The sequence below is a fragment of the Rhyacophila brunnea genome, unplaced genomic scaffold (genome assembly GCF_057557595.1).
Source record: "Rhyacophila brunnea isolate RB1 unplaced genomic scaffold, BYU_Rbru_1.0 scaffold_6, whole genome shotgun sequence".
Classification (NCBI taxonomy): domain Eukaryota; kingdom Metazoa; phylum Arthropoda; class Insecta; order Trichoptera; family Rhyacophilidae; genus Rhyacophila; species Rhyacophila brunnea.
This window is the reverse complement of record NW_028233276.1, coordinates 15,225,432-15,513,789: the sequence shown is the minus strand read 5'-3', so window position 1 is coordinate 15,513,789 and position 288,358 is coordinate 15,225,432. Positions and strand designations below refer to the sequence as shown.

At 33.7% G+C, this 288,358-nt stretch overlaps 1 protein-coding gene and 1 pseudogene across 3 annotated transcripts; both read left to right on the top strand.

The window, feature by feature from the left end:
- Window positions 1–65,491: 65,491 nt before the first annotated feature.
- LOC147065267 (multidrug resistance protein homolog 49-like) lies at window positions 65,492–192,028 on the top strand. Of its 2 annotated transcripts, XM_085956355.1 has the most exons (27): window positions 65,492–65,848; window positions 78,996–79,187; window positions 125,905–125,995; window positions 170,058–170,251; window positions 171,504–171,648; window positions 172,218–172,318; window positions 172,485–172,656; window positions 173,224–173,348; window positions 173,438–173,633; window positions 174,295–174,519; window positions 175,645–175,831; window positions 176,673–176,815; window positions 176,942–177,150; window positions 177,324–177,562; window positions 177,731–177,888; window positions 178,071–178,214; window positions 179,055–179,237; window positions 183,637–183,720; window positions 184,010–184,129; window positions 184,441–184,570; window positions 185,086–185,281; window positions 186,295–186,457; window positions 186,692–186,886; window positions 187,204–187,413; window positions 187,750–187,896; window positions 188,926–189,034; window positions 190,205–192,028. In XM_085956355.1, exons 2-27 carry the CDS (start codon window positions 79,021–79,023, stop codon window positions 190,348–190,350), a joined length of 4,179 nt encoding a protein of 1,392 aa, XP_085812481.1. In that variant the 5' UTR covers window positions 65,492–65,848; window positions 78,996–79,020; the 3' UTR covers window positions 190,351–192,028. The 2 variants fall into 2 exon arrangements, with proteins under 2 accessions (XP_085812481.1, XP_085812482.1); XM_085956356.1 differs by lacking the exons at window positions 65,492–65,848; window positions 78,996–79,187; window positions 125,905–125,995 and adding an exon at window positions 161,172–161,322.
- Window positions 192,029–212,292: 20,264 nt separating this feature from the next.
- Window positions 212,293–271,100, top strand: LOC147065266 (multidrug resistance protein homolog 49-like; annotated as a pseudogene). Its single transcript, XR_015071735.1, has 26 exons — window positions 212,293–212,465; window positions 247,210–247,393; window positions 250,802–250,946; window positions 251,516–251,616; window positions 251,782–251,953; window positions 252,526–252,650; window positions 253,416–253,611; window positions 253,839–254,063; window positions 254,957–255,143; window positions 255,720–255,862; window positions 255,987–256,195; window positions 256,369–256,613; window positions 256,779–256,936; window positions 257,119–257,262; window positions 258,052–258,234; window positions 258,913–258,996; window positions 259,313–259,432; window positions 259,744–259,873; window positions 260,389–260,584; window positions 262,753–262,915; window positions 263,151–263,349; window positions 263,663–263,868; window positions 264,214–264,360; window positions 265,338–265,399; window positions 265,951–265,997; window positions 269,199–271,100. The product of XR_015071735.1 is annotated as a multidrug resistance protein homolog 49-like (transcript).
- Window positions 271,101–288,358: the final 17,258 nt, after the last annotated feature.

The window sequence follows — 288,358 nt, the reverse complement described above, 5'->3', positions numbered from 1 at the left end:
CGAATGACGTCCCGTGGGGATAGGCCAATCATGAATTGCTTAGGGGTGACAAATTAAGGTTCGAATACGAATATTATAACTTTTGAGACCAGTGGCGGTTTTTCATAAAGCAGACGATGAGGTCACTTCGTTAGAATGTGCCAACATCTTAGTTAAAACATAACGGAAGCATTAAATGCCCTGGAAATCTATTATATTTTTGTTGTATTCTATAAGTCAATGGTGGTCTATCGCTAAAGCAAACATTTTAAAATGAATGCCTTCAAGTTTGTCATCACCTCAGACCTCCACGTACCCAATGCAGTATGAGAGTAGGTGTCGTGGAAATGTTCTAATCCAAAACAGTGATGCTCTCTTGTCTGTTTAAGATAGCCGAAAAATAGGTAAGTAGGCTAACGAATTTACACACATTTGAGAATAAAAATGAAAGGGGATGACAGTCTAAGTCTGCCTAACGGCGGCACTTTGCCAAGGGATGTCACTGAGAAGGACAGCCGAAGTCTGAGGTACTTACAACTTACGTATACGTAACCTCCCCTAAGCAACGCGTGATTAGTATACTTCCATAGGACATCACTGATAGGTATGATCATTGTTGAAAATAATCTGATAAAAGGTTAGGTTAGGATAAATAAAGTAGATGATTCAGTTTTATAATAGACGACCGAGAGCTGGTTATTATTTAATGCGATGACCTTTCATTTAGACGTCAGAAGAAGTCTATCACAAAAAATGTACCTTGCAATCTTTTCAGCGGCCTCTGTCGGCGGTGGCGCGAGGAGATTGTCTCGCGAAAGTTGATCTTCTTTTTCTTCTTTTCATTGTAGATTCTATCTACTTTCACTTTATGAATTTCGGACTCCAAGCTTTCTTAGCTTAAAGCACTTTTTTCAGTTGTTTAGAAAAAAATACCAACAAAACTATATTTAGAGGCGATAAGTTACTTGATCAAGCATTCTAAGCATTAAATTCTACCTTTAATGCAACTAATAAAATAATATAATAATATAGTAATTGGAAATGTAGGTATTCTTTGAATTTCATCAACATATTTACCGTAAAACCATCTTATAAAAATGCAGTTGAAAATGTTCGAAATCACAGTAGATTTCACACTATTATTAGATAGGTACTAATCAAATCAGTAAATTAAAAAAAAATACTATAATAATAAGAAGTATGCTCAGGGTTGCCAACAATGCCAACCGTCCCGGTGTAGCCGGGATCGTCTCGGAAAAATAGTCCCTACCCCGAATCCAGAGTGAACTTCAACCGGTCTCAAAATTTTAGAAGCCATCGACCCGATTTTTTTAACGTTAGTAAAAAATGATAAATCAAATAATGGCTGGAAAAACGATCCGAAATAAAATCTTTCTTCCCATTTCTTCCGAGCGGCCCACGCATCGGCTTATATTATTAGTGTTTGTCAGTGTACTTAGTGTTTCTCAAACCTTTTCGGAATACTTACCTCTTTTAGAACGTATCATATAAATTCCATCAACATAACGTAAAATAAGTCAAAATGAGTAGGTAAGTACTCGTAACGTAGAGTCCAATGTACGATTTTCCAAAAACATAATTAAAAACAGATTAGTACCCCATTATCGCGGCCATAACAGGAAAATACATGCGTAAACATGTATTGCCGTGCAACTTACAAGAATGCATGCATGGATCAAAAAAGTTCAGAAGCTTCTGAATTTTTACGCGAAAGTTGAATCTTGTGAGATATCTGCGCCTGCACAGTATAACGATAGTGGAAAACCTGCCGGAAAAACAACGCGCAAAACATGTTTGACGTTTACCAATTTTCAAAACCTGCCAAATAGCACCATACAATGACAACATCGCGTCTCGCTTACGCTTGAAGAATGAGATTTGCGAGATAGTTAGCACTTTTACGCGTTACAGTAAAGTTATGATCGCGATAATTTAAAATACACTTTATTGGTGCCGGTAAATCCATGCACGTGTACAGACGCTATACATAATAGTAGATTAAGTACAATATAGTAAATGTCTCGAGAGCGGGAAGACTCAGATGGGTCGGTCACGTTATTAGATTCGATGGATCTAGAGCTCTCCATAAAGTTAATAAGGGACCTGTTACGTCCCTGGACTTTGGTTTTATACCATTATCCATCCTTGAGTAATAAATAGGCTTAAACAGGTTCCAAAAGGCTTAACAAAACATATGATCGATTTCCTTGATTGATTGTCAGAATTATTTTTCATCGAGCTGGTATAAGAGGCGTAGAAGTAAAAGGTAACACAGAGTGAAAGATGAGGAAAGTACTTATCTAGTAATAAGATTGGATCATTATATAAAATGTCTAGCGATAAAATATGAAAATTGTGTGTAGATATAAGTTAATTGATATACATATTATATAACGTATGTGAACACGAAGAATAAATGATTGTGCTAACGGAAAGAAGGAGATGAAAGGTAAAAGAAAAATAATATTTAATAATTATTATTATAAAATAAGAACATAATAAGGATTGTAATCCAAAAGCCATAATTGTAAATTAAGAAACAATAAGGAGTGTAATTCAAAGTAATAATTTTAAAGAGTAATTCGGATTGTTTTATAAACATTAATTACAAAACTTAGATTATAGAAAAATATAGATAGAGCTATTGCAAGTGTCTGTCCCTCAAAACATGATGAACTTTTTCACGCACTTGCCTCGCCCCCTTCACGCTTCCTCCGCGACCCTTTTCTGGGTTATTCGAAAATATGTGTGAATGTGTGTGTGTCGTAGTGTTGCCAGATATCGAATATTTATTCCAATGTTATAATTTTACAAGCGATGTTTTTATAAATTATATTATGGAAACACTGGGGTGTTGGCTATGCACTTGGTAAAACATTACTCACTAAAATCGGCTCATGCGGAGGGCTTGTTACAAAATAAGAAATATTAATAACCGTGTTATAAAGGGAATATTTTTTATAAAGTCATAAATATTAAAATGTAAGTGTAAAGGAATATTATAAAAATAACTGATGAAAACAATTTACGAAGTAAGGATAATCCTAGTGTTTTATTTAATTCTGGACCCGTGCTCCTTTATATCACTAAATTATAAATTTGAAACAACAATTTATTTGACACCCCAAGTTCACACTAAGGAATCCAATCCCGAGCCAAAATCTTGATCCCGGGATTTCGGGATTACAATTTGACGATCCCGGGATTGGTTTTTTTTTTTAAATCGTTAATATAAAATTTTTATATACACAAATAACGTTGATAAAATCGGTCAAAAATAAATCTAGTATAATTTATATACTATTTAAGACATTTATTGTTAATATTGTGTATGTTCAATCTATGTGTACTTGCCAGACCCAGGATTCGAACCTGGGACCTACGGCGTTATAGCCCATGTGGCTGACATCCATTTCTCGTAAAAAACAAAATCTGTGAATACAAACCTCTACTCTGTGGAGGCCCATATGATCCTATTAGGATCGGACATGGTCAAAAGAAGAAAAGAAGTTCAATCTTGGAAATACGGAGTAGATAATATTGTTATATAAATAATAAAGTGAAAGTAAAATAGTTTTTATTTATTTATGAAAAGATAATATGATAAGATTATTTCTAATGTAAGTATTTATATGTTATTAAAAGTATTTTTCTGTTATATTTTATTTTATTTTCCATAAAAATTGATAAAAAAAATCAATCCCGAAAGTTTCAGGATTATGTTTACCGATCCCGGGATTCATAGGTATCGAAAATAGTTCGGGATCCCGGGATTGGAATTCCTAGTTCACACCAACACCCTGAGCTAGCTTCGAACTTGAGAGTACGCCACACCCCTATTAAGGCACTCGGCCCCTGTGGGTCTATTCTATACTTATCGACCGCTAAAGTGATAAAGTGATAAATATTATCAAACTTAGGGTAGGTTTGTATCAAAATATTAGCACTTATTGTAACAATTACACGAAGCTGGTTTTTATTGTTGCAATAAGTGCGATATTTTAACAGCAGCAAGACAGGTGCTGTTAAAATATAGCACTTATTGCAACAATAAAAACCAGCTTCGTGTAATTGTTACAATAAGTGCTAATATTTTGATACAAACCTACCCTAAGTTTGATACTATTTATCACTTTAGTGTTCGATAAGTATAGAATAGACCCACTGGGCTGCCCCCGGAGGGATAACACCAAAATAGATGCAGAGCGGTTGAGTCAGTTGAGTGTGACCGACTGGGGAGAGAGATTCCCGGAGGACGGTTGTGCAGTTGGTCATGGACCTAAATGGTCTGTAGTCCCAGCTTAAGTAAGGTAGTTAAGTCTGATGTAAACAATCTGCGCCCATTTTAAAAACTCGGTTGTCTTATTTTTTACTGTGTGACTTGGTAGGTACCTATGATTACCATGTATTATTTCTCCACATAGGTATACATGTTTCATATAGAGCCTTGCCGTAATTCTCTGAATTTAACCCAATATGCGTTGCGGAAGTTGTTTTGATGTTTAACTTACTGTTGACGGATAATAATTAATGAATACGTGTATTAAATAAGGCTCTAAGTACCAAAAAGTAATATTGCCTATAGTTACAAAATATCGAGTCATTGCAGTAAAATTTCATGAAGCAGACCTTTTGAAAAATGTAGTTTTACAGTGTGAAGCTATCACGGCAGCTTCTATAATTTTAGGAATTAAGAACTCGCAAGTGTCAACACACCATCGTCAGCTATTTTATACTAAATGCCGTTGACCACTACAGTGCTACACCATTATAAATAAAACACGCCAACGGACTTACAACGTCGACAGGTTTAATTATTTTGCTGTATTTTTTGACTTGCTTGAGGCACTTAGACTATAGTTGAAGTTATTGGCGTTGGTATGTAGAACATTTTTCTATAAAAATGTCAGTTTTTATTATTTTGGTACTTAATTAATACACGTATTCATGTATTGTTGATTGTAATAGAATCAAAATTTATCTCGAATAACGCATGTTGTTAATTCTTGCGGGGACAGTAAAAATGCATTCAGCGCCCCTGCGCTATGCGGTCGCGGTCTTATTCTGTCCCGCCGTATTGGCAAGTTGTTCATATATTATGTAAATCCTGAATAAACTTAATAAACAGCAAACTAAACCAAACATGGCAGCAAATGCGATTGTAGATAATTTATAAAAATATGTATTATTGATTTTATAAACGATTTGGCTACTAATCATTTGGGTGAACTATTCCAACGGGCAATGCCTAAACGCCCTAAACACAATATGAAAACGGGACGGATACTGATTTGAAATCAAATTGATTTCAATACATACCCATTCACAGATCAGGTTAATAAGATAGAAATGTTAGTGGGAAAATCCAGGATGATATCGAACATTATGGCAGGTCTATATAGCTGTTATCTATAATAACAAACTGTAAATGACAACTTGGAGTCGCATGGAGGTCAATGCTGTATTTTGCGGGGACCAAAAATGTCGTTTGTTCAACGCATGCGTGCTACCTGTGCTCCTGTATAGCTGTGAGACATGGCATCTTACTAAGCTTCAAAAGTCTCGGCTTTTGAACTATGAGAATCGATGTCTCCGCCGAATCTTAGGGGTACATTGGTACGACCGCGTTACAAACACCCGAGTTCGTGAGCGGACACAGCAGCCTTCGATGATTGAGGTCATGGCCCCCACATCCTAAAGCAGGCCCCCAGGCTAGGATCTTCGGCGGGGCCCCCTACATATTGCTAGGATTAAAGGTAGCGTGATGGTTTACAGTAGCGTTTTCCAAATGGTGTTCCAGGTCAAATTAAGGGTATTCAGTTTATTTTGAACGATTTTTTTTGTATTTTTAATAAATCCACTTGAAGTTGTCGAGTATCACAATAACCAAAAATTGCATTGCAAAACCATGTGTTTCGATCCGCCATTCCGGGCCCCCAGGCTAGAGCCCTGTCAGCCCCTCCCCCCTTGTGGGGGCCATGATTGAGGTAATCACGAATATATGCTTTACGTGGCTACGACATGTGTTCCGGATGCCGCCAAATAGTGCGACACTTCGTAGCTCTGTGGCACAGCCTCAAGGGTTCCATCGTCGTGGCCGGCCGTCACTCACCCTGCAGCGGTGCTAAAAAAGCGATCTACGCGCTGCAGGTCTGGTATGGCGGGAGGTTCAAGAGTTGGCGATGGATCGAGCGAAGTAGCGCGAACTTGTGCTTGCCCTATGCCTCAATGCTGGATCGTGACAGGGTGAAAAAAGAAGAAGAAATGATGAACATCACAAAGTGAAATAGTTGCGAAATGTAACTATAATATAATAGCTGCAATCACTCTTATCATGCGGTTTTTACTATTTTTCTTATAGATATGTAATTTTGCATAATAGTAAATATTAAAATAATTGCATCTTAGTATTCAAATTTACACGAACACTGCATCGGTTGATCGATTGCAACTATGTTGTATAATATTATGGGGTTTTTTTTTTAATATGGTTATACTTTACTACAGCATTAAAACGTAGAGCAGTAATTTTACTATGGCTAAATTAAATAACTACCAAAACATTTTTAGACAGCATACTTGGATACTTACTGCAAAAATCCATCCAGCAAGTCGAGACTTTTTACGTCTGTCTCTTCACAAAAAAAAATATTTTGTCTATAATAGTCGACCGCTTGTATTTTTTCGCTTAATATATTATTGTTTCCTGTCTGTAAATGGCCTACGTTATGAAAAATATACTTGACAATATGTTGGTAGGTACTTTATTTATCCGACCCGGTCGCCACAGAGGCCAATTTTGTTTCATTTATAAAATTTGCGTCGCCATATTGCCAACGTGAAGAACTCTTAACTTAGATTAAAGCATCAATTACATTGAACTACTTTACGAGCTGTTTGTTGGCGAATTTATAATCTGCCTGTAAAGTCGCCCAGTGTAATCATCGAACAAGCTAACAAGCAGGTTGTAAACACTCTACCGAGAAAAGTTGAAAGCCGGTCAACTTTACACGCTACACGCCAGCGTGTGGGCCTACTGCGTCTGCGCAGTAGAGCGCAGTAGAGCGCAGTAGCAACCTCCCGATAGAAAAACGAACTACGTTCTGTCAAAATAGTCACTGGCTTGTGGCTTCTCAGCGAATGGAAAGTTTTGTGTGTAATCATCAAATCGCAGTAGCTGAATCGCCAGCTTTTAAATTCGCCAACAAACAGCTCGTAAAGAAGGTCACTGTAATTGACACATAAGAACTTAGATTGTTCGGCCGTTTTGTATTAGCTTTTGTTACTTTTAATTTTGTCTCTACGTGCTCCTCTCTCCCATGGGTACTCTTAACTTTATGTTATGTAAATTCGGTCATAGTACATTTGAGTGCATGGCAACCTCAGTCATGGATAAGTGCTCCAGTGACATTACCAGTCATAAAAAAAGATGTTGCACATCCAAATGTAGGGTTCCGTAACCAATTAAGACTAGGTGTGGTTTGGTAACTTCAATGACGCATATTTCCTTTGAATTAGTTTCAAATGAAGTATTATTTGCGTGGCTAAGTCTAGAGAAAAATATTCTTCTGATTTTGGTAGAAAGAATACTTGATCCAAATTTACGAGCATACTCAAACACTATGATTTTAATGAAGCATAACAGAACATGAGGCCAATTCTGTATACAGATTCGCACGCAGGATGAGGTGATTGGACTTGGAAGACTCGACTAGTTAGTAAATGGTAGTTAACGGTAACGGCGTAAGGTGAGACGGTCATAAACGGTTCGTTCTGGCCTATTTCTATGGACGGGCTATGTCTTGTATACATACCTCATCGGAATATTAAAGCAAACATTGGATGCCTCAGATAGTTGCACCAATTATTTATGAATGCCACAGGACCCGTTCATAAACTGCTCGACAGCCAAATTAAGCAGGTCACAATCCTGAGTGCCTGGTCCTGGCGAAAAATAAGAAGAAGCAATATTCCATTTATCTATATAATTTTAGATATTATTTCCGTTTCTGGAGGAGGTCCGGTGTGCGCTTGGAGATCTCTGATCGAAGTGATATACAAAATTAAACCTTCGATCTTACATCGTAATATTATTTCCGAAACATTATTATTTTCAACGTTTCGGTGACCTTACAGCTTATAGCATCTCGGGACCTCGTCACTCGGGTTCGACGTTCGCCAGTCCCTTTTGCCATCGGATTCCGACAAATTACGTTACAAACAGTCAATACAAATTATAATTCCTAATAATAAATCACTGGGCAATGAAAAAATACGTAGGTATTAGCATTACATGGATTCGGTACCGATTTGACCTACAAAAAACACGATCTCATATAATATTAGAAACAGTAAGGCAGAGGTTCCCAACTGATTTTGATTCGAGCAACATTTATTTATTATCCATAATGGCACTCACGATGGTACATATTATTTTCACAATGAACCACAGAACAGATTAATAAATATAAATGTAAAAGCCATCGCCATGGACCAAAGTTGTGAAACAGGGTTGTTTATAGCCTGACCCCCATAAAACCCAAATAAAATAATTATAAGATAAAAAGAACTTTTTATGTACAACGTTTGTAAATTCTGTTGAACCATATAAACTTGACTTGACTAACTTAAACGATCAAAAAAATTTGTACTTGAAATGTCATATTGATTTCCATAGTAACGCACGTATATATTAATAATTTAGTTGCTAGGACCCCAGACCCCTAGCAACCGATAATGGTGTCGAAATAACTTTTCATACAAAACAGAATTTACTGAAAATGAATGCAATTCTACTTAAAGATGACTAAAAGTATTAAAAAAAATGCATTGTCATCGTGTTCTGATATATTCTAAAAGTTTCAACTGTCTAGTTAGTCGGGAAGTTAGTTAAAAATCGATTGCAAGATTTGTACCGGACAAAGAACCACCGGACAAATAAGAATACGAGCTAAGAAAAACGTTGTAGCGTCGACTGCCCAAAGATTGAAAGCACGTTACATTAACGTGACAAACTAAAATACATATTATTAACTATTGAAAATAGCATATTCTTTAACACGTGTTTAGTTTATCCCATATTTTTCCACACCCGAGATATTTAGCCTGTTATACCACACCCTGTAAGTGAGTAAGGTAAGACAGTTCCCATTGTTTTTGTGTTCCTTGGTAACTAACATATCTTTAGAGAGTGTATACAATAAACCTACACAGCTACGAATAATAATAATAATTGTTCGTTTATTTTTTGATCTATTAACGGCCCACATGCTCGTCGTATGTCAAAATTGAGTTTTCTTACTTCAACCCTACTTCAATTATAGTTTGTCAATTTATGGCTAGGGCCGTATGTTGTAGCTTAACCACAAGGGGAATGACAAAAGAAATGGCGTATTTCAAAAAAACACTACCTTATTCTTAGGTCCATAATTATTATAAAGCAATCATTATTCATAAGATGTTTATCACACTTGAATGGTCAAAAACATAGCTTATAATAAGTATCTTTAGAATCATCTTTAAATGTGTTAATCTTGTCGACTTTTTGAATAATAAAATGCCTAATTCTTGTCAAATTTGGGATCACAGAGATTATCAATATAATTTTTAATCGTACATATTTTACTAAAATTATCTCATCATAAATTATACTAATGGTTTTATAAATGCGATTAAAAATTAATAAATGTAAAGAATCTTAACACCACTGCACATCATGTACCGAAGTATGACTATTTTCTAAAACATTAGAGCGAGAGGTTTAAAAGAATACTATTTTATGTAATAAAAAGACTTTATGCAGTCATCAAATGTTTAAAATAAATATAAATTATAATAAGGCTTCAAAATTATATAAATAGATTATCTACAACGTTTAAGGAGTGTCCAGGATCACGGTTTGAAAATACAATAAAAACTCAATTTTGACCTACGACGAGCATGTCCTTTTAAACGTTAACGGAGCAACTAAAATTGCACTGCAGGCTACTTTTTCAACGTATGAAACACAAACGTGTAAGAAAATATCAGAAATTGCAAGATTTACGAGCAAAATAAAATGATATTTTAGGGAAGTTCCTTTTATGTATTATTATATTTCATATTTGCACTGATATTTGAGCTCAGATTTGGACTTTTATACCCAGAAAACTTACGCACCTACATAAAAAATATGTATGTCAATATACACCTACTTGCTATATTTTAATTTTAACAAATTTGCTGACCTATTGTGACGAGCGGCCGTTTTTGTGTAAATACGAAGATGTGGGTTGCTCGTTCCAATTCACGACTGGTCAAAATATGCATGTTAAATTTTCAATGTACCTATATTGGATCCATTGCAATGACCCAACGGGGTAAACAAGTATTCCTCGTAAAAATCTATGAATACAACCTCCACTCTATGGAGGCCATATGCACCACGATTAGACATCGTAATTTTTTTTAAATAGATATTTAATACGAAATAAAGTTTCACAGCTACTATGACCAAGCGGTTACGCTTCAGGCTTATAATGTCGTAGGTTACAGGTATGAATCCCGGGTCTGAAAATTTCGCCAATTTATGTTTGGTACTAGAGTATGAACCTAATATTTTGAGCAAGTGGCTAATATTCAATTCTCGTGAAAACAAAAATCTGTTAATATAACCTCCACTCTGCAGAGGCTCGTCAAAAATTTTAATAGGGTCCGAGGTACACTGCACCCGCGGGCACACTGTTTGTAACCCCTGCAGTACGGTGTATCGACAATATATTGGTAGGTGAGATAAGATTATTCATTCTGCCAATATCATGTCTGATATACCAACTAAGTGGCCTATTGATTAATGCATTCAGGCCATGAAAGGACCTCCGGGCTCAAATTCAGATGGAGTCATATTATCAAAACTGCAAGATATGCAATGATATGGGTTTTAAACAATGCACCGACATTTAAGACACTTGGAGGTCAAAAGAGTAAGCAATTTTGTTGGTGCAGACCTGACCCCAAGACAAGATTAAGTAGGTAGGTATTTATAACGGTATTCATATTATACCTAGGGGTGCTGTGTATTTTTTACTTAAATTGTTGATCTAACAGGATTCGATATAATACCATCACACAATATGAACAAAACAGAACACGAAGAAACAAAACAGAACAGTCAGTGGAAAAATAAAACATTAATTTTTGTCGTACCAATTTATTAATTAAATATAAATAAAACTTAAGTTTATAAAAGAAATATAATATAAGTATAAATATTTAATAATCACTGCATGTTGGCCATTGGTCGCATGTCAAAGAGACTAGGCAGCGCTGATGACACATAAGGACACTAATGATTCTAATAATTATGACCGTCAGGCCACACACTTTCTATAACCATTTGTGGATGCGACACATACCCATAGTTATAGGTGCAGGCCAGTTGCTCATCGCTAGACTCAATAATCGGAATGCATAGGTATGGAGAATGCACCCGGAAAATTCCGCGGGTCTTAAGTTGAACAAAGAAAAAGTAGTCAACGGGGTAAACGTGGAAGACAAAGGTACCTGGTAATTTTTCCCTGCCTCATCCCAATATCTTAAAAATAAATAACTGAGTGTTCATATTTTTCTAGGCTATATGTATTTTTACACTCAATAAGGAGTGTATTTTTTATACCTGCTATAACTTCACATTTTCTGATATTTTTGTCAATATTTATTACATATTTTTGTCAACAACATGAATGATTGTTTTGTTTGTCAATAAGACAGTGTTTTGTTTATTTCATAAAATTTGTTTATAAAGATTATCTGTCAGTTCGTAGGTAGACACGTAGATAATATACAAGTAGTCGTGTCCCTTTGGTCAATATACACATAAATAATGTATTTTAAACATTTTGTTATTCACAGTTAATTTTATTCTTCGTTGAATCAATGTAGGAAATCTAATAAATTACAATAAAAGGCGTATTGGTTCTGTTTTACGAAATAATACGGTCAAGATGAGAGGTCGACACCTTGGAAGGGTCATTTAATTTCGTTGGAAATGTTGACCAAGTGCCGTTTTTATTTAATTTGTCTATGGTCCTTGGAGAGATCGTAATCTCTCGAACATAATAATATATAATAGATAGATACTATGATCATTTCCTGACCGCAGGAAATCATTCAAATTGTTGTTTGCCCACGTATATTACGTAGATGGATTGTTTTGTCTTTATTTTTATATTATCAAAACCCTTTCAAAGGTCAATCGGATTTGAATGATTAACATTAGATATTATTTATTGATTAACATTACAGCTTCTCAGGCATTGATAATGTGACAGCATTACTTGATAATGACAGAAAATTCAGCGACAATTTTCTTTGACGCAGATGACAGTTCGGGTGCCGGACGAAATCCCGAAGGCCGAAATCCCGAAAGCCGAAATCCCGAATACCGAAATCCCGAACGCTGAAATCCCGAATGGCCGAAATCCCGAAGGCCGAAATCCCCAAAAATAAAAAAATACAAACATCAACAAGTGCGCAATCTTGAATTGCGCAATTTTTACAAGAGAGACAAAACCCCATTTTTTGTGGAAACATAAAAAATTTAAAATACAAACATCAATACTTGCGCAACCTTGAATTGCGCAATTTTTGCAAGAGAGACAAAATCCACTTGTTCTACAAAATTGTCTCTCCTGTAAAAAATTGCGCAATCTGAAAACCCCATTTTTATGCCTACACATTTTTGACTCATGTCAAAATCGCGTGTTTTTTGTTTTCAGCGGTTAGCACTTTGTATTTTCAATAAGAATGTAGTATATTATCTATGGTTTGCAGGTTGGGTTGGGCTATGTTCAAAATATTATTGAATTTACAGAGACTCGTTACTAGGTTACCCCATCATTGAATTTACAGAGATCGTGTTCGTTCAAAATATTCTGCAAAATGACGAAACCATAGACTAAATTTGTCGCCGTGATAGTACGTGACGTGCATATCAATATAATCACAACTTTATATTATACCGAAATCTTGAAAAGATGCGCTTTCCTGACAAATAAAATATTACCCAAAACATCTCTAAAACTAATATTTCAATGGCCCATAATATAACCACTCAAACAGGTGATAATATTATTATGTGCTTGTATACAAAACTATAAACCACTAACATTATTATGTAGGTATATTGTCATCTTTACTAATAATTATTTTGTTAGTTTTATTTGTTAGTTATTATTTAATTTTTATTGTGGGGGCCCTCAAATCAGATTCGGATCTCTAATAAACCCTCTAATAAACCCACCACTGATTAAATAAAATAATTGTTTTGAATCACCTATTCCAGACCAAGATTGTATACAAACTTGTTATGAATTTGAAATGACTTGAAATTTGAAAAAAAAATTCTATCTGAACACATTTTCATATGTTCGGATACACGTTATGACCTTGGGTTTTGTTTCTCAATGCAGATGGGAAACATTGTTGATATACTGATGTTCCTGATCTAGACTAGGTTTTATCTATTAATAAAATATGGGGACGAAATTACAAAATCACAATATGTATATAATAATAATAATACCGGAGATATTACCTTACCGTGCCTCTTTACGTCTGCAACGTAACCTTTGCAATTTTCGCGCATAGATTCCTCATGCTGTACACTTCGGCCATATTTTCTGCAGTGGAAATTATGATTTAACGCAACTTATAATGCAGGGCTAGGTAGATGACAGCAGAAGCGTAGGTAGAAGGAGATTATCTTGGCTACGCAACCTCTGTAAGTAACTCAATGTCCAAGATGTTGGAAATCTGATACAATTCGCTCAGGAACAGGATATGAATATGTATTGCAATTTTGTCGCCAGCCTTCGATAGAAGACGGCACCAAAAGAAGAAGATTCCTCATGTCCAAATGGTATGTTATATGAACGCAAAGCCTGCACTAAGTCGCAGACATATTAAGAGCCTTGTGCCGCAGCGATGCTACAATAGCGATCTACGTCCTGCAGGTCTTACACGGCGATGAGCCGAGAGAAATTATGCGATCTTGTAGTTGCAAGATACTCTCATGTTGGTACGTAATAGGTTTAAGTTATTATTATAGTTAATTTTCCCATAAACAAACATACTTATGATCAAGAACAAATATTTACTAACTTATTATTAGGAATATTTTTTAATTTGATAATGTGTGTTATTACCTAAATTTGAATTAATAATTTAAATTTATCTAGATAATAGGTATCTACTATTATTAAATAATAATATAATTGAAGTTGTTGTAATTTTCAAAATGGAGAATGTAATCACGGACTTAACATTAAAATGTAGGTAACGATTTGTTTTAATATTAATTTATATTCTGTAAATTAAATAGCATTGAATGAAATTTCAATGTCTTAAAAAACAATATTAATAATTATTCAATAAATAAAAATCGCCTGGTGCAAAAACCGCATTGGGTTTTTTAACGAGGCTACTGGAGAACTATTGTTTTAGACATCCATCAATAGCGACCGTCACATAATTTAGTTATGGTAATATTCACGTAAAACCTGTTGTCTATGGCCCGGGGTAGTCCCCCTGTCATAGATTCTAAACATTTTGAAAAATTGCAATCGATATAAAACTTTGTGGCTAGAACATTTGAAAGGGAAAATAAGGTTCATCATTGTGTAAATGTTGTATAAAATTCGATCCTAAGTAATTATGATCATGATCTGCTGGTATCTGCCCATTGCTGGAAAAATTCCTCCCCTAGCACTTTCCACTATTAAAAATAATTATCAGTCACTAGTTCTGCGCTGCTACGTATAATAATAAGCATCAGTTAACGCTTTCGCTGCTGAATAGATAATGAGATTTTAATTGCCCCCTTTAAAATGCACGTTAATTACATCGATCGGCCGCCTGGTCATTACGCACCGTGTGCGTCTTCCGCGTCCAAAGTATTAAACTTAAGATGTTGAGAGTGGGTCGTTTACTGCCCCTTGGGTCCGCTCGCCGAACGAGATGTCCCAGTCTGTCGCATTTTTTGACTCTAAAATCTAATCTATCCATTAAACGGTTCTCTACTTAGCTCCTATTCATCGGATTTGTGATCATTATCGCATTGATTTATACGGAGGGGGTTGGGGTGAAGATGGCGTAAAAATACAAAATAAACACAGTGCATAATGCGGATGCGGATGCGGAAGTAACAACCTATCTTTGTGTAAACGGATATTCTGTACTTATGAATTTAAAAGCAATGTACAAAAATCTCTTGGACCACAAAAACAGCATCCTATTTAACAAAAATCCACGATAATAATGTTTATCAAAAAATAAACAACGTCATTTTTCAAAAGCTTGAAGACGTAGAGAATGTCGATAAAATAAATATCAAATTCACACCTTAATACTTTGGACGCTGAAGACGCACCCAGCGCATAATGACCAGGCGGCCGATCGATGTAATTAACGTGCATTATAAAGGTGGTAATTAAAAAATCATTATCTAGTCAGCAGAATATGAGTTTGAACATGTACCGTTTAAAAAAAAATCGGTTAGGTACATGTTCAAACACGCACGTTAACGTGATCTTACTCCCTACTTCATTTATCGTTTGTCAATTTATGGCTACGGCCGTATGTTGTAGCTTAGCCACTATGAAATGCCAATAGAAATGGCGTATTTCAAAAAAATACAACCTTATTCTTAGGTCAATAATTATTATAAAGCAAACACTCTTCGTAGAATGTTTATCACATTTGAATGTTCAAAGACATGGCTTATAATCAGTATCTTTAAAATTATCTTTAAATGTGTAAATCTTGCCCATTTTTTGAATAATAAAATGCCTAATTCTTGTCAAAATTGGGATCACAGAGATTATCAATATATTTTTTTATTGTAAATATTTCACTATAATAATGTTGACATAAATTTTACTAATGGTTTTATAAATGCTTTTAAAAATTAATAAATATAAAAAATCTTAACACCACTTCACATGGACGTACTGAAATATGTCTTTATTCTTAAACATTAGAAAGTCTTTATGCAGTCATTAAATGTTTAAAATAAATATAAAGGATAATGAGGCTTCAAAATTATGTAAATAGATTATCTACAACATTTAAGGAATGTCCAGGATCATGCTTTGAAAATAGCATAAAAGCTCCATTTTGACGTACGCTGAACATGTCCCTCCATAAACAAATAAGTACTATTTATATTGTCAAAAAAAAAAATGACGACGTGCCCAAGTATCATATTATCGACTTATGATTGGCTTGAATGGACGTTGGTATAATGAAAAAAAATTAAAAGTTCACACCACTATTGGTCAATGAAAATAATGGATTTTGGCTCGTTCATTCTGCACACAAAATATTCAATTGCTATATGTAATAATCTTAAAAAAAAATCATAGTTTACATAGCCGTAGTCGACACACAGATATTATTAAAGATTTTTTTAGTGCTTTGAATTTTTTTTTATTATTTTTGTATATTTATGTGATATTTTTATTTGGTACAGCATATCCGACGTCTTAAGATTTTTATTAATTCTTGACCTTATGAGAAATTTATTAATCATTACAAGATCAATAATTAGTTTGTTAATAGTTCCAATTGATTTAATGAAAATAGATATCGGGAAATACTAAAAAGAAGTTCCCCGCCCCTGTGGGTCTATTCTATACTATCGAACACTAAAGTGACAAATAGTATCAAACTTAGGGTAGGTTTGTATCAAAATATTAGCACGTATTGTAACAATTACACGAAGTTGGTTTTTATTGTTGCAATAAGTGCTATATTTTGACGGCACCTATCTTGCTGCTGTTAAAATATCGCACTTATTGCAACAATAAAAACCAACTTCGTGTAATTGTTACAATAAGTGCTAATATTTTGATACAAACCTACCCTAAGTTTGATACTATTTGTCACTTTAGAGTTCGATAGTATAGAATAGACCCACTGATACATTACAGTGATAAATACTCACTTTCACCTAGAAAATATTCGCACCCAATTTAGCAAGTGCTAAATTTTAAGCAAAAGCTCTGAACCATTAATGTTTTGGAAACACTGTACATATTCTATTTCTGGCCTAGTCAATGAAAGATCTTATCAAATGGGTGGTACTTTTATTTTACGTTTGCAAATTAATCATCCAAATCAACCCAGCATGATTAAAAATAAATAAACTTCTCTAAAATACTATCATTAAATAAAAGCTTGACCTAGTTAGTAATATATGTAAATACTTTCTTGTCGTGCCAGACGAATCATTGCTGGATACATTTAATACTTCTTGATTTATTTGGCAAGCAATTAGTAGAACTTCATTATAAATGTTTATAATTTCGTTGGCTCTTCAGTGTGACGTGGTTTTTGGACGGCCCGTGCGGGGTGATTTTTGAGTGCTGTAGAGTAGTTTTGGGTTATTGGTAAAGATCTACCATCGTAAGTTGGCAGCCGGTCGAATTTGAAACTAAAATTGTCTATCGAGGATAAATTTGTTATAAATGCCATTTAATTTTACAGCATGTTTCTCGAATTATGGATTGCATAATATTTGTACAGAAATCTACTACCAATAAAAAATTATAAATTACCATTTTTTTGTTAGTTATGGTAAAATTCTCAATGTCATAGCGCCCTCACTGAAATGCCAATTTATGATGGTAGATCTATAGTAAAACTGAGTATCACTGAAATCAGTGGCAAAGGGTTGAGGTAGTCTATTAGGATCCGATATAAACAGTGTACACAAAACTTTGTCAGCCAAGCGAATTTGTTTTCATTGAACCAATACTACGATATTATGTAGAGAGTGTTTGTTATAGTAAGTTTAAAATTTAATTAAACCCTGCCTCCCCAGGCCATTGTAGATAATAATAAAAAAATATTCTATAAAATATCTAAAATTATGCCAATAAACCATACTTACATAATTTTAGATATTTTATAGATAGAAGAATATTTTTATTGATTATGGTTTGATTTAGGCAGGGCATAAACAATTTAAATAAAACTAACCAACACCATCTGTAATATTTATCTATTCTTAATTAAATGAAAACAATAATTAGTATGAAAACGTGAACTATTTTTTTTCAGATTGCTTATAGCATATTATCTTAACTATTATGGTTTGGTTTAGACGGGGTTTAATTGAATTTAAAAAACTAACCAGTACCACCTGCAAATTGTATTCATAGTTCAATGAAAACAGATAAATATGATTGAAAAAGTTTAGTGTCCACTATTCGTGTCGAATCTTGACAGTCTACCACTACCCCCAGATGCACTGAGGACGTTTTTTTGCAAATTTGATGAACAAGAGATGCCATTTATCTATTCGCCATTATTATTTAAGTCAATGATCAGGATTCACACATATTACGAAATTAAATTCTATACTGTCAGCCCCGCCCATGTAGGAGCCCGTGTCCGAAAATTTGTACTATGCAGTTCGCCGTATCACACTTCACCGTGAGATGTTGTATCGGAAATATTATAGTCGTATATTAAAGACCATCCAACCTCTTTGCGTCGCATAGTACTGAGATAAAAATCATGTATAAATAAAACACGGTTCTTGCTGGTTTACAGGAAGCCAGCAGCAAAAATTAAAAATAGCCGATATATTGGATTATTTGTTAGGTCATGTTAGGTTATGTTAGGTTAGGTTAGGTTTTCATTCTTGAATTTTGCCAAAATCGGCTATAAAAATGATCCACGAACAACGCGTATTTTTTTCATCTCGGTGCTATAAAGATGACCGTATAGTATATGAAACATATAGGTATAATTTAGAAAAACACTTTCTAAGAGAGTATAATATTATAACCAATAGAAAAAATCTTTTTTGAAAAAAGTAAGTCACCCCGGCCGGGAATCGAACCCTGCATCTCCACGGGTTTACGCCCCAAACCGTCGCATTTAACCAATATGCTACGGCGTGACATACTAATTGCGACAAATTTTAACTATTGGTCAATTTTAATACCTACTCATCAGCGCTCTTCCAAATAAAGCTACTTTGGCAATCGATTTTCGTTTCTTAAATCAAAGTTGGTAACTATTTACTATTACTTCGATTACTAACCGACGTCGTGGAATTTCTCCAATATTTTTTAGCAATTAGTATGTCACGCCGTAGCATATTGGTTAAATGCGACGGATTGTGGCGTAAACCCGTGGAGATGCAGGGTTCGATTCCCGGCCGGGGTGGCTTACTTTTTTCAAAAAAGATTTTTTCTATTGGTTACAATATACTGTCTCAGAAAGTGTTTTTCTAAATTATATATGTTCAATAATCAGAATGATATATTCTTAAATCTTGTGAATTATTCGTTGAATAAAAGAAATAGTTAATCGTATAGTATATGGTCATCTCTCTCCGATAAGAAAGCTCACGGCAAACTGTGATACGGTGACATGTAATACGTACAATCTACACGTAACTGTAGGAGCCAACGTAAATTCACAGGTAAATAAATCACAAAGATATTTTTTACTTAATAAATGCAATCACAATAAATAATTATTATACAAATTACACTTGAATTGCTGATAATATTATATTTGTGTGTGGGAGATTCAAGGGTATATTTTTATTTTTTATGAGAGTTACATAGACAATATTATGCTTGATTAGCCGTTCTGTCTCGTCCGACCTCTAGCGAATTTTACGGACATCCTATGTTGCTTTTCAGAGCGTCTATATTTTTTTCGGAACAATTAAACTGTTTTTTTTTTATCAATCTCCAACCAATAGTTAGTGTTACTGTATCCAATATATTATAATGTATAACGGGTTGAGGTCACACAAGCACTGCCGCGTTGCAGATCGATTGATTCTGGTTCCTCAGCACTGGATGGTACAAAATCATTTGCAACATAAAAAATGTTGCCATTTTTTTCGCGCTAATTCGAATTGAATAATTCGACTAAAATACAATATTATTTCCTTGTATTTTTTAAACCTATATTTGAATGACGTTAGAATTGTTATTTATTATATTATTACGTTGTATTTTAATATTTTTAAGGAACGCGTACAGTCGCAGTTGTAAATATGTATCCATAAACTATCCAACACAATTGCATTGAAACAAATATTTTGTATTCACATTGTTTTTTTTTATGTAGTATTGCAGTATTGCCCGAAAATTTGATAATATGTAGATGGCCGTATCACAATTCACCCTAAGATGCTGTATAGGAATTCACATCTAAATAAAACAGTTGAAAATACATAATAAAACCCAGCAGAATACAAAGGAAAGGTAGAAGAAAACAGATGGGTAAGTAAATTCGAAATAAGTACATAGAAAAATCTGGTAGGTCCTCGTAAGTATCAAGTCGTACCTATCAAACATCTGATAATAATGACAGCGTTATGTACTATCGAATATTTGATACCAATCAGTATGGAATTATTGTTCATATTGAATCTAATAAAAAATTAAAACATTCCAAAATCTCAATGCTATACGGTCATCTCACATCCGTATACAGCTTCTTACGGTGTACGGCGAAATGTAAATTTATATGTAACCAGGAGTCGTACATAAGTAGTTGTAGCATAGGGAATGTGACGATTTGGCGCCGCCGATTGGACGCCAGGATACTGGACGGCGGAAAACTGGCGCCGCACTGATGAATGAAGTGCGCAAAGAAATATATAATAATGTTCGTTCAAATTTGAACCGGCATCTAGACAAAAAAGTTTATTACAAAGTACGTATCTTAAAGGACTCATGTCAATGTGTGGTTTCACATTTCAATATTGCACTGAAACGCAATGTTATCACGTAGCAATCATAAGCAACGAATCAATATGCCGAAAATTGCGCAATATGCTAATATGGAACTCTGAAAACTATCTACCGCTCAAGTGTATAGTGTCAATATTATTTTCTATGAATGGTGAATTACTTTTTGGTCTAGCTGTAGTTTTATTACAGTATCGAGCTTTTTTTCATTAGGCAATTTCAAACATACATTTTGATAGACCTCTACATCAAAAAAATAATTTAATGAACCCAATAAGAACGTGCAAAGGTTCTTTGTAATATTTATCGCTTTTCGCAGGGTCGCCGATATAGCATAACATTATAAAATATATATTATGTTATTATATTAAATTAATAATGTTATTAAATATTATAAAATACAAACATATTGACTCATTAAACTAATGTATATTTTTGATGGTCAAGCATCTATAAAAATACTTCTAAAAGTTAATTAAAATAATACAAATATGTAGGTTAATAGTAGAAGGCCCACAACCACCCGCCTGGACCGCTCAGTCACATTGATCGCATACATTCTGACTCTTTGGGTAAGTACGTTAAAATTGATTTGAATGCCTCACGTCTTCTTTTACGTAGAATTTTACTGTCAATTATTTCTGATCGCATACTCTTTCGATCGTACTGTTATACAACATCCCAAGTTTCAGAGTAGGTTATACCTACCAAAGTTTATAAGGTTTATTAAACAATAGCCATGCAGTGACGTCCCGTGGGGGTAGGCAGATTAAGCGTCGCTTGGGGGCGGCAGTTACTCGAAGGGCGACAAATCGTGGAGAATCATTTGGTGTATTATATAGAAATAGCTAATATTATTTTATTTACGTGTTGTATAGTAAAAATGGTCTGAATATAATAAATCTGTATGTTGCTAAATGGCACAGACCAAATGTGTCTGAAATATCCACCAAATTGAACCTCAGACTTCTGGTGATTTGGGTAAGTATCTGACATGATTACCTATTATATTTATTCGCTTTTTATAACCAAATTTAATTTTGTATATTTTAGTGGTAGGTATATATTTTGTTAGTAGGTAATGTATGCATACAACCAGCGGCGGCTTCTCTAATACCATGCAAGTGCTACGCACTGCCTGCATTTTTGAAGTCATCGCTCAACTTTTCATTGTTATTCATACGTGTATGTATCACTCACTTCGCGTTAAGTAGAACATGTAGCAGTATTATGAACAATACTCCGTTCATGAGCGCAAAGCGATTGCGTTCAAATAGATTTTCAGTTTGCACAGGATTACAATGAGGTCATTGTATACTACTTAAACGGTGGCCGAATGTTCCTGTAATGGCGTTTTGCACTGCACTGTTCTGAACTGCAGCGGTGCCATAAAAGCGACCTACGTGCTGCAGGTCTGACATGGCGGGAGGCGCAAGAGTTGGCGATGGATCAAGAGAAGTGGCGTGAACTTGTGCTTGCCCTATGCCCCAATGCTGGGTCGTGACAGGGTGAAAGAAGAAGATCGTCTCTTTATAGAAGGTAAACCATTGCGCACTACCAGAAAATGCTATTCTGAAGACCACCAACCGTCACTGCATACAACACATTTCTTAGATATGATAAAAATACTGTATAAAAAATGGAGCGGCATTTTGGCGCTGCCTAGGGACGGTATATTGTCGAATGACGTCACTGCAGCCATGTAATATGATGCAGTACCTAAAGAGTATTCTAACTTGATAAACACAAGTGTAGGGCATCAGACGCTCATTGGACAATAAAATTACGCCGGATATCACACACAAGACGTCAATGAACTAATTAAAATGATTTCACCAAAAATGTATAAAAACGGATACGCACCTCGCGCCCTTCGTCTATTATTTTTAAATATATGTAACGCGTATATATTGTCTGCTGTATATATACCTACACGCATATCCGTTGAATAAACTTTTTTAATGTTATAACTTTCGTGAAAGCTTATTGTTTCTTGATCATATTTTCGCCAACTAGTCTAAATACATCCTTGAAGGTAAATTACCTGACAATTACCTTCAAGACGACGGTCTTTAAACGTAACAGCTGTGCATACTACGCAGGAGTTGCACAGAAGTTCTGTCTTTGGTAAGGAGGCGAAGGAAGGATAACACCATCAAACTACATCAAGTTCCTGTCAAACAAAGTTACCTGTTTCATTTGCCTTCCACCCTGAGGGACATAACAGTACGCCATATTTATGGATTACAACAGTGATTTTCAAAATATTCAAATTAAAAAAAAAAACGGAATATAATAATGTGGGTATTATTATTTTACTTTATTAGGAGTATCGATAGGTTATCCACAGATAAATACACCCTCCTCCACCCGCCGTGTCTGTACAGCCGTGGGGTTATCCACAGATAGTCTGTGCCACTCACTTCCACTCAGATCTCATCACCGCATTTTCCTGGTTAATGTGGTCATGGCCCCCACAAAGGGGGGGTTGGCAGGGCTCTAGCCTGGGGGCCCGGGCTTAGAAAGGGCCCAGCGTGGCGAATCGACCAGATAAGTGATATAAACACACATCACAAATTATCTTAAATAGTAAAAAGTCGCCTGCGGCGCTATTGTTCTTCAATGGTGCTATTATTTAAAATTATATGGCTGTACGATTTAATTTTTAATTGTGTATCGCTACTCGACAACTCCATAATTCAAATGGATGTACATATTAAAATATACAAAAAACACTGAATATATCTACACATTAATTTTATCGCGTACACCGTTTGGTACACCTACTGTAGAGCGTCACACTGCCTTTATCTTTAGCGATAGGTAGGGAGGCCCGCCAAAGATCCTAGCCTGGGGCCCGCTTCAGGATGTGGGGGCCATGAATGTGATCACATGTAAATTGTATGTATGCAGTTGGCCGCATCACAGTTCAACCGTGAGATGCCGTATCGGAAAGAATTGGCCGTATAGAAGTGAGATTTAAAAAATACACGTTTTCGTGTATCATTTCACTGTGGAGTAAGTTATAATAAATGTATCTTACAAAACCATTTTGATGCGACGCTTGTTTGCAGACTGTAATGTTCTAATTTTATTAGAAAATCTGATTACAATGACAAAGTATAAATTTTTGATATTTACGAACGCCTACTTGATAACCTACTTTTGAATCACCCACAATTATAATATAAATACCTACGATATGAGTGTATTTCTAATTTACTTGCATACTTATTTTCTTTTATTATTTCTTACCCTTGTATTCTGAGTATTTTATTTGATTAATGGTTGTTTTTTTACAATTTCAATTTCTATCGGGGTTAAAAAAACGCCCATTACGTATTAATAATAATATGTACGCGCGTAATCCTCAACACCCCAGTATCAAATCTTTTTCAAAATACCTAACTAACAGTAGGTATTACATTAAAATTACTAATGAATCCATAATTAGCAATAGTATGGTTGAAAATCAATGTTTTGTTTTTAATTAATAAGTATCCAATGCTGTAAATAATTTTCGTCAGAAGTTGTACCCTAATAGAATGTCAGATAAGTATATTACATTATATTTATTGAGGCCTTCGATCCGACTGACAAGGTAAACAATGACTGTTTTTATTGTATATCGTCGTCGGGATGTGAACCCGGATCTGAAAGTTTCTTAAGATGAATATCTCTAACCGCAGTCCCACAATGCAACTCAACAATAAAACCTGCCCAATAAATCATTATGTAGTAAATTAAATAGTAAAGTTTAAACCATTCTTAGGTAGTCCACTCTTCCGAATCCATGTTTTTTCCTGTTATTATACATTTTTATAACTTCTTCTTTTTAATGTTGGGCATTTTCCAGTTGCTGAGGGTCGCGACCTCAGTTGGCTAGTGTCCGGTACCGACGTTTTAGATTGGTTATTCTACATTGCTACATGAAAAATTAAATGTTTCTTTATGTAGCGCATGTTTTATGTTATAAATAAACAGCGGACATCTGGAGCATTTACCGGTCAACCTATAAAAGCACATTAAATTGGTGGACGAATCAGATATCCTCAGTAATTTTGGCCCTTGGTAAGACATTTTTGCAAATTTGAGTTGTCTTTGCTGCCAGCTTGGGTGCGATGGTAATTATTCTAATTAAAATAATCATCTTATTAATTATTATAAAATAACCCATGTGTAAGTTTAGTGGTTAGGTTTATAAAAGGTATTTTAGTCGCTGTCCATTTTTGGCAGTGGCGAAGGGTGGAGGTAGGCTGTTAAGATTCGCTATAAATAGTTCACACTAAACTTTTTTAGTCATATGTATTTGTTTTTATTGAACTAAGACTACAATTTACAGACGGTGTTAGTTAGTTTTTAAAAATCAATTAAACCATGCCTAAATGAAACCATAATAGTTTTGGTCTAATTTGGGCAATACGAAAAAAATTGTGCACACTTTTTCTTTCATAGTTATTTGTTTTCGTTGGATTAAAAATACATATTACACATATTGTTGGTTATTTTTTTTAATTCATTAAGCCCTGGCTAAACCAAACTATAATAAATAAAAAATATTATTCTATATATAAAATATTGAAAGTTATGTATGATTTAATTGTATAATGTTAGATATTTTATAGATAGACATGTATTTTTTGACTATTATCTATTATGGCTTGGTTTCTCAGGGTTTATTAAATTTTAAAAACTAACCAACACTATCTGTAAAATGTAGTCTTATTTCAATGAAAACAAATATGTATGTCTGAAAAAGTTTAATGTGCACTGTTTATGATGGATCTTAACAGCCTACCTCCACCCTTCGCCACTGATTTTTGGTAGTAGTAGTTTCATAGGTGAGAAGTACTCAGTGACACGTTTAGTGACATAAAAGTGCAGACTGATTTTCAGTCCCACTGATATAAAAAAAATCAGAGCGTTGGAGCAGAGCTCGTACCAGGAGCACGGAGAAGTAGAGCAATGGGGTTTTACCCTCAGCAGGCGCGGAGCCGGAGTACCGAAAATTTGTAGTGCTTCACTGCTCCGGATGTTTTATTTTTATTATTATGACATTTTCATTCTAAAATGAATTCTAAGTGAGAAGAGGCAAATTATGAAAGACGATTTGCTGACGGTAATTTTGTTTAATAGAATTAATAATGAAAATTAATAATAAACCTTATTTTAAAACTACATTATTTTTATTTTTTTTAACATTTAATATACCTATTATTTTTTTACTCGAAGTGGAGCAGACCCTGGAGTGGAACTGGAGCAAGTCTTAGGTCCTGGAGTGGAGCAACTCAAAAAACGGTCCGCTCCAACCATCTGAAAAAAATATCAATCGAATTTAAATTTTCCAAATAAATCAACATGTTTGAATAATTTATTATTTATTTTTTACGGATATTTTTTGGTCGCATTTAATTAAATGTATTCGCGTAAGAAATTTTATTCTGCTCTAGAAAAGAAACACGTTATTATGTCTTAATTTGCTGTTTTTAGCAACGCATGATCTGCATACTTTTAAGGGACGTCACTATTTTTAACATTGTTGAATGATAGTTGAGTGTTTTATAACATCCTGTCGGTATTAAAAAATCAAAATTTATGGGGAAAACGCATATTTTTTGGATTGTGGTATAACTGAATAATTCCATGACTGGTTTAGAGACTGCCTTTTAAATTTTCTGAAAAATAATTTACGTCATTTGCGACCCCCGTTTCCATTATTTACAGTTCCTAGGAAAATGAAGCCATGACCTTTTTATTATAAAATAACAATAAAATTATTTTGTGGAAAATATCATCAAGTTTATCAGAGAGAATTTGTATACGTTTTTACGGGAATGGGACGACTGGCCTCTGGACAGTTGGACGCCGCACTGTCGTAGACACGTGTAGACAAGGTATTTTAATCAGTTTCTATCTACTACTTAGTAGTTTGAATTCATTTTACTCTTAACATAATGTATTCTTTATCGCGGATTGAGAATTACCATGCCTAAGGCTTTATATAAAATAAAAAACTCTTTTTTGTTGGAACTTAAACATATGCACGATTAAATCATTGTTTACGTCTGCATATTTACATTCTTACCAATTATTAAATCATAATATAATCATTGAAGTATAAATAATAATATTGAATATTTTTTTTATAGTACCAATAAGTACCTAACGTCTATTTATTTTCGAATTCCGTGGCGTCCAGTTGTCCGGTGCCAAATCGTCCTAGACCCGTTTTTACAGGCAGTAAAAGAGCAGGAGGGTTTGTAGTTATAAAACGTACGTAGCAGTGATGTCCCGTGGGGTAGGCAGATTGAGCGTCGCTTGGGGGCGGCAAATTGAAGATAATCATTTGGTTTATAATATATAGAATAGGTAGGTCACTAAACTTAGTAATAACGAAAATACCTTTCCATTAAAAAAATAAGTTCACTGATTGGAAACAAAATGTATTAATTAATATAAAAGGACAAGACTGTATTTTTTTGTCGGGTTTGCGATGTTTATTTGCTCTTGGTGACAACTTTTGGGGAAAACAAATTTATAAATTAAATTTTTGTATGTTTTAGTGGTATATATTTTCTTAGTAATGTACCCATACAACACATTTCTTAGATCTTGGAGTCATGAACAGATGATAACAACTAGGTACTGTATAAAAAAATGTGGCGGCATTTTAACGCTGTCTAAGACGGCATTGTGTCTAGGGACGTCACTGGTTCGTAGTCATGATTAAAAAATGACTATAGTGAATTGAGGGTCTGCTGATAGTGTGTGGCTCACCACGAAGTCTACGAGGAATTTTAAGAACTCAATATAATATTACAGAATTTTCCGACTATAGATTTTATTCGACCAGCCAGAAATGTTTTTGATGCGAAGACAACGGGTAATACGAGTGATTGAAAACCTAAAATCGGTGGTTGGAGAACGGAACGATTGGCATTTCAAATTGTGGATAGCCCGTAATGGAAACGACGGCTGGAAGAGGTCTGGTCCAACCCTGGGCTGTTGCACCACGAGTGATTATGATGTGATGTTGAGTAGGCGTGTCATACATTGCGGTACATTGTCATAATTTTACCTGTAGGAATGTCGAAAGAGGAAAAAATCCTGTAATTATGACTGTGGAGATGTAATAAGCAACACCAGAGTTCGAAATGGAGCGGAGAGGACCGGACTACATTCTGATTCGATAATTATTCAGAAGATAACTAAATTCATTAACTGTACATATTCGTAATTGCCTATGCCTACAAACACTAATGAGCTTTTGAATATTATTTTACTACCTCTTTTTAGACGATTTCAATTTCGACCTCCAGTGAACAGATTTTGTTTTCATGGGAGTGTTTGTCTAACGGGGTAGTGCATGCGTACCGCACGACACTGTATCCTGATAGTGTCGCATAGCCTCTCCTACTCAATTCCTATCTCTACCTCTACGTGGTGAACCCTGGAAACCTGAGCAACTACACCTAAGATCAGGTAGTCAACCTTGGTGGAAGGTGTAGTCAGGGCTAACGGAGAAGGAAGAAATGGCCCTCCGAAAAGGGGGTCGGGCGTGGGGCTAACAACCTCATCCCGTAAAAAAAACACATTGTTACGAAACCACACCAACAGCCTCGGAAACCGGACACTAAACTCAGACAACCTGGCAAACGCTTTAAGGAAATACGATTTGGAACATGGAATACATTATCACTCTATCGACCAGGAGCACTTAAACTCCTTACAGAACAACTCATAAAATACCAATGTGATATTACGGCCCTACAAGAGATGCGATGGATAGGTCAAGGAGTGATGGAGAAACGAGACTGCACTATACTCTATAGCTGCCATGATAGTGAACATCACTTTGGGACTGGATTCATCGTAAGCAAACGAGTGAAACATTTAATTATTGGGTTCGAACCAGTCAACCCAACGATCATGCGACTGCGAATTAAAGGAAGTTTCTTCAATTACTCATTTATAAGTGTACATGCCCCTACAGAGGATAAGTCGGATGAGGAAAAAGAGGACTTCTACGATGCGTTAGAAAGCACGTACAAAAGTTGTCCAAATCACGATGTCAAAATAATACTCGGTGATCTAAATGCCAAAATAGGACGGGAGGAGATCTACACTGCCATTGTCGGAAAACATAGTCTTCACAATGAAAGTAATGACAATGGTACCCGACTAATTAACTGTGCAGCGTCACTAAATATGGTTATTGGTAGCACAATGTTTCCCCATAAGGATATATATAAGGGAACTTGGAAATCCCCGGATGGGTGCACAATAAACCAAATAGACCATATTTTGATAGACAACAGGCACAGATCGGATCTAATGAGCGTCCGGATATACAGAGGGGCTAATGTAGACTCTGACCATTTCCTAGTTTGTGGAAAAGTTAGAGCAAAGATCTCGAACACCAAAAAGGAAATGGGAGCAAGAGCAAAACCCTTTGACACAGAGAAACTGAAGATTCCGCAGGAACTGGCTCGATACCAGGAGAGCTTGAACACTCACCTGAGCGACAATGTTGAGGTTGGAGACCATGAAGAGGTGAATCAACACTGGGAAGAGTGCAAGACTGCCATAGTATCCTCAGCTAATGATACCTTAGGACGCCGAAAAACAGGTGAACGATCAGAATAGTTTGACGAAGATTGCCGCGAAGTCACTACGAGAAAGAATGAGGCTTACTTAATGATGCTACAGAAGAAAACACGGGCATCAGACGATGAGTATAAAAAGCGCCGGCGTGAAGAAAAGAAACTACACAAGAAAAAGAAACGTGATTATTTAAAAAAGGAAATGATCCTACTCCAAGAACACTATAAAGCCCAAGAATGTCGGCTGTTCTATAGAAAGATAAATAATGTTAGGAAGGGTTTCAAGCCTCGTATCACAATGTGCAAGGATGACAATGGTATAATACTCACAGAAAAGCACCGTATTCTTGCCCGGTGGGTGGGTTTCTTTGATCAACATTTAAATACCCCCCCCCATAATGATGCCGGCAACACTAACATTAATACTCATAACCAGGAATCAGTACAAAGTGGCATGGATGATAACGAAGAACCACCGACATTAAATGAGGTAAAAGGTGCCATGTCAAGGCTAAAAACAAACACATCGCCTGGAATAGATAACCTCCAGAGTGAATTAATAAAATATGGGGGAGAAAGCCTGCTCAAACATTTACATAGCCTAATCCACCAAGTATGGACTTCAGAAAATATGCCAGAAGAGTGGAAGGATGGGCTTATTTGTCCCCGGCACAATAAAGGAGACCAACTAGAATGTAGTAACTACAGAGGGGTGACACTTCTTAACTCTGCATATAAACTGTTGTCGATTCTGATATTCCAGCGGCTGGAACCCATTGTAGAAGGAATACTCGGGCACTACCAAGGAGGCTTTCGACGAGGGAGATCATGTGTTACTCAAATATTCACTCTAAGGCAGATTCTAGAAAAGACCACTGAATTCAATATTAACACGTATCACCTGTTCATCGATTTTAAGGCAGCTTATGATAGCATTAATCGATACCGGCTATACGAAGCAATGCGAGAATTTGAAATTCCGACGAAAATAATTAAACTTGTAGAGATGAGAATGACACCAGTACAATGACGGGTAAAGCTTCAAGCGGAAATATCCGAGCCATTTGTATCACTGAATGGCCTAAGGCAAGGTGACGCTCTGGCATGCCTTCTTTTCAATATTGCGCTAGAAAAGGCGATACGGGATGCAAAGATTGATGCCCGTGGCAGCGGCACGATATTTACTAAGCCTGTGCAGCTGCTGGCGTATGCCGATATTATCGACATCATTGCCATATCAGAATTGGCGCTGAAAAAGGCATTCACAGCACTAGAAGCCTCTGCAAAAAGAATGGGTTTACAAATAAACGAGGCAAAAACTAAATACATGCCTGTCTATGTCACACCACGAGAAGTCGCACCAAAGTTAGATATTGGTGCATACAAGTTTGATACGGTCGACAGTTTCATATACCTTGGATCTCTTGTAACTCGACATAATGATATTACAGAAGAAATCAACAACAGAATCATGTCTGCGAATAAATGCTACTTTGGTCTGTTAAGACATTTTAAGTCCCGCTTACTATCTCGTCTAACTAAAAGCACTCTTTACAAGACACTTGTAAAGCCAGTGCTCACCTACGCATCGGAAACCTGGACATTAACTCTGCGAAATGAACGAGCCCTGAACATCTTTGAAAGAAAAATTCTCCGCCGTATATATGGACCGATCAGGGATGGCACCAATTGGAGGAGAATATATAATGCTGAGCTCTACGGACTGTATGAAGATTGCAGCGCAGTTCAATCAATTAAGATTGGGAGACTACGATGGCTAGGTCATGTGCACCGTATGAATGACAATGGACCGGCAAAGAGAGTGATGTTCAGCAATCCAATAGGACATAGAAGAAGAGGGAGGCCAAAGATTCGCTGGTTAGATGGAGCTGCCAGTGACTGCCGTATTCTGGGGGTACCAAATTGGAAAGCGGCCACACTGGATAGGGACAGGTGGAGGGAGCTGTTGGAGGAGGCCAGGACCCACACCGGGTTGTCGCGCCCCTGGTGATGATGATGTTGTTTGTTCTTGTTAAATAAACAATGTATTTGTTATAATTTGCGACTATAAAAATTATAATGAATGGGTGATGAAAATAACGGAGAAAAAATTGGAATACTATTCAAAATGTACTATTCAAATAAGTATTATGTGATTCATTAAATACATACGAAATCTATTAAGGAAAAAAGCAAATGGACACGAATAAAAAATAAAACGTTTGCGATATAATACATGAATGTGGATTAACCAATGTGTTAATTAATTACCCTAGTACCTGATAATATTTCATGATTGATATAATTATTCATGAATGCACATTAATATTAATTGTTATAATAATTAATAATACAAAAATTCTTATTAATTAGAGATTTCTACTATTCCATAGAATAAATTAGGGGTTAGCATCCCGGGATTTGCTTTCTGAAATCTTCACGGTACGTTCATATATTTTTTTAATTAATAAATTGACTGATTAAATTATAACCAATTAAATATATACCAGTGACATCCCGTGGAGGTGGACTGGGCATAGAATGCTTATAGGCGCGTCGGATAAACTACGATAAGATACAATTTTTTGACAGTATTTATTTCACAGATATGAGATTTGTTTTAACCTACCACGCTGACAAACTTCATTATTATGTTAAAAGTAAAAGGGCTTCTCTCCATTACTTACACATATTAGCATAAAAATATTAACACAGTTTTGAGGGGTTGTATGTACACTATAAGTTTTATAATATTAATTATTACCAGTGGCGTGTGGTCCGTAGATAATGTGACTGCTGTGCATGCTCATATGTAAATTTATACCTGAAGGGGTGTGCTATGACGTCCATAGCCAAGATAATATAATGATAAGCATATCATTTGAAAATTTCAAATAGTATCTGTTGTAGAATTCTAAAATGGAGACAATCCCCTTTGCTTCTTACTACCTAGTACATTGTGTTCTCATCTTCAGTATATATCCATATCTGAAGTCTAAATACTATTATTGTATTAATATCTTTAACTGTCAATTATGGTGGAAATACATTATATTATCGCATTATTTATTTATTCGAGGTATGAGTATAATAAAATAAATTTAGAATGTTTAGTATTTTGCGAAAATTATCGAGCGTTCCGGTTCGTCAAATTTTCAATTTCGAGCGCTACAATAAACAGTTATAAGGAGTAGTGCTTTAGCAACTACGCCTGTTGCTATTGAGAATTCACAAGCATACCTGTACCCAACTGTATGAAGTAATATTATAAACCACGTACCTACCAGTGTAGTTAATTTTTTTCGCTGTGTCAGTATCGAAGTGCTATTGACCTCCAAAATGTTACATCAATATTAAGAGAAATATTTTCCTGCACAGAAAAAAAAACGCCATAGACGATAATAAAGTTTGCGATGGCAATTACTTCTCAAGGAGAGTTTACAAGCCTGATTATCGGGTCAACCCAGTGGCGGATCAAGGTAAGTGGAGGCCCGGAGTGCTGACAAGTCTGGAGGCCCCCCTATAAATATGTTAAGTGAGCGTCGGGATTAATGGAAATCGAAAGTATTTTTTTTAATTATTAATAATTGTCCTTGCTTTTTACAAGGTGGCTGTTAGTAATTTTGAACAATCGCAAACACCCAGGCTTTGAGAAAAATATATAAATATGTTGTGTCTTGCCGGGAATCGAACCCGAAGCTCCCGGATGGAAGGCCAGCGCCTTGCGTACTGCACCACGAGAGCCATCAAGTTGTTGCGAAAACCCGTGTTCATGTCGCCTATGCGAAGAGCGCTTATGAGCGAAAATGATAGTTTCGAAAATTAACAAATAGGTGAATTTAAGAATGTCGACTACAATTAATTATTTCATAATTGTTTGGTATCACGCACTGTCCCTCAAAACGACATTAGCCAAAAAATAGTAGAAGAGTTAGGTACTCCAGTAAACAAATCCTACAATGGTTTACTTCAGATACTTCAGTTTAAGAGGATCAAAGAGAAAATTGAAATAAAAGTATACGTAACCTTCATCAGTCCTATATTAACACAAGGGTCAGAATTCAGGGCCATAATAAAAAAAGATGAGAGGAAATTAACATCTTCGAGAGGAACATACTGAGAAGGGTTTTTGGAGCCGTATCCAAGGTACGGCCATAAACTGCACGCATTTTACGACAGTGGCGAGGGGTGGAGGTAGGTTGTTAAGATCCGACATAAATAGTTCACACTGAACTTTGTCAGTCATACTAATTATTTGTTTTCATTGAACTAACAATACAATTTGAAGATAGTTCTGGTTAGTTTTTAAAATTCAATTAAACCCTGTCTAAACCAAACCATAATAGTTTAGGTATGCTATGGGCGATCCGACAAAAATAGTGCACACTTTTTCAGTCATACTTATTTTTTTTTTACTTAAAAGAATACGTTAAATGCATTATGCCCTGCCTAAACCAAACCAAAATTGATAAGAAATATTCTTCTAGCTATGAAAGATCTAAATTACGTATATTTTAATGACATAATTTTAGATATTTTATAGAAAAACGATTATTTTTTGACAATTATTTCACATGGTTTGAATTAGCAGAGTTTAATTATTGAATTTTAGAAGCTATTATACACTATCTACATATTGTAATTAAATGAAACCAAATACGTTCGGCTGACAAAGTTTAGTGTGCATTCTTTATGTCGGATCTTAACAACCTACCTCCACCCTTCGCCACTGTTTTACTATGACCTCCTCGTCATCTCATACATTATGGAAGTGAGGCGACCCACCGCCATCTTTAGATTAATGAAACCTGAGCATAACTTTTTGCACAAGTAAGGAGTGGTCCACTGTTATACTATTTATTGATAACGTACTTGCAAGCAGAGTTTGGTATTCTATAATGATTAATGACTGAAGAGTATAATAATAAGTTATTAGTTATTGTCGTTTAGAATCGACTGTCACATTGACAAACGTCCTAGTGTATTATGATATTATTATACACAGAAGAAGTTTAGTTACTTTGATCGTCACTTCTAATTATTAATAACACTGTAACACATAACCACTAAATCGGATGAACTCCAAGGTCTCCAAGATACATTAAAATAATCTGAAAGAAATCTGAAACTAAGAATACTCCGACAAAAGAACACGACAGACGCGTCAGTATGAGCACTCTATAGGCAATGACAGGTCATCCATAGACAACGGGAGGGGCGAAAAGTAGGACCAGTCGTGTAATGTATCGTCTTCCTTCTTCAGTGGGCAATGGGCGACATCATTGGGCAGGTCATGATTCAATGATGGAAGATACCAAACAGTCTCTTCTTCAAAAGACCAGTAGGGGAGTCAGGGGATCTAGACTGCGGTGGTTGGGTGTAGAAAGAAACTCTTAGAATCTCTTAGATTAAGGCGACGGAGGGAAAGACGTTACCTGGAGGCGACCAAGACCCATATTGGATTGTAGTGCCGAAGATAAGTTTCATAAAATTAAACACGATAACATCTATAATATTTTTAATTTGTTATATCCTAAGATCATAATATGCAGTGACGTCCCTAGACAAAATGCCGCCCCTAGGCAGCGTCAAAATGCCGCCCCATTTTTTTTATCATCCTTTCATTACTCCAATATCTAAGAAATGTGTTGTATGAAGCATGGCTCCCGTATCCTGAAGCGGGCCCCCAGGCTAGGATCTTTGGCAGCCCCCCTACCTATCGCTAAGGATAAAGGCAGTGTGATGCTCTACAGTAATGTTTTCCAAATGGTGTACGCGTTAAAATTGATGTGTATATTTAGTGTTTTTTGTATATTTTAATACACCCATTTGAATTATGGAGTTTTTAAGTATCGCTACACAATTTTAAATTGTATCGTACAACCACATAATTATAAATATTAATATTATTGAAGAAAATAGCGCCGCAGGCGAATTTTTTGCTATTAGAGCGAATTTGAGATATGTGTTTATTTCACTTATCGAGCCCGGGACCCAGGCTAGAGCCCTGTCAGCCCCCTCTTGTGGGGGGCATGGTATGGATGGATACATTACTAACAAAATATATACCTACCACTAAGCTGAATCATAAAAAATTAAACTTAGATATTAATAAATAAATTATCAAATAAATATAATATTAGTTAAACACTTACCCAAATCACCAGAGTCTGAGATGCCATTTGGTTGATACCTATGTCTGACACATTTGGTCTGTACCATTTAGTAATACCTACGCAGACGTAATATTTTTACACCATTTTTTCTATGCCATTATTGTACCCTACAATATGTAAACACAATAATTTTCCTCGTTATTTTTTTAATATAAACCTAATTTTAATCATAAATATACTATTAATTAATAGTCTCAACACTCAACCGTTGATGATTGAAATAAAATACCCAAATCCACACTATTATCAACACAAAATATGTTTACAAAAAATGACTTAAAAGAAGGTATTGTTATTCACAGCACGATAAATACGATATAATCTAGATAGGTACCTACTAGTGTACATTTTTATTACAATTAGCTGGTACTTAATATATAGTATGCACGAATACTAATTGATTATGACTTATGACAAATGTCAATGGATTAATAATCATTATGAATATCTATTTTGCAATAGACATCCAGCAACTTTTAAATCTCGGGAGTGACTAGCAAAATTATTTGGATAAATTAAAAAATACGGAGGTATGTACCTACCTATAAATCTCTACCATAATGTTCCTTGTTTCGTCACCAACGTTGAAATCTATATAGGTAGTATTATTTTGTTTCAATACCTACCTACGTCGCTTGTTCGGCGCCAGCTATGGCGCGACGGCTTTTGCGCGTATAAATACCATAATATCACTGTTATGAAAGGAACTCTTTAATCTGAGCAAATGACATTAGGTATATTATTATATTATTTATGAGTATTATGACTGATTTATTATGGTTTTTTGGTGTTTTACATTTATCATTTATAATGTGTCTACGTAGCAAGAGTAGTAAAAATATTTTTTATTGTCATTTGTATACGAAACCGAGCAGTCAAAAATAAAACGAAAATTCCTCGCGAAGCGTGGTGACATCATACTAAAATATAGTAAGTACTGGATAAAAAAAACATCCGGAAAAAAACATCTCCAACGCTCTGGTTATAATATAACTAATATAGCTACCTATTTCTATATAATACCAAATAATTCTACTCGATTTGCCGCCCTTCGAGTATCTGCCGCCCCCAAGCGACGCTCAATCTGCCTACCCCCACGGGACGTCACTGATAATATGGGCCTCTTCATAGTGGTGGTTGTAATAATTTTGTTTTTTTTTTTACGACAAATGGACGTTAGCCACATGCTCAATCTATTAGGTCTGTACTCTGGGTCCAAACAAAATAATATAAAGTTTTGCCTGACTCGGGACTTGTACCAATATAATGCCAAACGCTTCAATACATATTACGATATCAAAATAGTGGGTTCATGATAATTGCCCTTTTATATTGATCCACATTATAGTACACCCAGCGTAGGGTTAAATTTAGAGCTGAGTTGTTCTGGCATAACAGTAAAGTTATATAGTTGCACAATGGAACGTTGCAGTGTTATATTATACATACAATATATCTGAAATAAATTAAATTAAATGCAATTTCCCACAGCCGAGAAACGGCAAGGTTAGAGTGGCACAAATCCACAGACGCCTGATTTTGATAATAGCTTCGTGACATGGACTTGAGACACGTAACACTTACCTGTCAAACAGCAGAGATAAGTTAACTTTTGTATACGTGCGCGGTGTAGAAAAAAACTGATACAAGATTAATTTAACATATTAGACATTATGTAATAATATGATGTATTCTCGAGTGGTAAAGACTTTTTACCAAGCATTTAATTAGTGCTTACTGTAATGTAGGTGGAACGTTCAACCAACTTGGAGTCGCATGGAGGTCAAGGCTGTATTCTGTGAGGACCAAATAATGTCGTTTGTTTAACGCGTGCGTGCTACCTGTGCTCCTGTATGGCTGTGAGACATGTCAGCTTACTAAGCTTCAAGAGTCTCGGCTTTTGAGCTTTGAGAATCGATGTGTCCGCCGAATCTTAGGGGTACATTGGTACGACCGCGTTACAAACACCCGAGTTCGTGAGCAGATACAACAGCCTTCGGTGATTGAAGTTATCACGAAGAGACGATTTACGTGGCTGGGACACGTATTCCGGATATCGCCAAAGAGTGCGGCACTTCGTATCCTTGTGGCACAGCCTCAAGGGTTCCGTCACCGTGGCCGGCCCTCCCTCACCCTGCAGCGGTGTTATAAAAGCGACCTACGTGCTGCAGGTCTGACATGGCGGGAGGCGCAGGAGTTGGCGATTGACCGAGGGAAGTGGCGCCAACTTGTGCTTGCCCCATGGACGTGACAGGGTGGACAGGGTGTAAGAAAGAATGATGTATAATTTACTTATTATAATAAAATTAGTATGTCCTGTTCTTCTCATTCTATAAATTAAATATGTTATGACCATATTATAAAATATATTAATAACATACAAGGGTAATATTGTAATCTTTATCCATTGAAATTGATAATAAAGTCACAAAATATGTTCGGTTAATTTTCTATTGGAGTTTATGATTGATTCGTACTTTTGGCAAAAATGCAAAATTGTGCGTTTTGTATTTGCCATTATTAGTCATGTTGTGAACGTTTTGAAATAATAATTTGTTATGTATTCAACGTGTTTTTTTTTTTAATAAATACATATCGACTTTGAAAAAGAAACAGTGTCGTAATCCACACAACTCAAATGGTAGAAAAACGTTTTTTATTATGGTTTTCGGTCAAAGTTAAAATACAAAATAGACATAACCTTGAAGTGCATGATAATTAATAAGTTGGTTACTATATTCCTAATCTAATATTAATTATTGAGTTAATTTAAAAAAAAAAACCAACAAAAATGATGGTTAAGACGTTTTTCCCACTTCACTTCCTTCTTTTTTTAATTGTAAGTTAAATTTAGATAATAAATCGGCATTTGCAGCTTACATACTTTGGTCACAACGTGTATTTAGTCGTGGCGAATATATGGCGGTGTCGAAAAATGTTGCGTATTCCATGGGTTATGAAAAAATATGGTCACCGAGTCAGCAGTTTTGCAAAAAGCTGGTGTGAACACGCAAGATGCCTAATATCGGACATGTTTTGCAAGCCACAATAACCTACAGGGATACTGAAGGGGACACAAGGGGAAATAGAGGGACACAGGGGACTTTGTAGAAGAGTGACATCTTGGTTGAGGAAGTCTGAAATGGGGTTAACGAGTCGAGACACTATACTATATTTCTTACTATCTAATTACTACTTCTATGAAGTTTGCCGTATCACACTTCACCGTGAAATGTTGGTCGTATATTAAAGACCGGCCAACCCCTTTTGGTCGTACTGAGATAAAATTCATGTCTAAATAAAGTACAGTTCTTGTCGGTTTACAGAAAACCAGCGGCAACCAAATAAAAAAAAATAGCCGATATACCTACTGGATTATTTGTTAGGTTAGGTTAGGTTTTCATTATTGAATTCATGAATTTTGCCAAAATCGGCTATGAAAATTGAATTAATGTTCATATTGAATCTACTGAAATTGGGTATAGTATACGGTCATCTCTTTCCGATAGAAAGCTCACGGCGAACTGTGCTACGGTGAAATTTTTTACGTACAATTTACATGTAATCATACGGCATAGCGCACGGAAGAGACGTTTCGCTAAACCAATACCGCACACAGTGACGTCCCGTGGGGGTAGGCAGATTGAGCGTCGCTTGGGGGCGGCAGTTACTCGATGAGCGGCAAATCGAGGAAAATCATTTGGAATATATAGAAATAGTTAGTTACCTACCTAAACTTAGTAATAACGAAAATATCTTTCCATTAAAAAAAATCAGCTCACTGGTTTTGTCAGCTTTGCAATATCTAGTTTACTTCCGTTGCCCTTCGACATCCTCGCTGACCAGAAACGACACGAGCAGATTTGCGAATAATTACTCTGATATTTTGTTAGTAATGTATCCATACAACACATTTATTAGATATTGGACTCATGAAAGGATGATAAAAATAATGTATATAAAAGGGAGGCGGCATTTTATCTAGGGACGTCACTGACCGCACAATAGCCTACAAAGAAGAAAAGTTTATTACAAAACACAACAAAAACCATTTTTTTTGGCTCGCGAGTGTATTGTATTGTATCCCTGCCCTGCGATGAGATGGAGAGTGCCTTGGTGGTCGTCTGTGCATAACGTAATATAAAAGGTCTTTGGTTCGATTCTCATTCTACTAGCAGGTTTTAATTTGTCACATTTTCAGTAACTGCCTACTTACTTAGGATAATATTACAAATAATGATATTTTTTTGACTGTACAAGGCGGTCCAAACCCTAGTAAGTAAGTACCAATAAACTACGCGTGTTACTGATGGGATCATGGCCCCCACAATGGGGGGCTGACAGGGCTCTAACCTGGGGGCCCGGGCTAAGGAGGGTTCCGGCGAGGCCAGTCGAGCAGATAAGTGAGATAAACACACAACACAAGGCGCTATATTCCTTCAATAATGTTATTATTTAAAATTATATGGTTGTGCGATAAAATTTTTAATTGTGTGTAAAAATATACAACAAAAAACACTAAATATACACATTAATTTTACCGCGTACACTATTTGGAAAACGCTACTGTAGAGCATCACACTGCTTTTATCCTTAGAGATAGGTAGGGGGGCCGCCAAAGGTCCTAGCATGGGGGCCCGGTTCAGGATGTGGGGGCCATGAATGGGATAATCTGTATAATTGTCGAGATATTATTTACAAATAAATTTAACCCTTTAACAAAAAAATATTATTTGAAACTGCGATCGAAATTCGGAACAGTTTACAAAATGCTTCATCTCTTTCATTTGAGTCGTTAGCAGCATTTATTCTTATTTATTTACGTTTAGGGCCAAAGCACACTTGTAGTGATGTGCGCAGAAAGTAGACCGTCGCGCAACATACACTACGCACACCACTTCCAGTGTGCTTTGGCCCTTGCAATGGCGGTCAAGTACCCACGAACTATTCAATACAGTCATATATTTTGCTATATAGACTCCAAGTCCTTGGCTTGATTGTTTGAGTAAACGGAATGAGTAAATAATGTAGCACATTACAAACAATGGCGTACAAAAATGATTAACATTACAAAAGTTAACGACATTATAAACATACCACATTGACGTAGCGAGAGAAAGTGTTGCAATAGGCTTGGTGCAAGACCCACTATAGTCGGGCCGTGAAATCTATAAAATTCGATCCTAGTGCCAGTTATTTCTCACGCTTTTAATGCAATATGGTTAACTGTTTGTAGAAAATGATGATTTTTGCATATTTAAATAAATGGTAAAAATTTGAACGAAATATGCCATTTAAAATCTTCATTTATTGCGAGCAGGTTACCGCATTGTATTCAAATATAATCAATAATTTGGACCACTATCAGAATTCGTAATTCAGTGTCATGGCCTGTGTGTAGTCGGTCTTGGATTCATGTAAGAGCGCTCGGACATCATATTATCAATAATCAAATTCGCCCTGTATAATTCGTACGTACGACTTTGTTTTCCTACCACCACCCGTAAATTATGTACAGCCATGGATATGCACGGCCGCCTTCCATGACGCTATAAACGTGTCTGAAAGAAGTGATTTTAAGTGCTCAATCCGTCCTGAAACGGAGCCGCACGGGACTGATGCTACAACCATGCACCGTAGTGCTGAAAAAAGACATTTAAGAAAGGGAAAAAAAATCTTTTTGGACTGGCTCTGCTGTCCGCTGACGTTAAGCGCCCTATGTATCCGTATACTGAGTGTCACGAGTTGAAATGGATGATTCTACAGAGGAGTCGGGACTATCCCACTCTCAATACGACGCTGCAAATTTCTCGAATGCCGCAAAGTTGGCCTCGGTTGCTATCAAATCTGCGTGGCCAATTGGGCCCGTATGAGGACGGACCCTGGCAAACAGCTCCGCTCCTTCAGGTTCCATTAGCGAGCAATCTCAGAGGACGTGCTCAACGTCTTGGTGGTCATAACCGCAGGTACAACCCGACCCATCTACTAGCAAAATCGTGGAGTTGCCATGGCCGGCGAGGAACTGGCTAATCGAGTGCGAAGGTTGGAGTCTTCTAGTTTGGTGCCTGCAGAATACGTTTGGAAAGAAACGGTAATTCTGCCGCCCCTTGGGGTTCGCCGTCCACCTTGCTAGCCATGCCACATATTATGCGGTCTTGTACACAATGTCGCTTACAGTCTTCCTGTAAGGAACGTCCTCGGATCTCTGCGGTGGTGTCATATAAACACCGGCGAGTGTGGTGCTGATTCTCCTCAAGATGAGGGTGAGTTAAGGAGTTTACTCGGGAATGCCAAACACTGGAGGCGTAACCGGCAATTCCCATGAAAATTGCGACGTATGCAACCTTAAGGGTTCTAGGCTTAAGTCCCCAATTGCTGCCCGCCATTCGGGTCATTCTCTGATAGGCCGAATTGGCCTTAGAGATGGCTGTCTTGGCGTGGTGAACGTAAGACAGTTTATCATCAAGAATTACTTCCAGATATGTAACCCTTTCGGAGAAACGCACTGAGGTCTGTCTAAAACGAACCGTGGGTGGCGTACTAGAATAAATCACTTCTGCGCATCTATTGGTTTTCTATTGACTATATTGGCTTAAGAACCTCCGTGATTGGTACAAGTTCAGCTCCACTGAACTGTTCCGGGTAGCAGACGACAAAGATAAGATCGCCTTGATGGTGGCCGACCTCCGCTAGGCGATGGCACAAGAAGAAGAAGAATTGACTATAGCAATGTTTTGACTATAAAATATCTTCTTTAGTACCTATATCTGACACAATATAGGCAGTAGAGTAGTGGCTAAAATCCCCGTCTCTAATTTGAGATCGCGGTAATGAATCCGACAACCATATCAAATTTACAAATAAGAATGTGTTTGAATTCATAAAACTAACCCAAATGGGTTGAGTAGGTACACGCCCAAACGAAACCAAAAGTTTCTCATTAAAAAAAAACATTTAATAATTAAGATATCTCTACAATGCACACAGGTATGATAACAATAATTAATGATATATTTTAGATTGTATTAAAAAGATAGTGAGCTATACAATTTTGGGCCACGATGTAAATTAAAATTATTATTGTTCTCTGTGAGGTCAAGGGTGTAGAGTGAAATCTATCATTTATGATACAAGGTACGGCACACCCGTAGCAAAAAAAAAACGAGTTATTAGATGAATCTGATCAGATACCACACGTGTTTGTCTCAACGCAGTTTGCATATTGCCAAGGATATCGTCGCTCCACTTCCGAAGGGTTTGGCGCAAGACACGACAATATTGGCCGTGTACTGTTAACGTACAATGTGACAGATGTATATTTTGTATTATTTCTTTATGTCGCCCACCATATAGGCCAGAGGTAACCGCTCTGCGTGCTTGGTCGGTGGATCACGAGTTGGTTTGATTCCCGCCTGCCAAGTCAAATTGACGTGCTGTGTTTTTTTGTCAATGAAAATGTTATAATACGTTCGACATGGCTCTACAAGGGGGGGGGGGCTGACAGGGCAATAGCCTTCGGGTTCGGACTCAGGAAAGGGGGCGGCGCAGCGGGTCGACCAGATAACTGAGATAAACACACATTACAATTTTGATATAATAGTAAAAAAGAAGCATGTACATTTTACTTCAAGAATATTAACATTTAAATAATTACAAGATAAAAAGAACTTTTTATATACCACGTTTTTAAATTTTCTGTTGAACATATAAATCATATAAACTTGACAATTCTATGTATTAATAAATACTTTCTTTGTACTTGATAGAAATACTGAATAAAAATATAGAATACAGAAATGTCATTTTGACATTCCATATTGATTTCCATAGTAACGCACGTATATATATTAACAATTTAGTTGTTAGGACCCCTTAGCAACCAATAATAGTGTTTTAATTTTTACGGATTTTTTCCGAAATAAGTTTCCATACAAAACAGAATTAACTGAAAATGAATTAAATTCTGCTTAAAGATGGCCAAAAGTATTAAAAGAATACATTTTCGTCGTGTTCTGATATATTCTAAAAGTTTCAAATGTCTAGCTAGCCGGGAAGCTAGTTAAAAATCTTCAATCGTTTAAAACAAATCTTGGACAAACAAGAAAAAATTTGTACTGGACACATAAGAATACAGGCTAATAAAAACGTGGTAAAATCGCTAAAATACTTTTAATTTTATCTCGAAAACCATTTGGAAAAAATCTTTAACCATAGTGATAAGAAGGGGGGGGGGGGGGCAAAGATCCTGGCCTGGAGGGCCGCTTCAGGGTGTGGGGTCCATGACATTCGTTGCACCTACTCTGACTGAAAACTCAGGGCATTGCGCGATTGGCTAAATACTGTAATAATTAGATAAATTAATAAAATTATAATTATTCATTAGAAAATGAATCTTTTGAAAGCTCTATGATGCTACCTACATAATATGTTGAAATATGCTTTGGATTTTTAATATAGGAAACCACCGACGCTGACTGAATTAAATCAATAAATCTAAAAGATATCTTCTTTCTTGTTTTGGTGCCGTCTTCTATCGAAGGTTTGTGACCAACCTGCCGTACACTGTAGACTTCCCTATCCTGGGCCAGTCGCATCAGATCTATAACTTCTTTGAAATTGAGTCACTTGTGAACGTTGCGTATTCTTCTGTATTATGAGGGAATAAATCATATTTCTTATTCCAGAAAATATGGCCGAAGTTTGTAGCTTTCGTAGCTAAGTTATAATTATTGTCTTATTAGGCCCCCATAGACGGACAGTTCTCGTAGCAGTTTGAACATGGCACAGACAATAACTGTTCAATAACTGTACGTTAGTGGACACACCACAGATCAGTTTAACTACCCCATTTAAATCTGTCGAACTGTCAACAGACGTGCCCATATACGTACAGTTATTGTCTGTGGCAGATCAAGTGTCAAAAACTATGGAGGTTATGTTCGCCGAGATCATACACAGGGGTACCATGTGTTAAATTAGTTTTAAGTAGGGTATACTTGAACGAACGATTGATTTACGAATATTTTTACTTTGTTAGATTTATTATGATTACAATTTATTGTTTGTGTAAATATATGTCCAGATTCTTTTATTTTGAATAAATTATTCATAGTATACTTATTGTTGTTTTAATAAAATTTAATTAAGATAAAATACATACATATTGTTTTATTTAAATCAGGGTTATATACATTAAATTTGTGTAATATGTTTTATTCAATCACCAAAACAATTTACTTATTGGTTTTGAATAATATCTATTAATTTGGTACATATTATAACATTAACTTAATACTAAATTTACGTAAGTACATATTTCTTTTGTCTAGATTTATTTTCCATGATACCTAGACATATTTTTGTATTTAAGTAGTGGAAAATATTGTTTGCGGTACCTAGTTGACACCACAATATTCGTAATTATATAATATGAGTATCTCGCAAAAGAACTAACACGCAACAAAAATAATATACTTCTTACGAACGAACTATGACAGAACTGTCAAAATTTGCCGCCAAATCGCGCCAGCTACTCCTACTTTACGTTACTAGCATCTAACGTCAAACGAGAACTTTCGGCTAGTTGAAATTCCAACAGTTTTACAAAAACACGGGAGTGGGGGGTCGCTGGCAGTTTGAACATGGCACATATCTGAAAGGTCGAAAAGTGTCCGTCTATGGGCGCCGCAGATTATCTACCAAAGATAACTGTATAGTTATTAACTGGCATGTTCAACCTGTTACGAGAACTGTCCGTCTGTGGCCGGCAATTGGATTGTCTTAAAAACTCTTCATTGGTAACTTGATCAGCCCAGGATATCTTCATGGTACGCCGATACAGCTACGTCGCAAAAGCCTTCATATTGTCCGTTTCGTCAACGTCCAGGCTTCGACTCCGTAGGCCACCAGTAAAGGTTTGATGTTTATTATTTAAGTTATAGATACAGGCCAGCTGCTCATCGCTAGACTCAAATTGAATGTATGGGTACGATGAATATACCCAGAAATCAATTCGTCGGCCGTGAAAAATCAATAATAAATTACATATTATAGTATTATGGTTTTTTTTCGTGATCGACCATCATACCATTTTTCAGTGTGCGCGCCTGACGTATGTATATAACTATAGACCGTTAGACTGTGTGACTAATTAGTTACCAATTCATGACAATTTGCTTGGCTGAATAGTGTCGAGTTATTGGTTAAAATGAGAATCTATTCTTAAAAAAGTGAAAAATCGGCGATTACAAATATTTATTAAGTATAACATTCCATTGTGTTATGTTACTGGAGGTTCAATTTTTATTTTTATTCAATTTTTTATCAATTATTTATTATTTTATTTTTTATTATTATTTATTATTTAAAAAAAAACATACATTATTTACTGTCAATCTCGGTCACTGTACATTAGAATTTAAATTATCTTTTTATTTATTTATTTAAGAATACAAAACATTGTGGACATAACAAATCTAAATTCAAGACGTACACAACATGAGATTTACATTATAACAAATATTACCCTAACAAGAGAGAAGAAGAGAATATAGAATATAATAATTACGAGATAAAAAGAACTTTTTATATACAACGTTTTTAAATTCTGTTGAACCATATAAACTTCACTTGACTAGCTTAAACGATCAAAGTTTGTACTAGACATGTCATATTGATTTCCATAGTAACGCACGTATATATTAATGATTTAGTTGCTAGGACCCCAGACCCCTAGCAACCAACAATGGTGTCGAAATAACTTTTCATACAAAACAGAATTAACTGAAAATGAATTCAATTATACTTAAAGATGGCTAAAAGTATTAAAAGAATGCATTGGCATCGTCTTATGATTTATTCTAAAATGTCTAGTTAGTCGGGAAGTTAGTTAAAAATCGATTGCAAGATTTGTACCGGACAAAGAACCACCGGACAAAATATAAGAATACGAGCTAAGAAAACCGTTGTAATAATAATAACAGAAAAACAAATTAAATCAAAACATACTTAAATACAATTTAATACAGAAAAATAAAATAATTAATACATAAAAAGAAAAATAAAAATATAATAAAAATAATTTAAATAATAGTAATACGCTCGGCGCCTTTTGGATAAAAAGGAGCAAAGGAAGGAATTCAACCGGCAGCAGACCGATTGAAGATGTTTTAAGAGGCATGATAATTTAAAGTGAGATGAAATAATATCACTATACAAAAATCTCACGGTTAAATGTTAAAAAAAACACAGTAAAAAGTGAGAAATAGCAATTCGGTATTTCCCAAGGTGAAAAAAATACTTGGTTTTTTATTGATATAAATTCGCCATATGAAATCTCAGGCGATTTCCTGCATCACGAGTGTTCCATTGTGACTCATCTTAAAATACCAACCGGTAAAAAAAATCGCAGTAAGCACAGCTGACTATTAATAATTGTAGATTAGATTAAGTATATACGAACTACTGAACTAAACTCTCTCGCATTATCTGATATGTCTTGAATCCCGTTTTGATAGTGGGCTTATTTTTCAAGAAAAATATGCCTTTGTTATAAACTACTAGCTGAAGTACCCAGCTTCACACAGGGTCGCTTCGTGGATACATTTATCTTAGATATTTAAAAAAATAATAATAAGTAATTATCTTTTTAATATTAAAATACCTGTGTAATATAATATGACATAAAGAAAATAATTCTAATAGGAGTAAAGGTCAAACAAAAGAACACTAAATTAAAATCGAATCCAAAATATGCAAACGTTATTAATAGTATCAATATGTAGTAAAAAATTAAAAATTAGATGGAAAAAACAAACAACAAACTTTGTATGTTATATAATACTGATTTAGAAACCTTCGCAGGTATGCACACAACAACTCACCAAAGTTTCATCGCAATCAGATGAATGATATAGGAACGCGTACGGGACAGATAGACAAACAGACATTCATTTGTATATATAAAATATGGTCTATAATCTTCGCACAAGTGCAAGCAATAAGTTGATAAAGTTTTATCGCAATCGGATGAACGGTATGGCAGCGCCTACAATACGAACAAACAAACAAACAAACAAACAAACAAACAAATACTATTTTTTTATATATCAGATAGATATTTAAATAATTACAAGATAAAAAGAACTTTTTATATACAACGTTTTTAAATTTTCTGTTGAATCATATAAACTTGACTTGACTAGCTTAAACGATCAAAAAAAATTGTACCTACTAGACATGTCATATTGATTTCCATAGTAACGTACGTATATATTAATAATTCAGTCGCTAGGACCCCAGACTAGCAACCAATAATGGTGTCGAAATAACTTTTCATACAAAACAGAATTAACTGGAAATGAATTCAATTCTACTTAAATATGGCTAAACGTATTTAAAAAATGCATTGGCATCGTGTTCTGATATAGTCTAAAAGTTTCAAATGTCTAGCTAGTCGGGAAGTTAGTTAAAAATCGATTGCAACATTTGTGCCGGACAAAGAACCACCGGAAAACTAATAATACGAGCTAATAAAAACGTTGTAATTAACTATCAATAATAAAATTGTATGTGGAAATACATCATATTAATCAAAATAGAACTCAATACTTAGTATGTACTTATACCGCATGGCGCATACCTAATTTAAAAATGATCAACATAAGTTTCATTAAATTTCATAGATTCAATTTATCAGTAGATACTGATTGTATAATATAAGTATTATCACAGAACAGATAATAAATATAATTCCGATAGGCTATATTCAATAAGCTACATTTTGATGCAGGGTTTTGAATATGAGAGTGTCATACGAAAATGAAACACGCATTGTGCACGTGCAATAGTGTGTGTAATAATAAATGAGCGTCAATAATATTCAATTTATTTATTTTTAACATATTGTGGACATTACAAATTATAAGTTTAAGACGTTCACAACATGACATTTAGAAACAAAGAAATATAAAACAGTATTACATAAAAAAGAGATAGATCAGTATAGAGATAGATAGTAAGTTATTAAACAGTAGAAATGTGTAAATACAAAAAATATTAATTAGATATGTACATGGAAGTACACCGGATGAGTTGAGCAGACCCTATTTTAAGAATTTATAAAACAACGTCCACCTATACTCATCCTCACGTAGGTGGAATATATCAACACCCGAAGCAATTTCGTTGAACATGGTTATTGCCCTCCCAATTGGTATTACCAGTGGCAGGTTGGTTCTGCACTTTGGGAGAATAAACAACTGATGTTCTCTATTTCTAAGATAGTTATCACGGACACACAGGTCAGCACTGCCCAGAATGGCAGAGTTCTCATTTATACCTCATATAAGTCGAAAAAAATACGTAGCTAAATAAAGATTTCTTCTAAATTGCAGACTGCAGTATGTAAGCATGCCTAAGAGAAAGTCAGTTGGATAAAGCCACGGATAGTATCCATACAACCTCAAGTAAATGAGTCTCAAGAATTTCTTCTGAACCCTCTCCACCATAAGGCCATACTTCAACTGATGCGGTGCCCAAACAATAGACCCACTCTCAAGTCTGCTTCGAACTAAAGAATTAAATAAAAGTTTTAATACCGTAACATCCGAAAAGACCCAATTGCATAAACAGTCAATGCATAAACCGAGAGCAGATGTCAGTATTATTTGACGTATAAAGTATTTTTGACACGCGTTTAAATGTATCCCGTATTCTTCCTTACTCGAGATCGGTTACATGCTACTCCTTACCCGTTGAGTATTTCAGTTCCCATTATTTCTGAGTTTTCTGAGTCCTGAAGTTTATATTTACTGCTGTACTAATCTATTAAATATATGTCAATTTAATTGATATATTTTCGATCGGAGAATTTTCTTAGAAAATCATATTTAATCAACGTTACCAATTTTCTTATAGGCAGATTTATGTGAAATAAATATAAAATGGTGGCCCCATACTCACAGTCTATGCGAAGGCAATGGCTGCTCGTCCGGGAGCTCCAGGCTTGATTCCGGTGAAGGCACAATTATTATGTAAACCCTAGGTTACTGCTACTACTAAATTACGGATACTGCAACTATTTATAACTTCAAGCGAAATGGTGGCATTGGTGTATCGACGTAAGTATTAACAATTTTCCAAATCTTCGCACCTCAAGTTATTATTGTTGGCTTATACCAGCTCTTCTCTATCTAGTTAGCATGGCTAACAGGGCTGCCGTCGACAAACGTTACTTTTCCGCGAGATAGTTAACTCTTGGAATGCGTCACAGCATTTTTATCACTATTTTTTTTAAAATTTATGAATTAAGTATTAAGTTGGAATAGAGCTGATGATAAGAATAAATTAATCCTGGACAATGTAATAAACTATCGGTTGGTGTTTGCTATGTATGTATGACGTATACATACATAGCAAACACGTAGACATAGATATTATGCAGAGACCTGAGGCGCGACGGGTTTGGAGACCTCCTTGCGAAAAATACTGTGCAGCAAATCTATATTGAGTATTAAATAATTACAAGATAAAAAGAACTTTTTATATACAACTTTTTTAAATTTTCTGTTGAATCATATAAACTTGACTCGACTAGCTTAAAAAAATGATCAAAAAATTTGTACCTGACAGAAATAATACTGAATATCATATTGATTTCCATGGCAACGCACGTATATATTAATAATTTAGTTGCTAGGACCCCAGATCCCTAGCAACCAATAATGGTATCGAAATAACTTTTCATACAAAACAGAATTAATTGAAAATGAATTCAAATCTACTTAAATATGACTAAAAGTATTTAAAAAAATGCATCGTGTTCTGATATATTCTAAAAGTTTCAAGTGTCTAGCTATTCGGGAAGTTAGTTAAAAATCGATTGCAAGATTTGTATCGGACAAAGAACCACCGGACAAATAAGAATACGAACTAAGAAAATCGTTGTAATAAAATAAAATACAGCCATATATTTTTGTAAGTTAATATTATTTATTTACGCTTGATTTTTGTATGCATTGGTTTGTTTTTTTGCACTCGGATTGTGAAACATAATAATTATGTATCCTTTAAAGATCTCGGTACTTTCTGACGAAGCTTCATAAATGCTATGCGATATAATTCCGCCACTGCATGTATGTTGCTACTTGCTATAATATAGCTGTATGCATTATTGTTAATTTGGCATATTCAATATGGTTTTTCTACATATTATTCTTTTCCTTTCACACACAGATATTGTGGTGATGGTAAAAGCCATCAAAGGTAGTTTGAATGACTTGCAGAAGGTCGTTTTTGCATTAGCTTCACCTCAGACAGTCAGTATTGAGAATAATTTTATTACCTATGGCAACAGAAATAATGCAACATCATGTTTGGTCAATTAATAAGCGACGTTGCATACATTGGCAGTTTGATCGATATTCTCCCATGTTAACTTGTATACAAGAAGTTCCTAACAAAATTCTATAACGTTTCAAATAGTATAATAAGTTAATCTTGATTAATTTTTTAACCGTGTTACGAAATGCACGATGTTACGCATTTCTAAACGTTTTAGCATATTGTATCACTTTAAATATTTATTTGGTACCTATACGTATTTCATATTTTGTTTTATTTTTTAATGATTTTAGTATTTTTATTGAATGGCAAAGAATAATAACTTGAAGTAACTAGAAAAATATAGATATGTATCTTTAAATCGTTTTAACAACTTACAAGTCAAAATCTTACTGGATGTTGGACGAAGAAATGTTAAATTAATTCAAAGTAAACTATATGATGCAAGGAGTCATAAAAATATATTTTACTTGGCAGCCTGCAGTTGGCCCTGATGGTTTCCGACCTCCGATAGCCGATGCCACAGGAAGAAGGAGATCATAATGAAATAATACCTATACGAAGTGTTGTAAGCTTGGGTCATTAAATTGTGAAGGAAACTAGTTCTTAATTTATAGTTTGTTACATGAACATGGCACAATATTCATTATTTTATTTATCGGTATTGCTAGAGCAGTTCCAGAATTCAGGTTTAATTAATTCATATACCTATGCTTTTCGTATTAGTAATTTTGAATTCAGTTCGATTTTTGAATCGAACGATTCTTCGCGTAGTTGTAAAACAAGTTCATTATTATTTTCTTCTATTGGTAGCCAAATAAACAAAAGGGCGGCATACGTTCTGATTTGAAGTCTGCTACTTAGTTAACACACGTACTTCTCGGTATTAAGGGGGGACATGCTCGTCGAAGGTCATAATTGAGTTTTTATTGTATATTCAAACCATGATCCTGGACACTCCTTAAACGTTGTAGATGATCTATTTATATAATTTTGAAGCCTTATTATCCTTTATAGTTATTTTAAACATTTGATAACTGCATGAAGTATTTTTGTTACATAAAATAGTATTCTTTTAAACCTCTCGCTCTAATGTTTTAGAATATAGTCATATTTCGGTACATAACTGTGCAGTGGTGTTAAAATTTTTTACATTTATTAATTTTTAAACGCATTTATAAAACCATTAGCATAATTTATTACGAGATAATTTTTGTAAAATATTCACGATAAAAAATTATATTGATAATCTCTGTGATCCCAAATTTGACAAGAATTAGGCATTTTATTATTCAAAAAATCGGCAAAATTAACACATTTTAAGATGATTCTAAAGATATTTATTATAAGCTATGTCTTTTACCATTCAAGTGTGATAAACATCTTATGAATAATGATTGCTTTATAATAATTATTGACCTAAGAATAAGGTAGTGTTTTTTTGAAATACGCCATTTCTTTTGTCATTCCCTAGTGGTTTAGCTACAACATACGGCCGTAGCCATAAATTGACAAACTATAATTGAAGTAGGGAGTAAAATGATATTGACGCGCGTGTTTGAACATGTACCGTTTAAAAAAAAATAAAAAAAAATTCGGTTAGGTACATGTTCAAACACGCGCGTTAACATAATTTTACTCCCTACTTTAATTATAGTTTGTCATTTTATGGCTACGGCCGTATGTTGTAGCTTAACCACTAGGGAATGACAAAAGAAATGGCGTATTTCAAAAAAACACTACCTTCTTCTTAGGTCAATAATTATTATAAAGCAATCATTATTCATAAGATTTTTATCACACTTGAATGGTCAAAGACATAGCTTATAATAAATATCTTTAGAATCATCTTAAAATGTGTTAATCTTGCCGATTTTTTGAATAATAAAATGCCTAATTCTTGTCAAATTTGGGATCACAGAGATTATCAAAATAATTTTTTATCGTGAATATTTTACAAAAATTATCTCGTAATAAATTATACTTATGGTTTTATAAATGCGTTTAAAAATTAATAAATGTAAAAAATCTTAACACCACTGCACAGTTCTGTACCGAAATATGACTATATTCTAAAACATTAGAGCGAGAGGTTTAAAAGAATACTATTTTATGTAACAAAAATACTTCATGCAGTCATCAAATGTTTAAAATAACTATAAAGAATAATAAGGCTTCAAAATTATATAAATAGATTATCTACAACGTTTAAGGAGTGTCCAGGATCATGGTTTGAAAATACAATAAAAACTCAATTTTGACCTTCGACGAGCATGTCCCCCCTTAACGTGATTATTTATTTTGAAAAGTATGGTCAATGTATTGCTTTTGGCTGCCTACATAAAATTAACGAGGAAGTATCTTTCCACATGTATTTATGATTAAATGTTATATTCAAATGTCTACGTTGATACGGCAATATATGAGAAGCATGAAATGTCAAATTGAAGTCAAATTTAATAACACACTATCCAATCCTATACAAATATTTAAACATTCAAGGCTTATTTTGGCAATATCTACATATAGAAAGCATCTAAAGATTTAACTAATTGGGTGAATCTGAAATTATAGTAGAACATTATTACATTATACGTGTGAAGTTTTCTGCAATGCAAACTCATTTGTAGCTAAGTTAATCAGTAGACCAGACGTCATTTTTCGATTCAATTTTATAAAATTATGTAAATCTCTATAGACGAAGGTTTTTCAACATTTTGATGTTTTTTACTTTTTTGGATGATTGCTTGATCCACAATTCGGCCTCAATGTAGGTACAAAATAAATCAGTGGCGGGGGCGGTATGTGCTGAAAATGTCGTTGAATCAATTCTTAAAAATAGGTACCTAATTTTAAAGTGGAAACCTTAGATTATAATAATATCCCATTGAAAATCATAATATTATAATTGTTGTTTTTAAACTCTGTTGAATATATAAGTACTTATCAGCACTAAATAATTATATATACATAATTGTATTGTTTTTTTCTCTTTGTATTGTTATAAGTTATATGTACTTCGACCGCGCGCGAGAAGTGACATGAGGCGATTACATGTGGACGGCTCAATGAGGTCACATGTACCTGTAATGCGCGCGAGTCAAATCGTGCAATCTGGACAAGGTAAAAATTGGCAACGCTGGATACAAGACAGGTTGATTGGAGTCAGTCGGATAGATTAGGTTTACCATTATAAATATTGTTTTATTTATTGAATATTTGTTACATGTGCTACTAAGCATTGACTGATATCACTAGTCTAAACAATATTATTGCATTGCTATGTTATTTTTTTCACAGGTAATATAAATCATTTTCAAATGATTTAAATGGAATAAATTTTCGCGCTGAAAATCTGACAAATTACATCATTAACCTTACACCTACTACGCCAAATAAAGTCAATGAGAAAATTATTTTCATTAAATTTTATTTTGATAGAAATCATTAATCGAATCGATCGATTGACATTGATCCAGTTACTGTGTTAATAATTGGCTTGCATCAATGTTTTAGATGTAATAAAAATAAAATAATTGTCGCCTTAGGGCTGATGGAATTTTACTTAATGCTTAAAATGACTTGAATTGATTTATATATTTTTATGAATGCTTCACTTCCTACATGCTTTTTATTAAGATTTCCTTGACAGATCATGACTAATAAAACTGATGAAATAGAATATGTTTATTCTTGGAAGTTGAAACAAGATAATATTACTATCAGATTAGCACGACTATTAAAATAAATTGTATGATAATCGTGGTTTTATGGATGTATTTCACAATTAAGTATATTATATCTAATTATTTGGCAAGTATAGGTATATTACTATTGTAATTTTTGCTACAATACTGCAAGTATTATTATAAAATGTGGCAAGTAATAGTGGCAAGTAATAATGGTAAAGTAATTAAATATTATGTGAGTCAATTAAAATCAACAACTGTCACACAAGTTTCAATTGTATACTATTAGCATTATTATCAGCCGGGGTCGAAACATTGCCGGATGAAGGCCTTCACTATCTCCTTCCATTCTTAGTGGTCCCCAGTGATTTGCTAAAACGTAACTCTGCCAAATTTCCATGTATCCAGCGGGTTTTAGGGCATCCCTGTGGTCATTTAGTGCCCCTCTAACACATTATAATATAACTAAGTTTCATAAATTGTGATTTTAACCATGGTTTCCCGAAATAAATACGGGAGGACCTGCAGGTTTGGGGTTGAAGAGCAAGTGGTTAATAATAAGTAATATCCTTAGACCATTTTCAAGTGCTGTGAAAACAAACAAAGAATTAAAGAGAAATTCAAAAAGAAGAGTGGAAAAATATCTAGTTACCAAAGTAGATAACCACACGTTATCCTGCATTATGGATAGTGATATTTTTTATTGCATTTATGTAAGTATATTGTCGTATTTAGTTGAACGTGGATTTAGTGCAGTCACAAACCTTTTGATTAAAATAGGAACCGATTGCAGAGTGCGGAGGTCTTAAGAGGACGTTCTACAGAATTGGCCTTGAGAATTGAAAATATGATTTTTTAACATGTGGTCCATAATATCTGGTCTACTAGTTAATATAAAAAGGTCGTGTCAAAGTTGTTTGTGTTAATAAATTTGCTCTGTGACTGATCCGACTCATATTTCACATTTATTTCATCAGGGCTGTCGAAGACATAAATCATAAAATATATTTATAATTTTAAATTTTTATTTATAATATATATTATTTAAGTTTTGTGCATCTAATGCCGGGTCCACACTGGCAACAAGTTAATTTGCTGGCAACCTCGTTAGATTTTACGATAATTATTGTAAAATTTCTTAAGCAATTATGGTAAGTATCGTAAAATTTAATGAGGTTGCCAGCAACTTGTTGCCAGTGTGGAAATGGCTTAATATCCACTGTGGTTCACGTAGTGGCATGGACCTGGGGTTAGCTAATTCAGGAAGTCAACACCCATGATAGAATTTTTTCCAGTTTTGGTTGCATTATATTCCAAAACTCTTCTGTAAAAATCGTTTCCGAGTTTATAAATGGAAATTTCTCGGTGTACATAGTAAACAAACCTACGAATAAAAAAAGACAAAAAGGAACATACTGATTCATCGCAGTAAAATCTGGTAATCAAATTCGCCATTTTGAAAAGCGACGATTTTGCGTAAACAAATATCACGTGGTCTGTACGTGTGCGGCAAACTTCGAATGTGTTTGTAATTTTGTGCAAAGTGCGAATGTAATGTTTTCAAATAATTGATATGGATTAATTATACCATCGTATTATTTTCTCGAAATCATAAACATACTATAATAGTATTTGAGTATCAACTTATGTTCAATTTGAATTGGGTTATAATAATAATATACCCGTATATATATCAATAGTATGTTTGCTACAAAATCCACCCAAGTTATCAGTACGTACTTGCACAGGTTTGATTAAAAACCATGATGAAATTAACATTTAAAAAATATGAATGCTTAATATTATTTTGACAGCCCTGTTTTCTGATCGGCTTCATCTCGCAGGTGTTCATAAAATAATAATAATTCTCCGCGCGGCAGAAATTATCAGTAATAATAATAATATTTCTTGAAATAAAATCTCCGATGATTAGTGATTTTTGCGAAAAGATCGATTTAAATTGACGTAGTTACGACGCCGAGGTCCTTTTTATACTGAATTATATTTGAACGGCGGGCTCTTCAGCGGGCCCTTAAGGATGCTGTAGATGTAGACACATTTAATACGAAAATTGAATAGGTTTCATTGAACCAGGTTTAGTTTTACGATGTACTTGATACACACCTAGTAAATATAATAGTATGTATTTTTAGTAAGTACTGATAGTTTGCCTGTGAATTTTCCCCTGCCACTTATGTTATAAAAACATTACGACAACGTCACGTGAGCACACGTGAGCTCTTGCTAAGTTCACACTATTGACAAAAAGTTTGCATTGTTGTTGTACTTTGTATTTAAAATGTTATCAGATACTTACAATATTTTCCCATCCCGTAGGACATTTTGAGCTGAAAACGAATAGTGCCAGTTAGAAAATTCTGCATAAATGTATTAGAACCACACTAGAACAAGGTCACCTCGCGCGTATCACGCCACACCAACAACTTCATGCGAGACAGAAAATTTACACAGTCATAATCTCTTACGTACTTTTGTTTTTTGTGGTTTGATTGAGAGCTACAAATGAGAAGACATTGAGATATTTTTTTCGTAGATTGTTTTATTATTTAATGCTTTGGTACTTCTAAAGATTCAAATATATTATGGTCACGTTATGTTCTGCCACGTGCTGTCACTATAAGCTGTCGCTACGGGAAAAAAGTGTGTAATGTCGTTTTTTGGTATTGAAAATATTATCAGACTGATGCTCCCATCCCGTAGCACATTTTTAACCTTTAAACTAACATTGGCAGTTAGCAAAATCACCAGAATAACAATGGGCTCACCTCACGCGTACCGTACTTCATCGACACCCTCATGACTAAATAAACGTTTTTTTATCATTTTCTACATGCCCACACATTTTCGACTCATGTCAAAATCGAGTGTCTTTTGTTTTTAGCGGTTGGCACCATGTATTTTCTATAAGAATTTGTCTATTATCTATGGTCTGCAGGTTGGGTTCTGTTTAAAATATTATTTATGGATGCAATATAGTAAGTAATTCTATCGTGCGCACACGTAGAAACTGTTAAAATTAATTGAAATTAGCATGAATAATAATTCAAAATACCAAATACCGTCATTGAATTTATAGAGAAAGTGATCGTTGAAAATATTCTGCAGAATCATTAAATTTGTCGCCGTGACAGCATGTGACAGTACGCGACGTGCATTATAATATATTTGAACCTTAACATAACAAGAGCTCACGTCATCAGATGTCAAAATATCATTATTTGTTTGTTGCATAGCAACTGGGAAATATGACAAACTAATATTTGCTTCAGATGTATTGTTAAGAAGACCCTATAATTTATATGCAAATTATACATATTTTATTTACTGAGTACGGTTTGCAATATAAATAAGTTTTATGTTTTAAGTAGCTTATGGGGAAATTGTGTTTGCTGAATATTAACTAGAGGAAAACCACAACATTTCAGAGTTCACTTCGGGTCAATAGATTCTAATTATTCAATACGATAATCTTGTTTGCAACTACCATTGAACTATTTTACTATAATGAGACTGCATTTTGTATAGACATTGAACAAAGATCCGGGTTTAGTAATGTTTTAAGTTGCTTGGTGAAACCACTTTGACAGATGGAAGGAAATACAACACTAGCACACGTTATGGTTTTCTTCTTGAATGGATTTTGGTCGATAGGCATAAATCAGCAGTGGTCATTAAGGATGTTGGGGGCCCGACTCACTGATTTTGAGGCCCCAGGATAAAAAATAAAATAAAAATCATAAACTCTAACTTTTTTATTTGTATAAAATTGAGTCTTATCTGTACACATTATAAATAATTTAATATAGTTTCTGATTTCATTGAGACTTTGGCACTAGATATTTTTCATCAATAGGTATTATATTACAGCCACGTGGTTATATAAATTAATTATGTCGCCGTTATTTTTAACTTGGAAATAATCGAGAAATAGTATACTTAACGTGACCATTTATTTTTTCCCCCAAACCGGGACACTTAAAAAAAGGTAGGTACTTACCCATTTTAGGCGCCTCACACTTTCATACAATACTATTGACAAGATAGTAATGTTTTTTTATATTAGGTTACTTATTTTATTTAATTATTTGAAGATTATAGGTAGGTATGTTTGAGTAGGCGCATACAACGCTTGAGTTCCTACATATTTTTAATAGTAGGTATATATTATTTTATGTATTAATGAAAAGTACATACAGGTATGAATACATGAAAATTTATCTGATGTTATATTTTTCCGAAGAACATAATATTTGGTATATCTGGTGTTGATTTAAAAAAACGAATGAATTTCAACTGTGTTTTTTCACTCGTCTACAACTTATGCATAAGAGAGAAGACCATTTATATATTAAACATAGACATAAAATATATTCAATAATTATACGAAAATTTTTGTGATCCAAATTATTGGCGCGAAAGTGTTTGAACAACTCCACCCAATGACTTTCGGTTGAAACATTCCCAATGTTCCGTTCAGATACTTTTTGCGGTGTAATGTAATTAGAAAAAAGTGAATACTCATCAAATATTTCTGTATCTTGGTCACAAGTTTCTTTCTTTTCGAAAGCGGGAAATTTCGGGGTCCCGGAGGTTCGGAAACACCGGGACAAGCCGCCTGAAAACGGGACTGCCCGGTGAAAACGGGACGTCTGGTCACATTAAGTATACTGGACGTAAAAATGTGAGGCAAGTGATTGGCCAGTTTCATCCCTAACTGATTTTGGTAAAATGTATCGATATTAAATTTAGCATCCTGTCGTTTCGATTTCAAGTAAAGTTTAAAAACTGTGACCTATTATTGGTTTTATTTTTTATTTAGTATTATTATTAAACCACTGCTGCTGGTGGTTATTTTTTTTATTTAACTTGTAAGAATTACATCGTCAACAAAGAGTCAAAATTACTTTACCACTTTTTTCATCGTCCTAACAATTTCGGTCACTTTTCTGCGTATCTTCGCGTGTTTTCGTATAGTTTACTTAACCTTCCCTCTACCATGCTAATAAATTTCGTCCGTTCCAGTGATGTCACGTTAGGTTACCTACAAGATTGACAATATTACAGTAGGTAAAAGGGAAATGCCTATTTTGGCAATATAAATAAGTCTAATAAAGTAAATCAATATTTGTTATTTTTTGTTTTATCTATAAAATGATCAAAAATGCATCAAAACTTAACTTACAGCCCACAAGTCAAATACTATCTTGATTTTACATCTTATTTCAATATATCTTTCGTACAATCTCTCTTTATTGCATCTACTTTTAGATCTAAGTATCTTTTGTGCTAGTAATGAAATGCGACGCTCTGTGTGCAATGTGCATTTAAAATATAATATGACAGGTAAATGAAATCTGACAGATACCTATCAATAAATTATATGTATTTACTGAATAATGCTATTAATTTTGAAAATCATAACATAGGTATAGAAAAAGTGTATATTTACTGAAATATTAATTACAGTTTGATGGGCGAGGTAACCTAAGGTGACGTTACAGTAACGGGAGTGTTAATCGTACTAGATATTATTAGGTTCTGTTAATTACAGTAGTATAGGCTAGCTAGTCGTTGACACTTTTATTTGAAATACTTGTTATTCAATTAAGTATATTAATCAGTGCGTCAATGTTTAAGTATATTATGTTATAATTGGTTTATAAATCATTTACAAAAGTAGGTACTTACTTTCACCAGCGCAGGTATTCCCCGCAAATTAATGAGCAAACTTCCTACTAACTCTCATAAACAGATATCAAAATCATTATTAACATCTGCAAATATGTTACAAAAAAGAAATTAATTTAATGTCTAGTAAGTAAGTCATCATTTTCTTTTCGAGACAGCATAGTAATGCACATATCGAGGTGTGCAATGTGTAAAGGCGCTGATGGTTTTCGATAAAGCAGATTAGGCGGCCGCTTTACCATATTATTATAGGTCACAGGACAGAATATACATAGAATTCCGATAGGCTATATACGTCCGGAAACTTGTACGTATGCAGTTCGCCGTATCACACTTCACCGTGAAATGTTCCATCGGAAATAGATGGCTGATATTAAAGACCGTCCAACCTCTTTGGGATGTATAGTACTGACATAAAATTCATGTCTAAATAAAACACGGTTCTTGTCAGTTTACACTTTACAGGAAGCCAGCAGCAAACAAATTTTGAAAATAGCTGATATATCTACTACTGGAATATTTGTTAGGTTAGGTTTTCATTCTTGAATTCATGAACTTTGACAAAATCAGCTATAGAAATTGAATTAATGTGAATCAAAATAAAATTGGAGACAGGTCAGTATGGTCATCTCTTTCCGATAAGAAGCTCACGGCGAACTGTGCCACGGTGAAATGTTTTACGTACAATTAACATGTTACCGCGAACTAGCTACCTGTTTAATACCAAACATATTAACAAAAGCTGAATCAAAAATTACCACTGCAATATTGTAGGTAATTAATTACCATTACAAAATAATACTAATATTGTGTAGGATCGAATACTTTGTTGTTAATTTTTCGGGAAAAGATTATTCGTAATTGTTTTTGGAATGCTTAATCATTTTTCTCTGATTAACATTGTGAATTTGATTAGATGCATTCCTAATTACTTCGCATGGTTGTTTATGGTTGAAATTGTTTGGTTATCTATTAGTGATGGTGATGGCGGAGAGATTTTATTAATTAATTAACGAATGTCAGCCATGTTTAATAATTAATGATTTATTTTACGACTTTCATTTTACTGATTCTGTGTACTTATAATAATAATTCATGTGCTGAAAGTTGAAAGAATACAAGTGCATTGGTGACTGTGTTGAATAAATCAACTTCAATGTTAAATATGCAATTATAAATGCTATACCTACATAACTATTTTCAATATTCTGTAAATGAGGTCTTGTTCTCAAATAACGATTAATAATTATTACTATCCAAGAAAATATATTGGAATTTATTTATGTTTGTTGTTGTTTTTAAGTGTTTGTAAAAGGTTTGAAAATTATATCAATACAACATTTTTTTAAATATGAGTTTATATGGAGTGAAATCCAATATATTTTTTTAAACGTCTATAACTTTCCATAATATATAATCCATTAATCATAAATTTCCAATACCGTTGAAGGCAACCATCTTAAATAGAGAAGGCGCCCAAATAAATGAAAACGATGGCAAAATATGTAGATACCGCCAGGAGCAGGGATTTTCATACGTTGTGTGTTTCATCATATTTTCTGCCATAAAGCCGGCTCTCACATCTAAACTCTGCAATATGTCGAATACGTTGATGTGACGTCATCGTTATTCATAAAACACACGTTGCTAAATCGAGCTCCGCGCAGTGGTGGAAACATCATTTTACTTTGAAAAAAAACAGCAGCCCGACATGCAGCGCAGCTATAATCCCGAAATGTCGCACTTCGTCATTCATCTTGGCTTGCCGTGTGACGTCACTGTCACCGCACGGCCTTGCTTATACGCACATAAGAAAGTTGCACGTTGCACCCATTTTTGATTTATGTCTATTACCCCAGTCGGGACAATTTTGAATATGCGACTGGGCTAATTTTACCACGTTTTTATTAGCTCGTTTTCTTGTTTGTCCGGCACGAATCTTGCAATCGATTTTTAACTAACTTCCCGACTAGCTAGACATTTTAAACTTTTAAAATATATCAGAACACGATGATAATGCATACTTTTAATACTTTTAGCCATCTTTAAGCAGAATTGAATTAATTTTCATTTTATTCTGTTTTGTATGGAAAATTAGTTCGGAAAGTATCCGCAAGGTGGCGCTTCGATCGAATTCAATGCTTGCACTTTTGCGTAACGGCGTTCGACGATTTTGAAAAAAGAATTAACTCGCTTTCTTGTTTTTTGTTTGTTTGTTTTTTACTTCATATCAATTAGTACAAGTTTTAAAAATCTCATTATTCAATTAATAAATGTTTGAAAATTTCTTATAATTGCTCTCTTTAATACGCGTTTGATCATTTTCTTTAAAGTTGATGGGAAAATTCATCAAAAAAAATTAAAAAAAGTATTTATTAATACATAGAAATGTCAAGTTTATATGATTCAACAGAATTTAAAACGTGGTATATAAAAAGTATATACAACTTTTATATACAACGTTTTTAAATTTTTTGTTGAATTATTATGCTCAATATGCTCAAACTTGTACTTGATATGAAGTAAATAAAAAACAAACAAACAAATATAGAATACTGAAATGTCAATTTGACATTTCATTTTGATTTCCATAGTAACGCACGTATATATTAATAATTTAGTTGCTAGGACCACCTCCTTAGCAACCAATAATGGTCTTTTACTTTTTACGGATTTTTCTGAAATTCCTTTCCATACAAAACAGAATTAACTGAAATTGAATTCAATTCTGCTTAAAGATGGCTAAATAAGTATTAAAATAATGCATTGGCATCGTGTTCTGGTATATTCTAAAAGTTTCAAATGTCTAGCTAGTCGGGAGGTTAGTTAAAAATCGATTGCAAGATTTGTACTGGACAAACAAGAATACGAGCCAATAAAAGCTTTGTGAATTACATTGAATGACAATATTCGGCGCTCAATTAGTCTTATCAAAAAATATGTAATGAAAATATTTATGTTACTACCTGTCAATATATATGTAATTAAATAATTGGTCACCCAATTGAAATTATAGTGGAATGTCATAGAAGACGTGTGAATGAACCTGTGATGCATACTCACTAGCAGCTAACTTAATCAGTAGACAACAGGTCCTTTTTTGCCAAAATTTTTTTATAATTTAATTAATCCAAGAGATTATTAATATCACTGTTTATTATTAAAACGAGTTTGTAATGATTGTTATGAAAAGCAAAGAACATTCAACTCACTGTCTCGTATAGACATTAAATCAGTTATAAGTACCTCGGAGTACCACAATTAATAGTGTTGGTTGAAATGCAGTGGTCAACATTTCGCTTGGTCTCTTCTTGGCTCGTATACCTACTAGCAGTTTTGTAATCACCTTGAAGAAGCGTAGACGTGTTCTTCGCGAAACTCATTGGCAGGCGGTTTTGACTTTTTTTCATGATGCTGTTGTAAAACATTGCAGAAAATCCTCTTGCTATGCGAAGCTCGCGAGCTGAAATAAAAGATATGCAGTTTAATAGCAGTGGAGTAGTAAAAATATTTTGAACAGGGGATAATGCCATTTAAAAATACAATAAATTGATTGAATACACCTTATCTAACATGATTTGGAACACGCATATTAGACAAAAAATATACGATCGAAACGTGAATCTGCATCCATCGGTTTCCAGTCAATCAAGTGAGATGAAAGGACTATTACTTATTCTACTTCGTCAGGACTCTGTGACTGAGGATCGTGACCCGGATGATTAGGTTATCGAATAGGGCTCTCTCAACGGGCTTGGTCTCTTATGTCGGCATTCTTTTTGAGTACTCTGTATAAGCTAAAGACCCGTGTCAACTATAAATTTGCATTCGATGTTTTAATATTCTGTCGTGGCTTATCTAAAAGACCAGACATCTGCCTGCGACGGCTTTAAGTAAAAAGAGAGCCATTGATGAGTGAGAAGTGGTGATGTTTACATATTGTCCTTACTTGCTGCTCACTGGAGGTCGAAGGACTTGCAGGTAACGTGTCAGTCAGACTGTGCCCTTTTAGCAAGCATACATTGTCGTTTTTTTTTTTATTACAAAATACTGATATATATATTTACCGAGAACCACTAACATACGAAGAAATAAAAGGAACGGCATGTGAATGTGATGGAAGCAGAAATAATATGTTGAAGAAATTACTGACGTTTAATGTACTCTTAGAACAACAAAACTATTCGACTAGGTACTGACATCACAAATTACATTGTGAAGTTTTTGCCTATATCGAAAATTCCTAAAACAATTTTTCTATTTAAAACAATGATGCAACTTATATTTATATATATTTTTTTAATCGAAACCGGTTGATGGATATATTGAAGATCATCATTGCTGCCAGCAGCAACTGTCTTTGACGCATACGATGCAATCGATTTGTCAGATGATTTAAAAAGGGGCTTTGAAACAGTTCAAACAGTTATTAAATTTGACCTAAATCTTAAAATATGCGTATTTCTCATAAATTGATCCTAGATATAATAAATACTACCCTAAGCATAACGTAACCACACATTTTTTTACTATGTCCATTTCTAAGAAGATCATAATATAAGCCTCCACACAATGGAGGTTGCATTGACAGATTTTTATTCGTTTTTGCGAGAAATGGATGATAGCCATTTACTCTACTTGTGAGTAAACAACATGCGATTTTGTCAGACTCGGGTTTCGAACCCGGAACCTATAATATTATAAGCCAACGCTGTGCACAAAAAAATAAGCAGCAATGTTATTATATTGTGTCAACACTGTCATTCTCAATAATAATTATTTTTAGTTAAAAGGTGTGAATTATGGTTTTTATTATAATATTTTGTCGTATGACGGCTCAAAATCAGTCAGTTCATCGGACCTTCACGTATTTAAACCTGACACTAATTGCTTCCATGCCAAGAGACGGTTGATTTAATATTCTGTTGGCAATAAGGATACTGGATAGTAATTCTGACTAGTGTAATATTAAATTTATGGATGAAAATATTATGTTCACATAGGAAATACAATAATATTATAATATAAATAAGCGATCGCGTAGGCTTCGCGTCGAATAAATCATCCAGTCTGATGTCGTCATAAGTTGTTAACCCTGCCCTGCAGGGCTATCAATCGATACGCCACTGGAATCAAAGTCACTAAGTACGCTAATATGTTGTTTTATTTGTATTTTGGCGGGCAGAATAATCATTTGCTTTGGTCAAATCAGTTTGCGACTGCGCGTTGACGGGGATGCATGCAATTCGAGTTGCGCGCGCATCAATCTACCATTGATACATAATTCAAAAATATTATTTTCACCTTCCACCGTTTGTTTAAAAAGCTCACATAAAGCTCCACTCTGTGAATGAATAAACTGTATTATAATATTTAAAAAGAAAATCGTGTGGTTTCGATAATTAATTTAAATTCAGTGATAAATTATTTATTGTACATTTATATTTTTTTTATAAATCAAATTTAAAGTGATATATTTATTAAAACTCTTTATTCAATAAAATAATGTTTGTGATGAAAAACAAGTGCTAGCTTTCAATTATTGGGACGACTATTATTACTGAAACGTAGGACATTTTTTTATTATTATAATTTAAAAAAATATTTCTTACCGTTACTTATTATGATTTTTCTATAATTTAAATTTTAATTAAATATAAGTCGTAACAAGTCAATTGAATTTATACTGCAAATATTCTTATTATTATTAACATACATTTATTTTAAATTGTATCTATATGTATACAAAATAAATCTACCAAAGGTGTTAAAGAAAACTTTCTTGTATGGCTTGTACCGCTCATTTTCATATAAAACAATAAAGCATTTATGTTATTTTTTTCATTCAAAAGTGGTTAACTGAAATTTCTTTTTTGCCTATTTTTATAGGGAAATCACAGAAAGCTCCAACTTAACCACCAATATTATTAAAATCAAGCTAATTTTATTACTTATATATTTTTTCTCAATTTATTTTTATTAATGGTTATAATATTCCGGCACATGTGTTAAAGATAAAACTATCACCTGCGTATACACAGTATTTCCTTAGTAACCAACAAAAAATGATTAAAACTTGATGCATACACATGTGTTTATTTGCATACAAGTGAATATGTTCTCATCAAACATTTTTCCTCGCATTGCTCATCGTAATTTGGGATTGCAGCTATAAAAAATATTTTTTATTATAAACAAATATCATGGGATAGACGATTATAACATTTAGCCGAATTGTTGAAATTAATCTCTGTAAGATTCTACAGATAGTTGGTTGTTGAATTGAAAATAGTATCTAATTAATACAGTGGCGAATTCCTATGAACCAGATGTCACTCAATTCTGCGTCTCTTCTTGGTCGTTCCCTAATACCTGAGAATCTTAATTATTCTGAGGGACCAAGACCTTCCACCTCTTTCAGTCATCTACTTCTCTCAGAGTAAAGTGAAGGTTCCCCCAGTATAAGCTCTATCTGTGCTTCGCTTTCATTAAAATCACCAGTCTCTTCAGGTTAACCGATCCGCGCCGAACAATGTGTCAAAAAACTGCAGAATGTTTCTCAGATTTAGACATAGTGTCAAGAACCGTTCCTTTATCAATAGACTCTGGATGATTTAGTGGTTCGTCCTGTGCTCTGTCCAAGAAATACAAACACCACATCTCGAAGGAATCAATAATTGTACTGCCTTGCTCTCAGGGTTCACAAATATGGAGGACACCAAGAAATATTCGCACAAGCATGCAATTGATATTCCTCGATCCTTCCAAGACATGTCATCACATTTTTCGCAATCTGTATTCGCCTTCATATTTCTGCTTCGCATCCGCATTTTTCACTAATACCCGATCTCAGATATATTCAAACTCGTCCACTGTTTCTTGTTTTTGGAATATACTTACTGCTGGTAAAAGATAGGTTATGTTAGCCACTAAATTTTTACAACGGTGCATTTTTTTTTTAACTTGACTATTGCCGCATTATTATAATATAATAATCAATGCTGGAGGGTTTCCACACCCATCAGTTTCTTATGATTCCACGTGCTTTAATAAGCCACTGAGTCATCACAGTGGATTCGTGTTTAAAATATTAACCATTACAAATATTTAAAAAAAAAATGTTTCTTTGTACATTTCAATAAGATTATTCCTTATTTGAAAAAAAAAAATTTGTACATACACATCGTACATACAAAGTATAATATTCTATACTTACAAAATATTCCACGTAATTTCTCATAGTACGAATGTTCAAGTCATTAATAGTAATTTTAGTCATACTAATTATACACTCTCTTTTAGTCACGTTTTCTAATATGTATCCATGCGTCTGTTTAAATTTGTGTATTCAGTTCATTTATAATATTATAATTGTTGTTGAAAAAATAAGCATGTCGAATGTAGAATTTTATTCATATCTTTATGAAATACTTGACATGCTGAGGATTGAACGAGTCCAGTGTACCAGCAGCTGGAAGTCATTGCACGTCAGTTTACAGCTAGGTTATTATAGTGCTTTAACCAATAGTCGCTTTATTGCAAAATAATCAATTGTTTTATAGAATATTGGGTACAAGTCTGTTTACTGGAACCTAGGCAGGAACAGCGGCAATTTTCATAGGCGATTTCAGAAAAATTCATGAATTCAAAAATGATAACCTAACCTAACATAGCAAATAATCCAGTATAATGTCGGCTATTTTCAAAATTTGTTTGCCGCTGGCTTAGTTCAAATTGTATTTACGGTAGTTCAGCATTATGCTGTACTGCTAAGTAAAAAGACAGTGTTTTCGGTTTTGGTGAAATGAGAACCCAAGTTTTAAACTACATTTTTCCTTATATTATGTTAATGTATTGATTTGTTTTGACATAATCTCTAAATAGATAGTTGTAGATTTAGAGATTATGTCAAAACAATCCAATATTTTTACATAATATAAGAGAAAAGGCAGTTTAAACATTGGGTTCTCATTTCACCAAAACCAAAAACACTGTCTTTTTACTTAGCAGGCCAGCAAGCATAATGCAGGACTACCGTAAATACAATTTGAACTAAAATGAGTCTAGTATAGGTATAAAGAAACCTTGAATCGAGCGATCCTATAGACTCGTAGATAAACGTATCAGTCCCAACGCTGTGGAGAAGGAAAGATACTATCAAAATCCAAAATTCCATTGAAATCATTTCCGAATAGATTATCTATTGAAGTGGGTGTTTATCAGTCTTGATTATTACGAACAGTTTTCACTATTTTTACCAGAAATCAAAACAATACGATTTATTTTGGTGATTAGTTTTTGGTCCTATAGGATAGTGACCGAGATGATTTGGGTTTCGAACAACTTTCTCAAGCACTGTGACACTCATGAATAATTGGTGCAACCTCAGGAAGTAATAATATATATAGAGCGGCTATTGTTTTGTAAAATGAAGCCGTGTTTCTTGCGTAAAACGCGCAGTAGAGCCTCTATTTTATAATTATCAACTTAACTATGAAACGTTATACCATCATATTGCTTCACAGAACGACTAAAAAAATTAAACACACATAGTTAACCATATTATGTTCTACTAAAATAAAAATAATTACCACTGACTTTATATTTATCACAAAAACAATAAATTTCAGCAACACGTGCTCCCAGTTTTTAAATGAATGTAATCATTCAAATTCATATTTACCGGCGACGTTTACAAAAAATATTTAATTCACCCGTATAAATTCTAACTTACTCTAACGCACAATGCGGAGATATACGGGTGCCGAATGCTTACTCACTCGCACTTATGGTTCGTTTTTGTTCTGGCCTTGGGTGCAACCATCTTAGGTATCCAATATTTCCTTTAATATTCTGATGCGGCATGTTTAAAAGACAAGACAGCTCGGACTTCAAAAATGGACACCAATAATCATAATAAGACCGTTAGACTACGCTCATTCGATAACTAGTTATGGATGCGACAGGTCGCAATTACTTTTAGATGAACACCCATAATTACAGTTGCAGGACAGGTCTTCATAGCTATACTCAAATTGCGGAATGTCTGAGTATAGGGAACGTACCCGGAAAAGTGCGAAGGGGTGGTAATAGTATGCGGAATGAATACATAAATGGCACCTGTAAGATTTATTAACCCTAACCCATCCCACCATCATAAAAATCAATAATACATCATTATAGAAATTGTTTTAGAAATGGACACCACATACTATTTTTTGTGTGCGCACCTGATTAAATTGGCTACGTATATTATTATTATGATTAATTAGTATAGGTACCTACTATGTTTTTTTTTTAAATCACGTCTCTTATCATCAAAATATTTATATATATTTAAACATGTGTTGAGATTCAGATATACAGATAATTTAGTTTATCTATTTTGATTTTTGAAATGATATATTTACAGATAGATAGACAGTCGCCATTGTGGCATGGCTCTTGAGAAATTATGAATTTAAATAATGTGCAGGTTTTTTTCGCGAGAAACGAAATAACAGCACTAATATAAACGAGTTTGAGAGTTGAAACTGAAATCTCTCCACATCTCATGTGTTATATAGCCGTTTTGAAAATCATTAACAACACCACGTTTATTAATATAAAATGCAACTAAATTATTAATATTTCGTCAATGAAGTTTCGAAATTTTCCATTACCTACATGACTGTACTATTTTCCCATTTTGGTTGTAAATCAATTTATTTATTTAACATATTACAACATTAGGAAACATCTCAGAAATACTAATTCATTGGTCAGCGTATATTCCATATCTGTAAATGTCTTAGGTAAATTTTAATGTTGCACCAAAATCATAAAAAAAACGTTTTTTGTGCCTCTTGTAAAAATGTTCTGTAAGGGTCGAACCTAGGGGCAGCAGGTTATATGAAAGTATGGTGAAAAAGTATGGTGAAGCAGGCTGGTAATCAATTTGCGGCAAAATTTCCACGTTAATATTATATTATATGGGTACGTTATAGTATATTAAAGTAAATCCTCCCTGATGCCCTGCATTTTTTTTATCGTGTCGCTATTTCTCGTAAGTTGTCGGTTATTGTTGGCCTGCTTCATTCAGTTGTATGGGAAAGCCGATTCCTTGCCCCTCTATTTATTTAATACCTCTATGGGTTGAACTCTTTTGCCTAAACAACGTCATTGCCCACTGAAGAGTAAGTAAACTTCTTCTGTGTATAATAATATCATAATACACTAGGACGTTTGTCAGTGACAGTGTGACAGTCGATTCTAAACGACAATAACTAATAACTTATTTATACTCTTCAGTCATTATAGAATACCAAACTGTGCTTGCTAGTACGTTATCAATAAATAGTATGGCAGTGGACCACTCGTTGCTTGTACAAAACGTTATGCTCAGGCTTTATTAACCTAAAGATGGCGATGGGTGGTGCACAAGATTCGGAGCACATACTCTAATAAAACATTATTTATTATGAAATGCATTGTTTCGCACCAGTTTTATGTGCTTAATTAAAATTTATTTACATAATTTGGAAATACCTCAGAAATAGGTATACATATTTAAAAAAAAATATATGCTGGACAAGATTCGAATCTACATCCATAGTATCAATTTAACTACGAAATTAACTAATAGTCATAAAACTGAAGCACTTTGGCTTTTGTGATTTGTATTAAGATACCAATTATTGTAGATGCCCTGATTGCTAGCCAGCATCAGGATTAAAATGTTAGTCTGAGCGTACTTGCATTTACCAATAATTCAATAAACTTTTTTAAAAACTGTCCGGTATCATAATAATTGACCTATATAGTGAGTATTTTTTCCGTTTTAGGAGGGCGGTCCGGATCCAAACCCCCCCTGTCTATATCCCTATGTTCTTGACATTCTTAAGATTATCCAAATTAATTCAAAGTTATCTGAAAGGAATTATATCGTTATGGTTTACCTGTTTACATTTGATTTGTTGTATTTAATTGGATGCTTGTGCCATTCATAACAAATTTTATGCGCTCCTTGATTCGTCAATGCATACTGTTTTGTTGTTTACCCTTTCTGCATTTTATAGATACATAGAGAACAGCCGTAAGATTTTTATAATTCAATTATAAATTATTAGTTGTATCACAATCTAAGACAATAATTAATATAGGTACATTGATTTCATCATTTCCAACCGGGGTCAATCCACTGCCGATTGAAGTCCCCCCAAGTCCTCCCAAGCTCCTTCAACTCTTTCTTTTCTCTAGTTTTTACTAAGACGTACTTTCTCTAACCTGGATAATTTCATCGATCCAGTGGGTCACAGACGGGCCAAGTTAGGAAACTCAGAAATAATGGAAACTGAAATACACAACGGGTAAGGCGATAGCAGGTAACCGACTCGAGTAAGGATTAATCCGGGTAAAACTTACACACGTGTCAATAATACGTTTAACGTCGAATACTAAAAAGTGCTCTCGGTTTATGCATTTACGCTCATTTAATGATTTAATGTTGGTGTATTACACACACTATTGCATGTGCATAATGCGTACTTCATTTTCGTAGGACACTAACACATTCAAAAGCCTGCTTCACCATGCGGCGTATTGAATATAGCCTATTGGTATTCTATTTATTATCTGTTCTGTGATTTCATCGATCCAGTGGGTCACAGACGGTCCAAGTGGTTTCTTAGTTCCGTTTTTATTACAACATTTTTCCAGTGGCTATTATTCACCGAGAAAAATGTCCGCCCTATTGATATTTCTTGAGGTTGTTTAGTTTATTATCCATTAGGCTCTTTATTAACTCATTTCCTAAACATAGTAATATACGAAATTAATATAATTAAGTAAAATTATTAATTTAACATAACATTTCTTTAGATAGTTTAATTAACTATTTTTTTATTCAACGAAATTTAAGAATGTAACATTCTTTTTATTGAACTTACATAATTCTCAATTTGTTTAGTGTTTTTTGTGAATTTCGTGTGTGTAGAATGTGTTTTCAGAATTATGTAAGTATGTTCAATAAAAAAATAATTTATTAAATTATTAGCAAGTTCACGTAAGTTACAGCAAAAAAAAATCTAGGAGTGATCCGTGACGTCAATTAGTAATTAAAGTAATTACTTAATAAGTACCTACTTTGATTTAAAATACAAAAGTCGATCGGCAATAGCATCTCAATCTGGAAAGCACTTCAGAGAGTACATATTGTAAGAGCCATTAGTTAAAATTTGTCGCAATTAGATACGATACCTATAGCTTTGTGGCGAATGTGCGAGGGCATGAAACCCGAGAGACGCAGGCTCGATTCCTGCTGGGTGTCGTATTGTTTTCAAAATAAGATTTTTTTCTATTGGTTATATATTTTCTCTGAAGTATTTTCAGAATTATTTAAGTGGTTCAATTTAGGTAGTAGTTATTCATTTTAACATGATTTCTTTCAAATAAAACAATGGCTATTCCATACCTACTTATAGTATATACTTTTTATTATAACATTGCGAATATGCATGTGGCAATGTCTCTCTCTTTTGCGTATTTAAAACAACTTCAGAAGACAGTAATATATTGCGTAAGATAGATTCAAGAATCGACCTCCAAATCAGTACGACAAAGGTAATTAGAAATAGATTTGAAGACAATAAATAGTTTGACATATATTTTTATTCGAGTAAGATATATCTATGTATGTATAGGTATAAAAAAAATGTAATAGATACATGTACTGTTTGACCTCATCTTAAAACCTGTAATTTTATCATTAATGGTAAGATGTCGCATGGTTTCAATTATGACGTTAGTAATTGAAATCCTGTAGGCGGGAAATGTGAAATATCGATTTTGAAACATGTTCCATTTTCGCATCACTTTCAACTTTTTTCGTGACGTTTGAAAATCGGACACAACTGACGTATAACGATTAGTTTATTAAATTATATATCCATTAGTATTGTTTTGGTCATTAATTCTTTTATAATATTCACATTACATGGACCGTAATAATTATTGTAGCAGGTACACAGGTCTTTAATCGCATTTTATATAAACTGTTGTAGATAGGTGTACCTGCATAGATACATTTACTTGCTATGTAAAATACCATCCGAGCTGCATACTCAAATTTGAGGCTCTCAATCCCCGAGGTTCTGATAGATTTCAAGACTCCATCGCAAAGTTATACGACTAAAATAAGATAATAGTTGTGTTGCCATGTTTTTTTTTATGTTTCCATTACTTTTTTACACTCATTGTAAAAAAAATAGGGACTTTCTTGGACAATCGCTATTGTATTCGAGTGAAGTTTTCCATGCATCGAGCATTGGACAGAACAATACTCTCGAGGCCCATAATATATAATATCATGAAGCGATAGTTCTAGCCTCTAATACACACGGTTAGAGTATTATAACCAGTGACGTTCATAGGTAAATTACCACCCTTAATTACTTACTGACAACTGCTCTCGATTTATGCAATGACGCTCATTTAATATTAGTGTATTACACATACTATTGCACGTCTATAATGCGTGGTTTATTTTCGTAGGACACTCACACATTCCAAAGCCTGCATCAAAATATACTGTCTTGGTATATAGCCTATCGGAATTCTATTTATTATCTGTTCTGTGATGCTGTCTTTATAGAATTGTCAAGAGATAGTTGAATACCTTCTTCTTCTTCTTCGATAGCTCAAGTCGGACCCTAGCCTCCTCCACCGCCGTCCTCCAGCCGGAACGGTCCTCCGCACGTCTTTACCAGTTCATGATTTTTAGCAGCTGGTTGGCATCTTATGTAATGTTGTCAACCCATCGTGTGCGTGGCTTTCCCACCGGCCTTTTCCCCCCTGGGTTTCCTTCCTATCCGTGACTCAGGCATGCGCTGGACATGGCCTGCCTAGTTTAGGCTCTGGAGTTTTATGAAGGTGGAAAGTTTTGAATCTTGGTATAAGCGGTATAGTTCCGTGTTGTACCTAATTCTCCACTCCCCACCACAATTCATGGGTCCGTATATCCGCCTCAGGATCTTTATCTCAAAGCAGTCCACCATTTCAGCTGCTTTCATATTTAGTGTCCATGACTCGCACCCGTATGCAACGACTGGGCGTATGACGGTTTTATAGAGCCGGGTCTTAGTTTTTCTGTGGACATTTCTGGATTTGAATATGGGCAGCAATGATAAGTACGATTTATTTACAGCGGTTATTCGGGGTTTCATTTCTTCAGTTCCTCGTTCTTTTTTATAATATTGGAACCCAGGTATGTGAACCGATTGACAACCTCAAATTGATGTTTTCCTGTTGCACCCTTTTGCATATTTGAGAAGGCGACGGGGAGCGGAGAAGAGAGGAGCGACTGCATGGAAGCACACAGTTTTTGCATTATCAACAAAAATCTAAACTTAGTAAAGAAAAATGTACGAAAGTAAAACGTTCGAAAGTCGAGGACCGCCTGTATTCGTTCCTTCATTGGCGGCCCGTTATGAACCAACCCATATGAAACACAGATTATAACTAAGTCTTTTAATTTATGACAAAGACATTGCGGCCATTAAATGTGTCGTGTCTTTGTAAATTATAAGTAAATATTAAAATTGTGATAATATAATTGTTGTAAACATAACGTGGCAAAAAGAAACTTCTCATCGCTAATCAATAAATAACCTGTTTGACGAGAAAATATTTCATTAACATGTGAATAATAATGTTAATAAAACCTTGATGTTAATAATATTATTATTGCTAAATATTCAGAGAAGAAATTGCCAATAATGAATAGAAGCGACAGATCCACATGTTATTAATAACATATTATGTCAGATATTATATAGTTAATAAATTATGTTATTATTATACCGTCATTATTTAAAATATGTAGATATGTACACTATTGGCGATGGTATAAGATAGTGTGCACAATATAAAATATAATACAAAATATCATAAAGATGAGAAACGGCTATGTATATCCGGGTCGCAAAATAACATTATTATTTATACATACATAAAAATTATTTCATATTATATATACACATTTTAAATAACACATACTACACAAATATAAAAGAAACTAGGGAACACAGAATTAATGGGAACTGAAATATCTAAGCGATGTGGAGTAACAGGCAACTGATGTTGAGTGCGGAGGAATATGGGATAATCTTAAATACGTGTCAAGATTACGTCATTCTAAGCTTGTGCTTCATTCTGACAACTGCTCTCGGTTTATGCACTGAAGCTCATTCAATATTGGTGAATTTGAATGGTACAACACACACTATGGTACGCCTATAATATTTGTTTCATTTTCGTAGGACACTCACACATTCAAAACTCTGCTTCAAAATGTAGTATATTGGGGGTATAGCCTATCTGAAATATATTTGTTAATCTGTATGTAGAAAAACCTTAAAGGATGAATACATAAAAATGGTACGTTCGAGAAAAATTAATAAACTAAATTTTAATAATAAACATTACCACAAAATAATAATATATTTGTATGAACAAATTTGACTTTAAATGAACAATATTTTTTCTTTTAATGTTTTTAATTACACATGTATTAATTTATTGAAACACTCTAAAATATAAATTCTAAAAGAATGTTCTTGAATGAATTCTTGAAGAATGCGATTGGAGAGACAGTCAGCACTTTTAAGTGTTAACAGTTATTATCGAGATAGTTTAAAATACACACTATTGGACTATTGGTGCAAATAAATCCATGCACGTGTACAGGCGCTATTTATAATATGTCCTGTAAATTCAAAATTGGATTAGGCAGGAATGGTAATTTGAACAAAAATACTTTGCATTTTTTATGTAGACGTCAGTTGGGACCAAGTAGGAAAAAGGAAATCAAACAATTGACTTTTAACCATTTATATTTGTATAAATCAATGACATGTTATATATTATAATAGGTATCCATGGTTTCTTTAATTCAATTAATATTATTGTTAATGAACTAAAAATGTGTTTTAATAATTAAATTCTGTGCTATCAATAATGACATGCCTATATACAATTTTGTTAAATTCATCACTGCCATTTTTAATTTATTCAAGTTCAATTCAAGTTAAATTTCACCTAAAGGCTACTTATCGTATTTAGTATATTTGAATATAAATAACCTGCACCTTTATTGTTGTTTTATTTTACCTATGACAATAAATAAAACGTTGACTCATTTTTTGTTGACAGTTTTTCGACATACATATTATTTGAAAGTTTACTGATACATACGTCCATACTTAGCCAAGTACAGAAGGTACATTTTTGTGTGGAAATGTTGTTTTTACCTACATTTAATATTCGTATATTGCATTATGCTTGGCTTGAATATTGTACATGAGAACAAAAGTACTTAAGTACTTAAAATTATCTAATATTAAACATATATGTACTTTAGGGATTTACAATTAGAATTACAAAATATTTACGAAAGACGTTATTTCAGATTTCTTTTAGAAATTACCATAACATAATATTAGGCTTGCTAAACAATCTCTAAATATATCTGGGCGATCGGCGAATTTCTTTGATACATATACATTAGATTCTTCAAAAGATTTAAAATGTGGGAAAGGTTTTTGAGGTTTGGTTTGCCAGTCATATAATTAATAGATTATACTTAATTTTCGTACTAAAGATTCGCATTTCATACAAATTAAGTAGGTATACAATAGTACACAAAGAATAACCAAATCCATGCAGTTATCATAGAAAAGGCCTATAACATAATCAATAATCAGTAATCACACATAATATACATACCTCTCGTACACAAAAAAAATACACCAATAATATTGTTTTGACTTATGTGTCATCAAACTCATCAATACCATCTTCAATAATTATTGGATGAAGAAGAGTAACACTATTATATTTACTAGGTATGTTGGTAATTACTAATTACCAGGGTTCTAAATGGACCAGAGCGCCGTTCCGGTTCATGAAATCCCGAAAATTATCGCTCCGTCTCTTGGAAAAAATAATTTGAAGCTGGATATGTCATATTCATATTTTAACAAAAATCTAACACACTCATTTTTATAAAATATATATAACATTAGATAACTATGTTAATATTTTCTGAAAATTTCTTGGCGCTCCGGTTCGTAAAATTTTTCATTTCGAGCGCTGAATTACCTAGAATATATATTATGGTTTATATTTTACTGTTTATGTAGTCCTTGAACTCCTCGCCTCGTTCGTTTGTTAAAAGTTAAAAAAAAATACATATAATTATTACATTAAATTGATTACATGTTTCTATAAAATAATTTATAATAAATATTAATTAGTGTTATTGATTTCACCAATAGTGATTTACTTTCCTGAAAGGCATCAAAGTGTTAGCTATTTTTCTTCACAGTGTTTTGCCTCAAAAAACTACATATTATGCTTAATTTTTGACACATTTAATACGAACACACGTTAAAAACCATTTGATTACACATAAATTTACCTATCAAAACAGGTAACTGATAAAACCAACGCAACGCCACAAATTTAAACAGTGTTCCCATTTTTAATCTAACAAAAATAGTATTTTTTTTTATTCAAATTAATTACCAAACATTATTTATAACACTTAGTTACTACTTACGTATTAATGTTTTTTTCTAATTACCTAAAATTATATCGATGCAGTTATGATTACTCGACCTAGAAAGCCATTGCGGAGGGATGGGTTAACGACGACTAATCCTGTCATGTACCTACTGCTGGAAATATATTAAGTACATATTGTTTTTTTTAAAACAAAATACACTATGCCATACAATATTAAATTTGAACACAAAAATATTTAGATTCCTTTTCCAGAAATAGTTATAGACATCTGATAAAAATCTGTAAAAATCGCCCTTATTTCAATGTTGGTAGAGCTCATTTATAATATACAATATTATTATATATATATTGTATATTTTTACAATAAACATCAACTGGCGTCTGGCTATTAATATAAGTATGCGATGGGCAGATACAAATAATAGAATGACGTAGGTATTCAAATTAATGCAATTTGTAAATTAACCCTTATTACAATGTGGGTAAAATTCATTTCTCCATCGCTTTCATAGTATGTTTTTATCTGTTTATTATTATGGAAGAAAAATATATTAGTATTAGAGGACTCGGACAGGCTAACAATAATTATTATTATAGCTTGTGAATTCTTGACTGTTTTCATTTCTCGACTTACGCGAATTCTCGAAATGGAGAATATCTGATTGGTTTTTTGATTTCTCAAGAATTCTCGATATTCTAAAATTAATACTGATGATTAAAATATTCTAGTGGGTGTTTTCAAGTTATGTATGTTCAATATTTATTAATATATATAAAATATACAAAAATTGTTAGCAAGTTCAAGTAGGCATTATAACTAAATATTTGGCAATAGCCGGACGTCGGTTAGTAATTAAGGTAATTAATATTTCTTCATTTAAAACACAAAAATCAATAGCCAATAATAACGTAATTTGATAAGCATTTCATGTAGAACCCGCTCGTTTAAATTATCGCAATTATGTAGGAGGCTCGTAGATTAATTGGTTAAAGCATATTGGCGCGATAATCCCGTCGAGCATCGTATTTTTTCAAATGTGATTTTTTCTAGTGGATGTATGTTTAACATATTTATTTGTTTTTAAGTGTTTTTTTACCAATAACAAGTGTTTTATTATCGATGAATAACTAATAAGTAATATATTTTTTCAGGGCTGTAAAATAATACAGAATTAAAATGGACGAAAGCAATTCGGGAGTTCCCCAAGCGGGGAACGGTTCCCAGAACAACGGTGAAGTGAAAAACATCAGAAATATCTTCGGCGGGAGGACGTACGACAAGAAAGCACACGCCATGGACTTGGGTGCCAGATTCAAGAAGGTGTCTTCTACCCTAGATGAGCTGTGAGTATCTTGTTCAAAATAATTAGATTATCTACATATTTTGCTTTGTATGTACATAATGAGTCACAAGTGATGAAGATGTAAACAGATTTGAATCAAATAACACGTATTTACAGGAGCAAGATAATATATTCCTTGCAGTGGTAAAAACATGATGTTTTAATTAGGTAGATATCAACTTTATACAGGGCAACTATTTCTGTTATTTTAAATTAGGTATCTTCCTAAATCATAAATGCCATCATAAAGTTACAATAATTAACAATTTATTTTTCCATGCATCTTTAGATTGACTTTCCACCAAGAAATACTAAAAAAACACTTTATTTAAATTACAAATTTTAGCTTATCTGCGAAAAACACATAAATATATGGCACACTCTCGACATATTGAATCCCTTTACTGCGTCTAACACACATTGAAAAAAATCAACACCTTATTTTTGCCATACGCAGGTTTCCAACGCCCACGATGGCCGCGCGGCATAAGCGTTGGACTATCATGCCGTGGGTCCCAGGTTCGAATCCTGGGTCTGGCAAGTACACATATTGTTTTTCAATATGTGTGTGAGTCAGGGTATGGACCTTATAGGTTGAGCAAGTGGCTGACATCCATTTCTCGTAAAAACAAAATCTGTTAATACAAACCTCTACTCTGTGGAGGCCCATATGATCCTATTAGGATCGGACATGGTCGAAGAAGGTTTCCAACCTATGGCTCCAGAGCAAATTCTGACAATTTACCGTGAAGGTAATTAATTAATAACACGCGTGGGTAGATGGATTCCCAAGCATATTAAAAAAAAAACTGTTAGGTATTTACTCATTGTTACATAATACATATATTGAAGACAAATAGCACTATGGTATTACTTCAAGTGTACAATATTTTGGTTTGACCCTTTTTCCATCACAAATATCGTTTAATGACGCTTCAGCGCTTAAAATGGAAATTTTACGAACCGGGGCGCTCGATAATTTTCTGAAAATACCTAGTAGTGTGTTCGATTTTTTTGTTATATTAACGAATAAATGCAATAATAGTCTTTAAACTTCTGATATGCATATATACTATAGATCGGGGACGTAAAAATCAGCGCCGCAGATAAAACAAGTTTCATTTCTTTGAAATATATTGTCAAAAATTGTATTTTCCTCTTTTCTTACTTTCCATTAGCTATAAACGGTCAGCCTAGCCCTATTCCCACGGGAGCCACTGCTTTGTACTTATAGATTATGTATCATTTACGATGGACTAATTAGTCAATTTAGCTGGATATTGGTGATCCACAGAGCAGTTTAATATTACAATATAATAATACCAATCGCTACCAATTAATAAAGATAATTCTCAGGTACATACTGATAATAGCAGCTGTGAAAAATTATCTGTCATTCTTGTGAGTACATTCGATATTTGATAATATTGATATATTTTAATGATAAACTTTCCACGATATCATTTATTATTCATGTGTGTATGCAATAATAAACAATATGTTCAATTAGATACTGTAAAACAGTGTTTCTCAACCGTTTTAAATCTACGGACCATTGAAAATAGGAGAAATGTTTTGCGGTCCGCTAAGATAGAAATAAACATATTATTTATATAACACAATTTTAATTTTCCGGTGTGGTTCGGGTGGATAAAAGGGTACATATATTAATTAATAATAGAAATTCTGAAATTATGAGTAATGGTTTAAAAAAATTAATGCTGGCTTCAGCGTTGTTTCGAAGAGACGACGCGCTGCATTCACATCCATTTGGTTTCTCTATTTAATTTTTATGACTGACATGGTTGAAAAAGTATTCTAACATGAATATGTAGTCGAAAATGAGGACAATAATTTGATGGCTTTGTAATTAAGGGGTGGATACTCCTCTCCAGTGACATCCAAAACTGAGCCAATGTTTTTATTTTATGTCTGGACACCTGTGTCCGGAAATTTGTACGTATTCACCGTGGAATGTTGTATCGGAAATATATGGTATATTTAAGACCGTCCAACCTCTTTGGGTCGTATAGTACTGAGATAAAATTCATGTCTAAATAAAACACGGTTCTTGTCGGTTTACAGAAAGCCAGCGGCAGAATTTTGAAAATAGCCCATATACTGGATTATTTGACAGTTTCTTGAATACATGAATTTTGCCAAAATCGGAGATGACCGTATAGTATAATATGGTCATCTCTTTCCGATAAGAAAGCTCACAGCAAACTGTGCTACGGTGAAATGTAATACGTACAATTTACATGTAACCCTGGAAACATTTTACATTTTTTTTAAAATTTTAAAACGCGGTTGATTTGTCACGTAAAACCATTAATCTATTTTAAGAATAAAAACACAGTCTACAACCACTTACAGGTGGCATTTGGACGCCAACAATTCGCGGACCACCGGTTAAGAAACGCTGCTGTAAAAGACAATTTCAGTTATCAATGATTTGCAATATTTTGCAGTACCAATCTACCATGGAATTCCCAATACAAAGTCCGGCTTGGTTACGACCCGACGGAGTCACGAGTATCGAAAGTCTGTCACAAACCGCTTTCCACACACCTAATATTATTTTAATAGACAAACTTAACTTCATAGATATTGTTGCACCTATATAATATTGTCTTTGATTGCGCTGCTGGGTTATTTTATTTCATTAATAAATAGTCCAGACAGGCGGCAAAATTTCCGGATTTGAAATTTCGCAATAAATTCTTTGGTAGACGGCGTGGTCAGTTTTCAGGTAAATGTCAGAGGATATTATTCATTCTATATTTGAGACCAAGTTGGTTCAGCATACCATTTAGTATTATTGAAAGCTATGTGATAACTGATAACTGTGTACGTTTTGAAAATTATTGCCAAATTGCCTATTGTAATCGTTTAGTAATCAAGTGGGTTTAATAAAACATTTTTTAGCATCTTAAAATCTTAGCCATGGTATTGAAGTAGAAGATTCTGAAGACGCCTACGACGTCCGCGCGGCTTAAGCGTCGGCCTATAGAATTGTGGGTCCAAGGTTCGAATCCGGGGTCTGGCAAATATACATATTGTTTTTTTCAATTTGCGTATGAGTCAGAGTATGGGACCTAATAGGTTGAGCAAGTGGCTGACATCCATTTCTCGTAAAAACCAAAATCTGTTAATACAAACCTCCATTCTGCGGAGGCCCATTTATGATCGTATTAGGATCGGACATGGTCGAAAGAAAGAAGTACACTGTACAGGTATAGCAATCGATATCCGTACCGAACGAAAGTTTCCATACAAAAGTATCGAAATATTGGTCAAAAGAAAGTGATTGTTATAACGCCTGTACAGGACATTGGACATTGCTGGAAAATTAGACGTAATTCTACGCCATAAATATTTTATATTATGTAGATCTTCCTAAATCATTTGGCGATCATCGTGTCTGCCAGGCAGCAAGAATGTTGTTCGGAAGTTCAACGAAAAATTCAGATGATTTGAGAATGTAACATTCTTTTAATCTTTTTGAAAAAAAAATACGACACCCAGCGGATTCGCACCAAATTACATTTCCAACTAAGCCACGTGCATCCTATCTAAATACGACAAAATTAATTAGTAGTTGTTACGTAATATGGAAGCGATCAGGAAATTATTTAAGAAACATAAAAAGTTGTCAAAAATCAATTTTCTTTTGGCTCTCTTTCTTATGATTTTACCGAGGCTTTTACTGTGACTTGCTGTCACATCACCTCTTCTCTTCTAGAAGGGGATCCGCCGATCACGTCCTCACTCCAATTCGGTTAAAGAACTTTACAATTTTGCCAAGCTCTTCCGTCTTACCCACCGCCAGGGCACCTTCCAATTCATCGACATTCTCAAAGATATCCGCAATTCGCAGCTGTACTCTTATATCGTTCATACTTAGGCCATTGTACAGCTATTTTCAATTTCAATGTCAACAATTTTTTATTTTTAAAATATTGTGGACATTACAAATCATAAGTTTACGACGTTCACAACATGACACTTAGAAACAAAAACATATAAAACAGTATTACATAAAAAAAAGATATAGATCAGTATAGAGATAGATAGTATGTTATTAAACAGTTGAAATGTGTAAATACAAAAAATATAATTTAGATAGGTACAAGAAAGTACACCGGATGAGTTAAGCAGACCCTATTTTAAGAATTTATAAAACAACGTCTACCTATACTCATCTCACGTAGGTGGAATATATCAACAACCGAAGCAATTTCGCTGAATATAGTTATCGCCCTCCCAATAATTGGCATTACCAGTGGCATGCTGGTTCTGCACCCTGGGAGAATAAACAACTGATGGTCTCTATTATTATGAGGTACTACTATTATTATCTCTATATTTATGTACAATGTCCACCAAAACATCACATTCATCGCATTTCTTCGAATCGCTTCTTCCCATGCGGACACCAAATCTTTTACGCGTCGTGTGACCTGTTCTTAGCCTCAGTATCACCATAAGCTCATTTCAATTTGGCTCTCTTAAAAATACTGATTGTAGAGTTATTGCCCTTTTCCTTTTGCACACAAGGTCAATAATTTATTGCTCCATTGCTGGTTTCCGATGATTGTTTTGCGTCCATGTCATCAATTCAGATTCTTCCGTAATAAATTTAATTGATGCAAACATTTTTTATGCACACCACGGTTTGATAATATCTTTCAAGTTTAAATTAGTTTACGAGAATATTGTCAATTGATTCCAACGACTTTGAACCGCGGATCAATTAATGTGTATGACTTAACAGCGAAACTGAAGTGTGCCAGTTAAAAGAACGAATAAAATTGATCGACTGGTTGCTGTAGCCACGCGTTATTGCGAAGTCTATTTAAATTCACGCAATAATTAATTGTCTACATATTATTACTGTACCTAGTAGGGTTTTCATAAATGTAAAATAATTATTATTAATTATTGTCCAAGGAACTCAAATTAAAACGGAGTCCCTAGCTAATTAATTTGATGCCATTAAGAGCGTACTGCAGTGAAACGGCAAATAATTTTCAACAATAGGTGCGGCAAAATTTCGCACTCGTCGTCCCTCGCCAATCCATAGATAATATACATAAACGCCAATCGGAGACCGATAGTCGAGGTGCGCGCACTTCGATTTGTTTTGTCATGGCGTCGGAGGAATATATTCTTAAATCATGTAAAGATGACTAAAAAACTTGACGTATGTATTTGAAAAAGAAAACATGTCAACGAATATACTATTATTATTACTAATATAACAATAAACATAACATTAAATGGACGCATGTTGAATTTTTATGACAAATTATATTTCGTTCGGCACGCGTCATTTGCACAATCCGCGCATCGCCTAGCCACGATCTTTCCTCAACTGAAGTATAGCCTTAAGCGGGCTAAAAATTCCACCACCCACTATTTATTAGTTTTAATTTTTATATAAATTCATAACCTACTTAAATTATATCTATCAGTGGCGAAGGGTGGAAATAGGCTTTTAAGATTCGCCATGAATAGTGCGCACTAAACTTTGACAGTCATACGCATTTGTTTTCATTTGAAATAACACTACTTTACAGATGGTGTTGATTAGTTTTAGCTAGAAATATTAGAAAACTAGATTAGATAAGCCATAATAGATAATACTTATTAAAAAAATACTCGTCTACCTATAAAATATCTAAATTTTTGCAATTAAATTGGCCACCTTATAGAAAGAACAATATTTTGAATATATTATAGTTTAGTTCAGGCAGGGTTGAAATGATTTTTAAAAACTAACCAATATCATATTATGTAAATTGTGGTTTTAGTTCAATAAAAACAAATAGGTCTAACTAACAAAGTTTAATGTGCACTATTCATGGCGGATCTCAACAGCCTACCTCCACCCTTCGGCGTATGATATCTATATCTTTGAACCAGTATGTCATATGTACAATTTTGCAGAAAATTAGTTTAATACAGATCATATCTTTGATCTAAGCTGAAACTTGAAATTCCTAAAACCAAAAAACCGAAAATCTATAGTGGAGAATTATATCGAATGGCTGAAAAATGTATACGTGTATTTTTTCGAATTATTGGTTCTTCGCGGTGGGTTTCCAGAGAAATGAAAAAAAATTATGCCGTCCATTTATTTTCCGAGATAACAAAAGACAAACATGTCACTACTTTGATATATGTAGGAGCGTTTGCTTTTTATATACGCTAAGCAACGATTCCTATGAATTTTGAAATTGAGAATTTGCGTTTATACATTTTTGTTTAAGAGCGTACTTCAGTGAAACGGTAAATAATTTAATTTTTAATTTAATTAATTTAACAGTAGGTGCGACGAAATTTCTCACTAGTCGCCAATCGGAGATCGACCGTCGAGGTGTCCGCACGTCGATTTGCTTTGTCATGGCGTCGGATGAAAATATTCTTAAATCGTGTAAAGATGACTAAAAAACGTTACGTATGTAGTTAAAAAAGAAAAAGTGTCAATGAATGTACTATTATTATTGGTAATATAACAATAAACATAACATTAAATGGAAGTATGTTGTATTTTTATGACAAATTATATTTTGTTCGGCACGCGTCATTTGCACAACCCGCGCATCGCCTAGCTACGATCTTTTTAGACCATGCCTCAACTGAAGTATAGCCTTAATAATTAAACATACACGAAATATTCGTCTTTGCCCTGTCTTCGTCATTCACATTTTCATTATGTTTTCTCTAATGCGTTATAAATAATCCAAGATGTTGTTTATATATATATTCTATCTTAATCATGGGTTAACTAATCCTCAGATCGTAATCGTTCCTATCGATTCAATCAGCAAAGACATTTCTCAATTCTAAACATTCTGATTTCATTTAGATTTAAAAACTATTTTTTTTAATATTACATTTTAAAGATGCGTCCCTATATGCAGATTTTATTCATTGATGTCTTTGTTTTATTACACTGGAATGCAGTCCAGACCAATAGACAAGTACTCAATAAACACTCATTGGATGTGTACAGTAAGATTTTACGAATCTCATACGTCGGTGGTTCCCAATCATCTTTGTTTGGACCCCTGACCTATTTTGCAGAATCTCTGGATTGAGGGTAATTCGATTGCACCATTCTTCTTGTGCTGGGGTAGAGTATACGCTTCACAACTTTATTTTTTTTACATATAATCTATCTATTCATTTATTTATTACTACATAATAATTTAATATAACCAGGTAAATAGGCGTAATAATGTAGTAAAGTTATAAAACGTATACTCTAATAGCCTTATACAAGCGTTTTTTACACAATTTTATTTTTAAATGTCATAACACATTATGTCTAAATATATCCCTCGCTTTGAAGAAAGCACATTGGAAAATTCAGTAATTATTTGTGAAAAGTAAAAAATGGACATTTTTAATATAACATAATATTTCTCGATAAAAGTCACAGTTTTTTACGTTTTTTTCCTTGTACACACATAAAAAAATCGCCTGTGGCGCAATTTTACTTATTTAGTAGATATAATATAGGTACATTATAACATTGTACTTACGCGATACCTACTACATATTTTCAAATTTTTAAGCCTGTATTCGGTCAAAAAATATTTCATAAAATAACACTAGTACTTTGTAGTTGATATTAGCGATGGGGGGGGGGGGCATATTTTTTGTTAACATGGATCTGTGAAATAGAATTTCATTAAAAGTTCAGATACAGGGATAAGACGTAATAAAAACCAGTAATTTTCACTTAATTTTTTGATTACAAAAAAAAAATATGGGCATTTGTGTAAAATCATTTTAAATATAAAGTCGTTTTTATACATATATTTAAACAGCTGTGTACGTATATAATTATGCTAGGCTAAATAGGACAAATAGATAGAGCAAATAATTAACAATGATGTGGCCAAGATCCACCGCGGATGGTGGAGCTAGTGTCAATAATATGTAAACCTCCATATTATTAAAAATGTTGTAAGTAATTGAATAATTTCAATTTTTCTCGTCTTTTCTATATATATAAACTAAATTGTCAATACGAGTCTTAACGAGTATTTGTTTATTCAAAATTAATTACGTACACATTTTCTCCAGCATATTTTATTTTAAATTGTACAATACAATATTGTTTTTAATAAAATAATAATATTGATATCGAATAGGTGCATTACGTTAGTAGGCGTGTAAAATCAAACGTAAAATTGATAATGACTTTATGACATCCGTTTGCTACTTGTATCATAGATAATAATCATTCCGCGAGGAATTTATTAATCTCTATGGTAAATCTTAATCGGGGCCATGGTCTTTGTTTTATTGTATTACATGAATTGTTATTATTGTTGTTTATTACTGTTTTATACTAGAATTATTAGGCAGTGTGTCAAGTCTAAAATATAGAACTTTGACATCTAAATTAAGACGCTGATTATTTTTAATAACAAATTTGATTGGTGTTACGATCATATTGTTAAGGTCAGATTGAAGTCTGCTCTTCCGTTTTTTTAACTAATAATTAAGTAGATGTAATATAATATCTTACATGATCGCATGTCAACCATAGCGATGACGTTAGTGTATCCTGGATTTAAAAATGTACAGTTCAAACTATTCAATAGTCACGAAATTATCCGTAATAGCGTATGCAAATAAACAGATTTTAGGTAACCGTTATGATAATTCAAATAATCATTTATATAATATTTTTATAAGTATATAAGTATAGATTTGAAGAATATATTTGGATGTCGCTATGTACCGTCGCGTCGGTTTTTCTTTACACAAATCCACACGCGCAGTCGGATTTCGACAAAATTTGGACAGTAGACGGAGGCTGACAAGCCAGAGTGCGTGGTCTGCACTCGATCTCGAATTTCAGATTTAACCCGTTGCACCCCGCGGACAGTTTTACGGTTTTTGCGAAAAATGCCGCCGCGTGCAGGCCCTGAAACGCGGATGTTAATGTTGCAACCTCCATTTGTTTTATTAAAAATGTCGCTAGAGTGTGTACATTTAAAAAATATTGGCGTTTATTTCAGCTCGATCGGAGGTCAAATGGCAAAGTTAGATGCAAATAATTGTGTTATTAGAATCGCTAATCGGCAGGGAGCCAACCGAACCGGCGCGGCGTGGGCGACATAGTGCTGCCACATTAGATCGGAATGCTTCACTCACGGACAATTGTATGTAGCGGCATCAAGAGTTGGGAGTAGTAAACATCTATATATTTTGGCACCAAATGGAAAAGCCACAAATATTGTATATTGAAAAGCCCTGGAATAATGGATTGGATATTTATATTATGGATGGATATTTATATTATATAGAAAAGCCTTAAAATAATAAATTGAATATGTACTACGTACTTTTTAAGATATCTAAATAAAAATAAAAATTTCTGATATTATATTTTTTTACTTTTTTAAATTCAATCTTTTGCACTCTACGTACTTATTAAATTTAGAATTTTTAATTTCAAATATTAAAACATTCCACTCCTGGGCAGCGCCGGGTGCTGCTAGTAAGCTAATAATCATGACTGAAATGATTTCATGTAATGTATTTGATATTTACCATAAAACATCCGATGAAACATGTAGTTGCTACTTTGGCAGACATCCTCCGACTGCGTGATGACGCTGTGATTTTCTCTAGGTAGAGCTATTAATTGCAATAATATTGAAATTAATATTATAGACCAAAATATTTAATTTCCAACTTAAACAAAAACAAATTAACTTTATTTATAGATTAAGTTAATTTATAAGTATATAAAGCATAGGTATATTATTAATTCAATAAAACGCAATTCTATAGAACTAATTCTATTGTTATCAACAATTAAACGCCACGGAGGGAAATTGTCAACTCGTGAAAATGTTGACAATGTCCCTCTGTGACTGACGAAACTGGTCCAGTTTAATATTTAATAAAAATGGAATTATTAAGTACTATAAAATTGCGTTTTATAAAAAAAAATACAGTGCATTTCCACCATGACTATTGAGTTAACATCATAAAAGAATTAATTGAGTTAGCATTTACTTGGTAGAATTCCATTTTACAAGAAATGAAAATATATTTAATATTAAATTCTACAGGTTTTTAAAAGGTTTGTCGATAGCTATTTTGGTTGTAACACCATTATCAAAGATAGTCTTGATAATGGTGTTACAACCGAAATAGCTATCGACAAACCTTTTAAAACCTGTAGAATTTAATATTAATTAAATTTTCATTTCTTGTATCATAAAAGAAAATACATTATAATACGAGTATATAATTAAATAGTGTCACGATACGTAAGCATAAAAGAAACAATACGATTACCACTGATATTTCTTTAGTATTTCGACGCAAACTTTTGATATTTAATTTGGCACAAAAAATAATTAGCTTCTGTTTACGGAAATCTGATATCTATCATTCAAAGATTTATATTTTTTTTAATTTTTAGTTCAACGTTGATGCGAATTTGTGCGCTTTAATAAAGGCAATATTCCTCTTGATAGATCTTTGTATTTGAATAAAAGGGCCTTCGTATTATGTTTATGAACGCCCCAGACCTAATGACTCAACGCGTGTCCGATACACTTTTCCGTCGGCCGCTACATTCTCAAGCCGCCGATACACTTGTTTTTATTACCGCAGCCAGTTTTATATTCTAATTTATAACGCAAAATTATGCGTTGACTCATTAGATCTGGGCGTTCATAAACGTAATAAAAGGGCCCCTTTATTCGAATACAAAGGCCTCATATATTATTCAATTCATTTTTTTTTTTAACATATTCTGGACATTACAAATTACAAGTTTAAGACGTTCACAACATGACATTTAGAAACAAAGGTATATAAATATAGTAGTGTTACATAAAAAAGAGATATATCAGTAGATGAATTAGATAGGTACAAGGAAGTACACCGGATGAGTTAAGCAGACCCTATTTTAAAATTTTATAAAACAACATCCACCTAAACTCATTCTCACGTAGGTGGAATATATCAACACCCGAAGCAATTTCGTTGAACATAGTTATCACTCTCCCAATTGGCATTACCAGTGGCAGGTTGGTTCTGCACCTTGGGAGAATAAACAACTGGTGGTCTCTATTTCTAAGATAGTTATCAGGGACACACAGGTCAACACTGCCCAGAATGGCATCAACCCATTTTGTTTGTGAACGTATTTTTGAGAAATCTAATTATTGTGAAGTAGGTAAATGTTCAGCATTCTCTGGTCATTTAATAATCAAAAGATAATAATTACTATAAGTAATTTGATGAAACCAAGTTGATTAAAATAATCTAAACAAAACACGATATATTATAATATATGCCAGTGACTTGCGGTGACTTTTGATTGTAGGGATTCTGTTTAAAAAAAAATACACGTTTACCTACTATCTGTTATAATAATTTATCTGCTAAAGATTTTGCAACTACATAATTGGATCATAGCGAGCAACCGATTACGAAGGTTGGTGTGATTTATTACTGAGTGTTGCAATAATCGCATAATATTTATAATATACAATGTCAATAGTATCTGACAATCAATTAAAAAGGTCACAAGCAAAGTATAAATTATATAACCATGCGAAGCCGTATAGTTTGGTAAAAATTACAATAAAAATAAATGCATACTTATTATTCATAGTAATTTATGGAATACTTCTGGGACGCTCTTCATCTACAGAATCTATGGACCGCACGCCACCGATAGATACCTCCCTATTACGGTACTTCTACGATTTTAAAGAATACACGAATTTCGTTACTTTAGCATCACTTTTGTTGATTGTTTTAACTCTTATTTCGATTCAATTACTTCTTAATTAATATTAATCAATCTTTTGATTGATTAGTTGATTTTTTTGAAGAAAGATATTGCATATTAAAAGTCGGTCTATTCTCTATTCAGTCACAAATTCATTACGCAATGCCACTTACAACGTTTAAAATAATATGTACATTATATTTTTCTTACTATTTCATAATAATTTAATATAAAAAAAAACTATTTCTACACAACTGAAACACACAAGATGGCGGCTCTCGTGGTGCAGTGCGTAAGGCGCTGGCCTTCCATCCCGGAGTTCCGGGTTCGATCCCAGTGAGGTCAAAATATATTTACATATTGTAAAATGTAAATTCCTCAAGCCTGTGAGTTTTACCACTATTATTGGGCTTCACGGCCTGTTGTGGTGTTTAACCCTTTGGCTGCTATGATGTTGTGCAAAATCCGGTCGAGGATTGCTACCAATAATTGTAGATAAATCAAAGTATTGTATTATTTTTGATTCTGCGAAATCGGAATATTATGAAAACACGTTACGTAATTAATTTATCGTTTTGAATAGATAACGAGGCAAGTAATTGACATATCTCTTTCTCGCTCTATCATACGGGCGATCGCGAGAGCGAGCGAAATGCACGATCCGCGCACAGAGTTTTGATTTTTATCAGTTATTGGAAACAATCGGTTATTCCAGACGAGGGATAAAACAAAGTAGTGGAATTAGGAAACTACCCGGCTGAAAAGAAAATTTTTGCATGGTGGCCTCGTTAAAAAATCGCGTACAATATGCGTGATTTGTGAAAAAGGTCTTCATGGTGTTTGTTTATTGGAACATTTAAAATATGTATTGCAAATGATTTTATTTCATTATTTTTTTTATAAATGAAACTGTTTTTATATAGCACAAATTCACTCTACTTTAAACACTGAGTTGAGTAAAAGTCTTTCCCATTATTTCAAATGCATAAAATAAAATAAAACATTGTCCTTCCACCAAGAATTTGACTGTAAACATTTTTTTATATGGTAAACTGAAATTTGTATTTGGAATTGTTTTTGATGAAATGTTTTGTGATGCCATGAAAAAAATAAAATAGTTATAAGTTCTAAACCTACCCAGTCACAAAACATTTTATATGAATCGGGTTATATTACACAACAATAGAATTAAATAGATAAAACAATGTTTCGTACCACTGGTGCAGTAGTATGTTCCCAAATTAACTTAACATTTCAGGCATCAAAAGCAAAACTACGATTGTTGTTAGCATTTCTAGCCATTATCAAAAACAACGATATATCGTTGCGGAGCATTCTAAGGGTTAATAAAAAATGCGTATTCCTCCACTATAAATGCATGCAAATATAAATAATATGTAGGTAATTTAATAACCCGGAACTGCTAAATATCATAGACTACCTATCTATTATCTGCGATACCATGAATTCTATTATTAATTCCTAAATTTGAATTTTCGAATTCTTAATTTTAAGTAAAGTTTTAAGTGAAAGTAGTCACTATTTGACATTTAAGTATTTATTGTCAAATTTGACCTTGACACTGAGGGTCGTGTAAAATAAAATCCTATTGATGTGATGTCAATCTCAACTTTTTATTAATCAATGTCCTCTACATGCACGTAGGCAGCGCTATATCAACCTATGATCGATTTATATTGGTTACGTGTACATTGTACGTATTACAGTTCGCCGTGAGCTTTCTTATCGTAAAGAGATGACTATATACTATTATACAGTCATCTTTATAGCACCGAGATGAAAAAACTAAGCGTTGTTCGTGGAGAATTTTCATAGCCGATTTTGGCAAAATTCATTAATTCAAGAATTAAGACCTAAACTAACCTAACCTAACCTAATAAATAGTCAAGTATATCGGCTATTTTCAAAATTTGTTTGCCACTGGCTTCCTGTAAACCGACAAGAACCGTATTTTATTTAGACATGATTTTTATCTCAGTACTATACGACTCAAAGAGGTTGGACGGTCTTTAATATACGACTGTATTATTTCCGATACAACATTTCACGGTGCAGTTGCGATACGGCGAAGTGCATACTTACAAAAACGGGACACGTTTTATGTTGACTTATTTTGTAAATCTATGCTTGGCTCTTGTATCTATATGAATAGGGATTGCAATACCGAATGAAAATACCAATTCTGGTATTTCAGTATTTCCTATTGAATATCGGTATTCGTGAAATAAATAAAAAATAGAAGTATCTACCAATAAATATAGACATTAATATCTCTATAAAATATTAATATGTAAGTATCTAATAGAAAAAATATCTAAATAAGTACAGATTATAACGTAAACCTTTAAAAATAGGTAACGGTAAGATATGGTGGAGGTGTTGATGTTTACAAATACTTAGTATTTGAATGATTGGCACTTTCTTCTTCGAATGATCTTTCAATAAATTTATATTATTATGAAGTGATCTACACCACACCACAGACGATTTCACCTATTTTTTTTATTATTCTATTGCACTTTTTACACTTACACGTCTAATGGCAACGGAAGTAAACTAGACATCGCGTAATCCAACAAAAATGTGCAGTCCTGGTAAACTTTTATGTTAGATAATACGTTTTGACTCAGATTCCAATACCGAATATGTCGGTATTGTGTGATTTTTAAAACCGGTATTTCGATATTGAAAAATACTGAGATACCGGTTTTAAAATACCAGTATTGCAGTCCCTATATATGAACGTTTGTATTAGTCCACATATTATAATAACGATTAAAGTGGATTTCTTACGCGAATAATGACACATTCAACTTCTATTGATGTTTAATTTTTGTTTTGTTTTAAACAAATGCACGTTTTCATAATGTCGAACGTTCGAATTGCTACACAAGCAACTGAGTAAAGAAACATTGTTGCTAGCATATAATCGACACTTTTGGAACGACAAAAATCTTTAGTTTCCGTCTATTGTTTAAACTTTTTGCATTCAACTAACTAAAAAATATGCATCAATGCTAAAAGTTACTAACTGCCCGGTTGAAGTTAAACTCTCTCATGGTCAAATTTAATGCATCCGACTGACATTGTTTAAAAAAAATGGGTATAACCTGGTTTATATTGGTATGTTATTATTTTACGTGGAAGAATTTATTCTACTGTAAAAATGTGAAAATGTTTACGCTGTTAGTGTTTATTTAATAGTAAGTACAGTTTTAAGTTGGAGATACTGAAATGGATCAAAAAGTCTCGTTTGTTATGAATGAGTTCATAACCCGAAACCGATGGATACCAACATGACTTGTAAAATTATTGTCTTCCATTACGTCGCAGCGTAGTTAGCCTACACTGGGCCTTCGTCGCGAAAGCTCAAAATTACATTAGCAAATTCTAACGACGATCGTCTATCACGATCGTGAAACGTCACTTTGGATCGTTCCCACCAGTCGTGGTCAAAATAGTTATTATCTTAGTGCCCGATTCACTCACCAATCAGTGACAGTTGGGTCAAAGATTACTAGCCACTGACACTACGTCTCTTTTATTTTTACTTTCAAATTTGTTAGGTACCTACCCATTTACTTAATTTAATATTTATTTTCAGCTGCTTTAAACAAACAAATACACCTGCGCATATATCCTATACACAAGGCTGCTATCGGCGGCTATCGAGGGTAGCTTATCATATTTATGTATTGAGGTGGTTAATTGTCTGATCTGTCAAAAAGTGCTACGTTTCAACAGCACCTTTTTTGGCTGTGTTAACTTTTAGAGCGAGATAGACAGTTTAGACGGCTAACTTATTGTAACAATTATAGTACCTCAATACCTAAATATGATAAACTACCCTCAATACCCGCCGATAGCAGTGTATAGAATAGATGCGTTGATATACTTAATTGACATACACACCATCTACTGAGAATTAGAGCATTTCCACAAAACCTACTCTCAAACAGTGGTGGTTTTAGGTACATAGGTCTGTTGCGCTGACAGGTTTGTTGGTACCCTTGTGAAAATTTTACTTTTGCGATAGACCACCATAAAAATATGTATTACAGTAGATATACAATACAACAATAGTTATATTTTCAGTATTTTTATGCATCGATTATTTTTTAAACAAAGATGTCAATATTCTCTAATAAAGCGATCACATCGTGTTCTTTGTGGAAAACCGCCATTGATCTCAAAATTTGTAATATTAGTTCCTTCAATTGCCGCCCCTATGCAACGCATGACCCGCAAACCCACACGCCACCTTCTTTTTCTTCGGATTTGCTTACTCGTCGCCGATTGATAATAGTAGTTTTATTACCTTCGACAAATTGCTATTCTCCACTGAGAAGAAAATCCGTAGACCCTTCAACTGGCCATTCCAATGAGTGTGTCTGTACGTGTCGGTCTTTCCAAAATTTCAGCGAACTATCGGAATAAAGTCAAAGAGTTTTATGATGCTCGTACGTTTCAATTCACGCACAATGCCAAGAGTCTATCGTGGACTTATAACTCTTCCAGGATACACACCGACTTTGGAAAGGAAAAAGGGCGTAACCCTCAGTTTTTTCAAAATAGGTTTTATGTATTGCATAATAATGTTGTGTACGACTAAATACACATTTTGCCCAAATAGGGATTGCAATATTTGCAATATCGAATGAAAATGTCAATACTGGTTTTTCGGTATTTATTAATGAATATCGGTATTAATACTGGTATTTCTTAAACATTAAAAAAAACAAAAGTAGGTGCTTATCAATAAATATAGATATTAAAATCTTTTTAAAATATTATTTTATAGAAAAAACCTACATACCTACCTACATTTATTATGTTGATCATAATAGTAGAACTAGTGATTTTTTACAAATAATTTTAATATATTGATAATTTTAACTAAAGCCCTCAAAAGTTCATCAAGTGCAAATAAATCCGGCTGCAGGAAAAGCTTCTTAAATTCAACGCTTGTACCGTCATCAATAATTATAGTATAATTGAACATGTTTGTCACGGATGTTTTCTATTTCGAAATAATATTATGATGATTCATCCCGACACAGGGCTCGAAATGGACCGGAGCGCTGTTCCTGTTCGTGAAATCGGTAAAATTATCGCTCCGTCTATAAGCTATATAATAGAAAATCTCACACAGTTATTTTTATGAAATACACATAAAATATCTTCAGAAAACTGTCGAGCACTCGGGTTCGTAAACTTTTCCATTTCGAGCGCTGTCCCGACAATGACTTTGACTTATAATATATAAATATATTTGATGAAATTTGTTTTATTATTTTTTTCACCTCTGTTGGATTCACTCAATATATTTGTATTTTAGCAGCACATAACTTATAATTCATTTTCAAAAACGTAAACGAGTGTGCTCTCTCAATACCGAATATTCCGGTATTTTGGATTTTTAAAACAAGTATTTCGGTATTGATAAATACTGGAATACCGGTTTTGAAATACCGGTATTACAATCCCTATGCCCAAAAGATGTAAGCCGCAAATGCCAATTTATTATCTAAATTTAAAAAAAAGTGAGTAATTAAAAAAAAGAAGGAATTGACATGGGAAAAATGACTTAATCATCATTTAGTCGGCTTTTTTTTAAATTTACTAAACAATTAATATCAGATTAGGAATATAAAAACTTAACTAGAATTAATTAATTATCATACACTTCAAGGTTATGTCTATTTCGTATTTTAACTTTGACCGAAAACCATAACAAAAACGTTTTTGTGCCTCCTGTAAAATTTGATTTGTGTTGATTACGCCCTTTTTCCTTTGGTCGAATTCACGATAGTGCCCATGGTCGTAGTGGAAATTCATAGCTTCTTACTCCAGTATTGCTAATATAATTTTCACCACATCTAAAATGCAACGCGTAATTTGATGAATTCTTAAGTATGTAAATACCTACATACCTACCTGCATACATCACGTCATGAACGCTTAAGAGATAAGCTAAATTAGCAATATAAGATTGTGTCCATTATTACAAAAAATGTTACTGAACTTCCTGTCGCAAAGTGGTTTATGTATCACAAACCAGTTGAAAGCCTCGACAATATAAATGTTATTTACCATATTATCAATAATTATCAAGAATATTTTCATTTATTTATTTTTACCGAAAAACGGTTGCTAATTTTTTCTGTTTGGATACTACACAAGTGATTCATATTAAGTATATTTTATTTGCCCTAAAATTAATACGTAGTCATTCAAATAAATTTATTTACGATATCATTGTATTCACTCGATGACAGTTAATTTACAAGAAACTAGCATAACCTCAAAAATATATCTATTTGAAAAAATCCCAGAATAAATATTGGTACGAGTAGCATTCGAACTCGAACGAATTTCGGAAATTGGTGTGAAGTATTTCCTATAATTACGTTTTAATTGAGTTTTTTCAAATTATAAGCGAGAGCACTCACCCGGAAAATGAAAAATGTGAGTTAAAGTCCCAGTGGCTTCAACTTTTTTTTCTAATAACTATGCGAGGTTGAAAAAAACTGTGAGTTTTATATAATTACTTTCACGATTCTTACGTGTATTTAGTGTTGAATAAAAAAAAAATATTATCGCCGTTATTATAAAATAAATATCTGTTACATAACATTTATTTCGTCAAAAAGAGAGATCATTACATTTCTTGTATATTTAGGCATTTTTGGAAATATTCATTCATTCATTCTAACCATGTCCGATCCTAATAGGATCATAATATGAGCCTTCACAGAGTGGAGGTTTGCATTAATGGATTTAGTTTTTCACGAGAAATGGATGTCAGCCACTTGTGAAAACCTATTAGGTCCATACTCTGACTCATACACAATATGAAAAACAATATGACTGTGAACTTGCCTCGAACTCGAACTCGAGCCTAGGACCCCCGACGCTATAGGCCGACGCTTCAACCTTTAGGAAAAATAAGGTTCCAATATTCATATTGTTATTAACAAAGCAGTATGTTTTAAACAATTTTATTTTCATTTAATACAATTTCTTGTGTTCATTGAATTCGTATAAAGATTCTAAGTCATTTAATACAAATATTTGTATCTATAGTCTAAGGCAGTGGTCGGCAAACCACGGCTCGCGAGCCACATGTGGCTCTTTGGCCCCTTGGGTGTGGCTCTGCCACAAATGACCACGTACGGGCTAAAACAGTGAAAGATATAACAGTCAACATGTCTTCAAATATAACCAACCAGCAAGTCGAAGATCTTAAATTGGTTTCAACTTTATCAATAGTAGTTAACGTGACTCTTGTGACATACACGATACAGCACAAGTTTCACGTTTTGTACAATTTATTTCATTTACATGTCTAAAGGAAGAAGTTGTAGGATTATTGCCATTCAAATATCAAACACGTGGAGAGGATATTGCAAATGCTGTAATTGAGTGTATGGAAAAACATCATATTCCACTCGATAAAATTGTATCAATTTCAGCAGCAAGTATGAGCTAAGTATGCTAACAACATACAAATCTGACTTATCCAAACTTTTCAAGGAGATGCAAGGCCATTGTTCACATTAACTGTTTGTTAGTCATTGTCATGATTTAATTTTATAGATACCTTACCTACAATTCAATTTTTATCAATAAATAAGATCATTATGTATTAAGAATGATATGATGTTAACAGTGTATCTACCTATATAGTAGGTTTGAGAAATTTGGCTCTTAAAAAAAATCTCAATCGTTGTACTGTTGATATTTGGCTCTGTTGACTAATGAGTTTGCCGACCACTGGTCTAAGGTGACAGCTTTGTTGTCGTGCAATAATCAATGTCAGGTATTATAAATATTTACTATACCTAAACGTGCCTTTTAATGTTGTGCAACTTATTATTCCACTCCAATGTGTCAACATAAAATACATAACAAAATAAATATTATGAATTTATTATACAATATACTTTTGTGAAGGCTGCCCAATAGTCGAGAAATGATTCGTTAAGCCGAATCCACATTTATACCGCACCACGTTTGGTTACGAGGTCTTTTTTCATAGGGAACAGAACCCGGTAATAAATGTGGACACGGCTTTACAGGCACTGTATTTTGCTATAGTAACTAGGCTCCGTCACATCACTATGCATCGCGTACTCCGTTCGCCAGCCTATACAAACGTAGCATGACGTGGTATTCTCGGGTGACAAAGGTTTTTTGACCGAGTCCGATTCGGTTTTACCACTGATTACGAATCTGCCAGATGCAATGATGACTCTTAGACAAACGTAACAAAGACAACTTGGTAAATTGGCGGCCAAAAAGGTTTTTTGATAATCTTTCATTAACCGTTATCCTTACAGAAAGTTTTGAAATGAAATACATAAAAAAATGTATTCTAACCATAATTTTGGTAAGTTAAACGGTTTTACCACAGTTTGAAAAAATAATATTAGCATTTAGATCTATTTTCGTTTATTCAATTTGTATTGCTAAGATAAAGTAAACAATCCTGTTACACTGCTAGATGAAGACCTTCTTAAACGCAATCTACTCTTGTCGGTTACTCGTTCTTCACTGCCACATATTTCTACTGAACCTTATTATTACATCAATCCAGCGTACCTTGATGCGGCCTTTTGGTTATTGTATGCCCTGCGGTGTTTCTAAACCGGTGGTCCGCGAATTTTTGGCGTCCAAATGCCGATCCTAAAAATTCCAATAAAAATTTCTAAACCCGTGCACCTGGAAGTATTTGTGTATTATTTTATTGTTTTTAAACTAGATTAATGGTTTTACGTAATGAAATATTATAATATGTTACTATATAAATAATATTTTTTATTTCTGGGTTAGCGATCCGCCAAGAGTATCTCCTATTTTTAGTGGTCCGCAGGTATAAAAAGGTTGATAAACACTGCTATAGTACCAATGGTACATCATAATATATTATCTGTATAATAAAACCACCAATTTCCACTCTTAACTTTGTCGTTAATACTTATCGTATATCCCCCAGCGCTCGAAATGGAAATCTTTACGAACCGAATCGCTCATTAATTTTCCGAAAATATTAAGATTCATCCAATTGTATGTACATTTCATTAAAAATGTGTACCTATACTATACAATTTTCTGTTATATGTCCCACCTAGCACAGACGGTCAAATTATTATTTCCACGAGAGTGAGTGTCGTTGACTTCATTAACCGGAACTAAGGAGTGCGCTCCGTTTCATTTCGAATCCTGCTCCCATTCCCCTTTAAAGAGACGTCAATGACCTTAAGACTACCTAGTGGAAGGGCATGGTTTCTCTAAACAGCTGTTGCACCTCATGACGGATGCTTGACCGATATCAAGGTCTTTCGGCAATGTATGCTTCAGGATCTGCATTGCGTCATCACTTGCCCTTATGGGATCCCCAACTTATGGGATCCCCAACTTATGGGATCCCCAACTTATGGGATCCCCAACTTATGGGATCCCCAACTTATGGGATCCCCAACAAAAGTCTTGATTGTAGGTAGTAGTATTCAGAAGATTAAGAATTAGTATTCCTAATACTTCACGTCCTTCTTCACCACATCGCGATACGAGCGTCAGAAATGATCATAAATAATAACAAGATAACAAAAACTTTTTATATACAACGTTTTTAAATTTTCTGTTCAATTATTATGCTCAATATGCTCAAACTTGTACTTGATATGAAGTAAATAAAAAACAAACAAATATAGAATACTGAAATGTCGAAATAGTAACGCACGTATATATTAATAATTTAGTTGCTAGGACCACCCACTTAGCAACCGATAATAGTGGATAGGATTACGGATATCTTCCGAAATAACTATTCATACAAAACAGAATTAACTGAAAATGAATTCTATTCTACTTAAAGATGGCTAAAGGTATTTAAAAAAATGCATTGGCATCGTGTTCTGATATATTCTAAAAGTTTCAAATGTCTAGCTAGTCTTGAAGTTAGTTAAAAATCGATTGCAAGATTTGTACTGGATAAACAACCACCGGACAAATAAGAATACGAGCTAATAAAAACGTTGTAAAATAGTGTTATATAAGATAAATATTTATCATTTTATTTTCTTTCATTCCATTATGTGTTTTCTATGTGAACAAAAATGTTTCGAAACTCTGCGATATTTAAACATTTCACCGATGTTTTAAAATTATTGTTACTATCATTACAGTATTATCTACGCCAGAAAGGGCATATTATGTACGTACAATCAATAAAAATAAATTAATAAAGGCAATTTCGTTATAACTGGATGAGATAATTAGGTATTAATTTTAGTTTCACAACAGAGACAAGAAGTACTTTAATTGGGTTTAATTTGTTATTAAAAGATCACTACATAACCTGTTTAAAATACTAGTGAATGGTTTTATTATATAGGTACTAGTATTATACTCATTGAACTACGACTACAAATTTCAAATAGTGTTGGTTTAAAATTCAATTCTGCGTAAATCATGCCATAATGGATAATAGTCAAAAAATATTCGTCTACCTATAAATATCTAAAATCATACTATTAAATCATACATAATTTTAGATATTTTCTAGATAGAATAATATTTTAGCAGCACTATCTGCAATTTGTATTCTTAGTTCAACGAAAACAAATAAGTATGACTGACAAAGTTTAATGTGCACTATTTGTGTCAGATCTTAACAGCCTACCTCCACCACTCGCCGTTGATTGTAGTTCCATTTCTTACTATTGATGCACTATTATTCCAAGTATTATTTCTGCATGGTTAGCTTACACTCAAACGGATGCATGCAAATAAAATCTTTGAAATTAAAATATACACGTCCACAATTAGGTGTACCTATACTACAAGCGAAAAAAATTATAATCCCCACAGTATCTAATCTCAAAATTTGTGTGGTGACCATTCTTTACTTAATTTGCACCCCATGGTATGTGCAGTCCCAAAGTAACGCACAATTTGCTTATCCGCTAGGATTTGAATGATCAAAATTCTGGATCCCCAGGACGTCACCATAACATAAATTAGGTAAATTCTCACGCTGAAAAAAGATTTAAATGAATGCTGTCTGTATTGACATTATTGTTACAATATACACCTATATGCATATTGTTAATAATATTCGCTAATTATTGTATAACGCTTGGTGTGAACATAAAAAAACTGCAACTGAATTTCGATTGTTTTTCTATACAATAGATGATGGCCTTCTTCGAAGATTTTACAGATTTTTTTTTCATTTGAATTGTGTGAGAATAAAAAACCTTATCTAGATTTTGAAAGCTTACTTACAAGATCTGATAAAATATGTTAATAATTCATTTTATTTTTAAATCTTAGTTAAGTGCGAAAATATTGTATATTTAGACACATATAATATCGTAGTCTCTTTCGAAACGTGTTTGTTTTTAATTACGTTATATTATATTACCCGCTCCGTTCATATATTGTGTAGAATATGCATTGTACGAGTGCCGCAAAATTTAGGAGGCGGTAAAAATATCTGGCAGTTTTTTTATTCATTTAATAAGGTGATTGTTACGTATTGGAAAAAAAGTCTTTTACAAATATATCTTACCAGCCGACCACTTTTTTACAGAATCTGGACAAATATTTCCATTAAACTATAAAATAAAATATGAGCTATTTACGCTGCCTCCTATACCTATCAGTGTCTAAGCGTACGGCCTCAGTGAACAGCGTTCGGCGGGGCGTGAGTGGCGTGCGCAACTCAATTCATCTGCTTCATTTAAAAGTGATATCTCAAAAACTTTGTATAATTGAAACTAATCGAATTTTAAATATATGACTTTTCTCTTTCCTTATTATACTCCTTTTCTGTTATATCTTAGATTACTCACACATTTGAAGATGCTTCTAAAGATACTTATTATAAGCTATGTCTTTGACCATTCCTACGAATAATGATTGCTTTATAATAATTATTTACCTAAGAATAAGGTAGTGTTTTTTTGAAATACGCCATTTCTTTTGGCATTCCCCAGTGGTTAAGCTACAACATACGGCCGTAGCCATAAATTGACAAACTATAATTAAAGTAGGGAGTAAAATTATGTTAACGTGCGTGTTTGAACATGTACCTAACCGATTTTTTTTTTAAACGGTACATGTTCAAACACGCGCGTCAATATCATTTTACTCCCTACTTCAATTATGGTATGTCAATTAATGGCTACGGCCGTATGTTGTAGCTTAACCACTGGGGAATTACAAAAGAAATGGCGTATTTAAAAAAAAACACTACCTTATTCTTAGGTCAATAATTATTATAAAGCAATCATTATTCATAAGATGTTTATCACACTTGAATGGTCAAAGACATAGCTTATAATAATTATCTTTAGAATCATCTTCAAATGTGTTAATCTTGCCGATTTTTTGAATAATAAAATGCCTAATTCTTGTCAAATTTGGGATCACAGAAATTATCAATATAATTTTTTATCGTGAATATTTTACAAAAATTATCTCGTCATAAATTATACTAATGGTTTTATAAATGCGTTTAAAAATTAATAAATGTAAAAAATCTTAACACCACTGCACAGTTATGTACCGAAATATGACTATATTCTAAAACATTAGAGTGAGAGGTTTAAAAGAATACTATTTTATGTAACAAAAATACTTTATGCAGTCATCAAATATTTAAAATAAATATGAGGGATAATAAGGCTTCAAAATTATATAAATAGAGTATCTACAACGTTTAAGGAGTGTCCAGGATCATGGTTTGAAAATACAATAAAAACTCAATTTTGACCTACGACGAGCATGTGGGCCGTTAACACACATAATAAAACATACATATTTAAAAAATATTACCCTTTCGTCTATAATTATTCAAATCCATTTTTTATTTTTGTAAATTCTTTCTGTTTTATGTTCTTCTTACTTTCTTATTTTGTTAGGCTTTACTATATTATTATAATTTATAAATAGTAACTTTCAGCGCTCAAAATGGCAAAGTTAACGAACCGGAGCGCTCGACAATTTTCTAAAGATATTAACTTAGTTATCAAATTCTATGAGTATTTTATAAAAATAAGCGTGTTAGGTTTTTTTGTTATATGGCCTATCTAGCTCAGACGGTCAAATTATTGTTTCCACGACACGGAGCGATAATTTCATCGATTTCACGAACCGGAACGGCGCTCCGGTCCATTTCGAGCCCATGTAACTTTTCTGGTTGCAATATCTTCTATCTAATCTATTTTTATATATACATATATAATTATATTCAGCCGGGGTCGATCCACTGCAGGATGAAAGCCTCCCCCAGCTCCCTCCACTCTTCTCGGTTCCTTGCTTTTCTCTGCCACGTACTTCCACCAAACCTGACAAGTTCGTCAATCCAGCGGGTTTTGGGGCGCCCCTGTGGCCGCTTAGTGTCCCTCGGGTACCACTGAATGACTGTATTCGTCCAGCGGTTGTCCGTTCGCCGTGCGATATGCCCGGCCCACCGCCATTTCATCAATTTGGTGACCTCTATCACATCTCTCACTCCTGTTTGCTTTCTTATCCATTGGTTTCTACTGCGGTCCTTATGCGTTATGCCCAACATGCAGATTTCCATGCCACGTTGCGCAACTCTCATTTTTTGGATTTCTCGTGTGTTGAGAGTCCATGTTTCGCAAGCATACTTTAGCTATAAGTTAGTTAACATAGTTTTATACATAATATGTATAATGAGTGAGGCTGTTTTTTTCCTTAATAAACAAAATAATTTAAAATAAATACATATATATCAAAGCAGTGACCGATAGCGTGCGAAGCAGTTATTGACTCAGTGACCATTGCTTTTGTTTACCTTTGTGTTACCTGTGATTGCACCTGCTGTAGGTACTTTATTCGGATGAAAACGAGAGGGGTCTTATCTTAGATCTATTATCATAGTTAATTCTAGCCTCTGTAGTCTGTATCACCGGTGTCTCAAACTTTAACATAATAGTTAAAAGTTATAAATAAAAAGATATTTTATTATCTTATAGGTATAACCATTACATTATTTTTTTTTCTTTCCATTGTCCTACAAAAAATATAATACTTAGTAATGAGAATTAATCACAGAATTAATGGGAACTGAAATACCTAACAGGTGTGTAGTAACAGGAAACCGATCTCGAGTGTGGAAGAATATGGGATAAACTCAAACACGTGTAAATAATACCTCATTTCTTCGTTCTGACAACTGATATCAGTTTATGCACTGGTGCTCATTCAATATTGGTGTGTTTGAAGATTGAAACTCACACTATTGTACGTCTTTAATATGTGGTTCATTTTTGTGGCGCACTCACACATTCAAAATCCTACTTCAAATGTAGTGTATTGGGGTATAGCATTCCTGAGTTCTCTGTTAGTATCATCAATAGATACAAGGGCGGGCCATGGTCACTGCTTTGGTTAAATTTAATTATAAATAAATATCTTATTTACTTATATATTTACATTTTCCAAATTTTGAAGCCTGAAATACGCACGAGGCTTGGGCGCAGTGTGGATTATTTTCAAAAAAATATATTTTGAAGTTAAATGATGACACGGTGGATGAACAAAATAAATGAAAATAGCGTTGTTGTCATTCATATTATGCACTAAAAATATTTATGTAAGTACACGGAAACATATTGTATTGTGCTTCCTTAAAATATAGGGAAACATTTTGTAAAGCATGAAAAATATCTATTGGAAGGTTTTAGAAGACTATTTGTATGCCTTCATTAATTATTATTTGTGGAAATAATAATTTTACCTACACAAGATATTTTCTCTGGTAGTGGTCCATCTCGAATCAGAGTTACAAAATATCAGAAATATCGTTAGCTAATATCTCCACTGTCAGCTACGTTAATTAGATAATCCTGCGAGCTGCAATAATTACTATTTTAAACAACTTCGTATACGCGAGGGTGGAACATGGGCATATTAGAATCAGTCTACGGTGGCATCATGGGCGATTCGAATGTGTATTGGTAATGGTTTGTTTGCCTCAATGCTAACAAGAAATGCCAATACATTGAGAATCACTTTTGCCGTATCCATGGAGTCCATATAGAATAATTCCAGTATAGTAACTCAAGTAAGTAAAACAACCGTATAACATAGTATGTCCGGTTAGGTACTGTTCGGTTATGAGGAATACAGCGGCAAACACATTTTGAAAATAGCCGATATACTGGATTATTTGTTAGGTTGACCTAACCTAACCTACACTAACCCAAACTAACAAATAATCCAGGATATCGGGTATTTTCAAAATGTTTTTTCCGCTGTATTCCTCATAACCGAACAGTACCCAATATTGATATCTCCAAAAAAAATTACGAAAAGGTGATTTAGTATTATAGTGGCTATACCCGTGCATGGATTTACTTGCAGCAATAGTGTGTATTTTAAACTATCGCGATGTCTCGCCAAGCTCATTATTCAAGAGTAAGCGAGACACGATGTTGTCATTTTATAGTACTATTTGACAGGTTGTGAAAATCGGTTAACCTCAAAATGAGTCTGCGGGGTGTAGTTCGTTTTTTTACTGGCAGGTTTGCCACTATTGTTATACTGCGCAGGCAATCCCAACTGTCACGTGAAAATTCAAAATCTTCCAAACTTTTTTGATTCATGCATGCAATCTTGCAACTTGCATTGACTAAACCTGTTTACACGTGTATTTTATTGTTATGGCCGCGATAATACGTACTGTCAGCAGTAAATCCATGCTTGTGTAAACGGAGTTTTCGGGTCCGGTACACCCTCGTAAGTAATTACCCGTAGTTAAAGCTGCAGTCCAGGTCTCATCGCTAGACTCAATGTACGTAGTGTTTGTGTATGGAGATTGTACTCTAAGATCTGCAGGACTGCTCTTAAGTCCGCTACATCGATACGATCGATACAGTTTATTAAGTTTCGCAGAAATACAGGGGGCAATAATGTAGATCCACATGGATAAGGAACCCCTTCATCCAACAATGAATCGACTCGATTTTTCGAGTGGATGAGCAGCTGCGATTTTCTGTGGTGCAGATGATGCAACCAATTCGTCGTAAGATTTAAATGGTGACCTCGAAACAATTTAAACCAGTCACACTATTATTAAGTTATATCATTTTTTTTAATATGTGTATTTTTTACAAGTTTAATATAAAATATTAGGGCAGAGCGGGGTCACTTGATCATGGTTTTGCTCAAAGCAAGATATCTTTTAAAACAGTTAAGTTGTTTATTTGGTCATGTAACTCCATCAAAAAACTGTAACAAAGACGATGTTTACAAGACTAAATTTACATTAATGTCACAAATGCCAGATGGCTCAGTTGACCCCACTAGGTGGGGTCAACTGAGCCACCCAATGGGGTTAGTTGAGCCAGTGGGCGTAGAAAGGTTTTTTTTCATCAGAGCAATATAAAATACAAACAAAATCTTTCTTAAATCTTTAATCCAAGTTATTAGAAAACAATAGGAACATATAGTTATACTTGTCTGTACTTTTTTTTAGTTTTCTTAACAGGTCGTGTCTCTTCATCAGATTCAGAGGACTCTTCAAAATAGCTTTCTTCACTATCAGTTTCTTCGACTTTACTATCTTCTCGCTACCCTCACTTTTTCGATTACTCTGTTCTGCAGCAAGCTGGTCCTTCTCAGGTGTATCTGTTACTCTCAGGTGTACGTTCGTTATGGCTCAAATGACCCTTTCCCCAAATCACTACTAATTGGATTGAGCCACCCAAAGACTATTGAAAATAGATTAATTTTGATACTGTCATCGCATAAACACACTATTTTTAAATCAAAATACATTTGCTTGATTGCCGTAACACCACAGACATGTGCTTGAGAGTCTTGAGACCAAAAAGTATGACGAACTGTTTTCTTTAATTTTGGCGTGAAAATAGTAACATCGCACGTTCACAGTCACATCGAACACCGGACGGTGACAGATGCATTTGCGGATTGGCTGCCTACCCCTCACGCTTTGTTCGGAATCTACCGCTTGCATCTATAATGCAGCGTAAGAGTGATACTAAAGGTGGCGCAAGTGACCCCGTGGCTCAAATGACCCCGCTCTGCTTACGACATCTCCGAAACTAATGCAACCACTATATTATAATATAATACGATCTTATATACACCAAGCCGACTATAGTCAGCTTAGTATTAGTTATTTATATCTTCGAATGCAATACGGTAACCTGTTCCAAGTAGGTAAATTAATTAAGATCATCAATTGAACATGTAGTTCAAATTAATTAATGTATTACAATTTTACAACAATCATCATTTCTACAAATAGTTTACCATATTATTGCATTCAAAGAATAAGCAACATCGAAATTTGCAGCTCCGTGCCCCTGCCTGAATATAATCAGAATTTTAAATAAATAAATTTAAAAAAAACACTAATATTATTATGTGCCATCATTGTAGTCTTCAATAATAATGATTCTAGGAAGGAGAAACATTGATAGTTTTATTAAATACGTTGATAGTTAGAATTTATGTTTTTTTTATCATGGGGGGCCTCAAAACCAATCAGTTCATCGGGCCTCTGTGCTACCGTGAAGGATATAGATTATCTTTGTACCTCGTGGTTTTAAAAAGGTTGAACAATACTGACTTGTAGTACAATCATTAAACAAGTATCTACAAGGTATAATTATTCACCAGCTGACGTCTACTACATGATATTTTCTATGTTACTACTATGCCACCTTGAGAGAGCAATTAATTAACCTGCACGCGAATTTATTGTGATACTATAACAACAGATTCATGATGGATGATTCTGTGTTGTTTTTGATCCAGAATAATAAAAAAAAATTAAGATATATTTGTCAGCACACGTAATCTCTGTAGGTTTATCGAGAGATAATAATGTTGGCAGCGGCCGGAGTTGATTTAAGCAGTCAGTTACAGCAATCCCTCTGCATTTTACTCAACATGTATTAATGTAACATTATAGCTCGAAGAAAGTACAATCTTTGGACAAATCTAGCCATCCAGTGGTACCAAAGACGTACAAAACATCCGCGATTAAATGATTAAGTTCTGAGGAAGTACGTGGCTACGCAACACACATGACCGAGAGAAGTGAAATCAGCTTGAGAAGCCTTCATCCAGCAGTGGATAGATTCAGGCTAATGATGATGATGATATTAATGTAAATATAAAATTGCGCCAGAAGAAGTTCAGTTTCGTATTCGACAATATGTTAATCATACGACGAGACACCGATTAAAATAATTATATTGTGATATTGAGTTTTGTATCGAATTAACAATTTTATTCTTCGGCTTACGAGCCCATAGAAAACACTTTGCTGTTAATGGATTGGAGGAACCCGTAAAGGCAGGTTTAGGGACGCGGACGCTGTTAATACAAACCTTCACGTCGTGGAGGCCCATATGATGTTATTAGGATCAGACATTATCGGTAGAAATAAAAATAGTATTACTTCAATATCTTCAATCACTTGGAAATGAACTCTGAAACGAACCCGAAACGTTCGGTAAAGAATGAAAAAGAACACGCGGTGACAGCTTAAAAATCTATTAGATCCATTTACCCGCAAATTAAAATATTCAAGAAACTTCTTTGGGAGGTTGTTAAGATTGACGACTTACGCTGTTTTTAGGGTTACATGTAAGTTGTACGTATGCAGGTCATCGTAGGATACTTAGTCGTGCGCCGCATTACGTGAAACATGAGCTCGTATAACATTTTATCAAATGACGAGTTCTTCGTTGAACATTTCACCGTGGAATACATTTGTACGTATCTTACAAAATGCGGCCATAGTTTGCAAATAGTACTGTTCAATTAGATTAACCCTAACCTAACCTAACCCAGAAAAGACATCTCATAAAATTCGCCACATGTTGTAGCATACGTAAAAATATACTCCACGGTGAAATGTTCAACGAAGAACTCGGTATTTGATTAAATGTTACACGAACTCATATTTCACGTACTGCGGCGCACGAATAAGTGTCCTGCCGTGAACTGTTTACGCTCAAATTTCTGGATACGAATATTTTTTACCTAGTCATTCACTGTTTTATCACACGGAAGTATAGTTGCTACCAATACGGATTCAAACACAAAAATAACTATACACAAAACATTTTTCTCGATTTAATAGACATTTTATTCATTCGAGACTTTCAAGGATTTGAAGAGTTGACTGTTCTCGTAATTATTTTTGTATTTAAATCACGTATTTTTATCAAAAATAAATATTTTTCTCATTCGATTTTTATTCAATGAAAGCGACATTTTTTTACTGCTTCCTTGTGCGGCAATCGATTGAATAAAAGAATAATTATTTTTATGTAATAGCCAATAAACGTAATAATTAAGCTTCCTTGATTATTAACGACACTTGCCGTTATGTGACGTTATTTAGTATTAATTTAACTATTATTCTTTGAATAGTAGACTTAATAGAAAATTTACTGTAAATATAGTGGCAGAGACCGGTAAATATTTATAACTTGAGGCGCAACGGTAGTATTAGTTAGGGTGGGCGCGCATGAACGTTCGCAAAACCTACTGATTTTAAAATTTGTCTTCTGTCACAGATTTCCGAGTGCGTTATGACTTACGGTATTGTTTAGTGCTTGAATCGGCTCTGTAATAGAGGTGAGTTGGAAATACTGTCACCAGTTTGTGTACGCAAGTATCGGATGAAACTACCCATACTCAGTACGTGTGGCCTAATAAACTTGTTCCAAAAAACTTGTGATGATAATTATCATCGCGAGTCGCTGGCTAGTTGGTAGACTTTCAATACTATTGACATTAAATGCGCGCGAGCGAGGTAGCACTTGAATACAATTGTATTTTAATTTATTAGCCTATGCATGCGAATAACATGATCTTATGTATGAACAAATAGGTCATAAATTTTCTGTAGCAGCATATTATTCCTTTGGAAATGTTATGGGGTGAGTGAAAAATCATAAGTTTAGTATGGCACGCGGTTAAAAACCACAAACGGTTTTAGTCTGTGGATGGTCTAGTGTCTCGATACGAGTATTGTTGATGTATTGCGAGCTATTAGTTTTCCAAACCGCTACCCCTCAAAAAAATGTTTTGTGATATAGTTATATAGTTAGGGAGTAAGTATTTATATTGCTAAACGTCAGAACTATACAAAATTTGACAGTACAATGATGGATTATTTATCTTACGAAGGCGCATAGCTACTCTGCAATTCAAACGAGATAATAATTATTATTGATCTGCAACCGTGGCGCCTGCGTGAGATAAAAAGTATTATTCTACTGTAACAAACCAGTACTATATTATTTTAGGACAGGGTAACTAAGATTAATTATGTTACTTTTCCTGATGAAAGGAAAGGTTAAACGGATTAAATCTCCGGACGGAAAATATGTAAAATGTAGTTTGTTACAACCTTTTAAAACGTCAAATTAAAATTTAGATTATATTAATTTTGGTAAATACAGCATTAATTCACCAGACTGGTAATATTTTTAATGTAATCTTTTCGTTCAAAAATCGATTTTATAAATGCTCAATCTTCATTGTCATAACGTTTTTCAGAAGTACCTCACAATGTCGGGTAGGTATTAGAATTAAAACCTAAATGAAAAAAATTTCAAAAAACGAAACAATCCTTCAGGTTTCTATAATCCTTAACATTACATTAATTGAACTGAGTTTCATATGGTAGAACTCACTTATAATAGTTTTTTTTTTTAAATAAAGTCGATTGACAGCTATGTCAGACTACAGACCATTGACGTGCCTAGGTAAAGTACAGCCAGTGACGTCCCTAGACAAAATGCCGCTCCATTTTTTATACAGTATTTTTTATTATCCTTTCATAACTCCAATATCTAAGAAATGTGTTGTATGGATACATTGAGTACTAACAAAATATATATCACTAAAACATACAAAATTAAATTTATAAATATTTTCCCTCAAAATACGGTTTTCTTGGCGTTGGTAATACAGTGACTTTTTACACATTGCGAACCTGACAAAAAAATACAGTATTGTTAAACCTTTTACATTGATTAATACATTTTGTTTCCAACTCGTGAGCTGATTTTTCAAATGGAAAGATATTTTCGTTATTACTAAGCTTCGGTAACTATTTCTATGTATATACGAGATCCTCGATTTGCCGCCCTACGAGTAACTGCCGCCCACAAGCGACGCTCAATCTGCCTACCCCCACGGAACGTCACTGAGTACAGCCTATATGCAATCTAAAATAGCTGCACCCAATTTGTTTTGTCTCGATGTTTATGTTAATTCTTTTCCGACTGGCGGCTCTCGTGGTGTAGTGGGTAAGGCGCTGGCCTTCCACCCGAGAGTTCTGGGTTCGATTCCCGGTCATGACAAAAACATTTATGTGTTTTTCTCAAAGTCTGGGTGTTTGTGATTGTTCAAAATTACTAACAACCACCTTGTACAAAAAAGCAAGGACATGGTTATTAATAATTCTAAAAAAAAAAATTCTTTCCCTACTACACGTTTAATATTTTAATGGATATGTGAAAATTTGAACTACATAATCCATTAATATTGAAAGCGAGTAGCAGCCGTCAGCGCCGCGTGCAAAGAAATCTCGTCCTCGCAAAATCTATTCTAAAAGGTTAAATAATTATTCACAGATCTTCCTTAATTTGCCGGCATTTAGTATGTGCCACCGTTAAGTAACGCATGACCTGCTTGACTCCATAGGACTTCGCTGCTACAGACCCACCGTTATCGTTCTGAATATGGGTTTATGATTTTAAAAAGCTGTCAATATTAAAAACATAAAAATAATATGTTTTCAGCTGTTAATGCTAAGATACAGTGACGTCCCGTGGGGGTAAGCAGATTGAGCGTCGCTTGGGGATGGCAGTTACTCGAAAGGCGTCAAATCGAGGAGAATCGTTTCATAGATATAGAAATAGCCACATAATACGTAAGAACGAAAATATCTTTCCATCAAAAAAATTAGCTCACTGGTTGGAATCAAAATGTATTAATTGGATGATAAACAAACACTGGATCAAAAATGGAGCTGCATTTTGTCTAGGGACGTCACTGTTAACATAATAAATAGTTCAGTTTAGTTTTAGTAAGTATGCGAGTTACGTATAATCAGTGTAATACAATATTGTATATAAATTGTAGTAGTTAGATGGAAACCAATTCATGTAAATACATATATTTTCTGTAATCCTTGGCCTTTAAAGGTGTACGTTTACTAATCGATATAATGTTACTTTGCACGTGTTATCGGGAGATCAAAATTTATCACGTTCAGATTGTGACTATACTAAACTAAAACAGGTATATCTCCATAGCTCATTGGTTTTCAAACTATTTTCATTTCACGGCGCAATCAAATCAAATTTTCAAATCAAATTTATTTATTTTACACTTAATGAACATAACAAATTATAAATTCAAAGCGTTTATGACATGACATAAAATAAGTGTTAATAATTTTTAAAAATAAAAATACAGAGAAGTGTTAGTTAATAATTCTATAAGTAGTAAAATAAGAAATAAAATAAGAAAAGAAATAAAATAAATAACAAAAATTACAAAATAAAAGTAGATGGAAGCACACAGAGTGAACTTTGATAGACCCTATCTTAAAAACCTATAAAACAACGTCCACCTAAATTCACCTCACGTAAGTGGAATATATCAATATCCGAAGCGATTTCATTAAACATGGTTATTGCCCTCCCAATTGGCAGGTTAGTTCTGCACCGTGGGAGAACAAACAACGGATGCCCTCGATTCCTAAGGTAATTATCAGAGACACACAAGCCAACACCACCAAGAATAGCAGAGTGCACATGTATGCCGCGTATAAGTCTGAAAAAATATGTAGCTAAATAAAAATCCCTTCTAAATTTTAAGCTACAGTATGTAAGCATCCCTAAGAGAAAATCAGTCGGATAGAGCCACGGATAATATCCATACAGCCGAAAGTAAAGGAGTCTTAAAAAATTCTTTTGGACTCTCTCCACTATAAGGCCGTACTTCAACTGATGCGGGGCCCAAACGATGGACCCACTCTATGTAAAATTTTCACGATGACTTAAAAATACGAGGAGTTAATGGGATGGTTGGGCATGTTATTTACTACGCAAGTTACTCAAACATCAAAATTTATTCAGACTACCTACAATAAATTGATTGGCAGGGGCTTCCAATGTCAGTTATTTTTAATATTCCATATTTATATTTTATTATCACCATGGGTGGATACTTCCTACCCTTTCTTTCCTCGACTTAGCTAACACGAAAGGACTTTAATGACTTTGCAACAGCGGATAGTCTAGGCCTCTAGGGCCTGGGCACAGAGGGGGTCGACGTGGCGACTCGACCTGCTAAGTGAGATAAACACCAGTGACGTCCGGTGGGGGTAGGCAGTTTCTCGAAGGGTGGCAAATCGATGAGAACCATTAAGTATATATAGAAATAGCTACCTAAACTTAGTAATAACGGAAATATCTCTTCATTAATTCAGCTCACTGGTTGGAAACAAAATGTATTAACATAAAACGTTTAACAGGACTGTATTTTATGTCGTGTTCACGATGTCTAGTTTACTTCCGTTGTCCGTGGACGTCACGTCCTTGATGAGCAGCAATATCACGTGCAGATGTACTAATTATATTTGAATTATGGGTAGGTACATTCTTACCTAATTTAAAATTTATCCAAATATTTTTGCACTACATCATTCGCGAGTTTTGGAAGTTGTCGGGTGTATTTTTAAATGTATCTGAAACTGTAGACTCGCAATATTGTCTATTGAAGCAGAGATGGCATTTAAGTTAGGTGATATACTTATATAATATATTGTTAGTAATGTATCCATTCAACACATTTCTTAGATATTAGAGTCATGAAAGGATGATAAACAAAATGGGGCGGCATTTTGTCTAGGGACGTCACTGGTAAACACAAATTTTAAATAAATAAAAATAAATTTTAAAATAAACAAAAAGTCGCCTGCGGTGCTATTTAACATCAACCTTTTCTAATATGTGTATCTGCAATGTCATTTGATGTGATATTATGATGATTTAATAATAACTTAAATTAAGTTCTATTGGGTTCCGCAGAATACTATTAAGGATACACTGATATAGAGCATCACACTGGCCTTAACCTTAGCGAAATGTAGGTGGCCCGCCAAAGATCATGGCCTGGGGGCCCGCTTCAGGATGAGGGGGCCATGGTATACATACACACTATTTATTAACCATGGAATAGTAAAATAATCGTGTATTATCATCTGGGTGAATAATACGTGTTTAATCTCGAGTGTAGAGATATTTGATAAATTTATACACGTGTTGAAGAATACATTCTTTTTTTCAATAGTCACGTAAACGAAACACACATTTAATATTGGTATTATTTGAAGACATTCGGCGCGTTTTGTATTGCATACGTTTCATGGCCTGACCGTCATAAAGTATTAAACCGAATCTGGCTTCAACGCCTTTGTCCATGGCGACTGGCTTTCACATGTCTATAGTATCAATCTATTATATGCTTAAAGTGTTATGATATTTAAGCAAGTGTATTTCCAAACTACAATAAGCACATGGGTGGGTACCACAGAACAGATAATAAATAGAATACCGATTGGCTATATTCAATACGCCGCATGGTGAAGCAGGCTTTTCAATGTGTGAGTGTCCTACGAAAATGAAGCACGCATTATGCACGTGCAATAGTGTGTGTAATACACCAACATTAAATGAGCGTAAATGCATAAACCGAGAGCAGTTTTTAGTATTCGACGTAAAACGTATTATTAACACGTGTGTAAGTTTAACCCGGATTCTTCCTTACTCGAGTCTGTTACCTGCTTCGCCTTACCCGTTGTGTATTTCAGTTCCCATTATTTCTGAGTTCCCCGGTGGGTACAGTATGCAGCACAAGTCAGCTTAATCGATATACCTAACTGACATCTTTTATTTTAAATATGTAAGGAATTCCGAAACAACTACACTAAAACATGTTTTTTAAGTTTGGTGCATTCTTTCCTATAATAGTTTTATTGTAGTTCTTTTACGACTAGGGATATTTTTAACTTACTTTTAAATATTTTAATACATAGGAAACTACGATTTTTGGCCGCCCTTTAAATGCGGCCACCCGTGTGCAGTGCACATTTCGCACGTATAGGCGAGTATAATAATAATATAGTATCAATCAGAGGGTTGGAGCGGACACTTTTTTTGGGTTGCTCCGCTCCGGGACCTTATTTTAAAAAAAATCCGACAGATCAATAAATCGTCTTTCATTAGCTTGTTCTTCTGTCAAAAAAGTGAGGTTATTTATCACTCGGCAGTGTTGCTGTATTTTAAATAATTATTCGAGTGTTGAAGTGTAAAATATAATACTTTCATTGGATTTTAGGACGAAAATTAATAATAAAAAAATATCCAGAGCAGTGGAGCACTACAAATTTTCAGTTATCCGGGTAAACCCCCATTGCTCCACTGTTCCGTGATCCTACTACGAGCTCCGCTCCAATGCTCTGGTATCAATGACATTGTAGGCATCAAAAGTTGTTGCTTGACTACATGCGAGCGCAAACAAACAGAAAGTTATCGTCTTTTAATTAAAACATCAAGCATTCAACACCTTCTTAAACAAAGGGTTACCAATATAATAAAATTATAGATTAACTAAGAAAATAAAATGAATAATTCTAATAAGTTTTTTTTTCATATTATTTTATGATGATTGATGAATTATTAATCGCGAGCAGTAAAAAACAAAATGGCTTTCATTGCTATTGTAAATTATTTCATTCTCGTGTAAAACAATCAATAGGTTTTTTCTCCCATAATGTTTGCATAATATTTAATTGAATTATTATTGAAGAATAAAAATATTATGTTGTCCTGATAAGAATGTCAATGGCGAATCTTATAAATTCTTTTACATTTAATTTGCACGTCAAGTGGAGATTACCTGACCATGTTTGTAGGCACGCAAAGATTTAATTTATTATTTTGTTACGTAACTATGTTTCTTAATTTGTTAGGCAACAACAAGGAAACGAACCTGAACGAATCGTAAAGAGTCCTTCGACTTAATGATCATCTCAATGAAAGAGAAAAGAATAATCTAAATTGATCTCACTTATCTTGTATTAGTGGCGAATTAAATGTTGCCTTCTTTAAGAGAACGCAAAAAAAAAATGCTAAAGTTCAAACAATTTTCGTGATTTCATTATAAAACAATAATAGTGTAAACAGAATACAGACGTAAAGAAAAAATATCCTTCCGTTAAACTCACTTCAGACCTGCTCACAAACAAAATAATACATATGAATGGTACAATAATTGGTACCTTTTAATTAGTTTCTCTGTTAATTCTTGACGGAACAACACGTTGTTAGGAAAATCAAACACTTTAACTATGTTCAAACAAGATAATAATTAATTATATTTAGGAATTCTCGTGGTGCAGTGCGTAAGGCGCTGACCTTTCACCCGAGAGTTCTGGGTTCGATTCCCGATGAGGACACAATGCTTGTATCTCTCAAAGCCTGGGTGTTTATGATTGTTCAAAATTACTAACAACCACCTTGTACGATAAAGCAAAGACATGGTTATTAATAATTCAAAAAAAATATATATACTTATATCAAACATAATATTTAGCTATAAGTATGTAGACGGTACCAGTGACGTGGGGGTAGGTAGGCCATCATTGCTTGGGGTGGAAAATTATAAATATCGGCAAATGAAGGAACGTAAATGTAAATAACATACAATTTCAGGGTTATTGGAAGACATTACCATAATCATAACTTTCGACTTTTGGTAGCTCGACGTTTTAACTCGTTCGTTGATCGTCCTGCTATATGACGTTCCAAGTTTCAGAGTATGTTATACCTACCAAACTTTGCAAGTTAATAAGGGTTAACAAATAATAGCCATATAATATGATGCAATACCTACAGAATTACTCTTACTTGATAAAAACAAGTGTGAGGCATCAGGCGGTCATTTGACTATAGACCTACGCCGGATATCACACACAAAACGTCAATAAACTAAATCGCCAAAAATGTATAAAAACAGACACGCACCTCGCGCCCTTCGTCTATTATTTTTAAATGCTGTATTATAATATTATTACAAGATGTACTATGTCTACTCGCATTTCCGTTGAATAAACTTTAATGTTTTAACTTTCGTAAAAGCTTATTGTTGCCCGATCATCTTCTCGCCTTCTAGTCTAAATACATCCTTGAAGGTAAATCACTTGACAATTACCTTCAAGACGACAGGTTTTAAACGTACCAGCTGTGGATACTACTCAGGAGTTGCACAGAAGTACAGTCTTTGGTAAGGAGACCAAGGAAGGATAACACCATTAAACCACATGAGGTTCCTGTCAACCCAAGCCACCTGTTTCCTTTGCCTTCCTCCCTGAGGGATATAACAGTCCGCTGGCCAGTAGCAGAACATAGACAAATTGGACGATTTATTGATTGTCCTTGGACTTTTGACTCGCCAGTGGCACCGCCTGCTTTCGAAAGACATGAGCGTAATTATACGCAAAGCAGCCAGTCCACACAAACCTCAAACAGAGATAGAAGCACTTTTATGTAAAGTGTGTTTCTTTAAATCCACAAAGCCTCTGTATACTGTTTATACCATTTGAATGATAGATATTATATATATATATATATATATGATTTTGTGTAACTTATAAAGAGATAAAAGCATAAAATTTATGAAATTTCGGTGTTTTAGCATTCCAGGATATTTTTGCATCTATTTTCTTAAAAAGAAACCTTCTAAGTTATTCAAGTATTATGGGAATTTCAAAGTTCTGAAAATAATTCGAAAAACAAGTAAATTATACATTAATATTTAGCTGCTTGGCACTAATTTTTACATGAAAAATCTATATATTATAATATATAATAAAATAAAAAACATATAATGTAATTGAGAAAATAATGTTAATTAATTGAGTGTAGAAAACACACCTTACAGTCAGGGCTTCAATAATTAGGTAAGTACATCATATTATCATGTGGCTGATTTTTGCAGATCGAATATGGCATATTTTTAGAACGCATTTAAATGACATTTTTGTATGACAGTAGCTTGGTTGCTTTATGCAAATCGAACATGTCATATTCTGCGATTTGCACAATCTTTAAAGCGCATTTATATGAGATTTTTGTATGACAGCAGCTTGGCTGATTTGTGCAGAATGTAAAATAAAGGTGTGAGATTATGGAAATCACAATAACTCATTTTTTTCAAAATTGTGGCCTGGCTGCTTTATGTATAACTACGCTCAGTTATGTATTGTTTGTTGCATAGAAAAATTGCATGCATAACAAACTTAACTGGAAAACGTTTCAGTGTTTTCATAGACCTCAAACCATAGATGGCTCTAGCAGAAACGGGATTTCATCACCGTCTTTTATTTATACCAATAAATAACTATAAAAATATATTATTATTTTTTCTTATGCCTGTGCCATGTGTTATAAAAAAACTTTTAAATCACGCCGTTTTCTAACAAACTGATTTCGATATTCATTATCATATATACATATAGGTACAACGGTGTAATAATTGTTTACTAATACGATAACTATATTAAAATTGTATAGTGCAAGCAATATTTTAGAATAAAGTACCAACGTAATTAAATAATATGTCGTATTCGCGATTATTAATAATTGCAGAAAATAATTTATTTTACTCTGTCTGAAGGATGTCGTATTATGCTGTTTACATACGCAAGATATTGATCGTACCTAACTATTATACATAATTTTATTTATATTACTCTTGACCTTTATTGACTAGGTTGGTTTCCCTAGAAGGAAAATCCACATAGATATAGGTAGATATGTGTCGATTTTTTTTTTAAAATAATTAATCACTAAATCAATTATGAATATGTAATAGGAAGATGGGGTTAGTTGCAACACTTTTGATGTATCTATTTTTGAATTTTTTATTTTCAAACTTACTCAATATCATAATTTAATAAGAAATAATAATTGATAATTAAAGTATACATTATTATGAATAAGCTAGTTAATTTATAGAAAATAAATAATATACGTGTGTTTATATAAAAATGTAGAATCGTTGCATCCTGCCCCATCTGCGGGGTTACTTGCAACACCTATGGGGAAAATTGCAACACCTACTCGGAGGCATCAGGGACATCTGATTTGCAGTTGACACATATGTAAAAAAGCATTATATTGGTACAGATAAATTATGCCCACATGTTTCATTTTCCTTATTTCCATTGGTGTAAAACCACACAAAATTAAAAATCCATACAAGATTCGTCGTATGAAATCTCCCAATTTTCGTCCGTTAATACCTAACGGTCTTTTACACAAGTTTATTAATTATGTTTCCGTATCACTATTATTATTAAATAATATGTATAACATTTTTTTTTACTTCGGGTCAGTTTCAATATGTTGCAACTAACCCCGTAACATTTGATGCAACCAACCACGTCATCTAAAATTGAATTCCAGCCTAAAAATTTTATGATTGCTGTAATATTGAGTGAATTTAACATCCGTGCATATATTTTACAATACTTTGACAAGAAAATATATAACACATATATCCAAATTAATAAAGTATAAAAGTAACACAAAATATTTACCTTTTTAAAAAAAATACTCTTGAGTAAACGAAAACAAACTTTTAATTATATCTCCTGTCTAACGCAATATATTTGATTGGTTTTTAGACCACGATGTGTATTACACTACCATCTGACGTACAACTAATAAATTTCGTTGAAATCGTGATTGGCGGCCATTTTAAATCGATTGTTGCAACTTACCACTGTTGCAACTAACCCTATCTTCCCCTGTATATGTTCGTCGAGCTTTTCATATTGGACTGTAATCGGGCATGCCATCACGTTCTAGTAGGCACTCGCACTGTACACTGTTGAGGAATGATATGATAAATGTGGAGACACCCTAACATTTTCCCGACACTCGGATAGAATTCTGGATACGCTCGTGGTATGCACTTAACTTTTTGAATCAGTCTGAATGCTTGGAATAACTCGTTAAACGACGGTAAAGCTATAAACAAGCCTACACGCGTCCGATGTTTTGATGTAACTTGAGGTAATAGTGGTTAACAGAATGCTATTCAATCACGGTCGACAAATGACCCGTAATTGCTGGTCGCCTGGTCTTGCGACAATAACTCGGATTTGGGGTAGGTGGGGAATATAGGGATGAAAGCGTCCATAATTGGGCCAACCATTGTATTATTGAGATAATTAGATAAACTGATAATAATATTTTCATATAATACAATAAATAACATCACACTTAGATAATTAACCGCTCAGACAGATCACATGCTTCCTGTATAATTATCAATATCATATCGTTGCAATATTGAAGACAAAAACCTCATCACTATGACCTTACAAAACTATAATAAAAAGTGTACCCCGTTTACAGGTGCACGGATTTACTGCTAACAGTAGGTATTATCGCGGTCATAACAAAAAAATGCACGTGCAAAAACACGTATTATGGTGCAAATTGTGACAATTATTGAACCGTGCAATATCTGCGCCTGTGGAATAGAACGACAGTAGCGAACTTGCCGGTAAAAAAACAAACTACACCGTACAGGGACTCATTTTGAGGTTAACCGATTTTCACGATCTGTCGAATAGTACCTATGAAAACATCGTGTCTCGCTTACACATTATTGGTGCAAGTAAATCCATACACGTGTACAGGCGCTATAATGATCACTTTCTTTTAACCAATATCGATACTTTTGTATGGAAACTTTCTTTCGGTACTGATATCGATTGCTATACCTGAACAGTGTACTTCTTTCTTTCGACCATGTCCTATCCTAATAGGATCATATGGGCCTCCACATAGTGGAGGTTTGTATTGACATATTTTGTTTTTACGAGAAATGGATGTCAGCCACTTGCTCAACCTATTAGGTCCATACTCTGACTCATAGACAAATTGAAAAACAATATGTCGATTGCTTAGAGTTAAAATATTGTATCTCCATAAATCATAATATTGAGAAAACTACAATTGAAAGTTTGCAAACCTTGGAAAATTAGATTTTGTGATATAAAAATAGATATATATCTTTGAAATGGTAGGTTTAGAAGATGCAATATTTTAACACATAAAAATATAGGCTATATTTGCTACATGTCAGTACTTAACTCATTTTCGACCAAAACTGGAAATACAATAGTTTAGCTCTCTATGCCATCAATGTGTATTTGCCAGACCCAGAATTCAAACTAGGGACCCACATAGGCCAACGCTTAAGCTGCGCGGCCATCGTCCAGTTAGTAACTGGACGTACCAGGTATCAATTCGTCTTGTTATTTCGATACGATGTTTCTTTCGCTATTTTAATAAAAAAAAAACAGTTCTCGTTGACATAGATCATTTAGAATAGTAGTTTAGTAGTAATATTAATACTAGTAATTTTACATCAAAAAATTTATACTTTTCTTCCAATACCAGTATCAAGTAGGTACCTAATTTAACCAACAGTTATACAAGTTCAAATTCACGACTGAAAATGATAAACGCAACATAAATTATATCGCCGACAAGTTGTAAACTGTAATACCATAATTACGAAAAATGCATAATGTAAACTCCTTTCGTATCTTTATAATCAAAATGAAATGGTATCATTGAAACACACAAACAACGTGAAAAATGGAAAAAAAACAATGTCGGCCATTTTAGGCTCCTTGGATACCAGATAATATCGGGATGATATTATCATCCCGCCCTAAGTCTTCCAATAAAAAGAATCTTATTCATTTATCAGTGACAAGTTTTATCTCGTTTCGTGTATAAAACCCATGATAACAAAAATAATAATCAATCGTTTATTGTTGTACGTTGTACGATCTGAAAGATCTAGAACTCTCTATAGGATTTACAAAGGCACACCAGCTGGCACTCGACCTCTTGGCCGCCCTCGATGGAGATGGGCGGACAACATTCAAAGGGATGCGGAAAGGCTGGGGATAGTCAACTGGGAAGAGAGAGTGCTGGACAGAGATGCCTGGAGAAACGTTGTGCAGTCGGCCATGGACCTGAACGGCGCCAGTTTAATAATAATCGTTTATTACTGATAATTAATTTCGCGTACATCAATGTATTAGTATCTTTTCACAAAGCTAAATACGCTAATATTATAAATGTACATTATGTGTAATATGTTAATATGTCAACTAAAGGCGCCAAATGTGATAAAGTATATTAAAAATATTTGCGAGTAGGTACGTAAAGTGGTCATCTTTCACGTCAATGCATCCAAACCGTGGATCGCGGATTCAAAACCGCGACTGAACATTAAAATGCATGTTATTTTTTCAACGTGTATTTGATCCAGCTCAGAGGAAGATCGATCGGAAGTAGGCTGTGGAGGTCAGACATACCTATCTAAATAGTGCATACTAAACGTCAGCCATATTTATTTGTTTTCATTGATAATAAAATAAATATAAAACATATTAAAACGATGAATTAGTCAAAAATGTAAACGGTCAAAAATTGGAAACTTAGTAAACTCAATTTTAATAATAAATATGACCATAATATATTATGTAATAATAAGATATGACCCTGCAACGAATTCACATTTTATTACATTTTTTTTACAATTTACATTTACATTTTTAATGTTTTCAGATACATATTCATTAATTAATACAGTTCGCCACTGAGGTCCGTGGTAATTTACGTGTCTGGAAATTTTTACGGATGCAGTTTGCCGTATCACACTTCACCGTGAAATTTTGTATCGGAAATACAATATGGTCGTATATTAAAGACCGTCCAACCTATTTGGGTCGTATAGTACGAAGATAAAATTCATGTCTAAATAAAAGACGGTTCTGGTCGGTTGACACTTTACAGGAAGCTAGCGGCAAACGAATTTTGAGAATAACCGATTTATTCGATCATTTGTTAGGTTAGGTTAGGTAATAAATTCAATATCTGAAAAACAAAAATCAAATTAAAGATGTAATATTCATTTTTGTGGATAAAAGAACATAGGTACTATCTGAAATCAATGAAGAATCACTCATGAAAACAGGCGAATCAAGGGTCGGCTGATGTAGTGACAAAATACTATTCATGAAGCTGCCACTGTGGCCACGATTTCTGTCAGGTGTCTGGGTGAACCAAACGAATTGCATGGCGTCATAAAAAAAATTGTAATGTGCAATTCTCCAATTTTCTTTACGTTTAATACAGTGACAAAGATAATGATATCATCACTGGTACAGAATGGGTAAAATTGTGCCAATGATAATTTAATGTTGAATTTCTTTCAATTTGCATAACCTGTTTTTATTTATCCGTCATATTTCCCCGTTGAATAATATTTGTTTATGAAATCATCAACATGTTTGTAGGATAAAGATTTAATAAATACAAAATGGTGGCCTGCATTTTATCGTATTATTAACAATATTTTTCAAAATTGATCATAAATTAAGCATATTATTAAGACTGTTACAGTGAAGTCCATAGGCAAAGTATCGCCTTTTGGCAGACTTAAAATGCCGTCTCCTTTCATTATTAAATTTGTAATCTCAAATTGTGTGCCTACCTATTTTACAATCTTGAACTGGAATATAATAATATCATCTACAGAGGATTAGAGCATGTCTATGAAACCTCCTCTCAAAAAGCAATGGTTTTAAGTAATTGGAGGTCTGACGTGACTATTTTGGAGGCTTCTGGTGGTTTCTTAATTAACTAATATGTCGGTACTTTCTAAGAAAGCGTCCTCATCACAGAACAAATAATAATAAATGCAATTCCGATGGGGTTTTGAATGTGTGAGTGCCCTACGAAAATGAAACACGCATTATGCACGTGCAATAGTGTGTGTAATACACCAATATTAAATGAGTGTCAATGTATAAACCGAGAGCAATTGTCAATATTCAACGTATGACGTATTCTTGACACGATTCTTCCTTACTCGATATCGGTTACTTGCTACTCCTTAGGTATTTCAGTTCCCATTATTTCTGAGTTCCCTGATCCTCATCATCCGCTTGATGGGAATTCATCAATTGCTTTCAAAAGTTGTAATTATAGTAAATATTCATTCCTTAATTTACCGCCCCAAAGCCACGCGTGGCCTGCTTACCCTCACGGGACATCACTGTATGGTTATACTAAGTGGAAAACGGATGTACGAAAAAATATCAAAATTCTTGTTAGTTATCGTAATATTTTTTCTCATCTCAACAGGAAAGTGAGAGCCTTCTATTCGATTTTAGAAAGAGGAAAGTATTCCACCCATAAGAACTAAGCACCTACTTATGATTCATTTTTATTTTTTTAATTTTTTTATTATTTATGAAGACTAAGTAATGGAGTGATTAACAAATAGACTTTTAACTGACTTATAAATTATTATTAAAAGGTTATTAATAAAATAAAATAAAGGAAGTGGGTTACCTTCTGGGTCTGCCTGTAAGAAGGTACAGTTTTTGTCGAGTCGGGAGAAATATGGAATAAACTGAAACAAGTGTTAAAGAATATGACGTTATGTTCAATATTTACTTCTGTATCATAATATTATATTAACGTTTGTCACGTAAACGAAACGCGTGCCTATTCATTATTGATATTTGAGGACATTAAACGGGTATTGTATTTTTTTACGTTCTCGACTCTGTTATAAACTAAATCTGTCTTCAAAGACTTTGTCTACGGCGACTGGATTTCGTTTTACTGTATCACGCGTGCCAAAACTAAATCTTCTCAATCATATTCTGGTAAATTCATTTTTTTGTTTCTTTTTGTTTCAGAAAATTTGTAAATAATCAACTTAAAGAAGAAAAGGCTGAGAAGAAATTAAAGAAAAGCGGTGAACCTGCTTTTGTGCCCTTTACAAAATTGGTGAGTACTTAACTATTTATTTCAACATTTCCCCCTATTTAATAAGGAAATTTTCACATTCAATTTCTTCCCCTCATTTCAAATAAATTCATTGTAAATGATCGATTTTGGTAGGTAAAATTTTTCTCACGAAATATTTTATTCCCAGAAAAATGAACATAAAATAGACATCAGTAGGTATCTGATAGTAAATTTGATGCAAATGAAAATAAATAAACTAAATATCTAGCGTATTTTTAGCAGATTTAAAGCTGTTGGAGGCATAAAAATGCTAGTATAAATGCGACAAGCTATATGCGTTACCAATTTGTAAGCTAGATGCATATCGAAATAAGCTAGGCCTGGCAAGAAAAGCGCTAAATTTACAACGCTGATCATGCATGCTACTAAGAAAATAGCAAGGAAGGATATTAATACATAGGTATAATAATTGATATGCTTGTGTGGACTTTGTGACACATTTGATTTACTTGGTTCTAAGAAAACATAATACAATTAATGTTTATAATAATATAAAATGAATATGCAGTGGAAAATGGTAGTGATTTTTTATGACGCACGTGTTCGGGTTTTCTGGTAAATTTTACGAATTCATTGGTATATTCCGAGCTGACTTATGTATGTATCGCAAATAATAACCAGTTTTTTGGAAGATGATTTTCGAGCAAAAGCGCGTGTAGGCATTTAAAACCTGTTTTATGATTTTGCCGAGAAAGGTCGTGCAGGATAAATAATAATATTTACCACAAAACAAAATAACTTCAAAAAAATGTACGTACATAATGCAAAATGTAAACGCGGTCGAAAATAATACAGTGATGATTTAATAAATTTTCTTCTTCTTCATTGACTTTTCATTACCTACTATTGTACATCGTGACTCCTGTCCAGCAGTGGCGAAGAGTGGAAGTAGACTATTAAGATTCGACAGAAATAGTGCACACTAAACTATGTCAGTCATACTTATTCGTTTTCATTGAAATAATAATAATACAATTTACAGATGGTGCTGGTTAGTTTTTAAAATTCGATAATACCCTGCCGGTAAAACGTGTATGCTTTCTTAATAACAAAAATACCCATAGCTTTGATTTTTGGAACCGGTATTTCGGTGTCTATTAATAATTGAATACCGGCATTGCAATCCCTAATTATGTATTACAATACAACGATAGTTATGGTTTCGCGATTTTGTTTGCTTCAATTATAAGATCTCGATACTTTCTAAGGAAGTGGCCCCATCGCCTGCTTTTAAGAAATAACCCTCTCGAACGTGGTAGTGTTCCTATTCGTTTCTTTATTCGCCGCCCTTTTTATAATGTGCCGCCTCTATGCAACTCATAACGTGCCTATCCTCAGAGGATATCACTGCCTATGTGATACAGGTTAATCAAATCAAAAATCAATAAGAAATCGAAGAATTAAAATGAATTTCTAACCTAGTTTTGTTTGTTGGTTTACATGATAGTATTATTATTATTGTATTACTATAATAATAAAATTGATCAACATAGACTCCATAAACCTAATATTATAGCATTGTAGTATATTCTTGGGTTTTCACCGTGTCTCCTTCTTCCTTCTTTACTCGACGTTTCGGGCTCGTTGCAGAGGCCATTATCAAGAGATATGTTTTATGATGAAATGTAGTGTATGTATGTGAATGTAAACGTTGCTCTAAGAAAGTCAAAAGGAATCCGATTATCTATTTTCCTTTTGACTTTCTTAGAGCAACGTTTACATTCACATACATACACTACATTTCATCATAAAACATATCTCTTGATAATGGCCTCTGCAACGAGCCCGAAACGTCGAGTAAAGAAGGAAGAAGGAGACACGGTGAAAACCCAAGAATATACTACGATAAAAAACAACCGTGAAAGCCTCAAACATTATATTATAGCATTGTGCATCTGGATTCGTTTAGTTACCAATTCCATATAATTATCGAGTCATTCAGTGACGTCCCGTGGGGGTAAGCAGATTGAGCGTCGCTTGGGGGCGACAGTTACTCGAAGGGCGGCATATCGAATCATTTGGAATATATAGAAATAGCTAGGTACCTAAACCTAGTAATAACAAAAATATCTTTCCATTAAAAAATTGAGCTCACAGCGAAGTCTAGTTTACTTCCGTTACCTTTCGACGTCCTTCGTTACCAGAAACGACACGTGCAGATTTGTGAATAATTAATCTGATATTTTGTTAGTAATGTATCCATACAACACATTTCTTAGATATTGATGACTCATGAAAGGATGATAAAAATAATGTATAAAAAAATGAGGTGGAATTTTGGCGCTGCCTAGGGGCAGCATTTTATCTAGGGACGTCACTGGAGTCATTTACAATTTACAATGATTAGTAAGTATTTATGCTTTCAGGTGAGGGGGGACATGCTCGTCGAAGGTCAAAATTGAGTTTTTATTGTATATTCAAACCATGATCCTGGACACTCCTTAAACGTTGTAGATGATCTATTTATATACTTTTGAAGCCTTATTATCCTTTATAGTTATTTTAAACATTTGATGACTGCATGAAGTATTTTTGTTACAAAAAATAGTATTCTTTTAAACCTCTCGCTCTAATGTTTTAGAATATAGTCATATTTCGGTACATAACTGTGCAGTGGTGTTAAGATTTTTTACATTTATTAATTTTTAAACGCATTTATAAAACCATTAGCATAATTTATTACGAGATAATTTTTGTAAAATATTCACGATAAAAAATTATATTGATAATCTCTTTGATCCCAAATTTGACAAGAATTAGGCATTTTATTATTCAAAAAATCGGCAAGATTAACACATTTGAAGATGATTCTAAAGATATTTATTATAAGCTATGTCCTTGACCATTCAAGTGTGATAAACATCTTATGAATAATGATTGCTTTATAATAATTATTGACCTAAGAATAAGGTAGTGTTTTTTTGAAATACGCCATTTCTTTTGTCATTCCCCAGTGGTTAAGCTACAACATACGGCCGTAGCCATAAATTGACAAACTATAATTGAAGTAAAAAGTAAAATGATATTGACGCGCGTGTTTGAACATGTACCGTTTAAAAAAAAATACAAAAAAATTCGGTTAGGTACATGTTCAAACACGCGCGTTAACATAATTTTACTCTCTACTTTAATTATAGTTTGTCATTTTATGGCTACGGCCGTATGTTGTAGCTTAACCACTAGGGAATGACAAAAAAATGGCGTATTTCAAAAAAACACTACCTTATTCTTAGGTCAATAATTATTATAAAGCAATCATTATTCATAAGATTTTTATCACACTTGAATGGTCAAAGACATAGCTTATAATAAATATCTTTAAAATCATCTTCAAATGTGTTAATCTTGCCGATTTTTTGAATAATAAAATGCCTAATTCTTGTCAAATTTGGGATCACAGAGATTATCAAAATAATTTTTTATCGTGAATATTTTACAAAAATTATCTCGTAATAAATTATACTAATGGTTTTATAAATGCGTTTAAAAATTAATAAATGTAAAAAATCTTAACACCACTGCACAGTTCTGTACCGAAATATGACTATATTCTAAAACATTAGAGCGAGAGGTTTAAAAGAATACTATTTTATGTAACAAAAATACTTCATGCAGTCATCAAATGTTTAAAATAACTATAAAGGATAATAAGGCTTCAAAATTATATAAATAGATTATCTACAACGTTTAAGGAGTGTCCAGGATCATGGTTTGAAAATACAATAAAAACTCAATTTTGACCTTCGACGAGCATGTCCCCCCTTAAACATAGGTATTATTTTTTAACCAAATTATAATATATAATAATATATGCCGTTATATAAATAGTATGAAACATGTGATATGTGATTATTTATCATGTATATGCAATATTAATGATAATGGTAATACGTACCTACCTAGACACTGATGTTGAAATATTTTCAAACCACTTTGTATTTTTCTGGCGGCGCTCGTGGCGCAGTCGGTAAGGCGCTAAGCCTTTAAAATTCGGGGGCTCCGAGTTTGATCCTAGGTGAGGTCGCAATATATTATTATGTGATTTTATCAAACTCAAAGTATTTGTGATTGTTTTACTTATATTACTAAACACAATACTGTTTCACTACGGTATGTACTGGCATTGGGCTCTTGGCCTGTTGTAGTATTATAAAGAATATATATTATGTAATAGAATATTAAAATGCACGATTTTGTTTATAGAGTGAACAATACTACCAGTGAAGCTACGACATAACGTTTGATTGCATTATGACAATCATCTGCCGGGGTCGATCCACAACCGGATGAAGGCTCGCCCCACAGAACAGATAATAAATAGAATACCGATAGGCAATATTCAATACGCCGCATGGTGAAGCAGGCTTTTGAATGTGTGAGTGTCCTACGAAAATGAAGCACGCATTATGCACGTGCAATAGTGTGTGTAATACACCAACATTAAATGAACGTAAATGCATAAACCGAGAGCAGTTTTTAGTATTCGACGTAAAACGTATTCTTAACACGTGTGCAGGGCTTGAAATGGACCGGAATGCACCGGAACGCCGTTCCGGTTCATACAATCCCCAAAATTATCGCTCCGTCTCGTGTAAATATTAATTTGACCGCCTGAACGACATATGTCATATTATAAAGAAATCTAACACAATTGTTTTTTTTTAAATACATATATGTATAGAATTAGATAAGTAACAGTGTTAATATTTTAGTAAAATTATCAAGCGCTCCGGTTCGTAAAAATTTCCATTTCGAGCGCTGCACGTGTGTAAATTTAACTCGGATTCTTCCTTACTCGGGTCGGTTACCTGCTATCGCCTTACCCGTTGTGTATTTCAGTTCCCATTATTTCTGAGTTCCCTGGCTAGCCCCCTTCACTCTTTATGAGTTTGTTTATCCAGCAAGTTTTAGGGTGTCCCTGTGAACGTTTAGTATCACTTAGGTAACACCATAGAGGTATTAAATAAAAAAGAGGGGCGAGGAATCGGCTTTCTCATACAGCTGAATGAAGCAGGTCAACAATAGCCGGGAAAAAAAATGCAAGGCATCACGGAAGATTTACTTTGGTCATTATAACGTACCCATATAGTACCCATAATGTTAACGTGGAAATTTTGCCGCAAATTGATTACCAGCCTGCCTCACCATACCTTTTCACCATAATTGCCTGCTTCACCATACTTTCATGTAACCTGCCGCCTCTAGGGTAACACTGTATGACGGCATTTATCCGACGATTAATCATTCGCCAAGCGACATATCCATCCCTCTGTACCCTTATCTGCTTCTTTATCCATTGGTTTCTTTTGTGATCTTTCCACGCCCAACATGCACTTTTCCATGCCATTTTTCGCTACCTACTCGTAATTTTTTGATTTCTCTTACATTAAGAGTCCATGTTTTACATACGCGAGGGTCGGTAGCACAAAAATATTAAAGACTACCTAAAACGATCATGACTAAACGACGCGAAGATTATGCAAATGACGCGTGCAGAACAAAACATAATTTGTCATAAAAAGTCAACATTGTTCTATTAGTAATGATAATTATATATTCATTGACATGTTTTCTTTTTAAAGTAAATGGGTAACGTTTTTTAGTCATCTTTACATGATTTAAGAATTAAATTCCCCGTCGCCATCACAAAACAAATTGACGTGTTCACAGCTCGACTTTCGCTCTCCGATTGCCAGCGAGTCAGAAATTTCGTCGCACCTATAGTTGAAAAGTATTTTCCGTTTCACTGAAGTATGCACTTAAGACACAATGGGAGGTCACTTTTGAAGAAACTATTCAGGTACCCAAATCCACTCCATGCCAGTTGGTTCCGCGAAAATTCTCATGATATATACCGTTCATTTAATTTATTTTATTTTAAATCGAGAGAATTTAAAAAATGATAAATTTGCAACATTACAGGAGGGCAATTTGAAGAAACAATTTTATTGGTTTCGTCTACAGAACATTTATTAATAATTAATATTAATGTCAAGTTGATCGTAATAAATAGACCAGGAAGTTGTTTTCTTTATGACTTAATGATAGTCAGGCCATACAATCTAAGAAACACAAAAGCTTCTGAAATGTCCTCAAATATTACCAACGTTCAATGCACGTTCTAACGTTAATGCGTCATATTATTGTTATGAATAATATTATAATACGTGCTTGAGTGTATCCCATATTTCTACTTTCCGGAAACTTAAATTTTATTTAATCCTAGTAGATTTTTGGGTTTCCACCGTGTGTCCTTCTTCCTTCTTTACTCGACGTCTCGGGCTCGTTGCAGAGGCCATTATCAAGAGATGCTATGTAATGGCCTCTGCAACGAGCCCAAAACGTCGAGTAAAGAAGGAAGAAGGAGACACGGTGGAAACCCAAAAATCTACTACGATAAAAAAACAACCGTGAAAGCCTCAAACATTATATTTATTTAATCCATATATTTTTCACTAACTACCCTCCAGAACAAAAAACAGCATTTGAAAAACTTTGTCATAATAATATAATAATACTTGCTGACCAAATTGCGTGCGTACTTATAAGACACTGAAGAAGACATTCTAAATAATATAATACCACAAATAAAACGTTTTTTCGCCAAAATGTCCCTTACACCTTTTTGGCTTTGCAACATCGATACCATAAAATTGAAGAGAGGGAGAAACAAGCAAACGAGTGATCAAGGTAATGTATAACACGTATTGCATTCATACATAATAAAATTTTCAACACATATATACGTACGGATTGTTAATGTATATTGTATTTAAACATATTAACAGGGAAATAAATTTACCACAGGAGTTTCCCGTATGACTGACGAGTCATGAATTCAAAATTGCGGAACCAAAACGTATTATGTACATATTCTATGACAATGCTGTTCTAAGTTAGAGGCGTTATTATTTTAATGTGACGTCAGGGTATTTTGTAAAACAAACACGCGTTCAGCGAACTTTGCAATACAAAATACAAATAAAACCTAAACATTAATTTTATTGTATCAGAAAATTTTGAATGTTTTTGTAGAACTATTTGTATACAGTTTAAATATAGAGGTACTATGAATTCACGCTTATATTATGTATTTTCTCTGGACTAAATAGAGCTTGTGATTTCTCGACTTTTTTCATTTGTCGAGATTCGAATATTCTCGAGAAGAGTATGTGTTTTCCCCGAGGATTTGTTTTCTTAATTTCTCTAAATTGTCGCTAAATTTTCTCTAAAAAGTCATAATTGTTTATTTTTTCGATCTTCCAGCCCAAATAAAAAAAATTGTATACCTTTGTATACCGTATTTTTTTAAGAAAATAAGTCGCGACTTTTTTTGCACCGCCAACGATTAGGCTGCTATTATCATATTATGTCGATGCATTGTAGAGAACTGGCATGTATTTTGTTTTGGTTTCGTCTATTCGGAGTCCAATATTTGAAGCAGCTGATGTAAAATGTAAATATCCATTTGAGTGCTTCTGGCAATCGAGAAATGAAGGCAATATCTTAGGCATAGACTAATACAGACATTGCCAACAATCACCTTTAATTAGTATATAGAACCTACGCTGCTTTTGTTACTTCAGTTATTATTGTTTCAGTCAAATTCTTGATGGTGTCGCTCCACCTAGAAAACGCGCACCCATGCAATTTCCTCCTTTCGACAACACCAGAGATCACCCTTCTCCCCAGGCTGCTAGGAACTCTCCTTACCACGTGACCTAATAATTCTTATCGGATTCTCTGATAGTCCAAATTTCCACACCATGTAGGACGATTGAAAATATTAGCGTTTTAACGAGTCGCGTTTTACTAGTTTCTGTGATGTTGCGATTTTTCCTGATCTTGGTGAGACGAATCTTGGCATTTTTGGACATCATAATTCTTAGCATAAATTCCTTCTGGCAACTTCCGGAGTCATTGATGCTTGAGCCGAGGCATATAAAATCTTTCACTTGGTCCAAATGATTTAGTGAGTTTTGTCTTTTTTTTTAAAATTTAGATGAATTACTTTATAATATAACTATAAGATTTAAGCTCACTTATGGAGATATTGAACATCTTTATGGATTCATTACGTTTGAAAATATCGATAGAGAATCTATTTATCAGAAAATGAATCCTCTGTATTAAATGATGCATGGAATAGTTTAATTTATGGAAAATCTACTTTAATTTCCATCCATTTTGTATCACGAATAAATGAGTCGCTTAGAATCATAACTCACATATTGCAATTTTGTCGTTTTTTAGTTAAATATGCCAAGTGATTCTAAATGAATTAATCTATATAACGAAAAATAGTTGAGTATTAAAAGTCAATTTAAACCATGTGAAAATCGTTGACAAAGTTCATTGTTGGTGTAATATGTCATATATTTCAAAGAATAGAGTTTTGTCACCAACGCCTTCCTAACCAATCGGGGAGCTCTATTTCTCATAGTATGCTGTATGTCTGCAACGTTAGGAGTATTAGGTATATATATTTAAAAAAAAAAAAGTTATTCGACTCTCTCACTCATTAATATTCTAGGGAGTTCAATACTGTTCTTCTAATTACAAAAAATAGTGCTCTGTTGGTTTTTAGCGATTATCTCAAAACTTGATTTTTGGAATATGTGAGTTATGATTCTAAGCGACTCAAATGAGAAAACATTTGTTCAGCTTATTAGCACTGCTTCATAATATACTGAATTCTGTTTATTTTTAAAATGGAACCTTGAAAGTGAACGTATTTATTTCATGAAATCCTAATTGGTCATAGTTTATGAAGAAAAAGTCATACTCACGATGAATTGCGAACTCAGGAAAAAAGCCAATTGAAAGTTAAAACTTGCAAACAAATCTATTATATTTGGATTAAGACCTTGTGGTGTTATTATCCTTTGGTTCATTTTATTTCCTTTGCCATTACATAGACGTTGAGCAAATAGATACTTTTAGGAATATACCTACTTAATTTTAGAAAGGACGAAACACTTTTATATTTCATATAATAAAACGCAGTGATTCCCGACTAGATACCGTAAAACCATGGGGTTCCATAAGTAATATTAAGGGTTTCACCATTAATTATTAATATCCCCATTAATTTTGGACAACATGGAAATATTAAACATACCTACGTAATTTTTAAAACACTTCTGAGATAATAAATATATATATATTTGTTATTATTAATAACCATGTCCTTACTTTTTCGTACAAGGTGGTTGTTAGTAATTTTGAACAATCACAAACACTCAGGTTTTGAGAAAAACACATAAATATTGTGTCCTCACCGGGATCGAACCCAGAACTCTCGGGTGGAAGGCCAGCGCCTTACGCACTGCACCACGAGAGCCGCCGAGAAAATACATTATAACTTATAACCAATAAAAAAAATCTTTTTGAAAAAAGTAAGGCATCAGCAGCGAACCTACATCTCTCGGGTATCGCGCCCATGCACATTGATCACAATGCTAAGGGAGTCATACTTAATTACGACAAATTTTAACTAATGCCTTTAACTACTCACTGATGCGCTTTCTAAATGCTGAGATAACTTGCAATTTGCATCCTAAGCGTAGGCAACACGTACTGTTTAAAAAGGTTTGCGGTGGTCAAAGAGGTCATAATGATGGTCATCGAAGCCAGTATACTCGAAAAGTTTGGCCATCACTCATATTGATTGATCAATAAAACTAATATGCGTCATTGCAATGGATAGGAAATACCTCGCAGTTAAAATTGATTCTGTGAAATAAGATGATTTTTTCTACCGTATAAAATTATTTCTGATACCTACCCAATACTGTTAATAAAAAAATAAAAATTATTTTTATTTAAAAAAAAAAAATAGCTCTTTCTATGATTTATGTCTGTGAAGTTAGTTCCCAAACAAAATATACTGGTAATAATAAAATAGATTAAAAACAACATATGTATACAATACATTCAATCAGACAGCTATTTCTTCCGTGTTTTGGTGAGCTGTTTTTGATTTAATTCAATTCATTCACCGGGTATTTTTCCTTGGACTATGTATTATTTTGATTCATAATAATTAATATGAAAATAACATGAATAAGACAAAGAAAATCAATAGATTAATAATTAGATATCGAGAAAAGTCTATTTGTCTTTAGGTTTCTTATTCCTACTAATATTTTAATAGACAATACAGATAAATATAACTGTGATTGTTATCTGTTTCAGCTGCTTTCAGTACCTCGGTTCTAGATTTATAGACGATATTATAGTACCTAGTAAATATTTTTGCAAAGGACCAAATAGTAAAATGTGCTTCATGCTCCGCAGGCCAAGAGGGAAACTCGAGGGCATTGTTTATGTAGTAGGTTTACTTAAATGGATAACACGGAAAAAATTCTTTAATCAAATTACGACGAATTTAAATAATGACATAGCGACTATATTCATAGACAATTTATGCTGACTCTACCACAGACACGAGAGGCGCCCGCTTCAGGACTCCATATCACTAATAAATTTAATAAAAAAAGAAATACAAATTATATAAATACAATTATTATACAAATTACTCTATATCACTAATAAATTTAACATAAAAAGAAATACAAATTATACCTATATTATGCGCAATTAAAACTACATGCTGTGAGTGAAACGAAATGTCACATAACGAATAATAAAATTATATTACTTACACCTAGTTACATGTCAAATTAGCATCGGTCTTTCGTTATGAAGAAATTCGTACCTATTTCTATTATTTGTATGAATAATTTACAATACGTAATTATGTCAATTCGTTACAATACAAAAAACAATACCTCTTATTTGCTTGTAACAAGAGAGACGATATTTCCGCATTCGTAGAATACCTACGTTTCGATCCTTACGGTGGAGAGCTAGGCCGTAGCTGACAGAATTGCGAATTGCGATGGTAGTGCTATACCACCGCCATCTTTAGATTAATATAGCCTGAACACAGGGCTCGAAATAGACCGGAACGCACCGGAGCGCCGTTCCGGTTCATAAAATCCACAAAATTATCGCTCCGTCTCGTGGAAATATTAATTTGACCGTCTGAGATAGATATTTCAAATACTTAATAAAAACAAATAACACACTTATTTTTATAAATCACATTTACAATTAATGTAGTATAGTATAATATAGTTGATATTTTCGTAAAATTATCGAGCGTTCCGGTTCGTAAAAATTTCCATTTCGAGCGCTGCCTGAGCATAACTTTTTGCACAAGCAACGTGTGGTCCACTGCCATACTATTTATTGATAACGTACTTGCAAGCAGAGTTTGGTATTCTATAATGACGGAAGAGTATAAATAAGTTATTAGTTATTGTCGTTTAGAATTGACTGTCACATTGACAAACGTCCTAGTGTATTATGATATTATTATAGAACTCCAAGGTCTCCAAGATTCGTTAAAATAATCTGAAAAAATCTGAAACTAAGAATACTCCGACAAGTGAACACGACAGACGCGTCAGTATGAGCACTCTATAGACAATGACAGGTCATCCATAGACAACGGGAGGGGTGAAAAGTAGGACCAGTCGTGTAATGTATCGGCTTCCTTCTTCAGTGGGCTATGGCTACACACATACTTACCACATACTCGTATTTAGATAGTTTTGACGGAAAATATGACGTAATAATCAAACCACGGCTTGTCTAGATCTGTTGTAAGTATGTAGTATAGATTCTTGCACGATTGCTAAACTGTTCCACACACGAAGTGTTTCAACGTCATTGGCATTATGAAAAAATGATTTTTTGCTATGTCGTGATGGTATCAATTATAATAATAATATGTATACTGCGAAATGATGGTACAACAGAGTTTATTATAAATTGTAACAGTCAAATGCAGAAGACATGAATGATTTATGATATATATAATTAAAATTTAATTAAACGCAGGAAAACTTATTGTAAGGAGGGTGTATTTATTACAATCAGTGACGTCCCGTGGGGGTAGGCAGATTGATCGTCGCTTGGGGGCGGCAGTTACTCGAAGGGCGGCAAATCGAAAAGAATCATTTGGAATATATAGAAATAACTACATTAACTCATTTAGTGCTGACAACGCGACTGGTGCGTTTGCATTAGTTGGCCATTAGATATAATTAACATGATATTTAAATGTGGTAATTAATTAGTAATTATCTGGTCAGCAGTAAATGTATTAACTTAGTAATAACGAAAATATCTTTTCATTAACAAATTCAGCTCACTGGTTTTTTCGGGTTCGCGATATCTAGTTTACTGCCGTTGCCCTTCTACGTCCTTGATGACCAGAAACGACACGGGCAGATTTGCGAATAATTAGTCTGATATTTTGTTAGCAATGAATCCATACAGCACATTTCTTAGATACTGCACTCATGAAAGGATGATAAAAATATTGTATAAAAAATGGGGCGGTTTTGGCACTGCCTAGGGGCGGTATTTTATCTAGGGACGTCACTGATTATAATATTATGTACTTACCAGTGGCGAAGGGTGGAGATAGGCAGTTTATAGTGCACACTAAACTTTGTCAGTCAAACGTATTTGTTTTCATTGAAATAAGACCACAATGTGTTTGTTAGTTTTTAAAAAGCAATTTAACCCTGCCTAATCCAAGCCATGATAATAGTCGTTATATCTAAACTAAACTACCTAAATTTCTGCCATACATCATTTTATAGAAAAATATTTTTATCAATTATGGTTTGGTAAGACATGGTTTAATGGATTAAAAAAAACTAACCAACACCGTCTGTAATAATATATTATGTACTATTAACTCAACGAAAGGTAATACCTAAATGTTTGCACTATTTTAGTCAGATCGCCCATAGCATAACTAAGCTATTATGATTTGGTTTAGGTAGAGTTTAATTGAATTTGAAAAACTAACCGGCATCATATCCAAATAAAATTGTACCTATCCTTGTTCAACTACAACAAATAAGTATGACTGACAAAGTGTGTGTACACTATTTATGTCGAATCTTAATTTATGTCGAACAGACCCCTCACCACTAGTACTTACCTACATACATAATACTATTATGTAGGTACCTACTACTATCGACCATCCATGATTTCTCCCGCACAAAATACAGAGAGTTAAAACTAATTGATTCGTATTGTTTGATTTGTACAGACCTAAAAACTTATCTAAAGAATGGATGGGGGAGCCACTGTCAATAACTACCCAATTATCAACTCTCCTCGCAACTGGACAGAATCTGATATTCATATGACGTTTTCAAAATGCCGTCCATATTATAGTTCGTAGCTCCATTTTTGACCGTTCTTTAGATAAGTTTGTAGGACTGTAAGGCCCTCCTCCCACGGCGCAACTGAAATTTGATAGAACTGGTTTGTGAAGGAACTCATAAACTGGCCAATGTGATGCTTCGCACACGGCGCTACTGAAACCACTTGAAATAATAATCACATAACCTCAAACTGTCAAACTGAACCATCAGCTGTTTTGTACAAAAACCGACGACACGCACGCTGCTGCGTTTATTCAAATAGAATTAAATTATTTCAATTTTGCTTATCTTGTACTTTTTACGTTTTGGGTTATTAATGATTTTTATAGCATGACACATGTTCGCAGTGCGGCCAATTTTGATAAGAAATATGATTTTTTAACGAATCTAATGATGTTGGTACCACTGTTTTACGGTGACTGGAAACTTCAGAGACCGCGCGACTAGCATGTCGCGTCTCTTCGCGACCGTTTTGAAGCTGAGAGATTCCAGTCTTGCCGTCAGCGAGCCGCCATTGAAATACATTAGCTAGATACTGGCTGGAATTTTAGTTTCAGTTCCGTCGGACTTCAATTGCGCCGTGGGAGGATGGCCTAAGTGCACGGAACTCACCTCACAGAGTTTAAAATTGTTGTTGATGGTGACATATTGAATATAATGAGACGAGGTTGCTGGTTGCTGGTTGCTTGGCCTCGTCTTCGGAACGGGGATGGACAATAACGACCCTGCTCCTCAAATTCCTAATAACCATGATGTCAACTCCAACGTTCATTTGGTTCCTACATTTTCAGGGGTTCTTTCATCGCCTTAAACCTCTTGACCTCTTCTTCCGTGGGGAAGAAAAGGACGCTTGGCCTCGGAACTAGTGAGAGTCCTAGAAACGCAGCTCCGAACTGTTATGTAATTTAAAAGCAATGTATTTTTAATTTCCTTTATTATCCGTACTCTAATATCTGATTGTATAATATGTACATCATAAAAACAAGGATAACAGTACTTGTGTTTTATTTTATCTGTCATTAACGTTGTCTATATTCGGTATTTTTTCATTCGCTAGATAAATGCATCGCAGTGAATGCGTAGCCGGCGCATTGCGTGCCTCACGCCGGTTTCAAAATGGCCGATTTTTGTGATAAAAGTGGCGGCCCGCGTAACCCCATCGCCGACGGATTTCTGTTCAACATTACGTCAGTATGAATTGCCAACCGAATGATTCCGCGAAAAATGTACCTATATTAGTAAATTATACAATAATGTTACGCCAAATAAGCCAAAAATTCTACAATTTTGAAGAATTCAAAACGAAAAATGTTTTATATTAAAATCAACATTATAAAAGATGATGACTGTTTCTCGTGAAAAACTGAACACTAGACAGTAAAGTTGACGCAGTGCGTAACATACTTTCAACCAAGGTCCTAAAGCATGCGCAAAACTCCTTGGTTTAAAAATAGAATTAAAAAGTAGAAGCGATCAAAATAACGTAGACAGAGACATTGTTTATTACTCACACTACGGGAATACAGCTATGTCTACCTGCCTCTAGATCAGACAGTCTATCAAACTCAGGTATTCCCCAGCGCCGTATCAAAATTGTGTGCACACCTTTCTTCGAATCACGTTCCGGCGATATAAAAATACTACAACCAAATATGGCTACAAGGAAAACTCGTTTTAAGCCGGCTGAACTTATAATTTTCCTTTTTCCTCAAAGAGCACATTACCCATACTGAACTTGTGAATTCCCTAATACATGCACAGTGAGTAGGTACCTAGTCAGTACACATTTACACAATGAAAAATACTCTACAGAATTCTAAATATAACCGCGTCGTGACTGATTATAATTATAGACTACCGTTGATTCACTATCACGTTAATATAAGCGCTTTTTTCATTTTGCCTAGGTTTATTTTTATAACAAAGTAATTATTATTATTACTCACTCCCATTTATTAGTATACGCAAATCTGCCAACAAGTTTTTCGTATAAGTACTATTTTTAGAGGTTCTGATCAAGATTTTTCGTATCGAGAAGTTATAAATGATTAATAAATTTAGAAAAAAATTGAGAATTTTTACCCAGGAATATATAAAAAATGAAGCTCGGAAGTGACGTTGCCAATTTAAGGTTTTTATTGTTAAAGCTTAAAGCTTAAAAGCTTAAAATTTTAAAAGCTGTTATGTTATGGTTCTGGACGGTTTTGTTAAATAATTCGAGGGTGGGTTTCTGGTTCCATTTAAATTGTACGTATTACATTTTACCGTAGCACAGTTTACTGTGAATTGTCTTACCGGAAAGAGATTCCCGTATAGCATAGCACAGCTGATAAAAAAATACGCATTTTTCGTGGACCATTGCAGACAGTACGGTTGCAATTTTATTAGATTCAATGATGAATGAACAATAATTATTTCATAATTGTTAGTATCAAATGTTTGATAATAACGCTGTCATTATAATCAGATATTTAATATGTAGGTACTTCTTGACTAGAGAACCTATCAGAATTTTATATAAATTATACGATATGATTGTATTTCTAATTTACTTCTTTTTCCTATTTTTCCTCTGTCTTTCCTTTGTATTCCGGTGATTTTTATTACGTATTTTTAAGTAGTATATTTAGGCAAGGAATTATTGATTTCAATATTATACATCCATGTATTTCCGATACAGCATCTCACGATGAACTGTATTAGAGCCAACTGCATACGTACAATTTTTCGGACACGTGTATTTTTTCCCCCGAAGATCTAAATTCATTTTTAAGATAATTTGTTAAATTCTTTGATGAACAAAGTTCTCATTTAAGTTTTTACATTTTTGGGCCATCTATACTAAAAATAATGATTGTGTTTTGAGCAACATGAATATATTATTACAAATTTTATTAATGCCGTTGACTATTAGGTATATATTTTAAATAAAGTTTTTCATAAAACAGCTGGTACATATTTCACTGACTGTGATGTTAAAGGTGAATTCCGTGAAAATTGAGATGCACAGAAATCCCCGAGGTGAATGAATGCGCACGCATAAGATTTTGCAAGGTGCGGTAACAACCACATAGAATTTATATTAATTATAAAAAACATTACACGGTAAATTATATTAATATTGTCACAAATTGGTGTCACAATTGATTATGATTAAGAAATCCGTAATAGTAAAGTTATCGACTAATAAACCAATCTAAAAATATTTAACAACGCCTCGTAAAAATCACTGTAAGCACTAAACACTTTTATTTCATCGAAATCAAACCATGTAAGTACCTATCACAACGTGAATATAAATATAAAATTGAAAGTCGAACAGATACGGAAAATTAATAATACCAATATTTGAAACGTATCAAATCGATGCATTATTCCTTACAGTTATGTGAGTAATTTTGAAGGAGTTGAAGCTTTCGAGATGTGGCTGTATAGATGCATTGCTTGGACTAACTGGGTGACAAATGTTGAAGTTCTCAATCGAATGGGAGAGGACCGAGAAGTTCTGCGTAATATCAAAACCAGGAAACTACAGTACCTCGGCTACATTCTTCGTCTTCGATAGCGCTATAGCTCAAGTCGAGCCCTGGCTTCCTCCACCGCCGTCCTCCAGCCGGTACGGTCCTCCGCACGTCAAAATAAACACAAGGGTTGAGCTGCAACCTATTCAGTTTGATCTATCCACTTACAGGGAACTGTGTAAGGAAGATAATTTAGTATGTAGGTACCATGAATTGATGAAGCCAAAAAAAAATTGTTATGTGTTTTTTTTTTCATTTTCGATATTAAATTTATAGAATATCTGGCTTATTTTTGGAAACCGATCGATTAGGATATTGTATACTTGATAAATGATTTTTTTGGCTGCCTTTTCAATTTGGCCACCCTCGTGCGATACACATTCTCTACATATGAACGTGGTACCTATAGAAGTACGTTATTAAGACGGTCTTTAAGAAAAATGTCCAGAGTGCTGCGGTTTTTGTTAATTATTATTTTCGTCAAAATTAGATTATTTACGAGAATCCTTCTTTCAAGACGTAAGACTTCCAATGTGTGTGTGTTTTTTGTAATCTAATATATAAAAAATAATATTTGTTTGTGTGTTTGTTTGTTTGTTTGTTCGTATTGAATGCACTGCCATACCGTTCATCCGATTGCTATAAAACGTTGTTAACTTATTGCTTGCACTTTCGTGAAGAGTATAGGCTATATCTTATAAGTATATAAAAATGAATGTCTGTCTGTCTGTATGCCTGTTTGTCTGTCTGTCTTTCTGTCTGTCTTTCTGTCTGTCCCGTATGCGTTCCTATACCATTCATCGGATTACGATGAAATTTTGGTAAGTGGTTGTATGTACACCCGCAAAGGTTTCTGAATTAGAAAAATCATCATCTTCTTCTTCTCCATCATTCTATTTTCTTTTATTCGTATGGTTCCTATACCATTCATCTGATTGCGATGAAACCTTCGTCAGTTGTTGTGGTAACGCCCGCAAAGGTTTCTCAATAAGTACAACCATCTTCTTCTTCTTCTTCATCATTCTATCTTCTTTTATTTGTATGTTCCCTATACCATTCTTTCGATTGCGATGAAACTTTCGTTAGTGGTTGTGCCAACACCTGCAAAGGTGTCTGAATTAGTACAACCATCTTCTTCTTCTTCTTCATTATATCTTCTTTTATTCGTATGGTTCCTACACTAATCATCCGACTGCGATGAAACCTTCGTCAGTTGTTGTGGTAACACCCGCAAAGGTTTCTGAATTAATACAACCATCTTCTTCTTTTATTTTATATTCTTCCATTCATCCGATTGCAATAAAACTTTCGTCAATAATTGTACCAAAACCTGCAAAGGTTTCTGAATTAGAATAACCATCTCCTTCTTCTTCTATTAGTTGTCGTGCGCATGCCCACGAAGATTTCTGAATTAGAAAATCATCTACTTCTTCTATTCGTATGCGTTCCTATAACATTCAACCGATTGCGATGAAACTTTTGTGAGTTGTTGTGCGTACACCTGCGAAGGTTTCTAAATTAGTATTATATAAAATACAACGTTTATTGTTTGTTTGTTCCATGCAATTTTGATTTTTTTTACTACATATTAATAACGTTTGCATCATAGACTATAGATACATCTAGACGCCACCCGTTGCATTGCTAAATGAAGCTGCGTGCCATGCGTTTGGTTTGTGAGCGAGCGAACGCATTCGTCTACAAATATTCGAGACCATAGACCATTTCGGTAGTGCTCGCCCAATGTGCTCGCACTAGACGCTCAGAATTAAAATATAATTTTCTATTTTTTTACATTATATAGTATTTTTAAGCGGTCAAAATGCAACCATTAGGTAAAGATATCCATATTTTAAGTTATTTTAAAGAAACACTGGGTCACTGATAATATATATAATAATATACAAATAAATTATCACGAACATGTATCAACTTACCTATGAAACGTAATACCATATTCTTGCTTATCAGTACGGCTACCATATTTTAATACAACACACAGAACCATCTTTCCTACTTAATTAACAAAAAATATTTACCACTGACATTATGTCTAACACAAAAAATAGCAATTTAGCAACACGAGCTACGATGCTACGTGAAGCGATTCTCCACGATTTGTTGGCGATACTTTTGGAAACTAACGAAAACATATGTAGACCTTTTATCTTACTCTAGCGCGTGTCGCAGCGATTATAAGGGTGCCGAATACTTTCTCACTCGCACTCATGCATCGTTTTTGTTCAGGCCTTGGTTTGCATACTTTGGATTCGATTTTAATTTAGTGGTCTTTTGTTTGACCTATACTCCTATTAGAATTATATTCATATTGCCATATACAGATATTTTAATATTAAAAAAAATTACCTCTTATTATTTTTTAAATATCTAAGATAAATATAACCACGAAGCGACCCTGTGCGAAGCCGGGTACTTCAGCTAGTTAGTAATATTATCTTTTTCATTATATCAAATCCAGTTAAGTACTGCTTTATATTTTATCTAGTATGTAGGGGAATTCATTGTCATTTATTGCGAAATCATTGTGAAATGGTAAAATTATTTATTGAGTTTATTTTAAGATATGCGTGTTTTTATCTTTAATTTAAATTGGTTTAAAAGATCATTATAATATGAACCGATAACGATCGAAACCGTGCATATTATATCCACGACAGATTTTTTGGCAAATAGAAAAAAACTTGATGATTTAAGGTTTGTGTAGGTATTATAGTGTAGCATAATATGAGTGTTATTGAGATTCAAAAAATTAATTCAACTCGTGTACGTTGTGATGTATGGATTAAACTACAATTTGAAACTCAGATAATTAGATTTACTTGGTTTTGGAACTAAGAAGAGCTAATTGCACTATTTTATTGGCATAAGTTTAAAATTAAATATTAGTGCAATATAGTGCGTGTCATTGGATGGTTGGTTCAAAATACCTAGATTTGATTGGCCGTATAGACTTAGATTACTCGATACTAGTGGATGTATGATAGATTTGAAACTAAAATTTCTTTTTCTAAAGCGCCGGCTAGACGATGTATCTATAGTCTATGGGCTAGACGCTCGTGCTTTACCACAAGCTTACCTTCGCAAACAGTTTTGAATAGGGTTGCCCGTATATATGGACGGGTAAACTGTAGCTCGTGCAAACCGAAAAGCGCTGTAAACGTGTTCCGCATTTTTAGAACAAACTACCCACGATGACCGCATGTCGTGGGTCCTAGGTTCGAATCCTGGATCTGGCAATTACACAGTCAAAGTATGGATCAAATAGGTTGAGCAAATGGCTGATATCTATGTCTCGTAAAAACAAAATCTGTTAATACAAACCTCCAATCTGTGGAGGCCCATATGATCCTATTAGGATAGGTCGTGGTCGAAAGAAGAAAAACATTCATAACTACATTAGCATCTCGAAAAAAAACGTTTAAACAGGTTTTGATTCACAATTACTCATGTGTTTTATATGTCGTTATAATTATAATAATTACCTGTCTTTGAAAGAATTTATTTCTTTATACAATAGAATTTGTATATAAATAATATATATATTTTTTAAAGATAATACAATATTTGTGTTACCTTCATTCCTTTATTATATTTTATGCAAATTTCAGCATATAAAACCGGCCATCGTAATTATTAAGGCGAAGTCTTCACTGAGCCTTTTTTAAAGAGGCACCTAGCGGAAAAATTAGAAGCTTGCAATTTGAGACATTTTTTTGATAATTTACAATTTAAACTATATTAATGAATAAATATGTATCTGAAAACATTAAAAATAAAAATATTTTTTATTTTAAGTCAAAGACTAACTTACAATTGTAAAAAATGTAATAAAATGTGAATTTGTTTTATCGGTCCGCACCCTATTATTACATATATTTTATGGTCATATTTATTATTAAAATTTAGTTTATTAAGTTTTCTAAGCATCACTTAAGCGATTTTTGACTAATTCATAGTTTTAAAATAATATAAAAACATCGATTTTTATAAAAATTATAAATGTGTATAACTTGAAATCCTTTATATTTATATCAAATCAATTATTTTTATAAATATAAATAAAATATTTATATAACTATAAATAAAAAGGATTTCAAGTTATACACATTTATATTTTTTATAAAAATCGATGTTTTTTAAAATAGATATAAAAAATATTAAAACTATGAATTTGTCAAAAATCGCTTAAGTGATGCTTAGAAAACTTAATAAACTAAATTTTAATAATAAATATGACCATAAAATATATGTAATAATAGGGTGCGGACCGATAGAACAAATTCACATTTTATTACATTTTTTACAATTGTAAGTTTGTCTTTGACTTAAAATAAAAAATATTTTTATTTTTAATGTTTTCAGATACATATTTATTCATTAATATAGTTTTAATTGTAAATTATCAAAAAAATGTCTCAAATTGCAAGCTTCTAATTTTTCCGCTAGGTGCCTCTTTAAAAAAGGCTCAGTGAAGACTTCGCCTTGAGCTGAGTATGTGGAATAAGTACCAACTGGGTACCTACATATTATCGTCTTTTATATTTTAATTAATATAATATCTTTCCAAACTAACACCAATAAAGAATATAAAATATGCGTTTACACATTTCAGGATTATCGAAAGACTTGTCGGTATATTTAACTATCGTAACGTAAATGTCAAAACTCGACCACTTTAATCATTTATTTTGTTGATAATTTTGTTAGCAGTTCTGAATATGGAGAAATCCGTTGGCTTAGTCTCCATACATATTAGTGTTTTCTAGAAGTATCCATAATTTTAAAATCTAACTACGGCCACTGACTTCTTCATTTACTCCGTCTATATAAGTCTTATAACCTCTCCTCACTTCAACAGCGGAATATTGCAGTTTTTCAGATGGATACATTCTCCATTTATATAGCAGTGGCGAAAGGTGGAGGTAGGCTGTTAAGATCCGCCATAAATTGTGCACACTAAACCTTGTCAGTCATACGTTTTGTTTTCATTGAAATAAGACTACAATGAATAGATGATGTTGGTTAGTTTTTAAAATTTAATTAAACCGTGCGAAAACCAAGCCATAATGGATAATCAAAAAATACTCAATCTATAAAACATCTAAAATTATGCAATTAAATCATATATAACTTTGTATTTTTTATAGATAAAATATCATTGTTTTATCTATTATAGTTAGGTTTAGGCATGGATTAATGAATTTAAACAATTGAACCACCAATATATGTAATATATATTTAGGTTGAAGCATCGGCCTATAGCGTCGGGGGCCTTAGGTTCGAATCCTGGGTCTGGCAAGTACACGTCATATTGTTTTTCAATTTGTGTGAGTCAGAGTATGGACCTAATAGGTTGAGCAAGTGACTGACATCCATTTGTCGTAAAAAACACATCTGTTAATACAAACCTCTACTCTGTGGAGGCCCATATGATCCTATTAGGATCGGACATGGTCGGAAAAAAATGAATAAAAAAGTGTGCATAATTTTGTTGTATCGACCAAAATATACTAATACTATCATGGTTTAGTTTAGGCAGGGCTTTATTGATTTTGTAAAACTAACCAAGACCATCTTAATATCATTGTAAATTGCAGACTTAGTTCAATGAAAACAAATACGTATGAGTGACAAAGTTTATCGTGGACTATTTAGTCGGATCTTAACAGCCTACCTACACCCTTTGCCGCTGATATACATATACTATGAAATTTAAGTCTAGCTATAAACACCTGACCTGAAAGTATAACTAAGTGTGTTTACCAATGAGTTATTGCGAGTTGTCGCATATACAAGTGGTTATTGAGTGCGCCAGCCCGTTCATAGGCTAACGATCCTTAGGTCGTGACGAAGAATAAGATGAAATAATATGACTTTTACCTAAATAATTTTGTCACCTGAATGCAGAACTATTTGTATTTCATATACGGACACGCATAACAGTAGGTATGTCTATTGACACCACAGATTTTTAGATGACTGACTCACATATTCCAAAAATCAGAAAGATTTTGGTGACAGAACTCAAATTATTCATCAAAAATGTGAGTTATGACACCAACCGTCAACTTCGTCAACGATTTTCACATGACATTAAAGGTGATTTTTGATATCCAACTATTTTTCTTTATATATATATATATATATATGAATGCCTTTAGAATCACTTGGTATGTTTAACTCAAAAAATGACAAAATTGCAAAATGTGAGTTATGTCTCTAATCGACTCGTGTACCTACTCAAGATACAGTGGCACAATGAGTACGGTAAAATCATTTTGCAGTTGTAGTGGTATTATTAATTGCTATCATTGAAACAGGCATTGCAGCAAAGAATTCCAATACACCTGCAAATCGCTTATGGGGTCAATATTTATACTGATTTACATATATCTAGTATAGATTGTATCTCATCAGTGAAGTGTTTGGGCGTGCAAACTACGAGTATTAAGCTTCCACGTGTCAAAAGTACCAATATATCTACTTCGGTATATTTTTCATTAATTATCTATACTAACTTGAATTGCTATGGTGATATTAATAAATTGTAATCTATGAGATGTCTGGGTAAAAAAATCAATCTCATAATAACGTGACGATTACATTAATCAATATGTAACTGTAATTATAATAATACCTTTATCTTTATATTATCACTTACAAGTACTTATGTACCTTTGATCCGTTTTTGTATTATTCATACACGGTAATTGGAAAAACTAAAGGTAAATACATAATTAATTAAGATAATTCTTATTATGCACGCATATCAAAGGTAGACTAGGTGTTATTTGCCACATATCGAGGAAAGTTGTGCAATCTTTGTTTTGCGTGATATATACAAAAAAGGGAATAATATATATATTTGGGTTAATTTTTTATAATTATATTTCGTTTAAATATGAATAATTTTTTTTTATCAAGATTTTATTTCATATATGGGACCCTACAATATATAAAAATCGAGTAAAAAGGGACACGTCCACTACGTTAGCTACGAGTTTGCAATACATTGAGTTCATAATACTTGTATTTTGGAAAGACAACACCTCACGCTTGTAAGTCCATAACACACGACTGCGGCATTATTATTTAGTTGAAAATATTATTCTTTAAACCCAACTATCAAAAAGTGGTTGCCATTGCTTGAGTAATGAAATCGGAAATGCCAACCTAGATTCTCACGCCGATCGTCTGCCCCGAATATCCCTAATTCCATCCATAATTTATAATTTGGGACAGTTGAATCGACGATTATCAAGACCACTCGGTAATCGTCGGCCAAATTGTCGCTGATCTTCGATTTAATCGTATGCGAAAACTGGGAATCATTATGTTTTTTGGTCAAGAATTCAGTGAACGATCCAAAGTGACATTTCACATTTGGGGGCAATCGGCGTAGAAATCTGCCAATATAATTTGACCTTTACGATGTTTCCAATTTAACCAGGTTTCTTTCATTCGGAAAATACGTTAAAATACCATAATATCCAAATAAAGATATTCTTAAACTATTATACTTAATGCGCTTTCGGAAAATTCTAAAGTTACCTTTATTGCTGAATTTTCGTACAAATTTTCACTAAAAATAACCGTTAATTACCACAACTCCAATTCATTACTACGACCATTTATAGTTATTATGTCATGAGAGTGATTTAACTGGTTTTGTAATGGATTAAAAAATAGATAATATTTACTTATTGACAAAGCTTTATATTTTTTTCCCTTACAATAAGATAAATTTTCCATGACCATGTATTGAAATTCTCTGTGATAGTAAAGTTGAAGTAGGTTATAATAAAACATAAAGAATGCTTCAAATACAATGTATCCATCGTATGTATTATAACCACCATCATCAGACGGAGTCAATCCGCTGCTGGATAAAGGTCCTAACTAGCTTATTCTACTCTTCTCAGTTTTTTGCTGCCACCTACATACGCCAAAATTAGTGAGTTCGACGATCCAGAGCGTTTTAGAGTTTACCTTGTGTTCCATTGTATGGCTGCATGAGCGTAGGTACTCTTACCAGCATCCTTATTCGTTGGTTTCTTTTGCGGTCTATCCGCATTATGCCCAGCATGCACTATTTATTCCATATAACGATGTGCTACTCGTATTTTTTTTTTAATTTTCATACACCAATGCTCCATGTTTTACATGAATACGTGAGCACTAGTAGCACACATTGATTGAACACTTATCGCATTGTTTTATTATATTCATGCGCCCAAGTGTGCTATGCGAGTAATCTCGTCATGTTACATTTCTCTGTCAGTAGAGCTTTATCGTTCGAGATAGACGTAGTTGTTGACCCGCTCGGTATGTATTACGTTGATGCGAGTAACTTATAAGTCGGCAAAGCAGTTTATAAGTATTTTACGTTTACTTATAAGTCTTTTTGGCATTTTTCAATTTCAAATTTATTTATTTAACATATAATGAACATAACAAATTATAAATTTAAAGCGTTCACGACAAAACATAAAATAAGTGATAACAATTTTTCAAATAAAAATACAGAGCGATTTGAGTTAATAATACAATCTAATATATAAAAATCAATATTTGTTTGTTTGTTTGTTCGTATTTTATGCGCTGCCATACCGTTCATCCGATTGCGATAAAACTTTATCAACTTATTGCTTGCACTTGCGTGAAGATTATAGGCTATATCTCATATATAAAAATGAATGTCTGTCTGTCCCGTATGCGTTCCTATACCATTGATCCGATTGCGATGAAACTTTGGTGAGTTGTTGTGTGCACATCCGCGAAGGTTTCTGAATTAGAAAAATCATTATCTTCTTCTTCTTCATTATATCTTCTTTTATTCGTATGGTTCCTATACCATTCATCCGATTGCGACGAAACTTTCGTCAGTTATTGTGCGCACACTCGCAAAGGTTTTTGTATTAGAAAAACCATCTTCTTTCTCATTATATCTTCTTTTATTCGTATGGTTCCTATACCATTCATCCGATTGCGATGAAACCTTCGTCAGTTGTTGTGCGCGCACTTGCGAAGGTTTCTAAATTAGTATTATATAAAATACAAGGTTTCTTGTTTATTTGTTCCATCCAATTTTGAATTTTTACTACATTTTAATGCTATTAATTACGTTTGCATATTTTGGATTCGATTTTAATTTAGTGTTCTTTTGTTTGACCTTTTCTCCTATTAGAATTACTTTCATATTGCCATATTGAATTACACAGATATTTTAATATTAAAAAGATAATTACTTATTATTATTTTTTAAATGTCTAAGATAAATGTATCCACGAAGCTACCCTATTTTTGTGTTTCTTTTAATTTTGAATTTTTACCACGGATTACGATCCAGTTTGCATAGTTTTGATTCGATTATAATGTGGTGTTATTCTGTTCGACGTTTACTACAGTCGACATTATTTTCTTTTTGAGATATTTTATATCTAGAAAACTTTTTTGACACCGAGTACAAAATTAGTTGACATTTTATAATAATATGCAGCCGGTAAGTAATAAAATACCAAAAATTAAAGTAGATGGAAGCACACAGAGTGATCTAGGTTGATAGACCTTAACTTAAAAACTTATAAAACAACGTCCACCTAAATTCACCCTCACGTAAGTGGAAGATATCAATATCCGAAGCGATTTCATTAAAAATAGTTAATGCCCTCCCAATTGGCATTACTAATGGCAGGTTAGTTCTGCCGGAGACATACAAGCCAACACCACCAAGAATGGCAGAGTTTCCATTTACGCCGCGTGTGAGTCGGACACAATATGTAGCTAAATAAAGATCCCTTCTAAATTTTAAGCTACAGTATTTAAGCATACCTAAAAGAAAGTCTGTTGGATAGAGCCACGGATAATATCCATACAGCCGTAAGTAAAGGAGTCTCAAAAATTTCTTCTGGACCAAAAAAAAAATAAACAAAAATCAATAAAACAATTTCGTCTGCAAAACGCGGGTAAATGAGGTATTCTCCGTTGATGGGGATTCCTCCGTTCTCCCAGTCAAGTTGCTTAATAAATCTACCATCGTGTAAAAACGTTAAACATATATTTTCCTTATCAAATATTGCTAAAGTCGAAATTAAAACATTTATATTACTACAAATTTAAATTAGTTATTCTAAGAATTATTCTTTATTTTTTTAGAATTATCCGAGAGGAGAATGTATTAATATCACTGACTGCACCTGCCTGCTTACTTCCCTTATGATAATGAATATGCATCGTGCTTCCTTCAGATTAAAATACACTCTTATATAAAAAGACTTCAGTCAAGTTCAGCGCTTAGTAATACACGAGCGCGCGGTGAAACACGGCGTGTATTTGACGTATACGATATACGTACGTCACATTATTATACTTATAAGAACGTTGTATTTATTAATTTCAACGAATCAGTTGAATTAAAAGTGATTCAAATAACCAAATAAAATATAAAGTGAGTGTGAAACAAAATTGAAAAAATAAACGTACAGTGACTTCGTTGTTCCAAATTTAAAAAACATAACATTAAAACATATTCTAATTTCGAATTAGGAATTTTATTCGAAAAAAGTGTGTGTTTGAAAAATTCATTTGTTTATTATAATGACGTGTTTGATTTATAGTCAATTGACATAAGATTTATAATTAAGTTACCGTAGGGATTTAACAACAATATGGTTTTCTTATTAACAGTGAAATATAACCGCTAATGGACAGTTTTAATCAGTGTCAAGCTTACAATATATATTTTTTAATAGTAGCATCGAAAAATATACAGTCTCCTTTTCCACATTTTTTTTTCACTGGAATCTTTATTTAGATTTTTATCATTTTGACATCTCTGTTATAAAAACACCTTCTCAAAATTTCGAAAATTCTGGGAACCTCGTTTTCGGGGTTGTGTAATATTTTCTGGAGTTACATAAGAATCATGGCAAAATTTTCTTTCATTACCATAACAACCCATTCACTCGTGGTTTTTTGGAATTAAATACAATATTTCCCACCGTGAATCATGATAAAACATTGAACACTGGATAGAGTTTAATTATTTATTATATTCTTAATTTTTCGCAATAATTACAATGTAGGTTCGAGTTTTGTACATATTAGGGTCTATTAGTACTTAAGTATATTAGAGAAATAATTTTGTTGTTTAAACGGTGTTGCTCAGTTTTTAAAAATCAATTATACCCTGCCTAACCAAACCATAATAGTTTTGGTATATTATGAGCGATCCGACAAACTAGTGCTCACTTTTTCAGTCACACTTATTTGTTTTCATTGAATTAAGTTATTATTACAGATGGTTTTGGTAAGTTTTTTTTAATTCATTAAGCCTCGCCTATACCAAACCATATTTTTACTTTAATTACCAAACCATAATCGATAAAAAATATTCCTCTATCTATAAAATATCCAAAATTATGTATGATTAAAATGGCATAATTTTAGGTGTTTTATAGATATACGAATATTTGTTGACTATTATCTATTATGGCTTGGTTTTCGCAGAGTTTGATTGCATTTTTAAAAAAATGTAGTCTTAATTCAATGAAAACAAATACGTATGCCTGACAAAGTTTAGTGTCCACTATTTATGTCGAATCTTAACAGCATACCTCCCACCCACCGCCACCGATTGCTACATACCTACTTCATATAGTACATGTATGGTATGCGACTTAATTCTAGAACAAATAGGTACCTACATACTATAATAATTATTATACAATTGTTGGCAACACTGGTTCCAATTAAAATTCATCTTATACTATTAAATACATGTGATTAAATATTTGCTATGCGTAGGCAGGTACATCTTGTATGCAATTTTACGGTTATTAACCGGGATGAGAACATCGATATCTATACCTAGTCGTATTTCTCATAGTAGGGGGGCGGTAGTAGTCTCGGAAGTATATGGGGGGGGGGGGTATTGAATATGAATAAAGGGGCGGCGGAAGCGAAAAGAAAGCAGAAAAATATTTGATAAAATATATACTTACATAAAAGAACACAAATTCGCTTCTGCATTTTTCTGATATCCGTTTAATTAAGAAATGTAGATTTCCAGGAAAGCGTTGAGTACCTATTTTGTTTCTGGAAAGGGGACAGTAGACCAAATAATTACGAGAATATCAGATATTCTGATCTATATAATATAATATAAAATATATTTGGTTGTTCCTTACAAATTTTGATGCCTAGATAGAATTTTTGTTTTCATATTGAAAAATGTATTCTTTTTATTGTTTTGTTAAATAATATAATAAATGTAATAGTAAGTTTATCGATTAACAAAGCGATCTTGTGTGAAGCCAGATACTTTAGCTAGTAATTTATGTTTCAAATGTGTTAGGAGAGTGTCGATTAAAACGTTTGGTTTAGTTAAATCAGTAGTATCAATAATCAATAATACAAAAATTCAAATTTTTGTGCAAATATTAGTTTTCAATTTCTCATTGTCAACATAAATGTTTAATACTCCTTGATAAGGGCCAAGGGGTCACCAAAATATCGTTGGCCTACCTCCATTATAACGATATAAAATTTGGCGGAAAACCACTTCATATTGATCAGCCTACACCTCAATGGCTGTTTGCCGTTTAACACCAATGAATGGCCTCGAATGCATTACGAACCGTCAGAAATTGTGCACGCATAAAATCTATGTGAATTTACCTAAGGGCCTATTCTATGTGGTAAATCGATGGTAACCGCTAATCGTAGTTAATTTCATAGGCAAAATGTTTCCATGGGGGTCACCAAACTTCAGTGTCTCGGGCCTCCACATAAGTAAAATCACAACTGGTTTTGATATAATTTATTTGGATGGATATTCATTACGTACAACGTAATTCCTTTTTGTATTTTAAAAATTGTTTATATTACGCAGTATTTAAAATAATGGACCGATAAATTAAACAATAAATTGTACCCGATTGTCATTAAAACATGATTGTTTCACGCCATTTTATGTTAATTTAATGCGTAAAAGGATATAATATTTTTTTATGTATATATAATAAGCAAGCGAAGTATAATTTAAATTTTCCAGATAAATTCGAACTACAGAAATTTATTACGTATAAATTTAACTATTTAATTTATTATTTATTAAAATTATTAATTTGTAAAAATCACATATGTACACGGCCGTTCATCGATACAGTGATCTTTAACCGCTGTGGAACTATTGCTTAATCCATTCTCACGGGATAATAATTTTTAATATTCATTAGTACACCAATAAACAAAACAAAATATTATCTTCTAAATATGTAGGTACTTAAATCATCGTTCATTTATTATTGGACGGATAAATTAATGTATTTTGGTAGGTTTCTTAAGATTTTTAAATACCTCTGAAATAAAGGCATTTTTGCATGGATAACATTTAAATGTTTTGGCCTATTAATAACCACTAAAGTTGAAAATCATAAAATCATTTGATAAACTTCTGTTTCTGAAAGATTTCTTTGATACCTACACATTATAATATTATTCATTATTACTAAATAAAAGTAGAAATAACAAATCTACTCATTCCCATAAAATCTCTTTCGTGTTCTCCCAAGAACGAACGTAGATACTGACTACCTACTTGTACGTATCTATGTCCCTGTGACGACCTACCTTGTAATAATTATGACGTAGGTATGCGTTATTAAAAGTTTGGTAAAACCAGTATGGGAAACCAACACTATTAATACTTTTAAGTAGGAACTGACATTTCAAATATTCGATTGACATTTCTTAAAAGCTTTCAAAGTTGTGTTCTATTTTTAAATTCTTTGTTCTGTTTGAAACTAAATAAGTCTTCGTTTGTTTTGAAGATATTTCAATTTCCATAACATGAAAATATAATTTACATTTGAAACATGATATAAAAGTTTATAATCAAAGTTTTATTGCAGTTTTCTCGTAATAACAATTGAAGAATGATATTCTAATAATTAAAAGATAAAAATAACTTTTTATATATCACGTTTTTAAATTTTCTGTTGAATCATATAAATTTGACATTTATATGTATTAATAAAAACTTGTTATTATACTTGATAGAAATACTGAATAAATATAGAATACTGAAATGTCATTTTGACATTTCATATTGATTTCCATAGTAACACACGTATATATTAATAATTTAGTTGCTAGGACCCCCTTAGCGACCAACAAAAATTGTACTGCATAATAAAAAATCTGTACCTGACAAACAAGAATACGAGCTAATAAAAACGTGGTAAAAATGACAAATTTCTTACTTTTATTCAACGAATCTGATAGCATATTCATGAATTAATAATAATATGTTAATTTATTTGCATAATCGAAAAACCACCTTTAGCTTTATATCAAATCAAGCGTTTTTCCCATACAACGCACTAAGGTAATAGTTGATACAATCCAATATTACGTATATTATCATCATCATCATTAACTACAACCCTTGGTGGGTCTTAGCCTCCTTCAAAAACTTTTTTCCATCCTGGACGAAATCAATTCTCAATCTGCCTTTATATATATTATACGATCTGAAAAGGCAGGCAGTATAAACAATATAACTTTCAATCAATTAAAATAAACCAGTATATGTAATAAGTACCTACACAACACTTAATACAGACAATGATCAGTTTCATCAACTTTAATAGAACATACCATTGGTATCAAAGTTGACGACATAATTGATTTCTTATTAATTATTTGATTATTTAGATTTTCTTGTATACGTATGGTATTTTATTTTAATCAATATATATTTTCTTTTTACCATAAATTTTCTTGTTATTTAAGTCTTAAAAAATCCAAGCATTATTTTAAAACATGGTTTTATCAAAATCACAATTTCTGACTAAATTCATTTTGGAATGTCACTCTTCAATATAATTGTAGATATTGTTTTCCAACTTTATATGAGAAAAGTATTAAATAACTATTTGGCATCATTTATGCTTTATGGACCAATTTTATTGTAAAATTATTCAACATTGTCTAGCTGTTAAAACCGACGATGTGACAATGTTATAAAAAAAAATTTTATAAACCTTCTATTTATAATAAGTTTATTTTCATAACACCGTAATACCTCAAATTGGCATAGTAATCACATCAAAACTATTACCAATTCTCAGTGAAATTGAGTTCTTTATTAAATGTATGTTATATTTATATGAACTAAATTATTCACAGCTTGCACAAAACAATTGAAAGCCTACTTTCGTGGATGTGCTTATAGAGCAGTTGTTTGACTCGCTGACATTTTAATTTTGTCACATCGGAGGTTTTAACATCTCAACGACAAATAAAGTAGTAATTATTACAATTCAAATTTGTTACAGTCAATGATAAATAAATGTCTTGATCTAATAATCTGAAAATAATGGTTATTATTTTATAACTAAACTAATTTCTTCTTTGATTTCCAATTATAAAGTAATTAACCAATAATTAAATTATTAGTTAATACTTATGAGCCTAGTTAATGGTTGTTGCAATAAGGAAAACTGGAAAAATAAACATAATGTAGGCCATATGAAAAGTATAGGAAAATATGAGTTGGTATTATACCTATGATATTAAGTTCAATAATAATAATGTGTAGTAGGAAGAACCTTGACCACACTTATGTCTGGACGCAGATCTACGCCTTTGATGCTGTATTGATTTGAAAATGAAATAGACCATCAATGATTTATAATTCTCCACCATTATTGTAGTTATCCACAGTAAAAGATACAGGTATAATTAAATAAATTCTCTGAAAAATAACACACTAAATAATCATTGAAATGGTGCATAATAATTTATTGTCATTATCACTCTGAAATAATAAAGAGCAGCGCTTCGAATTATTATTATTATATTACAATACTAAGCTTTGTAATGATTTTGATGGAAAATTTTGGTAAAATTATTATTTTCTGTATTGGCAGCACTGTGAAAAATAAAAATAAAACTCCTACTTACGTAACTACTGTTATGTGCGTTGTTACGTGAGTGTTTTTCTTCGACAGTGATGAACAACTTTTATTTCCACGAAAACAAATAATTAAACAGGTACTTACAAAAAAACTTTTTTGGGGCTTCATATTTTATATTTCGCATAATTATATAAACAGATTATTTTATACGATAAAATCACAATCATCGGCATATCTATTATTATATAATACAAGGGCCACATATTATGTAGAATCAAAGGTTCGCATCCGACCCTCGGGCAGAAAGTTTATCATCACTGATTTACATAATAATAATTCATTATAATAAAAAAACTTTCTTTCGGTCTAGTAACTTACACTCATGCATGGCGTTTTTGCCCTAGTGCAGCTTTGTCAAATAAATCTCACAGTACTAATGTGAAGATTGCTACAAACGATTTGCACCCTCGTTACCTCTTTTCAGCTTCACTTTCGAAGTTTTTAAAAGCACAAAAAAAATCTTCAACATCTTTGGCTATGACTGTATCATAAATAATATTGTAACGATTAATAGGATCCGAATTCGTGATACTTGGATGAGAGTAGTGCATAGTGACCTTGGTCTTGGTTAACTGCTCCTGAGACATTCCCAGTCATAAAAATAAAAATGTAGGGTTCCGTGACATGCCCGATTAAGCGCCATTAACTTCAATGCTGAATAGGATAAAATTAGAGATATAATATTACGATTGTGTATTTTTTTAATACAATATGTCATAATTAGTTCCAATTTATTCATATGTGATATTTTGCAGTTTATAATATTCCAAAAATTCCGCAAACCTTGAATCAATAGAATACTTAGAATATTAAGTAATACTTTGAAAAGGTTAATTTAATTTACACCGCGTGCGCGCACCTCCTGTCTACCTGTCACAATATTATCATTATGATGGTATTCGAGAAACCAGAGTTCGATGACGTATTATTCAATTCGCATGATATTAAAAACGTTATATGAAGAGATCTGTGACGATTCATACGGTTTCACAATCAGAAGGTAATGTATGTTTTTTTTTTATATGCGGGTATATCCAAAACCACAGGAAAATTGATATAATATGTATGTACTCAGAATTAGTTGTTTATTATAAAATGGGTTTATTTAGGTTATGAGGTTAGTTTCTTTCTTAAATAGGTACATAATAATTTTATTTACCAATTCATAAAACATAATATATCACAGCAAGGAGAATCAACTTTCTTATCAAATCGTAAAATTAATATAATACTTGATAACTTTCTGGTAAACCTTTATTGATCGAGACCGATTCACGGAAAGTGGACATTCGTGGAAATCGACCGCATATTTTATAATATAATATTTGGATATGTTTTCCGCGTCTTTGTTTACTTTGCGGGTGCTGCATTATTCTGAAATTAAATTATTAAGGAAAGAAAAATCCATCGTTGTAACTTATTCAATTGGCACTAGACTAGAATTATTCACAATTCTAAAAGAGACAATCAATTTCCTATAAACGTTATCTTTTTAAATATTAAAGTTTAAGTTTACCTATCTTATTAAAATGAGTTATTATTTTTTGGAATATCAACAGTGAGCAATTAGGCACTTTATAATTTTGTGAATAGGCGCCTGAAACTGAAAATATTAATCGTGTTACCAATGTTAAGTATATTTTATGAAAATAAGTATGTACAGATTTTCAAATTATTTTTTCCACGTGACACCGAGAATTTGAGCATTTCATGAACCGGAACAGCGCTCCGGTGCGCTCCGGTTCATTTCGAGCCCTGACGTATCAATAATAATGTCTCAACGAAACCATAATATCGTAATCGTCGTTAATTTTGTTGAAGTTGTACTTAGTGCAGCGTTTCCATTCATACACCTTTCATCAACACATTGTCTTCTGAGAAGGCATCTGCAACTAGCCCGAAACGTCGAGGAAAGAAAGAGAGCCAAAAATCTATCACAATGACACACAACCGTAAAGGTCGCAAACACCATGTAAATAGTATTTAACACATTCGGCAGCATATCATATTATTATCATTGTTTGTTATTTTGTCTTATATTAATTAAATTTCAATTATCAGAATAGGTATATTGTTTATTCAATTTATGAATCTAAATTCCTGCTCCGACGATCGACATTATAATCCCGCCAATATTACCTATCGATCTAACAACAATACTTAATATTATAATCCAGACAAAAAATAATGAATACAGAATAGACTAATATTATCTATTGTGACTCTTCTCTTATCTATTTATTGTCCCATCACTTATCTCTGGAGTAGTGTAAAATACTTCCGTATTTTCAGTATTTATCAATACCTAATAATTATTAACAAACTATGTGATTTTTAACAGCTATATATTAAAAAAAACTATGCCATATATTATATTGTGATCTCTTAGTAATTTGTAAAATGAAGTGATAATTTAACGAATTTTTAAAAGACTGAATAGTTTAAAAATAAAACAAGTGACCTTGAATACAAATATGAAGCTCCAAAAACCAGAAGTTAAATATTTTGGATACTCACAGTTGGTAAGTTGCAATATTTTTATTTAATTATGTTTTTTTCAAATTAGGTATTTACTTAAATAATTTAAAAATCTATTTATAAAGACAATATTTTTATCGTTAACCAATATGGCAAACATGTGATTTTTTTTCTTCAATCGATTGCGTGGTAAATAAATTCGCTTGTCGAATCGGAAAAATTCCAGTATTAGGTAAAAAAAAAAAAAAAGAATGATCAGGGGATGGATTTATTTTTGAACCTATCGTACATGACAAATAAGGCACACAATCGCTCGCCAAGTTATTAAGAATGTTAGATTGTTTATGATACGATTATAAAAAAACCTATAAATTCTAGTAAAAAAGTTGTAGCGTGTGGGACTCACGTCTTTCGCTTACCGGTGATTGCTTTTGCCTCTAAGTTATCGATCCGTCTATGATTCATGCAAATTATTTCTTTTTATTATAATTACTTCAAATTTCATCAATCAGGAAGTAATCTGCAATCGCACGCCGTTCCCGCCCTACCGAACACTGTCCACTCAGGCCGTACACAGCCTATTACTATTATATTATACTAGTAGCCATGGGTTCCTTAAAAAATCAACCCCTTCTTGAATGCAGTTCTATTATTAAACTCCACGAAAGATCGCCCCAGTGGTTGCTACCCTCATAACAAGAAATGGCCAAACGCTCATCTGTTTCAGAAATAACCTGTACATTATACGCCTTCCGTGTCACATCTTCACTCTTCATGAGCGCGCCCCACTGACAAAATAATATTTTCAAAATGGTATATTCTCGATTCTACATAGTTTAGCTTCGTACTTACCACTCAACAAGAATGTCCCCCCGTAACCAATCGCAAAAAAATTTTGTTTTTGTTTTTTTGAATGAACAAATTAAAAAAAAAATGATAGTAGGTACTAAGTCGTCTACTTTTCTCAGCAAACAAATAAAACATACGGTACAATGATAACTTTGTTTAGGCTGTAACATGGATTTGAATTATTTATTCGACCCAAATTTAACATCTGGCTAAATTCTCAAATGTATTGACTAGATAGAATATACTCATATTTAATGTTGATGAATTTAACGATCATTACCAACCTACCAGTAAATAGTTGTCCATGATTATTATTTATTATTGTATTAATGCACACGGTAGCTGAGCGATGACATGTCCGCTATGATGTCGTGGGTTACGCGTTTGAATCCCGGGCCTGGCAAAAAATGCATGATGTTTTTTTTACAATATGGTAAGTATAGCGAGTCCGGAAATTTGTACGTATGCGGTTCGCCGTATCACACTTTACTGTGAAATGTTGTATCGGAAATATATGGCTGTACGTATATTAAAGACCGTCCAACCACTTTGGGTCGTATAGTACTTACCTACTGACATAAAATTCGTGTCTAAATAAAACACGGATCCTATCGGTTAATACTTTTAAATAATTTTTTGAAATGAATTTTAATGAATGATTTTTAAAATGAAAATAATTTTCAGTTGATTTTGGCAAAATCCATGAATTCAAGAATGAAAACGTAACCTAACCTAACAAATAATCCAGTATATCGGCTATTTTAATTAAATTAATGTCCATATTAAATCTAATAAAATTGGAGACCGTATAGTATACGGTCGTCTCTTTCCGATAAGAAAGCTCACGGCGAACTGTGCCACGGTGAAATATTGTACGTACAGATGGTTTGAGTTGCCCAATCTCCACCCGCCATGTATATGCAGCCGCGGTTTGTGCACGGCCGCTTTCCATGACGCTATAAACGTGTCAGAATGAAAAGATTTTAGTGCCACACTTCCTTGTCCCGAAGCGATGCTGCACGGGACTGATGTAGCAGCCATGCACCTTAGTACAGAAAGAGTTTTAGAAAATAAAAAGAATCTTGACTTGCTCTGCTATCATTTATCTTTAATGACATGAAGTAGTTACTGTCCTCTGTACCCGTGTACTGAAACCCGAGTTAGTTTAGTTTGTTTGGTGGCGAAGTGTGCGATGTAATTTAAAAATATATCGGTTTGTTTAACGTTTAAAAAGGGCCGAGTGGGAAATCGCGTGCGGTAAGCGAGTTCACCTTCGGAGAAATAAGATTCGCCGGCTTCCGGTAGTTATGTTAAAAGTCCGGCTGGAGGTCAAGTTGAGATTCTTGCGGATTATCGACCGCCACTGTAACATGCGAAAATTATACTCAACGAAAGTGAAAATATAATATTCGAGTGGGTACCTACATACCAACACTATAAATATTGGTGGAATAAAAATATTATAATACGAAGAGCAGTTTTCTAAACTAGGTTTTGATTCCGTATAAACATAAATAAAATTGAAAATAATTCACAATAATTAAACGATACGACTAAGTAATGACGGTCACACCATAACATGCAAGAAATACGAAGCTCGCTAATTGTCATCACTGTCATCAGTATTAGAGTATATGCTTCATAACTTTGCACTCCGGCTATAGAATGAAAATGATGTAATATATTCGAAAAATATATTTTTTACATATGTTATCTATTTATTAATACACAGGTTCATTACATAATATAAGATTTGATCTTATTGTATGTGAGGTAATCAGGCAAAGATATTGTAACAATAAATTAACCGCCCCAATAAATAAATATTATAAACTACCCAAGCTGCCGATAGCAGCTTTGTGTATAGAATAGAGTCTAAACTGTGGAAAAGTGCTATGTTTTAACAGCACCTCTCTTGGCTGTGTTAACTTTTAGAACGAGATAGACAGTTTAGACGGCCAATTTATTGCAACAATAATTATAATACGTCAATACATAAATATGATAAACTACCGTCGATAGCCGCCAATAATCGCCTTTTGTATAGAATAGACCTACTGGTCGTTTCCATATTATTATGTGTGCTCGGTATAATGTATTTTTATTTTACCTAGATCTAAATATATTATTTTATCTTCCTATAAATCTAAAAAGTATACACGATAAACAATTTGAATTAAAATTTAATTTCCATATTTACTATTATAAGTTATAAGATAACACCTAAATGGCTTAATTATTATACATATTTGATTTGTCATGAACTCATTGATTCTCTTTCATTTACTTAAGCCTCAATTACATTGAGCTTCTTTACGAGCTGTTTATTGGCGAATTTAAAAGCGGGCGATTCAGCTACTGCGATTTGATGATTACACACAAAACTTTCCATTCGCTGAGAAGCCACAAGCCAGCGACTATTTTGACGGAAGTGGATCGTTTTTTTACCGGGAGGTTGGTACTGCGCTCTACTGCGCAGACGCAGTAGGGCCCACACGCCGGCGTGTAGCGTGTAAAGTTGACCGGCTTTCAACTTTTCTCGGTAGAGTGTTTACAACCTGCTTATTAGCTTACTCGATGATTACACTGGGCGACTTTGCGAGGCAGATTGTAATTTCGCCAATAAACAGCTCGTAAAGAAGCTCAATGTAATTGAGGCTTTAGTAACAAACAGATACATTAATTTATGTTAAACAAAACAACTACTATACATTATATTCCTTCCTAAAAATGTATTATTCAGATATATTTGTTTCTATATTATTATAATTTATTTGAAATAACTGTATGTATTTTGTTGATTCGTTAATATATTCTACGAGCTTTCATAAGTCTATTCAGTAACATACCGTCAGGATAGGCTGGCAATGTTTTGCTTAGGGGTAGCACATTCTAACAGGCAGAAAGTAAATGAAGGTAAAGTACTGTTTTTGAGAGGATATTATTATATTCGATATATTTTACCTGCGGTGTATGCCTTCAGTGGGTCAATTAAATACTAACTTACATCTGATTTAAAATAATAAAATATGATGGGTGGGTGTAATGGATTTATATAAAATTTGAAACTAAAAATGGAAAGTGTGGCATTTTATCTAGGGACACCACTGAATCTTTTAATGAGAACAGGTATGTGACTATAGATGGGGGCCTGCCTAATTTTAAGTTTTAGGTCTGAGAATGAGGTGCGACTATTGATTTTTTTTAACTATTGGAATTCTAGGTCAGACTAAGACTGTAAGAATGAATAATATTATGTAATATAAATAATTAAAACTCACTTGCCATGATTTTCACAAACATTGTCTTTCATATTTGAAGAACTATTCCTAAATATCGGCCCCAGTCGTAGCATATGGCCACCTCGTTGTCGAGTTTTAAATATTGTGTACATCTTAATTGATTACAAATCCAATTGCTCGATTGATTAATAAAATTCTTCTTTCTTTCGACCATGTCCGATCCTAATAGGATCATATGGGCCTCCACAGAGTAGAGGCCTCCACAGAGTAGATGACACATTTTGTTTTTTACGAGAAATGGATGTCAGCCACTTGCTCAACCTATTAGGTCCATACCCTGACAGACACAAATTGAAAAACAATATGTGTACTTTCCAGACCCAGGATTCGAACCTGGGACACACGGAGTAATAGTCCAACGCTTAAGCCGCGCGGCCACCGTGGGTAACAATAAAATTAGATGTTTGTAAATCAACCTATTTACTGCACTAATCAATTCCCGATATTTAAAAAAAATATGTAAATATCCTTCTTTCATTTATTTTTTTAAGTACCTAACAATAATAATCGACAATTTTAAACTCTTTAATTACCTATTATTAGTTTTCATTCGCAGTTAAACGGAAGAATGCAACGAACATCATTAAAATTCTGACTTTAAAAATCCACGGACCAGACTTGAAGGTCGTTAGCTCAGCATTCGGAAAGAGATCTCATATTTACAAAACCTCCTTAAAAGATCGTGATCATCGCATTTTCCAGCAATGTATTGGCCTCGTCCGTTTTCCTCTTCACACCAGTTTGTTGGTTGACTCAGCTGATCCGGCATCCAAGTGAGAAAACTCACTGTAGGCGACGTGGTGAAGTGTCGAATTTTCGAGGGGCTTATGAGACATTACTCAGAGCACAAATCAAACCGCATATTAGTAGCAAAGTGTTGAAATGTTTGCCTTTCATTATCTCGGAAAGTAAATCGACGGCATATTGTTTTAAATTTCTATCTAGAAACTGATCTAAATTACAAAAGGCGTGAGTGACGTCGCCAAACGTAATATGGTCGTTTCGCAAGATAAATAATTCGCTATCTCTTGTGAACTTTGCGTCTTAGTTATACCAGCTAAGCACATGGATTTAGACATTGACTGCATATCCTCACCTATCCTTGTCAGGAATGTCTGATTAGTAGCATGCTGGTTAGTGCGGGTCTAATGATCAAACGTTGAGGCGGAGAACGGTTTTTATTTGAAAAACTTCTGTATAATGAGCTTACAGTATTCAAGCAGATTTATACTGGGCAAGCAATAACGTCCGATCATTCCCGGCAACATGCGGAATCCGAATGATACTAGCTATATAGTATCGACACGACACCTATTAGGTATCGATTTCAGGTTAAGTAGCATGGCCTAGACCTGCTTTGCTGGAATATGGTCAACTCACTTTCTGGTAATTAAAGGATTTGTTAAATCTCACAGCCAATTTGTACATACAGAATCAATATAATAAAATATACTTAACGTATTTTTATTACAAATTCTAGTTATGAGACTCACAGAGACAAGTTCCGGCCAGTTCTTGTAAGTTTAATATTTTCTGAAGACGCTGTAGCAAAAAGATTAAATTAACATCTTAATTATGATTGAACTCTTGAGTATTGTATTGCATGGATATTTTTTAATTGGAAGCAGTTGTTTTTAGTACGTGCTATAAACTGATATTTACAAATGTATGAACGCGATTTTACGTTTAAATAATGATGGTTCGTTGTATACTCAATGTTTTTATTTTTAATATATAACCAGTGCTCGAAATGGACCGGAACGCACCGGAGCTGCCGTTCCGGTTCGTGCAATTGGTAAACTTATCGTTCCGTCTCGTGGAAAAAATAATTTGACCGTCTGAGCTAGATAGGTTATATAACAAAAAAATTAACACACTTATTTTCATAAAATTTGATGACTATGTTAATATTTTCAGAAAATGGTCGAGCGCTCCGGTTCGTAAACTTTTCCATTTCAAGCGCTGTATATAACTATACACTTTGGCAGCTTGTTAATTAATTATACACGAAACAGATACAATACATGTATATAAAGGGCTCGAAAATGATCGGAGGTTATAGCTACAACTCGAGGTATAAAAGTCCTGTCATTAATTTGTTACCTGTACATAGAGTGGGGTTTCGGAAATTTCCTGACGGAAATTCTCGAGAATTTTTCGAGATTTTCCATTCCGAATCTAGAGAATTGAAATTTTTAACATTTCGGGAAATCCCGGATCTCGAGAATCTTTTCTCCGGATTCGGGATTTCTTTATTATCAAATATTAATTGAAATAATGATTTTCTATATGAAAAAAGTGGACAGAAAACACAAAACGTTAAGAGACTGATCGGGGCATTTAACACAAAAGCCAACGTCAACTCAAAATGAGCGCAATTTTTGCATCACTAGAGAATGTTGTGTCTCAAAAGTGTACGCGATTAAAAACGCAGCGATTGACAGTCTTTGTTTTTCGAAATTCTATTTTAATAATTAATGTTTTGAATTATTTTTGTTTCCCTACTTATCATATTTTGTTTTGGAATGTGTCTGTTTTTAAACTGATTTTAGGATTTTTACAGGTTTTTTTTTTAAATTTCCCGATATCTCAAGAATTCTCGAGAATTCTTGTCTGCTAATCCCGAATCCCGAGAATTTTAAATTTCATAATTTCGGGAAATCCCGAATCTCAAGATTCAGATATTCTCGGGAAATACCCAACTCTACCTATACATACATTATGCACTTCAGTTTGTGGAGCTAATTAATTCTTATAGTATGGAGGTATCTGACAGATAATATATACTTATCAAATATCTATAATCGAAATAACAATATTAAAATAATATCAGATTTTATTTTCTTTTTGACGTCTCTTCTCTCACAGTTAATTTTTTCCATCCTGAAACTTTCTAAAACGAATAGGTACGTACCTACGTAATTATTATTGATAATCGTTTCGTTTGAGTGTCCAATATTTCAATGTAGGCACATTTCATGTTTATGACGTCAGAAGGTGGATTACTATTTTAGAAATGCTATTCGAATGTATCAGTATATTATATCAATATTTATGGAGGTAACTAATTCGGTATGGCGAATAAATCGTTGAGGTGATTCCAAGAAATTTACTTGCAAAAAAAAATACTAATAAATAATAATATACATCCAATTTTTTCGAATGTTTCGAATTGTTCACAAATTATTTAATTTAGATTTAAGTATTAGTTATACTTACAAATTATGTACAGTATATGCTTCAAACTTTGCACTCTGGCTCTAGGATGAAAATGATGCAATATGTTCTAAAAAAAATTACATATTACATTATCTGTCTTTTTATTTATTACTACATAATATACTAGTACAAGTCAATATCATTTGATCTAATTTTATACAAGGTAATCAGGCAAAAAAGCGTATCAGTATAGTAAAGAGTGCAAAAAAGTGCAAAGTTATAAAACGTATACTCTACCTACACGAATTTAATGGGTATACCTCTGACAAACGCTCGTTTTTTTAGAAAAGTTTACTTTGAACAATGTTTTTAAATTACTATCATTATAGCTAATAGTATAATAAAATAAAATATAGTATATAAGTATAATAAAATGCCACAAATAGCACCAATTAGTTGGTTTTTATAGACCACTTAAACACGTTTGTGTATCACTGCTAAAACTAGCAACTTTGTAATATAATATTAATAACGTCGCAAATTGAACAAGTTAAGTCTGTCGATTGTATGATTTGCACGAGTTTTAATTGGATTGCAATTAAGTGGACACACAATTTGACAAAATTAGGTGCGTACTGACTGAGAGAGCAGCCTCATGTGGTCGAGAGGCAGCTTCGCCATAGAAAATATATTATGTTAAAGCCTCGCGAGGCAAAATGCACAGTCAGTACGCGACTCGCTCGAGGCAAACGCACGCGCCGCCTCGCCCGAGCATTGCCACAACCGATCCAATCTTTGTCGGTTTATCGATGCTCAAAGGTGCTGCGCGCGGCTGCCTCGCGTGACGTTAATAGTTGATTTTCGTGAAGCAAATACCCGAGGCTGCTCGCTCAGTCAGTACGCGCCTAATCACATAAATTAATAATGATAGATTCTAATGGATTTAAGTTTTGTACTATTTCATTTGAGTCGTTTTTTGCGGCCCGGGTTTAGCCTTTCGGCATCTTCAGGCACTATGTGCACTCACCAAAAGGCAAATACACACTGACAACGAATTCAGTTAACTCTAACTTCATCAATATCATCAGCCTGAATCTATCCACTGCTGGATGAAGGCATCTCCAAGCTGATTTCACTTTTCTCGGTCCTGTGCGTTGATTTGCCACGTACTTCTGCAAAACTTTATCATTTCATCGATCCAGCGGTCTCTAGATCTACTTTGCGGACGTTTTGTATCTCTTGGATACCACTGGATGACTAAATTTGTCCTACGATTGTCTCTTCTTCGAGCTATGTGTCCAGCCCATTTCCATTTGACGTTTTTTGCGAACTCTATTACATCGCAAAACCTTGTCTGTCTCCTTATTAACTTTAATCTAATACATTGTTTATCTGAAAATAATATGTTTATCACAATATTGTGTGAAAGTTATCACCGTAATTAAAATATGTTTCATCTTTAATTTCAGTTTCGCTACGCGACATGCTCAGAGCTGACAGCGACATGGTTCGGCATCTTCATGGGAGTGGCGACGGCGTGGGGTCTTCCGCTGGTCATCATGATATACGGGGAGTTCACGCAGCTTATGGTGGAGAGGTCCATCCCCGGAGGAGAGGTCTCCAAGACTATTATCCTAAAGTACTTTGGAGGAGGGAAATTTCTGTAAGTATTTTTGTAGCACTGTAAATTAGAATATAAATACATTCTGCCTTAACAGATGCTGTGATTTAAATTATCATTATGTAAGCGGATTGTCATGGGCTGAAAACCTACCTGCTGCACCTACAATTTTGTGTGTTGATTATTTTAAAATAAAAAATATATTCTTCACACAGAAAATTGGTTTGGATGGGGGTGCATTTAAAAAAAATATCCATAATGTTAATCTTTTATTTTTTTTACTTTTTGACATTGAATTCACCTACCTACCCACTAGCTTCAACAGTGGACCGTCGCAATTCTCCGGGTACATTACTCAAACCCAAATATTCCGCTTTTTTATTCTAGCGATAAACACCTGACCTGCAGCTATACCTTACAAGTCCTCACCTATGTATCGCATCCACAAGTGGTAATTGACGGGTCATATTAGGATCATTAAGCTGCAGACACACGGCATTACAGGGGACGTGTGTAGCCGTCCGTCCATCAATTGGATTTGTCTTATCCAATTGGTGATTCTACTCGGATGCGATTGGAATCAAATAACACCTGCGTCGACCCACGTCTACTGCTGTACCGTCTGCCCTTAGTGTCCGTTTGTGTCGTCTGCTCTGGCTTGTCTGTTAACTTGTCGCGTCGGAGTATTAAAGCAAACTTTGATGCTGCAGATGGTTGTACCATTTTTATTGAGTGCCATGGGTTTTTCACTGGCACATGCCTTGTGTGTCATAGAATGCCAAGATCAGAGGGGTCAACCCTTTGAGTAGTTTTTTTGAAAGCCTAATCATCCAGGTCACGATTCTCACTCATAAGATCTTGACGAAGAAGAAGTAATATTCCAATATCTTATTAATCTGTATTTTTATCGTCCCTTGTGTGCGTGCCTGGTATTCCAAGTGTCTCCGATGCTCTCCATTAGGTATTCTAATATTCACTATAAATACTATACCATGCACATCCAAAAACTTATAATTGAGGTCCTTCTTTCGATCTGATACATTTTTCTTTTTTCGGAAACAAGTTATGCACATAATATTCTGAATCCTTAGGCCAAGGTTGGCATCAACAAATCCATCAAATTTATGGAAATTACTTTAAAATAGTTAAAACTGCTGATATTTTCAAAATGATACATTTGCTGTTAAGTTCCAAAGTAAAATGGCCTCAATTATATAAATGTTGTAACTTGTAGAGTTAATGGAACTAAGTGGATACTTACAGTATATTAATTGTAAAATTATGATGCTTTCAGACCCAATGCTACAGAAGAAGAGAGTGCTGATCTCCTAGCTGATGATTCAAAAGCTTTCGGGCTGGCGAGTTTAGTTATTGCTGGTACACAGTTCCTGGCAGGAGTCCTCAGTGTCCACTCCCTCAATTGGAGTGCACATCGACAGGTAAATAAAATTACTACACCATCTACCACTTTCACATACCTACGGATTGACGGAAGATTCATAGTATAACGAGTATAATTCGTGGTTACAGCTCCCTGGGCACAGACCCGTGGCCCCCAGTTTCGGTGTATGACTTAATGACAGTCATTAAATGCAAGAAATACTACTAATATTGAATGTGCGTTTTGTATATGTGACAAAATTTAATGCTGATAATGTATACAGATTTGAATATTAAAAATTTCATTTCTGTAATACATTTAATCCCGTATTTCTCCACACCCGAGAATCATATTTCCTTAAAGCCATGCCCGGAAGGTAACCCACTTACCTATTTTGTGTTTCCTGAGCAATCCTGCTACTTTTTCCTCAATAACAATATTATCCGACAATTTTATATGGTTAACGGTAGCTATATCCTTATGAGGTTCCCAATGAGGAATTTAAGCACCTTTGGTAGTAGTACCTACGAATTCATGATATTATTCATCCTAAGTTTCAACTAACTATCAGCATACTAACTAGGTGACATACAGATTTTAGATAATTAAACTATTTTTATTTCTCAGATTGCCAGGATACGACTTCTTTTCTTGAAATCAGTGCTGCGCCAGGACATGGCGTGGTATGACACTCAACCGAATCTCAACTTTGCCAGTAAAATAACAGAGTAAGTTACATAACCTTTACTATCTTTCGTTAATGCCTACAAATGGGGTTAAATAATTGTCACACCTATGCTACTGTTTTTATTTGGATATGCTTTGAGATATTATGTTAATAAACATTTAAATCAAATTTATATTCATCATTAATATGTGTGTCTCTCTTTTCAGTGACCTGAACAAGTTGAACGAAGGTATTGGAGAGAAGATTGGGATGTTCAGCTATCTCATCTTCTCATTTTTATTCTCTGTATCGGTAGCGTTTGCCTATGGATGGAAACTGACCCTCGTGGTGATGATATCGGCCCCTGTAATCATTATAAGCGCTGCTTTGGTTGCAAAGGTAAACTTCTAATTGACATACTTAAATAATTATTATCTAATAACTACTAGATAATATTATATTGTGTTAACAGTTATATTTAAAGAAACCATTATCGTTTCATTTTAAAGAGCCAATGTATAATGCTAACCATATCTGTGGGTCTATTCTATACACAAGGCGGTTATCGACGGCTAAAGTGATAAATATTATCACTTTATCATATTTATGTATTGAGGCGGTTAATTGTTACAATAAGTTAACCGTCTAAATACTCACTGTCAAAACTGTCTATCTCGCTCTAAAAGTTAACACAGCCAAGAGAGGGGCTGTTAAAATATAGCACTTTTTGAGAGTTTAGACGGTTAATTTATTGTAACAATTAACCGCCTCAATACATAAATATGATTAACTACCGTCGATAGCCGCCTTGTGGATAGACTAGCTTCACTGATGGGTTTCAATTAATTATCTTGGTGATCAAGTTGTCAAACCGTGTATGGTCCAATTACCATTGAATCTAAAAAAATTATGATATATTTATAATAGAAATTTTTCGTCCAGCAATGCATCTAATGTTATTTGCAGGCGCAATCTTCATTGACAGTGAAAGAATTGAACAGCTACAGTCACGCCGGAAGCGCTGCTGAAGAAGTCTTGAGTGCTATCAGGACTGTTATCGCATTCGGAGGAGAAGAAAAAGAAATTCAAAGGTATTAAAAAAATCAAATAGCATATGTATATAAATAGAATTATTGCTACTTCAACAAGCAAGAATCATATTAATTTTTTATTTGTCCAGATATGCCGAACGTCTTGATCCGGCAAATAAAGCAGCTGTTCGGCGCGGGCTAGTGACAGGACTTGGCGGAGGCATTATGTGGCTCATCATGTACTGCTCCTTCGCTCTGGCCTTCTGGTATGGAGTCCGCCTCATTCAGGGAGACAGCGACTTACCCATTGATGAAAGGACTTACACCCCTGGAATTCTAATCATAGTAAGTCAGCATAACAACAAAAATTGTCAGCACAGTAAAATTAGGATTTTACAACAACCAAAAGACATTTGAATACGTGTATTAATTAAGGCTCTAAGTACCAAAAAGTAGTATTGCCTGTAGTTACAAAATACCGAGTCATTGCAGTAAAAATTCATGAAGCAGACCTTCCGAAAAATGTGGTTTTACAGTGTGAATCAATCACGGCAGCTTCTATAATTTTAGGTATTAAGAATTCGCAAGTGTCAACACACCATCGTCAGCCATTTTATATTGAATGCCGTTGACCACTGCAGTGCTACTTACACCATTATAAAAAAAACACGCCAACGGACTTATAACGTCGACAGGTTTAAATATTTTTCTGTATTTTTTTGACTTGCTTGAGGCACTTAGACCATAGTTGAAGTTATTGGCGTTGGTATGTAGAACATTTTTCTATAAAAATGTCAGTTTTTATTTTTTTGGTACTTAGCGCCTTAATTAATACACGTATTCATTTCTGTAAAGTAAATAAACAACTTTATAAATTAACCCTGAGGACCCCCTTCAACATCACGATTTTGTTTTAGTGTCTTGACATTTATATGCATAATGTTCTCTCTGCAATGGGATGCTTGTATACTCTCAGAGGATTATAAATTTCATTTCTCATTCTCAGGTATTATGGGGCATCATTGGTGGAGCTCAAAACCTGGGTCTCTGCTCGCCTCACACGGAAGCGTTCGCAGCAGCCCGTGGCGCAGCTCATTCTGTCTTCGAGCTGATCGCCCGCCAGCCGGTCATCGATTCACTCTCTGAAGAAGGAGAAAGACCCGAGAAAGTTGTTGGGAACATCAAACTGACAGACGTCACGTTTAAATACCCATCCAGACCAGATGTTAAGGTAAGCAATACGTTAAAATAAGAAAATGAGTGTAGGTATGTATGGCGAACACCAGTAGCAAAAATCTGAGGTAGGCTGTTAAGATCTGCCATAAAAAGTGCACATTAAACTTTGTTAGTCATACGTATTTTTGTTTTTATTGAACTAAGACACAATTTACAGATGGTATTGGTCAGTTTTTAAAAATCAATTAAACCCTGCCTAAACCAAACCATAATAGTTTTAGTATATTTTGGGCGATCCAACATAATTGTGCACACTTTTTCATTCATACTTATTTGTTTTCGTTGGATTAAGATTACATATAACACAAATATTGTTGGTTTATTTTTTTTAAATTCATTAAGCCCTGCCTAACCAAACTATAATAGATAAAAAATATTATTCTACCTATAAAATATTCAAAGTTATGTATGATTTAATTGCATAATTTTAGATATTTTATAGATAGATGAATATTTTTTACTATTATCTATTATGACTTGCTTTTCGCAGGGTTAATTTAATTTTAAAAACTATCTGTAAATTGTAGTCTTATTTCAATAATATTCAAATACGTATGACTGACAAAGTTTAGTGTACACCATTTATGACGTATCTTAACAGCCTACCTCACACATGATGAAAGTGAAATGTCATCCTCATTGTCAATGTAATCCATCCCATCTTCAATTCGACCAGAGTAATTCAGTTTTGTAGTTGTTATGACATATTTGTACATGTAAAAGACAACATACCCAACATTGGTATGTAAGATGTATTATGGGTTGTCTTCAACTAAATTGTACTGCACTAAATTGTAGTCCCTCTAGTAGAAGTATCATAGTAATGACTTGCAACACGTATTACATAATTTTTGATTTTGGCATGAATCGAAAAACAAAGATTTCACGTTAACGCTAATTTTCCAGAGAGAGGCTCAATTTTAATAATGGAAGTATAAATCAGTTTGCTCTATTCATAACAATTACTTTAATATTTTTAACAAATATTCATAATTAGATTATTGTTTACGAGTAAAGGTAAACAAATGGTAAATAATCATTTGGGATCATCTTCACTACTGAGATACAGTATAGGATTAAATTGTATTCAAATGATATTAAAAGTACAAATTAATTTCAGGTATTGGCTGGATTGAATTTGGAGATAAAAGCTGGTGAGACGGTAGCTCTTGTGGGTGCATCTGGTTGTGGAAAGTCAACGGTACTCCAACTTCTGCAAAGACTTTACGATCCACTCGGAGGAAAGGTTGAACTCGACGGAAGACTTTTACCGACCCTCAATGTTGCTTGGCTCAGAGCACAGTTGGGTAAGTTATCTTATCATATGAAAAGTAGCTATTATTACCATAACTGTAATGTTATATAACATTAATGACATAAACTTGGACTTGTATGATTTTTATAAATTTTAAAGTACACGCCATTCTTGTTGCTCATTGTAAAGTACGAAAGTCATAACGTAAAAAACGTAATATTTAAAAAGTAACTGAAGAATTCTTTCTATTTAGTCGCGAAGGAGGATTAATATATACAGGAATCCTAGTTATCCGAGGATAATTGGGACCGAAAAAATACCTCTTAAAGCTAAATGGAGACCAAAATTACTTAGTAAATGGGTTAATTGGGAGACATTTAGAAAAGAATAAGACATGTGAGCAAGACAGAAATAGTGTAGGAGTGTGGGATTGAATGATTGAAAGTGACAGTTGACGACTGTGAGCTATTGTGCTTGTATTTTTATAGTTTTTTTTTTTGCATTTACCTGCAAATTCGTAACTGCGGGGACTTGGATAACGAATATGTACTCGGATAATGAGGACCCCCTGTAGTACTATTGAGCTCCTTCCGATATGTTAAAAATTAATAAACCATGTAAACTGGCATATAAATGTGCTTTGACAAAAGTTTAAATTAGTATTTTAAAAATATGTCATTGGTAAAAGCTCAGCCCTAAATGAAATACTTGTTATCAAATATCACACTACTCCCTCGAAATGAAATCACGACAAATAGCTTTTTGCCGTCTATTGGAAAGTAGCCGAAAGGCTTTGCATTACAATACTTGCTGTCAAACCTTCACCAAATGAATTATTTGAATTGTGAATGCCGAATCGAATTTCTAAAATGTTTTTATTCTATTTTCATCAGGTGTGGTAGGACAGGAACCAGTTCTGTTCAGTGGAACGATCCGAGACAACATTGCCCAAGGAAAACCCGGATGTTCAGATCTCGAGATTCAAGAGGCCGCTATTGCTGCCAACTGTCATGAATTCATCATTAAATTGCCATTTGTAAGTTAACATGACTGATGATGTTATAAATTCTTAGTAAAAGCAACTGCAATTTTATTTACAATCGAAAAAATCATTTTTCCCGCTCATTTTAGATTAATATTGACAATATTTTTTTTTATTCAGGGTTACAAGACTACAATCGGAGAACGTGGAACTCAACTATCCGGAGGGCAGAAACAGAGAATCGCCATCGCCAGATCTCTCATCAGGAATCCCAAATTACTTCTGTTAGATGAAGCCACTTCAGCTCTGGATGCCAGAGGAGAAAGGAGAGTTCAAGATGCTTTAGATAAGGCCAGCGTTGGAAGAACCACTGTCATGGTTACCCATAGGTATACATTCACATAATTGAAGCAATTAATAATCACAGTGACGAATCAAATTAATTCCTATCGCTAGATATCGTCAAAGCTGTTCCCTCATTTTACACAAAACAGCTAGCCTCCTTTCACAATGGTATCTAGCTAAAAAGGGCTTAAGTATAATTCTTCTTCTTTCTCCACAGACTAGTTACAGTAACCAGTGCGAACCGAATAGTTTTCATCGACCAGGGAAAAGTTGTAGAGCAGGGAACTCACGATGAACTGATGGCGCTCAAAGGTCACTACTTCAAACTGGTAGAAGCCGATTCTCATTCTCAGGGCAATCCTGATGACAAGGCCGAAGACGAAGATGAAGATGATAAGATTCCTGAGGATGTCGAGGTTAAAAGAAATTCCGTGTCCAGAGCGCAGAGCATCAGAGGTAATTAGATAATATGTTTGTACATGTATTTATTTTCTATTCGTGGTATATTTTGATTACTGTCTGTTAGAAACCGTTTTTTGGCAAAATAAGAGTTTTTCAAATGGTGCCACTCGGTAATATAGATAGGTAAAATGGATTTAAAACATATCATGTTTGCCTTTGTAGAAACAACTCCTGAATACATCAGACAATTGAGCCGTGACAGTTTACGCAGGGCGCAAAAGAGGTCAAGTATCAGCTCCGTTCATAGCTTTGGAAGATCGCAGAGGATTCAGCCGGTTGAAGAAAATCAGACGCCGGAAGAAGATGAAGCAGAAACTGAGGTATGTAAAAGTTCATTCAGTATAGTTACATGAATCATAACAAATGAATTTGAAACACTAGTAATCAGACATTTGAAGTTATTAATAAAATTGTCATTACAACATTAACATAGAGATGGGAGGCAATGGAGATGATAAATTTCTTATATTTTTTTATAACTTCTTGCTTTATTTCATTACAGGAATTAGAAAAATCAGTCAGCAACTGGGCTCTATTAAAGCTGAACAAACCTGAATGGGTGTACATTCTCTTCGGATCAATTTCTTCGCTTATTGTTGGTGGAGTCCTACCAGTGTTTGCTTTGCTATTCTCAGAAGTTTATGGGGTAAGAATGCAATGATTTTTTAATATTTTTATCATAATACACAATACTGAATAATCAATTGAATATTCTATAAATCTCGTTCATGATTGGAGTAAATTGTTTTGTTTTATTCAGTCATTCAGAGCAAAAATAATGAAGGTAACCTTTTCTATAGTCCAAACATTATGTTCACACTGTCTACGTCTAAAGCCTAGAAGTAATTCACGAAACTAGCAACAACTTTTTGAATTTAAAAATTAAGGAAAATTGTAAGGAAACAATTTTTTTTAAGTACCTGCCTAAAATCAATATTATTAATATGAGAATACAAATACAGTAGAGCTCCCGATTATCCGTGTTAACGGTAATTTATTAACGGTAGGGAGAGGTGGCACGGATAAACGAAAAACACGGTTAATCCGAAATATGGTTTTTCACGTAATAGATTCTTGGGTTTCCACCATGTGTACTTCTTCCTTCTTTCCTCGACATTTTGCACTCGTTGCAGAGGCCATTATCAAGAGATATATTTATAGTAGGAAGACGTATATGCGGTGTACATACATCTATTACGATAAAAAACAACCGCGAAAGTCTCAAATATTATATGGTTTTATCTTTTTAAAATAGATTAATGGTTTTACGTGACGAAATCAACTGCGATCAGATTGTATTACACGTTACTTTATAAATAATATCTTTTATTTCTGCGTTAGCGATCCGCAAAATGTTTCTTCTATTTTCAGTGGTCCGCAGATGTAAAAAGGTTGAGAAACACCGTAGTCACTATATTAAAAAAATATATATTATATTATCACCTTTTATCGGATCTATTTTTAAATGTGTCACTTCTATTTCCAGTTACTCTCACTGACTGACCCTGATGAAATCACCTCTGGAACTGCTTTGTACTGTTCTCTGTTTGTCGTCGTCGGAATTCTCTGCGGAGCCGGAACGTTCTTGCAGAGTTATCTCTTCACCGAGGCCGGAGTCAGACTAACCCAGAGGCTCAGAGTTATGTCATTTGCAAATTTCTTAAAACAGGTAAATAATCATTGATATTAATCATTACAAAACCTACAGTATAATGGTGTATACCAAGTGGTCTAAAGTTGTATAGTGTAACATACCGAAAGCATTATTAATAGTGTAACTCATCTTGGTAACGTTTTATCATGGTGAGAAGAAGACTTTTGTTAAATCTATAGTTTACAATTATTAGATATGTTGACACAATTGATTTTCCATAAAGAATAGGCTTATAGCTAATTTCGCAGGTTTAAAGCTTTCACAATATGGACTCCGTACGATTCTCTTTATTACTCTTTCATTTTTAAGTCTATTTTAAGCAGAAGAATGCAACTAAAAACTCTGACATACCTAATATACATTCACTCAAGTTCATAGTAGGTATCGACGGCCCCAGGAAAAACCATGATAAGTCTAAAATCATAAATGTTCAGGAGAGCGAAAAAACTAAAATATTTACGCTATTAAATTCATCATATAAAATGAGTAAGATTTTTCTTATCTTATTTAAGTAAATCAGATAGACCATTTTATGGTCTATATTCCTATCAAAATTTAATGATGATTCATTAATTAACAGCTGAGATAATGTCCAAAAATCGTTTTTATTTGGAATAATATTACGCACTTTATATTTTGACTCGATTCAACATGCTTTTGCGCGGACGAAATAGATTACTGACTCCGCATAACACATTCATATTCTGAGATAGAAACCTTATTTTACGTCGCATTTTTCTTACTCCATACGATTTTATTAATTACAACTATAGTTATAACGCTCTTTTACGGAAAAATTGACATTGCGCAATATTTAACTCGAAATAGTACAGCGTGTCTATAAAATCTTAATAAGGGATATAGGGACATATTGATATATATATATTTTTATACGGAGTTTTTATAATTTAAATGTATTTAAGTATGACTTTTTATGTTTTTTTGCAAATTATTATTGATATTTTTATAAATAATCAGAATATGTACATTACAAAATAATAAACATTCAGGAAAAATGTTTATAATGGAATAATAAAGAAGTTATGAGGAAATTAGTACATAACACTACTTACTACACCATCAATAAAATATCTATTTTTTATACCTACTTCATAACAATTTTTTCATTAAAAATATAGAATAGATAGAAAAAAACAATGTAATGTTAATGGTCATGTATATCACTAGAACAATTTTAATTTAATTAATATTCAGTACAATTATCGAAACCAGAGAGATAATATATTTCATTAAATAAATCATTATAAGTTCGTTAATGGTTTACATAAAGGATATACTGAGTGAATTAAATTAGTAATTATCACTTTAGAACACACATAATTATTATTTTTCAATACAAAAATATTAAATAACTAGTGGAATATAATATTATACATAACAATTTGGCAAAAATGTACCTACCAAAGCATCGAAATGTTGGAAAAAATATATTTAAGTAGGTTTATTAGTTTCAAAAATTTTAATACTAATAAACCTAAGGAAAGTGTTATTTATAACCTAATAATTATTATTTAAAGACAGCTGAATTCACTTTCGTTATCGAATGAGATCGCATTATTAAAATGTTCATCAGCAGAAGTTAAATTCATATAAAATTTATACTAGGCTTGTATTACATACACATTCTATAATCACGATTAGGTAATTACCTATCTAAAATAACATTGATACAACATTATGTAGTTCTGCTGTAGCAAGAGTGATAACCTTTTCAGTACCTACCTTCTATTCACTTTTTTCAATTCAATTTTTGCAACATAATATCTTTCTGTAATTGATCTTGTAAAATTGTAATTAAAAGCTTATAAATACTGATACAGTGATCATATTATCTTTCGTTTTGTTTTTCTAATGTTTATTGTTGATATGAGTTTAATTATCGATTAGTAAACATAGTTGAATTATATTTAATTGTCAACATAAATCATGAAACATCAGTATAAGTACGTCTTAATTGAACTCAGTTATGTTAATTAATACGAGGTGTCATGATTGCAATAATTTATTTGGAAAGATAAAATAAATATGTACCTCCCCAACATTGTAATATTTAGTTTAAAATTTAAATAATCGTGGTACGAATCTGCATTTTTCTAAACGGTTGGCTTTTGACTAGTATTTTCTTTAAATGATACATTATATTGTTATCTAATCTAATCAATTACGTAGAGTTTTATTAAATTCTTTCTCAAAAAAACATAGTTTAATATCAATTATCATTCATAGCACTTTATTTAACTTACTATTTTGATCGATCTATATAACTCCGACCGATTTAACTTAGATAAAAAAGAGTAATTACTATTTATACTAGTTTTCATATTTTAAAACAATCATATTCAATAAATTAATACGAGGTAAGTATATATGAGAGTAGGTACTAGATTTTTCAAAACCAATTGATATTTTGTTTGATATTATACCTACCGGGGATACCACAATAGGTTAATCCCATCTCATACATATTATTTACCTAGATTCTAGACAACAATAAATGATTCATAAACTGACTATTATACACGTTTTTCGGTAAAATTCTATTGAAAATAATAGATAAAATAAGTTTTCAAAAAACCCGGCTAATCTTTTCTTTTAGGTGACCGACATCTAATAATAATTTATAATCCACAGAGCTCGTTTTCGAGAAACATTCAATGTACAAAGTAATAATAATATATACCCTTTTATATTATTGCAAACATAAAATTAACACGTCGGACGTATTTAAGTTTTACAATGAGCTTAAGTTGGTCCCAATGTGTACAAATCAATTAGTAAGCCTTTCGGAAATTCTCACCATTTGAAAGAGTAATAAAAATGATTTTTTTCACTTTCTTAAGTCATAAATATTATTCCGTAATTAGTAAGAATTTTACTAAGAGAATAATAAAATAAACTCTCTTGTATTTGCTAGCTAGATAAGTCCTTCCTTTTAAATAATAAAATATTTTGTAATTTAAACATGAAAATACTGCCTAGTTGTTATTATCGATGTACAAGACTAATTTAATCAAAATGTGTCATACTGTACCGAAAATAAAATAATTTTTTGAAGTTAAAACATAATATTATAGGTATAAGCATCGGCCTATAACATCGTGGGTTCCGAGTTTGAATCATGGGTCTGAAAAATAGATACAAATTGTTTTTCAATTTGTGGTCGGAGTCAGAGTACGTACCTAATAGGTTGAGCAAGTGGCTGACATCCATTTCTCGTAAAAACAAAACCTGTTCTCCAATCTGTGGGGGGCCTCATTATGATCGGACATGATCGGATATTTTAGGTGGGTACATTTTTAATTGCAAAACAATTTGTTTTCTAGTGATAGGTAATAATATTTAATTAAAATATGTCGTTTTCTGCTGGGTATTTATTTAAATTAAGTTTATTTATAAAAACATACTTTTTTTACTCATCTAAATAATTGAAACAGTGAATTATTATAATGATATATCCATATCGTTTTCTATTGGATATTTGTTTAATATCAAATAATATAACAATTTCAAACTTAAACATTACCTACAACATTGTTTTTTGGGTATCTGAGTAATTAACCGAAAATAGTCGAAGAAAGCTTGTGGAGGTCTTTATTTTGCGGTGGATTGAAATTGGCTGATGAATCAATATAATGAATAATCAATATTTAAACATTATTACTGTGTCCTAGTATAGTAAAAGTACCTACCTATATTAGTACAAAATAATTCTTTTCTATTTTGTTTGTTTTATATTCAATAATATAATATTTTGATAATAAAACACTAGTACTAGTGACTAATGAGTAGCTTTTTAACTAAAACTGCATTTACCTACTGCAAATTCCAATATTTTCCGAAGATAAACCAATATATTTTTCAAAACTAATGTGATACGTCAATATAAACCATGCCGTATATTAGGATCTCCGTTAAAGACTGTTATTGCAAGTATAACAACCTTCTTACTCGTAAAATAAAACGCAGTACACTTTTTTTATTGATATATGACTATACTCCTCGGATATTTATGTGAACACAAATTTGGTCGATGCGATATGTAGATATAGAGCACCATTGTCGAAAACCTAACTTTGTCAATTTTTATGCTAGAGACCTGAAATTTTTACAGGACATGCACAAAAAATATGATATTATAAAAAGCTAATAAAACTTAAAACGCTATTTTCAGACTTATCATGGTTTTTCTAGGGCACGTCGGTATGTACAGTCCGCCAACACCGCAGGAGAAAAAATACTCACTATTACAAAACATATCAACTCTCAAAAATTATAATATCCTCATTTCTTCCATTAATTGGCACTCTTCATTCGAATGTTATAATGGAGTTTGACCAGACAGTTCTTCAATCAAATAAAAAAGTTCATATTTTAATATCATTTTAATTTCCAGGAGATCGGTTGGTATGATGACCAGAAAAACTCAGTGGGAGCACTCTGCGCAAGGCTTAGCGGTGACGCAGCTGCTGTTCAGGGGGTAAGTCCATCATCTACCGAATATGATTTATAAACAAACAGAAATTATTTATTTTTCATTTTACTATTATAAGTTGATGTGTTAAGTGCGACAACCACTACACATTTCAGACCAAAGCACATTTAAAGAGACTTTTTACCGATCTTACTAGTTCCAATAAATAATAATGTCCATCTTCGTGGTTCAAAAAATGAGCACAGTCTTCATTATTTATTGATGGATTAATAGAGGTGCCTGCGATTGCAAGTGTCTGATCGTCATAAAAATTAATTTGTCAAAAAATTTGCAGGCCACTGGAATGAGAATCGGCACAATCCTTCAAGGCATCTCAACTCTACTGATCGGTGTTCTGATGGCTTTAGTCTTCTCCTGGAAGATGACTCTTGTCTCATTAGTTACTATTCCTCTGGTGAGTACAATATATAATCTCTCTTTTTATCCACCAGATATCCACCAAAAATGCAACATAATATTTATTTTAAATGTCATATCTTTTCAACAACGATAATACTAAATATTATATAATTGGGTTCCAATTTAATCCTTTAATTTCTCTTGTGTTGTATGTGACTTGGGAGCACAAATATTTATGTGAAGGGCATTTGGTAGTTCTGCAGATCACCGCTAGGATGTCCACGGCAATGATAGAATTCTAAACCTATAGTCAATGTATCTGTAAAAGTACGGTATTTATAAAACTGTTTTTTATTACTCTTTCAGGTTCTTGGAGGTATTTACTTTGAAGGTCGCATCATAAGGAACTCTCAGATCAAAGAAAGGAAGGCCATGGAAGGTGCATCAAAAATCGCCACCGAAGCTATCATGAACATCAGGACAGTTCATAGCATGGGTAAATGATTAAAACAAAAATCAATATTTAGGTTACCTATGTTGTTCTCAGTAAATGGGATAAATTAAAAACATTAAAGCTATGATGAAGGGGTTAGGACACTGTTCTCTGGTTCCATGAGCCATGGGCCAAATTCAAATACCCACTGTTTGTTTTAATAATTAATATAAGCCTTGCTTAATTAACATAATCAATTCAAAGCATGGCAAACCATTAAAATAAATTCAAGATGCATGTGTGCGTTTCTATTTATAAACATGTCTGCATTGCCCAAGACTAAGGTTACAATGCAATAAATTGTTTTTTGTTTATGTTATTTTTATTTTTTTATTTACAAATAATGTCAATGGAAAGAAAAACATTGTCAGTTAAAAAAAGCAACATTCTAGAAAAGGTGAAAGAACACGTCGACATAATATGCTCCAAATCAATTTAGAGTCCCTTAACATAAAATCGTAGTTTCACTGTTAAATAATAAATATACATTCATACTAACCTGTTATTTCCTTATATAGGCGCTGAAACACAATTCCTGCAACGTTATGAAGAAGAGTTGAATACGGCTACGAAAGCGGGAGGGGCTCGTTCTCGTCTGCGCGGCGCTGTCTACAGTTTGGGCCTGACTGCTCCATCCTTCGGATACGGAATCTCACTGTACTATGGCGGTCTTCTGATCGCATACGAAGGACTTCCTTACAAAAATGTCATACTGTAAGTTATTCCCCTAAATTACCAAATACACAAGTAAAGTATAAAGTAGATCAATGTGTGTTTCGACCAAGAGAATGGACCTAATATGTTGAGCAAGTGGCTAACATCCATTTCTCGTAAAAAAAAAATTGTTAATAAAACCTCAATCCTGTGCAGGCTCATATTATGATCCTCTTAGGATCGAACATGGTTATTTTATATACATATAGGTATATATAATCGACTAACTCCATTTGGGCAAATTGTTCAGGAAGTAGAAAAAACATAATAATTTAACTATCGAGCGGAATTTAACAATTCCAAAAATACACTTTGAAATTATTTTTTTTTACAAATCAGTTGCACTATGAATTAATACACTATTTTAGCTTTCCTTTTATAAATAAAGAAAATTTATATAAAGAGCGGAGTTGTTCCATTAACGAAATTGGAAATTTGGCACCTGTAGTTGGCTGTATTGTTTGAAGAACGATAACGCATTTATTTATAGGTTTAGGAGTTTTAAATTTTGTGTGAGCATAGAAAACATGGTTTATAACAAAATGTCATCAAAATCTCATCTGTTGTGTAAAGTGCAGTTGGCTAATTTGCAGATTAAGCAGTCGATATGGGTCTCCACAAGGTCCAGATTGTATTAATAGACTTCTTTATGAGAAATAGATGTTAGCCATTCGTCCAAGCCATTGAGTCCTTGCACTGAATCAAATATACATTCAAAAGATAAGTATTTATATAAAGATGGCCACTATACGAACTAGGCAAACATGGGTGCAAAGCTATTCAAACAATTCAAAGACACTAAAAACATTCTGAAATCGCCATCTAATGTTGGAACACATATTATTTGAATTATTCTATTTTTATGGTAGCTCTGTATCTTTGATCGTGTTTCGTTCGTTAAATCAATACCTATCTAAGTTGCTGTCTGAAAATTTTATGAACTTTATGTCGTAATATACAAATTATATTTTTTTACTTAGGATTGCAAAATTTATATCTCTCATCTCTTTCAGGGTTTCTGAGGCTTTGATCTTCGGATCTTGGATGTTGGGTCAAGTGCTTGCTTTTGCACCGAACTTCAACGGAGCCAAGGTGTCCGGAGCTAGAATCGTCCGTCTTCTCAGCAGGAAGCCCCTCATTGAGTCAGATTCTCGCATTATCGATGACCCAGCATGGGTAAGTCTCATATTCTTATTATATCAGAAAAAGATACTTAAAGATAGATACTAAACTAATAAATTAATATAAATAGAAATAATTAAAAAAAAAAAAATTTTATCAACACTGTCACATAAGTAATAGATTTTAACAACTCAATGACAATTATATGGGTAGGTAGTTAAGACATTGATATCTGACATTCTATTAGAATTTAAAAATATGTAACCTATTTACATGATTTTTTTACAGAAAGCGGATGGTGCCATAAAATATTCGAATGTAGAATTCCAGTATCCGACAAGAAAGAATGTGAAAGTTCTCCAAGGCTTGGACTTGGAAGTACTTTCCGGAAAGACTGTGGCTCTCGTCGGCCATTCTGGATGCGGCAAGTCCACGGCTATTCAACTCTTACAAAGGCTGTATGAGCCGTCTAGAGGAGAAATTGTAAGTATAGCAGAGATATTGGAAATTATGTCCAGTGACTCTCTTCTTTTGCTTTGATATTATCTGATTTAGTTTTTGTGAATCGGAAAGTTTATGTTGTTTTAAAAGCTTATAAAAATTGCCAGGTTTTGAAATCTTGATTTCTTCAATGTATTTAAAGTTTTTCAATCAATAACAACCATTGTTGTAAATAATTGGATAATATTAAAAAAGTTAATAAAATAAATCTATTTTTAACTGTCACAAATTTTTCCAAGCATGCTGATTTATTCTGATTATTGTATCAATGCTAATTTATAGTTATTTCCCATCCACAGTCCTTGGACAGCAAGAATGTATCAACCGGACTGACAATCCCTCGTTTGCGTTGCCAACTGGGTCTGGTCTCCCAAGAACCAACACTCTTTGACAGAACCATCGCTGAGAATATTGCATACGGAGACAACGGAAGGAAAGTGCCCACCCAGGAAATCGTGCAAGCTGCCATCAAGACAAATATTCATGGATTTATCAGTGGGCTTCCTTTGGTTAGTTATTATTGATCTTCACATATTCTATTAAACATTCATTTCAAGTACCTACTCTTAGTAGGTTTGCACATACAAACTCGACACAGCTGCTAGTCGTCAACTTTAGCTATGTAATTTTAATTAACATTCACAAAGACATGCAGCTTAATGCTCTGATTCACAAGATTGTTGCAATATAAAGTTTGTTACATTTTCTGAGTTCAGATTTTAAGTTGAGGTCACATGGATACATAAATTTCATGACACATAAGAAATGTCAGATTAAATCATCCATAAAATAATAATAAGTCATTATAATCATCGTTGTAATCATTCATAAATTTTATTCAACAGGGTTACGATACTCCGTTAGGCGCCAAAGGAGCTCAATTATCTGGTGGTCAAAAGCAGAGAATTGCCATTGCAAGAGCACTTGTACGAAACCCCAGAGTACTTTTATTGGATGAAGCTACATCAGCCCTTGATACACAGAGTGAAAAGGTAATTCTATTAATGTTATTATCTTGATTAAAAATTATAAAGACGGTAGCCATATGTTAACGGAATTTTCAATAACAATAACGGAATGTCAGTTACATAGATATTACAAAGTATTTACAAGAAGGACGTTTTATTCAATAGTTTAACATGTTTAATAATATTATATTATTTTTTATAGTTTAATATAATTAATTAATAGATAAATATTTGTTTAAATCACACTCTGTCCATTATTCATTTTAAGTCATTAAAATTTTAATCAGTGTAGGTACCTTCCAAGGTTTCGAATCAAATATCGCACCCTCGCAACTAAACTGCCACAATCCAAAAGACGTCAAACAGAGAAAATCAGCTTTGAAATTTTTACCTTTCGCATTTTTGTGCTGTGTTTTTGAAATATGTTTAGATATTGAATGAAGTTTTGACTTGAATTTATTGACTTAGAGATATGAAATTTTCGGTACATGTACTATGAACGATAGACAATTAAATGTAGTAATTAACTCAAAACACGTAAATTTGGACTTGTGGCGGTTTAGTTGCGAGGGTGCAATAATATGTGTACATGCTATGTTTTCAGTTTAAGAATCCATTAATTCTTGTGTATTGGATACCACATTGATAATTAGTAAAGACCATAAAACAGTGCAAACTTGAAAAAAAAATCATTTTTTTATTTGATATATCGATAATTATATGCAGTGGGTCCTCATTATCCGAGTATTCGTTAACCCAGCCCCCGCAGTTACAAATTTGCAGGAGAATGCAAAAAAGAAACTATAAAAAACAACTGTCACTTTCAATCTTTCAATCCTACAATCCTGCTCTATTTCTGTCTTGCTTACTTGTCTTTTTCTTTTCTAAACGTGTCCCGATTAAACCCATTTACTAATTAGTGATTTTGGTCCCCGTTTTAAGCGGATTCGCCTTCAGAGGTATTTTTTTGGTCCTAATTACACTCAGATAACGATGTCCCCTTGTATCCGATGTGTAAATCTGTATAATGCTAATACTAATACTATCTTTCAGTTGGTGCAACAGGCGTTGGATGCTGCCAAAGAGGGAAGAACTTGCATAACGATAGCTCACAGACTATCTACGATACAAAACGCTGACCTCATATGCGTCATAGACAAAGGTAAATAATTACAGAACACATACCATAAACAATAAAGTAGTAAAACTTTTTGTTTTGCTATCCATTTTCATAATCTTCAAGATGTCATGTTAATGTATGGCAACTACGCATGCAATTCTCATCACTCTAATTCCGCCCATCTTTATAATATAATCTCTAAACTGTAGGAGGTAATGATATGCATTATGGCTTGTCTATAATGCTTCGAATGCTTAATTTAGACATGACGTCATGATGTATGACAAATTTAAATGTCACCCGACGATTTCTGTTTTGTTATTGTTGAAATTTCCATGATAGTCAAGGGATTTACGTAGTTGACCGAAATCGAAGCAATCCACCATTATCCGCCGTGTCAGTTAGTTGTGTATTAAAACTGTTCTTAATAAAATGGCAACGGCCTTAATGATGCAATTGGTTGTGCGCTCACCTGTTAACCAAAAGATTGGAGGCTCAAAGCTGACTGAAGAATTTTAATAGGGTTTCGCTGACTGCTAATATTAAGCAGTTTCAAACACGTTTGTGATTAATTTGTCACTAAAGACACGCATACTAGTCGCCAGGCCACTAGTTATAAACTGAAACAATGTTACCATGGCAACACTCAACTGAAAGCCACTTAAGCGTCAATGACATTGAGCTACTTTACAAGCTGCTTGTTGACGAATTTAAAAGCGGGCGAGTCAGCTAGTGCGATTGATGATGACATGATGATGATGATGACACACAAAAATTTCCACTCGCTCAGAAGCCACAAGCTAGCGACTATTTTGACAGGACGTAGTTTGTTTTTTTACTGAGAGGTCGCCACTATCGCTCTACTGTGCAGACGCAGATCGGGAGGTTGCCACTATCGCTCTACTGCGCATATCGGCCCACACGCCAGCGTGTAGCATGTAAAGTAGACCGGCTTTCAACTATTCTTGGTAAATTGTATACAATCTGCTTGGCCCACAGAAAGCTCTAGTTTGACAGTTTATGATTTCAATGTAAAACATCAGTTAATAACCAATTTACCTTTAATTAGTAGTCTTCTTTGAGAATCTTCGTGGGTGGAAGGCTCTAGGGCGTCACACTATTGTCTGTTCTATTTAGTGTACAACAGGTCCTGGGCTCAAATCAATGCTTCATAATAGTTATACTAAAATATTTTCTTTTTTGTTTTTACAGGACGAGTAGCGGAGAAAGGAAAACATAGTGAATTATTAGCGAAGAAAGGTCTCTACGCTGACTTACACAAGATGCAAGCGATGGCCACAGACACAGTCACTAGCAGACATACCGACACACCAAATGGCACCCCGCATTCAGAATAGACAGTCATTTTCTATTATGTAAATCAATTCTTAATTTTAACCTCAGCTGTGCAGTGATAGATAGTATTAAAAATTAACAATTTTCGTTATGTAAGTGTTGCCAGATAGAACGTCGAAACGGAACATAGTGTGATAAGATCAAGTGAGATTCATTTTTTAAATAGTATTATTAAATTGTTTAGGTTTTAGCCAAGTATTCTAGCATCTGCGTGCATTGTTTAGTTGATGAGAAAATTATGCCTGGCTAGTTTTATAATAGGCTTATTTTTAAGTGTCAAACTTTTAGACAATACCTATTCATTTTTTATGCCTTTTATAAACTTGACAATGCAATGTATATTGTACCTAAATAATATCAGCTGCCATCATTTTGAAAATATTTAGACATGAAAGAAGTAACAAAAACAAACAATGGATTGATAATGTCGTATAATACAAGTTTACTTCTCTCTAATGTTATATATTATTTTCAAGCTGTATTTACAATATTTACATAGATGTCATTGCAACTGATATACTATTGATAGCAATATTTTTAGTAAATCCCGAATATTGCCTTATAGATATTATTGTGTAGGTTTTTAAGTATTTATATTGTATTTAGAGAATATCTGTGTATATATGTTTTTGTAAGTTTAGTCATAATTACATTAATTTAATACATTGACACAGAATACGCCATTCAATTAATGTTTTTATAACAATATAAAATCATAAAACTGAGAAATTTAATAGGTATGATCATTTTTTTATGATTCCATTTACAAAAAACACACGTCCATTCTTGTATGCGTAGATTATTCGTCAGTCATAGTAAATTGCCTTGTTTTGTTTGCGATGTTAAAACACGTTAAAAATGCAATTGGTATTTTTATTTCAATGTTTACTATCCAAATATCAAATAATTACAATTTGATATTGTTAAATATCAATATTCTTTGGTATGTGTCTACTATAATAGATTTCTTTTATATTGATGAAAGAAAGTCGTATAAGGTAGATAAAACAACCGAAATAGCAAAATCTAAAGACTATTGTATTTTGTTAATCGAAAGATGTACGGATCGATTCCGTCTTATGCCATTATTTTTTATTCTATTTGCCGTGTTAATCATGACGGTTAATCGTCATAAAAAAAAGTTCAGTATAATCTCTGTTAAAATATTGTTATTAGTAATTATTTCCTCGCTGAAATAATTACTTTATCGGTTTTCTGTAAGTATAGTATTATTACTATATTATCTCCGCCATAATCAGGTTTCTCATGAAAACAGTTAAATAAACATATCCTTTTTTTATACATCCACTTATGCATAATCTAATTATAACACCATTTTGTTTTCATGTAAAAATGGTATATTTTTCTCTCAACCAGTATGATAGACTTTTGTATGTAATAAATATTTGAAATATAATATTTAAGCGCTTTTTATAATGTCAGCTGTTGAGTACATTGTCAATATTATATTGTGATTTACCGAAGTAGGCAGGAAAATCGATTTCCTGGCTAATCCAAGACATCAAGGAAAATATTTAATAATACCAATGAAAATATCATAAAATTCTTAAATCAATTTTACTGTACCATGTGAGAAACATTAAATTTATAGGTTACATTTCCCAATTTTTTTTATTACTTAACTTTCAATAAACGATCAAATTTTTAAACAGTGAATTCAAAAATACCTCCATACTATTTCTAATAGATACTTATTTTTATATACTGATTGAAATATTGCTTACCATTTAAGGTGTCATCCATATATGATGTCACATTGTAAGTGCGGGAAGGTGATGTCACAGAACTATGAAAACTTTACTCTTTTTTCTGAATGTAAAATATTCCGAGATGGCCATTAAGTATACTGAAATTGACAATTTTTAATTAAAAAAATGTGACCTAATTAAGTCGATAGGGTGGTAAAATATATTGTGATAAAATAATATAACAGTGAGGGATCACCCAAAAACTTATGATATCATTTATGGATGACGCCTAATACAATAGTAGCCAAATAAAAATATCATTAGCTTTGTGGCATTTTAATAATTATTTTTTATTAGTCAAAATAAGATCTAATTAATTATTTTTCTACTATTATTTATAGTCCTCTAAAAATAAGTTTATTTTTAATGATTTTGTAATTATTTGAATAATTAATTATTATTTAATCTTTGATAAGTTAAGGATTGGCTTTAAGATAAATAACTGTAAATGTCTTGCCATGTCGTTCATAGGTATAGCTTGGAAACGTTTGATAGATGGCTAAGTGCAAAAAGAAATATTGTCTGATGACTGGGCTACCATTGTGTATTATATCGTATTATATCGTATCCCTAAATCGATGTTTCGAGCTCGTTGCAGAGTTCGTTCTCGAGGTAGATCAGAAACTGTAAAAGCCTTCAGCAATAAGTAAAAAGAAGCTGTAGATATATCAAAAACATTCATTCCCATCATGAATAAATTTAAATTTCTATATGAGGAAGTGCAATTATGGTCATAGACACCTATTTGCTTATTGCGTGCGTTATTTAGAGCAAAAATCTAATATTATATGATTCAGTAAATATAACAACGATCGACTGTCAAAAATTATGTGACACAGAGCTAGGACCCAATAAGTGGTTGGCCACCGGTAATCGCAAAAAGTCTGTTGATATAACCAGTAACGGTATTTATATTTTACAATAAATACAGACGTTTACGGACCAAAATTATCAAAACAAGACAACATACATTATATTCTGTGACTGTACAATGTATGTAATATTATTTTTATGTGAAAATTTTTATTACTTCTTCTGTCATAATGTTTCATTTATTAAAACTACTTATCATCAGAATAAAAATAGGAAAGTATTTTAAATATCTGTTTGTATATATTGAAATTAAATTTACATGTGAATGAATGAATACTTTTGATTGGTATGTTTTATTAAATATTTTATACCAAATAAATGATAATAATGCATTATAGGTAATTAATTAGGTATACATAGATCGATTCTTCCACTATAAATGACAGATAAGTACTTTGACAATATAAAATTTTAAAGATGGATATTTTGAAATTCTGTTTTGTAGTAACGTGCCTTTATAAGATTTATTGTGGAAAAGGGCAAATTTTTTATATTATAATATAATATATTGTAGGTATTATGAGTCTCCATGAAAATAACATGTTTTTATAATTACCATTATAATTTAATTACATACTACAGAAGTAATTAAACGAATGATTGAATAAAATTACTTTTTGATCTGAAATATTTTGTAATGTCAATGTTTTAAAAATGTATTACTTATAATATTTTAATTGTCATACCAGAATTGTACATTGAAATGTTTTCTTCATTCAAAGCCATTAGTATCTTTATTCATGTTTACTTACATATTATTTAATAACAGTATTTTCGATATTGAGAATAAAAGAAAATTATCATTATTTAAAATCAGAATTCATAAACTAAATTAAATGTCGCCACTATTAAAGTATTTTAATTTTTATTATTAATTCGTATTTAAATTAATACTTATTACTGCTGAAATGACATTTGTAAATAAACCATATTATTACATAAATGCTACTCTTTTATTTGTAATCATAACTCCGTTTACACGTGCATGGATATACTGCTAACAGTAAGTATTATCGTGGCCATAACAAGAAAATGTACCATGTAACAGTGGCAAAGGGTGACTTTTTGAAAGAGGTAGGCTGTGGGAGTAACCATGGTTGTCAGATATATTTACGAGAAATAAAAAGATAACCCAATATTACTGATGAATAGGTACGCTAAATCGATGAAATTTCAAAAGCTTAATTGGTTTGAATTACTTAAATATTTTCCCAAACATTTATAAACGTAACATACGCTCATTGAAAACATCCGTTGTTGTGTATATATTATGTTCCATAACAATTTATAATTTAACCCGTAAAACTAGACATTTTAAAATACTTCTATATTTAAAACACAGACTTAGGTAGGTACAATATCAGATATATAAATTGTCTAATGAGTGAACTAATAGATAAATAAAAATCACAAGATAAATTATTTTATATTTTTAACAACAATCAATACATATTTGTGTGATTGAATCCTATAGAAATTATTTTTTAAATTATCTTTTTATTAATTATTTTGAATAAATGTGCTCTAGCGATGTAAGCGCTAATGAAACAACTTGTAGATTTGTATATGGGACGTCAAACATTTTGAAATTATGAGAAAAAAAACTTCATATTGAAAAACCCGACGATTCACGCCAAAATAATCCTATACAATATGTGAAGCGAAACGCAGTGTTTTATTTTTTTAAACTTTCGAGAGATGCCATAGATGGTGCTTATTGAAATATGGGAAAAGATCGTAAAATTATGACAATTATATGAAGTCTTTGGGCATATTGAATATATTATTATTTGTGATAATATAGATACGTCAATATGAAAATAAAAATTATTTTTCTTAAGAAGGTAGGCTTTAAATAATCGCCTAGTATGGAGTCTTCGCCACTGCCATGTAAACATGTATTATCCTGCAGTTGCAAGACCACCATGCATGAATTAAAAAAAGTTCAGGAGCTTCTGAATTTTCATGGGGATTTCTTCGATCTGGGCCTGCGCAGTAGAATGATAATAGCGAACCTGCCGGCAAATAACAAACTACCCCGTGGATATACTAATTTTGAGGTTAACAGATTTTTACGACCTGTCAAATAGTACCATAAAATGACAACATCGTGTCTCGCTTACAAACACTTATTGTCACGATAGTTTAAAATACGCATTGTTGCTGCCAGTATATCCATGCACATGTACAGGCGCTAATATATATTGAACTATAAGCACTTTGTTCACGTGCATGGATTTACCGCCAGCGATAGCACGTTAATTAAACTATCGTGACAGTAACTGTTTACGCACAAACACGCTGATTGTCACACCAATCTCATTTTTCTAGTGTCAGTGAGACACATTTGTTGTTGTGTGCATGTTTTATGTACTGCGCAGTATAGTTATACAGGATAATGTGAGTAAATAATAAAAATAAGAGTACATGGAAGCATACTGAGTGAACTAAGTAGATAACAACCATCTAAACTCACACTCATCTCACATAAGTGGTATATATCAATATCTTGAAGTTATGTGGTATTTTATGAGTTGTCTGACTAATGAACCAGGCATAGACTGGAAACAATTATTGCTAAATTACTAAATAATTGTAACATTTAAAAATAATCTGCAGGTTTCATCAACAAAAGTATTACACTTCTAAACGCAACGGCCAACCACGACAAGATGGAACAAAAATGTTCTTCTATTGACCCAGACAAAGTCAACGTTTTGTTTAATTCTTTAGAAGTTTATCACCATTATTTTTTTTGTTGGCTTTTTGGTGGCATTTTGGAGTTATCTAAGTACTGAACAGTGAGAGCACAAGATTTTACATAAAACTGCATACTTAATTTCACTTTCACTTTTTCGGAGTTGTCTGACTATGAACTAATGAAACTAATGAACGATCGAAATTTGAAACCTGTTTGGTCCGTGTATAAAAGATTCAAATTCGAATTTATTTATTTTTTACATACAAACATTGAACATTACAAATTACAAATTTTAGACGTTCACAACATGACATTTAAAAACAAAGAAACAGTTTAAAGAAGAAATAAATATATGCAGTATTTATAAAACGGCGTCCACCTATACTCATCTCACGTAGGTGGAATATATCAACATCAGAACCTATTTGGTTAAACAGATTTATTGTCTTCCCAATTGGCATCACCAATGGACACAACAATGGACGATAAACACAAACAATTCATTTATACAATCCTAATGGTGGATTTTTTTGATTAAAAACTAAAATTTGGTCAAAAAATACATGCCATGTTTATAGATAATGGTATACAATACATAACATACTACAATGTTATACGGACCAGTGAAAGAAGAATAATTATAAATTAGCATAACTTCATAAAAATACGATCATCACAAACAGGTTGAAAACAGGTCTGATAATAATAATGTGAACATACATAATGTTAGATTTTTTATAATATCCTTCACATATTATTAAAATTGATTTTAGTTTAAATTTGTTAACGGGTGAAGATAGACATGTGAATATAGGTGCAATAAAGTGAAGTGTTTTTGGTTTTGTTTAACATTAATTATAGTATTGTAATAAAAAAAATCAAATAGAAAATTTTCAAGCAATTATTTTATTAATTGACAAGTCACTTGTGTTTGTAAATTTGGTGATTAAAATGACGACATAGTATTATTTATTTCATTCTAGTATAAAGTTGCTAGCTAGTTGGAAGTGCAATTAAATACCCAAAATGAATAAAAAATCTCACATGTAACCATTTTAATTAAGCTTAAGACAGCGGTTTTCAAACTTTCTCGTTTCATGGCACCTTTCGTGTATAAAGATTTTTTCATAGCATATATAGTATTTCTATGTGAAAATTATAGTACCTGTTGTCTGAAGATTTTCGTTATTTTATCTATACCAGGTTTAGCGAACCTTTTTACGTGCAAGTGTCAAAATTTCTGCCAGACTGACGTGTCGAGCAGTTTTTCATTCAAAATGAAAATAAAGTTTTTCTTTGAAAAACTTTAAAAATAATTTTGGATTTATATTGATCATATTTGTGTTTGTGTAGCGCTTGTACACGTGCATGGATTTACTGGCAGCATAGTGCGTCTTTTAAACTATCATAACTGTTTATACGTAAAAGTACTGACTGTTTCTCCAATCTCATTCAAGAGTAAGCGAGACGCGATGTTGTCATTTTATGGTACTATTTGACAAGTAGTGAAAATTGGTTAACCTCAAATTGAGTATAGTTTGTTTTTTGCCGGCAGGTTCGCCACTATCGTTCTACTGCGCAGGTGCAGAAAAAGTCCCAACTGTTTCATAAAAATTCAGAAGTTTCCAAACTTTTTTGATTCGTGCATGCAAGCTTGCAACTGCAGGATAATACATGTTTACCCATACATTTTCTTGTTAATAGTAATGTAATACTTACTGTCAACAGTAAATCCATGCACGAATAAGTGGGGTATTAAACCTTTTTATTCCGACAGTTGATGGACATCACTCAGGATATGCAAAAAAAACTGCTACGTATGACAATACAATATTACAGTATTACCTAATTAACCTGTGTTCGGCAGGATTTACATGCCCAATTTGACTACAACAATATAAAAACTAAAAAACGCGAAAGACTTACTAATATTGACGAAGAAATGAGAGTAGTTATAGCTTTGCAGTCACGAATTCGATCCCGTGGTGGGGGAAAAAAATACATTTTGTTTTTCAATGTGTTGGACGATAGGCTAACAACCATTCGTAGTAAAAAAACGGCTGCTAATAAAAGGTTCATTCTTCGGACACCTATATGCCTCGCTTAGCAGTAATTATGGTATTTTGTTTATTTTTACTTTGTGTCACACATTAGACCTTATATTACTGATTTCTGAATAAGTCTAGTCGCATTAAAATTGATTTAAATAACTTCAATTTGAACATACATAATTTGAAACCATCTCATGCATATACCCACTAGAAAATAATACATTTTAGAAAAAAAATACCACACCCGACGGGACATGAACCTGTAACCGCTGGATTCGCGCCAGTGTACTTTTCCAATTAATCTACGGAGCATCCTACTTAATTACGACGATTTTAACTAGTAGTTCTTTCCATGAAATAAATCCTTGTCAGATTGCGCTAACAATGTTGGTTACCTTATAATTAAAATATTTTTTTTCAAAAATGGATTTTTTTCTAGTGGAGATATAATACGTATGAAATGTTTGCAAATTATGTATGTTCATTATAATTATAGCATATTGATACATTCTCAAATGTTATAAATTATTTGTTGTATAAAAAAGTAGTTTATGTTCAATTTGTTTTTTTTTTACTATGTGTAATTTAATAATAATAATGTAAATTTTAATTAAATTTCAGTTCATGCATACTTTTATTGTTTTGTTTTTAACTTTGTAATTCATTTTTTTTCACAATCAATAGTAGTGTTCTGTGACTAGGGATTGGAATACCGAATAAAATACCAATATTGGTATTTCGGTGTTTCTTATTGAATACCTTCTTATTGAATACCGGTATTCATGAAATAAATGGAAAAAAACAGTATCTACCAATAAATATCATCATCAGCCGGGGTCAATCCACTGCTGGATGAAGACCTCCCTAAGCTTCTTCCACCTCTCTCGGTCCTGTGTCGTTCGCTGCCACGTATTTCCGCCGAACTTTACCAGTTCGTCAATCCAGCGGCTTTTAGGGCGACCCTGTGGTCGTTTCGTGCCCATCGGGTACCACTGGATGACGGCATTTGTCCAGCGGCCGTCCTTTCGGCGAGCAATGTGCCCCGCCCATTTCCATTTCAGCTGTTTGGCAACGTCTATTACATCACGTACTCCTGTCTGCTTCCTAACCCATTTATTTCTCTTACGATCCTTTCGCGTGATGCCCAACATACACCTCTCCATGCCTCGCTGTGCGACTCTTAGCCTTTGGACATCTCTCATGTTGAGGGTCCACGTCTTGCAGCCATACGTGAACACGGGTAGCACATATTGGTTGAACACCCTACGCTTAAGACATAATGGTAGGTCACTCTTCAAGATACTATTCAGATGTCCAATAAATATATAATATATTAATATTTTATAGGAAAAATATCTAAATAGGCACATATTATATTATGTACATCTTTAAAAATAGGTAAGGGTATGATATGATAGAGATGCTAATGTTTACATATACTTGTAGTAGTTGAACTGTTGGCACTACTTCGAATGATCTTTCAATCAATAAATTTATATGATGAAGTGTTCTTCGATAATATTATGTTTGTGGCCCACTGGTGATTCCACCTGTTTTATTAGTTTATTGCACTTTTTACACTAAGCAATATCTTTACTTTTATCCCGTAAGAAGTGAAACCAAACACAATGTTGCTCACTTTTTTGTTCAACAAAATTATATTCCTCCATTATTGTATAAACTTCTCTTTAGTAGATAAACATCGAAAAATTAGGCATATACATCATTAAATATTCGCTACTAGGGTTGAGGTTACTAATGATTATACAAACGAATAGTATTTTACCGCGATTTCAGATACATACATCTAAAAATACACCTGATTACTTCTAAAACCCGCGAGCAACCGGCAAACATTAGGAAAAATTTGAAATTAAGGAATAACTGCTTATAATGCAAATGTATTTTGCAAATCTGCACGTGTCATTATTATTCACCGAGGACATCCAAGGGCAACGGAAATAAACTAGACATCGCGTAAATCGACAAAAAATTACAGTCATGTTAAACCATTTATGTTAAATAAAAAATTTTGTTTCAACTTTCAGTATTCATAAATATTGGGATACTGGTTTTGAAATACTGGTATTGCAATCCCAGGGAACTCAGTAATAATGGGAACTGAAATACCAAACGGGTAAGGAGAAGAAGGCAACCGATCTCGAGTAAGGAAGAATACGGGATAAATTTAAACACGTGTCAAGAATACGTCATACGTCGAATACTGACAACTTCTCTCGGTTAATGCATTGATGCTCATTTAATATTGGTGTATTACACACACTATTGCACGTCTATAAGAACAGTGACGTCCCGTGGGGGTAGGCAGATTGAGTGTCGCTTGGGGGCGGCAGTTACTCGAAGGGCAGCAAATCGAGGAGAATCATTAAATATATCGAGACACCAGTTCAAGACAGAAACAAGTCAGAATAAGTGATATTGAGATATTCACGTTTTAAAGTTTCGAATGAATGGGAAAAATGGTAATGATACTTTTTTTTAATATTTATGTATTACAAAGCTGTCGTTAAAATAAAAATATAAATTTTAATTTTATCAAAAAAAAAATCTCTGGTAGATATTTACCAATTTATGAGTTGTTTCTGAACTGCACGTGCCGCTCAACGCTTCGCGCGACTTCGCCCACATAAGACGAGCCGTGAGTTTTTTAATAAGATGTATGGTTTTGAGTTGTAACAAATGGATGCATAAATGAAATCATTTTAATAATTCAAAATAATTTAATTAAAATACATTTTTTATAAAAAAAAAATATGTTTATTGCGTTAAAACACAAATATATTTTTTTATAAATTCCATCTAATATTTTGTACCTACTAATTATTAAAACTGGGAAATTTATTTTGCGTATTAATTGTTTTTGCCGACACTTGATAACAAATATTGTTTCATTCAAAGCACATTGAATGTTATTGCTATTGGCATTAAGATTGTGAAAAAAGTCCCAATAATGTTCTGGTATGGCATTTGCTTCACACAAAGAAATTAAGTCCCCTTTCTTCTCCATTGAAATCTTTGGTGGAGTACAGTAACCCCTTTTCAGTTCTTCAATTCCACTTGGACGACCTCTTTGTCTAACACGTGCATCAATTAATTTTAATTCCTTCTGTGTGTAAGATGTCTTGTATAAAATTATGTTTAGTTGCGATGACTCAACCCTAAATATTCGTATGTCAGTCCATTTCACAAGTTCTTTTGCTTCGTTAAATTCAAAGTTCCCATTTTAGGTTTTAAATCCTTTAAATCGTAAATTTCGTTAGTTTGTAGCTCTGTTGTCTCATGTGGCCTCACAGTTTTTTTGAAAGGCGTGTAACGGGAACCCAGTGACTTGCAACATAAATTGGACCACTTCGGAGTAACCTCTTCTTTTCATTTTCGATCAAGGCATGCATTGCATCACCTTAATTTTGAGTGAGCCCTGTGACTAAAAACTTTAAAGTTATAGATTTGAAGCTGTTGAGAGATTGTACGCAATATAGTAGTAAATAATAATGAATGTGTTTTTGTTCTGCGCCGGGCAGTTGTCTGCATAAAAAATAATGTCCTTAGCTGGATGATCTCTTGGATATTTTAACAAACAACTGCCAATCTCATTTACTTCTCGTTTGCCTATTGTTTCAGTCCAAAAATAACAATGTCCCAATTTATCGCTTATATTAAATATTGTAAAATTGACTGACGTCCCCACAGGGCACACTCAAAACAGACTGCAGATCAAAACACACCCGCAAATCTGGTTTAATTTTTGCCTCGTCAATATCTCCTTGTTTTTCTTGTCGGCTAAGTTCTTTTTCTTTCGTGTGATTTTTAAAACTTGCTTGTTTTATCTCCTTTTCCTCAAAACTTGAATTTTTAAATGCCTCGCAGAAGGAACACGGGTCCTTCTTGGGTTGGAAAAATCCTATGTTGTACTCAGTATTAAATATTTGCTAATACATACTGTGTTTTGCAATAGGCCTGCTTTTTGAATTACACCATTCTTTATACAGCCCATACATAACGGTTATATTCAAACTACCATCAACATATTTTTTTTCCGTTCGAGCTCTACAAAAGTTGCCATGGTTACTGTAACAGATAAAAGCGGTGTGGAGGGCCCACAAATGTAACAAACGGCTAGTCAGGGTATGTAAAAGCAAATTATTGCGAGCAAGAGACTCGTAAAAGGGAATAGTCTAAAGGGAACTGGAAACGGCCAGAGGATTGTGAATTCGCTGTTGAAACTTTACCTTGCAATTTCTTTCTCGTTTCGGCGTGGCCAGTATGAATTCTAAAGTGAAAAAAAAAACATAATAACAGGACTGTTAGAGGTTAGGGCGCCACCTTAAGGACATTTTTTAAAGCAGTTTAGGTTTAATTGAAATGAAAAGTCCGCTTCGGAAAATAAACAGAAGGTATATTTAAACATTAAGTTATATACATTGTCACCTCCGAAAGGGGGGGGGTAGGTATTAGTGCGCTGGACCCCCCTGATGATGTAATGTCATGTCAAGGTGGTATCGTCTGCTTCTTCTTTCGGGGACAGGTTTATGTTGATTGACAACGCGGAAGTACAGGCGAAAACAGGGCGTTTATTGTTCGGAATATAAATACAGTAAAGTACAGCGTAGGAAATATTCAAAAATATTTAACAAAAAAAAAAAAAAAAAATATAAAAAAATAATAAATTTAAAATGGCGGTGACGCCGGGAGCGCGGCGCCACAGCCGGCGTCCGCAGAGAGTAGAGACCAAAAACCGAATGACCCTAATAGGGGCTGGTAGGGCAGAGTAGGTAGTAATAATACCCAACAAACAATTCACAATTATTCTATCTCTGAAAAATGACAAAAACAGCCTCTGGCATATGTACCTGGCTTGTAAGTAGGTACCTCAGGTCTCATATTTCAGACCTTTTCTAGGTACATGATTTGGAAAGGGGCTGTAAATTTCTTGGAATTATTACTACCTTCTGCATTTCTTTGCTTGTTAGCTACATATTTTGAAATATTTGAACTAGGTATAAATACATATTTTTTCAAAGTAATCTCAAATCAGATATTCTAGGTGCTAGGTACATTGTATGGCTGGGAACTTTGCTTCCAATATTGGTCAAAATTGGATGAAATGTAGGTAATAATATTAAAAAAATGATATTAATAATTACTATTTGCTTATGGGCTAGAAATTTGCCTCGCAGTCGATCTGTTTGCATGAATCAGCCCAATGATGATTCAGGCCTCGTGGCCTTGGATCCTCTGAGGATGCCATGGTTTAGGCAGTATCAACATAACTTTGATACGAATTAAACAGAAAAAGACAAGTATTAAAACGACTGGGAATCGAATGATCTAACCAATTTCTTTGGTTAACCAATAAATTAAGACACTATGGATGTGATACAGATAAATACCGGTTTCTGCATGGCTCCGTGAAATTTGTGCCCGTCGTCCGCGATGGGCGTCTTCAAGTCTATACGTGTTACTATCACTGAGGTCCGGCGAACAAAGAAAAACAACTAGATGGCCGAAGGTTTTCATCAACTCACGTCACAGTAGGAGAAAAGCCCAAAATCGTGGCCAAAACCTGAAATGACCTCTGATTTGAATAAAAATTGGCATACAGAGGCTTTGAAGGTCGTTGATTACGAATCCGAAAGCCAAATTATCGTAAACAAAATGGCCGATCCAATATGGCGGACATGGATGTTAAAAAGGTGCCAGATCTTGACAAAAATTGGTATATACGGGTTTTCAAGGTCGCTGATTACGAATCCGAAATCTAAATGATCATAAACAAAATGGCAGATCCAATATGGCGAACATGGATGTTAAAAAGGTACCAGATCTTGACAAAAATTGGTATATACGGGTTTTTAAGATCGCTGATTACGAATCCGAAATCTAAATTATTTTAAACAAAATGGCCGATCCAAAATGGCAGACATGGATATTAAAGAAGTGTCAGATCATGCAGCGCTCGAAATGGAAAAGTTCACGAACCGGAGCGCTCCACAATTTTCTGAAGATATTACATAGTTATCAAATTTTATGTGTACTTCATAAAAATAAATGTGTTACATTTTCTATTACATGGCCTATTTAGCTCAGACGGTCAAAATATTTTTTCCACGAGACGGAGCGATAATTTTATCGATGTCACGAACCGGAACGGCGCTCCGGTGCATTCCGGTCCATTTCGAGCCCTGAGATCATGGCAAAAATTGGTATATGCGGGTTTTGAAGGTCACTGATTACGCATTCAAAAGCTAAATCATAGTAAACAAAATGGTCTATCAAGCACAAAACGCACCTATTCCGCAGATAACTTTTGTAAATTTCGCAAGCTTATACAATAAACTAAAGGTCTAGACTATGAGCTTTGCAAAATGTGACAAAATATATAACTTTTCGAATAGTTGAAAATGCAAGTTTTCAAAATTATTAAATTTTATTTATGCAAAAGTTTATACTACATTTCAATAATTTATACATTAAGTTTAGACTCAACAAATGTAAAAATATTTTCTACATACCTCCAGAAGTCGTATTCATGTCGCAGAATTGAAATTGAACACTTCACTTGAAATTTATGGGTTTTCAAAGTCACCGTTATTTTCGTCTGTTTAGCACGCGACGCGTACACTCTCCACGAAGGCTAACTTCCAACTGACGCAGCAACGAAGGTATACGGTCAAAACGTTTCCCCTTTCACAATGAAATGCAGTCATTAGTCCTCTACCTGACTGACTACTCAAGTATAAAGTAGAATGACCCCTCAATTATTCTTTTTATTCATGGCAGTAAATATTATTTTATTGCAAACATATTTAGTATTTTTAAAAAAGGTTTTACAAACTTTTATTCGGTTGCATTAATTAATTAAATTAAATTGAAATTGGTCAAATTAATTAAAGCTTCTACTACTTCCTTTAACTGTCGGCCTGTATTTTGGAATAATTGGTACCATGTGTTGTAATAAAAAATCTCTCTGACGATTAATATCACCAATTTTCCAATAAGTTTCATGATTTTTTTGTCTATTTTCTTCACTTATTTTGTAAGCAAATTTTATTCTGCAGTTATCATTGCAAGGCGGAGATACACGCCTCGCAGAAATCGTTTTTCCGAATGTACTAATGTAAGACAAACCTGTATTTCTTTTTTTTTTACGTATGTTTTTAGCCCAAGCACCTGAATTGCGTTTTCTAGATTTTTTGGTCACTGTCGTTACTTTGTCGTGAGATGGCGCAGTATTTTCTGTTATTTCATCATGAGATGGTGCAGTATTTTTGGTACGTAGATACTGACTACCTACTTGTACGTATCTATGTCCCTGTGACGACCTACCTTGTAATAATTATGACGTAGGGATGCGTTATTAAAAGTTTGGTAAAACCAGTATGGGAAACCAACACTATTAATACTTTTAAGTAGGAACTGACATTTCAAATATTCGATTGGAATTTCTTAAAAGCTTTCAAAGTTTTGTTCTATTTTTAAATTCTTTGTTCTGTTTGAAACTAAATAAGTCTTCGTTTGTTTTGAACATATTTCAATTTCCATAACATGAAAATATAATTTACATTTGAAACATGATATAAAAGTTTATAATCAAAGTTTTATTGCAGTTTTCTCGTAATAACAATTGAAGAATGATATTCTAATAATTAAAAGATAAAAATAACTTTTTATATACCACGTTTTTAAATTTTCTGTTGAATCATATAAATTTGACATTTATATGTATTAATAAAAACTTGTTATTATACTTGATAGAAATACTGAATAAATATAGAATACTGAAATGTCATTTTGACATTTCATATTGATTTCCATAGTAACACACGTATATATTAATAATTTAGTTGCTAGGACCCCCTTAGCGACCAACAAAAATTGTACTGCATAATAAAAAATCTGTACCGGACAAACAAGAATACGAGCTAATTAAAACGTGGTAAAAAATGACAAATTTCTTACTTTTATTCAACGAATCTGATAGCATATCTATGAATTAATAATAATATGTTAATTTATTTGCATAATCGAAAAACCACCCTTAGCTTTATATCAAATCAAGCGTTTTTCCCCTACAACGCACTAAGGTAATAGTTGATACAATCCAATATTACGTATATTATCATCATCATCATTAACTACAACCCTTGGTGGGTCTTAGCCTCCATCAAAAACTTTTTCCATCATGGTCGAAATTAATTCGCAATCTGCTTTGATGTATATTATACGAACTGAAAAGGCAGGCAGTATGGACAATATAACTTTCAATCAATTAAAATAAACCAGTTTATAATATGTAACAGTGGCGCACCCAGGGGGGGGGGGGGCAAGGGGCCCTGGCACCCCCCAAAAATGAAAATTATCAGAATGATATTAAACATTGAAATTGAAAGCCAATAAACTATACCTTTGGGCTTAGACAAATAAAGACACGGCAAAAAAATGACTTGTAATAATTCTGCAGCACCCTTTTTAGAAAAAAATTCTTAGATTTTAATTTCTAACACAAAAATTTCGAAACACTAATGTCAGGTGTTTTTAGAAACACAATCCCTAATGGAACTGTCAAAAAATTCTCTGTGTCCACCCGAATTCCGGAGTGGTGAAGGTCATGGCTGGGAAGGGCTGACAGAGCTCTAGCCTGGGGGCCCGGGCTGTGTGGGGCCCGGCATGTCGGGTTGACCAGATAAGTGAGATAAACACACATCATAAATTAGTTTTAATAGTAAAAAAGTCGCCTGCGGCGCTATTATATGTCATGAACATACACATTTTGAATTACTTATATAATTGTGCAATATATTTTTTAATTATTATGTGTCGATACTCGACAGCTCTATTATTAAAGTAGATGTATTAAAAATAGCCAATAATTCACTGTATAAGTACCCTTAATTTGAACTGAAACACAATTTGAAGTACGTTTATGTAGTTTTTCACACTGCCTTTAATATTAGCGGTAGGTAGGGGGCCCGCCAAATATCGTAGCCTGAGGGCCCGTTTCAGGATGTGGGGACCATGGTGTAGGTACACCGAGTGCAATAGACAAAAGACCGATAAACGAGAAATTAGGCTGTGAAGAAGATTTAGATCCTATGGGAGTAATTTACATTCTCCTTCTTGGGCCCCCCCCCAATATTAAATCCTGGGTGCGCCACTGATATGTAATAAGTACCTATACAACACTTAATACAGACAATGATCAGTTTCATCAACTTTAATAGAACATACCATCGGTATCAAAGTTGACGACATAATTGATTTCTTATTAATTAATTGATTATATAGATTTTCTGAAATACGTATGGTATTTTATTTTAATCAATTTATATTTTCTTTTTACCATACATTTACTTACTTGTTATTTAAGTCTTAAAAAATCCAAGCATTATTTTAAAACATGATTTCATCAAAATCACAATTTCTGACTAAATTCATTTAGGAATGTCACTCTTCAATAATATAATTTGTCGATGTTGTTTTCCGACTTTACAATATGAGATAAGTATTAAATAACTATTTGGCAGCATTTATGCTTTATGGACCAATTTTATTGTAAAATTATTCAACATTGTCTAGCTGATGTACGATGTGACAATCTTTTAAAAATATTTTTTTATAAACCTTTTATTTAAAATACGTTTATTTTCGTAATACCTCTAATTGACATAGTAATCACATCAAAACTATTACAAATTCTCAGTTAAAATTAATCCTTTATTAAATTTATTTTATATTTATATGAACTAAATTATTCACAGCTTGCACAAAACAATAATTGAAAGCCTACTTTCGTGGATGTGCTTATAGATAGAGCTGTTGTTTGTCTCTCTGGTATTTTAATATTGTCACATCGGAGGTTTTAACATCTCAACGACAAATTTAATAAAACAGTAATTATTACAATTGAAATTTGTTATAATCAATGACGGATACAATTTAATGTGTTGATCTAATAATCTGAAAATAATGGTTACAACGTTTTTCTTAACTCGTATTCTTATTTCTCCGGTACAAATCTTGCAATCGATTTTTAACTAACTTCCCTACTAGCTAGACATTTGACACTTTTAGAATATATCAGAACACGATGCTAATGCATTTTTTTAATACTTTTAGCCATCTTTAAGTAGAATTGAATTCATTTTCAGTTAATTCTGTTTTGTATGAAAAGTTATTTCGACACCCTTATTGGTTGCTACGGGTCTGGGGTCCTAGCAACTAAATTATTAATATATACGTGCGTTACTAATCACTACGCGGTACTATCAATATGACATGTCAAGTACAAATTTTTTTGATCGTTTAAGCTAGTCAAGTCAAGTTTATATGGTTCAAAAGAATTTAAAAATATTGTATATAAAAAGTTCTTTTTATCTTGTAATTATTATTTTATAACTTAACTAGTTAAACGATTTCCAATTTAAAAGTAATTAACTAATAATTAAACTATTAGTGAATAGTTATGTGCCTAGTTAAAGGTTGCGGGAATAAGGAAGACTGGAAAAATAAACATGATTGGCTATATGAAAAGTACAAGAAAATTTAAATAGGTATTATACATATGATATTAAATTCAATAATAATAATGTGTAGTAGGAAGAACCTTGACCACACTTATGTCCGGACGCAGATCTGCGCCTTTGATGCTGCATTGATTTGAAAATGAAATAGACCGTCAATGATTTATAATTCTCGACCATTATTGTAGTTATCCACAGTAAAAGATACAGGTATAATTAAATAAATTCTCGGAAAAATAACACACTAAATAATCGTTGGAATGATATAATTTATTGACATTATCACTTTGAACTAATAAAGAGCAGCCTTGCGAATTATTATTAAATTACAATCAAAGAGATTGGACTCCTCCCCCAGAGGTAGCACACAAATGTCAGTGTGTACTCGTTTTGTGAGAGAAAGTTCTACTTCTCTGAAATTAGGTACACTTTGCTGCAAATGGGCCATACTTGGACATAAAAACGCCCCACTGAGTATTTTTTTTATCAACACAAGCTTACAACCAATTTATGATAAACGTATTTTCATTATAAAAAGTTCCCGCAATAAAAACTTTATTAGGATTCAGGGTAAGAAAAAATAATGCAAATGGATGTAAGTATTTTATTTTTAATAACACAAAAAACACAATAATATTACGAAAAATTATACACAAATCAGTTAATAGCAAATGGTTAAATATTGGAATAAGAAATATGGTCTTGTTTTTTTTTTTTTTTTTTTTTTCAATCTCTTTGTTTACAATACTAAGGCTTTGTAATGATTTTGATGGAAAATTTTGGTAAAATTATAATTTTTAATTTTGGCAGCACTGTGAAAACTAAAAATAAAACTCCTACTTACGTAACTATTGTTATGTGCATTGTTACGTGAGTGTTTATCTTCGACAGTGATAAACAACTTTTATTTCCACGAAAACAAATAATTAAATAGGTACAAAAAACTTTGTTGGGGCTTCATATTTTATATTTCGCATAATTATGTAAACAGGTTATTTTACATAACAATAAAATGATATTCATCGGCATATCTATTATTATATAATACAAGAGCCACATATTATGTGGAATCAAAGGTTCGCATCCGGCCCTCGGGCCGCAAGTTTATTATCAATGATTTACATAACAATGACTCATTATAATAAAAAAACGTTCTTTTGGTCTAGTAACTTACACTCATGCATGGAGTTTTTGCCTTAGTGCAGCTTTGTCAAATAAATCTCACAGTAAGAATGTGAAGATTGCTACAAACGATTTGCACCCTCGTTACCTCTTTTCAGCTTCATTTTCGAAGATTGACTGTATCATAAATAATATTGTAGCGATTAACACAATTACTGCTGAACTTTTAATTACCTTTTAATTACCACATTTAAATGACACTTTAATTATATATAATGGCAAAATACTCCAAACGCGTCAGTCGTAGTGTTAGCACTAAATTAATGGGATTCTAATTCGTGACACTTGGGTGAGCGTAGTGCATGGCGACCTCAGTCTTGGGTAACTGCTCCTGAGATATTCCCAGTCATAAAAATAAAAATGATGTTCAAACGTAGGGTTCCGTGATATGCCCGATTAAGACTGGGTGTGGTGGGGAGCGGGTGTGGTTTGATGGGACCATTAACTTCAATGCTGAATAGGGTAAAATTAGAGATATAATATTACGATCGTGTATTTTTTTTAATACAATATGTCATAATTAGTTCCAATTCATTCATATGTGATATTTTGCAGTTTATAATATTCCAAAAATTCCGCAAACCTTGAATCAATAGAATACCTACTTAAAATATTAAGTAATACTTTGAAAAGGTTAATTTACACCGCGTGCGCACACCTCCTGTCTACCTGTCACAATAAATTATCAGTATGATGGTATTCGAGAAACCAGAGTTCGATGATCTATTAATCAATTCGCATGATATTAAAAACGTTATATGAAGAGATCTGTGACGATTCATACGGTTTCACAATCAGTAGGTAATGTATGTTTTTTTTTATATGCGGGTATATCCAAAACCACAGGAAAATTGATATAATATGTATGTACTCAGAATTAGTTGTTTATTATGAAATGGGTTTATTTAATAGGCACTAATAGAGGTTAGTTTTTTTCCTTAATAGGTACTTAATAATTTTATTTACCAATTCATAAAACATAATATATTACAGCAAGGAGAATCAACTTTCTTATCAAATCGTAAAATTAATATTGATAACTTTCTGGTAAACCTTTATTGATCGAGACCGATTCACGGAAAGTGGATATTCGTGGAAATCGACCGCATACTTTATAATATAATATTAGGATATGTTGTCCGCGTCTTTGTTTACTTTGCGGGTGCTGCATTATTCAGAAATTAAATTATTAAGGAAAGAAAAATCCATCGGTGTAACTAATTCAATTGGCACTACACTAGAATTATTCACAATTCTAAAAGAGACAATCAATTTCCTATAAACGTTATCTTTTTAAATATCAAAGTTTAAGTTTATTTTAATAAAATGAATTATTAATTTTTGAAATATCACAAACAGTGAGCAATTGGGCACTTTATAATTTTGTGAATAGGCAGATGAAACTGAAAATATTAATCGTGTTACCAATGTTAAGTATATTTTATGAAAATAAGTATGGTCAGATTGTCAAATTATTTTTCCACGTGACACCGATAATTTTGAGCATTTCATGAACCGGAACAGCGCTCTGGTTCATTTCGAGCCCTGACGTATCAATAATAATGTCTCAACGAAACCATAGTGGGCTCGCACATCAGAACTCGCTGCGTGCGTCTTATGACGAATTCGTCGATGTGACGTCATCGTAGACCAAGAAACAAACGTTATCAAATGGAGCTTCGGGGATTGGCCGATGCAACTGCGACTCTGCGACGCTGCGACATGCGTCGAGTTGCATTGGCCAAAGCCCGCATGTTGATGTCCGGCCAATATCGACTCCGCGCATGCACACAGCTGCAGAATCGGCCATTTCTCTCCAGACTGTCGCCGCGTTTGGCAGAGCTAGAGCTAGCAGCGCTAGGCAGATGTACGAGGTTGTGATCATGCAACATTCGCCGGCAGTCTCGGAGGATTTGATGTATGGCCGTCAGGCACACAAGGCGAGTTGTGATGTGCGAGCCGGCATAATATCGTAATCGTCGTTAATTTTGTTGAAGTTGTACTTAGTGCAGCGTTTCCATTCATACACCTTTCATCAACACATTATCTTCTGAGAAGGCATCTGCAACTAGCCCGAAACGTCGAGGAAAGAAAGAGAGCCAAAAATCTATCACGATGACAAACAACCGTAAAGGTCTCAAACACCATATAAATAGTATTTAACACATTCGGCAGCATATCATACTCGTATTATCATTGTTTGTTATTTTGTCTTATAATATTGAGACAATCCTTATCTGCTTATAATTATTACGTATTAATATTAATTAAATTTGAATTATCAGAATAGGTATATTGTTTATTCAATTTATGAATCTAAATTCCTGCTCCGACGATCGACATTATAGTCCCGCCAATATTACCTATCGATCTAACTACAATACTTAATATTATAATCCAGACAAAAAATAATGAATACAGAATAGACTAATATTATCTATTGTGACTCTTCTCTTATCTATTTATTGTCCCATCACTTATCTCTGGAGTAGTGTAAAATACAGGGCTCGAAATGGACCAGAGCGCACCGGAGCGCCGTTCCGGTTCACAACCCCAAATTATCCCATATTATCTCAAATTATCGTTCCGTCTCGTGGAAAAAAATAATTTGACCGTTTGAGTTAGCTATGCCATATTAAAACAAAAAATCGAACACACTTTTTTGGAAAATACACATAAAATTAGATACTTAACTATGTTAATATTATCGAGCGCTCCAGTTCGTAAAATTTTCCATTTCGAACGCTGGTAAAATACATCCGTATTTTCAGTATTTATTAATACCTAATAATTATTAACAAACTATGTGATTTTTAACAGCTATATATAAAAAAAACTATGCCATATATTATATTGTGATCTCTTAGTAATTTGTAAAGTGAAGTGATAATTTAACGAATTTTTAAAAGACTGAATAGTTTAAAAATAAAACAAGTGACCTTGAATACAAATATGAAGCTCCAAAAACCAGAAGTTAAATATTTTGGATACTCACAGTTGGTAAGTTGCAATATTTTTATTTAATTATGTTTTTTTCAAATTAGGTATTTACTTAAATAATTTAAAAATCTATTTATATGGACAATATTTTTATCGTTAACCAGTGTGGCAAACATGTGATTTTTTTTTCTAAAATCGATTGCGTGGTAAATAAAATCGCATGTCGAATCGGAAACCTATTGTGAAACACTCAAATTCCAGTATTAGGTAAAAAAAAAAAGGAAAAAAAAAGAACGATCAGGGGATGGATTTATTTTTGAACCTATCGTACATGACAAATAAGGCACACAATCGCTCGCCAAGTTATTAAGAATGTTAGATTGTTTATGATACGATTATAAAAAACCTATAAATTCTAGTAAAAAAGTTGTACCGTGTGGGACTCACGTCTTTCGCTTACCGGTGATTGCTTTTGCCTCTAAGTTATCGATCCGTCTATGATTCATGCAAATTATTTCTTTTTATTATAATTACTTCAAATTTCATCAATCAGGAAGTAATCTGCAATCGCACGCCGTTCACGCCCCACCAAACGCTGTCCACTCAGGCCGTACACTTAGCCTATTACTATTATACTAGCTGAGCCAGCTGGCGGTCGCCAGTCTGTCTCGCTAGGTCTTGCAGACGGCTTAGCGGTGTTGGATATTAATATAATTATTGTGAAGTATGCTATAGTTTTCCCTTCGGTATGGATTTTCATTCACCTCAGACAGTTTGACATTTCGCCGATTTGTCAGTTTTACGATTTGCAAGTCGTCACTGCCAATATAAATTTGGGGTCATATGTGTAGTCTATTCTGGAGTCTGGCCATCACAATATCGTCTGACACCACTTCAGACTGATAGGCCTAGCAGAACAGCTGGCAATCGGCGACTGCTACCACTGTCATTTTAATAGATTATAATATGTTTATATATTGCACTTTTTCATTCATTCTTATTTGTTTTCGTTGAACTAAGAACATACATTACACGTCATGTTGTTGGTTAGTTTTTTATAATTCATTAAACCCTGCCTAAACCAAACAATAGTAGTTAAAATATTATTCTATCTATTAAATATCCAACATGATGTATGATTTAATAGCATAATTTTAAATATTTTATGGACAGATACGTATTATGGCTTGGTTTTCCCAGGGTTAATTTGAATTTTAAAAACTAACCAACACCATCTGTAAATTGCAGTCTTAGTTCAATGTAAACAAATACGTATAGCTGACAAAGTTTAGTCTGTACTATATATGGTGGATCCACCCTACCTCCACCCATCGCCACTACAGGATAGTCTAATTTTTCATACATTTAGATTATTGCGTTATAATACGTTTTATTTATTCAATGGGGGAAGATTCCATTAGATTGAAAAAATGTAAAAACTATTTCTCATAATGTCTTTTAAGATACTCGTAATTACCACCCTGAAGCGGTGTATCCATATGCTTTGTTTAGGAACAAAAATGGTATTTTATTTTAAAATTCTTTAAAGTACTTAATATACTAATGAATAAATTCCAACATGCTAAATTTATTATTTAACAAATTATCAAGGTGGAGAATAATAAAAAAAGTATTATTTTTATGATGTACAAAAGTGGAAAAAGTAGCAGGTATCTACTTACATATTGTACCTAATTGTGTAATAAAAATGTCATAATTGACTATATTTCACTATAAGTATCATCTCCTATATATTATTATCCTAAGAGATTTTGGAAAATACGTCAACTTTTTTATTTAAACACCGTTTTGTTGATTATTAAAGGAATTCACTTCAATTTTTAGAGTCCCGAATCTACTTCCATTTGAATCGGGCACAAATTTGATATAACTCGACACAATCACAGATAATATCGTTTTTAAATCGCGTTTTACATCCGTCACCATACATTTTCGCATCTTGCTAGCCATCTACGGCAAATTGATTATATTGTCACTTAATACTTTTTATATAATCGATATTTCACAAATCAGAATTAATATTCCACCAAACTATTCAAATTTGTAAGTAGCGCATTGGCGTGCTACAAGAAATAAATACATCTTTCCTCACTAATTACTACGAAAATATAATCTAAAACCATGTCACTGCTTTTTATCTGTCAAACTAATAGACTTAGATTGTCATTTGTTTTCTTTCGCAAAACAAGTTCATTTGACGTGTCAGAATTCAAATTAAGAATTTGCAGAATTAATCGAAAAAATGTGACATTTCTATTAGCATGTTAAATAATCAATTTCAATCAAGACATTTTTATTGTTAGATGAGTTTTCTATTAATAATAGCAAATTTTTTTTTTTTTTAAATATTTCTTTGTGACTGTTTACGCACTATTTTTTTATTGAATAATTACCTAGGCTACTAATTTCCATAGATATAGTCATATTAAGTTGCCATTGCAAACAATGAAATAAATTAATACGAATTGTTATAATTAACAAAATGTGTGATATTGTATAATACCTACCTATTTTTACCATCTTTATCATCATCAATCTGGACCTATCCACTGCTGGATGAAGGCCTCCTCAGCTTTATTCTACTCCTTACTTACACATGGAAATCAGTGATATCATACTATCTATATTTATAATGCCATTTTTATCACGAGCCTTAATAAATCCACTGCTGGATGACGGCCTCTCTACGTTGATTGTATTCTTGATAGTCTTGAATTTCATCATCATCATCAATCCACTGCTGGATGAAGGGTTTGTTTTAACGAATTTGTGATATTATACTTATTTCTATCATCCTTATCATCATCGACCTGAACCAATCTACTGCTGGATAAAGGCCTCCCATAGCCTGATTATACTCCTTTCTGTCATATGAATTGCTGTATTTATCAAAATTGGTGATATTATATTTATTTATATTATATCATGAGCCTGAATTAATCCACTGATGGATGAAGGGTTCCGCAACCTGATTCTACTACTATAGGTTTAACGAATTTGTGATATTATACCTATTTCTATCGTCCTTATCATCATCGACCTGAACCAATCCACTGCTGGATAAAGGCCTCCCTAGCCTGATTCTACTCCTTTATGTCATTTGAATTACTGTATTTATCAAAATTGGTGATATTATATTATATCTATTTATATTATATCATGAGCCTGAATCAATGCACTGATGGATGAAGGCCTTTCTAATTTGTTTGTATTTCTGTCAGTCATACGGTCATATGAATTGCTATATTTATCAAAATTGCTGATATTATATTCACCCATTCATAATATTGTCATTATCATCATCAACCAAGATCAATCCACTGCTGGATGAAGGTTATCCCAACCTAATTCTACTCTTCTTAGTCATATAAACTGCTATATTTTTTTAAATTTGTAATTTTATATACCTACCCATTTATATCGTCATTATCGTCATCAACCTGTATCAGTCCACTGCTGGATGAAGGCCTCTTTAAGCTGAATCCACATTTTTAGGTTTTATAAATTCCTGTTTTATCAGAATTGGTCTATTCCTCTCAGATATAATATGTATTGTTTTATTATTTATTAACATTTGTCTCAATATGAATGTCCCGCACTGGAAAACTATATTGGTTAAGGTTAATTTTGAATTCAAAATTTGATTTTGTAAATATTATTCTATGGCTGCAGGCATTTATTTTTTATAGACAATGAAATAAAACAATGTTTAAATTTGTTTTTTATGCTGCTAACCTTTTTTAATATGTAAATGGGACCCGAAAGAGATTAATATTTTGATATAATGGATCGCTTTTTAAGATAATCACATATTATTGCTGTATATTTGAACGAATGAGATGTATAATTATTTATCATATTTAAATGCACATACCTACACATAATAATATATTGTATTACAATTAAAATGTCATTGGTAGCAATCGGCGATTCTGCTAGACCTAGCAGCCTGAAGTTGTGTCAGACGATTTTGTGAAGGCCAGACTCCAGAATAAACTACGCATACGACTCCAAATTTGTATGGCAGTGACGACATGCAAATCGTAAAACTGACAAATCAGCAAAATGTCAAACTGTCTAACGTGAATGAAAATCCATCCCGAAGAGAAAACTATGGCGCCGTCTATACATACTTTACAATTATATTAAAATCCAACACCATGTCATTATAACGAAAAGCTGTCTGCAAGACCTAGCGAGACAGACTGGCGAGAGTCAGCTGGCTCAGCTAGTCTCCTATATATTATTATCCTAAGAAATTTTGGAAAATACGTCAACTTTTTTATTTAAATACCACTTTGTTGATTATTAAAGGAATTCACTTCAATTTTTGGAGTCCCGAATCTACTTCCATTTGAATCGGGCGCAATCTGATAAAACTCGACACAATCACAGATAAAATCATTTTTAAATCGCGTTTTACATCCGTCACCATACATCTTCGCATCTTGCTAGCCATCTACGGCAAATTGATTATATTGTCACTTAATACTTTTTATATTTCACAAATCAGAATTAATATTCCACCAAACTATTCAAATCTGTAAGTAGCACATTGGCGTGCTACAAGAAATAAATGTATCTTTCCTCACTAATTACTACGAAAATATAATCTAAAACCATGTCACTGCTTTTTATCTGTCAAACTAATAGACTTAGATTGTCATTTGTTTTCTTTCGCAAAACAAGTTCATTTGACGTGTCAGAATTCAAATTAAGAATTTGCAGAATTAATCGAAAAGATGTGAAATTTCTATTAGCAATTTTTTTTAAATACTTCTTTGTGGCTGTTCACGAACACTTTTTTATTGAATAATTACCTAGGCTACTAATTTCCATAGATTACAATATAGTCATATTAAGTTACCATTGCAAACAATGAAATAAATTAATACGAATTGTTATAGTTAACGAAATTTGTGATATTGTATAATATCTACCTGTTTTTACCTCCTTACCATCATCAATCTGGACCTATCCACTGCTGGAAGAAGGCCTCCTCAGCCTTATTGTACTCCGTACTTACACATGAATTATTATATATTCACCTATCTATATTTATAATGCCATTATTATCACGAGCCTCATTAAATCCACTACTGGATGAAGGCCTCTCTACGTTGATTGTATTCTTGACAGTCTTGAATTTCATCATTATCATCAATCCACTGCTGGATGAAGGGTTCCGCAACGTGATTCTACGACTATCGATTTAACGAATTTGTGATATTATACCTATTTCTATCATTCTTATCATCATCGACCTGAACCAATCCACTGCTGGATAAAGGCCTCCCATAGCCTGATTATACTCATTTCTGCCATATAAATTGCTGTATTTATCAAAATCGGTGATATTATATTTATTTACATATTCATATTGTCACCATCATCAACCACAATCAATCCACTGCTGGATGAAGGCAACCGCAACCTGATTCTACTACTATAGGTTTAACAAATTTGTGATATTCTACCCATTTCTATCGTCCTTATCATCATCGACCTGAACCAATCCACTGCTGGATAAAGGCCTCCCTAGCCTGATTCTACTCCTTTATGTCATTTGAATTACTGTATTTATCAAAATTGGTGATATTATATTATATCTATTTATATTATATCATGAGCCTGAATCAATGCACTGATGGATGAAGGCCTTTCTAATTTGTTTGTATTTCTGTCAGTCATACGGTCATATGAATTGCTATATTTATCAAAATTGCTGATATTATATTCACCCATTCATAATATTGTCATTATCATCATCAACCAAGATCAATCCACTGCTGGATAAAGGCCTCCCATGCCTGATTCTACTCCTTTATGTCATTTGAATTGCTGTATTTATCAAAATCGGTGATATTATATCTATTTATATTGTCATTATCATCATGAGCCTGAATCAATCCACTGGTGGATGAAGGCCTCTCTAAGTTGTTTGTATTACTGTCGGTCATATGAATTGCTATATTTATCAAAATTGCTGATATTATATTTACCCATTCGTTATATCGTCATTATTATCATCCACCAAGATCAATCCACTGCTGGATGAAGGTTATCCCAACCTAATTCTACTCTTCTTAGTCATATAAACTGCTATATTTTTTTAAATTTGTGATTTTATATACCTACTTATTTATATCGTCAATATTTTCATCAACCTGTATGAATCCACTGATGGATGAAGGCCTCTTCAAGCTGATTCCACATTTTTAGGTTTTATAAATCCCTATTCTTATCAGAATTGGTCGATTCCTCTCAGATATAATATGTATTGCTTTATTATTTATCAACATTTGTCGAGATATGAATGTCCCGCACCGGGAAACTATATTATTTAAGGTTAATTTTGAATTCAAAATTTGATTTTTTAATTAATATTATTCTATGGCTGCAAGCATTCATTTTTTATAGACAATGAAACAAAACAATTTTTAAATTTGTTTTTTATGCTGCTAACCTTTTTCTATTATGTAAATGGGTCCCGAAAGAGATTAATATTTGGATATATTGGATCGCTTTTTATGATTATCACATAATATTGCTGTATATTCGAATGAATGAGATGTATAATTATTTATCATATTTAAATGCACATACCTACACATAATAATATATTGTATTACAATTAAAATGTCATTGGTAGCAATCGGCGATTGACAGCTGTTCTGCTAGGCCTAGCAGCCTGAAGTGGTGTCAGACGATATTGTGAAGGCCAGACTCCAGAATAGACTACGCATATGACTCCAAATTTGTATTTGCAGTGACGACATGCAAATCGTAAAACTGACAAATCAGCGAAATGTCAAACTGTCTGACGTGAATGAAAATCCATCCCGAAGGGACAACTATACATACTTTAAAATTATATTAAAATCCAACACCATGTCATCATGATGAAAAGCTGTCTGCAAGACCTAGCGAGACAGACTGGCGAGAGCCAGCTAGCTCAGCTAGTCTCCTATATATTATTATCCTAAGAGATTTTGGAAAATACGTCAACTTTTTTATTTAAATACCACTTTGTTGATTATTAAAGGAATTCACTTCAATTTTTGGAGTCCCGAATCTACTTCCATTTGAATCGGGCACAATCTGATAAAACTCGACACAATCACAGATAATATCATTTTTAAATCACGTTTTATATCCGTCACCATACATTTTCGCATCTTGCTTTTCGTCTACCGCAAATCGATTATAATGTCGCTTAATTCTTTCTATTTAATCGAAATTTCACAAATCTAAATTAATGTTCCACAAAACTATTCAAATCTGTAAGCAGCACATTGGCGTGCTACAAGAATTAAATGCATATTTCCTCACTAATTACTACTAAAATATAATCTAAAACCATGTCACTGCTTTTTATCTGTCAAACTAATAAACTAATGATTGTCATTTGTTTTCTTTCGCTTATTTAGTTGACGTGTCAGAATATTTTCAAATTTAGAATTTGTGCAAATCCTAGAAAACATCGAACAGTAATGTGACATTTCAAATAGCATAGACATTTATTGCAATATTATATCGCACCCCCAGTAAAATACTGTAGTAAGTCAAAAATTGGCATTTTGCAGGAGAGCCATTTGAAGTTTCAAATATTCTTTGTAAATACAGGAAAAGTCTGAATGTAAAAATTATTACTCATTTTTATGGAAAAACATAATCTATTTTCAACTGTATTCATCATTTTTCTCTAAAACATATACAAACGGAGATATTTGAATATTTCTGAGTTACGACTGTATTTTATTAGGATATTTGACAATTTCATGGTAAAATTTGAATCAACTCAATACTTTCTATGTAAATTTCCCTACCATCACTCTAATAATTTCAACTAATTCGTTGGGCACTGTAAAGGAAGGTTTTCAAAATATTAAGTTATGGTACAATCTTTAAAGATTTATTGAAAAAAAAGAAAAATACAATTATTAGTTCAAAACATCAAAAAAATACTTAATTATTTAATTTAATGGGAAAATAAAATTTTTACATACGATTTTTAATTTTTAAACATCACTTGGAAAAGAAGCAAAAAAATCATAATAAAATTCACGATGTTTAGCGGTGCAGAGGAAAGCAAATCCTTCTTTTTAATTGTCGTTATTTTTGGCCACTCTTGATATGCTTTGGATTTATTGAGACCATCCATTGGTAACGGTTTACCTATTTGCTGTTGTCGAACATTCAATTTCCTACATTCTTCATGATAACTGGTTTTAAAAAAAATAATGTATGGATAGTCTCTGTCTACTTTTATAACTTTAATCTTCTGCCACAAAACTTTTTCTCCATTTTCATCCGTGTTGTAATTTTTACCGATTTCATCTGCTAGTTTTTTCATGTTGAGAAAATTATTTGTCGTCATGGGTTTAACTATGTATGGCTGTCCTGTTTTCTTACTTGTTTGTACAATGGTAATCATTTGGCTGGGCACAAATATTGGTCCACTTTTTAGAGCCCTAGTCTTCTGCTGCTCAATTGTAGAATGGACGATATCGCCTTCATTTTGTTTATGCCCGGTGACCAAAAACTTATGAGAGATCGTTGTATTTTTTTGTGAATTCCACAAAAATAAATACATTGCAGCAATGTATTTATTTTTATTCTGCCCGGCACAATTGTCACTGTAAAAAATAAAATGCTCATTGTGGTGATATTTTTCACATGCATTGTAATCGAGTACACAGCTACCAATTTATTGGATCCTCATGCAGCTAGACTCTCGTCCCACATGTATCAGTTTGCAATATTTTCAGTGATATTATAGACTGTACGATTGTACATTGCCAAACTTTCGTTTATAATAGAAAGTTGACAAATTTCTGCAAGGAAGCGGTAAAACAGCCTGCAAATCATATACAGCTACATTAATGACGCTATTTTGGCCATTAGTTCGGGACTCTGCTACGTCTTTGATCTTTTCATCCCTTGCCTCTTTTTTCCAGGTTGATGTGTCTCATATTTTTCTTGAAGTTGTTTTTTTTCATCTGGTGGTGAAGAATTATTGTATAGGTCGCATTCAACGCACAAATCTTTTTTTAGGCTTAAAGAAGCCAATATTAAATTCGTCATTAAATATAGATGCGTATAATAGTGTTCTTTTCCAAATGGCATATTGCTGTCAGCTTGTTGTTTTTTGTATAACCGATACATTTCAACAATTGTTAATTTACCATCTAAATACAATTTAGACGTCTGTGCACGCAAATAATGTTACTCGATCACTGGGAAAGACTTAATGTGAGCTCTTTTATCATTTTTTTAAACATCACTAATTTTTTTGTGATTTTTGTGATCTCTTTGTTCTGGAATTGGCGTTCCGGAAAGAAGATCTCTTGTTTTCCATGCAGTGGAGCAGTACCTTTCACTCACCCCAAATGTGTTGATAAAGTATTTTTTGCATACTTCTTGTATTTTACTTCCATTTAATTGTTGATAACAAAAATTGTTGCCTCTGCTGCTTCCAGTTTTTTTTGTTTGAATACTTTGGAACAATAATATCCATGCAATTAGTGAGAAAATTACGCTGTATCTCAAGATTTTCCTGTAGCAACAGAGTTACAACAGTATTTTTTTGAAAAGTATTGTTAAAGTTTTTTAGAAAGCTTCTTGTAAAATACTGTCGTAACTTAGTTACAACACTATTTTATTATCTATTCAACAGTTTTCGGAAAGTAATGTACTGTATTAAGTGCTTTCTCTCCGACACTATTTGAGTTTGAGATACGATAGTATTTTATTAAAATAGCAAAAAAAAATACGAATCCAACCACATCCATAACTCGAAAACGCCCATTTCAGACTTACGACAGTATCTTACTGGGGGTGCGATATGTGTATTCATTGCCAATAATAATAATGGAGAATTTTAATACTTCTATCAATAAATAATAATTTCAGATACCTTGATTATCCTGATATAGTATGTAATAGTATTATAATTACTTTAAGGTAGGTAGGAAAATGAAATTAATGTGACGTTTATTCCAAATAATAATTAAATCGTAATGTTATTAATAATAATTAAATTTCAATAATGTTTCTTCTTATTAATATGGTAAAAAATTACATTACATAATATCATTTATTCTTTATCACCTGTAACATCGCTTATATCGTATCGCTTATTGGCAAATAATATTCTAATAGTCACTTTTTACTATTTTACACCATAATTAGGTAGGTACCATAAGTAATTTGTTAAATAATAAATTAAGCATGCTGGAATTTATTCAGTAGTATTATTAAAAACCTACTAATTTTATATTAAAATAGCATTTTTGCTCCTAAGCAAAGCATATGGACACACCCCTTCAGAGTGGTAATTATGAGTATCAAAAGGCTTAGTACGAGAGATACTTTTTACATTTTTTCAATCTAATGGGATCCTCCCCCATTCAATAAATAAAACGTATTGTAACAACGCAATAATCTAAATGTATGAAAAATTAGACTATCCTGCTGTGGCGATGGGTGGAGGTAGGGTGGAGGTAGGGTGGATCCACCATAGATACTGCAGACTAAGCTTTGTCAGTTATACGTATTTGTTTACATTTAAATAAGAGTACAATTTACAGATGGTATTGGTTAGTTTTTAAAATTTAATTATACCCTGGGAAAACCAAGCCATAATACGCATCTGTCTATGAAATATTTAAAATTATGACATTAAATCATACATCATTTTGGATATTTACTCATTCGCCGCGGAGTTTTTAATTAATATTTAATTACCACATTTAAATAACATACTAATTATATCTAATGCGGACACAACAGATGTGCTGTAAGGATTTTAATATATAGAATAATATTTTTAACTACTATTGTTAGGTTGAGGCAGGGTTTAATGAATTATAAAAAAACTAACCAACAGCATGTGGAATTATTCCATAGATAACGTAATTGTATTCCAAATTTGATTTTTTTAAATACTTCTTTGTGACTGTTCACGCACTTTTTATTGAATAATTACCTAGGCTAATAATTTCCATAGATTAATATAGTCATATTAAACTAACAAAGTTGCCATTGCAAACAATGAAAGAAATTAACACGAATTGTTATAGTAATCAAAATTTGTGATATAGTATAATATCTACCTATTTTTATCGTCCTTATCATCATCAATCTGGACCGATCCACTACTGGATGAAGGCCTCCTCAGCCTTAGTCTACTCCTTACTTACACATGTATTGTGATATTTATCAAAATCAGTGATATTATATTATCTACCTATCTATATAATATAATGCGTTATTATCACGAGCCTCAATAAATCCACTGCTGGATGAAGGCCTCTCTACGTTGATTGTATTCTTGACAGTCTTGAATTTCTATATTTATTAAAAATGCTAATGTTATTAATCTACATATTCATATCGTAATCATCATCATCAATCCACTGCTGGATGAAGGGCTCCGTAACGTGATTCTACTTCTATCGGTTGAACGAAGTTGTGATATTATACCTATTTCTATCATCCTTATCATCATCGACCTGAGCCAATGCACTGCTGGATAAAGGCATCTCTAGCCTGATTCTACTCCTTTCTGTCATTTGAATTGCTGTATTTATCAAGGTAGGTGATATTATATTTATCTACATATTCATATCGTCATCATCAACCAGGGTCAATCAACTGCTGGATGAAGGGTTCTACAACCTGATTCTACTACTATCGGTTTAACGAATTTGTGATATTATACCTATTTCTGTCGTCTTTACCATCATCGACCTGAACCCATCCACTGCTGGATAAAGGCCTCCCTAGCCTGATTCTACTCCTTTCTGTCATTTGAATTGCTGTATTTATCAACATCGGTGATATTAAATTATATCTATTTATATTGCCTATGAGCCTGAATCAATCCACTGGTGGATGAAGGCCTCTTTAAGTTGTTTGCATTTCTGTCGGTTATATGAATTGCTATATTTATCAAAATTGCTGATATTATATTTACCCATTCAAAATATCGTCATTATCATCATCAACCAAGATCAATCCACTGCTGGATGAAGGTTATACCAACATAATTCTACTCTTCTTGGTCATGTAAACTGCTATATATTTTTTTTAAATTTGTGATTTTATATACCTACCTATTTATATCGTCATTATCGTCATCAACCTGTATCAAACCACTGCTGGATGAAGGCCTCTTTAAGCTGATTACACATCTTTAGGTCTTATAAATTCCTATTCTTATCAGAATTGGTCTAGAATAGACTCAGATATAATATGTATTGTTTTATTATTTATCAACATTTGTCGAGATATGAATGTCCCGCACCGGGAAACTATATCGTTTAAGGTTAATTTTTAAATCAAAATATGATTTTAAAATATTATTCTATGGCTGCAAGCATTTATTTTTTATAGACAATGAAACAAAATAATGTTTAAATTTATTTTTTATGCTGCTAACCTTTTTCTATTATGTAAATGGGTCCCGAAAGAGATTAATATTCGCGTTATATTGGATTGCTATTTATGATAATCACAATTGAGATGTATAATTAATTATCATATTTAAATGCATATGCCTACACATATATTGTATTAAAATGTCAGTGGTAGCAATCGGCGATTGCCAGCTGTTCTGCTAGACAAAGCAGCCTGAAATGGTGTCCTATCCTGTAGTGGCGATGGGTGGAGGTAGGGTGGATCCACCATATATAGTACAGACTAAACTTTGTCAGCTATACGTATTTGTTTACATTGAACTAAGACTACAATTTACAGATGGTGTTGGTTAGTTTTTAAAATTCAAATTAACCCTGGGAAAACCAAGCCATAATACGTATCTGTCCATAAAAAATTTAAAATTATGCTATTAAATCATACATCATGTTGGATATTTAATAGATAGAATAATATTTTAACTACTATTGTTTGGTTTAGGCAGGGTTTAATGAATTATAAAAAACTAACCAACAACATGACGTGTAATGTATGTTCTTAGCTCAACGAAAACAAATAAGAATGAATGAAAAAGTGCAATATATAAACATATTATAATCTATTAAAATGACAGTGGTAGCAGTCGCCGATTGCCAGCTGTTCTGCTAGGCCTATCAGTCTGAAGTGGTGTCAGACGATATTGTGAAGGCCAGACTCCAGAATAGACTACCCATATCACTCCAAATTTGTATTGGCAGTGACGACATGCAAATCGTAAAACTGACAAATCAGCGAAATGTCAAACTGTCTGACGTGAATGAAAATCCATCCCGAAGGAAAAACTATGGCGCCGTCTATACATACTGTACAATTATATTAAAATCCAACACCATGTCATTATGACGAAAAGCTGTCTGCAAGACCTAGCGAGACAGACTGGCGAGAGCCAGCTGGCTCAGCTAGTAATATTATATTTCACTTATAATGATAAAATAGCAAACATGCATAATAAGAACTATTATTAGAATGTTATTTTTATTGAGTATGTATTAATAGTTACTAATGGTAGAAAAGAAAAAGAAAGGTTACTGTAATTTTATATAAGTACAATAATTATTATTATCTCTATATATATAAAAATCTCGTGTCACGATGTTTGTGGTCGAACTCCTCCGAAATGGCTCGACCGATTTTTATGAATTTTTTTATGTATATTTGTTAGGTATGAGAATAGGTCAACAAGTATATTTCATACCGCTAGGTGATTAGGGTATCTCTATCCAGAAAAATTTTCTTTTATTTTTTTGACAATTTTTTTTTTGTATTTTTTTTATTATTTGGCATAAAAAAATACCTATAACCTCAAATTTTCACTTTCGAACCCCCATTCTCCCATTTTTTATTCGCGATTTTATTAATTTTGTATGAACAAATTTAACCGTCGTTCGTATTTCAAACAGAACGAAATTATTTATGTTGTTGAATGACAGATGGCACTACGTCCGAGAAGAATTCAAGAGAAGCGTCGCGTCATTTTGACATTTCATTCGGCAAATCACAACGCAGTGCGTGCAAAATTTTGTACGATTTATTTTAATTTATCTATTTTTATGTGCGTGTATTACAGTGCACAATGCCAGCAAGACGCAAGGGGGGCCATTTGGGCCGTCGAACGAATAAAGCAACAAACATGCGAAATAGTAGAGTAGAAAGAACAGACGAACAAATCCAACAAGATAACAAAAACGTGCGTGTAAGCATGTCGCAATTGCGTGCATCTCAATCACAAGAGGCACGAGTGAACGAAATCAACAACGACAATTGGAACGGAGCCAAGCGCGCCGGTTCGTAGTTAACACACGCAGAGCAAATGACCGACAACGCCAACAAGTACATCGAACATTTACATCCGCTTCGTTCCTTCGTCTCGCATTCGAGTACGATCCAGATATTGAATATTCCGCTCATCCGAAAGTCCTGATTGGTGCTATGGACAAAGAATGTCCCCATTGTCATGCGCTCAAATTCAAACATGAGTCAGCCGGGATGTGTTGCGCATCAGGAAAAGTGCAACTACCAGAAATTGAGATACCACCAGAACCATTGAACAGCTTGCTCATTGGCACGGTTCCAGATTCAAACCTGTTCCTGAAGTCCATTCGCACATTCAATTCATGCTTCCAAATGACTTCGTCCGGAGCAACAGAAATAGTTCACAATACTGCGGCAAATGGTCAACAATTCCATTCTACGTTCAAAATCAAAGGTCAAGTATACCACAAAGTAGGCTCATTGCTGCTAATGCCAAATGAACCACATACATTTTTACAAATCTACTTCATGGGCGCGGCGGTGAGGACATCAATCATGTGGATACACGTTGCGGCTACAATAGCCTCAATTCGCCTAATGCCAGGCGCATCGTCGGCGAACTGGACGCCCTGTTGAATGAGCACAATGAATTATTGAAATTCTTCAAAGCACACATGCACGAATTGCAAAGTGACAATCACGCTATTGTCATCAATCCTGATAAAACACCAGCTGGAGAGCACGTACGTCGATTCAATGCGACTGTTGTTGACGACATTGCTGGAATCATGATTGGCGACCGCACATCGACGCGAGAAATCGTGATTCGAAGAAGAAACAATAATCTGGAGTTCATCGCTGACACACACCGTTCATACGACGCTCTCCAATATCCGCTAATTTTCTGGAAGGGACAAGACGGATATTGCATAAACATTAAACAACAAGATCCTGTGACAGGTAATTCATTCATTATGAACATCATTACTCATTTTGAATTGAGAAAATGAATGGTTGATGTTTTTTGTTTTTATCGGCGGTCATCGTCTACAGTGCTCTATTCCTCTTTCTGTCATAGATCCCATCCCCACACACTTACGATACATTCGTTACTTTTTATTTAACAACCAAAATATTCACTAGAAATAATTTATATGGCAGAACAACGTTTGCCTGGTCAGCTAGTAACATATATAAACATCATTAATTTTTAATTACCTACTTGCATTAAACGTCACATCAATTTCATTTACCTGCCTAAATGTAAAAATAATACAATTATTACTGAATCACGATAACTACCTACCTATTTTATATGAAAGTATGTGATACTTCAACGTTCATCTGACAATATTATCTATCTGACATTTATAATCAATTTTCAGGGGGTTCAAAAAAACTGTTTTTGTCGGTATCAGTATTATTTTTATTTTTCATGTGAAATGATTTAATATTAGTACTAAAACAGTAATTTAAAGATGTATGGAAATTGCAATGTCGTAATAAAATAAATCAAGCAGATAGATAATATTTCTTTTTAGTTTCTAGACACTTCGAAGCAGATAGACACCATTTTCCACGTCAAATTTGAGCATTTTAGGATTTTTTCATAGAACAATAATATTTCCATTCGATCCGTCACCATTTTGTTCAAAATACACCAATAACCTGGAATTCACCAAAACTGCAGACATAATACTATTGTCAGATCACCGTCGACTTACTATAATATTGAGAAGAGCGTAATATGTTCCTATATAATGTAGTTTCTTATTTATTAAGTCTGAAAATATTCAATTTATTGATAGAAGTATTAAAATTATGTTCATCTTACAATAAATGTCTTGATTGAAATTTAATTAAATTTATGGGTGCTAATAGAAATCTCACATTTTTTCGATTATTCCTGCAAATTCTAAATTTGAATTCTGACACGTCAAATGAACTTGTTTTAGGTGGCTCGCGAAAGAAAACAAAAGACACTCATTAGTCTATTAGTTTGACAGATAAAAAGCAGTGACATGGTTTTAGATTATATTTTCGTATTAATTAGTGAGGAAATATTCATTTATTTCTTGTCAAAACTGGTAGCACGCCAATGTCCCGCTTACAGATTTGAATAGTTTTGTGGAATATTAATTAAGATTTCTGAAATTTCGTTTATATAGAAAGAATTAAGCGACATTAAAATCGATTTGCAGTAGACGAAAGGCAAGATGCGAAAATGTATGGTGACGGATATAAAACGCGATTTAAAAATGATATTATCTGTGATTGTGTCGAGTTTTATCAGATTGTGCCGGATTCAAAGTAGTTTCGGGACTCCAAAAATGTAAGTGAATTCCATTAATAATAAACAAAATGGTATTTAAATAAAAAATATGGTGAGTTTTCCAAAATCTCTCAGGATAATAATATATAGGAGACTACCTGAGCCAGCTGGCGGTCGCCAGTCTATCTCGCTAGGTCTTGCAGACGGCTTGGCGGTGTTGGATTTTAATATAATTGTGAATTATGCATAGATGGCGCCATAGTTTTCCCTTCGGGATGGGTTTTTTATTCACGTCAGATAGTTTGACATTTCGCTGATTTGTCATTTTTACGATTTTCAAATCGTCGCTGCCAATATAAATTTGTATTCATATGCGTAGTCTATTCAGGAGTCTGGCCTTCAGAATATCGTCTAACACCGCCTTAGGCTGCTATGCCTATCAGAAAACCTGGCAATCACCGTTTCTTACCACTGACATTTTAATTTTAATACAATATATGTGTAGGTATGTGCAGTTAAATATGATAAATAATTATACATCTAAATCATTCGAATATAAAGCAATATAGTATTATGTGATTATCATAAATAGCGATCCAATATAACGTGATATTAATCTCCTTCGGGTTCCATTGAGATAATAGAAGGTTAGCAGTGTAAAAAATAAATTTAAACATTATTTTGTTTCATTGTCCATAAAAAATAAATGCTTGCAGCCATAGAATAATGTTTAAAAAATCAAAATTTGAATTAAAAATTAACCTTAAACAATATAGTTTCCCGGTGTGGGATATTCATATCGAGACATATAATGAAGCAATACATATTATATCTGAGAGGAATAGAACAATTCTGATAAGAATATGAATTTATAACACCTAAAGATGTGGAATCAGCTTAAAGAGGCCTTCATCCAGCAGTGGTTTGATGCAGGTTGATGACGATATAAATGGGTAGGTACATAAAATCACAAATTTAAAAAAATATATAGCAGTTTATATGACCAAGAAGAGTAGAATTAGGTTGGGATAACCTTCATCCAGCAGTGGATTGATCTTGGTTGATGATGACAATGACGATATTATGAATGGGTAAATATAATATCAGCAATTTTGATAAACATAGCAATTCATATGACCGACAGAAATTCAAACAACTTAGAGAGGCCTTCATCCACCGGTGGATTGATTCAGGGTCGTGATGATAATGGCAATATAAATAGATATAATATCACCAATTTTGATACATACAGCAATTCAAATGACATAAAGGAGTAGAATCAGGCTAGGGAGGCCTTTATCCAGCAGTGGATTGGTTCAGGTCGATGATGATAAGGACGATAGAAATAGGTATAATATCACAAATTCGTTAAACCTATAGTAGTAGAATCAGGTAGCGGAACCCTTCATCCAGCAGTGGATTGATTGTGGTTGATGATGGTGACGATATGAATATGTCGATAAATATAATATCACCGATTTTGATAAATACAGCAATTCATATGACAGAAAGGAGTATAATCAGGCTATGGGAGGCCTTTATCCAGGGCTCGAAATGGACCGGAATGCACCGGAGCGCCGTTCCGGGTCGTAAAATCAGCAACATTGTCGTTCCGTCTCATGGAAAAAATAATTTTACCATTTGAGCTAGAATGGCCATAATATAACAAAAAATCACACACTCATTTTTTATAAAACACATAAAATTAGATAACTATGTCAATACTTTCATAAAATTACCGAGCGCTCCGGTTCGTGAAATTCTCCATTTCGAGTGCTGTAAATCTTGAATGATATCAAAACTAATATTAATAGAAAGGTAAATAGCCGAAAATTTTTACTTGTGGAAATACATAGTTATAATACCTGTCATTCGTAATTTTATTAGTTTAATTTAATTGGTATTTCCTTCTATCTATAGCGATAGCTTTAAATTTCCGAAAGACCAAATTTAAATATAGAACATATTTTGAAACAAATGAAATGATTTGTCTTGTCAGACCAATGAATTGATTATAATACAAAAATGCTCATATTACCACGTTTTTATTAGTTCGTATTCTTGTTTGTTCAAGATTTGTATTGGATGATTGAAGATTTTTAACTAACTTCCCGACTAGATAGACATTTGAAACTTTTAGAATATATCAGAACACGACGACAATGTATTCTTTTAATATAGTTAGCCATTTTTAAGCAGAATTGAATTCATTTTCAGTTAATTCACTTTGTATGGAAAGTTATTATTGTTGGTTGCTAAGGGGTCTTAGCAACTAAATTATTATTATATACATGCCTTACTATGGAAATCAATATGAAATGTCAAAATGACATTTCTGTATTCTATAATATTTATTCAGTATTTCTATCAAGTACAATAAAAAGTTTTTATTAATACATAGAATTGTCAAGTTTATATGATTCAACATTTAATCTGTAAGTTTAATTGGTACCTACTGACTTCTATACAGGTACATATTCGTTAACACCTGTTATTGTGCACTTCAAATAATTGTTATCACGCTACGCACAATTTTGTTATAAAGGTGTTTTTTAGAGGTATAGAACTTTGAAATGGAATAAAACAAAGATGACTTTTTATATTGACATGAAATTTACTTTATTCGAAAGATGCTCTTCTGGCATTATAATTTAAATATGACTTCTGGCATATGACCGCCACGGCTGGCTCGGACGTAGTCTAATCTGGAGGTCCAATTTTCGATGACTTTTTCCAACATTTGTGGCCGTATATCGGCAATAACGCGGCGAATGTTGTCCTCCAAGTGGTCAATCGTTTCGGACTTATCGGCGTAGACTAGCGACTTCACATATCCCCACAGAAAATAGTCAAGCGGCGTTAAATTGCACGATCTTGGAGGCCAATTCACGGGTCTGAAACGTGAAACTATGCGGTTACCAAACGTTTCCTTCAATAAATCAATTGTGGCACGAGCTGTGTGACATGTTGCGCCGTCTTGTTGAAACCACAGCTCCTGCACATCATGGTTGTTCAATTGATGAACGAAAAAGTCAGTAATCATGGCTCTATAGCGGTCACCATTGACTGTAACGTTCTGGCCAGCATCGTTTTTAAAGAAGTACGGACCAATTATTCCACCAGCCCATAAAGCACACCAAACAGTCAATTTTTCTGGATGTAACGGTGTCTCAACATACACCTGAGGATTATTATCACTCCAAATACGGCAGTTTTGTTTATTGACGTATTCATTCAACCAAAAGTGAGCTTCATCGCTAAGCAAAATTTGCTTATGAAAATCGGGATCAACGGCAATCTTGTTTTAAAATAAATTTTCACAATTTGGAAGCGTTGTTCAGGCGTCAGTCTATTCATGTTGAAATGCCAAACCAAACTAAACATAAATCACTTAACAGCTGACAAAATGGCCGCTAATTAAAAAAGTGCTGCCAGCTTAAAGTTCTAATTGTTCTAATCAGTGGCGAAGGGTGGAGGTAGGCTGTTAAGATCCGCCATAAACAGTGCACATTAAACTTTTTCAGACATAGATATTTGTTTTTGTTGAAATAAGACTATAATTTACAGATAATGTTGGTTAGTTTTTAAAATTCAATTAAACCCTGAGAAACCAAGCCAAAATAGATAATAGTCAAAAAATACATGTATATCTATAAAATATCTAAAATTATGCAATTAAATCATACATAACTTTGAATATTTTATAAATAGAATAATATTTTATATATATTATAGTTTGGTTTAGGCAGGGCTTAATGAATTTAAAAAAAATAACCAACAATATGTGCAATATGTATTTTTAATCCAACGAAAACAAATAACTATGAATGAAAAAGTGTGCACAATTTTGTCGTATTGCCCAAATTAGACCAAAACTATTATGGTTTCGTTTAGGCAGGGTTTAGTTGATTTTTAAAAACTAACTAACACCATCTGTAAATTGTAGTCTTAGTTCAATAAAAACAAATACATATGACTAAAAAAGTTTAGTGTACACTATTTATAGCGAATCTTAACAGCCTACCTCCGCCCTTCGCCACTGAGTTCTATACCTCTAAAAAAACACCCGTTATTACTAAAACTAGACTAAATGTGTAGTTATGTTGCATTTCAATATTTTTTCTCATTTATATCTGTTGACTTAAATTACTTAAACAAGTTTTTCTTTGATCTTGGTTGATGTATTCCTTTGATATCGAATTTTCCAGGCCAATGCGAGATATCAAAGGCATTCAGGAAGTTGTTTGTACATCGGCCGGATGCGTAGATTTCATTTACTTTGATTGAGTTCTACTTCTGCCTTCTACCTTCTGCCTAGACGAGATAATGTTGTTGAAAGTGTCATAACATCATGACGTTTCGTTACCTTGCGTATTTTTGATCGCGAGGTACACATGCGAAAAGCCAACCAAGTAAATCACCCTTCCTGCAATTCAAAATTGAACATCATTGTCATTATATTATAGTATAATGTTTGAGACTTCCACGGTTGTTAATGGAGATTGTTTCACTATTATAATGTGATATTATTTCATATTATCTAATTATTCTAATGCAAATAAAAAAAAATGAACAATTAATTATTTGCAGGGCTCGAAATGGACCGGAACGCACCGCAGCGCCGTTCCGGTTCGTAAAATCAGCAAAATTATCGCTCCGTCTCGTGGACATATTAATTTGACAGTGAACTAGATTTGCCATTTAACGTAAAAATCCAAAAGTTTGTCCACACTGGTAACCTCATTCAATTTACGATAATTATCAAAATTTGTTTGACTTTTTTGAATTGAAATTTAATGAGGTTGCCAGCAACTTTTTGCCAATGTGGGCACGGCATAACACACTTATTTTTATAAAATACACAAGCAATTAGTATGTTAAACATTTTCATTACATATTGACCGCTCCGGTTCGTAAAATATTCCATTTTGAGCGCTGCCTTTATCCAGCAGTGGATTGGTTCAGGTCGATGATGATAAGGATGATAGAAATAGGTATAATATCACAAATTCGTTAAACCGATAGTCGTAGAATCACGTTGCGGAACCCTTCGTCCAGCAGTGGATTGATGATGATGATGAAATTCAAGACTATCAAGAATACAATCAACGTAGAGAGGCCGTCATCCAGCAGTGGATTTATTAAGGCTCGTGATAAAAATGGCATTATAAATATAGATAGTATAATATCACTGATTTTCATGTGTAAGTAAGGAGTAGAATAAGGCTGAGGAGGCTTTCATCCAGCAGTGGATAGGTCCAGATTGATGATGATAAGGATGGCTAAAATAGGTAGATATTATACAATATCACAAATTTTGTCAACTATAACAATTCGTATTAATTTATTTCATTGTTTGCAATGGCAACTTGATATGACTATATCTATGGAAATTAGTAGCCTAGGTAATTATTCAATAAAAAATAGTGCGTAAACAGCCACAAAGAAGTATTTAAAAAAAAATCAAATTTGTTATTAATTAATAGAAAACTCATCTTGATTGATATTGATTATTTAACATGCTAATAGAAATGTCACATTTTTTCGATTAATTCTGCAAATTCTAAATTTGAATTCTGACACGTCAAATGAACTTGTTTTACGAAAGAAAACAAATGACAATCATTAGTCTATAAGTTTGACAGATAAAAAGCAGTGACATGGTTTTAGATTATATTTTCGTAGTAATTAGTGAGGAAAGATGTATTTATTTCTAGTAAAAACTCAATAGTGCGCCAATGTGCTACTTACAGATTTGAATAGATTTGTGGAATATTAATTCTGATTTCTGAAATTTCGATTATACAGAAAGTATTAAGCGACATTATAATCAATTTGCGGTAGATAGACAGTAAAGTAGCGACGGTGACGATAGAATGGTGACGGATGTAAAACGCGATTTAAAAATGATTTTATCTGTGATTGTGTCGAGTTTTATCAGATTGTGCCCGATTCAAATGGAAGTAGATTCGGGACTCCAAAAATTGAAGTGAATTCCTTTAATAATCAACAAAGTGGTATTTAAATAAAAAGTTGACGTATTTTCCAAAATCTCTTAGAATAATAATATATAGGAGATTCTGAAATGTGTTCAATTCAATCGGTAGATGAATCGGTAGCGCATATTTCGAAGTGAAGATGTAAAAATAACAATAAAATGTCGCTTAAATGAACTGTTAGTGCGTTTTCCAAAATCTCTTAGGATACTAATATATAGGAGATTATACTAGTAGCCGTGGGTTCCTTAAAAAATCAACCCCTTCTTGAATGCAGTTCTATTATTAAACTCCACGAAAGATCGCCCCAGTGGTTGCTAGCCTCATAACAAGAAATGGCCAAACGCTCAGCTGTTTCAGAAATAACCTGTACATTTTCAAAATGGTATATTCTCGATTCTACATAGTTTAGCTTCGTACTTACCACTCAACAAGAATGTCCCCCCGTAACCAATCGCAAAATTTTTTTGTTTTTGATTTTTTGAATGAACAAATTTAAAAAAAAATGATAGTAGGTACTAAGTCGTCTACTTTTCTCAGCAAACAAATAAAACATACGGTACAATTATAACTTTGCTTAGGCTGTAACATGGATTTGAATTATTTATTCGACCCAAATTTAACATCAGCTGGCTAAATTCTCAAATGTCTTGACTAGATAGAATATACTCATATTTAATTTTGATGAATTTAACGATCATTACCAACCTACCAGTAAATAGTTGTCCATGATTATTATTTATTATTGTATTAATGCACACGGTAGCTGAGCGATGACATGTCCGCTATAATGTCGTGGGTTACGCGTTTGAATCCCGGGCCTGGCAAAAAATGCATGATGTTTTTTTACAATATGGTAAGTATAGCGAGTCCGGAAATTTGTACGTATGCGGTTCGCCGTATCACACTTTACTGTGAAATGTTGTATCAGAAATATATGGCTGTACGTATATTAAAGACCGTCCAACCACTTTGGGTCGTATAGTACTTACCTACTGACATAAAATTCGTGTCTAAATAAAACACGGATCCTATCGGTTAATACTTTTAAATAATTTTTTGAAATGAATTTTAATGAATGATTTTTAAAATGAAAATAATTTTCAGTTGATTTTGGCAAAATTCATGAATTCAAGAATGAAAACGTAACCTAACCTAACAAATAATCCAGTATATCGGCTATTTTAATTGAATTAATGTCCATATTAAATCTAATAAAATTGGAGACCGTATAGTATACGGTCGTCTCTTTCCGATAAGAAAGCTCACGGTGAACTATGCCACGGTGAAATATTGTAGGTACAGATGGTTTGAGTTGCCCCATCTCCACCCGCCATCTATATGCAGCCGCGGTTTGTGCACGGCCGCCTTCCATGACGCTATAAACGTGTCAGAATGAAAAGATTTTAGTGCCACACTTCCTTGTCCCGAAGTGATGCTGCACGGGACTGACATAGCAACCATGCACCTTAGTGCTTAAAGAAAGAGTTTTAGAAAATAAAAAGAACTTGACTTGCTCTGGTATCATTTATCTTTAATGACATGAACTAGTTACTGTCATCTGTACCCGTGTACTGAAACCCGATTTAGTTTAGTTTGTTTGGTGGCGAAGTGTGCGATGTGATTAAAAAATATATCGGTTTGAAAGGGCCGAGTGGGAAATCGCGTGCGGTGAGCGAGTTCACCTTCGGAGAAATAAGATTCGCCGGCTTCCGGTAGTTATGTTAAAAGTCCAGCTGGAGGTCAAGTTGAGATTCTTGCGGATTATCGACCGCCACTGTAACATGCGAAAATTATACTCAACGAAAGTGAAAATATAATATTGGAGTAGGTACATACCAACAGTATAAATATTGGTGGAATAAAAATATTATAATATACTTATATAACAATTAATATTTTTTATATATGGTACCGAAGACAGATCAGTTTCCTAAACTAGGTTTTGATTCCGTATAAACATAAATAAAATTGAAAATGATTCACAATAATTAAACGATACGACTAAGTAAGGTGACACCAAAACATGCAAGAAATACGAAGCTCGCTAATTGTCGTCAGTCTTAGAGTATATGCTTCATAACTTTGCACTCCGGCTAAAGGATGAAAATGATATAAGTACTTAATATATTCGAAAAATATGTTTTTTACAATATATGGTATCTATTATTACTACATAGATAGGTACATTACATAATATAAGATTTGATCTTATTGTATGCGAGGTAATCAGGCAAAGAGGGTTATCAGTATAAGGACGGTTAACTTATTGTAACAATTAACCCCCCCAATCAGTGGCGGCCGGTGATCATAAAATTAGGGAGTGCATGCAAAGACGTGCATTTTCCTTTTTGTGGTATTGAAAAAAATCGGCAATAGCCTTCAGAGTGGAGGTAGGCTTATGCTTAAATATATAATACATCTTGAGGGGGGGGGGGGTTGAGAAACGAAACGACGCTCACATTCACCGACAGCATTTATTTATTGTCAAAGTTATAAAGTCCAAGCTTCTGGATATGATAGGTATGATGCAAAAGGCATACAAACTCTTTTCGATTTTTATTGTAATACATTTCATATGTGCCAACGTAGTTTCCACGTTTGACACTCCTAACTTCCATAAATTATAACTGATGCAAGTATTTTAGACAATATGTCATTGGTACAAAGCCGTAAACTCCTCATTTGTGTAGCTCCGATAAGTAGTATTTATGTAGGTAGGTTATGGTCGGTTGAAGTTCACATACTGACGCAATTCGGGCATATCTTATACTCCCCTTTCGGTTATTTGCATCCCACATTCTCCGCATATACCTACGCGCTGTATCATTTTGATAAATACTATGGATCGGTGATTTTTCAACGGGATATAGTTACTATCTGTTAAAAAATTGCTAATACTTCGTACACCTCAACTCCAGAATTGCACTCCAAATGGGACTGATTTGAAAGACGTATTCAAAATGAAAAATACTTCGGTAACACGAATATTGTATTTGATAGAATAATTTATATTTCTTTTCTTCAATAATTGACATTGAAAAATTGCTTTGTTCATCTTCTTAAAAAATATTTTATCCTCTTTTACGTTCAAAATAACGCTCATACTCCACATACACTATTGAAATACCTAATATTGTAGAAATTGTTACAATGTAACGCTTTTGATAACTACTTCTCTTAGAGTAGTATAAGTAGGTACGTAAAAAATTGTAGTATGTATATTATATTATATTATGTAAAGGTTATTAATAGTTTATCAATTACTTACTTACAAGTTTACTTTGCTCTAGGCATAATAAAATTATTTAATTTTTAAAGGTAAAATAATTATAAAATTGGTATTTGTATGTTGAGATTGCTACACCTAACTTAATGAACACAATATCACTCTAATCGATATTTTGATCGATTCAATATTATATGGCAAACAACGTAGCATTTACCTCATAACGTACGAAATAATAATATAATAATTTGAAATATTACGCGGGAATCTTGTACCGACTTCAAAAGCGTTTGTGAGTTGTTATTATTCGCGCCAGTCAAACACAGCATTGTCGTGAAATGTCGTCTGCGCTCGTAAGCTCAGATTGGGAGGCACAGTGTCCCAAGTGAGGTAAATATTGCACGTTCGGAAATAAAAAAAGATCACAACTGAGCCCACCACAGAAAAGAAAATATATATACTTAATATATTTCTGAGTTCCCTGGAGCCCACATTATCGGCAGCGTGAAAAAAAAATCATCGCCAGGCGGTTCGATTTCTCTCCTGCACAATTAATACTACGAAGGACGTACCTACGCATACATGCAGGCCGCCAGAAATTACGCGCATTTTATGCGTGCAGACGGGCGACAAATTAAAGATATTTTACAATAATTAATTCATACAATATGTAGGTATTTGAATACGTACTTATTATTACATAGTTACGTAATAATTTGGGAGATCAGTGCACCTTTGCTCCTATACAAGAGCCGTCCCTGCCCCCAATACATAAATATGATAAACTACCCAAGCCGCCGATAGCAGCTTTGTGTATAGAATAGACGTCTAAACTGTGAAAAAGTGCTATGTTTTAACAGCACCTCTCTCGGCTGTTTTAACTTTTAGAACGAGATAGACAGTTTAGACGGCCAATTTATTGTAGCAATAATTATAATACGTCAATACATAAATATGATAAACTACCGTCGATAGCCGCCAATAACCGCCTTTTGTATAGAATAGACCCACTGGTCGTTTCCATATTATTATGTGGGCTCGGTATAATGTATTTTTATTTTACCTAGATATCTAAATATATTATTTTATCTTCCTATATATCTAAAAAGTATACACGATAAACAATTTGAATTAAAATTTAATTTCCATATTTACTATTATAAGTTATAAGATAACACCTAAATGGCTTAATTATTATACCTATTTGATTTGTCATGAACTCATTGATTCTCTTTCATTTACTTAAGCCTCAATTACATTGATTTTCTTTACGAGCTGTTTATTGGCGAATTTAAAAGCGGGCGATTCAGCTACTGCGATTTGATGATTACACACAAAACTTTCCATTCGCTAAGAAGCCACAAGCCAGCGACTATTTTGACGGAACGTAGATCGTTTTTTACCGGGAGGTTGGTACTGCGCTCTACTGCGCAGACGCAGTAGGCCCACACGCTGGCGTGTAGCGTGTAAAGTTGACCGGCTTTCAACTTTTCTCGGTAGAACCTGCTTATTAGCTTATTCGATGATTACACTGGGCGACTTTGCAAGCAGATTGTAAATTCGCCAATAAACAGCTCGTAAAGAAGCTCAATGTAATTGAGGCTTTAGTAACAAACAGATACATTAATTTATGATAAACAAAACAACTACATTACATTCCTTCCTAAAAATGTATTATTCAGATATATTTGTTTCTATATTATTATAATTTATTTGAAATAACTGTATGTATTTTGTTGATTCGTTAATATATTCTACGAGCTTTCATAAGTCTATTCAGTAACATACCGTCAGGATAGGCTGGCAATGTTTTGCTTAGGGGTAGCACATTTTAACAGGCGGAAAGTAAATGAAGGTAAAGTACTGTTTTTGAGAGTACCTATATATTCGATATATTTTACCTGCAGTGTATGCCTTCAGTGGGTCAATTAAATACTAACTGACATCTGATTTAAAATAATAAAATATGATGGGTGGGTGTAATGGATTTATATAAAATTTGAAACTAAAAATGGAAAGTGTGGCATTTTATCTAGGGACACCACTGAATCTTTTAATGAGAACAGGTATGTGACTATAGATGGGGGCCTACCTAATTTTAAGTTTTAGGTCTGAGAATGAGGTGCGACTATTGATTTTTTTTAACTATTGGAATTCTAGGTCAGACTAAGACTGTAAGAATGAATAATATTATGTAATATAAATAATTAAAAGTCACTTGCCATGACTTTCACAAACATTGTCTTTCATATTTGAAGAACTATTCCTAAATATCTGCCCCAGTCGTAGCATATGGCCACCTCGTTGTCGAGTTTTAAATATTGTGTACATCTTAATTGATTACAAATCTAATTGCTCGATTGATTAATAAAATTAGATGTTTGTAAATCAACCTATTTACTGCACTAATCAATTCCCGATATTTAAAAAAATATGTAAATATCCTTCTTTCATTTATTTTTTTAAGTACCTAACAATAATAATCCACAATTTTAAACTCCTTAATTACCTATCATTAGTTTTCATTCGCAGTTAAACGGAAGAATGCAACGAACATCATTAAAATTCTGACTTTAAAAATCCACGGACCTTTAGACTTGAAGGTCGTTAGCTCAGCATTCGGAAAGAGATCTCATATTTACAAAACCTACTTAAAAGATCGTGATCATCGTATTTTCCAGCAATGTATTGGCCTCGTCCGTTTTCCTCTTCACACCAGTTTGTTGGTTGACTCAACTGATCCGGCATCCAAGTGAGAAAACTCACTGTAGGCGACGTGGTGAAGTGTCGAATTTTCGAGGGGTTTATGAGACATTACTCAGAGCACAAATCAAACCGCATGTTAGTAGCGAAGTGTTGAAATGTTTGCCTTTCATTATCTCGGAAAGTAAATTGACGGCATATTGTTTTAAATTTCTATCTAGAAACTGATCTAAATTACAAAAGGCGTGAGTGACGTCGCCAAACGTAATATGGTCGTTTCGCAAGATAAATTCGCTATCTCTTGTGAACTTTGCGTCTTAGTTATACCAACTAAACACATGGATTTAGACATGGACTGCATGTCCTCACCTATCCTTGTCAGGAATGTCTGTTTAGTATCATGCTGGTTAGTGCGGGTCTAATGATCAAAAGTTGAAGCGGAGAGCGGTTTTTATTTGAAAAACTTCTGTATAATGAGCTTACAGTATTCAAGCAGATTTATACTGGGCAAGCAATAACGTCCGATCATTCCCGGCAACATGCGGAATCAGAATTATACATCTAGTATCGACACGACACCTATTAGGTATCGATTTCAGGTTAAGTAGCATGGCCTAGACCTGCTTTGGTGGAATATGGTCAACTCACTTTCTGGTAATTAAAGGATTTGTTAAATCTCATAGCCAATTTTTACATACAGAATCAATATAATAAAATATACTTAACGTATTTTTATTACAAATTCTAGTTATGAGACTCACAGAGACAAGTTCCGGCCAGTTCTTGTAAGTTTAATATTTTCTGAAGATGCTGTAGCAAAAAGATTAAATTAACATCTTAATTATGATTGAACTCTTGAGTATTGTATTGCATGGATATTTTTTAATTGGAAGCAGTTGTTTTTAGTACGTTTTATAAACTGATATTTACAAATGTATGAACGCGATTTTACGTTTAAATAATGATGGTTCGTTGTATACTCAATGTCTATATTTTTCATATATAACTATATACTTTGGCAGCTTGTTAATTAATTATACACGAAACAGATACAATACATGTATATAAAGGGCTCGAAATTGATCGGAGGTTATAGCTACAACTCGAGTTATAAAAGTCCTGTCATTAATTTGTTACCTGTACATAGAGTGGGGTTTCGGGAATTTCCTGACGGGAATTCTCGAGAATTTTTCGAGATTTTCCATTCCGAATCTAGAGAATTTAAATTTTTAACATTTCGGGAATTCCCGGATCTCAAGAATCTTTTCTCCGGATTCGGGATTTCTTTATTATCAAATATTAAATGAAATAATGATTTTCTATATGAAAAAGGTGGACAGAAAACACAAAACGTTGAGAGGCTGATCGGGGCATTTAACACAAAAGTCAAAATGAGCGCAATTTTTGCATCACTAGAGAATTTTGTGTCTCAAAAGTCTACGCGATTATCAGACGCACCGATTGACAGTCTTTGTTTTTCGAAATTCTATTTTAATAATTATTTTTTTGAATTATTTTTGTTTCCCTACTTATCATATTTTGTTTTGGAATTTGTCTGTTTTTACACTGATTTTAGGATTTTTACAGTTTTTTTTTTAAATTTCCCGATATCTAGAGAATTCTCGAGAATTCTTTTCTGCTAATCCCGAATCCCGAGAATTTAAAATTTCATTATTTCGGGAAATCTCGATATTGAGATATTCTCGGGAAATACCCAACTCTACCTGTACATACATTATGCACTACAGTTTGTGGAGCTAATTAATTCTTATAGTATAGAGGTATCTGACAGATATAAATACTTATTAAATGTCTATAATCGAAATAACAATATTAAAATAATATCAGATTTTATTTTCTTTTTGACGCCTCTTCTCTCACAGTTAATTTTTTCCATCCTGAAACTTTCTAAAACGAATACGTACGCACGTAATTATTATTGATAATCGTTTCGTTTGAGTATCCAATATTTAAATGCAGGCCATAGACTATAGATACATATGTAGGCACATTTTATATTTAAGACGTCAGAAAGTGGATAACTATTTTAGAAATGCTATTCTAAGAATGTATCAGTACATTATATCAATATTTATGGAGGTAAATAATTATTGGTATGGCGAACAAATCGTTGAGGTGATTCCAAGAAATTTACTTGCAAAAAAAATAATTCGATTTCATCCAATTTTTTCGAAAGTGGGAACTTGGGAACCACAAATTATTTTTAATGTAGATTTAAGTATTAGTTACACTTGCAAATTATGTACAGTATATGCTTCAAACTTTGCACTCCGGCTCTAGGATGAAAATGATTAATATATTCTAAATATATATATTTTTTAAATAAGTACATATATTATTACCTGTCTATTTATTTATTACTACATATACTAATACAAGTAAATATCATTTCATCTAATTTTATGTGAGGTAATCAGGCAAAGAGGCGTATCAGTATAGTAAAGAGTGCAAAAAAAGTGCAAAGTTATAAAACGTATACTCTGCCTACACGAATTTATTGGGTACTTATACCTCTGAAGACGCTCGTTGTTTAGGAAAGTTTACTTTGAACAATATTTTTGAATTACCATCATTATAGGTAATAGTATAATAAAATAAAATATAGTATATAAGTAAATATAGTATATAAGTAAATATAGTATATAAGTAAATATAGTATATAAGTAAATATAGTATATAAGTAAATATAGTATATAAGTATAATAACATGCCACAAATAGCACCAATTAGTTGGTTTTTATAGACCACTTAAACACGTTTTTGTATCACTGCTAAAACTAGCAACTTTGTAATATAATATTAATAACGTCGCAAGTTGAACAAGTTAAGTCTATCGATTGAGTGATTTGCGCGAGTTTTAATTCGGTTGCAATTATTAAGTGCACACACAATTTGACAACATTAGGTGCGTACTGACTGAGCAATAGATAATCTGATCTAATCTAATGATAGATTGTAATAGATTTAAGTTTTGTACTATTCCATTTGAGTCGTTTTTTTGCGACCCGGGTTTCGCCTTTCGGCATCTTCAGGCACTATGTGCACTCACCAAAAGGCAAATACACACTGACAACGTATGCAGTTAACTCCAGCGCTCGAAATGGAAAATTTTACGAACCGGAGCGCACGATAATTTTACGAAAATATCAACTATATTATACTATACTACATTAATTGTAAATGTGATTTATAAAAATTAGTGTGTTATTTTTTTTTATTAAATGAAATATCTAGCTCAGACGGTCAAATTAATATTTCCACGAGATGGAGCGATAATTTTGTGGATTTTGTGAACCGGAACGGCGCTCCGGTACGTTCCGGTCCATTTCGAGCCCTGGTTAACTCTAACTTCATCATCATCATCAGCCTGAATCTATCCACTTGACATGGCCCGGCTCGCGGCTAGCTCTTAAATGTGGCCGGGCTGTCACTTAGGATGCAGAGGATGAACTGGGGAAGTGTGGTTCTCCCTTGTAATAATACAACTTTTGATTCCCAAATAAAACTCTCAGTTGGTGTGGTACCGAATTTATTCAGGTTCTAGTTCACGTTTCACAATAAAGTTATCTGTCATTGTTCTCACAATTAAATCTCATTAAAGTGTCAGTAAACTATTTATTTGTTTGCTATAGGATCACTGTGAAATCTTTCACAAGTTTCCAAAAAGTCACACCTAACTCGGAGAATGTATACGCAGATATTCTTTGAATATTTTTATTTCACGAAATATTTTCTCGTAAGAAAAATTATAATTTATTCTTTAGATACATAGTATTGGGTTTATAAAAAGAATATAATTTATTTATTTTTATTTTTTACAAAGTTTATTTATGTTTATAGCATGTTTACAAATATTTATTTGTGTTTACAAACTTGTTTACAAAAGGTTTGTTTATGTTTACAAACTTGTTCACAATTGTTTATTTATATTGACAAATTTATTTACTAAATTTTATTTTTATAATTATTGTTTACTTAATAAAGTTTCAAAAATTTATTTAATAATCCCGAAATAATTTCTAAAATTTATTATTACAAATTGAATTTGTTAATTTGTTCTTATCAAACAAATTCGATCGCGTAATTTATCCCGATTACGTCACCTCGTACGATGCGTAATGAAAAATAAAATTACTCCGCGGCACACGTCACTACCGACAGATACGTGGTGTTCGCGCTACGTTTAGCGGCATACGTCACTACCGACAGATACGTGGTATTCGCGCTACGTTTTCGCCCGCCGAAGGGGACTTACTTTACGTATAAATCGCGAATGTTACTGAGAACCATGTCTCGCAAACTTGCAGAGAGGACTGCTGCTTTGCTGAAGATCGCTGGTATATACGGAAAAAAGTGTCACCTTTTATACCCTCAGGATAAAGGTTTAATAGGAAACAGTCCGTAAAAGATGGGAGATCTATACCTTTCTCTCATGAGATAAATTTACGTATATCTCCCGTTCCTGACAACTTTCTAATAGAGATAACTTCCACTTTAGTCGTGTTGAATTTACTCTACTTTATTTTCGTAAAATTAGGTTGCAATTGGGGGCAAAAGAACATGTTTCTTAATTGCGCAGTTACGATGACGTAACCAAAATAGTTGATTTTATATAATTTTTCGTGTTCAAACGAAGGGGAAAGTTTTTAGCTTTCCAGCGAGGTACCGGAATAGGTATTCGTGTACTAGATAAGGGGATGGCAGTCTTTAAATTTAAAACGTCAGAACGAAAGGGTGACACCCACGTCCTGGTCCTTTCCACCACTCTCGGCCATTTTAGGCCAATAGAATTTTACTAAGTTTTAATAAAACTGTTTGGTCCCTCTGAGATTTCCTCATTCGATAATTACCTTTCGAGGCAAATATTATTACGTAAAAATACTATAATATCATACTTAACATTTACACGTAAGTATATAAATGTTCGATTTTAACAAGATGTTAATTATGAGTAACTACCAATTTATTTAATCTTTCATAGTAGCTTTTTCATAGTAATTTAAATGCAATCTTTAATCTATTTTCGTCTCGCGACGAGAAACAGCTGAGCGGCGCGTTCGACCGAGGCAGATTTCCTTAAAAGTTCAAGGTCGCGCGTTAATTTGTGTTTTTAGTTGCGATATTGGATTCTTTTATTTACCTAGGACGCGATTAAGATTTATTATTGTTTATGGGTAGAAACCCATCTATACCATAATCTCAAGTTTTTCTAATAGTTACTTTTATAATATTTATTATAGTTAGCGAGTTATAGCATGACTAAAGTCTATAATTAATAATTACGCGTCTATAAACATAGGTTCGCGTTTGTAATATTTTTATAATGATAGTTTGCTTCTATCTTGTTTCAAGAAAATCAGTGTTAAAATTCTTTACTCATAATTACACAGTACATAAATTTATAAATGTTAAATTTTCTTTTTCAATTTTCATACATTTCCATTACTCACATAAAAATTATTCAAGCATGTATTTTTCAAATTTTACGTAAACAATCTCTCCCATAACTTATTTTCTAAGTTTAATGGAGATTACCCGGAAATTTATATTCAAAATAGATCGCGTTGAAATTCACGACGTGACATTTCGAGGCCTGTGATCACAGTGTTACAATTACACTCGATCAGTCTCGATTTTCTGAAACGAAACTTTTACGTAAAATTTTTATTACATTTACAAAAGAAAAGGTTAACAACATACATTTACTTTCTACTACTAAACAATTACGCTACTGGTTACCTGTTTATGGTCTTTTTCGACCATTTCATTTCTGCTCCTTCCATAGTTTAGAACCATGGGACTTATATATCCTGTTTGTACTTTGTCGTGAGGTTGTCGCACGGCTATTGAGAAGTAGAATTGACTATTAGGCTAGATTTTTATAGTTATGTCGTTAAACCATACTCTGCCACAAACACTAACTGAAGGTCGGCGTTTTTGTTCGTGTCACACTACTGGATGAAGGCCTCTCCAAGCTGATTCCACTTCTTTCGGTCCTGTGCGTTGAGTTGCCACGTACTTCCGCAGAACTTTATCATTTCATCGATCCAGCGGCCTCTAGATCTACTTTGCGGACGTTTTGTATCTCTTGGATACCACTGGATGACTAAATTTGTCCTACGATTGTCCCTTCTTCGAGCTATGTGTCCAGCCCATTTCCATTTGGCGTTTTTTGCAAACTCTATTACATCGCAGACCCTTGTCTGTCTCCTTATTAACTGTAATCTAATACAGTGCTTATTAGAAAATATTTTTATCCCAATATTGTGTGAAAATTATTAAGTTGTCAAATGTCACCGTAATTAAAATATATTTCATCTTTAATTTCAGTTTCGCTACGCGACGTGCTCAGAGCTGACAGCGACATGGTTCGGCATCTTCATGGGAGTGGCGACGGCGCGGTGTCTTCCGCTGGGCAACATGATATACGGGGAGTTCACGCAGCTCATGGTGGAGAGGTCCATCCCCGGAGGAGAGGTATTATCCTAAAGTACTTTGGAGGAGGGAAATTTCTGTAAGTATTTTTGTAGCATTGTAAATTAGACTCTAAAATACATTCTGCCTTAATAGATGCTGTGATTTAAATTATCATTATGTAAGCGGATTGTCATGGGCTGAAAACCTACCTGCTGCACCTACAATTTTGTGTGTTGATTATTTTAAAATAAAAAAATATATTCTTCACACAGAAAATTGGTTTGGATGGGGGTGCATTTAAAAAAAATATCCATAATGTTAATCTTTTATTTTTTTTACTTTTTGACATTGAATTCACCTACCTACCCACTAGCTTCAACAGTGGACCGTCGCAATTATCCGGGTACATTACTCAAACCCAAATATTCCGCTTTTTTATTCTAGCGACAAACACCTGACCTGCAGCTATAACTTACAAGTCCTCACCTATGTGTCGCATCCACAAGTGGTAATTGACGGGTCATATTAGGATCATTAAGCTGCAGACACACGGCATTACAGGGGACGTGTGTAGGGGAATGGGACGATTTGGCACCGCGAACTGGCCTCCGCCGATTGGCCTCCGGTAATTGGCCGCCGGTACAATCGGACGCCGGCCCAATTGGACGCCGACCCAATTGAACTCCGGGAGGATTAGACGCCACACAGTTGAATTAAATGCGCAAAGGAATAGACGCACGTTACGATTTGTTGGAGTAAATAAGCAAGTCAGTTTAATATGCTTCTATCTTCTCAGTAGTTGTACCTTATACATTTCGCGCTTGACACATTTTTAATATAGATTGAGAATAATTATTATGCCTTATGATGTTTATTAAAAGAAAATAATTCTTCGCTCGCTAAAACTTAAAGATGTGCATAATCAATTAATTTATTGTCTATACATGCGTACTTACTTATATTTACAACAAATATTCAAAATAATGTTAGATGTTAGAATGAAAATTATATTATATTTCAGCGTTTTATCGACTAAATATTATAATAAAGCTTAAACATGTATATTATTATGCATAAATGCGTATTTTAAGATAGTATTAAATTATAAACAAAATATTAAGTAAGTTATCTGCTAAGTATAAATGTTTCAGTAGTTTGATTGGTAAACTACTTAGGTACTGGGTGCCAGACGAAATCCCCAACGCTGAAATCCCGAAAGCCGAAATCCCGAAAAATAAAAAAAATACAAACATCAATAATTGCGCAATTTTTGCAAGAGAGACAAAAACCCATTTTTTGTGGAAATATAAAAAAATGTAAAATACAAACATCAATAATTGCGCAACCGTGAGCGCAATTTTTGTGAGAGAGACAAATCCCATTTTTGCGGATAATGGGGTTTTCCGATTGCGCAATTGATTTTGTGTCTCTTACAAAAACTGCGCAATTCGCGATTGCGCAATTATTGGAGTTTGTATTTTACATTTTTTTATATTTCCACAAAAATGGGTTTTTGTGTCTCTTGCAAAAATTGCGCAATTATTGATGTTTGTATTTTTTTTATTTTTCGGGATTTCGGCCTTCGGGATTTCGTCCGGCACCCAGTAATTGATGTAATAAAAAGAATAAAAATAATAAATGGTGACATGTAAAGACGATTCATGCCTTTCAGATCCAGTGACTGCAATCATATAAGATAGGATAAGTATATGCTTAAAATATCAGTCCTATGCGACATTTCTTTTACCACGGGGAAAAAAAAAAAAAAACTCGACTACAAATCGCAGTCCTCAGTTCTTAATGAATACGACAAAATATTCATCAGAATCACCTCCGCCTTGCGCTACTAAGAATTTTCCAGGGTTTTTGCAAGGTGGTTTCATAGGCCCTGGCCAAATTTAAATTAGCAATACCCGATGCGGGTAGAAGAACAGTTTTCAATAAGGCATATTCTCTCAGCCGGCACAATTTTCATTTGACTAGCATCAAGTAGAGTAGTTTGCGTGCCAAAGTCCTTAAGAAACCTCGATAGTAAATGCGAGGTATCCATGAAGGCATCTAGAAAAAAAAAAAAAAAAAAAAAAAGTACCTAAGTAGTAGTTTATCAATCAAACTACTGAAACATTTATACTTAGCAGATAACTTACTTAATATTTTGTTTGTAATTTCATACTATCTTAAAATACGCATTTATGCATAATAATATACATTTTTAAGCTTTATTATAATATTAAGTCGATAAAACGCTGAAATATAATGTAATTTTCATTCTAACATCTAATATTATTTTGAATATTTGTTGTAAATATAAATAAGTACCCATGTATAGACAATAAATTAATTGATTAAGCACATCTTTAAGTTTTAACGAGGAAAGAATTATTTTCTTTTAATAAACACCATAAGGCATAATAATTGATCTCAAGCTATATTAAAAATGTGTCAAGCGCGAAATGTATAAGGTACAACTACTGAGAAGATAGAAGCATATTAAACTGACTTGCTTATTTACTCCAACAAATCGTAACGTACGTCTATTCCTTTGCGCATTTAATTCAACTGTGCGGCGTCCAATCCTCCCGGAGGCCAATTGGGTCAGCGTCGAATTGGGTCGGCGTCCAATTGGGCCGGCGTCCGATTGTACCGGCGGCCAATTACCGGAGGCCAATCGGCGGAGGCCAGTTCGCGGTGCCAAATCGTCCTAGACCCCGTGTGTAGCCGTCCGTCCATCAATTGGATTTGTCTTATCCAATTGGTGATTCTACTCGGATGCGATTGGAATCAAATAACACCTGCGTCGACCCACGTCTAAACACGTCGACTGCAATACCGTCTGCCCTTAGTGTCCGTTTGTGTCGTCTGCTCTGGCTTGTCTGTTAACTTGTCGCGTCGGAGTATTAAAGCAAACTTTGATGCTGCAGATGGTTGTACCATTTTTATTGAGTGCCATGGGTTTTTCACTGGCACATGCCTTGTGTGTCATAGAATGCCAAGATCAGAGGGGTCAACCCTTTGAGTAGTTTTTTTGAAAGCCTAATCATCCAGGTCACGATTCTCACTCATAAGATCTTGACGAAGAAGAAGTAATATTCCAATATCTTATTAATCTGTATTTTTATCCTCCCTTGTGTGCGTGCCTGGTATTCCAAGTGTCTCCGATGCTCTCCATTAGGTATTCTAATGTTCACTATAAATACTATACCATGCACATCCAAAAACTTATAATTGAGGTCCTTCTTTCGATCTGATACATTTTTCTTTTTTCGGAAACAAGTTATGCACATAATATTCTGAATCCTTAGGCCAAGGTTGGCATCAACAAATCCATCAAATTTATAGAAATTACTTTAAAATAGTTAAAACTGCTGCTATTTTCAAAATGATACATTTGCTGTTAAGTTCCAAAGTAAAATGGCCTCAATTATATAAATGTTGTAACTTGTAGAGTTAATGTAACTAAGTGGATACTTACAGTATTTTAATTGTAAAATTATGATGCTTTCAGACCCAATGCTACAGAAGAAGAGAGTGCTGATCTCCTAGCTGATGATTCAAAATCTTACGGGCTGGCGAGTTTAGTTATTGCTGGTACACAGTTCCTGGCAGGAGTCCTCAGTGTCCACTCCCTCAATTGGAGTGCACATCGACAGGTAAATAAAATTACTACACCATCTACCACTTTCACATACCTACGGATTGACGGAAGATTCATAGTATAACGAGTATAATTCGTGGTTACAGCTCCCTGGGCACAGACCCATGGCCCCCAGTTTCAGTTTATGACTTAATGACAGTCATTAAATGCAAGAAATACTACTAATATTGAATGTGCGTTTTGTATATGTGACAAAATTTAATGTTGATAATGTATACAGGTTTGAATATTAAAAATTTCATTTCTGTAATACATTTAATCCCGTATTTCTCCACACCCGAGAATCATATTTCCTTAAAGCCATGCCCGGAAGGTAACCCACTTACCTATTTTGTGTTTCCTGAGCAATCCTGCTACTTTTTCCTCAATAACAATATTATCCGACAATTTTATATGGTTAACGGTAGCTATATCCTTATGAGGTTCCCAATGAGGAATTTAAGCACCTTTGGTAGTAGTACCTATGAATTCATGATATTATTCATCCTAAGTTTCAACTAACTATCAGCATACTAACTAGGTGACATACAGATATTAGATAATTAAACTATTTTTATTTCTCAGATTGCCAGGATACGACTTCTTTTCTTGAAATCAGTGCTGCGCCAGGACATGGCGTGGTATGACACTCAACCGAATCTCAACTTTGCCAGTAAAATAACAGAGTAAGTTACATAACCTTTACTATCTTTCATTAATGCCTACGAATGGGGTTAAATAATTGTCACACCTATGCTACTGTTTTTATTTGGATATGCTTTGAGATATGTTAATAAACATTTAAATCAAATTTATATTCATCATTAATATTTTTGTGTCTCTCTTTTCAGTGACCTGAACAAGTTGAACGAAGGTATTGGAGAGAAGATTGGGATGTTCAGCTATCTCATCTTCTCATTTTTATTCTCTGTATCGGTAGCGTTTGCCTACGGATGGAAACTGACCCTCGTGGTGATGATATCGGCCCCTGTAACCATTATAAGCGCTGCTTTGGTTGCAAAGGTAAACTTCTAATTGACATACTTAAATAATTATTATCTAATAACTACTAGATAATATTATATTGTGTTAACAGTTATATTTAAAGAAGCCATTATCGTTTCATTTTAAAGAGCCAATGTATAATGCTAACCATATCTGTGGGTCTATTCTATACACAAGGCGGTTATCGACGGCTAAAGTGATAAATATTATCACTTTATCATATTTATGTATTGAGGCGGTTAATTGTTACAATAAATGTCTAAATACTCACTGTCAAAACTGTCTATCTCGCTCTAAAAGTTAACACAGCCAAGAGAGGGGCTGTTAAAATATAGCACTTTTTGAGAGTTTAGACGGTTAATTTATTGTAACAATTAACCGCCTCAATACATAAATATGATTAACTACCGTCGATAGCCGCCTTGTGGATAGACTAGCTTCACTGAAGGGTTTCAATTAATTATCTTGGTGATCAAGTTGTCAAACCGTGTATGGTCCAATTACCATTGAATCTAAAAAAATTATGATATTTATAATAGAAATTTTTCGTCTTTAAGTTTGTCCAGCAATGTATCTAATGTTATTTGCAGGCGCAATCTTCATTGACATTGAAAGAATTGAACAGCTACAGTCACGCCGGAAGCGCTGCTGAAGAAGTCTTGAGTGCTATCAGGACTGTTATCGCATTCGGAGGAGAAGAAAAAGAAATTCAAAGGTATTAAAAAAATCAAATAGCATATTGAGATACCCGGGGTTCCAGCGGCTAGCTCTGATGTCCATCGAACCCCGGATTCACAAAATAAAAAAGATATAAACGGTTAGAGTGGAAATAAAACTCGGTCTTTCGTGTTCGTGACGTGGTCTTATATTTTCTTATGATTTTTAGTTTCACAAATTTATCTGGGTTTTTACGATTATAGTTGCAGGTCCTATCCTATTGGAAAAGGGACGCTTACTAACATGTTTTTTTCTTTTTAAATTCCTCAGACCCACGCCAACTAGTAAAAGGGACTAGTGATTGGCCAAATCTGATCGCATGATCTTTGATTCGGCGAATCACGAGCCTGACCCTGGCGCCGGCGCGCAAGGATTTCACGCACAATGCGCGGCAAAATTTATTATATTTGAATACTTATATTTAGTCTTAAAATTATCTCTTTCATCCATCATCATTTATACTTTTTAAATCAAATTAAATTTATCTTAATTACACCTCCGCCCAGTATATGATTTTCACACACCGGACGAAGGCCTTTACTTATTAATAAAAAAAATACTTACGTGGTTGAGCAAGGAATCAGATTAGATGTTTTACGAAGCCGTTTCTAGAGGTCAGGGTTACGTTTCGACTTGATAGCTACTAAATGATTATTTTACACCGGGAGAAGCCCGCCTGTAACAGGGGTGTATCAATATGTATATAAATAGAATTATTGCTACTTCAACAAGCAAGAATCATATTAATTTTTTATTTGTCCAGATATGCCGAACGTCTTGATCCGGCAAATAAAGCAGCTGTTCGGCGCGGGCTAGTGACAGGATTTGGCGGAGGCATTATGTGGCTCATCATGTACTGCTTCTTCGCTCTGGCCTTCTGGTATGGAGTCCGCCTCATTCAGGGAGACAGCGACTTACCCATTGATGAAAGGACTTACACCCCTGGAATTCTAATCATAGTAAGTCAGCTACACAACAAAAATTATCAGCACAGTAAAATTGGGATTTAATAATAACTAAAAGACATTTCTGTAATATAAATAAACAACTTTATAAATTAACCCTGAGGACACTTCAACATCACGATTTTGTTTTAGTGTCTTGACATTTATATGCATAATGTTCTCTCTGCAATGGGATGCTTGTATACTCTCAGAGGATTATAAATTTCATTTCTCATTCTCAGGTATTATGGGGCATCATTGGTGGAGCTCAAAACCTGGGTCTCTGCTCACCTCACACGGAAGCGTTCGCAGCAGCCCGTGGCGCAGCTCATTTTGTCTTCGAGCTGATCGCCCGCCAGCCGGTCATCGACTCACTCTCTGAAGAAGGAGAAAGACCCGAGAAAGTTGTTGGGAACATCAAACTGACAGAAGTCACGTTTAAATACCCATCCAGACCAGATGTTAAGGTAAGCAACAAGTTAAAATAAGAAAATGAGTGTAGGTGTGTTTGGCAAACACACACGATGAAAGTGAAGTGTCATTGTTATCGTCAATGTAATCCATAATGCCTTCAATTCAAGTAGAGTTATTCATTAATTACCTATGTAGTTTTTGTGATATATTTGCATATGTAAAAAAGAAATGTAACATTTATATTATCGTGTTCGCCGTATCACACTTCACCGAGGAATGTTGCATCGGAAATACAAGACCGTCCAACCTCTTTGGGTCGTATAGTACCGAAATAAAATTCATTATTCATAAATAAAACACTGTTCTTGTCGGTTTACAGGAAGGCAGCGGCAAACAAATTTTTAAAATAGCCGATATATTGGATTATTTATTTGGTTAGGTTAGGTTTTCATTTTGAATTCATAAATTTTGACAAAATCAGCTATGAAAATTGAATTAATGTTCATATTGAATCTAATAAAATTGGATAATAAAAACATTATTGTCTGCAATGCTCAACGAACAACGCGTAATTTTTTCATCTCTTTCCAATAAGAAAGCTCACGGTGAAATGTAATACGTGCAATTTACATGTAACCATATTATATTATAGGTTGTCTTTAATGCCTGAATGCATGATGCACTAGCTTCTAGTGCCACTAAAAGTATCATAGTGATGACGTGCAACACGTATCACATAATTTTTTAATTTTGCATGTTGTATCTAAGAGCTCAAAAAAAAAAGATTTCAGCTTAACGCTAATTTTCATAATTCATAATTAAATTATTGTTTACAAATCAAGGTAAACAAATGTTAAATAATCATTCGTGATCATCTTCACCACTGATATACAGTATAGGATTAAATTGTATTTCAAATGATATTAAAAATACAAATTAATTACAGGTATTGGCTGGATTAAATTTGGAGATAAAAGCTGGTGAGACGGTAGCTCTTGTGGGTGCATCCGGTTGTGGAAAGTCAACGGTACTCCAACTTCTACAGAGACTTTACGATCCACTCGGAGGAAAGGTTGAACTCGACGGAAGACTTTTACCGACCCTCAATGTGGCTTGGCTCAGAGCACAGCTGGGTAAGTTATCTTAATCATATGAAAAGTAGGTATAATTACAATCATTATAATGCGTCGGTGAGATCTTTAATCCGATATGTTATTGACATAAATGGATTTTATAAATTTTAAAGTATGCGCCATTCTGATGCTCGTTATAAAGTACGAAGGTCGATGCGCGAACCTTTTCTCATCTACTGGCCGTCATAGATAACTATTTAAAAAGAAATGTAACTGAACAATTCTTTCATTTTAGGGGCAAAGGAGGATAATTTGTAGTACTATTGAGCCCTCTCCGATATGTTAAAAATCAATAACATAACTATCATATACTTAAATGTGCTTTGACAAAAGTTTAAATCAGTATTTAAAAAATATATGGTTGGTGGGAGCCCAGCCCAAAATGATATACTTGTTATCAAATACCACACCACTCCCTTGAAATGAAATCACGACAAATAGCTTTTTGCCGTTCATTGGAAAGTAACATAAAGCCTTTGGATTACAATACTTGCTGTCAAACCTTCACCAAACGAATTATTTGAATTGTGAATACCAAATCGAATTGCTAAAATGTTTTTATTCTATTTTCATCAGGTGTGGTAGGACAGGAACCAGTTCTGTTCAGTGGAACGATCCGAGACAACATTGCCCAAGGAAAACCCGGATGTTCAGATCTCGAGATTCAAGAGGCCGCTATTGCTGCCAACTGTCATGAATTCATCATTAAATTGCCATTTGTAAGTTAACATGACTGATGATGTTATAAATTCTTAGTAAAAGCAACTGCAATTTTATTTACAATCGAAAGAATCATTTTTCCCGCTCATTTTAGATTAATATTGACAATATTTTTTTATTCAGGGTTACAAGACTACAATCGGAGAACGTGGAGCTCAACTATCCGGAGGGCAGAAACAGAGAATCGCCATCGCCAGATCTCTCATCAGGAATCCCAAATTACTTCTGTTAGATGAAGCCACTTCAGCTCTGGATGCCAGAGGAGAAAGGAGAGTTCAAGATGCTTTAGATAAGGCCAGCGTTGGAAGAACCACTGTCATGGTTACCCATAGGTATACATTCACATAATTGAAGCAATTAATGATCACAGTGACGAATCAAATTAATTCCTATCGCTAGATATCGTCAAAGCTGTTCCCTCATTTTACACAAAACAGTTAACCTCTATTCACAATGGTACCTTGCTAAAAAGGGTTTAAGTATAATTTTTCTTCTTTCTCCACAGATTGGTTACAGTAACCAGTGCAAACCGAATAGTTTTCATTGACTAGGGAAAAGTTGTAGAGCAGGGAACTCATGATGAACTGATGGCGCTCAAAGGTCACTACTTCAAACTGGTGGAAGCCGATTCTCATTCTCAGGGCAATCCTGATGACTAGGCCGAAGACGAAGACGAAGATGAAGATGATAAGATTCCTGAAGATGTCAAGGTTAAAAGAAATTCCGTGTCCAGAGCGCAGAGCATCAGAGGTAATAAGATATTATGTTTGTACATGTATTTATTTTCTATTCATGGTATATTTTGTTTACTGTCTGTTAGAAACCTTTTTTTGGCAAAACAAGAGTTTTTCAAATGTTACTACTCGGTAATATAGAGTAAAATGGATTTAAAAAGTATCATGTTTGCCTTTGTAGAAACAACTCCTGAATACATCAGACAATTGAGCCGTGACAGTTTACGCAGGGCGCAAAAGAGGTCAAGTATCAGCTCCGTTCATAGCTTTGGAAGATCGCAGAGGATTCAGCCGGTTGAAGAAAATCAGACGCCGGAAGAAGATGAAGCAGAAACTGAGGTATGTAAAAGTTCATTCAGTATAGTTACATGAATCATAACAAATGAATTTGAAACACTAGTAATCAGACATTTGAAGTTATTAATAAAATTGTCATTACAACATTAACATAGAGATGGGAGGCAATGGAGATGATAAATTTCTTATAATTTTTTATAACTTCTTGCTTTATTTCATTACAGGAATTAGAAAAATCAGTCAGCAACTGGGCTCTATTAAAGCTGAACAAACCTGAATGGGTGTACATTCTCTTCGGATCAATTTCTTCGCTTTTTGTTGGTGGAGTCCTACCAGTGTTTGCTTTGCTATTCTCGGAAGTTTATGGGGTAAGAATGCAATTTTTTTTAATATTTCTATCGTAATTCATAATACTCAATAATCAATTGAATATTCTCTGAATTATGGGAGTTGATTAGTCTGTTTTCTTCAGTCATTCAGATCAAAAATGTTGAAGGTAACCTGTTACGTTATCTTCACACTGTCAACATCTAAAGCCTAAAAGTATCTCACGAAACTACTTAACAATGACTTTTTTAATTTAAAAAATTAGGGAAAAATTGTAAGGAAATTTTTTTTTTTAAGTATCTGCCTAAAATCAATATTAATATGAAAATACAAATAGAGTAGACTTCCAATTATCCGGGCTAATGGTAGGGAGAGGCGGCACGGATAATCCGAAATATGGTTTTTTCACGTAATAGATTCTTGGGTTTCCACCACGTGTACTTCTTCCTTCTTTCCTCGACATTTTGGGCTCATTGCTGAAGCCATTATCGAGAGATATATCTATAGTAGGAAAACGTACACGCGGTGGAAACCCAAGAATCTATTACAATAAAAAACAACCGCGAAAGTCTCAAACATTATATGGTTTTATCTTTTTAAAATAGATTAATGGTTTTACATGACGAAATCAACCGTGATAAGACTGTGTTACTTTATAAATAATATTTTTTATTTCTGTGTTAGTGGTCCGCAAAATGTTTCTTCTATTTTCACAGTGGTCCGCAGTTGTAAAAAGGTTGAGAAACACTGTAGTCACTATATTTAAAAAAATATATTATATTATCACCTTTTATCGGATCTATTTTTAAACGTGTCACTTCTATTTCCAGATACTCTCACTGACTGACCCTGATGAGATCACCTCTGGAACTGCTCTGTACTGTTCTCTGTTTGTCGTCGTTGGAATTCTCTGCGGAGCCGGAACGTTCTTGCAGAGTTATCTCTTCACCGAGGCCGGAGTCAGACTAACCCAGAGGCTCAGAGTTATGTCATTTGCAAATTTCTTAAAACAGGTAAATAATCATTGATATTAATCATTACAAAACCTACAGTATAATGGTGTATACCAAGTGGTCTAAAATTGTATAGTGTAACATACCGAAAGCAATATTAATAGTGTAACTCATCTTGGTAACATTTTATCATGGTGAGAAGAAGACTTTTGTTAAATCTATAGTTTACAATTATTAGATATGTTGACACAATTGATTTTCCATAAAGAATAGGCTTATAGCTAATTTCGCAGGTTTAAAGCTTTCATAATTTTTGACATGTCATCAAAACAATCGTTGCTGTTAATTGACCTATTGGTCAGCTGATTAATATGGAATAGTTTACAGCCAATGACATTTTATAGCACTAAGTCGCAGGTGAGCCCAAACTAAACATGGACTCCGTACGATTCTCTTTATTACTCTTTCATTTTTAAGTCTATTTTAAGCAGAAGAATGCAACCAAAAACTCTGACATACCTAATATACATTCACTCAAGTTCATAGTAGGTATGTATAATCTGTCAACAACGCAGGAGGAAAAATTGTCTATTATAAAACATACCAACTCTCAAAAATTATAATATCCTTATTTCTTCTATTACTTGACACTTCATTCGAAAGTTATAATGGAGTTTGACCAGACAGTTCTTCAATCAACTAAAAAAGTTCATATTTTAATGTCATTTTAATTTCCAGGAGATCGGTTGGTATGATGACCAGAAAAACTCAGTGGGAGCACTCTGCACAAGGCTTAGCGGTGATGCAGCTGCTGTTCAGGGGGTAAGTCCATCATCTACCGAATATGATTTATAAACAAACTAATGTTATGATAAACAAAAAGAAATCACTTATTTTTCATTTTACTATTATACATTGATGTGTTAAGTGCGAAAACCACTACACAATTCAGACCAAAGCACATTTGAAGAGACTTTTTACCGATCTTACTTCTTCCAATAAATAATAATGTCCATATTCATGGTTCAAAAAATGAGCACAGTCTTCATTATTTATTGATGGATTAATAGAGGTGCCTGCGATTGTAAGTGTCTGACATTCATTTGTCATAAAAATTTATTTGTCAAAAAATTTGCAGGCCACTGGAATGAGAATTGGCACAATCCTTCAAGGCATCTCAACTCTACTGATCGGTGTTCTGATGGCTTTAGTCTTCTCCTGGAAGATGACTCTTGTCTCATTAGTTACTATTCCTCTGGTGAGTACAATATATAATCTCTCTTTTTATCCACCAGATATCCACCAAAAATGCTACATAATATTTATTTTAAATGTCATATCTTTTCAACAACGATAATACTAAATATTATATAATTGGGTTCCAATTTAATCCTTTAATTTCTCTTGTGTTGTATGTGACTTGGGAGCACAAATATTTATGTGAAGGGCATTTGGTAGTTCTGCAGATCACCGCTAGGATGTCCACGGCAATGATAGAATTCTAAACCTATAGTCAATGTATCTGTAAAAGTACGGTATTTATAAAACTGTTTTTTATTACTCTTTCAGGTTCTTGGAGGTATTTACTTTGAAGGTCGCATCATAAGGAACTCTCAGATCAAAGAAAGGAAGGCCATGGAAGGTGCATCAAAAATCGCCACCGAAGCTATCATGAACATCAGGACAGTTCACAGCATGGGTAAATGATTAAAACAAAAATCAATATTTAGGTTACCTATGTTGTTCTCAGTAAATGGGATAAATTAAAAACATTAAAGCTATGATGAAGGGGTTAGGACACTGTTCTCTGGTTCCATGAGCCATGGGCCAAATTCAAATACCCACTGTTTGTTTTAATAATTAATATAAGCCTAGCTTAATTAACATAATCAATTCAAAGCATGGCAAACCATTAAAATAAATTCAAGATGCATGTGTGCGTTTCTATTTATAAACATGTCTGCATTGCCCAAGACTAAGGTTACAATGCAATAAATTGTTTTTTGTTTATGTTATTTTTATTTTTTTATTTACAAATAATGTCAATGGAAAGAAAAACATTGTCAGTTAAAAAAAGCAACATTCTAGAAAAGGTGAAAGAACACGTCGACATAATATGCTCCAAATCAATTTAGAGTCCCTTAACATAAAATCGTAGTTTCACTGTTAAATAATAAATATACATTCATACTAACCTGTTATTTCCTTATATAGGCGCTGAAACACAATTCCTGCAACGTTATGAAGAAGAGTTGAATACGGCTACGAAAGCGGGAGGGGCTCGTTCTCGTCTGCGCGGCGCTGTCTACAGTTTGGGCCTGACTGCTCCATCCTTCGGATACGGAATCTCACTGTACTATGGCGGTCTTCTGATCGCATACGAAGGACTTCCTTACAAAAATGTCATACTGTAAGTTATTGCCCTAAATTACTAAATACACAAGTAAAGTATAAAGTAGATCAATGTGTGTTTCGATATGTTAATATTATGTTGAGCAAGTGGCTAACATCCATTTCTCGTAAAAACAAAAATTTGTTAATACAACCTCAATCCTGTATTTTATATACATTTAGGTATATATGGCATATCGACAGCTTAATCTGCAAATCGACTAACTCCATTTGTTCAGGAAGTAGAAAAAACATAATAATTTAAATATCGAGCGGAATTTAAGGCTATACCTCAGTTGAGGCATGGTCTAAAGCAGGGGTTCCCAACCCCGTGCCCGCGGAACGATTCGTATGTGCCCGCCACTATTCGACAGAGACAGAATTTTCACGCAAGCCTGACACACGCAGTAAACCCGAAGTGAACGAACGCCACGAACTGAGCCGATGAACGCTGAAGCACGTGACAGTAGTCATGTGCTCGTACCGTCCCGATTGCTTCGGCGATCATCGGCTCAGTTCAGGTTTTCGGCGTGTACAAGGAGTGATGTGCAAATAGCATTCCCCGCCTGGAACCGCGTTGTTGTCATTGTGATTGCGATTGCTGCCCCGTTCGGGTCGCGACAGTTAGCTAGGAGACATTTTCCTTCTATATAGTTCTAAAATGAGTGGACCGAGTAAAAGACAACGAACCTATAATTTTAACACTGACTGGGAGGAATCATATTGTTTCTTAAATGTGAAAAATAAATGCGTCTGTTTGTTGTGTGGTAGTAGTATTGCAGTGCCGAAAAAACATAATGTTGAACGACACTTTCAGACAATTCATGCCACTTTTGATGTGAATTATCCACTTAAATCTGAAGTAAGAAAGAAAAAAATATGTCAACTAAAATCAAGTCTAACTGCACAACAGACTGTTTTCACTAGACACAATTTGAATAATAGTTTTATTATTTTGAAACATTTTTGTTTATTATTTATTAATAAATTATGAATATAAGAAAATAAATTATGGGAAAATGAGAAGTTATTGAAGGAGTTTGTCGATTAAAAATAGGTGGTGCCCGCCACCCTACCGATATTTTAGAATGTGCTCTAGAGTACAAAAAAGTTGGGAACCCCTGGTCTAAAGAATTGTGGCTAGGCGATGCGCAGATTGCGGGTCGCGGGCGCAAATGATGCATGCCGAACGAAATATTATTTGTCATATAAATCCAACATGCGTCCATTTAATGTTCTGTTTATTATTCTATTAGTAACAATAATAATATATTCATTGACATATTGTTTTCTTTTTCAAGTAAATGGGTAACGTTTTTAGTCATCTTTACACGATTTAAGAATTAATACCCCCGTCGCCATCACGAAACAAATTGACGTATTCACACCTCGACGTTCGCTCTCCGAATGCCAGCGAGTCCAAAATTTCGTCGCGCCTATAGTTGAAAATTATTTGCCGTTTTACTGATGTATCGTCTTAACAATTCCAAAAATACACATTGAAATTATTACTTTTTCAGTTGCACTATGAATTAATACACTATTTTAGCTTCCTTTTTATATATAAAGAAAATTTTATATAAAAAGCGGACTTGACCCATTAACGAAATTGGAAATTTGGCACCTGTAGTTGGCTGTATTGTTTGAAGAACGATAACGCATTTATTTATAGGTTTAGGAGTTTGAAATTTTGTGTGAGCATAGAAAACATGGTTTATAACAAAATGCCATCAAAATCTCATCTGTTGTGTAAAGTGCAGTTGGCTAATTTGCAGATTAAGCAGTCGATATGGGTCTCCACAAGGTCCAGATTGTATTAATAGACTTCTTTATGAGAAATAGATGTTAGCCATTCGTCCAAGCCATTGAGTCCTTGCACTGAATCAAATATACATTCAAAAGATAAGTATTTATATAAAGATGGCCACTATACGAACTAGGCAAATGTGGGTGCAAAGCTATTCAAACAATTCAAAGACACTAAAAACATTCTGAAATCGCCATCTAATGTTGGAACACATATTATTTGAATTATTCTCTTTTTATGGTAGTTCTGTATCTTTGATCGTGTTTCGTTCGTTACCTATCGAAGTTGCTGTCTGAAAATTTTATGAACTTTATGTTGTAATATACAAATTATATTTTTTTACTTAGGATTGCAAAATTTATATCTGTCATCTCTTTCAGGGTTTCTGCGGCTTTGATCTTCGGATCTTGGATTTTGGGTCAAGTGCTTGCTTTTGCACCGAACTTCAACGGAGCCAAGGTGTCCGGAGCTAGAATCGTCCGTCTTCTCAGCAGGAAGCCCCTCATTGAGTCAGCTTCTCGCATTATCGATGACCCAGCATGGGTAAGTCTCATATTCTTATTATATCAGAAAAAGATACTTAAAGATAGATACTAAACTAATAAATTAATATAAACAGAAATAATTTAAAAAAAAAAAAAAATTATCAACACTGTCACATAAGTAATAGATTTTAACAACTCAATGACAATTATATGGGTAGGTAGTTAAGACATTGATATCTGACATTCTATTAGAATTTAAAAATATGTAACCTATTTACATGTTTTTTTTACAGAAAGCGGATGGTGCCATAAAATATTCGAATGTAGAATTCCAGTATCCGACAAGAAAGAATGTGAAAGTTCTCCAAGGCTTGGACTTGGAAGTACTTTCCGGAAAGACTGTGGCTCTCGTAGGCCATTCTGGATGCGGCAAGTCCACGGCTATTCAACTCTTACAAAGGCTGTATGAGCCGTCTAGAGGAGAAATTGTAAGTATAGCAGCGATATTGGAAATTATGTCCAGTGACTCTCTTCTTTTGCTTTGATATTATCTGATTTAGTTTTTGTGAATCGGAAAGTTCAGGTTGTTTTAAAAGCTTATAAAAATTGCCAGGTTTTGAAATCTTGATTTCTTCAATGTATCTAAAGTTTTTCAATCAATAACAACCATTGTTGTAAATAATTGGATAATATTAAAACAGTTAATAAAATAAATCTATTTTTAGCTGTCACAAATTTTTCCAAACATGCTCATTTATTCTGATTATTGTATCAATGCTAATTTATAGTTATTTCCCATCCACAGTCCACAGCAAGAATATATCAACCGGACTGACAATCCCTCGGTTGCGTTGCCAACTGGGTCTGGTCTCCCAAGAACCGACACTCTTTGACAGAACCATCGCTGAGAATATTGCATACGGAGACAACGGAAGGAAAGTGCCCACCCAGGAAATCGTGCAAGCTGCCATCAAGACAAATATTCATGGATTTATCAGTGGGCTTCCTTTGGTAAGTTATTATTGATCTTCACATATTCCATTAAACATTCATTTCAAGTACTCTTAGCGGGTTTGCACGTACAAACTCGACACAGCTGCTAGTCGTCAACTTTAGCTATGTAATTTAAATTAACATTCACAAAGACATGCAGCTTAATGCTCTGATTCACAAGATTGTTGCAATATAAAGTTTGTTGCATTTTCTGAGTTCAGATTTTAAGTTGAGGTCACATGGATACATAAATTTCATGACACATAAGAAATGTCAGATAGAAGTATCAAATTAAATCATTCATAAAATAATAATAAGTCATTATAATCATCGTTGTAATCATTCATAAATTTTATTCAACAGGGTTACGATACTCCGTTAGGCGCCAAAGGAGCTCAATTATCTGGTGGTCAAAAGCAGAGAATTGCCATTGCAAGAGCACTTGTACGAAACCCCAGAGTACTTTTATTGGATGAAGCTACATCAGCCCTTGATACACAGAGTGAAAAGGTAATTCTATTAATTTTATTATCTTGATTAAAAATTATAAAGACGGTAGCCATATGTTAACGGAATTTTAAAACACTGTCAGTTACATAGATATTACAAAGTATTTACAAGAAGGACGTTTTATTCAATAGTTTAACAGGTTTAATAATATTATATTATTTTTTATAGTTTAATATAATTAATTAATAGATAAATATGTCTTTAAATCACACTCTGTCCATTATTCATTTTAAATCATTAAAATTTCAATCAGTATAGGTACCTTCCAAGGTTTCGAATCAAATATCGCACCCTCGCAACTAAACTGCCACAATCCAAAAATCGTCAAACAGAGAAAATCAGCTTTGAAGTTTTTACCTTTTGCATTTTTGTACTGTGTTTTTGAAATATGTTTAGATATTGAATGAAGTTTTGACTTGAATTTATTGACTTAGAGATATGAAATTTTCGGTACATGTACTATGAACGATAGACAATGAAACGTAGTAATTAACTCAAAACACGTTAATTTGGACTTGTGGCAGTTTAGTTGCGAGGGTGCAATATCTGTACATGCTATGTTTTCAATTTAAGAATCGATTAATTCTTGTGTATTGGATACCACATTGATAATTAGTAAAGACCATAAAACAGTGCAAACGTTAAAAAAATCATTTTTTTATTTGATATATCGATAATTATATGCAGGGGGTCCTCATTATCCGAGTATTCGTTAACCGAGCCCCCGCATTTACAAATTTGCAGGAGAATGCAAAAAAGAAACTATAAAAAACAACTGTCACTTTCAATCTTTCAATCCTACAATCCTGCTCTATTTCTGTCTTGCTCACTTGTCTTTTTCTTTTCTAAATTTGGTCCCCGTTTTAAGCGGATTCGCCTTTAGAGGTATTTTTTTGGTCCTAATTACTCAGATAACGATGACCTCTTGTATCCGATGTGTAAATCTGTATAATGCTAATACTAATACAATCTTTCAGTTGGTGCAACAGGCGTTGGATGCTGCCAAAGAGGGAAGAACTTGCATAACGATAGCTCACCAGTGTTGCCATATTTTAAAAGTGGAATTATAGTACAGAGCCTCCAAAATTATAGTATTTGGAGATAAAATATAGTACGCGTTGTCATCTGTTGAAAATGAAAATTTTCCCAATTTTTCATAGTCAGCTCGTTTTTATTAGGAAAAATATTTCGCCGCGGGCCGCAGGTACCCAAATTTTCATGGTCGGCTCGTTTTTTTTAGGAAAAATATTTCGTCGCGGGCCGCAGGTTCCCGATTTTTCATAGTCGACTTGTTTTTTTTAGGAAAAAAATTTCGTCGCGGGCCGCAGGTTCCCGATTTTTTGTGGTCGGCTTGTTTTTTTTGGGAAAAATTTCGCCGCGGGCCGCAGATTTCCAAATTTTCGAAGACCACTCGATTGCGAAATGGCAAATGCAGAATTATAGTACTTTTATATAAAATTATAGTACGATTTTCAAAATTATAGTATTTTGGGCGTACTATACCTATTTTATATCGTACATAGTACGCGGACCAAAATTATAGTACAAATACTATAATTATAGTACGGTTGGCAACACTGTAGCTCACAGACTATCTACGATACAAAACGCTGACCTCATATGCGTCATAGACAAAGGTAAATAATTACAGAACACATACCATAAACAATAAAGTAGTAAAATTTTTCGTTTTGTTATCGATTTTCATAATCTTCAAGATGTCATGTTAATGTATCGCTAGCCTAATATTGGTTTGTGACACAGACCAATTCAAATAACTTCAATAATTAGCGGAAAACGAGCATTACATGTACACATGCTTACTACTGCGATTGCGTTTGGTTTAGAATCAAACTTTCTGTTGGGATGTTATTATATTCAGCTATATATCTTATAAATAGTGATTTTACATGGCACTTATACACCGTAATGCTTTATTTTAAGTTTTTGTTATGTTCCATATCCACAAAATGCACAATGTTTTTCGTTTTTGTGGATATGGAACAAATTATGGATATGGAACAAACCAAGATAATATTTTTTCCTATTTTTGTATTACAACGCGCATATTATTTCATTGTTACTGTGTTTTCATCAATAATAATAAATACATTATAGGTTTTAATGCGATAAGAAAAATTGTTACAATATAAACATTAAAATAATCTTGGTAGGTAGGTAAAGATTGAAAAATGACATAATATAAATTTCTAATAATAATACAATATCATCGAAAAAAAATAAGAAATATAAAGGGAAATAAGGCAATTGAACGAATTATACAAAGGTTTCCAGAAAAAAAATTGTCATTAATTAATGCTTACAGTGCAAATAATGCTTTGAAAAAATCCTTATCATTTTGTGACTTAATGTTAACGATTTTCTTGTTTCCTGTTGGAACATATTTTTTAAAAATAGGAATTTGAGGTAAAATATTGCAATTACTATTTTGTAGGTATACGAAGTGGAATCCATTTTTTTCTAGAGCTACTGGAAGGGGTAATTATATTACGACGAATCAAATTAATTTAAATAAATTGATCATTGAAATCCTTTCGCCATTTCACATTGGACAGATGAGATCGTTTTTCGTATTGTAAATGCTTTAATTTTGTGAATTGAATATTGGTAAAAGCATAAGAGGCTGCAATGACTTCGTAGTCAAAAAAATCAGCCTCTAACATCTGTAAAACATAAAAAAACATTTTTTTCTATGAAATTTTCAATATATCTAAGTACCTACCGAATCAATGAAAATGGAGAATAAACCCCCCAATTTCTTAGGAAACGTTCAATTATTACGCTATGAGCAGTATTTAACTTTTGTAATGTTCCATGCCCAGGCTCAGAAAACTTTTGTTCAGTTACGTTTTTACGGAATTTTTATTTTGAGGTACCTACCTACACATTTATCCGATCACAAAATTATATACTTAATTTTTATGGTTGGAATGTCACGAATGATCTGTGTCAGTATTTTGATCAATGCACTTGCCAAAACATTTCCAGATCTGCCATTTAGGAATTCGTGCCAAATACAATAATTGTATACAGTTTTATTTATATTGCAATAAGCTGTAAAATTAAAGACATTCAAAAAAATTTGATACGTTTGCCTTTGGAAGAGAAAAAAACATTTTCTAAATCAAATGTTATCAGAAATTCTAGGGGAGATGGAGAAAAATCCATTATTTACTTTAAAACTTATATTTATAATAATACAATACAAATCACAAACAAATTAAAGCCAGTCAAACATTATGCATGACCTATGACTATGACATAACTATGACTAAATAAACTGACAAATTTGCGTATTGTTTTGTTCTTTGTCCACATTCTTCCAGGTAAAATGCGCAATGCCTTTGGTCGAAAAGGATATGGAACAAACCAATACAACTTATAATATAGCGTAGCGAATTATTAGTATTGGTTTGTTCTATATCCGGATATGGAACAAACCAATCCAATCTTTTGTGTTATTTTTATGGATTTGGAACAAAAATATACTTACAACTAGTTTATTTCAATATTTTTTGGTCTTTTTTCACTGGATATGTAACATAACAATACTCAATGACCGTTTTACGTAAAAAAGTTTTTTTTTGATAAAAGTGGTCTGTGTCACAAACCAATACTAAGCTAGCGGTATGGCAACTACGCATGCAATTGTCATCACTATAATTCCGCCCATCTTTATAATATAATCTCTAAACTGTAGGAGGTAATGATATGCATTATGACTTGTCTATAATGCTTCGAATGCATAATTTAGACATGACGTCATGATGCATGACAAATTTAAGTGTCACCCGACGATTTCTGTTTTGTTATTGTTGAAATTTCCATGATAGTCAAGGGATTTACGTAGTTGACCGAAATCGAAGCAATCCACCTCATCCACCATTATCAGTTAGTTGTGTATTAAAACTGTTCTTAATAAAATGGCAACGGCCTTAATGATGCAATTGGTTATGCGCTCACCTGTTAACCGAAAGATTGGAGGTTCAAAGTTTTTAATAGGGTTGCGCTCACTGCTAATATTAAGCAGTTTCAAACACGTTTGTGATTAATTTGTCACTAAAGACACGCATACTAGTCGCCAGGCCACTAGTTATAAACTGAAACAATGTTACCATGGCAACACTCAACTGAAAGCCACTTAAGCGTCGATGATATTGAGCTACTTTACAAGCTGCTTGTTGACGAATTTAAAAGCGGGCGAGTCAGCTAGTGCGATTGTGATGATGACACACAAAACTTTCCACTCGCTCAGAAGCCACAAGCTAGCGAGTATTTTGACAGGACGTAGTTCGTTTTTTTTACCGAGAGGTCGCCACTATCGCTCTACTGTGCAGACGCAGATCGGGAGGTTACCACTATCGCTCTACTGCGCATATCGGCCCACACGCCAGCGTGTAGCATGTAAAGTAGACCGGCTTTCAACTATTCTCGGTAAATTGTTTACAATCTGCTTGTTAGCTTGTTCAATGATGACACCGGGCGAGTTTACAATCAGATTGTAAATTCGCCAATAAGCAGATTGTAAAGTAGCTCAGTGTCATTGAAGCTTTAAATGTTAAAACAAAACAATTTTTAAATAAAAAAAATTATGGCCCACAGAAAGCTCTAGTTTGACAGTTTATGATTTCAATGTAAAACATCAGTTAATAACCAATTTACCTTTAATTAATAGAGTGTTCTTTGAGAATCTTCGTGGGTGGAAGGCTCTAGGGCGTCACACTATTGTCTGTTCTATTTAGTGTACAACAGGTCCTGGGCTCAAATTAATGCTTCATAATAGTTATACTATAATATTTTCTTTTTTGTTTTTACAGGACGAGTAGCGGAGAAAGGAAAACATAGTGAATTATTAGCGAAGAAAGGTCTCTACGCTGACTTACACAAGATGCAAGCGATGGCCACAGACACAGTCACTAGCAGACATACCGACACACCAAATGGCAACCCGCATTCAGAATAGACAGTCATTTTCTATTAAGTAAATCAATTCTTAATTTTAGCCTCAGCTGTGCAGTGATAGATAGTATTAAAAATTAACAATTTTCGTTATGTAAGTGTTGCCACATAGAACGTCGAAACGGAACATAGTGTGATAAGATCAAGTGAGATTCATTTTTTAAAGGGTGGGAATCAGGCCATCCTCCCACGGCGCAACTTATGTCCGTCGGAACTGAAACTAAAATTCCAGCCAGTATCTAGCTAATGTATTTCAATGGCGGCTCGCTGACGGCGAGACCGGAATCTCTCAGCTTCAAAACGGTCGCGAAGAGATGCGACATGCTAGTCGCGCGGTCTCTGAAGTTTCCAGTCACCGTAAAACAGTGGTACCAACATCATTAGATTTCGGTGAAAAATCATATTTTCTTACCAAAATTGGTAGCACTTCGTAAAGCCGCTAGCGTCATATCGTAAAAACCGAAACAACCAGAGACGTCAAAACTCAAAAGTACAAGATGAGCGAAGCGAGCATGTTTGTATTTTCTTTTTGAATAGCAGGAGTGATGATCCTAATAAGCTCGAGGTAGCTTTCCTTGGACATTCTATAGAAAGCCAGAAATTTGGATTCGGTTTCTTGCAGTTCCTTTGCAGCAACAAATAGTCTGCAGTTTATGTTCCTTTCTATATAAGGATGAATCCAATATTTTCTTTTATTTTGACTCCTGTATCTGTTGTATTGATACAAAACCAAAGTCTCCTCGTCGCTTGACCCGCTCGAAGACATTGTTTGTTAAATATTAGCTTAAATTAAAGTAACCTAATAAGCGCGCGTGTTTTGTACAACACAGCTGATAGTCCAGTTTGACAGTTTGAGGTTATGTGATTATTATTTCAACTGAGTCAGTGTTGCCATATTTTAAAAGTGGAATTATAGTACAGAGCCTCCAAAATTATAGTATTTGGAGATAAAATATAGTACGCGTTGTCATCTGTTGAAAATGAAAATTTTCCCAATTTTTCATAGTCGGCTCGTTTTTATTAGGAAAAATATTTCGTCGCGGGCCGCAGGCGATTTTTCATAGTCGACTTGTTTTTTTTAGGAAAAAAAATTCGTCGCGGGCCGCAGGTTCCCGATTTTTCGTGGTCGGCTTGTTTTTTTTGGGAAAAATATTTCGCCGCGGGCCGCAGATTTCCAAATTTTCGAAGACCACTCGATTGCGAAATGGCAAATGCAGAATTATAGTACTTTTATATAAAATTATAGTACGATTTTCAAAATTATTGTATTTTGGGCGTACTATACCTATTTTATATCGTACATAGTACGCGGACCAAAATTATAGTACAAATACTATAATCATAGTACGGTTGGCAACACTGGTTTCAGTAGCGCCGTGTGCGAAGCATCACATTGGCCAGTTTATGAGATCCTTCACAAACCAGTTCTGTCAGATTTCAGTTGCGCCGTGGGAGGAGGGCCTTAATCGCACAATGCAATAATCAAAATTCACAAAAAAAAAATAACTTTAACATTTGGAAAGTGGTTTTCACATATATTAAATGATTTCACAAATAAATAGATGAAATCACATAAAATAGTTTGTTTCACAAAACAAAAATCATAAATCACTCATTGTAAATATAAGTTCACTCAATTTTGACAACTGCACACATTTGTAAAATTGTTCATCACAAAGAAAAGGTAGAAATTCACAAATGTCAAACTAATAATTGTAGCAGCAATACAATTTATTAGAAGGCAATCGCAAAAATGATGCTTAGGTGTCAATATAATTAATGTTTAACGCAGTAATATAAATATGTGTATATTCGTGCTGCTATCGTTCATATATTATTTGATGTAAATCTACAACCAAATAACACCACCTAGGTATATCTTTTTCGGTTCATCGATATAAATTTTGGTAAATGTGGCGCAGATGCCGTCATGAGATTGTATAAGTATCATATTTTAACTAAACCTAACCTAACCTATTCTAACGTAATCTAACCTAATATAACTTAACCTAACCTAACCCAACTTAACCTAACCTAACCCAACTTTCTTTTTTTTTTTTTTTTTTTTTTTTTCGGCGGGGGGAAATCTTCTTAAGACACCACCAGCAGTCAGCGGCGACTGACTGATGGTAGTGTGGGATTCTTACCCACTAAAACCCCCCTCCTCTTCTCAGCTGCCCCCCCGGAATCCGCTTTTATGCATTACTTCAGGGAGGCAGCTATGTCCTTGCCTTTTGTTAGGCCACTTCTACCTGTTCTCCTCGCCGAGATCTTTCGTCTTCTTCTTTGGTCTTGAGGACGCACGATGCGAATTCTGCCCATGCTGACCATGCAGCTGTGCTTTCCAGCATTGAGGAAACCATGTTCGTCAGCGACATTGCTTCCTCGCTGACAATCCCTTTCAGGGTGTTTCTGGCTTCCTCCCAAGCTGGGCAGTCAAACAGCGTGTGCGCAGGGTTATCGTCATGGCCTCCACAGTGATGGCATTCGCGGGTCACTTCTTTCCCTATCCTGTGAAGGTAGTTGGAGAAGCATCCATGACCAGTGAGCATTTGGGTCAGGTGGTAGTTCAGCTCGCCGTGTTTCCTTTCGCACCACGCGTTTAGGTTTCCGACGAGCTGATGTGTCCACCTGCCCTTTGTGGAGGCATCCCACCTTTCTTTCCATTTTTGCATGGTCAGCTCCTTAGCGTCGACTTTTTTTTGACCGTTGTACACTGCTTGCCTTTCTTTGGCAAGCAGGTCTATGGGCGGGGTGGCAGTCAACACGAGGATGGCGTCCTCCGACACCGTGCGGTATGCCGAAGCGACTCTGAGTGCACTTCTTCTTTGCACCCTTGCCAGAGTGAGCCTCGTGCTCTCTATTTTCGTGGCATCGGCCCATATTGGGGCGCCGTATAGGAGGACGGAGTGAACCACTTCGGAGTAGAGTTTCCGTCTCTTTTGTTTTGGTCCACCGATGTTGGGCATCAGCCTGGCAAGGTCTTCTGCAATTCTCGTTGCCTTGGACGCCGCCTTTTCTGCGTGCTCTGCAAATCGCAGCTTGTCGTCGATCTGTACTCCGAGGTACCGTAATGATCTGGAGAACGGCACCTCGAAGCCGTCGACCTCAAGTTTTGGCGGCGCCAGCTTTCTGCGCCTTGTGAAAAAGACGGCTTCTGTTTTATGGACAGCGAGTTCGAGCCCTCTGCTGTCAAGCCATCTTCTGACTTTTCTTATAGTCTCCTCTGCAGCAAAGCGTAGTAGCTGGGTTGTTTTAGCTGTGACGAGGACGGCCACGTCATCGGCGAAGGCAACCAGAGTCGCTTCTTCGGGCAAGGGGATTTTAAGAAGGCCATCGTACATTACATTCCACAGAGCTGGCCCAAGGACTGAGCCCTGTGGAACACCCGCCGAAACGTTACGTTGGCACTTCTTGCCCGTGCACTCGTACTCGAGTACTCGCTCCGTGAAGTAGCTCTCGACGAGCCTGACGATGTGCACTGGTGCGCCGATTTCGACAAGCGCGTTGAGGGTTTGTTCCCAATTTGCCGTGTTGAAGGCGTTCTTGACGTCCAGTGCAATCAACACGACGTGCTTACTTGCCTTGACACTTCCTTGCCAGGCAAGTCGGATCGTCGCTACTACCTTCGCTATTGCATCGATGGTAGATCGACGAGGACGGAAACCGTGCTGGTTGTGTGACAGTCCTTTGTCTTCATCCTCCAATGACACCTGGAGTCGCTGAAGGATTAGTCTTTCTAGCAGCTTTCCGGCTCCATCGAGCATGCAGAGTGGTCGGTACGAAGATGGGCCAGGTGGCGTCCCTTTGCCCTTTGGTATGAGAACTAGTTTTTGCCTCTTCCAGGGCGAAGCGAAAGTTCCTTCCCGCAGACATGTGTTAAAAACCGCCAGCAGCAGCTCAGGGTCAGTCAATGCGATTCGTTTGATAACCGCGTTTGGAATGCAGTCTGGTCCTGGTGCCTTTGCGGTTTTTATGCGGTTGGCAGCTATAAGCAGTTCTGCTTCGGAGAATGGGCTGATCACCTCGTCCATCGCAGCACAGGAACTTTTTCTGGGCTGGTGCTGTGGAAAAAGGGTGCTTATTACCGACTCCAAATTGCCCGGACCCTGGAGGTAGGGATCTACGACTGCAGTCCGGAGCCTCTTTCTTACAATTTTGTAGGGCATGCCCCAGGGATCTTCATTGACTGAACTGCACAGCTCGGCCCAGCATCTTGCCTTGCTCTCTTTGATGGCTCTCCGTAGCGCCTTCCTGTGGTCTTGGTGATTCCGTTGGAGGTCGTCGTTGCTAGGTCTCCGTTGAGCCCGGCGTCTGGAGGAAAGGCATTCGCGGCGGAGCTCAGCAATGTCTTCGTTCCACCAGTAGACTGGCCGTCGCTGGTTTTGGCTGCTACGTCTGGGCATTGAAGCGTCACAACTGTGTTGCAGAAGGTCATTCAGAGCGCTGGTAATTTCCTCAGCACTAGCACTCTGTGGTTTGCTTAGCACCGCACTCCTTCTTTCAGCAACGGCCTCATCAAGTGCCGTCAGGCTGAGCTTTCGGACCCCCCAACCGGTATTTGCGAGATTCGGTTGGAGTCTGGTGAAGCACGCTTTTAGATCAAAACTGATATAGCGGTGATCGCTGTGGGAGTATGCGTCTAGGACTTGCCAATTTCTGATTCCCCCCACGACCGATTCGTCCGCAAACGTGGCATCAATGACCGAGCCGTTACTGCCTCGGACGAAGGTGTGACGACTACCAATGTTAGCCGCATGTAAATGCAAGTGAGACACCATCTCAGAGAGCAAGACTCCTCTTCTGTCTGTTGTCGATGAGCCCCATTCTGGAGCTTTTGCATTGAAGTCTCCGGCAAGGATTACAGGTAGGATTGACGTTTTCACGTCATCTTCGAGGCGTCTGAGGTCATTTGCGAAGGCGTCTATGGGAGAATTGGGAGAGAAATAGCAGCTGTAAAGTCTAAGCTTTTCGATCTCTACCCATGTCCAGCCGCCTCCGTTATCATAACCGACGCCTGTGATGCGTAAGTGAGTAGTCGGCACGTAAATTGCAGACCTCGAACCTGAGCCTGAGTACCACCGGTTTGGGGCATTGCGATGCTGCTCAGAAATTATCACGAGGTCTGCTCGCCGCTCCTCAGCTATCTGCACCATCAGGTCCTGGGCAGCCTGGCAACCATTTGCGGCGGGGGGAAATCTTCTTAAGACACCACCAGCAGTCAGCGGCGACTGACTGGTAGTAGTGTGGGATTCTTACCTACTAAAACCCCCCTCCTCTTCCCAGCTGCCCTCCCGGAATCCGCTTTTATGCATTGCTTCAGGAGAGCAGCTATGACCTTGCATTATATTATGCCGCTACTCTTTCTCCCCTCGCCGGGATCTTTCCTCTTCTTCCTTGCTCTGCATCACTGACGATGCAAACTCCACCCACGCCGACCATGATGCAGCGTTTTCCAGCATGGAAGGAACCATTTTTGTCAGCGTCATTGCTTCCTCGCCGACTTTGATTTTAAGACTGTTTCTGGCTTCCTCCCATGCAGGGCATGCAAACAGGGTGTGTTCGGCGTCATCTTTAATGCTTCCGCAGTGGTGGCACTCGCAGGTCACTTCTTTCCCTATTTTGTGAAGATAACTTCCAAAGCAACCGTGCCCTGTGAGTAGCTGCGTAAGGTGGTAACACAGCTTGCCGTGTTTCCGCTGACACCAAGCCATGAGCTCACCAATGAGCCGATGCGTCCACCGGCCTTTTGCGGAAACGTCCCACCTTTCTTGCCATTTTTGCATCGTCAGTTCCCTGGCATCGACTCTTTTCTGCCCATTGTACACTGCCTGCCTTTCGGCAGCGAGCAGGTCAATGGGCGGGATGGCAGTCAGCACCAGTATGGCATCTCCCGAGACCGTGCGGTATGCTGAGGCGACTCTCAGTGCGCTTCGTCTTTGCACCCTTGCCAGGGTGAGTTTTGTCCGTTCTTTTTTGGTGGCGTCGGCCCATATTGGGGCGCCGTACAGTAGGACAGAGTGGACCACCTCGGAGTAGAGCTTCCGTCTTTTATGTTTTGGTCCACCGGTGTTGGGCATCAGCCTGGCAAGGTCTTCTGCTATGGCGGTCGCTTTTGAGGCCGCCTTTTCAACGTGCTCGGTGAACCGCAGCTTGTCGTCGATCTGCACTCCGAGATACCGCAGTGACCTGGAAAACGGCACCACAAAGTTGTCGACTTCAAGTTTGGGTGGCAACAGTTTCCTTCGCCTGGTGAAGAAAACGGCTTCCGTTTTGTGGACTGCGAGCTGCAACCCGTTGCTATCCAGCCATCCCTTAACCCGCTGATGGCTTCTTCTCCGGCGAGACGTAGGGATTCTGTCCTCTTGGCTGTGACGAGGATTGCCACATCGTCAGCGAAGGCCACCAGGCGCACTTCTTCGGGCATGTTCACCTTCAGCAGGCCATCGTACATTGCATTCCACAGGGCTGGCCCAAGAACTGAGCCCTGTGGAACACCCGCCGATACACTTCGCTGGCACTTCTTGCCACTGCATTCATATTCAAGAACTCTCTCGGAGAAGTAGCTCTCAATTATTCTTATGAGGTTTGCTGGGACGTCAATTTCAACTAGGGACCTGAGGGTTTTTTCCCAGTTCGCCGTGTTAAAGGCGTTTTTGACGTCAAGCGTGACCAGCAAAGCGTGCTTGCTAGCCTTCACGCTTCCCTGCCAGGCAAGACGAATCGTTGAGACGACTTGCGCTATCGCATCGATGGTGGAACGCCCAGGCCGGAATCCATACTGGCTGTTCGATAGCCCTTTCTCGTCATTTTCCAGTGAATTCTGGAGGCGCTGCAGGATCAATCTTTCGAGAAGCTTTCCGGCTCCATCCAGCATACAAAGTGGCCTATACGAAGAAGGGCCGCTGGGCGTCGCTTTGCTTTTCGGTATTAGAACAAGTTTTTGCCTCTTCCAGGGTGAAGCAAAGGTTCCCTCGAGCAAGCACGTGTTAAAAACTGCCAGCAACAGTGCAGGATCGGTCTGTGCGATCCTTTTTATGACCGCATTTGGGACACAGTCTGGTCCTGGCGCTTTTGCGGTCTTGATGCGCTCAGCTGCTGCTAGCAGTTCTGCCTCGGAGAATGGTGAGACGGTTTCGTCCATCGTCGTCTGCAAGTGAACTTGCTCTCTTGCAGGGTGGTGTGGGAACAGGCCATTTATAACTGACTCCAGATTAGCTGGAATCTCCAGGTAGGGATCCGCAACTGCCGTCCGGAGCTTCTTCCTCACAATTTTGTATGGCATTCCCCAGGGATCTTCGTTGACCGAAGTGCAGAGCTCAGCCCAGCATCTTGCCTTGCTTTCTTTGATGGCGTTCCGAAGCGCTTTCCTTGTGTCCTGATAAATTTGTTGGTAGTCGTTGTTTCTGGGCTTTCGCTGTGCTCGGCGTCTAGAGAAAAGGCACTCGCGACGGAGGTCAGCAATAGTGTCGGTCCACCAGTAGACTGGCCTTCGCTGGTTTTTTTGGCTTCGTCTTACCATTGAGGCATCGCAGCTTTGTTTCAAGAGTCAACCTAACCTAACCTAACCTAACCTAACCTAACCTAACCTAACCCAACCTAACCTGACCTGACCTAACCTAACCTACCCCAACCTAATATTAGGTACCTAATAATATAATCTTAGATTATGATAATGAAGTATCAAAATCTATGAGCATTTCAAATTTTAAATTAACAATTATTGGATCGAAAAACCTATGTGCCGACAGAAAAAGGTATTTATTATAATTGTCTACTGGAATAAACTGTTTTCGTAAAAAAAATCATAAAAGCTCATGACGGCATCTGCGGCACAATTACCTAACTTTTAATTAACGTCACTTTCTAAATAGGTATTTATAGTATTATTTGAATCTGAAAGTAGGTGCCTAATACATACTTATGTTTTGCCAAAATATTGTTTAAAATCATTAAACCTAATTTTCATAGTGTTTGTATTCTTTTACGATTAATTGGTTACAATAGTATATTGATACGTGAAGACTACTTTTTCCTTAGTGCAAATCGATCATTTGAGTGTTGTAGTTGATTTGTGAATATCATCCATTTCCGATGTGACGAACATCTTTTTAAATGTTGTCAGCGCTTTGTGAAAGCAGTCTATTCAATTGTGCGAATATATATTCCCCTTTTTTAAATAGTATTATTAAATTGTTTAGGTTTTAGCCTAGTATTCTAGCATCTGCGTGCATTGCTTAGTTGATGCGAAAATTATGCCTGGCTAGTTTTATAATAGGCTTATTTTTAAGTGTCAAACTTTTAGACAATACCTATTCATTTTTTATGCCTTTTATAAACTTGACAACGCAATGTATATTGTACCTAAATAATATCAGCTGCCATCATTTTGAAAATATTTAGACATGAAAGAAGTAACAAAAACAAACAATGGATTGATATTGTCGTATAATACAAGTTTACTTCTCTCTAATGTTATATATTATTTTCAAGCTGTATTTACAATATTTACATAGTGATACCGAGAAGAATAGTTAACTCACATGTAGACTGGCAGGTTCTTCACGAGTACCACTTCGATTGATGGATGTGCGACGTCATTACGGGATATGATTATAATTATAGATAATACATATTTTTGATTTAACAGCCTGCTCAGACTAGATTTATTTACACTAAATTATACAGGTTAGAAATACATTGACGGATATTATATCATAGATCACATTGTAGATTACAACAAAGAAGACACGTTATTATTACTGGCCATTGCCGCAACACTTTTAATTTATTCGAAGCAAACACTGATGCGGGTTAATATATTTAGGCGTATCGCTGGGATCAACACCGAAACACTTTATCGGACACGTGATCCGTTTGAGGGTGGTCACACGAATTATTATTAACACGATAATGGGAAAAGAGATTCACTGATTTACAACGTCGAGAAAAGCGCGGTATTTTTCGCGTGGAAGAACACCGCCCGGCTATGCCGAGCACGTGGCCCGTGGCCCGCGGTACTTTTGCTTTCGCCGCACAATCTGCACTGTCTCCTTTATCTGCCATGAACCTATGGGTGGTGAGACAGGAGGGAGGGGCAGAGGGATGAAACAACTTACGGTAAATTTTTGTTTGTCTCCCGGCAAGTTACCATTTCCTAGTAGCTGGGCTTAGGTACTCGCCCTTTTTGCCGCTGTTGAAATGTGCCGTGATGATGTTATTTCGTAAATCAGGGGTGGTGAACCCTAATTCGAAGGCGTTTGATTAGGTTGTGGATTTGTGATTTGAAACTGCGGGCCAGGGGTTTTTTCGTCTGGTGACAATAGATGTGATTGCAACTGATATAATATTGATAGCAATATTTTTAGTAAATCCCGAATATTGCCTTATAGATATTATTGTGTAGGTTTTTAAGTATTTATGTTGTATTTAGAGAATATCTGTGTATAAATGTTTTTGTAAGTTTAGTCATAATTACATTAATTTAATACATTGACACAGAATACGCCATTGAATTAATGTTTTTATAACAATATAAAATCATAAAACTGACAAATTTAATGGGTATGATCATTTTTTTATGATTCCATTTACAAAAAACACACGTCCATTCTCGTATGCGTAGATTATTCGTCAGTCATAGTAAATTGCCTAGTTTTGTTTGCGATGTTAAAACACGTTAAAAATGCAATTGGTATTTTTATTTCAATGTTTACTATCCAAATATCAAATAATTACAATTTGATATTGTTAAATATCAATATTTTTTGGTATGTGTCTACCATAATAGATTTCTTTTATATTGATGAAAGAAAGTCGTATAAGGTAGATAAAACAACCGAAATAGCAAAATCTAAAGACTATTGTGTTTTGTTAATCGAAAGATGTACGGATCGATTCCGTCTTATGCCATTATTTTTTATTCTGTTTGCCGTGTTAATCATGACTGTTAATCGTCATAAAAAAAAAGTTCAATATAATCTCTGTTAAAATATTGTTATTAGTTATGATTTCCTCGCTGAAATAAATACTTTATCGGTTTTCTGTAAGTATAGTATTATTACTATATTATCTCCGCCATAATCAGGTTTCTCATGAAAACAGTTAAATAAACATATCCTTTTTATACACCACTTATGCATAATCTAATTATAACACCATTTTGTTTTCATGTAAAAATGGTATATTTTTCTCTCAACCAGTATGATAGACTTTTGTATGTAATAAATATTTGAAATATAATATTTAAGTGCTTCTTATAACGTCAACTGTTAAATACATTATCTATTAAATTGTCAATATTATATTGTGATTAGTGGCGGCCGGTGGTCTTCAGAATAGCATTTTCTGGTAGTGCGCAATGGTTTACCTTCTATACCCAACATTGGAGCATAGGGCAAGCACAAGTTCACGCCACTTCCCTCGGTTCAACGCCAACTCTTGCGCCTCCCGCCATGTCAGACTTGCAGCACGTAAGTCGCTTTTGTAGCACCGCTGCAGGGTGAGGGAGGGCCGGCCATGGCAACGGAACCCTTGAGGCTGTGCCATAAGGGTACGCAGTGTCACACTCTTTGGCGGCATCAGGAACACTTGTCCTAGCCACGTAAAGGTTGTAAAGCGTCTCTCCATGATTACCTTAATCACCGAAAGCTGCCGTGTCAATAAGCTAAGATAATATCTTAGTGTAAAAAGACCGAAACGTTGAACTTCTCAGATGGTAAATTAAATATATCTTTATTTATTTATTATATTTCTTAAAAAGAGTTTTTAAACAGTTCAAATGATTTAATATGAATAAAGAAAAATAAATGTCACGGTTTACGACTTTACGCTCTGGGCAAACAATGCTTCAGTCAAATAAATAACCGCTGATGTGTTTTTTTTGTTCATTGAATGTATATGAGTGGTTTAGAAATAAATGCGGTAGTTTGTATTTTCGTAAAAGTTTGGCGATTCAATAAATCTTAAAGGTGAAATTGTTAAAAATTAACTCGCCAACATTTTTATAAAACAGAAACTGGCGTTTTTGTTTCTAGAGTCCTAATTTCGTGCGCCGATCTAAAAGTGTGTAAAAAAATCTACACAAACGTCATTACGGGAATATTCGACCACGGTTTAAGAAGTATATAATGACCTCATTGTAATCGTGTGCAAAATGAAAATCTGTTTGGATCGTAATCGCTTTGCGCACGAACGGAGCATTGTTCATAGTTCGCGAAGTGAGTGATACACGTATGACTAACAATGAAAAGTTGAGCGATGTCTTCAAAGATGCAGGCGGTGCGTAGCACTTGGATGGTATTAGAAGAGCCGCCGCTGATTGTGATTTACCGAAGTAGGCAGGAAAATCGATTTCCTGGCTAATCCAAGACATCAAGGAAAATATTTAATAATACCAATGAAAATATCATAAAATTCTTAAATCAATTTTACTATACCATGTGAGGAACATTAAATTTAAAGGTTACATTTCCCAATTTTTTTTATTACTTAACTTTCAATAAACGATCAAATTTTTAAACAGTGTGAATTCAAAAATACCTCCATACTATTTCTAATAGATACTTATTTTTATATACTGATTGAAATATTGCTTACCATTTAAGGGGTCATCAATATATGATTTGACATTGTAAGTGCGGGAAGGTGGGCTGATATAATATGACGATTGTGATGTCACAGAACTATGAAAACTTAACACTTTGTTCTGAAAGTAAAATATTCCAAGATGGCCATTATACTGAAATTGACAATTTTTAATTAAAAAAATGTGATTTAATTTAATTGACAGGGTGGTAATATATATTGTGATAAAATAAAACAGTGGGGATCACCCAAAAACTCATGACATCATTTATGGATGACGCCTAATACAATAGTAGCCAAATAAAATATCATTAGCTTTGTGGCATTTTAATATTTTTTATTAGTCAAAATAAGATCTAATTAATTATTTTTCTACATTATTTATAGTCCTCTAAAAATAATTTTGTAATTATTTGAATAACTAATTATTATTTAATCTTTGATAAGTTAAGGATTGGCTTTAAGATAAATAACTGTAAATGTCTTGCCATGTCGTTTATAGGTATAGCTTGGAAACGTTTGATAGATGGCTAAGTGCAAAAGGAAATATTGTCTGATGAATGGGCTACCGTATCTATCGTATCCCTAAATCGATGTTTCGAGCTCGTTGCACTTTGCAGGGTTCGTTCTCGAGGTAGATGAGAAACTGTAAAAGCCTTCAGCAATAAGTAAAAAGAAACTGTAGATATATCAAAACATTCATTCCTATCATTAATAAATTTAAATTTCTATATGAGGAAGTGCAATTATGGTCATAGACACATATTTGCTTATTGCATGCGCTATTTAGAGCAAAAATCTAATATTATATGATTCAGTAAATATAACAACCGTGAGAGAAGTAATGAATGCCTGATCGCCTGTCAAAAATTACATGACACAGAGCTAGGACCCAATAAGTGGTTGGCCACCGGCAATCGCAAAAAGTCTGTTGATATAACCAGTAAGGGTATTTATATTTTACAATAAATACAGACGTTTACGGACCAAAATTATCAAAACAAGACAACATACATTTTATTCTGTGTCTGTACAATGTATGTAATATTATTTTTATGTGAAAATTTTTATTACTTCTTCTGTCATAATGTTTCATTTATTAAAACTACTTATCATTAGAATAAAAATAGGAAAGTATTTTAAATATCTGTTTGTATATATTAAAATTAAATTTACATGTGAATGAATGAATACTTTTGATTGGTATGTTTTATTAAATATTTTATACCAAATAAATGATAATAATGCATTATAGGTAATTAATTAGGTATACATAGATCGATTCTTCCACTATAAATGACAGATAAGTACTTTGACAATATAAAATTTTAAAGATGGATATTTTGAAATTCTGTTTTGTAGTAACGTGCCTTTATTAGATTTATTGTGGAAAAGGCAAATTTTTTATATTATAATAAAATACATTATAGGTATTATGAGTCTCCATGAAAATAACATGTTTTTATAATTACCATTATAATTTAATTACATACTACAAGTAATGAAACTAATGATTAAATAAAATTACTTTTTGATCTGAAATATTTTGTAATGTCAATGTTTTGAAATGTATTACTTATATATTATATAATATTTTAATTGTCATACCAGAAGTCATTTTGATATATCAATTAATTTATACCGCCATTATACATTGAAATTTTTTCTTCATTCAAAGCCATTAGTATCTTTATTCATGTTTACTGACATATTATCTCCTATAATTATATTATTATTCTAAGAGATTTTGGAAAATACGTCAACTTTTTCATTTAAATACCACTTTGTTGATTATTAAAGGAATTCACTTCAATTTTTGGAGTCCCGAATCTACTTCCATTTGAATCGGGCACAATATGATAAAACTCGACACAATCACAGATACTATCGTTTTTAAATCGCGTTTTATATCCGTCACCATACATTTTCGCATCTTGCTGTCCGTGTACCTCAAATTGATTATAATGTCGTTTAATACTTTCTATATAATCAATATTGCAAAATATCTAAATTAATATTCCACAAAATTATTCAAATCTGTAAGTAGCACATTGGCGTATTCTTGAGTTTTAACACAAAATAAATACTTATTTCCTCACTAATTATTACGAAAATATAATCTAAAACCATGTCACTGCTTTTTATCTGACAAACTAATAGACTGATGATTGTCATTTGTTTTCTTTTGCGAACGTTTTCATTTGACATGTCAGAATTCAAATTTAGAATTTGCAGAATTAATCGAAAAAATGTGGCATTTCTATTAGCAGCCATAAATAATCAATTTCAATCAAGACATTTTTATTGTAGGATGAGTTTTCTATTAATTAATAACAATTTTTTTTTAACTACTTCTGTTAACGCACTATTTTTTTTATTGAATAATTTACCTAGGCTACTAAATTCCATAGATATAGTCATATTAAGTTGCCATTGCAAACAATGAAAGAAATGAAGAAAAGAACGAATTGTTATAGTTAACAAAATGTGTGATATTGTATGATATCTACCTATTTTTATTATCCTTATCATCATCAATCTTGACCTATCCACTGCTGGATGAAGGCCTCCTTAGCCTTATTCTACTCCTTACTTACACATGAATTATTATATTTATCAAAATCAGTGATATTATACTATCTACCTATCTATATTTATAATGCCATTATTATCACGAGCCGAATTAAATCCACTGCTGGATGAAGGCCTCTCTACGTTGATTGTATTCTTGACAGTATTGAATTTCATAATCATCATCATCAATCCACTGCTGGATGAAGGGTTCCGAAACGTGATTCTACTACTATCGGTTTAACGAATTTGTGTATTATACCTATTTCTATCATCCTTATCATCATCGACCTGAACTAATCCACTGCTGGATAAAGGCCTCCCATGCCTGATTCTACTCCTTAAAGTCATTTGAATTGCTGTATTTATCAAAATCGGTGATATTATATCTTTTATTTTGTTAACTGTCAATTCATGGTGGAACTGCATTGTATTGTTGTTTTTATTTAATAAAACGCAATTTTTTTATAGTACTTATTCCACTTTAATTAATATATTAGGACCGGTTTCGTCTGCCTCAGTGGGACATTTTCAACTGAATACATTTTTTTTTTAAAACAATATTTATCAAACAAAATTCAAAGCGATAGAAATAATATAACAATAGGTACATAATAATTATCCGTCCAATAATACCTTCCCAATAACAGACTAATTTAAAACTAATGAGGTTGGACATTAATATTTCATACAACGTCAGGGGCATTAACGGCCCACGTGCTCGTCGTAGGTCAAAATTGAGTTTTTATTGTATTTTCAAACCATGATCCTGGACACTCCTTAAACGTTGTAGATAATCTATTTATATAATTTTGAAGCCTTATTATCCTTTATAGTTATTTTAAGTATTATATTATTTTAAGTAGGAAGTAAAATGATATTGACGCGCGTGTTTGAACATGTACCGTTTAAAAAAAATAAAAAAAAATTCTGTTAAGTACATGTTCAAACACGCGCGTTAACATAATTTTACTCTCTACTTTAATTATAGTTTGTCAATTTATGGCTACGGCCGTATGTTGTAGCTTAACCACTGGGGAATGACAAAAGAAATGGCGTATTTCAAAAAAACACTACCTTATTCTTAGGTCAATAATTATTATAAAGCAATCATTATTCATTAAATGATTATCACACTTGAATGGTCAAAGACATAGCTTATAATAAATATCTTTAGAATTATCTTCAAATGTGTTAATCTTGCCGATTTTTTGAATAATAAAATGCCTAATTCTTGTCAAATTTGGGATCACAGAGATTATCAATATAATTTTTTATCGTGAATATTTTACAAAAATTATCTCGTAATAAATTATACTAATGGTTTTATAAATGCGTTTAAAAATTAATAAACGTAAAAAATCTTAATACCACTGCACAGTTATGTACCGAAATATGACTATATTCTAAAACATTAGAGCGAGAGGTTTAAAAGAATACTATTTTATGTAACAAAAATACTTTATGCAGTCATCAAATGTTTAAAATAAATATGAAGGATATTAAGGCTTCAAAATTATATAAATAGATTATCTACAACGTTTAAGGAGTGTCCAGGATCGGGGTTTGAAAATACAATAAAAACTCAATTTTGACCTTCGACGAGCATGTCCCCCCTTAAACAAATATAATATATAACAAAGATAATTATTATGTACCTATTGTTATATTATTTCTATCACTTTGAATTTTGTTTGATAAATATTGTTTAAAAAAAAAAATGTATTCAGTTGAAAATGTCCCACTGAGGCGGACGAAACCGGTCCTAATATATTAATTAAAATGGAATAAGTACTATAAAAAATGCGTTTTATTAAATAAAAACAACGATATTATATCTATTTATATTGCCATTACCATCATGAGCCTGAATCAATCCACTGGTGGATGAAGGCCTTTCTAAGTTGTTTGTATTTCTGTCGATCATATGAATTGCTATATTTATCAAAATTGCTGATATTATATTTATCCATTCATAATATCGTCATTATCATCATCAACCAAGTTGAATCCACTGCTGGATGAAGGTTATTCCAACCTAATTCTACACTTCTTAGTCATATAAACTGCTACATTTTTTTTAAATTTGTGGTTTTATATACCTACCTATTTATATCGTCATTATTGTCATCAACCTGTATCAATCCACTGCAGGATGAAGGCCTCTTAAAGCTGATTCCACATTTTTAGGTTTTATAAATTCCTATTATTATCAAAATTGGTCTATTCCTCTCAGATATAATATGTATTGCTTTCTTATTTATCAACATTTGTCTCGATATAAATGTCCCGCACAGGGAAACTATATTGGTTAAGGTTAATTTTGAATTAAAAATTTGATTTTTAAATATTATTCTATGGCTGCAAGCATTTATTTTTTATAGACAATGAAACAAAACAATGTTTAAATTTGCTTTTAATGCTACTAACCTTTTTTTATTATGTAAATGGTACCCGAAAGAAATTAATATTTGGATATAATGGACCGCTTTTTATGATAATCACATAATATTGCTGTATATTCGAATGAATGAGATGTATAATTATTTATCATATTTAAATGCACATACCTACACATATATTGAATTAAAATTAAAATGTCATTGGTAGCAATCGGCGATTGCCAGCTGTTCTGCTAGGCCTAGCAGCCTGAAGTGGTGTCAGACGATATTGTGAAGACCAGACTCCAGAATAGACTACGCATATGACTCCAAATTTGTATTGGCAAGGACGAGATGCAAATCGTAAAACTGACAAATCAGCGAAATGTCAAACTGTCTGACGTGAATGAAAATCCATCCCGAAGGGAAAACTATGGCGCCGTCTATGCACACTTTACAATTATATTGAAATCCAACACCATGTCACTATGACGAAAAGCTGTCTGCAAGACCTAGCGAGACAGACTGGCGAGAGCCAGCTGGCTCAGCTAGTCTCCTATATATTATTATCCTAAGAGATTTTGGAAAATACGTCAACTTTTTTATTTAAATAACATTTTGTTGATTATTAAAGGAATTCACTTCAATTTTTGGAGTCCTGAATCTTCTTCCATTTGAATCCGGCACAATCTGATAAAACTCGACACAATCATAGATAATATCGTTTTTAAATAAAAAAAAAAAAAAAAAAAATATCCGTCACCACACATTTTCGCATCTTGCTGTCCGTCTACCTCAAATTGATTATATTGTCGCTTAATACTTTCTATATAACCGATATTTCAGAAATCTGAATTAATATTCCACAAAACTATTCAAATCTGTAAGCAGCACATTGGCGTGCTATGCATTTTCAAGAGAAATAAATGCATATTTTCTCACGAATTATTACGAAAATATAATCCGAAACCACTTCACTGCCACTTATCTGTCAAACTGAAAAAATAGATGATTGATTTTCAATTGTTTTTTTTTTGTGATATAAACAAGTTCATTTGACGTGTCAGAATTCAAATTTAGAATTTGCAGGAATAATTGAAAAAATGTGACATTTCTATTAGCACCCATAAATAATCGATTTCAATCAAGACATTTATTATAAGACGAAGATAATTTTAATACTTCTATCAACAAATTGAATAATATCAGACTTAATAAATAAGAAACTACATTATATAGGCACATATTACGCTCTTCTCAATATTATAGTAAGTCAACGGTGATCTGACAATAGTATCTATCTGCAGTTTTGGCGAATTTTTGGTTATTGGTGTATTTTGTACAAAATGACGACGGATCGAATGGAAATATTATTGTTCTACGAAAAAAATCCTAAAATGCTCAAATTTGACGTGGAAAATGGTGTCCATCTGCATTGAAGTGTCTAGAAACTAAAACTAAATAGAAATATTATCTATCTGCTTGATTTATTTTATTATGACATTACAATTTCCATACATCTTTAAATGACTGTTTTAGTACTAATATTAAATCATTTCACTTGAAAAATAGAAATAACACTGGTACCGACAAAAACAGTTTTTTGAACCCTCTGAAAAATTGGCTATAAATGTCTGATAGATACTATTGTCAGATCAACCTCGAAGTATCACATACTTCCATATATAATAGATAGGTAGTTATCGTGATTCAGTAATAATTGTATTATTTTTACATTTAGGTAGTTAAATGAAATTGATGTGACGTTTAATACATGTAGGTAATTAAAAATGAATGATGTTTATAAATTTTATGATAATAATTATTGTATATAAAATTACAGTAACCTTTCTTCTTCTTTTATATCATTAGTAACTATTAATACCTACTCAATAAAAATAACATTCTAATAATGCTTCTTATTATGCATGTTGTTTGTTTTTGTATCATTCATCACTTATAAGTGAAATATAATATACTTATAGTGAAATATAGTTAATTATGACATTTTTATTACACAATTAGGTACAATAATATGTAAGTAGATACCTGCTATTTTTTCCACTTTTGTACATGATAAAAATAATACTTTTTTTATTTCCCCACCCAGATAATTTGTTAAATAATAAATTTAGCATGTTGGAATGTATTCATTAGTATATTAAGTACTTTAAAGAATTTTAAAATAAAATACCATTTTTGTTCCTAAGCAAAGCAAATGGACACACCGCTTCAGGGTGGTAATTACGAGTATCTTAAAAGACATTATGAGAAATAGTTTTTACATTTTTTCAATCTAATGGGATCTTCCCCCATTGAATAAATACAACGTATTATAACGCAATAATCTAAATGTATGAAAAATTAGACTATCCTGTAGTGGCGATGGGTGGAGGTAGGGTTGATCCACCATTGATAGTACAGACTAAACTTTGTCAGTTATACGTATTTGTTTACATTGAACTAAGACTACAATTTAC

Excerpts from the sequence above, each read along its gene's own strand:
- LOC147065267 (XM_085956355.1), top strand. The coding sequence starts at position 79,021 with ATGGACGAAAGCAATTCGGGAGTTCCCCAAGCGGGGAACGGTTCCCAG. Across the intron at positions 185,282-186,294 it reads CCTTACAAAAATGTCATACT|GGTTTCTGAGGCTTTGATCT; the intron begins GTAAGTTATTCC and ends CATCTCTTTCAG. Across the intron at positions 189,035-190,204 it reads CATATGCGTCATAGACAAAG|GACGAGTAGCGGAGAAAGGA; the intron begins GTAAATAATTAC and ends TTGTTTTTACAG.